Source organism: Jatropha curcas, chromosome 11 (assembly GCF_041381405.1).
Source record: "Jatropha curcas cultivar XTBG-Jc1 chromosome 11, XTBG_Jcur_1.0, whole genome shotgun sequence".
Taxonomy (NCBI): domain Eukaryota; kingdom Viridiplantae; phylum Streptophyta; class Magnoliopsida; order Malpighiales; family Euphorbiaceae; genus Jatropha; species Jatropha curcas.
The window spans coordinates 679,036-943,572 of NC_143161.1; the positions used below are offsets into that span (position 1 = coordinate 679,036).

Below are 264,537 nucleotides of genomic sequence, written 5' to 3' on the forward strand. Positions count from 1 at the left end.
TAATTTTTATTAATAATAAAGTTTTATTAATGTTAACAATTATCCTTGTATAACGTAAACAATTTTAAAAATCAAGGAAAATGTGCTTTAATTTGAAAAAAATAGTCCAATTTTTTTCCTTTAATTTTTTTTTTTTTTTTGGGGTCTTTTAAACCAAATTTTAGGGATCTTGTTTTTACTTGATGGACGCTGATTAATTAAAAAGATGCTCATTAGAAGGTGGCAAAGAAATTGCAGTTACGACTGAAGTCTCCTCACTCTTGTATGTTGTCATCTTTTTTTCCTTTTTTTCTGATTTCAGGGAAATAAAATAACCATTAGTAGAGACTAATTATATTATTAAGTAATTGATAATATATTGCAGGCATGGAAGATTTGGCCGAAAGACTGAAGGTAAAGGAATGCGAACACATGAGAAGTCAAATGTGGCGGCGCCTGAGGTGCTGAAGCGCAGACATATTGCATTGTTGCGTGTGAAGAAACGTCACAGCTCAGAGACCCACTACGTCATCCATTGTCGTGAATCTTTGTGATGTTGGGAAGCAGTAGAACTACGCTTCCTCAACCTACACAAACTCTATTTTATTTCTGTTGCAGGATCAGCTCAATCTTTCAATCCTAAAGTCTGTTCTTACAAAATCGGGTAATTCTCTTTCAAATGTATCCCCTATTTGATTCTTTTTAACACTTCTAAAATAAAATTAATTAAAGTTTCTCCATGACACACTAAAATATGTTTAGAAAAGCAGAATCAAATCCAAAAAAATAAGCTCAGTCTTATGATTCTTATGCGGATGATGCCAATTTATGGACGAGAAAATTTATATTGCAAGCAACTTTAGCAGAAACTTACTCTTTATTGTCATCACAGATTACATGCCAAATGTGTTAAAACACTTTATCCTATAACCAACCCTATGGAGACGCCTTCTTTGAAATCCGGCAATGGTTAACAACTTGTCTCCGCCATTCATAAATTGGAACCTGCCAAGCAAACAAGGATTAAATTTTATAGATCAATTGGGCATCTGTTATACCAAGTATGAATTAAGACCAAGAAATTTGGCTGACACTTTTTTTCTCTGATCTCTGCACATTAGTATCGAATTAAGAAAGATCACAAGAATGAATCTTACAGCAGGAAAGCCACCATAATCGCCTGGCTCTTTTATATCCTTGGTGACACAACTATTAGCTGCCAGCCGGACCTACAATTTACCAAATCAAATAGCTAAGGACCTATACAGCTATACCATACTTTATGTTGCTCTTGCTAGTTCAGAGAAGGTGCGTGATTCAACTTCATCATAATGCTGCCTACTCTTAGTTAAGTAAAGAAACACATTTGCAGACAAAGAAATTGTGTATACCAAAATATTGCCACTTCATATGAAAAGCAGAAAAGCATCGAGACAATTGCCTTAGTTGGACACAGTGAGTTGAAAAATATTCTGATGCATGATTCAACTTTGAAATATTGGAAGGAGGACACAAGATATAAATGAAATAAAAATAAATAAATAAGGTTTCTTAGCAACTTGACGAAAAACTGTTTGGTATGGTTTTTGTCTTTCAATGGTCAAAGAAAAATGTATTATCAAAATATACTTATATTTTTGTTATTTAACAGCTTAAACCAGAAAAACAAGTCGTTACATGGGAAAACCACAAAAATTAGTTTTTGCTTGTTTTTTCCATTTTTCTTAATTACAACCTTTTTCCTATAGAAAAAAAGAAAACAAAAATTGATAGTAAACACGTAATTGGTTGATTGTTGCTTGTTCAATTCCAAGCAGATAACCAATTAAATACCTTTGAAGCGATAGATACATGATCACGAACTGCTACTCTTCCCCCGAAAGTAACATAATCTCCTATCCTAAACAAGAAAAAACAAGAAAAAAGAATAATATAAATTAGCATTACCTGTAAAAGCTTCACCAATCTACAAACATAACTTTAAGCACATAATTGTTATATCTAAAAGGATCCCAAAAGAAATAGCAAGAAAAAAATATGATTTAGCAGTGACATACGTCACTGAACCTGCTATTCCAACTTGTCCACAGAGTAGGCAACTCTTTCCAATGACACAATTATGACCAATCTGCATGGCCAAGCAGAGGCAATCATACATCATAAAATAAGTTTACCACTCAACAAACAATGCAAAGGAAAGAAAACTCACTTGGACTAAATTGTCTATCTTTGTATAATCACCAATAACTGTATCTCTCCAACTGCATAACCAAAAAGATCACATACTTAGTGCCTGAAATTTGACTGCCTCAAAGTGCCACTGCCAACTAATTCACTCTTTAGCATGTACATATGACCAAAAACTAGCAGCAACACAAACCAAACACACCTCACCTGCCTCTATCAATGCATGTATTTGCCCCAATCTCTACATGATTTCCTATTTTAGCATTCAGCAGCTGCATAAAGGACATAAGAAGGTATCTTAGCCCAGATTTGAAACAACTATATAACTGAAGCATTATTGGTGGCTCTAAATGAGACAAGGAACGAGAAAAACATTGCCGTTCAAATTTTGATCGGAAGGAACTGATGCAGTAGAAACAATTTCAAGTTTCAACTTAGCAATTTCTTAAAAGTTAAAATCATAATTCTGCGCCTGGGAGTTCAACACAGAAACCCCCCAAAATGTGTATCTTTTACATGTGTGCATCACAAAGTATCATCCATCCTTCACTGTAAATGGTTCTTCAGATGTGCATGTGTGCACGCAAAAGAAGGAACTAAATGAATTCAATATGGCTCAAAAAGTAAAATATCACCAACTTGAGGCTTCTTCACCATGCTTCCCTGCTCATCGACAAAAAATCCAAATCCTGTATGGGAAAAGCACAGGAACTATTTAAGGAAAAAAAGGGTGCAACTATACATATTTTTTGAGAGGAGAAAAATAAGGCAATAATATTTCACAGATCCATAAAATTAAAGAGCATTATCAACTGAACACAACATGTCAGAATTTTGAACATTTGGTTGCTTAATTTGATTAGTTGATAGAAAAGAAAATTGAAGTTAAAGATAGTCCAGCCTTACCATCTTGACCAATGCAAACTCCATTGTGGATTACACATAAATCACCTATAATGCAATTGCTAAGTGAAACATTATACCTGCAAAAAACACTACCTATTTTCGTAAAACGAAAAATGGTAATGCAAATAAGTATTGCAATGATTTCAGAGACCTCTTTACACGTAAAGAAGATGGTATACCCTATACTTGTGGACTGACCGACAGTAACAGCATGTCCTATAACAGTCCCTGATCCAACATGAACATTCGCAGCTAGTACAGCTTTGGAATGAACTATTGCACCGACTTCGATCAGCGCTGTTTCGTCGATACAAGCTGATTTATGGAAAATTCCACCTCCATTACGCCATTCTGAAAATTCTCGATGATTTATTCCACCACCATCCGCTAATCTTAGAATCATGCACAGCAAGAGAGCTTAGAAATTTGATTGCAGCAAGCGAGCAAGCGTTAATGTATAATAATCTCAGACGCGTTTTGACAAACATGTAATCTGCAAGAAGTTACGACATAAGCAGATAAATAAGACTACAGTTACCGACTTACCAATTTGACTGACCGAAGGGGTTGAATAACGGTAACGGGTAGCGCCAGAAAGTACGCGAAAATCGCGAAGATGGGTAATGAAAGTGGAGTTGCTGATACAGTGTAATCTGTTGACAGACATAGCCATTCGACAACAGATCAGCAATTTAGCGGTAGCTGAACCTGTTTGCAGTTTCCACCATTTTGGATTCCAAAATTAAAGTACAATGATATTCTGGGCGCCGAGACAGGTAGACAAGGCTTGGCCCTGGAATGTACAACTAGAACTAGAAGGCCTAGGCCCGACGTAGGTTTGGATCTCTTTGCCCTTTACTTTAACACGTCTTCCAGTTTTTAGCAAAATTTTAAGATTTATTTATTTTTTTTTTTTTTTTTGTTTTTTTGAGAAAACTGAGGAGTTATTTTTATATATGGTACTAATATGTGAAAGAGTATTCTTTCTATATGAGTAACTTAAGGTGTGCATGTTTGAAATATTTACTTTCTGTTTTTCAATTTCATGCAATGGATATCTTTATTGAAATAAAAATAGAATAAAAAAAAAAAAAGCGAATATAAGTATTTAGATTTAAAAAAAAAAAAAATGAAACACGAGTTATACATTTCTGGGATAACGCATGTTAATAAATTATTAAAAAAAAAAAGTAAGGGAAACTTAAGAAAAATTTCTATGTACTTTAGTATGTCTCTTATAATTTAAAATTATATGTGTTATGCTAATAATTGACTTAGGTTCTGTTCGACATTAGTATCTGGAATAGCGTTTAATATTTTAATTAATTTAAAATATTATTTTAATTAATTATGGCTTTCATTAATATAACATTATAATTTTTTTATAAACAGCTAAGATTACGGAACATGGCTAATCATAGATGGAAGAAGGAATAAAATATTCTTATTTTTGGAGGTTTTTGGAGCAATAATTATATAGTTATGTAACTGAATAAAACAACAAAGGTTATTCATTATTAAAAAAGAAATATAAAAATCAACAAGGTGACTTCAATGCATACGCTGCATAGTAAGTCTTCGAGGCAATGTAGAATAAAGAAATCTAATAGGCATGCAGCTGTGGAAATTGGAATTTTCAATAACAATAGTTTTGACTTATAAGTTTATGGTACTGGTCTAGGCTGCGTGGAAGTAGACACTGCTTTTCAGTTACGTCCCCATCCAGTATCCATTGATTAATTATTCGTTTTTGGTTCTACGTCCAGTTGAATTTTTCAACTTTCCAATGGCTCCTTCGTCACGTCAGGTGAACCTTTTTTTCTTTCGACTTCTGCAGATGGAAAATTCGCTTGACTTACTTCGTTGACCTGAGGACTCTCCTGTGCTTAAGGCCTGAATTTGCATTTGTGCTCTCTGAACCTGACTCAATATCAAACAGAAAGCGCTCATGCTTACCACAAATTAATAATGGTATACAGATCTTGATTAAAATTTCCAGAATAAAGGGAAAAATTAGCAAATAGGTTTGGTCGAGCAAAAGAATTTGATCCGCTAAATGAACCCTCATAAATATTTCATAATCCTGCACTTCTTTATTGTCCTACCCATTACCATAGAAGCACTGACACAACCCAATTATCTCAATCATGTTTGCTCAAATACAACCACTTTCACCAGAAACAGCGCCTACAATGCCAGCCTTAATTCCCTCCTCTCTCTTCTTTCGTTGAATGCAAACCGCCAAAGTGGGTTCTACGACACCGCTTCTGGGGAGGAGCCGGATGCTGTCTTTGGCCTCTTTCTATGCGCCGGTGACATTAGCTCCAACATCTGCCAAAATTGTGTCAGATTTGCTACCAAGGACATCATCCAGCGTTGTCCGACTGAAAAGACGGCCATAGTATGGTACGATGAGTGCTTCCTGCGTTATTCGAGCCAGCCCATAATAAATATCAGGACACAGGAGCCTTCTATAATTATGCGGAATATACAAAACGTCACAGATGAAGAACTTTTTAACGAACTTCTTGTCACCACAATGAAAGAGACAGCAGATCAGGCAGCGAATGTTCCGTCAGGTGCTAAAAAGTTTGCTGTGAAAGAAGCAAATGTTACCGGATTTCAAAGCCTGTACACTCTAGCGCAGTGCACATCGGACCTGTCTGCTTCTGATTGTAATATTTGTTTTACGAATGCTGTCTCATCTCTTCCTCTTGGAAGGCGAGGAAGAGTTTTGACTCCAAGCTGTTATATTCGGTATGAGCTCTACCCGTTTTATAATGAAACCGGATTTCAACCTGAAGTTTCTCCATCTAAGACTGTGGTCATGGGATCGTCATTTTCCCTTGTCGTTTCATATCCTTCTCCTCCTCCTTCTCCATCTAAAGCTACGAATATGGCCGTGGGATCCATTGTCGTTTCACAACCTCGTCCTTCTCCTTCTCCGTCTCCATCTACGACTGTGGCCGTGGGATCGTCATCTTCCATTGTCGTTCCATCTCTTTCTGTTCCTCCTTCTCCATCTAAAGCTACGAATATGGGCGTGGTACCCATTGTCGTTTCACAAAGTCCTCCTCCTCCTTCTCCATCTCCATCTACGATTGTGGCCGTGGGATCGTCATCTTCCATTGTCGTTCCATCTCTTTCTCTTCCTCCTTCTCCATCTAAAGCTACGAATATGGACGTGGTACCCATTGTCGTTTCACAAAGTCCTCCTCCTCCTTCTCCATCTCCATCTACGATTGTGGCCGTGGGATCGTCATCTTCCATTGTCGCTCCATCTCCTTCTCCTCCTCCTTCTCCATCTCCATCTACGACTGTGGCCGTGGGATCGGCATCTTCCATTGTCGCTCCATCTCCTTCTCCTCCTCCTCCTCCATCTCCATCTCCAGCTCCAGCGAAGAGAGCTGAAGGTAAAGTTGAGAAATGAAGGGGAAGTGGAGCAATCAAGAATTCAATATTAATCATCATCCTTATCTTAATTTAGTTTCTGTATCTTAAATTAATTATTTCCATTACAAGCAAAATGTTTTCACTTCAGGAGGAAGAAAAGAAACCAAATCAACGCAGACTAAAGTCATTGCAAGTGTTTCTGCAGCTATTGTAGGGTTACTGATGATCGGTTCCTCCATTTACGTTATATGGAGAAAGAAGATTCTTAAAAGGAGTAATGTGAATTCTTGCTATATATTATGATTTTATATTTTCTTATATCACCTTCGTTTTAATACTAATAAAACTATATCCACTACAAAAAAAACGCTAAATTGCGACCGATTTTTGCGACCGACAAATATCGGTCGCAAATTTGCGACAGATTTACTACAGAAGAAAAAACCGTCGCAAATTTTAGCGCTAAAAATTCCCGCGATCTTGTTTCTCAGTTTGTGACCGAGTTGCGACGGATTTGCGACCGATTTTGCGACCTATTTTGCGGCTAAGGTTTATCGGTCGCAAAATTTAGCGGTTCAAAATTTGGAATGATTTTTGCGACCGATGTGCGACTTATTTGAGACCGATTTTTTGCGACCGATTTATTTGGTCGCAAATCGGTCGCAAATTGGACTGCATGTAAAACGACGTCGCAGGTTTAAAAATTGCGACCGATTTGCGACCGACTTGTCGGTCGCAATTATTAGGGCTTTAAACGCCAGACGCCCTCCTCCTTCTTTCTTCTTCTTTCTTTCTTCTCCTCTCCTCCTCTCCTCTCCTCTGTTCGCAGGCCGCTCCAGCCCCTCCTGACGCCACTCCAGCCCGCCTGACGCCGCTGCCGCCCCTCCTGACGCCGTTCCAGCCCCTCCGGTTGCTCCACCCGTCTTCTTGGACATTTTTCCAGGTATTTTGCGATTTTTTGATTTTTTTTTTCATTTTTTTTATTTTTTTTATTTGCGATTTATGTGTATTTGGGCATAATTATTTGTCTATAAATACTTTGTTTGAACCTAAATTTAGGGTGAGTAAACTTGCAAAAAAAAAAAATGATAAAACTGCACTGAACCGATGTAGTTTGATTTTTCAGTCTTTGGTTTCGATACATTTTCTTTTTAATTTGAAGAAAATTTTAGTTTTTCAATTTGGTTTGATTTAGAAAAAAAAAATGATTAATTAACTGAAGGCATACAACAACTATCCTTTTGTCCTTGAATTTGGTCCTTTCTTGATTTATTCCACCAGCAGGTCGATCGTTTCAGCTTGTTGAAATTAAGTGATTATTGAGGAGCCAAACTGAACTAAAATGATTATTGAAATTAAGTGAAAAATCTGGCACCTATAGATGCAATTTTCCTGGATTAGTGTACTCAAGCAATTAACTATCCTTTTAATTTGAACTTAGATTGTCAGATTTTGGTAAATATTAAGATGAAAAAAAGAGACTGGATATTCTGATAATTGAACCAAATTGAACCAAAAAATGCAATCGGTTTGGCCCAGTTTTTATTCCAAAACGGTTTAAATCAATTATAGAAAATATATACTTCAATTAATCTGCTAACAAATGGTTAAATGCTAATAATAATTGTCCAGCGAATCTAAAAATTGTAATTAGTGGGAACAATATATACATAAAAATAATAATTCATTAATAGTGTAAAAAATAAAATTTATTAGAGTAAATATAAATTAAAATAATTATATGCAAAATTAAACGTAAGAAATCATAAATTAAATTGTAAAAACAAGTAAGGGCAAGTCACTTTACTTTGTAAAAATATGTAAAAATCATTATCCCATTGTAAATTTACTCATACTCAATTATTATAATCATAACCCCGATTAAAATAATTAATATATTAGCAACTTTCAATAGAAAAAAAAAAACATATCAAAATACACCATACCTAATAGTAATAAGCTTAAAAATCTCACTTTTACCATGTGTCATAAGAAATCGAATATAATCTAATGTTATGAAATTCATTTAAATCTAACGAACTTAAAAAAATTTTGAATCGAAATAAAAATCGCATAAATAAATGTAATATATTAATTAATTAAAACTTTAAAATAAATCTAATACCCAAATACATATCTAATAAATGAATGTAATACTAAATGATACCATTGAAGAACACATATCCAAACACCTAATAATAATAGGGCTTAAAATCTAAAAATCTCATTTTTGACCTTTTTGGAACAAAATGAATTTTTACTTTTGATATTGCTAAAATTCAATTTGGATTATTGTTCCTATAATGCATTTCTATTCTTGTATAAACTAACATATATATATATATATATAGGATAACTAAATATTATAACTACATAGTAATAAATAAAAAAATGATAATATTAATTTATATGTAATTTTGATTTTCAAATAAGACATAAACATGATAGTTTGAATTTTTTTTAATAATAATTATGTTATGATACATGTAATTGAAATTACTCTTTTTTTATAATTATGAAATAATGTATTTTTTTTTATTATTGTTGTTATTATTCATAAAAATTTAATTTTTTTTTGATGAATGATGCGTTTGGTTTGGTTGGAGGCCTAGTAGTGGTCATTTTGCTTTTGAAGAATGTTGGTATGATATAGGAGTGTTTATTGAAGTGTTTTTATATTTGAGATTTTATTGAGTTGTGCCGAAATGCTGCCGAATTTTTTTCAAAAAAATTCAATATGTGGAATCGTACACTTACCTTTATTAGGGTAAAGGTAATAAATGAACTTAGTGAATAAATGAACTTAGTGATTTTACATTTATATATAGGTACCCTTATTATAGAAATAACCTTAGTTAGTTATAAGCTAAGCGTAAATTGAACATTACATTAGTGGCATGTTTTACTGTTGGTTTAGACTAATGCAATTACATATAATTTACCCTTCATAAACAAATTGTTAATTAGGTAAAAAAAAATGCGAAATAATCGAGATTGGATGTACTGGAGGTTCGAGGTCAATGGGATATTAAGACAAGAGTTCCTGCAAGGATTGGAGGCGTTTATACAGTTTGCAGTTGGTAATCCCAGTTTTATGGATGGTAATAAGTTGAGGTGTCCATGTAATCACAAGAAGTGTCGAAATCGAGCCTTCTTAGACATCGATACAGTGAAACTTCATTTGTGCAAAAATGGGTTTGTGGAAAATTATTACGAATGGATACATCATGGTGAAGCCCGAGTTGCCAGTGGGTCAGGCCACTTCATTCCGGTAAGTTTAGAAGTTCAGCCTTATCAGTTTCTGTACGGTAATCAATGCAATGATATGGTGTTCGATGCGAGTAGAGTAGAATATGATTGGGATAATATGGAGGAATCGCCAAATGTAGCAGCACAACAATTGTTTGACATGTTAAGTGCAGCTAACAGTGAACTGTGGCCTGGATGCAAGAATCATTCAGTTCTGTCTGTTGTTGCACGATTACTTCACATGAAAGCGGAGCACCATTTTTCAGAAAGGTGTTACGATGATTTTGTACAGTTAGCAAAGGAAATGTTGCCTGAAGGCCATTCAATGGTTGATAATTTTTATCGGACAAAAAAATTAGTTCGGGGATTGGGACTACCGGTAGAAAAGATTGATTGCTGTCGTAATAATTGTATGATATTCTGGGGTGTTGACTCGGAATATATATGTGTGTAATAATTTTTACATTGTTCTTGAATTGCGTGTGTGATATATATGTGTATATATGTCAATTTTCACAGGTGCGGAAAAATTTTGGTTTTATAATAATATTTAATTTTTTTTTTATTTTTTTTTAAATTTGCGACCGATTTGCGACCGATTTGATACCGAAACTTACAATTTTAAATTAACATTTTGCGACCGATTTGCGACCGATTAAAAATATTTGCGACCGTTTTTCCTGCGACCAAATTAGCGACTGAATTTCAAATTAAACCACGACCAAAAATTGCGACCGATTATTCCAGTTTTGCGACCGATATAATCGGTCGCAAAATAGTGACCGATGGTATAATCGGTCGCTATTATTTTTTGCGACCAGGTATTTTGCGACCGACATATTTCGGTCGCAGATCGGTCGCAAAGTACAATTTGCGACCGATGTTAGCCATTTTGCGACCGATTTATCGGTCGCAAAATGACGTTTTTTTTGTAGTGATCTAGTAGTGAAAGAAACAAGCCAAAAGGTTCAATTATTTGACTTGGGAAGAGGAACAATAGGAGATGGCCAGTCAATCACAGATATTCAAGGAGAGATGCAATTGAACTCCCAGGATTGTCCTTTAATCCCATTTGATACAGTTAGTCAAGCCACGATGCACTTTTCTGATGAAACTAAACTTGGAGAAGGCGGGTTTGGCCCAGTATACAAGGTAATGCTTTCGATAAATAGCTGACAGAAGAGAAATGATAATTTCCATGTTAATTGTACTTTGAAAGATGCTTATATATGCAGGGTACATTAGTAAATGGCAAAGAAGTTGCAGTTAAGAGGCTCTCAAGAACTTCTGCTCAAGGACTACAAGAATTCATGAATGAAGTAACTTTAATTGCCAAACTTCAACATAGAAACCTTGTCAGACTTCTATGTTGTTGCCTAGAAAATAATGAGAAGTTACTTGTCTACGAGTACATGCCAAACAAAAGTCTCGATGTCTTTCTTTTTGGTCATATTCTTAAACTCCAAAAATAGCACCTGTTATCACACTAGAAATGAAAGGCACAAAATGTAAAAACTGATTTGAAACTTTTACGGGTGCTTCACAGATTCAAAGATGGGTAAGCATCTTGATTGGAGAAAACGCCTTAGCATCATCAATGGGGTTGCTCGGGGTCTCTTGTATCTGCATGAAGATTCTCGACTTAGAATTATTCACAGGGATTTAAAAGCTAGTAATGTTCTGCTCGATTATGAAATGAACCCCAAGATATCAGACTTTGGAATGGCAAGGATTTGTGGAGGAAATGAAAAGAATTCCACAAATCGAATTGTTGGAACATAGTAAGTACGAAGATCAATTCCCATAAACACACTTTCAGTATATAAATATTCTAAATGATGCATAAAATCGTATCAAATTTTAGCATCTAGCTAACCTTATTTGGTCTTCCCATGAATTCAATTAGTGGATACATGTCTCCAGAGTATGCTATGGAAGGACTATTTTCTGTAAAATCAGATGTTTTCAGTTTTGGAGTTCTGCTCTTGGAAATGATTAGCGGCAAAAGGAACGGGGGGTTTTATCTTTCAGAACAGGGAGAAAGCCTCCTCACTTTTGTAAGTTTCGTTGTCCAATATTTGTCATGAAGTGAAGAATACTAGCAATTGGCTAATATTAATTTTTTTTTCCCACAACATTTCAGGCATGGAAGCTGTGGTCTAAAGGCCAAGGGTTGGAATTGATGGATACATCACTTCTGGAGTCTAGTGTGGCTGCTGAGGTCCTGAAGTGTATCCACATTGGATTATTGTGTGTGCAAGACGACCCAACGCAGAGACCGACTATGTCATCTGTGGTCGTTATGTTGGCAAGTGATACCATAACGCTTCCTCAACCAAGAGAACCTGCATTTTCTGTTCAACAATTTTTAGCAAGATCAGCTCCATTCTCAAGTCCCAAAACTTGTTCTGTTAATGAGGTAACTATTTCAAATGTATCACCACGTTGATTGCCATGTTACTCTTTTCATAAAACTCATACACATTCAAGGCTTGATTCATTCCGGTAAATCTTTTACATAGAAACTCGCCGCAAATGTTCAAAATTGAACCTTTGCATTATATTTTCACGGAAACTGTCCATAATGTACATCTTTTACAAATGTACTTCACGGAGACTGAATCAATCTTTCACTCCAAGTGGCTCTGCGTGAAAGACAGAAACGACGTAATGAACTTGATATGGTTAAAGAACAAAATAACCTCTGACGCATTTTAACGAACATATATTCTGCGATATTCTACGTGAGAGCGAGTACATACTGAAAATAAATGTTACAGGCTCATCGATTTGAAGAAATTGGGCAACGGTAATGGATAGTGCCCAAAAAGTAATAGTAAATCGCAAACATGATTGACAAATGGTTTATCTGAACTGAAATATGCGATGAACCGGGGTTGCTAATCTGTGGTAATCTCGAATGGGCCTTTGATGGGCCGACGTGTCTTTCCCGGGATTTGAATTGACAAAATCTGTTAAAATATCCGCTGGATAAAGAAAGCAAGCAGTGGCTATTACCACCGTTTCAATTCTCCATTTCTGAAGTAAAATAATATTTTAGGCGCCCAGACACTAGACAGGCTGCAAAGGCTTAGCCCTTTTGGCTTTGTTTGGAAAGGGGTTCAAAAAAAAAAAAAAAATCATTTCATATTAAAAAATGGAATTTTTTACATTTATTCATCATTTTTTAATTTGAAAATATTCTAATTTTATAAAATTCCAAAGAAAAACAGTGTATATATTTTTTATTTGATATTTTCTACAATTTTTTCAAACAATAAAATCGTTTTCCTTAATATTTTCTTTCCTTAAAAAAAAGTCCTGAAAGAGTTAGCAACTTAGCATGCGAGGCCTAGGCTCGACATAGTTTTGGATATGTTCTCATTTAACAAGTCTTCTAGTTTTGCCCATCCAATTGTTCACAAATCACAACAGCATGAATTCCATGAAACTTTTTCCTTCGAGTGGCGTAACCCTGTCGTATAAAGCAGAAGGGAAACTTTTCCCTTGACAAGTGGACAACAAAGAAATATTCTCCTATTGGGGACATTTTTGCTTTTATTAAATATCTTGTCCAGTCATGTCTGTGGAGAGGGATATAGGCGTGGCCTAAAATGAAATGACAACATCAAAGAAACGATATGTCGTCTAGGGCTGAACTAAATGGTATGCCTTTTCCAATTCTAGGGCAGTCTCGCAACCTACATGTCAGCTCTGGCTGCTGAAAATAAAAACCCAAGCATGAAAAGTCTCATTATTATTGAATTGGTCCAGTGTTTAAACTTAGGAGTTGGAGTATTAATATTTTTTTTTTCAAGAATTGGTGATGGGGATTTGAATCTCTTACTAGGTGTGCCATTGATTAATAATTATAATTATTAATCCTAGTCAATAAGTAATATTAGGTGAATATCAGTGGCATTTTTGTCATAAAACTTACTAACCGCAGGACCTTCCCGGAAATGACTGCAAACGGGTAGGTTGTGCTATTAATCTATTTCGCAAACAGTAGAACTTCTTAGAAAATACACCCAATTAAAAATTCCTATCAAAATTCAGTTAAGTACTACTTGAGTTGCCCAATGTTGTTGACCATCACAAGTTTTTCTTCTTTGTCATTTTTGAATGGCCAATTGGCTAAATGCAGATCTTTATTACCGAAATGCAAAAGCAAAATTGTAGAATGAAGATGTGTTAGACAGACTTACAGATTGGAAGTTTTTTTAAAGCAGAGTTATCACATATTGATGGCAATAATTTCAAATTCTTCCAAGATATTGCTTATTAACTTAACAAATAGAGACCTGTGACTGGATTGATGCTTTGCATATTCACTCGAGTCTCAAGTCAAGATCATGAACAGAGAAATGAAAATCTCCTAGTGTAATTATAAATTGGAGAAAGCTCAAGACTGAGAAATTAAGGCAAGAAATGGGTCAGAGCCACAAGGTTGCAGAAACCTTTCAATTGGTTTTGCTGTATTTTGGGTTTGCTAATTTTCTTGTTTTTACTAATGCTGATCCACCTTACCCTCTTTGCTCAAACATCACTAACCGGGCATCTAACGCTCTATTTCAGAATAATCTCAATGAACTCATGCTTTCTCTTCCTTCAAATGCTTCCGTTTCAAAACTGTATAGCTCCTCCATTGGAAATGAGTCAGATCAAGTCTATAGTCAATACATGTGCCTTAACTATGTATCAGATGAGACTTGCAGCAAATGCATAAGCGCAGCAACAGAAGATATCGCTCAGCTCTGTACAAACGATACAGAAGCAATTGTATGGGAGGAAGAATGCCAATTACGCTATTCGAATCAAAGCTTCTTAGGCCATTTAGATGTATCAGGAAATCTTGCATTAGATAACAAGAAGAACGTTTCAAATCCAGAGCAGTTCAGATCAGTTGTAAATGAAACACTGAGAAATCTGATAAAGAAGGCAGCTTTTAATAGTTCGGTTAACATGTATGCTACTGGAAAAGCCTCCTTCATGGATATAGAGACACTCTATGCTTTAGTGCAGTGCACTACAGACTTATCTTCAAATGACTGCAATACTTGTCTTCTTGTTGCTTTAGAAAATGTTTCTAGTTGCTTCTATTTTTCTCGTGGGGCACGGGTTCTTAGCCGCAGTTGCTACTTAAGATATGAGTTATATGCCTTCTATGAAGGCAAACCTGAACCTCTTGCTTCTGCAGAAAGTCAGGGGACTGGAAAGAGTAAGTATTTCTATACGTATAATTTTTTTGCTTATGCTTTGATAAATTAGTTTTAATGTGCTAAATAAAGATTTCATTTTTCTCTCTATGCAGGCAACCATGAGAAAATCCTGATGATTGTGATCTTTGCTTCTGTATCAGCAATTGTGGTTATAGCAGTATTCAGTTTCTTTATTTACATGGTTTCTATGAAAAATGGAATTCAAAAATGTAATGATGCGTCTCCAAAACCTGTTAACACTTTCTTTCTGGTTTCCTTTCTTATTTCGATTAATTAGGAATGTTTTCTTACATGGAAAATTGACATGTTAGGTAGAGAAGTTGGATTGCATAATATTGGTGATTCAAACGGAACAGTTTTCCAGCTTCAGGACAAAAATTTTCCAGGCAGTAATAGCCTCAGTGCTAGTGAATCTGGGTTTATGAATTTGGCATACATACATGCAGCTACTAATAATTTCTCTGAATCGAATAAGCTTGGAGAAGGTGGTTTTGGTCCTGTTTACAAGGTAAAGGAATGTCTGTTAATTTTTTCGGTACTGTACACCAATAAAAAGAAGGATCTTGTTTTTATAACTTTTGAAGGGCATATTAAGTGATGGAAGTGAAGTAGCAGTGAAGAGGCTTTCAAGTTTCTCTGAGCAGGGAATAGATGAGTTCACAAATGAAGTTCTGCTAATAATGAAACTTCAACATAAAAATCTTGTTAAGCTTCTTGGTTTTTGTGTTGATGGGGAAGAAAAGCTACTAGTCTATGAATTCATGCCTAACAGTAGCCTAGATCTTATTCTTTTTGGTTAGTCCTCTTCATTCGAAACGTTCTATTGATTTTTGAGATGTGATATTCAGTATGAAGCTATAATTAATTACTTTCCTGCTTCTGAATTTTTGGTAGATCCAAAGAAACATGCTCAACTTGATTGGGGAAAAAGAGTTTCTATTATAAATGGGATTGCAAGGGGAATTCTTTATCTTCATGAGGATTCTCGGCTTCGAATTATTCATCGAGACCTAAAAGCTAGCAATATTTTATTGGATCATGATATGAACCCAAAAATTTCAGATTTTGGAATGGCAAGGATCTTTGCAAGCAGTGAAGGGGAAGCCAATACTGCTAGAATTGTTGGAACATAGTAAGTACTCTTTCAACTTTTCAGGTTATAAAATTTGCAGTGTTTTGCAGTGCAAACGTGCTTCAAGATCTAAAATTTTTAATGATAATGGTCCCACCAGGCTAGTTGTTGGAAGCACATGGGACTGTTTTTCATTTCTGCTTGAAACTTTTAATTTTAAAATGCTCCTAAAACATTTCTTTTGTTCTTTTAATGGAATAGTGGATACATGGCACCGGAGTATGCTATGGAGGGACTATACTCCACCAAGTCTGATGTTTTCAGTTTTGGAGTTCTATTGCTTGAGATTATAACTGGCAGAAAGAACACTGGATTCCCCAAATCCAAAACTGCTCCTAGCCTCACAGCATATGTAAGCTTATTAAAAGTTATTAAAATAACTAGCTTTAAAAGATTGACATGGTTATTTATAATATTGCTTAAAACCAAAAATGGTGAAACAGGCATGGCATTTATGGAATAGAGGGAATGAGCTGGAATTGATGGATCCATCGCTGGCTGATGCATGTTCTGTTGAAGATTTTTCGCGATACATGAATATTGGATTACTGTGTGTTCAAGAAGATGCTTGTGCCAGGCCTACAATGTCAAATGTCGTTTTGATGCTGAAAAGTGAAACTGTAACTCTTCAGCAACCTGAAAGGCCGGCCTTTTCTGTTGGGAGATTCACAGATTACCATCCTAACGATTGTTCTTCTGGTTTAACTGTTTCTCTTACGCCTCGGTAATGAAGCTGATGTACAACGCACTTGTTTTCGATTGTAGTTTCTTCATGGTTTTGTAAACCTGGAAGCTTCCTCATAATTTGCCATCAGTATTTGTAAAGAACAAGCATATTTGATTATTTTAAAAATTTGTCCAATTAAAGTTCCTGATAGCATTTTTTTTTTAGTGGGAAGGCCATCCCAATTATATCGCGCACAAAAGTATTCTGATCCATTGAGCTTCCATATATCCTAAAAGCATATTTTTTAAAAATTGTGAACAATATTTCTGATATTCTGAAGGGAAAATGAAAAATCCTAAACGGCTGCCCAATCTTGGTTGAAGGGGATGCATCCTTTAGGTTTTGGATTCACTTGTGGAAAAAAGGAACAACAACTAATAAGTAATATGAATCTTAAGATTAACAATATCCATGTGCCTTCTAAAATATAATAGTAGTGACGACCATGTGATAAATAGCTAAATGGTTAGGTACAAAACTATGTACTAAAATATTATTTTTCTGAAGGAGCTATTCCATTGGATGGGATTTTCCACTTTGACTGGATTCCGGTAATTTTGAGATTTCATAGAAGAAAGTCTTCAAATTAAGCCTCGCTGTTACCGCTTTCAGCAGTTGGAAAAAAAAAAAAAAAAAAAAAAGAAAGAAAGAAATTTACCTTATGAGACATGGACATCGTAACTACTGTAATAATAATATTTGGTACTGCAACTTTTCAGAAAGCATTCAGATAATCATCTCGATAAGACTTCTAATATATATTTTTAAATATTTCTTACATGTGCACATGAAACAGTTTATGTCCAAATCTAGTCAGCATGCTAAAGTAGCCAAAACATACAGTCTTTATTATATTTATAATCAACATGAGTCGCACGAAATAACATATATTTCAATTAATTTTACGTCAAACCATAATCAAACTCTATGGTTTGGTTAATTAATTAATTACTTTCCCACGTCAAGTACGTTATCTACTTTTCCTTCATGTCCCATCTAGGGAATAATATAAATCTGGTGCCACTACATGAAATTTCTTAAGTGATTTACTCGATAATAAATAATTAAATTTAAAATATTTTAATTGAAAATTGAAAAACAGAAATTACAGAGTTTATCATATTTGCCCTAAACCCGATTATGGTTTTACCTGTTGACCAAAACAATAAATAAAAATTTTTTAAAATTATTTTTATTTTATTTATTTTTTCTTTAACACATGCTCAGAAATACCTCATCGTTGACAGAAGAATACCAAGGGAAAAACAAATACCTAAGCCAATTTTTTTCTGTCAGCATAGATGTTGAATGTCAATAACTAAAGTTGATTGACAAGGAGAGAATACTTTTCAAAGCATTCTTGATCCTGACTGCATTAAATGTAAATGGTCCTGTGCTTGCAGCCTCTGAATGGAAGTTTCCTCATAACAAATGTAGTAATTTTAATTGGGAAATCCAGTGGCGAGATCTTGACATAGACAAATGAGATATTCTACTGAAAAATTTGACTTTACATTGATACAAATTTCTTTCACATCCTAAGTTGCTCAAACTAGTGATTCGATTACCTCTGGATTTAAGAAAATGGACAAATATGAACTTCCAGTAGAGCTGTTCTTGATTATACCACTTATAGTGCTTCCTAAACCTATTGGTGCAGATCCCCTCTACACAGATTGCTCAGCTGCCAATAATTATACCCTCAACAGTACATTTGAAAACAACCTTAAACTTCTCTTTCAGACCTTAACTTCAAAAACTCCATTAACAGGTTTCTATAATAATTCTATTGGAGGTGGTCCTGACAGAGTCCACGGGCAAGCACTGTGTAGAGGAGATCTCAATGCAAAAGCTTGTCAAGATTGTGTCAAAAGCGCAAGGCAAGTACTAGAGATATGCAAGAGTAAAGATGCAATGATATGGTATGAATCATGTCAAGTCCGTTACTCTTACAGAATGTTTTTCTCGACGCAAGTTTATACGGGAAAGTATGTGGATTGGGAAGCACAGAGGCAAAATGTATCAAAACCAGTTCATTTCAATGAGGTTTTGATGTATTTGTTGAATAATATCTCAAATGAAGCTGCATTTAATCCTGTAAAGAAGATGTTTTCAACTGGGGAAGTGAAATTTTCGAAGAAGGTAACTATATATGGGCTTGTTCAGTGCACTAGGGACATCAATGGGGGTGACTGTCTTAATTGTTTAAATGAAGCTTTTGGAGATCTTCGCGGATGCTGTTATTCAACTGAAGGTGGAATTATTGTTAGCAGGAATTGTAATGTGAGATATGAGATTTACAGCTTTTATAATGCTTCAAGAAACTTGCTAACATACCCCACTTCAAAAGGTAAGCAAGCAGAAAGATTTATTGATGGTTTTCTGGAAAACTGAATCTTCTACTGTTGAAATACAGATTGTTTTTAGATGTCTTTGAGTAATTAAGAAAGTAGTACTATTTTCTGCATCAAACCTTTCGATAACACGTTAGTACCAAAATTACCCATAAATTCAGTCCCCCGTTTCCCCTGTTTTTTTTTTTTTTTTTTTTTTTTTTTTTTTTTCATTGGAAAATATAAAACGGCAGTCTACTTTTCTCTTTCCACAGTTAGATACTCTGCAGTTCACTGTTTCACATGGTGATCTAGTTACAGGAAACTTACTTTTCAATAACCTGTACTTTTAAGGGTAAACCAGAACTAAACGTTGTTTTCTGTTTTGTAAAACAGGGGATAGATGGGAGGTTTGGATGATTGCACTAAATGTCTGTATACCGATAGTGATACTTGCTGTTCTCATTGGGTCTTGCATTCTCTATAAATGTCGAGAAAGAGGACAAACTGAAGGTAAAACCAATTCTTGGCCTGTCTGAGCACGCTAAATTCACATTAGAACTACGAAGAACTAGAACTCAGTTTTTCTTTTTCTCCTTTTCTTCTTAAGATGGGGAAAAAGGCCAGATTGCATTACTACAGGAATTGGTAACCCCTAAGGGGATATCCATGACAGAAGCATGTGATTTGATGAGTTCCGAGGAACTACCTATCTTCGATCTGGCTATTATAGAAGCAGCTACAGATAACTTTTCTGGTTCAAATAAGCTTGGGCAAGGTGGGTTCGGTACTGTATACAAGGTAAAACCGATCTTGTCTGTTTTTCATGGCTTCTATATTATTTTCAACTTTCATGCATAGAAAGTGTATCTTGGCCGCAAATTTTTCAGGGTGTGTTACCAGATGGGAAGGAAATAGCTGTTAAAAGACTTTCAAAGAAGTCATGGCAGGGCCTAGAAGAGTTCAAGAATGAAATCATACTAATTGCAAAACTTCAACACAGAAACCTTGTGAGGCTTTTAGGATGTGGCTTGGGGGGAGAGGAAAAACTACTCGTTTATGAATTCATGCCTAACAAAAGTCTTGATGTGTTTATCTTTGGTCTGTTCCTTAATTATCCCATTTTCCAACAAAGTTATAAGCTTTATGTACATTTATATCAAATCAAACTGTATGCTTAAAATTTTTCTTCTGATACCAATTTCAGATTCTGAAAGACGGGCACAACTTGATTGGAAGACATGCTACAACATAATTGGTGGAATTGCCAAAGGACTTCTTTATCTCCATGAAGATTCCAGGCTTAAAATTATTCACAGAGACTTAAAGCCTAACAATGTATTACTAGACCAGGAAATGGTTGCCAAGATTTCAGATTTTGGAATGGCAAGGATTTTTGGTGAAAACCAGAACACAGCCAACACGAGAAGAGTTGCGGGAACATTGTGAGTGCACATTATTTCTTATTTACTTTCTTTTTTCTTGATTATTAAAAAATTTCTTGATTATATGCAAAACAGTGGATATATGGCTCCGGAATATGCAATGGAAGGACTATTCTCTGTAAAATCTGATGTTTTCAGCTTTGGTGTTATAATGCTAGAGTTTTTAAGTGGGAAGAAAAATAGTGGCTTTTACATTACAGAACTTGCCCCAACACTTCTAGCATATGTAAGTGCAACTTTCCCTCCATAAAAAATTTCCATTCAAATAACTTGGCTACTGCATATGTTAATTCATTTAAAACTTGCAGGCATGGAGATTGTGGAATGAAGGAAAAGAAGCAGAGTTTATAGATCCTTTACTGATAGAAAGAAGTCCAAGAGAAGAACTTATAAGGTGCATGCATATTGGACTTTTATGTGTACAACAAGATCCAGAAGACAGACCTACCATGTCATCTGTAGTTGTACTATTGGAAAGTGAACCAGTTGTTCTTCCTGAACCAAAAAAACCTGCATTTTCTGTTGGTAGAATGGTTCCACTTCCAATTTCTGTGCATTTAGCAACTGATCCTTCTGTGAATCAGATTACAGATTGTATCATCTCACCGCGGTGACTGTCAAGAGGAGATCAAACTGTTTGCTAGCGTAGCAGGATACCGACTTAATTATACGTTCTTGAATTTTTTTTTTTTTTTCTGTTTTTTGTTCAAAGTTAATTCAAATCAACGCTGTAGATCATCTACAGCAACTTAGATGTAAATATAAGACAGTGGAATGGACTGTAAGAATCAAACATTGTTCGTGTAGCCCACGCCTTTTATTATGTGGTTCTGTTCTGCCTTATTTGGTCCATGTGGACCAAGTTACTTGAGAGTAGGCCCATATGCTAGAATAGGTAGTCTTAATTTTCACTCATTTCCCCACCAATCAAGACTAAAATATTAGCTTCTCTGCGTGATGGAGTAAACTGTTGAAGAAGTGGAGGTGGCAGTGGACTGGAGAGGTACCAGTGGAGCATGCAGATGGAGGCGGAGAATGGAGTGGAGCGACAGCTGCATGCGACTGAGAATGAATATAAAAAGGTTTTAGGTTTCAGAAAATATACACGAAAGAGGGTGTTTGGTTTGGCATTAACCCAGTCAAACCTACTTACTATTTAGAAAATAGACAGAAAGGTGTCTAGCTTAATTTATGAGTTAAAAATCCCTTATTTATTATTATTGATTGCTAGCATCTCTGTACTCATAAAAATAATTATTTGATAAAATTATTTTTGTTCAAATTAATAATTTGTGATAATTTTATTTATAGTTATTTAAAAATAATAATTTTCTATTAAAATATTATTTTAAAATTTTCATAAATGTTTATTAGAAAGAAACATTTCCTTTAGTTTTTCAATTTAATTAAAATCAACAAATCAAATAAATAATATTTTCCAAGAAAATTTGTTGATGGAAATAGTTTTCTCCAAATTCTCCCAACTCTTCGTGTTTCTTTTCTTGCTTAGCGTTGGAACCATAATAATTACCTCTGAAGCAGCAGATCCTACTTATCTTTTCCATTCTTGCCCGAACACAACTACTTTCACAGCAAACACCACTAACCAATCCAATCTCAATCTCCTCCTCTCATCTCTTTCCTCCAATGCCACTCGCAAGAATGGATTCTACAACAGCACCGCAGGCCACAATCCAAATACCGTCTACGGCCTTTTTCTCTGCCGTGGCGACGTGAGCTCCCAAGTCTGCCAAGACTGTGTCACCTTTGCCGCTCAAGATATCGTCCAACGATGCCCTGTAGAAAAAGTAGCCGTCATTTGGTACGACGAATGCCTTTTACGTTATTCTAATCGCTCTATCTTCTCCGTTAACGATCAAGATCCAAGGATAGCCTTGTATAACACTCAGAACGCAACCCAGCATGACCTCTTAAATGAGCTTGTGGCGGAAACCATGAACGATGCAACTGCTAAAGCAGCGAGCGCTTTAACCGGAGCTAAAAAGCTTGCAATGGAGGTTGCTAATTTTTCAAGATTTCAGGCGCTTTATGGCCTCGTGCAATGCACGCCCGACCTATTTGAGGCTGATTGTAGTTTGTGTTTTGAGGTAGCTATCGCTTATCTTCCTAATTGTTGCGGTGGAAAGCAAGGAGCAAGGGTTCTAACTCCCAGCTGCAACGTTAGATATGAATTATACCCGTTTTATAGTTTAACCGCAGCGGCGGCCCCACCGTCTTCACCTCTGTTTGTTTCTCAGCCTCCAGTACCACAACCATCTGTAACAAGAAGTAAAGGTTAAGTTATCTAACAGTACGTAAACGAGTCACTAGAATTAATTATTAGCAATCTGAATTCTAAAGCTACTTTTAATTATAGAATAGGGTTTAGTGGACTAAGCTGTTTCTTAATGTTTTGTTAAAAAGATAAGCGGCCTTTTGAAGTAAATGTTTCTCAATGCGGTTTGTGGCCACTAGATCCCACTTTTGAGGTACACTTTGGAATTTAAAAATCAAATATCTTGAACAATTCTACAGGGACCTAATAGAATATAAGGTGTGCAATTTGGGTCTGTTTTGTAAATATGTTGAACGTGATTGAGGAAAATTGTAAGTGTGCATTGCATGCTTGTGTCTCTGCTCGCTCTTCTTGTAATCCGCTATCGATCCTTATTTCTCTTCTCTTTCTTGCATTTTCTTTCAATTTCTCCCCAAACAAACACATTACAGTTGCTATTAGACCTTCATTAGGCTCTGCATGTCCATAGAGCTAGCCTGACAGACAAATCATATCTGGTTAATTCATGCAGGTAAAAGACGTAGCTCATCATCAGTAATCATTGCCATTGTTGCTCCAGTTGGCGTGTCCATTTTGCTCTTTGTCCTGGGTTGCTGTTTCCTTAGTACAAGGGTAAGAAGGAAGCCCAAGTCTGCCACAAGAGAAGAAAATGGTAGGAAATAGTAGTTTTCAATTATTATTTTATCGCCACTTTGCAATAAGCAACAAATTAATAAATTTCATTTGCTACTTGCTCTGTGTAGATGAAAATGAAATCACAACAGTGGAGTCCTTGCAATTTGATTTGGCTACCATAAAAGTTGCCACAAAAATGTTCACCGAAGACAACAAATTAGGTGCTGGTGGATTTGGCGAAGTTTATAAGGTGAGAAATTAGGTCATTTTTAGAATGGAAAATCTTTGCTGTAAAGATTACTGATGAAGTTGAGTAAATTTTAAGGGTTCTCTTCCTGATGGGATAGAAATAGCAGTGAAGCGGCTGTCAAGAAGCTCTAGCCAAGGTGCAGGGGAGTTCAAGAATGAGGTTGTATTGTTAGCGATGCTTCAACACAGAAATCTAGTAAGGCTATTGGGATTTTGCTTCGAAGGAGAAGAAAAGATACTTATCTATGAGTTTGTGCCCAACAAGAGCCTTGACTCTTTTCTATACGGTATAGATCTAATTGGGCATTTGAAACTAATTAATTAATCCACGGTATTTTAACTTGAATATTTGATTTCATGAACTTATAGACCCAGAAAAACAAGGACAACTAGGTTGGTCTCAACGCTACAAAATAATAGAAGGAATTGCTCGAGGAATTGTTTATCTTCATGAGGACTCTCGATTTAGAATCATACATCGCGATCTCAAGGCCAGCAATATTTTGTTAGACAGAGTTATGAACCCAAAAGTTTCAGACTTTGGTATGGCAAGGATTTTTGGAGTTGACCAAACTCAAGCAAACACAAATAGAATTGTTGGGACATAGTAAGTTTGAATTTTTAAAATTTTCTGCAGACTTAATTACATATATTCTCACTAAATCATGGAGAATAGCAGCATTTTAATATTTTCTTTTAACTCTTTGGTATTCTAAATTGGTTTTGCAGTGGTTACATGTCTCTAGAATATGCTATGCACGGACAATTCTCTATGAAATCTGATGGGTACAGTTTCGGAGTGTTAATTCTTGAGATAGTTACTGGAAAGAAGAACAGTTCATTCAATCAAACAGATGAAGCAGGCGAGCTCTTGAGCTATGTGAGATCAAAAATATCCCATTTGTATTATTTTACTACTGAAATTAAAAAAAAAAAAAAAAAAAAAAAAAAAAAGAAAAAAAGAAAAGAGGCTTTGCAAAGAAAATTTGGCTTGCTGAAACAATATTCCTGATAAAACAATTGATTATTTTAGGTTTGGAGACAATGGAGAGATGGGAAGCCATTGGAAGTGTTGGATGCAAGTTTGAAAGGTTACTATTCAAGAAATGAAGTGATTAGATGCCCTCATATTGGGTTATTATGTGTTCAGCAAGATCCAGTTGAGAGACCTACAATGGCAACAATTATGCTAATGCTTAATAGTCACTCTGTTACTCATCCATTACCTCAACAGCCAGTATTTTATTAACCTGTAATTGTAAAGAGTGATTGGCAGTAATCTGCTAAAGAGCAATAGAATTCAGCCCATTAGTATAAATAGTTGTGTCGTGCAAATCTCACACATTTTCTCTCACTTCGTTCTCTTTCTCATTCTTATTCTGCAATTTCTTTCCTTTCTTGCCCTATCTTTCTCTGTTTTCCTTTCTGTTTCTCAGTAACCAAACATTTTTCTAAGGTATTACGGTCCACTGATTTCTTCCTCTTGCAAAAAAAATAGAGAGAGCATTTTTTTTTTTTTTTTAAGTACTGCAGGTGGAGGGAAGCCAATCTGATCTTTTTGAGCAAGGCGCGGGTAACCTTTTTTTTTTTCTCTCTCTAAACAGGTGTTTGTTAATCAATGGTATGTTGCAAGAATCACGACTGATTTTTAATTGATTTATTTATAACTGTTATCCAACATAAAATATCCCAGAGATTCAATAAGGACGACACAGAAAATGCAATATTAATTAATTAATATAAAAAAGTTTATCTGTTACTCTGTTAGTGCTTTTAGGAAAACTATATAAAATATTTCAGTCTCTCACTTCCGTCCCTATCCATTGGCTGCATTTTTTTTTTTTTTTTTAATATTTGATATTGACTTAATTTTTTTAAATATATATATATATATATAAAAAAAAAAAGAAAATTGTACTATGATATCCAGTGAGGACAAAAATAATAATTTTCGTCCATTTTCGGGTCTTGACTGAGTATAGTCTTCTCTTTTGCGTGTCCACATGGGATAGGATACCACCTCATCAATTTCATCATCAAACCAAATTAATGTAGAGAAGAGAAAGGAAGAGAAACAAAATAATGATCTTTTTCCTCTTTTCTTCTAAAGGGTAACAGAGTTTGATCGAAAAATGAACTCTCCTCATAAACTATCCATAATCACAGCTTTCTTGCTCGGTCTTGCCATTACCAGCGAAGCACAGTCACAGCCCACTTATCTCTATCATGATTGCTCAAACAAAACCACTTTCACTGCAAATAGCACCTACCAGGCCAATTTAAATGTCCTTTTCTCTTCTCTTTCCTCCAACGCAACCCGCAGTATTGGATTCTACAACGTCTCCGTCGGTCAGGATCCCGATGATATCTATGGTTTATTTCTCTGCCGCGGTGATGTTTCCACAGCTAGCTGCCGAAACTGTGTGACTTTCGCTACCCAAGACATAGTCCAACGTTGCCCTGTCGAAAAAGTGGCCGTAGTTTGGTACGATGAGTGCCTTCTACGTTACTCAAACCGGTCAATGTTCTCTACAATGGACTCACAACCTATGGTATTAATGTGGAATGTCCAAAATTTCACAGATCAAAACAGTTTTAACGAGCTATTAGGGACCACTATTAGGGAGGCGGCTACAGAGGCAAAGAATGCTCCATCAGGAGCTAAAAAGTTTGCTGTCAAAGAAGCCAATTTTACAGCGTTTCGGACGCTGTACAGCCTTGTACAGTGCACTCCGGACCTATCCAGCTTTGACTGTGACAGTTGTCTTCAGACAGCGATCCCCAATTTACCCCTTAGACAAGGAGGAAGAGTTCTGTCTCCCAGTTGCAATATGCGATATGAAGTGTACCGGTTTTATAACGCTACTGCAGTTAAGGCGCCGTCGCCGCCGCCATCACCGCCACCCGTTGGTCTTCCTCCCCCGCCTACAAGTTCAGGAACAATACCGCAAGGTAAAGTTGATCGGTACTGTATAAATTTGATAAATGCTTATGCCATTTTTATTATTATTATTTTGGTGATGCTTTTATATGTATTTATGCAGAAAAAAGCGGCATGTCAACTGTTACAATCGTAGCCATTGTTGTTCCAATTAGTGTTAGTATTGTTCTCTTCTGCATGGGCTTCTGTTTCTTAAGGAGGCGGGCAAGGAAGAAGTATGATGCTGTACAGGAAGATGATGGTATAATATTCTTCACTAATGACCAAATATCACAATTACCTTAAAAAACTGAAACATTCATTTTCTTGCATTTTATATATGTAGCTGGAAATGACATTACAACTGTGGAATCCTTGCAATTCGATCTGAGCACAATAGAAGCTGCTACAAGCAAGTTCTCCGATGATAAAAAGTTGGGTGGAGGTGGATTTGGTGATGTTTACAAGGTCAGTAGTCTGTATATACATAAACAAAATATTATATATACATAAAAGATAAAAAAAGTAGAGTTATATGTAAAACTTGGTCACTACTAAATGAAAAACATTTATGAAAAAAAATTTTATTTTAATATCAACAATCAGAATAAAAATTTTTTTTGATAGTATAATTTTCCTAAATTTCCAAAACTTATAAAATATGAATTACGATAATGTCCTTTTTAGTCTATTCATATATATCCATATGTATATATTGATGATCGGAATTTTACTGTAAATTCAAAGACTGAATAACTCACAAAATACTATTTGAAGATTTTAATTAATGATCATATAGCATTAGTTTATTTAACAATTGGTGCTAGTAAATTCCCAGGGTAGACTTCCTAATGGGCAAGAAATAGCTGTGAAGAGACTATCGGAAGGCTCTGGGCAAGGCTCAGTAGAATTTAAGAACGAGGTCCTATTGTTAGCCAAGCTTCAACACAGAAATCTGGTCAGGCTGCTAGGATTTTGCTTGGAAAGAGAAGAAAAGATACTTGTTTATGAATTTGTTCCCAACAAAAGTCTCGACTACTTCTTATTTGGTACTGTTCTTCTAAACACATTCGATTCCCTTTTTTTTTCTTTTCATCATGCAATCGGTTTGCTTGAATATTTGATTTTATAAATTTGTAGATCCTGAAAAGCGAGGAGTACTGGATTGGTCAAGACGCTACAAGATAATAGGAGGAATTGCTCGAGGGATTCTTTATCTTCACCAGGATTCTCGACTTACGATTATACATCGCGACCTTAAAGTTAGCAATATTTTGCTGGATGCAGATATGAATGCAAAAATTTCAGATTTTGGAATGGCCAGAATTTTTGGAGTTGATCAAACTCAAGGGAATACGAATAGAGTTGTTGGGACATAGTGAGTTAATCTGCTGTTTTACTGTTTGCTCTGCTTATTCATCTAGATTAATGAATATTCGACTGTGAAAATATTCAAAATGAGGGAAAATAAAGGATCCTATTAGAATTATTTCAAATGTTAACTAACGAAATAATTTTGGTTTCTTAGACTAACATCATTCTATGTTAATGGTTTCCAGTGGATATATGTCACCGGAATATGCAATGCACGGACAGTTCTCCATCAAGTCTGACATGTATAGCTTTGGTGTCTTAGTTCTTGAGATTATAAGTGGAAAGAAGAATAGTTCTTTCTATGAAACAGATGGTGCTAATGACCTCGTGAGCTATGTAAGTTACTTTCAATAGATAATCTCATCCCAGTCAAATATCAGAAAAAAAAAAAAAAATCTTTATTACTTGAATTTCTACAGGTCTGGAAACATTGGAGAAATGGGACACCCATGGAAGTGTTAGATCCCACTCTAGTAGATTCACATTCAAGAAGTGAAGTCTTAAGATGCATCCAAATAGGTTTATTATGTGTTCAGGAAGATCCAGCAGATAGACCAACAATGCCCACGATAGTTCTCATGCTCAGCAGCTACTCTGTTACTCTACCAGTGCCTCAACAGCCTGCTTTTTTTCTCAACAGCGGATCAGAACAGAGCATGCAACTGAAGGGGTTTGAATCTGATAAATCAACCACCATTAGCAAGAGTACAGTGATATGCTCTGTTGATGAAGAACCCATTACTCAAGTATATCCTCGATAGTGACAAAAATGAGTTTTAAGCAAGATTATTACTTCAGTTAAAAAAATCAAACTTTTTTCTTTATTTATGTGATCTATGGAAGCAAAATAAATTTGGCAAATAGTACGTTCGGAAATGAAAGCTGTAGAATTTTCATGAACAATTTTTTATGTAACAGTGTGTACTTGGATTTCAGTGGCAGAACTTTTCAGCATTTTTGACAAAACAACAGAAGGAAGAAAGAAAAATCCTTTCGTTAAGACGACAGATCGATTACTTTTCAACTTTACTGGGTAATGGGTAATGATATTACTGTCAACTATTTAGGCAGAAATTTCTTGTTTCTTTCAGTTCAGTCGCTATCTTTTGGTTGCCTTCGCCATCTCGCTTCTGCTATCTGTCTATCATTTTCTGAAAACAAAAATTTCAACTTTGCGATTGTAGTTTGACTAGGATTCTTTATAATGACCTACCTAACTTAAAAAGATATCAATTATTTTATTTAATTAAGGGTTAATTATATTTATACTATCTGAGTTTTTTAATTTTTTTAAATTAGGTATCTGAACATAAAAATTTATAATTGAAGTAATTAAATTATTAAAAAAAAGTTGCAATCAAGTTCATTTTTGTCAAATTATTATTATTTTTTTTAAAAATAGATTGCTTTAAGCCATGGCCAAAGCAGAAAAATCAAAACATTGGTTTAAGACTTGACTGAATCGCGAAGTGACAGTCTTTACAATCTTGTGGTCGGTGGTTCTAATTTAGGGTTAGGCCCGATTAAATCAAACGACGAATTGGTCAAACAAAAAAGTCAGCAAGTTCACATTGAGAGATTGATTTTTTTTTTTTTCCTCTAATTACCTGTATAAAGTGTTTTTTTTAGAACTTTTCTGCACAAGGAAGCAAACGAATGAGGTTGCTGTTGTGACCTAGACTGACATGTATTTTAATTGCCCGGTTATGTCATGTTCCCGTTATACACGGATTAGAACTTCCCTTACCCTAGGCAAACGTCTTCTTTCATGACATTGACAGGACATTATATGTAGCTTGACCTTGACTTACTTCATCCATCAAAACCAATACTTTTCTTTTCTCATTTAGTGCTGGCAAAATAATAATAATAATAATAACAATAATAACAATAATAAATAAATAAATAAATAAGATAAAAGATGGAGCACTTGAGCTGTTGACATAGGACGACCGACGACCTACGCGCAAAGAACCGAAGTATTGCTTTGATGAGTGTTGACATAAATGTGAAACTCACAACTTACAGGTAGTCCTCAATTGCTATTGTATTGGAATTAATTTCAACTGCTCATAAGAGGAATTAAAAAGACTCGGCAAATAAAAATTGCGAGGCAATTGGAAATGGGTTCTTCAAGATTACTGCTTCTCTTCTATCCCACTTTGATTCAACTACTTGTTGTGACCATTGCACAGCCAATTCCACCATTGTTTTATTTCTGCAATAACAATGGTAATTTCACTGCTAACAGTACTTACAGTTCCAACCTTGATCGCATCCTCACCTCCCTCTCCTCCAATACTAAAATCAGTAGCGGCTTTTACAATGATTCAATCGGCCAAAACACCGACAAAGTTAATGCAATTGCACTTTGTAGAGGAGACACAAAGCCTGAAATATGCCGGAGTTGCATTGGAAACTCCAGCCTAGCACTAAAGCAGCTTTGCCCTAACCAGAAGGAAGCTATTACCTGGTATGACAATTGTATGTTAAGATATTCAAATCGCTCCCTGTTTGGCAGTATGGAAATAAATCCGAGTTTTGTAATGTGGAACGTCAACAATGTCTCCCAAGTAACTCAATTCAATCGGGTGCTAAAGACCTTGTTAGATAGCTTGGTTACTCAAGTTGCATCAGGCGATTCTCTACGCAAGTTCGCGACAGGAAATGCAAGAACTACAAGTAATCAAACTATATATGCACTGGCTCAGTGTACTCCTGATTTGTCGAAGCAGAACTGCAGCGATTGCTTAGCTAAAGCAACTGGAATCATTCCACAATGTTGTGATGGGAAGCAAGGGGCCAGAGTGGGTACACCTAGTTGCAATTTCAGGTACGAGATAGAGCTTTTCTATGACTCTGCCGCCGAGACACTGCCACCATCACCATCACCAGCTCCAGCACCTCTACCATCATCATCTTCACCACCACTGGCGCCTCCACCTCTACCATCGTCATCTTCACCACCACTGGCGCCTCCACCTCTACCATCGTCATCTTCACCACCACTGGCGCCTCAACCACCAACTGGTAGAGCTAGCTTAATAGGTAATTACTATTTCTTTGTATAATGTATGCATAAAAAATCCTTAAAGAAAAAAAAAAAGTGCACTTGCCGATCTATACCGCCAAATTCAGCTATAATCAAATTTCGTTCTGGTTTTACAGGAAAAGCAAGTAATATAGCTGCAGGAGGTTTCATCGCCACTTTGCTCCTAGTGTTACTTTAGTGGTACCTTTCGTCTTCATCTCTCTATTCACGACATTTCCGATCGGAGAAGGTTGAATCAATGTATTCTGTGTAAACGGTTTTGCTCCATAATATAATGAAAAAGGCTAAATAAGTGGTTTTGGCTAGTATTGTTTTCTGCATAGATAATTTGCAGGAATATGTAATAGCTGTATCTTAATTTCACATGTCCTGGTTGAACATTGTGTATCTTTTACAATAATAAGTCGACTGAAAATAAAGCAACACCATAGCTATGTAGATAGATGGAGTTCTACAAAATAATTAAGATAATCTAATTTCTTTAGAATTATCCAATTGACAAGAAGGAAATTCTAAAAGAAAAAATTCATCAATTAGCCAGGAATAAACAATTGCATAAAGAAGCCGTAGACAAAACTATGACAAAAGAGTTGAACTTTAACATATAGGCACAGTATTAAAACTAAATATACTTGAAGAAGTAATTCATCTTATCAAGAACTTTAAACAAGCTTGTTTTAAGGGAAAAAAAGAAAAAGACAAAAGTTGCTGACTTTTAACGAGGTTCTAGCTCTGTAATCGAAGCATCGTTAATTGAGCATTGGATAGGCCTGCCTTGGGACAGTCTTGCCGGAGTCGATTCTGGTGACAGTGATGTTTTTCGCTCCATGGAACTGCGCATAAGATATGCAGGTTTTGACGGTTTTGTGAGAACAAGAGAGTGGCTAGTGAGCATGAGAACCACTGAAGCCCTGGTTGGTCTTTTGGCTGCGTCTTCTTGTAAGCATAGTAATGCTATATGGATGCATCTCAATATTTCACTTCTTGAAGAATCTTCCAATAGGACAGGATCTATTACATTTGAAGCAGTCCCTTTATTCTAGTTCTCCCATGCCTACAAATATTAAAGATTTTCAGATTGATGAGTCGAATAGCTAATTGAAAGGAGAAATATAACAAGAAGCATATATTTACATAGGTTAGAAACTGTTCCCCTTCTTCTACATTTCGGAAATTACGGTTCTCTTGACCATTGATAATTTCCAAAACTAGCACACCAAAAGCTAAAGACATCTGCTTTCACTAACACAAGTCCATGCTTCACGTACTCTGGAGCCATATAGCCACTGAACGTGACAACAATTAATTGTTTGATTTTGGATACAAATAACTTTTGTTTTGTGCTAACGATGAATGCACTGCTGTAAATAATTTTTATACTTGCAAGGTTCCTATGACTTTGCTTGTAGCAGCCTGAGATTGATCGATTGCAAACAATTTTGCAATTCCAAAGTCTGCAATTTTAGGCTTCGTATTTTCATCTAGGGAACATTGCTAAGTTTGAGATCGCGATGAATAATCCGGAGCTGAGAATCTTCATGAAGATAAAGAATTCCAAAGGCTATGCCCACTATAATTTTGTGGGCTTCTCCCAATCCAGTAGTAAACGCTTCCCTTGATCTGCAAATTTAAGATCTGTTAGGATTTATTAGATAGATATTTATACTTGTAATTAGTTGTAAATAAATACTTCTATTCTCAATAAATAGATTGAGAGAGAGTCATTTTTTACCCAAACATTAAATCTCATCAAGATCTCATATATATAGTTCAAATGAAAACCAAAATAGAGTAGAGAAGAAATTCAGGAACTAATACCAAATATGAAACGGTCGACACTTGAATTTGGCACGAACTCATAGAGAAGAAGTTTTTCATTTCCTTCAAAGCAGAAACCCAAGAGCCTAACCAAATTCGTACGTTGAATCCTGGCCACTATCGTGACTTCATTCTTAAATTGAACTTCTCCTTGCCTTGAGTTTCTTAGCAGCTTTTTCACAGCTACTCGCTGTCCATCTGGAAGGATTCCCCAATTCAAAAAAATATTAATTAAAAATTAAAATATACAAATGAAGAAAGGAAATTTGAAAGGAGATTGACATGTTGTGAGATCAGAACCAAATCCGCCTTGTCCAAGTTTATTATTATCAGAGAAGTTATCAGTTGCAAGTCTGATTGTTTCATGGGTGAATTGCTGGCATCCTGTGCTACTATTTTCGTTCAAATCTTCAGCATGTAACTTACTTTTGGTCGGTTGCTTTGACTTCCTATAACGGAATAGGGCGCAAGTGAGGGCCATAACTGACACCAAGATTATTGTAGGAGCAACGCCAATTACAACAGCGCGAGCAGCTAAACTTCATTTTCTGCCCAGATCAGAAATTGTGAAAAAAGGACTGAAAAATCAGATAGATATATTTAACACAAACTGAGAGTGAACTAATTAATAATTCAAATTCCAGAGCTTAGCCACCTTGCCTTCTTGTATAATTGACTGCAGAGGGAGAAATATTAAGCAAAGGTGGAGGAGGTGGTGTTGGAGGTTCAGCAATAGAAGTATAGAATGGGTACAAATCCCATCGGAATGTACAACTAGGCTTCGTAACATAAAATCCTCGCTTCCCACGGCTACAGTTATTATAATCACCCGCTGCCTGTTGTAGACAATAGCTGCAATCGCTCGAGGATAAATCAGGAGTACATTGCATTAGTGCATATATTCTTTGAAGGGGTCTAACATCTGCTTCTTCTTTTTTTTCTTTTTTCATCAAATTCTCACTGATTTTTAGATAAAGTATCATATGCTAAATGGTCTCCAAACATAAAAATTTACAAGCTAAAAGGACAATTATCAATTAAACTCAATTTTCTAAATTAATTTCTTCACTTGTTTTGATGTAAAATTGTGATTTCTCTTTAAGTTGGTAGTCATTGTTTTAGTTATTTTTTATTTTTTTTTAACTTCCAATTGGTTATTATTGTGGGATTTGGCAACATAGAAAAATATAATTAATTATTATAGAAAAACATAAACAATTTGGCAATGCATTGTTAACAGCATTTTAGGCCCGTTAATTAGTAATTGCAGTTTATTGGAGTCCATAAGTAAAGGTATTGGGCCACTCTTGATGGGCCTTTACGAAAAGGTAACCCGATCTGACGTTTTCTACAAGGCCGTTTAATCCGAGTCCCTGAAAATTCTTTGACAGGTTCTGAGAATCTAGATGCTAGGGATGATACCGCGTTACAATAAACTAATTTACCATCCATTACAGACATATTCAACAATGACATGTTCTACTCTTGAAACAAAAAAAAAAAAACAAGAGGAAAATTTTCAAATATTCTGACCGGTGAACTTGTAGAATCCCATAAATATTTGATAAAGACTGATTTTCAGAGGGTGAGCTTGTACATTGCACGACGTGAATGGCTTCTTTAACAATTCTATTGTCCTGTTCTTATCTTCTCCTACGACTAGTTTCTCTAGCCAATGCTCAGCCAGACTTCTTGTTCCCGTTCTGTAACAATGGAAGAGGTAATTATACAACTAACAGCCTCTACAAAAGAAACCTCGACAATCTCCTGTCATCCCTCGCTTCCAACACCGAAATTGACAATGGATTTTACAATCTCTCTGTCGGCGAAGCCCCGGACCAAGTAAGTGCTATTGGGCTCTGTAGAGGAGATGTGGGGCTTGAAGACTGTCGAGGTTGTATAAGCAACGCTACTAGTAAGATCTTACAGATTTGTCCAAACCAGAAGGAAGCTTTTGGAGTATATGATTTCTGTACTCTGCGATACTCCAACAGATCCATATTTGGTGTGATGGAAGGATCACCCGTTTTCCGTATCTGGAATACAAACAATGCTTCGGATGTGAACCGTTTCACTCAGGCACTGCAAACGTTGTTGAGTAGACTTCGGAGCGAGACAGCGTCAGGGAACTCAACTCGAAAGTTTGCAATAGGAAATGAAAACGCAGGATTTGAAAATGTATTTGGACTAACGGAATGCAGTCCTGACTTATCTAGCCAGGAGTGCGATGATTGCCTGGCTCAGGCTATTCGGGACATTCCTGGATGCTGTGCTGGAAGTTTAGGAGCACAAATAATTAAACCCAGTTGCAACGTCAGGTTTGACAATAGGTTCTTTTACCAACTTCCATCACCATCATCACCGGCTGTACCTCTTCCTCCACCATCAGAAGGTTGGCAGACTTATAAACTCCCTGTTGTATAGCATATATAATTGCATTTTAACAAATAATTAATGGAGCTGAATTGATTTCTGCAGGAAAGAAGAGCAACAAAGCACGAACAGTCATTATCATCGTAGTTCCAACTGTCAGTGTTGTGGTATTATTAGCCATCATCATCTTCTGCATCTTTTTCAGGACGCGGAGGAAGCCAAATGAAAAAGCTGAAAGTAAGTAAAAATAGATTGGACTTATAGTTTCTTGATGTACATTTTAAGAATGTATTATTACATATTAATTTCATTTTGCAATTGGGCTAATTAATTTGTTCCCTTTTGTTGTGATGTAAAGCTGTAGATGACATTGAAACTGCAGAATCTTTGCAGTTGGACTTTGAAACTGTTAAAGCTGCAACAAATAACTTCTCTGATGAAAATAAGCTCGGGCAAGGTGGATTTGGTGCTGTTTACAAGGTAATAATGGAATTCTATAGAATGGACAAATAATAATCTAATTAAATTTTTCCATATCTGAAAATGTAATTAACTAATTTTCAGGGTACATTATATAACGGTCAAACAATAGCAGTGAAGAGACTGTCTAAAGATTCAGGACAAGGAGATCTAGAATTTAAAAATGAAGTCCTTTTGGTGGCTAAGCTTCAGCACAGAAATTTAGTTAGGCTTCTCGGTTTCTGCTTGGAAGGCAATGAAAGGCTTCTTATCTATGAGTTTGTCCCAAACACTAGCCTTGACCATTTCTTATTTGGTAAGAAATGGCATATATATTTAATTATAATTAATCATCTCGCTATAGCAAAATTAATGTCTATATTAACTTATACATTATAACTACTTAGATCGAACAAAGCGTGAAGAATTAGATTGGGAAACACGTTACAAGATTATTTGTGGCATAGCTCGAGGACTTGTTTACCTTCACGAGGACTCTCGGCTTCGAATCATTCATCGTGACATGAAAGCCAGCAATATTCTATTAGACGCTGACATGAATCCAAAAATCTCAGATTTTGGCATGGCAAGGTTGTTTGTAATGGATCAAACTCAAGGCAACACAAGCAGAATTGTCGGAACCTAGTAAGTATTATATATATTTTTAATAATAGCCAATTGAAAATAATCTAGGCATGTCAATATATATGTTTTTGGTATACAGTGGCTATATGGCTCCAGAGTATGCAATGCACGGGCAATTTTCAGTCAAATCAGACGTATTTAGCTTCGGTGTTCTAATTTTGGAGATTTTGAGTGGTCAAAGAAATAATGGTTTCCGCAATGGAGAGAACATAGAGGATCTTTTGAGCTATGTAAGTAAATTTAAGTTTTACTTATCTATTCAACAAAATATTGAAAGGACTGCCCCTTTCCTTAACTAAGAACCTGTATAAATTCTGCAGGCATGGAGAAATTTTAGGGAAGGCACATCTATGAATCTTATAGACCCAACTTTGAGGAGTGGTTCAAGAACTGAAATGATGAGATGTGTCCATATTGGATTACTATGTGTTCAGGAAAATGTAGTTGATAGGCCAAACATGGCTTTAGTTGTTCTTATGCTAAATAGCTATTCAACTACTTTACCTTTACCTTTAGAGCCTGCATTTTTTATGCACAGCAGCGCTCATTCAGATGTGTCTTCTTCAGCAAGCTACTATTCAAAAATGACAGAATCCTCGCATTCGAAAATTGAAACTCTTCCATTGTCTAAAAATGACTCATCAGCTATTACGAATTTATATCCTCTGTAGGAAATTATTTTTGAAAACAAATTTTGGTTGTTGTATTTATATTGATTATTTCAAATATTTTGTAGCTATATTACGTTTGTGTGTAATTTTGACGATTTATTCAAAGATTCAAAAAATAGACATGTTGTGTACTGATAGAGATATATGGTCAATTCTCCGTTGGCTACACTCATAGACCAAACTAATGAATAATAGAATTTTTGTTAAAACGAAAATATTTTTGACTAAACACAGGAGAAAAAACAATGAAGTAAGAACAATTTTTTTAACCAAAATTTTTAATTTAATCTGAAGTGGGTCTAATTCCTTTGTAATGATAATGAATATTAATAATTTCTCTCTCTTTCTTTTACTTTCAAAAATATTAATATTTTTTTATGATTAGTTGAATAATTAATTTTGGCCGATAGGCAGTTTGGCTTTTTTCTGTTGGAAACGATAACCAAGTCAACGGTGAAATTATGACTTTTTTGTTCTGTTGGACCAAGTCGTAGTTTTATTAAATTGGGCCTGGGCCCTATAGAAGGATTAAGGAAGAGTGCAGACATGGGCTATAAGGAAAGAGAATCTGAAGTCAACAAAATGATGTGTTCATGGGAATTTAACAATCGATTCAGTTAAATTTTGGGTCTTCCTTTTCCACATTCTGCAATATCTCATCTCAACTGCTCAAGAATCAAAATGGCGAATAGCATAATCATGGGCTGTATAGAATTTGTTTGTCTTATTTTCCATCTTCTCATTGGCATAAACTTTGCCGATGCTCTTTTGAAATGTTACGACACAGGAAACTTCACAGCCAACAGTACATACGCCAATAATCGAGCTCTCATCCTTTCTTCTTTAGCTTCAAACGTCACAGCAAATGGAGGTTTCTACACCACAACAGTAGGCCAAGGAACAAACAAAATTTATGGTCTGGTGCTTTGCAGATATGACTATTCATCAGAAGCTTGCTCCAAATGTGTCAACGAGTCAATTGAAAAGCTGACCACAACATGTCCTAACCAGAAAGAAGCAGTGATATGGACTGGGAATCCTTGTAAAATACACTACGCGAATCGCTCATTTTTCGGACAGCTGGAGGTAGATCCTTCCGAGACTGGCTATAATACAGCTGACCTCCCATCTAGTATTAATATGTCTGCGTTTGATCAGACTTGGACTAGTTTGATGGAAAGCTTAGCAACGAAAGCTTCTATGTCCAATTCTACGCTTAAGACTGCGACAGGAGAATCAGACGTCGGATCCTTTCGAAGAATATATGCAGTAATGCAATGTAGCCCTGATTTATCCCAGAGCAATTGCAGCTATTGTCTACAACAAGCACCAAGTGCTTATAATAACTGTTGCCATGGGAAGCAAGGAGGTTATGTTAGGAAGCCTAGTTGTACATTCCGATGGGATTTGTACCCATTCTATACTCCTGTTGCTGAACCTCCAACACCATCTTCTCCACCTAATATTTCTCCCCCTTCAATAAATAAATCAAGAAAAGGTAACCATGCTTTGGAATCTGAATTATTAATTACTTTACTCTTTCAGTTTGTTTTAAGAATAGGTATCTGAATTTCTAAAAAAAAAAAATTAGCCATAAGCTAACGGGATCAGACCGGCTATTCGCAGGAGAGAACAGCAATAAAGCACGGACGATTGCTATCATAGTTGTTCCAATAATTGTTGGTACTCTTTTCATCTGTTTCTGCATTTTTTTAAGAGTTGGGAAGCAAAAGGAAAAACTTGAAAGTAAGTAAAAATTGGCTTACCTAAATTCTATTGTTATTTTAAATATCAAATGCGATAGTAAAGCCAGTTACTTTACTTTTAAAAAAATTAATAAAAATAAAAATTGAGATGTCGGGCATTAACCATTGGCTTTGCACCTCTCATGAAGCTGTTGAAGTGGATGAAATCAAAACGATGGAGTCGTTGCAATTCGATTTCGGGACTATTAGAGTTGCAACAAATAACTTTTCTGAGGAAAATAAGCTTGGACAAGGTGGATTTGGTGCTGTTTACAAGGGTACGCTTTCTGATGGACAAGATATAGCAGTGAAAAGGCTTTCTAGAGATTCAGGACAAGGAGATTTGGAATTTAAAAATGAAGTCCTACTGATGGCCAAGCTTCAACACCGGAATTTGGTTAGGCTTTTGGGATTTTGCCTGGAAGGAAGAGAAAGGCTCCTTATATATGAGTTTGTGCCTAACACCAGCTTTGATAATTTCATATTTGGTAAGGATGCAAATCTACTTTGTTCTTTGTTTTAACTTAATATTTCATATAACATTGTTGGAGAAATTTGAGATAATTGTATGAATGTATAGATCAAAACAAGCGGCGAACACATTTGGATTGGCATAGGCGGTATAAGATCATTGGTGGTATTGCTAAAGGACTTCTTTACCTTCATCAGGATTCTCGGCTACGGATTATTCACCGTGATTTGAAAGCAAGTAATATTTTGTTAGATGCAGAAATGAATCCGAAAATTTCAGACTTTGGAATGGCAAGAATGTTTGTGATGGATCAAACTCAAGGCAACACAAGTAGAATTGTGGGAACCTAGTAAGAATCCAAACAGAGTGAAAAAAAAAAAGAAAATTAAAAAAAAAAACTTATAAATCAATCATTCAATGCATGTTTAAAATTTAAAATCGTGTAAATTTGTATACAGTGGCTATATGGCTCCAGAGTATGCAATGCATGGTCGATTCTCAGTCAAATCAGACGTATTTAGCTTCGGTGTACTGCTTTTAGAGATTGTATGTGGTCAAAAGACTAGTTGCTTCAGCAATCTTTTGAGTTATGTAAGTATATCAGTCTTCAGTTATCCTAAATGAAATCTTAATTGATAAATCTTACATGCAGGCATGTAAAAATTGGAGGGAAGGGACATACATGAACCTTATAGACCCTATACTCTAGCTCAACAAATGAAATGATGAGGTGCATCCACATTGGATTGTTGTGTGTTCAAGAAAATGTGGCTGATAGACCAAACATGGCATCAGTAGTTCTGATGCTAAGCAGTTACTCTCTTACTCTACCTGTACCCTCACGACCGGCTTTTTTAATGCTCAGTAGCATTGAATCAGATATATCATCTTCACTGTGGTATAATTCCAAGGCATCAATGAACGACGTTTCAATTACAGAACTGGTTCCCCGTTAAATGTTTGACAAGGTTCATGTTTTAGTTTGTTATGTGTTCTTGTATATTATTGATTTTCAATTTGAATTTTGATATATTTACTGTAAAAAAATTGCAGAATTTGTGTACTTGATTTGTGATATAAAATAGATATGAAATATATAAAGTAGAATTCGTAATCTTTTTAGAACTGCAATCACACATTTATGATATAAAGTCGATATAACAGTAGAATTCGTAATCTTTTTTCTTGATTAACTGCAATTACACATTCAAATACGAAATTTGAATGTGTAAAAGAGGGACTAGATTTTTCTCTCCGTCTCCTTATCCACAAAGCAATTATTCAATGAAATTAGTCAATATTAGGATTAAGAAAAGAGATGGGACCTACTTATTTATATAGAATTTTGTAGATCTTCCCATGGCAAGTCCATTAGAGATGTACATACTCGTTGCACATGTGATCACATGAACTCAAATTAGACTCCATACACATATTTTTAAACTATATTTATTCGGTCTACTTTTTCAAATTAAAACAGTCAACAATTCATAGTAGCTTATATTAAAATTTTTAACATTTAACTTGTGTTTGCATCATCAGTAATCCACTGCTTTGCTCTGATAATACCAACAATGCTTATTAAATCTCGTGAATTTGACTAAATTGTAATTTATTTAGAATGGTCCGTCTTATTCGATTTAATAATTGTAGTTTTGTTTCTTTTTTTCTTATCCCTTCGTATTAGAATATTGTTTGGACAATGCCTCTTTGAAGATAAAATTCAAAGTTGTCGTGTTGTATCATTGTATGAAACTCCAGTCAAATAAACGGACAAAAAAAAGATGATAGCGTGTTCCTGTCACATCAATATTTTAATACACTGTTATTATATTTGTACGTGTTTAAAAAAAATGTTAATTAATCTATAAATCTCTACTGTTTGCAATTTAGTTGATAATGTAATTGGAATGTGTACAAAGAGCTTTTGAATTTACTTCGTACTAAATATATTTTTAATGGGAAGCGAAAATTTTAATTGTGACTAAATTTTCAGTCCAATAATTTGGAGAGTAAAAGATATATTATTAAATTTATAGTTTGTTAAAAGAAAACGTAGTCTTAATTTCATTAAAGAAAAACAGTGATAATATTAATTATTTATTTGGTTTCGTGTCTGAAAATAAATAACTTTTCTAATAAGATATTATTGCCTTTAAACATACGGATTGGATAGGCTTTGACATAGCTGGGCCGAGCTACATGGCAGTTAATTGCCCAGTGGTCCAAATAATTTAATTGGGAGAAATTAACGACGCAGCGGACTGAAATTGTAAAACGTAAGCCCATGTATTCTGGACCGGCTTTTGTATCCCAAATACCCATGACCTAGAAATAGGATGTGTCCCTAGCCACTGAACCGATGGCACCGGCACCACCTGCAATCACCACCATCACTATGGAAATTGTCGCCGTAGGTGGCGATGTATCTCGCCATAGCCATTCTTTCCGTTTCTTCTACCGTCACCAACCGCTTTCTCCATTTCCATAATCACCAATTCTCCTGGGATTTTAGCCAGCTCCAAATTAGTTAAATTTAGTTAAAGTTTTAGCTAAAATTAAAGAAGTTTTGGCTATAATCCCTTTTGTGAGTAGATGAAATTAATTTCAAATTTTCAATATTATTACCCATTCTTTGAAGTCTATTATATGGATTATTCGAGTCCCTTTCACATTTATAATTAAGACCACTCATAAAAGGCAATACTTTCAATACCTTCTCATTCTTCTTCTTCTTATTATTATTATTATTGTAGAGCATTGATTCTGATGGGAGTGGAAATACTTACTTTTACTCTATTTACTTTTTTTTTTTTTTCTTTTTTTTTTGGAAACCATAACCAAGACAGCGGTGAAATTATGACTTTTTGTTCTGTTGGACCAAGTCGTCGCTTGATCAAATGGGCCTGAGCCGCATAGAAGGATTAAGGAAGAGTGCAGAGATTGGCTGTAAGGAAAGACAATATAAAGTAGGTAGTGCAGTGAATACAATTCACAAGCGTAATAAAGTCAATAAAGTGATAGGTTGGTGACTGGAAACTGCGTTATTGTTAATGAGAATTTAACAATCCATTCAGTTCAATTTTGGGTTTGGGGCTTCCTTTTCCACATCCTGCAATATCCCATCTCAACTGCTCATGAATCAAACTTGCGAATGGTATAACCATGCGCTGCAAAGATTTTGTTTGTCTTATTTTCCATCTTCTGATTGGCATCAACCTTGCCAATGCTCTGTTGAAATGTTACGACACAGGAAACTTCACAGCCAACAGTACATACGCCAATAACCGAGCTCTCATCCTCTCTTCTTTAGCTTCAAACGTCACAGCGAATGGAGGTTTCTACACCACTACTGTAGGCCAAGGGGCGGATAAAATTTATGGTCTGGTGCTTTGCAGATTTGGCTCTTCATCAGAAGATTGTTCCAAATGGGTCAATGATGCAATTGAAGAGATAACCACAAACTGTCCTAACCAGAAAGAAGCAGTGATATGGGCTGGGAATCCTTGCACAATACACTACGCGAATCGCTCTTTTTTCGGACAGCTGGAGATAGACCCTACCGATGCTGGCTATAATACCGGTAACCTTTCGTCTAATATTAATATGTCTGAGTTTGATCAAACTTGGACTAGTTTGATGGAAAGCTTAGCAACGAAAGCTTCTATGTCCAATTCTACGCTTAAGACTGCGACAGAAGAAGCAGACGTCAAGCCCCTTGAAAGAATATTTGCACAAATGCAGTGTACTCCTGATTTATCCTCGAGCGATTGCAGCTATTGTCTACGACAGGCAGCAAGTGCTTATAATAACTGTTGCCATGGGAAGCAAGGAGGTTATGTTACGAAGCCTAGTTGTACATTCCGATGGGATTTGTACCCATTCTATACTCCTATAGCTGAACCTCCAACACCATCTCCTCCACCTCTACTTAGTATTTCTCCCCCTTCAATCAATAATACAATGAAAGGTAGCTATTGTTAATTAGTTCACTTTCAGTTTGTGTTAAGCATATCTATCTTATTTTTTCTTTTATTTGGACTTTTGTCCATTAATTTGTTGTTAATTTTTCTAAATTAGCCATAATTTAATGGGATCAGACTGGCTTTTGCAGGGGAGAAGAGCAATGAAGCACGTACGATTGCTATCATAGTTGTTCCAATAATTGTCGGCACTGTAATTCTTGTCATCTGTTTCTGCATCTTTTTAAGAGTTCGGAAGCCAAGGGAAAGTTTTGAAAGTAAGTAAATATTGGCTTACTTAAATTCCATTATTATTTTCAAAACCTGTGATAGAAAAGCCATTGAGATGTTGTGCACTAACCATTGGCTTTGCACCTCTCATAAAGCTGATGAAATAAAAAATGTGGAGTCATTGCAATTCGATTTTGGGACTATTAGAGTTGCAACAAATAACTTTTCTGAAGAAAATAAGCTTGGACAAGGTGGATTTGGTGCTGTTTACAAGGGCACGCTTTCTGATGGACGAGACATAGCAGTGAAAAGGCTTTCTAAAGATTCAGGACAAGGAGATTTGGAATTTAAAAATGAAGTTCTACTGGTGGCCAAGCTTCAACACCGGAATTTGGTTAGGCTTTTGGGATTTTGCTTGGAAGGAAAAGAAAGGCTCCTTATATATGAGTTTGTGCCTAACACCAGCCTCGATCATTTCCTTTTTAGTAAGGATGCAAATCTACTTTGTTTTTGTTTTAACTTAATATTTCAGATAACATAGTTTGAAAAAATTGAGATAATTGTATGAATGTATAGATCAAAACAGGCGGCAAATGCATTTGGATTGGCATAGGCGTTATAAGATCATTGGTGGTATTGCTAAAGGACTTCTTTACCTTCACGAGGATTCTCGGTTACGGATAATTCACCGTGACATGAAAGCTAGCAATATTTTGCTAGATGCAGAGATGAACCCGAAAATTGCAGATTTTGGCATGGCAAGATTGTTTGCGGTGGATCAAACTCAAGGCAATACAAGTAGAATTGTGGGTACCTAGTAAGTATCTAAACAACACAAAAAATAATGATAATAATAAATAAATAAAACATCGTTCAATACATATTTAAAATCTAAACTTATGTAAATTTGTATACAGTGGCTATATGGCTCCAGAGTATGCAATGCATGGTCAATTCTCAGTTAAATCAGACGTATTTAGCTTTGGTGTGCTGCTTTTAGAGATTGTATGCGGTCAAAAGAATAGTAACTTCCGTAATGGGGAGAATGTAGAAGATATTTTGAGCTATGTAAGTATATAATTCTGTGATCCAACGGACGGTCTCTTCAATCGTCCTAAATGAAACCTTAATTGATAAACCTTACATGCAGGCATGGAAAAACTGGAGGGAAGGGACATACATGAATCTTATAGATCCTATACTGAGAACATCTGGCTCGACAAATGAAATGATGAGGTGCATCCACATTGGATTACTGTGCGTTCAAGAAAATGTGGCTGATAGGCCAAACATGGCATCAGTAGTTCTGATGCTAAGCAGCTATTCTCTTACTCTACCTGTACCCTCAAAACCAGCATTTTTTATGCACAGCAGCACTCAATCAGATGTGTCTTCTTCACTGGGGTGTAGCTCCAGGGCGTCAGAAACAGAGTCCTCACAATTTAAAATTGGAACTCTTCCATTATCAGTGAATGAAGTTTCAATTACTGAATTGTTTCCTCGTTAAAGATTTGATAAAGTTCATATTTTTAGTTTGTCATTTGTTGCGTGTGTATTATTGATTTCCAGTTTGAATTCTGATAATATTAACTTCTGTTTGCGTCAACAGTAATCCACTGCTTTCCTCTAATAATACGTATTTGACTAGTCCATTATAATTTATTTAGTAATTGTAATTTGGTTTCTTTTGGAAAATAAAATTCAAAGCTGTCGTGTTGTATGAAACTCCAGTCAAATAAATGGACAAAAAAAAATGAAAGTTAGCGGGTTTCCGCCGCAGAGACGTGGGAGGCTTGTCCTGACCACTTCTGTCACCATCAATATTTTAATACACTATTATCTTATGTGTATTGAAAAAAATGTTATTTTTTTTTTATTGGACATATTAGTTAAGTATTATACACTTTGACTCTCCGAGTCGATTAACGGGACAATATTCTTAAAGGAACATAAGAAAAATAGTGATAATGTTAATTATTTATTTGGTTTTTTTGTATGAAGATAAGTAATTTTTCTAATAAAATATCATTTCTTATTGCCTTTATATATACGGATTGGATAGTCTTTGACATAGCTGGGGCGAGCTACATGCCGGTTAATTCCCCAGTGGTCCAAATAATTTTGTTGGGAAACGGACTGAAATTGTAAAACGTAAACCCATGTGATTCTAAACGGGCTTTTGTATCCCAAATACCCATGACCCAGAAAATTTTAATCATTTAAGCAGACACGATATAATGTTTGACTGCAGAGAAATTTCGAATGAAACGGCATCGTAGCTGGATTGACATCAGAAAAACAAAAAGAACTATTAAATTCAAAAGTAAACGACCCGGTCAAGAGTTGCTAAACCTACAATATATTCATAACTAGCGCCAGTTCTAGCCCTCCATTGATGCTAATTAAAAATGATAAGAAACTTCCATTTGTCCAAGCATAGGATAGTTTTTATTTTCTTGCAAGCCTACAAGCATATTCTCAGCTCTTACAAGCTCAATCAATTGTCAAGCACCTTACAATACCCATATCTGTCAAGGTGCAGGTAATGACACTGCAAGTGCCAATTTCAAATCAGAACTAATTGCCCTTTTCAATTCTCTATCTTCTAAGTAATAAAGGATAAATATTAGAATCATATTCTTTTGTATCTGTATCAGATTTTGCTACTTTGATTTCTGCAAATATTTGCATTCCTGTAAATCCTCTAAATCTGTTGAGATATTCTTGGAAAGTGGTTGAGTATTTATCTATATAAACTCACTACTTATGTGAATAACATACACAAAAACTTTTCTCATCTATTATTCTTCTTATGGTATCAGAGCATTAAGCTCATACGAGCCCATTTTTTTTTCACTTCCTGCTTCTCTTCTACTGCCATGGCTGACAACACTCCCGTTGTTAATGCTGATCACACAGCTACTTTAGCTATAATTGTCCAATTCAACCCAGCCACTCAACTACCCATAAAACTTCTTGGCAGTCATAATTTTGCCACATGGAAAGCTCAAATCTCCATGCTTTTACATGGCCATAACCTTTTTGGTCATCTTGATGGTTCATTGCCAGCTCCTCCTACCACAGTTACCATAACAAATCAACCCGCCCCAAATCCTGCATACGGACCATGGTTTCGTCAAGATCAGCTCATCCAAAATGCTCTGTTAGCGTCAGTAGATCCAACTCTTGCCTCTACTGTTGCTGCAGCACCCTCATCACACGAAGCTTGGCAATCTCTCCATACTGCGTTTGCCAACAAATCTCAGACTAGAATTTTTAGTCTTCGAGATCAACTAGCTCGCATCAACAAAGATTCACGACCTGTCACTGATTATTTACGTGATGTACGCTCTCTTTCTGATGAAGTTGCCATTGCTGGAGCCCCAGTTAGCAACGAAGAACTCATTGTTAAGATCCTTCATGGTCTTGGTCCTGAATTTCGAGAAATTTCTGCTGCTATTAGATCCAGAGACACAGTTGTCACTTATGAAGAGCTATATGAAAAATTACTTGATCATGAGTTGTTCATCCAGCATGAGGAATCTAAGAAGTTGCCATCGATTACTGCTGCAATAGCTCACAGAAACAATCAACCTTCTCGCAACAACCATAACAATCGACGACCGGGAAATACTTACCCCTCGCATACCCAGCAATGGCCATCTCCATCCAGCCACGAAACACAAAACAATCCCAGATGGCGCTCTAGAAGAAACCAACAGCAACAATTTTCAAATAATGGGATTCAATGCCAATTATGTGAGCGTTTCGGTCACTCTGCAAAAGTTTGTCGTTCTCAGTCTCACAATCACCTCCAAGCTCGAGCTAACTTTGCGAGCCGTCAGTCTCACCATTCTGAACCATGGGTTGTTGATTCTAGAGCTAATCACCTCATCACTTCCGATGCTTAAAACTTAGAACCTGTTCATGGCTACCATGGACCAACAAAAATCTCAATGGGCAATGGTAATACCATTCCAATTTCTCATACCGGTAACACACATTTATGTGCATCAACTTATAATTTCAAACTATTAAATACATTATGTGCTCCTGACATTAAAAGTAACCTTATATCTGTATCTCAATTTTGTCAAGACAATAAAACCTCTATTGAATTTTTTTCCTTCTCATTTCTTTGTGAAGGATCTGAATACGAGGGTGCCTCTACTACGCGGGCGGAATAGAGATGGACTTTATGAATGGCCGGTGAGCCTTACACGCAAATTTCCTCAATCCAATTTGGCTTGTCGACGTCTTCCTCTTAACCCGTGGCATCGACCTTTAGGACATCCTAATCGTCCCGTTCTAAATAAATTGCTGCATAAATTTTCTATTCCCTTTTGTGATTCAAAGACTTTTTCACTTTGTAATTCGTGTTGCTCTTCAAAGATGCATAGGTTGCCTTTTTTTGAAAATTCCTTACAAAGTCATAAGCCTATGCAAATAATCTACAGTGATTCATGGGGCCCTTCTCCAGTGCTTTCTATTGATAAAAAACGTTATTATGTTTTGTTTGTTGATCACTTCTCAAAATACATGTGGTTGTACACTATCAAAGCAAAACATGAAGTTCAAGGGGTTTTTAAAATTCTACACCCCTTACTTGAACGACATTTTCAAACTAAAATTCTTTCTGTTTATACAGATGGTGGTGGTGAATTTGAAGGACTATCTATTTATTTTAAGACACATGGTATTGAACATTTAATTTCTCCACCTTACACACCTCAACGCGTATCCGTAGTTGAGCGTCGACACAGACATGTTATTGAAACTGCTAAAACTTTATTGCATCAAGCATCTTTACCCTCTACTTTTTGGAGCTTTGCGTGTCATCAAGCTGTTTACCTTATTAATAGGTTACCCTCACCAACTCTATAGGACAATTGTCCATATGGACTTTTGTTCAATGATGCACCAAAGTTTGAGTCTGTAAAAATATTTGGTTGCTTATGCTATCCACGGCTTAGGCCATATACCAAAAATAAACTTGAGCCACGTTCAACACCATGTGTTTATTTAGGATTCTCTAACAAATATTATTGCCATCAATGTTTTGATCCTGTTTCTTCAAAAATATTTCTATCCAGGGATGTATTATTTTTTGAAGATAATTATCCTTTTCAAAATATCTTTGGTCATCTTAAAAATCATTCTCAGCATATTTCTTGGGAACTCACCGTCGATAACCACAGTCATAAGGATTCCTCCTCCACATCCAATCCTTGTTTAGAACTTCCACCTCCTGCTAGGTGTTTGCCGCTCGCTTCACAAAGTTCCGTCTCTACCGAACCAGAGAGAGACCTCTCGTTTCAGGTAATTCTACTTCTTTATCATCTCCTGCTTCTTCTACTACTTCTTCTACATTGGTCCTTACCATGACTTCTACAACTCCCACCACCACTGACCGATACAACCTCCTACGACTTCCAGCCACCCCATGGTTACCCACTCCAAAAATAACATACATAAACCTAAACAAATAATCAACCTTCTTGCTACGACCTCTCTTCCACGTTCCTACAAACAAGCTAAACTCCAACCCCATTGGAACCAAGCCATGAAATTAGAGTTTGATGCACTTGTGAGGAACCAGACTTGGGATTTAGTGCCTCCTGATGCTTCTAAAAATGTGGTTGATTGTAAGTGGCTATTTCGTGTTAAGCATCACCCTGATGGTTCAATTGATAGGTATTTATGTTCTTGTTTATGTGGATGACATAATTGTTACTGGTAGTCACATGAGTGGTATTCGGCATGTTATCCATGGTCTCTCCACTCGGTTCTCTCTCAAAGACCTTGGTGCTCTTCATTATTTCTTGGGTGTTGAGGTTATTCCACATTCTGATGGATTGTTCTTATCTCAACAAAAATATATTATCGATCTGTTACAGGATGTTAATATACAAGACAGTAAAGGAGTTCCTACACCAATGTCTTCTTCCACTGTGTTTGGTATTTCACCCGATGACCCTCTTGTTGATGGTTCTTATTATCGCAGAGTTGTAGGAAAATTACAATATTTATCCTTTACTCGGCCGGACATCGCCTTCGCGGTCGATAAACTTTCTCAATTCATGCACTGCCCCAAAGAAACTCACTGGAAGGCTGTCAAACGCCTCATTCGGTATCTCAAACACACCTCCTCAATTGGTCTTCAGATTTTTCATCACCATGATAATCGATTACTTGTGTACTCTGACTCTGATTGGGCCGGTGATCCGATTGATCGAACCTCTACTACTAGTTATGTTGTTTATTTTGGTGGCACTCCAATCTCTTGGTCCTCAAAGAAACAACGATCTGTCTCTCGCTCTTCTACTGAGGCTGAATACCGAGCTGTTGCGGGTGCACTTGCTGAAACTAATTGGCTTACCAATCTTTTACATGAACTTCGTGTTTCTCTATCTGCCATTCCACGGATTTTTTGTGATAATGTGGGTGCCACCTATCTTTGTGCGAACCCTATCTTTCATAGTCGTATGAAGCATGTTGCCATCGATTTTCATTTCGTGCGTGATCAGGTACAAAACAAAGAGATAGAGGTCAAGCACTTACATTCTGCTGATCAGGTAGCTGATATCCTCACTAAACCTCTCCCACGTTCCACCTTCAATCGCATGTTTACCAAGTTGGCACTTCTTGATATCACCACCAACTTGCGGGGGCATAATAAAGGATAAACATTAGAATCATATTCTTTTGTATCTGTATCAGATTTTGCTATTTTGATTTCTGCAAATATTTGTATTCCTGTAAATCCTCTAAATCTGTTGAGATATTCATGGAAAGTGGTTGAGTATTTATCTATATAAACTCACTACTTATGTGAATAACATACACAAAAACTTTTCTCATCTATTATTCTTCTTACTAAGGCCACGCTCAACACCTTCTACAATGATTCATCAAATGGAGTTTACAGCCTCTACTTATGCAGCGGCGATGTTTCAAATACCGCCTGTAAACTCTGTATTGATGCTGCTATTCAAGGAATCCAACAGCGCTGCGCCTCCAATAAATCTGCAATCATATGGTATGATCAGTGTATGTTACGTTACTCTAATACCAACTTCTTTGGGGTGGCAGAGACTTTCCCAAGGTTGCTCATGTGGAATGTCCAAAACACTACCTCACCTGAGGAACCAAACTATGGGGCACTGGCACTAATTTACACGTTAATAGATTACGTTCCATCGTCAAAGATAATGTTTGGGACAAATGAATCAGCAACTGCTAATGGGTCACAGAAAAGATATGCTTTGGTGCAGTGCACTAGAGATATTAATAGCAGTGCTTGTAGTTCGTGTCTGGGGCAATTGAGTGATGCTGACAAAGATTGTTGCCAAGCAAAGATTGGTTGGCGTATTTTAGCCCCAAGCTGCAATTTAAGGTATGAGGAGAGACCATTCTATCAACCACCAACACCAAGACCAGTGCCCGCAGCTCCAGAGCCGGTGCCTGATAATGGTGAGTCAAATATGAATATTTGGTTGAAGAAATTAGACGCTGACATGAATCCAAAAATCTCAGATTTTGGCATCGTAAGATTGTTTGTAATGGATCAAACTCAAGGCAACACAAGTAGAATTGTTGGAACCTAGTAAGTATTATATATATTTTTAATTATAGCCAATTGAAAATAATCTAGGCATGTCAATATAAATGTTTTTGGTGTACAGTGGCTATATGGCTCCAGAGTATGCAATGCACGAGCAATTTTCAGTCAAATCAGACTTATTTAGCTTCGGTGTTCTAATTTTGGAGATTTTGAGTGGTCAAAGAAATAATGGTTTCCGCAATGGAGAGAACATAGAGGATCTTTTGAGCTATGTAAGTAAATTTAAGTTTTACGTATCTATTCAACAAAATATTGAAAGTACTGCCCCTTTCCTTAACTAAGAACCTGTATAAATTCTGCAGGCATGGAGAAATTTTAGGGAAGGCACATCTATGAATCTTATAGACCCAACTTTGAGGAGTGGTTCAAGAACTGAAATGATGAGATGTGTCCATATTGGATTACTATGTGTTCAGGAAAATGTAGTTGATAGGCCAAACATGGCTTCAGTTGTTCTTATGCTAAATAGCTATTCTACTACTTTACCTTTACCTTCAGAGCTTGCATTTTTTATGCACGGCAGCACTCAATCAGATGTGTCTTCTTCAGCAAGCTACTATTCAAAAATGACAGAATCCTCGCATTCGAAAATTGAAACTCTTCCATTGTCTAGAAATGACTCATCAGCTATTACGAATTTATATCCTCTGTAGGAAATTATTTTTGAAAACAAATTTTGGTTGTTGTATTTATATTGATTATTTCAAATATTTTGTAGCTATTTTACGTTTGTGTGTAATTTTGACGATTTATTCAAAGATTCAAAAAATAGACATATTGTGTACCGATAGAGATATATAGATCAAACTAAATAAATAATAGAATTTTTATTGAAACGAAAATATTTCTGACTAAACACCGGAAAAAAATAATGAAGTAGAAACAATTTTTTTAACCAAAATTTTTAATTTAATCAATTAGGCAGTTATATATGTCTAATTCCTTTGTAATGATAATGAATATTAATAATTTCTCTCTCTTTCTTTTACTTTCAAAAATATTAATATTTTTTTATGATTAGTTGAATAATTAATTTTGGCCAATAGGCAGTTCGGCTTTTTTCTTTTGGAAATGATAACCAAGTCAACGGTGAAATTATGACTTTTTTGTTCTGTTGGACCAAGTCGTAGTTTTATTAAATTGGGCCTGGGCCCTATAGAAGGATTAGGGAAGAGTGCATACATGGGCTATAAGGAAAGACAATCTAAAGTGGGCAGTGTAGTGATTACAATTCACAAGCGTAATAAAGTCAACAAAATAATGTGTTAATGGGAATTTAACAATCGATTCAGTTAAATTTTGGGTCTTCCTTTTCCACATTCTGCAATATCTCATCTCAACTGCTCAAGAATCAAAATCGCGAATAGCATAATCATGCGCTGTATAGAATTTGTTTGTCTTATTTTCTATCTCCTCATTGGCATAAACCTTGCCGATGCTCTTTTGAAATGTTACGACACAGGAAACTTCACAGCCAACAGTACATACGCCAATAATCGAGCTCTCATCCTTTCTTCTTTAGCTTCAAACGTCACAGCAAATGGAGGTTTCTACACCACAACAGTAGGCCAAGGAACAAACAAAATTTATGGTCTGGTGCTTTGCAGATATGACTATTCACAAGAAGCTTGCTTCAAATGTGTCGACGATTCAATTGAAAAGCTGACCACAACATGTCCTCACCAGAAAGAAGCAGTGATATGGACTGGGAATGCTTGTAAAATACACTACGCGAATCGCTCATTTTTGGGACAGCTGGAGGTAGATCCTTCCGAGACTGGCTATAATATCGCTGACCTCCCATCTAGTATTAATATGTCTGAGTTTGATCAGACTTGGACTAGTTTGATGGAAAGCTTAGCAACGAAAGCTTCTATGTCCAATTCTACGCTTAAGACTGCGACAGGAGAATCAGACGTCCGATCCTTTCCAAGAATATATGCAGCAATGCAGTGTAGCCCTGATTTATCCCAGAGCAATTGCAGCTATTGTCTACGACAGGCACCAAGTGCTTATAATAAGTGTTGCCATGGGAAGCAAGGAGGTTATGTTAGGAAGCCTAGTTGTACATTCAGATGGGATTTGTACTCATTCTATGCTCCTGTTGCTGGACCTCCAACACCATCTTCTCCATCTAATATTTCTCCCCCTTTCAATAATACAAGAAAAGGTAACCGTGCTTTAGAATCTGAATTATTAATTACTTTACTCTTTCAGTTTGTTTTAAGAATAGGTATCTGATTTTCTTTTTTTTCTTCTTTTTTTTTTTTTTTTTTTTTTATAAATTAGCCATAACCTAATGGGATCAGACCGGCTATTCGCAGGAGAGAAGAGCAATAAACCACGGAGGATTGCTATCATAGTTGTTCCAATAATTGTTGGTACTGTTTTCATCTGTTTCTGCATTTTTCTAAGAGTTGGTAAGCAAAAGGAAAAACTTGAAAGTAAGTAAAAATTGGCTTACCTAAATTCTATTGTTATTTTACAAGTCAAATGCGATAGTAAAGCCAGTTACTTTACTTTTAAAAAAATTAATAAAAATAAAAATTGAGATGTCGGGCATTAACCATTGGCTTTGCACCTCTCATGAAGCTCTTGAAGTGGATGAAATCAAAACGATGGAGTCGTTGCAATTCGATTTCGGGACTATTAGAGTTGCAACAAATAACTTTTCTGAGGATCATAAGCTTGGACAAGGTGGATTTGGTGCTGTTTACAAGGGTACGCTTTCTGATGGACAAGATATAGCAGTGAAAAGGCTTTCTAAAGATTCAGGACAAGGAGATTTGGAATTTAAAAATGAAGTCCTACTGATGGCCAAGCTTCAACACCGGAATTTGGTTAGGCTTTTGGGATTTTGCCTGGAAGGAAGAGAAAGGCTCCTTATATATGAGTTTGTGCCTAACACCAGCTTTGATAATTTCATATTTGGTAAGGATGCAAATCTACTTTGTTCTTTGTTTTAACTTACACCAGCTTTGATAATTTCATATTTGGTAAGGATGCAAATCTACTTTGTTCTTTGTTTTAACTTAATATTTCATATAACATTGTTGGAGAAATTTGAGATAATTGTATGAATGTATAGATCAAAACAAGCGGCGAACACATTTGGATTGGCATAGGCGGTATAAGATCATTGGTGGTATTGCTAAAGGACTTCTTTACCTTCATCAGGATTCTCGGCTACGGATTATTCACCGTGATTTGAAAGCAAGTAATATTTTGTTAGATGCAGAAATGAATCCGAAAATTTCAGACTTTGGAATGGCAAGAATGTTTATGATGGATCAAACTCAAGGCAACACAAGTAGAATTGTGGGAACCTAGTAAGTATCCAAACAGAGTGAGAAAAAAGAAAATTTTAAAAAAAAAAAAACTAAACTTATAAATCAATCATTCAATACATGTTTAAAATTTAAAATTGTATAAATTTGTATAGAGTGGCTATATGGCTCCAGAGTATGCAATGCATGGTCGATTCTCAGTCAAATCAGACGTATTTAGCTTCGGTGTACTGCTTTTAGAAATTGTATGTGGTCAAAAGACTAGTTGCTTCCGCAGTGGAGAAAATACGAAAGATCTTTTGAGTTATGTAAGTATATCAGTCTTCAGTTATCCTAAATGAAATTTTAATTGATAAATCTTACATGCATGCATGGAAAAATTGGAGGGAAGGGACATGCATGAACCTTATAGACCCTATACTTAGGACATCTAGGTCAACAAATGAAATGATGAGGTGCATCCACATTGGATTGTTGTGTGTTCAAGAAAATGTGGCTGATAGACCAAACATGGCATCAGTAGTTCTGATGCTAAGCAGTTACTCTCTTACTCTACCTATACCTTCACGACCGGCTTTTTTAATGCTCAACAGCATTGAATCAGATATATCATCTTCACTGTGGTATAATTCCAAGGCATCAATGAATGATGTTTCAATTACAGAATTGGTTCCCCGTTAAATGTTTGACAAGGTTCATGTTTTAGTTTGTTATGTGTTGTCTGTGTATTATTGATTTTCAATTTGAATTTTGATATATTTACTGTAAAAAAATTACAGAATTTGTGTGTCTGATTTATGATATAAAGTAGAATTCGTAATCCTTTTTAGTGATTAACTGCAATCACACACTCAAATACGAAATTTGAATGTATAAAAGAGGGATTACATTTTTCTCTCGGTCTCCTTATCCACAAGGCAATTATTCAATGAGATTAGTCAATATTAAGATTAAGAAAATAGATGGGATCTACTTATTTTTATAGAATTTTATGGATCTCCCCATCACAAGTCCATTAGGATGTACAAACTCGTTTCACATGTGATCACATAAACCCAAATTAGACCCTATAAACATATTTTTAAACTATATTTATTCAGTCTATTTTCGCAAATTAAAATAGTTTGACAATTAATAGTAGCTTACATTAAAATTTTTAACATTTAACTTGTGTTTGCATCATCAGTAATCCACGGCTTTGCTCTGATAATACCAATAATGCTTATTAAATCTCGTGAATTTGACTAAATTGTAATTTATTTAGAATGGTCCGTCTTATTCGATTTAATAATTGTAGTTTTGTTTCTTTTTTTCTTATCCCTTCGTATTAGAATATTGTTTGGACAATGCCTCTTTGAAGATAAAATTCAAAGTTGTCGTTTTGTATCATTGTATGAAACTCCAGTCAAATAAACGGACAAAAAAAAGATGATAGCGTGTTCCTGTCGCATCAATATTTTAATACACTGTTATTATATTTGTACGTGTAAAAAAAAATGTTAATTAATCTATAAATCTCTAAATTTTGCAACTTCCTTGACAACGAAATCTGAATATGTAAAAAAAAACTTTTAAATTTAATACCTAATAAATATATTTTTAATGGGAAGCAAAAATTTTAATGGTGACTAAATTTTCAGTCCAATAATTTGGAGAGTAAAAGATATGTTATTAAATTTTTAGTTTGTTAAAAGAAAAAGTAGTCTTAATTTCATTAAAATAAAACAGTGATAATATTAATTATTTATTTGTTTTCTTGTCTGAAAATAAATAACTTTTCTAATAAGATATTATTGCCTTTACACATACGGATTGGATAGGCTTTGACATAACTGGGCCAAGCTTCATGCCAGTTAATTGCCCAGTGGTCCAAATAATTTAATTGGGAGAAATTAACGACGCAGCGGACTGAAATTGTAAAACGTAAGCCCATGTATTCTGGACCGGCTTTTGTATCCCAAATACCCATGACCTAGAAATAGGATGTGTCCCTAGCCACTGAACCGATGGCACCGGCACCACCTGCAATCACCACCATCACTATGGAAATTGTCGCCGTAGGTGGCGATGTATCTCGCCATAGCCATTCTTTCCGTTTCTTCTACCGTCACCAACCGCTTTCTCCATTTCCATAATCACCAATTCTCCTGGGATTTTAGCCAGCTCCAAATTAGTTAAATTTAGTTAAAGTTTTAGCTAAAATTAAAGAAGTTTTGGCTATAATCCCTTTTGTGAGTAGATGAAATTAATTTCAAATTTTCAATATTATTACCCATTCTTTGAAGTCTATTATATGGATTATTCGAGTCCCTTTCACATTTATAATTAAGACCACTCATAAAAGGCAATACTTTCAATACCTTCTCATTCTTATTATTATTATTATTATTATTATTATTGTAGAGCCAGAGGAGAAAAGTATTGATTCTGATGGGAGTGGAAATACTTGCTTTTACTCTATTTACTTTTTTCTTTTTTTTATTTTTTTTTTAGGAAACCATAACCAAGTCAAGTCGTCGCTTGATCAAAGTGAGCCTGAGCCGTATAGAAGGATTAAGGAAGAGTGCAGAGATTGGCTGTAAGGAAAGACAATATAAAGTAGTTAGTGCAGTGAATACAATTCACAAGCGTGATAAAGTCAATACAGTGATAGGTTGGTGATTGTTAATGAGAATTTAACAATCCATTCAGTTCAATTTTGGGTTTGGGGCTTCTTTTCCACATCCTGCAATATAATTTTGGGTTTGGGGCTTCCTTTTCCACATCCTGCAATATAATTTTGGGTTTGGGGCTTCCTTTTCCACATCCTGCAATATCCCATCTCAACTCCTCATGAATCAAACTTGCGAATAGTATAACCATGCGCTGTATAGATTTTGTTTGTCTTATTTTCCATCTTCTGATTGGCATCAACCTTGCCAATGCTCTGTTGAAATGTTATAACACAGGAAACTTCACAGCCAAAGGTACATACGCCAATAACCGAGCTCTCATCCTCTCTTCTTTAGCTTCAAACGTCACAGCGAATGGAGGTTTCTACACCACTACTGTAGGCCAAGGGGCGGATAAAATTTATGGTCTGGTGCTTTGCAGATTTGACTCTTCATCAGAAGATTGTTCCAAATGCGTCAATGTTGCAATTGAAGATATAACCACAAAATGTCCTAACCAGAAAGAAGCACTGAGATGGGATGGGGATCCTCCTTGCAGAATACACTACGCGAATCGCTCATTTTTCGGACAGCCGGAGATAGAACCCACCGATGCTGGTTATAATACCGGTAACCTTCCGTCTAATATTAATATGTCTGAGTTTGATCAGACTTGGACTAGTTTGATGGCAAGCTTAGCAACGAAAGCTTCTAAGTCCAATTCTACGCTTAAGACTGCGACAGAAGAAGCAGACGTCAAGCCCCTTGAAAGAATATTTGCACTAATGCAGTGTACTCCTGATTTATCCTCGAGCGATTGCAGCTATTGTCTACAACAGGCAGCAGCTGCTTATAGTAACTGTTGCCATGGGAAGCAAGGAGGTTATGTTACGAAGCCTAGTTGTACATTCCGATGGGATTTGTACCCATTCTATACTCCTATAGCTGAACCTCCAACGCCATCTCCTCAACCTCTACTTAGTATTTCTCCCTCTTCAATCAATAATACAATGAAAGGTAGCTATTGTTAATTAGTTCACTTTCAGTTTGTGTTAAGCATATCTATCTTATTTTTTTCTTTTATTTGGACTTTTGTCCATTAATTTGTTGTTAATTTTTTGAAATTAGCCATAATTTAATGGGATCAGACTGGCTTTTACAGGGGAGAAGAGCAATAAAGCACGGACGATTGCTATCATAGTTGTTCCAGTAATTGTTGGCACTGTAATACTTGTCATCTGTTTCTGCATCTTTTTAAGAGTTCGGAAGCCAAGGGAGAATTTTGAAAGTAAGTAAATATTGGCTTACTTAAATTCCATTATTATTTTCAAAGTCTGTGATAGAAAAGCCATTTAGATATTGTGCACTAACCATTGGATTTGCACCTCTCATAAAGCTGATGAAATAAAAAATGTGAAGTCATTGCAATTCGATTTTGGGACTATTAGAGTTGCAACAAATAACTTTTCTGAAGAAAATAAGCTTGGACAAGGTGGATTTGGTGCTGTTTACAAGGGTACGCTTTCTGATGGACAAGACATAGCAGTGAAAAGGCTTTCTAAAGATTCAGGACAAGGAGATTTGGAATTTAAAAATGAAGTTCTACTGGTGGCCAAGCTTCAACACCGGAATTTGGTTAGGCTTTTGGGATTTTGCTTGGAAGGAAAAGAAAGGCTCCTTATATATGAGTTTGTGCCTAACACCAGCCTCGATCATTTCCTTTTTAGTAAGGATGCAAATCTACTTTGTTTTTGTTTTAACTTAATATTTCAGATAACATAGTTTGAAAAATTTGAGATAATTGTATCAATGTATAGATCAAAACAGGCGGCGAACGCATTTGGATTGGCACAGGCGTTATAAGATCATTGGTGGAATTGCTAAAGGACTTCTTTACCTTCATGAGGATTCTCGGTTACGGATAATTCACCGTGACATGAAAGCTAGCAATATTTTGCTAGATGCAGAGATGAACCCGAAAATTTCAGATTTTGGCATGGCAAGATTGTTTATGGTGGATCAAACTCAAGGCAATACAAGTAGAATTGTGGGTACCTAGTAAGTATCTAAACAACACAAAAAATAATGATAATAAACAAAAAATGATCGTTCAATACTTAATTAAAATCTAAACTTATGTAAATTTATATACAGTGGCTATATGGCTCCAGAGTATGCAATGCATGGCCGATTCTCAGTTAAATCAGACGTATTTAGCTTTGGTGTGCTGCTTTTAGAGATTGTATGCGGTCAAAAGAATAGTAACTTCCGTGATGGGGAGAATGTAGAAGATCTTTTGAGCTATGTAAGTATATAATTCTATGATCCAACAACGGTCTCTTCAATCGTCCTAAATGAAACCTTAATTGATAAACCTTACATGCAGGCATGGAAAAACTGGAGGGAAGGGACATACATGAATCTTATAGATCCTATACTGAGAACATCTGGCTCGACAAATGAAATGATGAGGTGCATCCACATTGGATTACTGTGCGTTCAAGAAAATGTGGCTGATAGGCCAAACATGGCATCAGTAGTTCTGATGCTAAGCAGCTATTCTCTTACTCTACCTGTACCCTCAAAACCAGCATTTTTTATGCACAGCAGCACTCAATCAGATGTGTCTTCTTCACTGGGGTATAGCTCCAGGGCGTCAGAAACAGAGTCCTCACAATCTAAAATTGGAACTCTTCCATTATCAGTGAATGAAGTTTCAATTACTGAATTGTTTCCTCGTTAAAGATTTGATGAAGTTCATATTTTTAGTTTGTCATTTGTTGCGTGTGTATTATTGATTTCCAGTTTGAATTCTGATAATATTAACTTCTGTTTGCGTCAACAGTAATCCACTGCTTTCCTTTAATAATACTTATTTGACTAGTCCATTATAATTTATTTAGTAACTGTAATTTGGTTTCTTTTTTTCTTGACCCTTCATATTAGAATGGCCTTTTGGAAAATAAAATTCAAAGCTGTCGTGTTGTATGAAACTCCAGTCAAATAAATGGACAAAAAAAATGAAAGTTAGCGTGTTTCCGCCGCAGAAACGTGGGAGGCTTGTCCTGACCACTTCTGTCACCATCAATATTTTAATACACTATTATCTTATGTGTATTAAAAAAAATGTTAGTTTTTTTTTATTGGACATATTAGTTAAGTATTATACACTTTGACTCTCCGAGTCGATTAACGGGGCATTATTCTTAAAAGGAACATAAGAAAAATAGTGATAATGTTAATTATTTATTTGGTTTTGTGTCTGAAGATAAGTAATTTTTCTAATAAAATATCATTTCTTATTGCCTTTATACATACGGATTGGATAGGCTTTGACATAGCTGGGCCGAGCTACATGCCGGTTAATTCCCCAGTGGTCCAAATAATTTGGTTCGGAAACGGACTGAAATTGTGAAACGTAAACCCATGTAATTCTAAACGGGCTTTTGTATCCCAAAAACTCATGACCCAGAAAATTTTAATCATTTAATCAGACACGATATAATGTTTGACTGCAGAGAAATTTCAAATGAAACAGCATCGTAGCTGGATTGACATCAGAAAAAAAAAAAAGAGCTATTAAATTCAAATGTAAACGACCCAGTCAAGAGTTGCTAAACCTTCAATATATTCATAACTAGCGCCAGTTCTAGCCCTCCATTGATGCTAATTAAAAATGATAAGAAACTTCCATTTGTCCAAGCATAGAATAGTTTTTATTTTCTTGAAGCCGACAAGCATATATAAATCTTTATTTGACCAATTTTCCATCAACACCTCCGATCAAGACAAGGACAACCATGTTTTTTCTTCAGGAATCTAGAGTCTCCATTTTCATCTTAATCATATTCTCAGCTCTTACAAGCTCAATCAATTGTCAAGCAACTTACAATACCCATATCTGTCAAGGTGCAGCTAATGACACTGCAAGTGCCAATTTCAAATCAGAACTTATTGCCCTTTTCAATTCTCTATCTTCTAAGGCCACCCTCAACACCTTCTACAATGATTCATCAAATGGAGTTTACAGCCTTTACTTATGCCGCGGCGATGTTTCAAATACCGCCTGTAAACTCTGTGTTGACGCTGCTATTCAAGGAATCCAACAGCGATGCGCCTCCAATAAATCTGCAATCATATGGTATGATCAGTGTATGTTACGTTACTCTAATACCAACTTCTTTGGGGTGGCAGAGACTTTCCCAAGGTTGCTCATGTGGAATGTCCAAAACACTACCTCACCTGAGGAACCAAACTATGGGGCACTAGCACTAATTTACACGCTAATAGATTACGTTCCATCGACAAAGATAATGTTTGGGACAAATGAATCAGCAACTGCTAATGGGTCACAGAAAAGATATGCTTTGGTGCAGTGCACTAGAGATATTAATAGCAGTGCTTGTAGTTCGTGTCTGGGGCAATTGAGTGATGCTGTCAAAGATTGTTGCCAAGCAAAGATTGGTTGGCGTATTTTAGCCCCAAGCTGCAATTTAAGGTATGAGGAGAGACCGTTCTATCAACCACCAACACCAAGACCAGTGCCCACAGCTCCAGAGCCGGTGCCTGATAATGGTGAGTCAAATATGAATATTTGGTTGAAGAAATTAGACAAATATGAATATTTGGTTGAAGAAATTAGACAATCATTCGTCTTATCTAAATTTTCAATTAAAATACATTACCTTGAGTTGAAGAATAGGGATTAGGCGAGGTAAGTGGTTAGAAAAGTTTCTTTCCCCTTGATTTTATGCTACTTTGACAAGGTATCTATTACCTAATCCTCCTGTTTTTATAGTGTTTATTCTGTTTTAATAGAAAAACATTTTTTTAATATAATATTACGTGATAAAAAAGGAAAAGGAGATAGCAATACCACAACAATTGCAATCGTGGCTGTCGTAGCATCAATCTTGGCAGTCGGAGCTCTCTTAGGTTTCTGGTACTATTTATGCTACCGCAGGAAGAGAAGAAGACATACAGGTTGATATGCTGAAACCTGCACAAGGTAGAATTTGCATTGTTAAATTATCGCTTACATGCAACTTGTTCATCAGGTAGGGAAACAAGCGAAGTAATTCTACTAGGAAATTCAGGAGGCTCAAATCGGAAGCAATGGATGGATGAAGATATGCATGTAAGCAATGAAGAAAACAATGGTGAAACGCATTACTTTAGTTTGACTACCATTAGAACGGCTACAAGTAATTTCTCAGATGCAAACAAGCTTGGAGAAGGAGGTTTTGGCCCTGTTTACAAGGTTAGAGGGATATTGGCTACGACAAACAAGTACTATGTACTAGGATTAAATTATGGTTGCTTTGATTTGACAAAGTTTGATATGCATTTAGGGAATGTTGCCTAGTGGAGAAGCAATAGCAGTTAAAAGGCTATCCATGACATCAAAGCAAGGTCTTGATGAGTTCAGGAACGAAGTGATGGTAATTGTCAAACTTCAACACAAGAATCTCGTGAGACTATTAGGATACTGCATGGAAGGAGAAGAAAAGCTTCTTATCTATGAGTACTTGGCCAACACTAGCCTTGATGCCTTCCTGTTTGGTTAGCTCCCTCACCTATGTCTTCCCTTGATATCCACGGATATGTAATTGTTAATACCCAGATGTTCTGTTTCTTGCATAGTAACAATGTATTTCCAGTGACAGAGTTACTTTTATGAAGGCAGATCCAAAAAGGACTAAGGAGCTCAACTGGGCAAAACGTGCAAACATCATAACTGGAACTGCAAGAGGCCTTCTATATCTACATGAAGATTCTCGACTCAAAATCATCCATCGGGATCTGAAAGCAAGCAATGTTTTGTTGGATGATGAGATGAACCCAAAAATATCAGACTTTGGCACTGCAAGAATTTTTGGTGGCAATCAAATTGAAGCCAACACTGACAGAGTTGTTGGGACATAGTAAGTCCTTTACATTTAGCACCATTCTATCTTCTTTCTTTCAAACTTTTACTCATTGGTGGTGAAAAGGAAATAATCTATTTTCCTGGACAGTGGATATATGGCTCCAGAATATGCACTGGAGGGAATAATTTCAATTAAGTCAGATGTATACAGCTTTGGGATATTAATGCTAGAGATCATCAGTGGTAAAAAGAACAGGGGCTTCTACAACCCAGAACGTGCTCCCAGTCTTCTGTTATATGTAGGAATATCTCCTTGTCTCCCCTTTTCTTTTCTTTTTTTTCCCAAATTTGCTTTTTTCTCCATGATAGTTATAAAATCATTAAATATGACTCTGAACAGACCTGGCAACTCTGGAATGAAGGCAGAGGGAAGGATTTGATAGACGAAAATATAGTTGACTCTTGTCCTGTAAGTGAGACCTTGAGATGGATTCACATTGCCTTGTTGTGTGTTCAAGATGATCCTGCAGAAAGACCTACCATGTCATCAGTTGTTCTCATGCTTGGGAGCAACTCAGTAAACCTTCCCCAACCATCCACAGCTCCATACTCTATGGGTAGATTTATGACATTGTCTGATCAATCTTCAACATCTGGAACTGGAACTGGCTTTCTCACATCAGATCAATCCACAGCTACTGTTTCTAGATAGTTGAGAGATTCCTTAGATCTTTTCCTTCCTTACTAGCCTGCAAATTTTTTTTACATACACATATGTTCTGTGGAATGCACTAATGAAGATTGTCTTATATTTGAAAAACATGATTCCTGGCAAATTAATCGGCCACCAACAATGGTTGATGGGCCGGACCTATATTAACCTTAGCCCATTTGTTTCCATCTATATGTATCTGGGGAAGCTACAAAAAAATAATATTTCTAATTTCACTATCAACAATTCTCAATTAACAAAGTTTACCTCAGCTACAAACTTATCTTCAGTTCTTTACAATAAATATATTTGACAAATTCCCTTTAACAGACAAAAAATGGAAAATGAAATCAATATAATAGAAAATGGAGAATTTACATTTGCAAATAGCTGACGAAACAAAACCAACCCATTCAACTTCAACGGCTAGAGAACTGACAGGCACACTACCACTGTAATAATCATGCCAATTGCAACTCCTGGAGGTGAAAATTTAACAGCACCTGTATTGACATAGCAGAAATGAGGATCAGGAATTCAAATTATCTTCTTATATTAGAAAATTCGGCTAGGATTTGAAAAAGAAAATACCTTCATTTAAAGGAATTGAGTAGTTGAAATAGAACTGGAAATCATGATACCACAAGCTACAACTAGTCCCATAAATCTCCCATCCTCTTTTATTTCCAATTGTGGTTCTAAATGTCATCAATAGATAATCAAAACATCTTCCACAATCACTTCTGCTAATATCTCTACTGCACTGAGCCATTCCATATCTCTTCCCACTTTGACCAACATCCAAAATCGCTGTTTGAAACATAAATGGTTGCAGTGGAGCAATAGAAGCAAGCTGATTCATAAAGTTAAGCCCTTTAGAAAATACATTCGGATCGTCGATATCAGTATCATTAGCTAAAGCCATTGCAGATTGATCCCATACACCAAAAAAGCTAACATTTGAATACCGGAGAAAACACCATCGAAGCCATATAGTAACGTTCTTGCTTGTCAAGCAGCCACGATTGGCAGTAGAATTGTTGATGCAAGTTGAGCAGTCTGCAACAGAAATATCACCTCTGCATCCAGCAAGGCCATAAATCCTGTCATCACCTTTACCAGCTGTGGCTGTGTAGAAACCATTTTGAATAGGCCCATTTCTGGCAAGCGAATTGAACAGGCTGTTGAGGTTGATTTGGTATTGTTGGTTTTCCAGAGTAACATTATCAGAACCTGAACATAGCAATCCAATAATCTGATCAGTATCAGCAGTAGAAAGGCTTGAACTTGAAAATAACCAGAACATTAAAGTTGACAAGAAAATGAAACTCTCCATATCCCTTTTCTGAGTCTGCAAGGAAAAACAAAAGAGGGAGAGAAGTCATAAAAGGGAGTCTCTAGCTAGTTTGTACAGCTTTACATTATTACTTTCAGATCATACAAGAAAAAACTATCAAATCTTGGCATTTTTGGTTTAAGCACATTAAAGTCAACTGTTACTTGGATTGCAATTATTACAGGATGAATAAAGGCTCAGCACTATAAAATTGAAGTCAACAAAATTAATCTAGTTTGGAGTTAGCCAATATTAAAATTTTAAATCAATTGAAACTAGCTAGTTCCTTTTAATTAAATAATTGTTAATGATTATTAATAATTACAAAGTAATTAATAATTGAAGTAATTATTATTTATAATGGATAAGCACCAAGTCAAAATGCAAGGAAACAATAGTTAATAATTACATTTTTTTTTTTTTTTTTTTTGAGAAGGACAAAGTATCAGAATTTAGTATAATACAAGTGAAATATAAGTAATTTGATTAAATTATAATTATATACAGTATTAAAGTTCAAGTGGATGCACTCAACTTTATCATAATCATACAGTTACATGTTAAATTACTACAAGTTAAGATTCAGTAGCTTGTGGTTTTCAATTTAATTATAAAATTTTAGTATTCTGACCGTTGATTTCAATTAATTTACATGAACAATGGATCAAGTTGCTTTAGTACAACTCTCTAGGAATCAAGCAACTTTCCCACTTGGACGAGACCAATTAGAGGAACTTGACCCTTAAGTATAGGGATTGGACCGTAGAGACCAAGAGATAGCCCACGTTAGTAGTAAAGGGCCTTGACCCAAAGCCCAAGTGTTTTAATTTCTTCAATTTTGCCTTTATTTTTTCATTGGAGGTTGAATAAGCTAAAGTAATATGATTTTTTCTATTGTCATAATCTAATTGACCATTATCCACTTTGTAAATTACGATCCACTTTGTAAATTACGAGGGTGAAAAGTTTCAAGTTCGAGTTCTTTCTTATCACCAATTTATGAATTTTATTGTACATTATAATCTTTTCTTAAAAAAAAATATTAGTGTTTTCTTTAATTTTATCATACATTATAATCTTTTAAAAAAATTACTTTTTCCTTTTAATTTTTCTGCGTGGAAGAAAATGATTTCGATCCTCCAAAAGTTGAAAAACATAGTGTCTCCTTTATTGGAATGTGATATAAAACTAGTCGAAAACCGCGCTTCGGGGGCAGATATTTAATTATTATAGTTGATTATATTATTACTTTTTTATAAACTATCATGCATTGTCAAATTGTTAGATATAACAATTAAAATTTTGTACTTGAAATAATTAATAATAGTCAAAATGATTTATAATAAAATGATGACATTTTTTTAATAACATAATATTGTAAATCTATAATATTGTAATCAAGTTTCTTTATCAAAATAACCTCATAGTGGAAGAAGTACCATATGTTAAAATTTGCCAAAGATGATTGAAAAAAACTTGGTAAATTTCCTTATTAAAGATATTTAGATACTTTGAATTGATTTTAAATAATAGCAGGGAAGAATCTAAGAAATAAAATTATGTTCAGAAAATTTTTAAATATTTTGATGATTAAAAAAAATAGAGATTAAAATTTTTTATTGAAAATTATAAATTCATGTTTTACATTGATTTTACAGAAAACAAACAATGAAATAATGCAAAGGTTTTGCTAGGGATGATTTGTTCAGGAATTGTTTTAGTTATTTTTTATTAATTATTTAGTTATTTTCTATTAACATTAAATAAATTTAAAAAAATAAATTAATCAATTAAAATATATAGATAAATGAAGAAATAATTTTTATTTTTATAGATGTAGGATGCAGATAGATTTATAATTAGATAAAAAAGAATTAATAATTATTTAATTATTTAATAATATGTTATTATAGATTGTAAATAGATATGTAGTTAGATTTATAGTTAAATAAGAATACCTACCTGATTATTTTCTATTAATATTAAATAAATTTAAAAAATAAAATGAATAGATTAATCAACGGATAATATTTAATTTTAATAGATATAAAAGGCAGTAATAAATTTTAATCAACATACAAATATATTTTTGATATCGAAAATAATTATATAATGCAGGAATATGTATTAAAAAAACTGAGTAAAGATGCAACTACTAAATTTCTTGTCTTCTTTATCTTTGTCATCCTCATTGCCTTGATGTCTGTTGGCTGTTTACTGTAAGTTCTTATACTGTATATGATCTCATCTTGAGCAGCTTTAATTGCTTCCTCTCTTCTTGTCTTGATGTCTCAAGATAACTAAATTCTGAGGACCAAGATTTATAATCAGTGAATGAAATCAAAATTTACAAGAGCATCAAATAATAAAACAAAAATATTAAATTGTAAAAGCAAAAGATAATAAAATAAAGAACTCATGAAATTAAAATAAAAAAAAAACAAAAATATTAAACCGCAAGAGCATAAGATAATAAAATACTGAATTGTAAAAGTAGAAGATAAAACAGAGTACATATGTCGTAGCCAAACCAAAATACGAAAAACTCATAAAAATCTAGTTGTACGCTTGAATATATATATAGGTTTACAGATATGGACAAGAAAAAAAATTGAATATTTGTAAATTTATAATTATTTATATATAAATTTAAAGTTTTAGTTGGATTAGATTAGGTGGGTAGATTACGTTAGATTCAAAACATATGGCTAATTAAAAATAAGTTAAATTGGCCAATCAAAATATAAAAAAATAAGAAAAAAACTTTAAATTTTTTAAAAAAAGAAAAATAGAATAATGAACAAAGAAAACGCCATTGAAGTTGCTCTTTATTTCAGCTTTCATGTATGTAGATTAAATAGAAGCGAAGATATATGGATTGTGACAAGGATAATTCTTTTGCTCTTTATCCAAAACCATAACTCATTTTAATGCAATGCCGATTTTAAAATTTACAGCATTCTGATGGATAACATGTTGAATATTAAATATTAAATTATTTCAAAGTGTTTTATTTAAGTTTGAAATTAATTTTTTTTAGAATCTATTTTTTATATCAATATTTATCTGTATATCTATGTTTATATATATATATATATATATAAAACTAAAATTAAATACAATGACTCCATTTGAATATTTTGTAATTTGATATTAAATTTAATATAAATTTTAATTAAATGTTCAAATATTTGAAAAGATTAATTATCTAAGTGGACCAAATAATGACATAATGTAATCTTATAGATGGAAATAAAGAAACCATATAAAGATTTAGCTCAACAAGATAACTATAATTAGGTTTTGTTTGTTTTAAATTTTTTATTTGCAGCAAGTTACAATTGCCAACCCTTTTTTAAACAAAGGCACGAATTAGGTTAGCCCACCTAAATATGAAAGTAAAAGTTAAAACAAGTAGAGCACTACGTGAACGAGTCCTTTTGGAGCAACTGGCATTTGTCTATTTGCTCTTGTTTAGTGGAGCATTACATGAGATTAAAAAATTATACATCTCCAATCGTCGTTTTCTTTCTTTCCTTCTCCCTTTCTTTATCATCCAAGCCTATAACCTGTTGAGAAATGAAACTTCTTGTGGGCTTCATGTTTCTTTTCCTTCACAAGTACTATTTCTTTTTCTAGTTGGAAAAACACGAAATTGACATACTCACCTTCATGCCAAGTACAATTATGTTAGCTTTCCTTGTTTATATGTATAATTTTTCCTTTTCATTTCACACTCACCGATAGTAAGAAAATCGAAAAACTTATTTTCTGTTTGGGTTTGAACAAAAATGGATTATTATTATAATCTCTGTATTAGATGGTGGACAAATTGATTAATAACAGAAGAACGATTGGATAAAGATTACCTATATTGATTTGATCATATCATATATGCCATATCCAGGACATAAAGAACAGTTTATGGATCCATTTTCTGTAATTAAATGTATTCTTGCATTCTTGCATTTGTCTCTTCTCAAGAAGCAGATCTACTTCCTTTTTTTTTTCCTGAACAAAGATCTACTTGCTTTTAGTTCTTATATATAAAATATTATCCTGTTTAATTTTATCTTAATCCAACCAAAGCGTGTATTTTAATCAGAAGAAATAGATATTTATACTTTTTGTTAAAAGTATTTATAATTAAAGAAACTCCTTTCTCTTAGAGTTATTAAAAAATAAAATAAAATGTAAACATCCTGAATGGAGCTATCATCCAGATAAGCTACTCCTTTAGTAAAGTATGGCAGTCTCCTTTACTACCAGTAAGTGCACAGTGCAAGTTCATTTAGAATTTACAAAGCTTTAATTTCTTTATTGTCCTTTTGCTCACTAATGCCATGCAATAGAAGAACCTTCACCCTCGGATATAAAGACACCTAAGGAACTCATTCTTGACGCACCACACAACACCACCAAAATACTTTAACCAAATGAAGAATCTCAATATCCTAACATGTCTTGCTTTCTTCTTCGCCATTTTCATCACTTCTTCACAATCCAAAGCAGAACAAACACAACCCATGTCGGGTTTCGTTAAATCTGATCTAAATTGGTTTCTTAACATTACTGCTAAGTATTGGAGTCATCAACGTAAATCCCAAGTACCAGAACTTAAATTAGCACCTCCTACCATGCTCGCAGGGCTTTTATGCTTCATATCTGCTTCTATATCTAGTGCAGGTGGCATTGGTGGTGGAGGTTTGTTTATTCCTATATTGACTATAGTAGCAGGTCTAGACCTTAAGATAGCTACATGTTTCTCAGCTTTTATGGTCACTGGAGGGTCTATTGCTAATGTCATGTGTAACTTGTTAAGTCCTAAATTTGGTGGTAAAGCTTTGATTAATTATGATATTGCACTTCTATCGGAGCCCTGCATGTTGTTAGGAGTTAGTGTTGGAGTTATTTGTAACTTAGTTTTTCCAGAGTGGCTCATCACAATTTTGTTTGTTGTTTTTCTTGTCTGGTCTACCATCAAGACTTGTAAAAATGGGGTTTTGTATTGGAGGTTGGAGTCAGAAGAGGTTAAAAGAAATGGTTATCACATTTTAGAAAATGGGTTGGTTAAGGATGATGAAAGCCAAGCGATGAAAAGTAGCAAAGAGCCACTTTTGGATATGGAAATGCCAGATAAAAAGTGTTTTCCATGGCAGAAATTTGGGGTCTTACTTTTGATCTGGTTCTCTTTCTCTCTTCTCTATCTTCTTCGTGGTAACCGGAATGGAAAGGTATGATTTCTTGTAATGCATCTTCTTTAAGTTAAACAAGCTGAGATTAGCTATTCAAATTGTTGTCTCTTTTGCTTAATTTGTACTTGCAAGTTGCCGATATCTACTAACTACGGTCCCTCTCTTATCAATTATAGGACCATTAGTAGCACCTAGAAGGAGTCCTGGATAAGAAAAGTGATGTCAAGTGAATGTTCTGCAATCCACTTGCTACTCCCTTTAGTTTTTATGCCAGGCTCTTGATATTATTCATATAAAGTTTCAATCTTTTTGAGTAGGAATTGGAATCTAGCAAGGCTCTAGATAACTCCAGGCTGCATCAACTAACAAATGTCTGAGAGACAAAATCTTTTGTATATACAGGGTCTGTATGAACAGTAAAGTGGGTCCCAACATTAAAAAGGTTTAAGGATTAAATTACACTTGGAGAAAATTTTGCATGAAAAGTGGGTCCCGACATTCTCCTGACTGATTATTCAAATAAAGAAATAGAAACTGAGAAACCCAACATAGCCAAAGCCATTTTCTTTTTGAACAACTCAAAAACAGTAGCATTTATTTATATGTTATAAATATGAGCAGGGCATTACACCAGTGAAGCCATGTGGATTGGGATATTGGGTACTCTCATCACTTCAAGTTCCACTCGCAATAATTTTCACAGCATGGATTCTATTCAGAAAACAGAAATGCCAAATTCAAACAACAAACCAACAGGTGCTGAACTGAACCACCCCTAGTTTACTTCTTTTTTTTTTTTTTTTTTTTTTTTTTTTAATGGACACTAATAAGTCAGAATTTTCTCGAACTTGTAAAGAACTCTGTAAAGGACATAGAAGACTCAGCAGGAGGCAGAATGCCAAACAAGTTCCTTTTCCCAATAATGGCACTATTAGCAGGTGTACTGGGTGGAGGTTTTGGAATTGGAGGCGGAATGCTCATCAGCCCACTTCTTCTTCATGTGGGAATACCACCTGAGGTAAATTCTCGTCATTTCAATGCTTCTCTGCAGGGAACATTGGTTAGAGGACATAATATGATCTAACAACTCTGAATTTTACTTCAGGTAACAGCAGCAACTTGTTCCTTCATGGTTTTCTTTTCATCAACCATGTCGTCTTTTCAATATTTATTATCCGGCATGGAGCACACAGACACTGCCCTTATCTTTGCCGTCATTTGTTTTGTTGCTTCACTTCTCGGTCTGCTGGTAGTCCAGAGAACAATACAAGAATATGGCAGGGCTTCTATAATTGTTTTCTCTGTTGGTATTGTCATGGCTTTGAGTACAGTTCTCATAACAAGCTTTGGAGCTATGGATGTGTTGAGAGATTATACATCTGGCCGACACATGGGCTTCAAATTCCCCTGTTAAACAGAAAGAACTTGAGAACTTGAGAACTTGAAAATTTTAACGGCTAGTTTTAAATTATGGACAGTTGAATTCCCTCTCATATCTGAAGCTGCAGTTCAACGCTTGCAGATTCTGTAGTAGGCTGTTATATCCAGATCCACTAGATGGTCAAGGATAGGTCGTACTTCTATGTAGAGAAGCTTAGAGATATAATAGTTAGTACTGGTTAAAGCAGATATATTCTAATTTTTGCATTTCAATGATTGCAAACATCTTTACAGGAATTTAAAACAGCAGGTAAAATCAGCAAATGAAATTTAACAATTATGATTAATGGAAATTACAAGCTGTCCATACAATTTGATAGGCATTCCAAATTTCCTATCATAGAATCAAGCTGATTCTACTCTTGTACATTTTGGCCAACACCACCCGGGGGATAGAAAAAAGAAAGGAGAGACAAAAATAAACCTATGACGCAGGAAAGGGAAAAAATAAAAATTAAAACCACCATAATACATAACTAATGCGAATTAATATAAACAAAGGCCAAAAAAAATTCTGCTTGTTGAGAGCGCGAACCCAAAAGCATGCAATCTGCATGCCAACTTAAGCAGCTGGAGAGCGTAGAACAGGATCCTGCGAGGTATCTAGAGTAGCAGGAGACATAACCTGCCACATAGGAACTCCAGGATAGCCAACATAAGGGACCAGCTTGCTGCCAAACACTTGGCTTGGGGTAAACGGGGCTGGGATGGCAGGAGGATGAGGCATGAATCCTGTTGGAGCACTAAGGATTTTGACTTGCCGCTCAATGGTCTCTTTCTCTGTCTTTAGCCTCTGCTTCTCATCACGGAGCTCATTCTTCTCAACCTACGTATAGAAAACTAACTCAAAACAACTAACAAGCAATTATGCTGATTTCCTCAGGAATATCCAAGAATACATGAAGGATAAAAATGATATACAGCTTGTAAAGCAACCATCTTCAGAAAATTTTTATATAATGAAGGTCCAAGTACAAAATCCAAGGGATACCTTTAATTCATTGATTTTCTCCTGCAGACTCTCATTCGACTCCTTCAGCTTTTGAGCTTCATCACGTAGCTGATTCACCATTTTCACAGCATCAGCCAATATAACAGATTTGTCCATCTTAGGAGGCATCCCCGGATCTAACAGAGCACCCAATTCCATAAACCTGGAAATAGCATCAAATACTACATATGAGAGAGAGAGAGAGAGAGAGAGAGAGAGAGAATTAAAGCACTACTACAGTAGAGCATGCCTGTCATTCAGTCTATCTCTCCGCATTTTCTCTCTACATGCTTTGGAACCTACTGAATTGCAAGACCCAGGCCTCACCCTGTGATGTAATATTAGTGCAACAAAAGAAAAATTAGGAAAAAAGGAAGAAAAAACTAGTAAATTACTAATATGTATACAATGACCATTCTATTTATGTTTATTAGAGCAATATAATGCCAGAAGCCCCCTGTGGACCATGAATACAAAGAAACAGAATAAAGATACTGCTTCTCATTTGCTAACAATATTAGGAAAAAAAATAAATAATTAGTACCGTTTTCGCGATCCATTGTCCTCAATAACATCAGACTTCCCAAAAGAGCCATCAAGTCCCACGCTAAAAATATAAATGAAAAGGCAAACAGGAATAAATATGTTAAACAATGCAGTTGATTCATATGCATAAAACAAGTATGCCGGAATAATAATTAGATGGTCTGAGAGAGTAGTATGACCAGAATAAAAACAAAAATAAAAAGTTGAACTTTGCACGTAAATTTCATGTGAAGACCGGAGAGCATGATAGACATCCCCAGGATATACTGTTAGAGCATAAAAAGAACCATGCATGAGAAATCGAAACATCAAAATTAAAAGCTCCCAGCCTCCCAGTACATTAGAGATGGCTTGAACTACAATATCATCATAACCAGCACAGCTAAAAAGAGAGCTAAAAATGCGTGTACGGTTGTTCAATTCAGGTGATGCCATCCCAAAACCACAAGAAAAAGATGAAAGACACAGCTGAAATACAATCGTATTGTTAATAACATCTAAGTAGCCAATCTTTAATTGGGGTTGGTTTTGTATCAAACCATAATTCAACCAATAATGCATCAAACCTTGAACTGCCTACCAAATAATATGAGTGAAATTTCATCAAAACCATTGCTTTACACCAAATAAAAGCAGTTAGCAGTTAATAAAAGGAAGTAGAAGAAAAGAAATGAGGAAGCACCTTACAGAGGAATTATCAATGAAGGGAGTTGAAGACCAAAGAGCTCCTGCGGGCTCAAGAGACGGCAATTCACCTCCAGGAACAGGAACATCAGCTATCATGTTATAATCGAAAACCCAATTAGCATTATCATTTGGTGACCCCATCTCCTCCGTTTGTTTGCCGGAATGTCAAGATTCCCGGCTTCTTCTTCAAAGGAGGAGTCACGCCGTGGCTATTTAGAAAGACGATAATAAAGGGAGTGAATTAGGTTTGGTTGGTAAAGGTATGAAAGGGAGAAGGGTAGAGGAACAGAAGGGATTTTGAAAAGAGAAACGAGTTCCAACGCATTCGACCACCACCACAAACAAGAAAAGGCGCAGAACGTAACAGAAAGCAACACGAGCAGTTCATAATTGGGCTTTTTGGCCCTTTTCTTTTTCGGGTTTGAACTTTCCGACCATCTTCAACTTTCTTGGGCTAATTGAGATCAGCCCAATATGCATTAAGAGATTGGCATGATTTCTTGCCGCTAGGCCACCACAAACGACACCCCAGCTATTAATTGAGAGGAAAATTTTCCTCCAGGATGGAGACATTCCAACCCCTCCAGAGAATTCATATTCCTTGTCCCTCCTCATTCAACAATGAAACAGGAAATTGGAAACTTGGGATTCCTTCCAATACTAGTAAACATAGCCTAAGTGATATCTTAGGGAAAATTAATTAGATAATTCTTAAAATTACAAAAAGGATATAATAGTGACGAATTGCTTTTTTTTGGTACATTGGAAACTTTTTATTTGATTTAGAGTTTGTTAAGAAATTGAGAAATTCCTATTCATAAGTAACAGCAAACTTAGGACCCAAAATCCAATGGAAGTCAATTTAGACAAATCTGAAGAGAACTCTGATAGAAAATGGTAAAACAGAAATCAAACTCACAAAAAACACAACACCGACACAGAATCTATTGAAACTGTTGTGGACACTATAACCACAATTTTTACATGTTCAGAATTACACAAAATATCTTTCTTCCAGACAATATACACACACACACTATTAGGCTACATATACACGGACGGAGTGCACAAAACCATCAATCCTTTTCCTTATCTCCTCTGGATTGGCACCTACCAGCCTGTCAACTTGAGCACCTTCCTTCATCAGCACAAATGTAGGCATTGCCTTCACCTCCAGTTTTGAAGCCACCTCCTACCCCAACCGCATATAAAAATTGCATTCAAAACCCACATCACAAGATGATCAAAATTTAGAGGAAGAAATATGAGTCTATGAACAGAAACAATTACCTTGACATCGTCAACGTCAACTGTAAGAAACAGAACATCTGGATAAGTGGAGGCTAATTCCTCAAAAAAAGGATTCATAGCCACCGATGGAATACACCATGAAGCAGTAAAGTGCACAACAATCTACAATATGTGATCCAAAAATTAACATCAGCAAATCGAAAATTTTCAGATTCTTGTAATAACTCCTCGCAATCATCATCAAAATCACAACAAACCCATATGTTAGATCGCTAATCTTATACGAAATCCGATTCATCAGATTAGAATCAATCATGTCTATCCAAACCCATTTGTTATATAATTAGAATTTTTCTATTTCATGAAATATAAGATGGAAAATTAAGGGCAAAGCGAAATTTCCAAAATTGAGAACTTTACAATATGGAGGAATTAAAAACTTACAGGGCAGCCTTGGTTGTTGGCTTGGGTAACATAGAACTCCCATGACTGTACTGAATCCACCTTTACAACTCTTGACTTGGTTTGCTGCTCTTGATTCTCCATCTCTTCTTTCTTCCTCTTCTTCTTCTTCTTCTTCTTCTAGACGCTACTATTTTCTTTAGTTTCTTTGAGCTACCAGACAAGCAGATTAACCAATGTATATGAACGGGTGCCCGTTGGACCCACTTATATTCCTATTTATCCTTTTTATATTTTTCTACAAACCTATCAGGATATCACCTGATTTACATTAATAGCAACATATCACAAAATGTAAAAGGGCGGGTACCCTCTGCTAGTCTGTTTCTTTATAGATAGAATTATAACCAGCTGTGCGGTCCTCTTCATTTGAAGCTGGCTGTCAAGCAATCAATCTTCTGTTTTTGTCTCGAAGAAGATAATTCATTTTCTTTTAAAAAAATCGTCTAATTATTTAATAACAAATTAATTGTGGAAATGGATTTTTTTTTTTTTTTTTTTTTGGCAAAGAAAATAGGCTACCTGATTGAACAAACAGCACATTCTAGAGTTCACGTGATCTACTAAAGACTTTCTCAGTAATGATTTTGCATATGAAATATTTTTTAATGTTACAAACAACAAATCTCATATTATATAATTATAACACTGTAAAAATACACCAGTTTGTGAAGTCAAATTAATAGAACAACAAAGCTCTATGTTGTTACCTCTGTTCACTAATTAATGAACATTTTAACATTCAAAGGGTCATGTTGCTAAGCCAACAAGTTGAGCTTTCCTCTGTTAAGGAACTAAAAACAAGATCCTAAATCTAAACTTGATTCCAGGAATACAAATTAGTAGCTCAGATAGCAACTCTACAAACAACCAGCAACTCGCTGAACTTCATTACACAAACCTGAGGCATAACCATGACCCTCTTTATAGATAACAATTACTGTGAAAACAGATTATTTGTGTCAAGATGCACAACAAAGTAAATCAGAATCAGCTCAATCGTAATGCTGTCTGACGTCTAGGAATTCCAATTTCACAGGCATTAACTCTAGCAGCAAATCGAAGAGAGCACAGCGATTCACCTACTGAAGAAGGTTCCGGTGAAAGATTAACAAACATCAACGTTTTTGAATCCCCACCTAGGCATGGCTGTTCGTAAAATTAATTAAAATTAGAACATCTAATAATCCAAGATAAACTGGCTAAGTAAGAAACAACAATTGCTTGTTAAAGAAATGGGTTTTACCTGGAGAAGATATGTTAATTTTGAGTTCCTGAAAGGAACATGATCTTCCTTCTTTGCCAGGGCAAATATTACGTCACTTAAAGATGACAAGCTTTTATTGATGGCCTGTTTTGCATTGGAAGTTAGGACAGTTGAGTCAAGTTAAAATGCATATAAATCAAATTTGCAACTAATCTTCTAATGCAAATACCTGAGTTTCTTTCAGCCTCTCCCCAGTTGCTCCACTCCTTGAGAGTCGCTCACTCCCAGCGAGGTCAATGAGGTTTAGCACACCTTGGACTTGTTGTTCAGTGTTCTAGCATTATGAGAAAGAAAACATGTAAATAAATAGAGAAATTACAGAAACGAGTACTTGTATACTTGCATAAATAGAAAAAATACAAGACCGATATAGGTATTTACAAACCTCATTCTCCCCAGATATCCGTAATGTGAACACAAAATGACTTCTGGATGACTGGTCATTCATTTGTGTCCTACCAACAGACCTGCTTTGTGCAGCTTGCCTTAGAAGAGAGGAAATCTCTTGGATGCTACAAACATCAATAATGGTGAGGCCATCCACGATTGTATTGCCATTTGCATCATGTTTTATAGTATACTGCTTGCCAGTATTTTCTGTAGTGCTTGATCTATTTGTTGACAATAAATCACGAATGTTTTCATTGTATATCTCCAACATTGAAGCCTACCATTTAAAAAGAATATCTATTATAATAGCAGGTCAATGTGATGTGAAAACCTAAAGATTAGTTGGATTACCTTCATTGTATACTTCCACCCCTGAGCTGAAAGGGACTGGCTAGTTTGAAATATTTGTTCCAAAGACCGAGGTATTAGCCCTTTTTGCTCTTGCACCTCTGTCTTACCCATCATTGTATATGTTTTTCCAGAACCAGTTTGGCCATATGCGAAAATGCACACCTACAAAAGGCAAAATAGTAGCACCCGTTTATGTACAGTTCTACTAGGAATGGAATACATAATAATAAGCTCCATTCGCATGCTTTTTTGGGAAAATAACTAAGTTATCACTTCACTTACATCAAAAGCAATTGAAATCGACCAAATTTTGACATGCATATTTAATAATGAAAATATCGGCAGATTTACATTATAATTCCATATCAGTGCATTTCTGATAGAATTAATTGCTATAAACCAGTCAATGTCCTCCAAACAAAGATAACTTATTCTTAACTGCAAGTCATATTATATATGTTGAAATAAGTTAAGTGGAAAGAAAAAGCTGCAGGCACCATAGACTCACTTTATAACCATCAAGAGCACTTTGTATCAATTGAGATATTTCCACAAAAACATCTTGTTGGGAGGCATCATGACTAAACACCTTGTCAAATGTGAAAGGATATTTCTGCCCTGTTACATTGATACAGCACTGGCTTAGCAACGATAAGATTTTGCTCATCCAAACAATAAAGCCTCCTATGCAATTAAAAACAGAAGAAAGAAAAACATTCAATTTTACCACTTTGCATCAAGTCAATTCCCCGACCAAGGGTTTCTGCTGATGTAGGATAAGCAATAACTGGCGCTTCAGTTCCAACACTATCGTCTGGTAACAAGGGTCTCACTCTACAGAATACACGAATATTGCCCTTCAATTCCTGTCATACAGCACAATTTATTACCAGTTAGGACTGTTAGAACTGCCTAGAGCATTATGCAAGGATTAAAAATAATAGAGGAAAAAAGCAGTACCAGGATAGTGTTGTGTAACTTTTTCCTTAATGTTTCCCCTTCAATTAATTGATGTTCAGCTTCCGCAAGGCGCTCTTGTAGCTCTCGTGCTGTTCTTCGTTGTTCTTCGAATTCTGTCTTTGTTTCTGATACAGATAAATCAGCCATCTAAAGAAACACATAAAATAATACTTAATTAGAAAAACTCAGGAGACTTGCTTGCAGAACTTAAGTAACTTTAGATTATGCACTGCGGGTCCATATTAAAATAAAACATTACCTTTAACTTCTCGTTAGCAGCAGTTAACTGATGCTCTAATAAATGTATACGTTCCCTTTGAGCAGAACAAGTATCCTGTGATAGAAAACCTCCAGTCTCAGATAATTTGTTAACCCCCCCCCCCCTCCCCTCTCTCTCTTTCTCTCTCTCTCTATATATATATATAACTTAGTAAGATGGTCTGAGCAAACCTCTAGTGATTTTGATTTTGCCATCAGATTGTCTATCTCGGAAAAAGACTTTCCTGCACTTTCTTTGTACTTCAATGCCTCAGCAGTTAAAGCTTGAACCTGTCCTGTTTGGCGATCACGATCATCTCTCACTTGCTGCAATTCAACCCTAAGGCATTTAACTTCATTAACTAGTGATTCTTTCTGACTTATAGCCTCATCTTGAGAAGCCTGGAAGTAGCAATGAGAAAAACAGCAGTTCAGATGCCACAATAAAATACGTCAATTATGAAACAACCACATCTGCAGTCTACTGATTTAAATAGCAAATTGAAGAAATTTACTCTGGATAAACTTAATTGTTCTTGCAGTGAATTATAGTGACCCCTTAAAGTGCTAAGGTTCTCCACTATAGTAAGCTTCTCTTTTTCCACTCGTTTGAGAGATTCACGGGCTGTTTCAAGTTCAGCATGCAATTTGCTATTATACTGTTGTAGACTTAGGTTGTATTCTTGCAATCGCTTGTACATATCATCAAGTGAATTAGCCTGAAGAATATAACAAATTTATGGGTCATGTAGCAAATGAAACTTGTAGAGTGCAGTAAGGTACATGTACGGTAAAAGTGCACGCAGTCCACCAATGTCAGGAAACGCATTTTCCCAATTAGATAATAATGGAAACTAAATTTAATAGACAAAAAGCCTAAAACAAATGAGGCATTACCCTCTGATTGGCTGCCAATATGTCTTGTTGAGCCTTTTCAAACTCTTTTGAAAGTGAAGCGTGCAAAGTTTCCACAGCAATTCGAGCTTCTTTTTCTCGTTTATGACAGTCAATTGCATCCTAGTTGCCAAACCTCAAAAACAGAATTAACAAGGAACAAAAATAGAGGCAGAATTGTAATGGCAAACACAACAATTCAATAAATACATCCTTACCAATTTTTCCGATTCTTCCTTTGTGAGTTTCTCTTGTAAAGAAATGTTCTCTTTTCTCAATTCTGATATATCTTCATTATACTTCTCCTCTCTGCTTTTCATCTCCATATCTAAAATCACACAAATTAATCTCCATTAACACTGTTTTTCTGTTTGTACAACATGTCTTAGGGAAAACAACAAACAACATTGTAATCCAAAATGGAGGTAAATCACAACAATGTACTTGGCGATAGGGAAAAATCATTTCTTTAAACAGAACCTAAGCATGAAAAGAGGGAAAATCTACAGTGAATTATTGTATTCATAACTTCTCCATGAACATAACATTATATGAATTTCTCAATCTTGAAACTATGTAGTAGGAAAGCTAATTCAACATCGAAGATACATAGCTAGAACAAAAATTAATAAAAGTTACCCATATCTGCACATTTTTTCTCGGAAGATTCCAAAGCATTTCTTAGCTTTCCCTGCTCATCAACATGACTTTCATCTCTTTTCTGGAACCATTTAATGCAAAGCTTGAGTCTGTTATTAAGTTCACTCACTAATTCCATATTACCCTGCAATATTAACAGCACAAAAACAAGTACCAAAATTTTAAAAAAGTTACCTAGCTACCAATTGCTAATATAATATAGCGAATTATAATGATTGAAAGAATAACCTTGTGATCAAACTTCTTCATTTTGGGTCTCTCAATTACCAACGCCTCGATTTCTTCTTTTGTGAAATCGATATTCTCACACTCCGACCCCTCAGTACTGCCTATATCACCAGGTGCTGTAACATCCTGTCTTTTGTTAACTGACCCAAATGGCCGGCGGTCAGTGCTGTTAGGTCCCCCAATTCTTCCTGCCCCAATCCTCCTACGCTTGTCCAATGGGATACCGCCACCGCCATCTTTCTACAAATCGAGAAGTTCCAGATAAATAAAATAACAAATAGAAATTAAATTTTCAGATCCAAATTCATATTCACAGTTTACTTACTTTTCTCAGCAGCTAAACAACTCTAAAAATGAAAGAACTAATAAAAAAAGAATAAGATCAAGTCTTACAGTGGAAGGACTTCGAGGAGGTCTGTTCTGGTTCCGGGAAGCCATAATCTGAAGTCGAGAAAAAACAAAGCCTAAACTCAAACCAGGAGGTTTCTACAGATTCCTCGCGTGGCGCATGTAGAGAGGCTCAGATTCAATTAGAGCCGTTGATTTCTCTGATGAACGGTGGGAGATGTGGAAGGATTTGAAAGCAGTAGAACAAGTCGAAATCTGGACGAAATGAGAGCGAAGAAGAGACTGTGTTTTTGAGCGGAGAATGAAATTTGAATAGATTTGAAATGGGAGATCCGGCGCTACATTTTTTACTAATTGGGCCCCTCAAGAAAATGTGAACGTTGCACCATGCTGGGCCCAACTGGCTCGGTTGCTAATTCTAACTCATGACCGAGTTGGCCCAGTTCCAGATCCATTTGTGAAATCGATAGTCTTACATTCCAAACTCAAAACGGCAGAAGCTTCGATGTCGTTTTCCCTTCTTTTTTTTTTTTTTTTGTAAACCACCAGTATTCGGATTCTATTAGCAGAGATTGCCTAATTCGCATCGAAAGTTAGTAACAATTAAGACTTCTCGCCCCTCTCTGAGGTGCATTTAGTGAAAATTTAACTTAAAAGCTATTTCCATATGCGTTGCCAATTGAGTACAACTTGTAGGTGTTTTGTAGCTGCCAGAGAAAATGCAAGACGATAGAAGAGTTTGCTCATCCGCGTAAGATCCTCGAACCTACCACGACCACCATACGCGGCCTTTATTTTGACATAAAGCAACGAATGTAAATTTATGACTTGGTTGATATACTATAATATCATAAGGGTCAGATCAAGATTTCAGCAAGTAATTGGATCTCTAATTTAATACTTTGCTTCCACCATCAAAACGGTTAAGGCGTACACATGATTAAAGTTTTAAAGTTGTTTTGATTTCATTTTTAAGATAGATAATAGTGTAGGTAGTCGGATTGGCAAGTGACATGCTTGCAAAGAAAGCTGCGATCCAATTAAAGAATATCACTACTGGCATAAAACCTTGATTTCAAATCCCTAATCTGATAAGGATAATAATGCGCTAATTTACAATTACCCATAATTTTTATATAATTATATAAAAATTCTTTTTAAGGGAACAAAAATCTAATTCATTTAGATATATATGTTTTCTTTTATCCAACAATTAAATTGTCTTTTTAGTGTCATTTAGATAAATAAAACAATTAATTACTGAGTCTAAAAATTTGTATTTACCGGTATGTGTTGTTTGTTTAGATTACGCAAGAGATTTACCCACCTTTGTTTCGACAGGGAAACGCAACGCTTGATAAATGTGGGTTAACTCTAATATCGTGGGCCTAAATTTGATCCAGGATAACGGATCAATGATCATGGACAGTTTCGTCATTTTATCTGCAGTAAAAAAAAAAAAAATGAAGTTCCCGCCTTTCGAAAACAGTCAAAGGACAAGAAATATAATCCAACCATCCACGGTGAGATAATCCAACGGCCAAAGATCACGATCCGCGTGACTCCTACTGATTGGCTCTCGATTAATGTTAAAGAAAGAAAAAAATTTTATTTCCTTATATAAGGTCCTCTCCTCGCCGTCTCGCATCAAACAAATTAACTGTTCAGCGCAGCCGAAACTCGAATTCTCTAGGAAATCCAATCAATTCTCTGATTCTCTCTTTTGGTAGAAAAAAGATGGCAGGAAGAGGTAAATCTTTGGGTTCTGCGACGGCCAAAAAAAGTGCGTCGAGGAGCAGTAAGGCCGGTCTGCAATTTCCTGTCGGTCGCATTGCTCGGTTCCTGAAACATGGCAAATACGCTGAGCGTGTTGGTGCTGGAGCACCTGTGTATCTTGCCGCTGTGCTCGAGTATCTCGCAGCTGAGGTATATCCCAAACCTTGCGTTTGGAATTAAATTACTTGATTTTTGGTTTCGGAATTTTCAGGGATGTGTTCATTTGGGAGATGATTTTTTGTATTTATTCGTGGACGTAGGTATTGGAGTTGGCTGGGAATGCAGCAAGGGATAACAAGAAGAATAGAATTGTGCCAAGGCACATTCAATTAGCGATTAGGAATGATGAGGAGCTGAGCAAGCTGCTTGGTTCTGTAACTATTGCTAATGGCGGTGTGTTGCCTAATATTCACAACATGTTGCTACCTAAGAGAACTGGTAGTGGACCTAAAGGTCCTGGTGATGATGACAACTAAAGATCTTTATTATATGCCTTTTCTATTCTGATGAAAACAGAGTCTTATAGTGTAGCAATTGTAGGTTCTGAATTAGCTTTTACATTTCCATATTCAGATTAGCTTTTAGGATTCTTTTTTCTTTTTTCTTTTTTCTTTTTTTTTTTTTTTTTTTTTTTTTGGTGCTGAAAATGGATTGATATGTTGTACTTTATCAAATTTAGAAATGAAACAGAGTAATTCTATTCGAGTCACATTTGCATTTCTTTTGCTCGTCTATATAAATTGGTTGGTATACTTTCTTAATCAAAATAGCAAAGTACAATCTTCATAAATTAGTTTGTATACTACAATATTTTATGAATTAAAATAGTTAACATGAGTTAACTTTTTAAACACCTCTAAAGTACAAATTACTTTAATGTGGCAACCCAAATTACAGATGAATGACACAGGTAAAAAGGGAAAATGAATTGAAGCTTGGTTAAGCATGGGCAGCTCCTTGGCGGGGCGTTTCTTCTCTGGCTGCAGCAGTGGCTGACACATAATAGGCTACTACGAAAAGTCCATGAATGAAACAAAGGATGCCTCCTATAGATAGCACTCGATGGTGAGATATCCCGCATGATTTCCTTGATCTTGAATTTGCCATCGTCCCTATTATCAGCATTGAGAATCCAATTGCCAATATAATCCTGCGTTGTCACACCAAATTAAATTCTCAGAAAAAAAAAAAAAGAAAAGAGTTACTGATTTCAATTTTGGGTCAAATTATATTATTTAGCCGTGCATTAATTAAATTCTGATAGTTATTCTCTTATCTTTATCAAAAGGCAAAAATACCAGGAAAAGATGAGGGAGGTGACAGCTAATTGCTTGTTAGCAGAGGCCTTTGAGAAATCTTCCTTGGACCACATGCATATGCACCCGCCAAAGAGGTTAGCAATAACATGAGCAAGGACCATAAGCACCGCTGCAGCCAACCCAAGCTTGAATGCTTGATAGCTTGGGTCTCTACACTCGAATATCCACATCCTTAAATGCTTTACCTATCCATCAAATACATTTCAATGCCATCAATTCAAATTAAGATGTAGCAGCAGTCAGACATTACTATTTCAGTTTAATTTAATTGTTAACTTACTTTGTTCTGGGCTATTTCAGCTTCAATTCCAAGTATCCCAGCTGCAATATCCATGGCCATAATCAGAAGGCAAACTAAAACACCTACGTTCTTTGCCATTCTTTTTGGTTTTTTCAATATTGAGCACAGTTACAGTTCTACAGAAAATTGTGGAGAAGAAAGAGGAGGCAGAGGAGATCTTATAAGGAACTTCACTTTTCAATCATCAAGCTTTATGAATGCATTAAGAGGGGAATACGAATAAAGCGGAACGAGGCACGCAGATTATTACTGGATATTGAGGGCGATTAGCTGTGAATTAAGAGTTAAAATTTTCTTTCATGTCTGCAATTTCCTTTATTCGTTCTTTTACCTTCTCCTTTCCTTCTCAAAATTCTGATTCCTTTCATGGGATGCAAGGAAAGTAGAGTATCACTAGCATGATAAACACTGTGATGTGCATGGACAACTAAGCATACGTATTTTTTGAATTATTCCTGTATAAGCTACATAGAAAAAAAATATATTCAATTTCATGTTTGATTTTTTTTTTTTTTTTTTTAATATGAATTATGGAATCCAACTCTTAAGTGTGGAAAAGAAAGATTTTCCTATGACTAGTAATATTTTCGAAATTAATTTTGCAAGAATTAAATTTTCCAGCAAGGAAAAAGTAAATCATAGATAAGAAAGAATGACATGTACCAACGGCACGTCCACGTGTCGTGCGATGGGGGCATATAATTATATATAATAATTAAAAAAATTAAACGCGATGATCGGGCATTTCTAGAAGCAGCTCAATTCTTCCTAAAATCTTCATCAAGGAACAAAAAGATCAAACTGATCCACTACGTCTTTGACAGCACGGGACAAGAAACCGAAGGAATCAGAGAAAAAGGAAGGGAAAGGGAAAAAGGATGTCAGTGTATTATCCATGGAAGACCTTCGAGGACGACGAAGATCGACCGGAGAAGCCTCGCCGATATGGAGTCACAGAGATACGAGGTCCTCAATATACTCTTTTAAGCCAAAACATGCTTCAAGTATGTAATCTTTTTCAGTGATTCCTAAAATTTCATATTCATTTAATTTATCTAGGTATTATTACTGATTTGCAAATTCCTGTTGATTGAACCGTCATATGTTTTAATAATGTTCAGTTGCTCAAAATGGAGAACCTTAATGGAGTTCTCCGATTTGCATGCACAAATTTATATTTATCTGACTTTTTTTTATTAGAACGATCATGTTGTCTAGCTAAATTTACAGCAAATTAGTACATGAGACATTAGTTTCTTTCTCTGGCTGAGGTAATTGAATCAGAATCTATTTATGGCTAGCGGAAGACTATTCTTCCTGATCTTATGTGCTGTTTGTTCTTGCTATTGTAATGTTTGGCAGGATATTTTCGAGTCTATGGGGCAATTTGTGGATGGGCTCAAGTTCTCCGAAGGTTCCCACAGTCTCATGCCAAAGTCTTTTATAAAAGAGGTGATTGACGTGGCCCACCAACATGATGTATATGTCAGTACTGGTGACTGGGCTGAACACTTGCTTCGTAAAGGTCCATCAGCTTTCAAAGAATATGTTGAGGTGCGGTGTTTGAGAGATATTGTATACTGCATGTTTAGAAGGTTTTATAGGTGTGGTAATTTAGTCTTGATATTATGATACCTGATACTTGTTAGGAATGTAAGAGTATGGGGTTTGATACAATCGAGCTTAATGTGGGGTCACTTGGAGTGCCAGAAGAGACACTTTTGAGATATGTGCGCTTGATTAAGAGTGGTGGTTTGAAAGCAAAGCCTCAATTTGCAACAAGGGTTAACAAGTCTGACATTCCCATTGGTGGTGATATAGCATTTGGGTCTTATGTGCCTCCAACACCTCGAAGCTCTGGTAAGGCATCGGAATCTTCTAAGATACAGTTATTTGCAGAATTATTGCTGCTGTGATATTTGCTGTGGTAAATTTCTATTCTTTGTCATAATCTAATGTTTGAAATATGGAAATATGAGCTAGGTAGAGTGGTTGATGAATTCGGTATAATGATGCATTCTTAACTAAGGAGTGTGTATGAGCATAATTTCCCTGTGGATAATTCACAATCCTTTTTGTTTACAGGTGTTTATCTTTAAATATATTCTGAAAAATTGGTTCTCTACCAGCTTAATTAAAAATCAAATGGGCTTCCTTGAAACTTGGGATATGCATTATATGTTTCTTTGTAATTTAATTATTGGCCCCTTACTGATTTTGGAAAGACATTTCCTTTTATTTTGTCAATGCTATCAGTTTTTGTATAGTAAGCACTGCAGATTATCAACTGTCATGAAGTTATTCTTAGCCAATATTTTCCACATCCAAAAATGTGCTAAAGGTTTCAAGTTCAGCATTTTCAATTTTTGATCTGTGTTCCTGACCTTTGTTTCTTGGATGTGGTGGTTTTACATTTGCTGTCCTGCATTGGGTCCCTGTCAGTTAGGGATAGTCCTTAGTTTGCAATGTCCTGATGAAGTCTAAAATGTCTAAAGTTGAACTATAGTTTGTGTGTGTGTGTATTAATTTAATTTAATATAATTTTTATTTAGTACTGTTAATTCTCACATTTACTCAGTGATGCTCATTACAAGCTTTGTGTTCTTCAATGATGGTAAAAGTATTAAAAGCAACTGCGTGAAAGATGCAGATGTTTTGCCAGCTGTGGAATAATAAACCCGACGTTTTGTTGTTTATTAAAAACTCTAGTATTCTGTTGTGTATGGAAAAAGTTATAGCACATATCCTACCAAATAGATGGGTGGTTTACTGGCTTAATGGTAAAAACCCTTTCAAATAGCTACATATGTCAGCAGGAGAAATGAACTTATGCTTATCATAAGGAGCTTCATCTCTTTTACAGAATTTATTGAAGATGTAGATCTCTTAATTAGAAGGGCTGAGAGGTGCCTGGAGGCTGGAGCAGACATGATAATGATTGACGCTGATGATGTCTGCAAAGATTTTGATTCTCTGAGGACAGATATAATTGCAAAGGTCATCGGACGACTAGGTATTGAGAAAACTATGTTTGAAGCATCCAGTGCTAGAACAGCTGAGTGGTTTATTAAACGCTATGGTCCTAAGGTACATAGGAGTACATAGGACTCTTACATTAACATAATACTGTTATCTAGTGCATTTATGCATAGTAGTGAAGTAACATCCTTTTTTCTCAGGTGAACCTCTTTGTTGATCATTCTCAAGTAATTGGTCTAGAATGCCTTCGGGGACGCAATTTGGGTAAAAACAACCCTTCTTTCCTCACTTCATCATATTTTCTGTCCTGAACTGTTGCTTTGTACAACTTATATCTCGTCGGAAGTCAATGGTTATTACTGCTGTTGTCATTTTGTATTGTCTGTTTTGGAAGTGCTAAATAAAGCTCATATTGTCTGTTCCTGGAATTTTGATTTGTTGTGATATATATTCATAGCTGGAAGTCAACAGGCTGTGCCCATGTTGTAATTTTGTTTGTTTATACTAAGAATGCTAGTTGCTAGACGTGACTTGTGCGAGTGAAGATGTTACCTAGCAATTATCAGAAGAAATATTAATAGAAAAGTCTAGTTTGTCAATGTTGCAATGTCTCAGTAGCGAGGGTATGTACACAATTTCAAATATATATATATATATATATATATATATATATATAACACATTCTGAAAGAATCATGAGCATGTGCATAAATCCATGGTTCAACGTGATGAGAAGGGTGTTTCTGGAACTCGTGACAATAATGGAGATGTGGTCTTTGAATGTGACTTGTAATAAACTTAAAGGAACGAGCTTTGTCTTAATTTGGTCCGTTTGTCACGCTTTGGCAAATAGCTAATTTCTTCAAACAAGACAATAATAATGCATCTCATTCTCAGATAAAAAGGGAAAAGCAAATTACCTTTGGTTAATTATACAAGTAATGGGTGTGAATCATTTGACTGAGACATCCGACTTTTTATTTTCTTTAAGCATGAGGAAAGGTTCCAACCTACATCAGCTCATGTATGCGCTAGGTTATGCTACTTTGATATTCTGTAAGGACATTAATGGAGTATTAAATTTATATTCTAACTTAGATTGATTTTTATAGAAGATATCAACTTCATTTCCTATGGGAAGAGTATATATTGCATTCTTGCCCGCACACAAAAAAAAAAGGTTTAATTTAGGAAACACAATTAGCTCGAAATTAATTTATTGTTGAAAACGAAAATGGACATTCATTTTAAGATTATTCTTGTTACAGAGTTGCAGACATGATTAAAATGATTCTTCGTACTTCAAACCCGGAAGCTTAACATAACTACGAATATTAAAAGAAATATATATATATATATATATATATTATGGACTCGAAAAAAGTCAAAGACATATATAGGCTCTTTTGTCCTTAACTTGCATCTATTACCATGGCTGGTTCAATAAAGAAAAGTTGTGGAAATTGGTGAATAGACTACTAAAACAGAAATGTCATGTCCAGGAGAAATGTCTTTCCTTGACAATCTTCTTTGCTTGGCAATATCTGTGCTTCATACAAAAATTCTGTACGCATTCTCGAAACTTTTGTAGTTAAGAAAATAATCGAAAGCAGCCACGAGAGGATCAAGAATATATATACATATAATGCCTGCATTCTGGTTTTCTCTGAAAAGATCATTACAGTGCAAATCACAGCAATCTGACGTGCATGTTCCGAGGGTCAGGAGCAATTCATCCAGCATTCAAACAAAAAAGCCATGCGGGTCTGGTTGCTCGAGATCCGTATCTAATCTAAGAGATGTTATTCATGGAAGCAAGAGATACACAGAGAAGGCACCGAGTTGCAGCCCGAGATCTTTGGGTAGCAGTGACTTTCTTAACCCTATAACCCATGAAGTAGTTCTTAACGACTCCACCTGCGAACTAAAGATTTCTGGTTTTGGCGGCAATGCCAGCGGTGGTGGTGCTAAAGGCGTTTCTTCTACTTTTGTGGGTACTCTTAAGCCAGGAACACCTGGCCCTGGTGGCTATGAACTGGGTACCCTTCATCACCCAAGAAAGTCAAGTAGTAATCTTTCAAGGAGGATTCAAGGCGACTCTCCAGTTTTTGGTACTGGCATGAGTATCTCTTCCAATTCCAGAATTTCTTTTGATGCAAAGTTTTATGATTCTTCTTCAAATCTGATTTGCAAAAAATGTTTCGCCGAGTTCAAGACTTTGGATGCTGTTGAAGAACATCATCTCTCCAAACATGCCGGTAACAAAAATGCCAAAATCCAATTCTGTTTTCATATTTTCACATTCAATTATTTGTTTTAATATTCTTGTTCATGAGAATAAAATCTACGATCTTTGAGAAAATAATTAATTAGACAGTCATTATGTTTTGTTGTCTTTTCAATACTTTTTTAAATTCTTGGAATTAGACAAATTTGTCTTTAGTCTTCTTCATGGCTATTTGAATCCAAATTTCAACCATAAATTGTACCTGAGATTTCTGTTCTGTGAATTGTCACTGCCATTTTTATGATAGTTGCAGGTGGTTGTCGTTTCCCTTAGTTTAATATACCCATATAATAATGATTTCTTGTATTTTCTTTCTTTAAATTGTAGTTTAAGTAGCATTTTCGTTTATTGGAATTTTTTTACAGTCTCTATTGGTCAGAGAGAAACTCACATGTCACTCTCCTTCTGCAGTTACTGAACTGGTAGAAGGTGACTCATCTAGGAAGATAGTTGAAATTATCTGCAGAGCTAGCTGGCTAAAATCTGAGGCTAATTGTATCCGCATAGAAAAAATCCTAAAAGTCCATAACATGCAGAGTAGAATTGCTCAATTTGAAGAACATAGAGAAATTGTCAAAATCAAAGCTAGTAAACTTCCTACAAGACACCCACGTTGTTTAGCAGATGGAAATGAGCTCCTCAGATTCCATGGCACAACTATTGCTTGTTCTCTTGGCTTAAATGGTTCTTCTTGTCTTTGTACAATGGAGAACTGCGATGTTTGCCAAATTCTGAGAAATGGGTTCTTAAAGAAAGACCTTAAAGATGGAATTGGTGTTTATACAGCTTCTACAAGTGGAAAAGCTTTGGAATGTATTGAATTTAGTGAAGAAAAAAGTTCCTCAAGAAAGGCTTTGTTGGTATGCAGAGTTATTGCTGGAAGAGTTCATAAACCTCTTGAAAATTTTCAAGAAATTGCAGGTCAATCGGGTTTTGATTCATTGGCCGGAAACTATGGTCATCAAAATTGTAGTATTGAGGAGCTTTATTTACTAAATCCCAAAGCTCTCCTTCCTTGTTTTGTAGTAATTTGCTAACCATGAAAATTAATATTAAGTACTCAATTTTTTTATTTTTAAAATTTTCCAATTTCCTCTGTTCTGCAACATTTATACTTGTTTCTTTACTTTTTGTCTTGTATATTTATAACTGGGCCTGTCTCTCTACTTGTACACTTGCTCACCCACATGGTCATAAATAAATGACATTGATGCACAAATTAAGATGGCCATAGCCCTCCATTTTTGAAGCAGAGAATATTTCAGGAGGTAAGAAGAATTTTAGTTCTGGTGCAAGCAAGATGTCCTCTGGTGACGTGTCTCGTCTCTTCCATTTTGTTGCACATAAATCTGGCTTTTTCAAATGATAAACTTAAGCCTGTTTATTCGGCTTTTTCAATGCAAGAAAATGTTTGCATGGACATGTGTGGGCTTAGGCACCAAATGATCAGTTGGCCCGAAATGTTCAGTTCGGTCCATTGGCCCGGTCGACAAATTAATAAAACACTATTTAATTTTGCTTTTTTATATTTTACCCTAATTTAGAAATATTTTAAAGAAAAATAATATTTTATTATTAATTAGAAAGTGATTGCCAAAAACTCAGTATTAGATATATTTGTGAATTGTATTTATAAGATTTACAACATTAAAAAATTCAATTGGTTTTAATTGAAATTTAGAGATCAAATTGATAGTCTAATATAAATTTGACGGTCAACTCAATGTTTTAATTATCTTTGCCTTTCTTTCAATTCTAAATAAATTTTGACCGATGTAAAATTGAAAATAAGTTTACAAATTAGAATAAAATTGAAAATATTAAAAATTAGATTAAAATAAAAAAGGAGGCCCAGTTAGGCTAAATTGGGCCGCACGAGAGGACAAAAGTTTGACCCATTTGAAAGCCCGACCTAAAACTAGAGAGAATCAGAGAACAAATAGTAATTTTAATTAGGAGAGACCTACACTAGTATTCTGAAATTGTGAGAGTTAAAAAGACATAAAGGACCAGTGGCGAAGGACACCACTGCTCGTTTTTGGGCACAGAACAGTAATTATCTACAGTTTCTAGTTGCTATATATCAGAAAGAAACATAACTAAAGGAAAAAATGGGAAAAATAATGCTCACTTTGGCCATTTTCTATATACGTCCATCTACCTCCCTGGACCGCGTGACAATCTACCACTACCTTTTTTATTTTTTTATTATTTTTTTTCAAAGAAAAATGAGAATTCATTCAACAACGTCGTTACACAATGCATCAACAATAATATTTGTAGGGACAAGACTCCACTCCATTAGACTAGATTTAGAATAGGATTTTTCCAACCAATGTCATTAGGCCATATAGTCACCTGAGTTCAAAGTAACAGTTATCGGAGTAATTTGTAATTTTTTAAAAATAAAGAGACGGAAGTATGAATTAGGATATAATATAGGTATTGAAGTGTATTTTTCAAATAGTTTGAATTCTCGGTAGAGCACAAGTTCACGTGCTCACCTTATATTCTATTAGTGTGAATTAGTTGAATTAGTGCCGAAACTGAAACGTCCCGTATAAAAAGCACAACATTGAAGTCAAAATTCAAGAACCACACCAACGCCTACTATTTTCACGGCGACTCTCTTTTGATTACTCAGAAAAAAAACTAAACGATCATACAGGATTGAATTTGAAGCAGCTATGACGACCCAATTAAACCCTAAAAAGACTGCTTGTGTGATCGGTGGTACTGGGTTTGTGGCTTCTTTGCTAGTGAAGCTGTTGCTCGAGAAGGGCTACGCAGTCAATACAACAGTTAGGGACCCAGGTTCGGTCTTTGGTCATCATCTTTAATTTCTCTGTCTTTACTTCCTTTAGTTCTTCAGTTCTTGTTCCCTTCGTTGTTGGAACTTGGAACATTTTCCAGATTTACATTTATGGCATCATCATTCGACTTTTATTTTCATAATATACATAGGAAATGAGAAGAAGATAGCTCACCTCATGGCACTAAAAGAATTAGGAGAATTAAGAATATTTGGAGCTGATTTGACAAATGAAGAAAGCTTCAACGCTCCCATAACAGGTTGTGACCTTGTCTTCCATGTTGCGACCCCTGTTAATTTTGCTTCTCAAGATCCTGAGGTACAAATATCTTAGATACTGAACTACACATAATCAGAATAATAGATAATGCTGATTTTCTTCCTATTTTTTCCTTTTATTTTCTATATTTGGATTGGGGACATAAACAAACAAATAGAATGACATGATAAAGCCAGCAATCCAAGGAGTACATAATGTTCTGAAAGCCTGTGTAAAAGCTAAAACAGTCAAAAGGGTCATTTTGACGTCCTCAGCTGCAGCTGTGTCAATCAATAAGCTGAATGGGACAGGTCTGGTCATGGATGAGAAAGACTGGACAGATGTTGATTTCTTGACTTCTGAGAAACCACCCACATGGGTAATTTCTTCACTTATCACATTTCTTGATCTTGAATAAATAGCTTATTTGATCCGAATGATTAACAATCGGTGAATGATTAAGAAATACTGCCTCCATTTCACTTCAAGTTTTAGTAAAAGAATTTCCCGCTCCATACATTATTATATGCAGGGTTACCCTCTTTCCAAAACCTTAGCTGAGAAGGCAGCTTGGAAATTTGCTGAAGAAAATAAGATCGATCTCATTACAGTCATCCCTAGTCTTATGGCTGGTCCTTCTCTCACATCAGACATTCCAAGCAGCATAAATCTAGCGACGTCGTTGATAACAGGTTTTGATTCAACCAGAGAACTAAAATATATACAACCAATTCTGGAATTGATGGACTTATATATATAAAATTAACAATAAATTTGCAGGAAATGAGTTCCTGATAAATGGATTGAAAGGCATGCAAATGTTATCAGGCTCTATCTCAATAACGCATGTGGAGGATGTTTGTCGTGCTCATGTTTTTTTAGCTGAGAAACAATCAGCTTCTGGTCGATACATATGTTGCTGTGTTAATACCAGTGTTCCTGAACTTGCCAAGTTTCTGATTGAAAGATATCCTCAGTATAAGGTCCCTACTGAGTAAGTTTCAGGTTCATTTTCTAATTACAGGAATAACTGATATATATAAATCCTAATTCTTTTTGAATAAACAATTTCAGTTTTGGAGATTTCCCTTTGAAGCCCAAGTTGATTCTGTCATCGCAGAAGCTCATCGGTGAAGGGTTCAGTTTCAAGTATGGAATTGAAGAGATTTATGATCAAACTTTGGAGTACCTGAAGGCCCAAGGGATGCTGAAGTGAAGAGTTGTGATGGCATTTTTCATATGTGGTGTTATGTAATAAAATCTTCAAGAATAATGCCTAATGGAGGCCTATATGTAGTCATTTTTCCCAGTATGAGGCCTATATATATATAGCATGTCCTCGACGACTTTAATTAGTAACTTTAAGTATTAAATTAAAATTTTCATTAAAGAGGAAAATATATACATTTACCAATATTTATTTAAAAAAAAAAATTCAAATGAATTACCGATATTTATTTTAATAGATCATTATATTATGAAATTAATATTTCAATTATACATATTTTTTTCACTTGACAAATAGTGATAAAAATAGAATTATCGATAGCTAAAAGAATTTTTTAGATGTCGAAGTCAAAACTTAATTATATCATGTAGTGGAGTATACACTAAGGTAGCTGAGGTAGAAATTGAAGTCATGATCCATGGCACGTACCTAGTGGCTGAGGCCACTAACTTAGTAGATAGAGCATTAATTAGACTCTTAATAGGTGATAGAGAGATAGGAAATGCCTGACTCATACTTCCATTATTATTACTTCTTAAGAACATTGCAATTGTTTTCAATTCTGTTTCCCAATTACCATTTTTTTTCTATTCGATATTATATACAATGAATTTTTTTATACACTCCGCACTATTTGCAGTAATTACAATTTGAAAGTCTATCAAAGAATAATACAATCCACTGAAAATAAGGTTATAAATTGAAATTAAATATTACATTACCAATTATCGAGGTCATAGGGCATCAGAGGATCATTTACTTTTTTTGTTTGTTTTTGCTTGCTTATTGTGCTTTCATCATTTTATAACCTTATCCAATACTTATGTATTGTTAGTTTTCTTCTCGTTATTATTAGTTTTTTTTTTAACTTATACTCTTGTGTTATTTTCTCGTTTTTAATACATACTTAAGTACTTTATTTTATTTTATTTTTAATTTTTTTTCTGAGTTGAAATACAAAATTTAAAATTTTCATGATCATACTTATTTAATATTATCTAAAATCTAGATTTTAAATGCATGGTTTCATATGATTTTTTTTTTTTTAGTTTCCTACTATGTAATTTGCCATATCATTATATTTTATCTGTTCATATTTAAATTTAGTGATCAAATCAAAAAATTATTATATATTTTCATTTATTAATTTTCACAGCACACCACTCTAAATTAATGCAATTTTAAAATTCCATTTTTATATTTGTATGCATATAAATGTATAAGAGACATAAAATAAAATATGAGAAATTGAATTGCAATTTGTTTATATATTTAAATTCAATAAGCAATATTTCACTGTCAATATTTTAGTAATAAATTTAATATTATAAATTTTGGTGTGCAATGTTGATTAATTTGAGTCTGTATTTTCTTAATGATTTATTTCATTCATAGGCTGTCCGGACCCAGACATGGGAAATACGCGTACGTAGTTATTTAGCTAGTTGCCTATAAATTCCCTTGCAAAAATTGCAGAAGTCCATTAGAAGCTAAACCTGTAGTACTTAGCCATTTTGTTTCCCTTATCATACTCTTCTCAATCATTATGGAAGTTGGGCAACAATTATTACAATCTCATGACTAAATCTGAAGCCTTTAACATTGTGCAAGAAAGGCGGTCTGCTAATTACAAGCCTAACATTTGGAAATATGATTTTCTGCAATCTCTTTTTAGTGCATATGATGTGAGATTCTACTCCTCCTCCACCCGACTTCCTAGTTGAAGGATTCGTATGCATATATATATATATACATATATATTCTATTCCAGTACTTCATTAAGGCTTGAGAATGTAATATTTTTGCAGGAAGACCAATACAAAACAAAAATGGAGAGGCTGAAAGAGGATGTTAAGCATCTGTTTTTTGAAGCAGTAAACTTGGAAGCTAAATTAGAGCTTGTTGACTGGATCAGAAAGCTTGGTCTGGCAAGCCATTTCGAAGTTGAGATCAAGGAAGCTCTAGATACAATAGCATCATCCACAAAGAACAGCAGTCTCAATATCGACAAGAACCTTTACGTCACTGCCTTATCTTTTACGCTTCTCAGACAGCATGGTTACGAAGTTTCACAAGGTGAAAATCCAAAGTATATATAATCTCTTTTTGTTAAATATACAAGATATTATTGATTAGCACCTAAAAGTTCCAACTGAATTTTACCCAAAACAATTATTTTTATGATTTATACGTACTAACGGTAAATTAACGAACTTCTAAACGCAGAAATGTTCAGTGAATTTTTGGACGAGATGGGCAGTTTCATGGAAAGTAAATGCTTGGACGTTAAAGGAGTCCTGGAGCTTTTCGAAGCCTCCCATGTAGCTTTACAAGGTGAAAATATCTTAGATGAAGCAAAGGCTTTCTCTATCAGAATTCTTAAAGACATCAAGTCCAGAGATGATAGCAACTTGTCAAAGCATGCGGCTCACTCTTTGGATCTCCCATACCATTGGAGAGTGCAATGGTTTGATGTGGAATGGCAAATAAACACATATGAGAAAGACAAAGACACAAAAAACACGTTACTTGATTTAGCAAAACTTAATTTTAATATTGTCCAAGCCACACTACAGAAAGATCTAAAGGAGATATCCAGGTATAAATATATCTCTCTCTCAACGTCAAAAGATAATTTGTATATATATATATATAGAGGGAGAGAAATTAATGGAACCATCAAGAGTTAACATGCATCTGTCTTCTGCAACTTCTTTACAGGTGGTGGTCGAGTTTGGGTCTAATAGAGAATCTCAACTTTACAAGAGATCGTTTAGTTGAGAGCTTCTTGTGCTCAGTGGGGGTTGCTTTTGAACCTCAGTTCAGTTGTCTCAGAAAATGGCTTACTAAAGCTATCATTATGGTATTAATTATAGATGATGTTTATGACGTTTATGGTTCATTGGAAGAATTGCAACATTTCACCGATGCTATTAGTAGGTCAGTACTTAGCAATGAAAATTGAATTATTATCAGTAAAAATTAAGCTTCTTAATTAACTAATTAATTACATTAATATTAGGAGGGATACAAAGGAAATTGAACAGCTGCCAGAATGTATGCAAATATGCTTTCAAGCACTTAACAGTATAACTGGTGAAACTGCAAGCAAGAAAGTGGTACTAACTACTAACGAATCTCTTCTCCTCCTCTCTATCATTTCATTTTTCACTTTTTCTCTATCACAAGTGGTAAAAAAATCAAAATCAAAATGAAAATGCTGCGCTGAAAAGCTATGATTAGATATTAATGGTGGGGCTAATTAGTTATTACCAGTTGAATATATGTTAGTGGGCAGATTTTTGTGAAGCATTGTTAGTGGAAGCAAAATGGTATCACAAAGGATACACACCAACTTTGCAAGAATATCTGGATAATGCTTGGATTTCATCATCAGGCACTGTCCTTTGTGTTACTTCATATTTCTCTCTAGTCAATGATGAGGACATGCAAGATTTTATGGGGATAAATCAAGATCTGGTGTATAACATTTCCCTGATAATCAGGCTCTGCAACGATTTGGGGACCTCAGTGGTAATAATCAATTACTTCTCCTTCTTAAACTCTATAATTAATAGTTTTATTTCACCGGATATAACTATATGTATACATGTAATTATAACTTAAACAGGCAGAACAAGAGAGAGGAGATGCTGCTTCATCAATAGTATGTTACATGCGAGAAAAGAATGTCTCAGAGGAGGCAGCCAAGAATTATGTTAAGAGCTTGATAAACAATTCATGGAAGAAAATAAATGGACAATGCTTTGGTTTATTACCTAATTGTAATCACTTGAACATCATTACAAATATGGCTCGTGTGGCTCATAATCTTTACCAGTACGGAGACGGATTTGGTATTCAAGACCGGGAAATTAAGAAGCAGATCTTATCCCTTCTTGTCGATCCTCTCGAACTGGATTGAGATTATATTTTAAAGTACTTTTTTTTTTCTTTTTGAAGAGAGAGTATACTTTAAAGTTAATCAATTTAAAATGTATAAATTAATTGCATTGCAGTAGGAATATTGAACGTGCAATAACTAAAAAATGTGGATTGTTTTAGTGGACTTTGAACCAAGGCCCATGCCTTTGGCCCAAATGAAAGTTATTTGTATGTTTTGGACATTATATAAGGCCGACATTGACCTTTATTTGTATTTTTAAGCCTAGTGTAACGGAATTTGGGCATGTCCAGTCCCACGATTCCGAAGATAACTCTCAAACACTCTGTTTGAATTAAATGAACACAAAAAATTATTTGACTTATAAAAAAATTTGGAATAAAATTTACTTACAAATGGATTATTAAAAATAAATAAATTTGAAATAAAATTTACTTATAAATGGATTATTAAAAATTGAGAGAGCATTTCATTCTCAAAAAAAAAAAAAAAAAATTTGAGAGGGCATTAAGTGATTTGTATTTAACAATTATACTATATGTATTTAGTTAAAATTTTAATTAATAGTAATTGATAATAATAATAATAAGAAGAGAAAAAAAGTTGGAATCACTTGAATTTTGAAGTATTTTCCTACTCAATTGTATATTTATTTTATTTTATGGATTAGATACTATTAAAAATAATGAAAAAAATAATTAGTTTCCGTATAATTTTGAAGAATAAAAAGAGAGACCGAATGCTCTCGAAATAACGTGGGACCAACTCATTGGAACCAATCGAACCGTACACACAGAGATACAGGAACGGGAACAGAAACGGAACCCAAATCAAAAAAGCCCAATAAGAGAATCGGTGGTAGGGAAAGCAGACGCCAGATGGTCCGCGAATAAGAGGGCAACCCTCAAAGCCTGAGTTTCGTTCCTCCAGTGAGTCCTCCGCTCTCTCAAAATATCGCAATTACTCGTCAGGATTCGGGGGGTTCCTTTCCCTTTCTTACCACTCTCTCTCACACACCAACAAAAGGTATACAGATATAACGTAAGCGAATTTGAATCTCTGCATAGACGGATATACTTATTTCCATAGAGGGAGAGAGGGGGAGGGATCTTGATTGAAGGAGAGAAAATGTCGAAGAAGAAAGCTTTCAGTGGCAACACTATGACTCTCAAGGACTTTCATGGTGGTTCTATCCCATCTGATCTTCCTCTTCCTTCTGCTCCTGGTGTGTAAGTCCCAATTCTTATCTTTATCAATCCCAATTCTTATCTTTATCAAATCTATTGCCTTTTTCACTTCAAATCGTGTTAATTTTATTCGATTTTTCAATTTTTTGATGTTGGAAGCAATCACAGATCTGGTATCTAGTTATTTTTTAAACAAGTTTTCATGGTCAGTTTGCTTCGTTAAGTTATCATCAACTTTGAACATTAGATCTGTAAGTTGCCAACCCTAAGTTAATTTTCATTGATTTTGTGTAGGGTTGTTAGATCGTCGGAGTGGTCTGGTTACGACCGATCAAATTCATGGGGAGGGCCTATTTCTCGACCTGATCACCGGGCCCGGCCTAATTCGTCCCCTGCTATTAGGCATTTAGATGATAAAACTCCATTTCTCAGTCATACAACTCATATTGGCCGTCACTTTGATGAGGATGAACGCAAGCCTTTAGATGGTGTTTCAGGCCCACGCCGGACAGTCAGTGATGAGAGCTTTCGAGTCCCACCTAGCAGAGTGGAGCTGAAGCCTGAGCCTGTGTTGAGTGGGAGGGTGTCTGGTTCAGTCTCAGTAACACAGGTTGCAAGTTCATACTCAGGGACGGTTAGTGATGGGGCTCATATGGGGCCGAGTATGCAAAATGTTGGGGGTAATATTGGGCATAGCGTTGGGGCGTCACACCCAAATGTATGGGCAGCCCGGAAGGAGATGGCAGTGGGTGTTAATGAGCCAGTACAATCGGCATGGTCAGGCGTCAGTGCTGTTTCAAAGTTAGCTCATGCAAGTGCCCTTGAAAAGGTGTCTTCAGGTAGATGGCAGACAAAGCATTCTAGTCACTATCAAACAGATGTTGAGGTTATTGAAGATTTCGAAGCAGAAAAGATAACAAGTTCTGGAGGTCATGATGGTTATGCTTACAATAGGATGGATGCAGTGGGTGGGAGAGAATATTCTGATGCAACATTGGCAAGGCATGTGGAAAGGGGCTTGAAAATTGAGGATGGGATCCAAAATGGTAGAAAGGAATACATTGATCATGAATCAACGAGGGCTGCTTCATATGCAGAGTTAAAAGAGAGGAACCTACCAGTGCATGATGACAGGGTTCAACCACCACGTACTGATGTCAGAATTTGTGGGCCCGAATTGCTACCGTCTGTGCCATCTGAAGCATTAGAACGACCTAAGGTGAAGTTGCTGCCAAGAACAAAGCCAATGGAAACTCCAGAACCTTCTATTATTGATCATAAGCAGGTTAACCTTATGAATGTCCTATATTGTTTATTTTTTTAGGCCCACTTTAGCATAATTGCACTTAATTGTATCAGTTGATTGAATGTAGGGATACAAAGAGCTGAATAACTCTGCTAATGTTCACATTGAAACTAGAGAATTGCGGGGAAATAATACCAATGCAGCAAAGTCTGGTACAGCTGGTTTGGAGAGTGATAATCAGGTGATAGAGCGGCCAAAATTGAATTTGAAGCCGCGGTCACAACCTCTTGAACAATCAGAAGGGAATAGAGAAATGGGAAGGTTAGAATTTCATTTTGAAAATTTGAATTTTTTATCTTAGTAAGAAGTGAATGCAGTCAAATGATAAGTGACATAGAATTTATTAAATATGATCTTTTGTAAAATGCTTGACGTTATAGTTTATGCATGATTGTATCTGGTTAAAATGCTAATTAATTTGTGTAGTTTCTATTTGAAAGCTCAATATGAACTGTGGATATGAAACACTTTACTGATGATGCAAGTTGAGATGCCAGTATTAAGTCGAACTGAGATAGCTTCTATTTAGGTTGACTCAAACCTGATCCAAGCTTAGAAAATGCCTTAAAATGATCAAGCTGGATAAAATTCATTTTGGCTAAGGTTATCCTCTATGCTATTTATTCTCGTGGGCTTCTCATTAATGGCATATGATTTTTTTTTTTTGGTCTTACTCTGTTGTATAATATACCTGTACCTGTTATGAATGTGCAATTGCTCATCATCTTGCATTGATGCAGGGATGCATTGTTTGGTGGTGCACGACCACGAGAAGTTGTAAGTGGATTTTTTTAATATCTATTTTGGGAATAAAGGAGGAAAAAGTCTGGGATTGATTTTTCTGACTTATAATAAAGATGTGGTCCCTTAGTTAATCTTTCACATAGAATTTGTTATCAGAACAGACCTCAATCCCTTTCCCTGCATGGAAAATGGAAATGGGGTTTTCTTTTTTTAATGTTTTGATAGAGAGAAAAGAGAGAGAGAGAGGGGGGGGGGGGTGCAAGAATCTATTGTTGCTAATGCTATCTGTTGTTGATAACGCTATTTTTCATGTTATCTTTACTTGTTTATTAATGTCGGTTATACACTTTCAGGTTCTGAAGGAGCGAGGAATTGATGATGCTGCTTTAAGCAACCATGACTTGGGTCATCATCCGGATAGGTATTTATTTTGTCTTTGTCATTTTATTACATTATTGTTGATGATGCTAACGCTAAAAGAATAAATTTCATCTATTTGTATGTCATTGCTGTGATACATGAAGGATCAAGCAAAATGTTTCCAAGACCGAGAGAGTTCCTGAGCATGCAGTTGCTGGTGAAAAGACTGACAATTTGCCACTGGATCAAAAGGCTGGAAAGAAATTTGAGAAGAAGGAGCAGTGGGTGGATGTTGAGAGAGTTGATAAGCAGAGGAGGAATTGGCGAAATGAGAACTGGAGAAACAGTAGGGAGACTGAGAGGCAGCAGCAGCAGCAGCAGCAGCTGCCACAAATGCCTCAGGAGAGGCCTCCTTCGCCAGAAAGCTGGCGCAAACCCGTCGAGCAACCAAAACCAGCCTCCCCTGATTCTGCTAGTTTGCGGTATGGAAAAACAGCTTCAGCCTTGGAGCTGGCACAAGCATTCTCTAAATCCTTCTCAGATCCAAAAACAGCTGATCAGTATTCTGGTCAAAGGAGCTTCCCTGGCAAGACCCAGATGCCTTTTTCGCGGCTGATGGGTCCAACACCGAGGCCTCAGATAAATGGCTACTAAATTTTGAGGCGTTATGGCCTGTTGGGTGTCTGGTGAGAAGAAGTCTTTCGTATTTCAGCATCATTAGATAGGTGCAAGTTGTAGCTTACGCACATCTCACTGATCAAACCAAATGAGTGTGCGCTATATACTTACATCTCTGAGCAAAATTGATGGCCTTTTGAATTGTTGTGATCCTTCAGCTTCTGATGGCGCTGCCCTTTGCGCGTCATGACCCAATGTCATTTTCTGTTCTTTTCTTCTATTTCTTATTTGTCTCTTGATTACTGTACCCTTCATTTTTTTAGAAAGAGAAAGTGGTATGTGTTGCTTATTTATAATTGAAAATTTAGGCTTTTCGTGATTTTACTGAATTTATGTTAATGATTTGTGTTTTCTTTTTATTGAAAGAAAGAAAAAAGAAACTCTCAAGCTTGAATGGTTAGCTTGGATTAATTGCATAGAGATAGTTGGAGTGAACTGTTATAGATTCCAACGACTCTTCAGGCTTTAGCTAAAGAATAGGGTTTGGCTGTTCTTACTGTCAAAGCAAAATAATAAGACAATATATTGATGTGAACTTGATTCTTTAGAACTCGACTATTCATATTTCATGTAGTGCAGTGATGAGCTTCTCTGGTCCTCCAGAGTGAGATCCAGTAGTACTCTATTTCATCAAAGAGGTGCTTGTTCGAGTCAAGCCTCCGCAACAATAATTGGCGGCATAAGTGACGGAAAAGGCGAAGCAAAGCTTCATTAGGTCAAGCAAAACTATCACATGCGTAAAAAAAAAAAATGACAATCAGAAAAGTTCAGAAAAGTCAGAAGAATCAAAGAAATTATGGGGTTTAGAGCTTCTAGTACTTGGGGTATCCCACCTATTCACATTCACAATGGCACTTGCAAATATTTTTGTGCATCAGAAGAAATTTGTCCTGTCCTTCGCAGCTAGCCTAGTAGTAGTATCATTTCTTTTCATTTTTGAACAGCAAGGGTCTAACTTACGTTTTTCGTTTTTCTGTATACCAATCTAATCAACTCTACTACTCTCGTTCTTTTTTTTTTTTTTTTCCAAGGATTTCGAATTATTGGCATCTGGGTCTGCCCATGATGAATGGATTGGCCTACTTCAATAAGTTTATTTTCATAAAATAGAAAATATAGTACAATTTAATTAGAAGTAACTGCTAGCATTCTTCCACATTTAGAGAAAAAAAAAAGTCCCTGAGGAGAAGTGCTTCTCTATCAATTTGAAGTATACTCTACATTGGGAAGGATTAGGCTTTAAACTGTTTTTTGATTGTGATTGCATTGAATTCATTTATTTTCAAAGGAAAATAAGTCATCGAAATCCTGATAAAAATTATTATGTCAATTGCATTAAAAATATTTAAAAATTCTTACTACGATAAATAAAATAAAATTCTAATGTCTTACGTATTAAATTAATTTTTTTTTTACTATTTTTTAAGAGGTATTTTTTTTTTTTTTTTTTTTTTTTTTTTTTTTTTTTTTTTTTTTTTGCTTCTTATGCCCTCCTTTCTCTCGTTACTTAAAGAGAACTGCCTCTCCTCAATGAGCACATTGACCAAGCAACAGCAGATTGATAAATGCTACCACTTTCTGCCTTTTCACTCTCTCTTCATATCTTAGTAATTACCCTTTTTGGTTCAAACTGAAAAAGTTCGTCTCTTTCTGGCAAAAAGATATTTCCAGTTACATGAACTTCTGATTTTGAGGTGGGTTTTGATACTTCTTGCTTGAAAATGGAAATTGGATGTCAGCTTGAAGTAGATGTCAATGGCGATGAGATTTTCGTGATGGATAAGGTACTAACACTCTGCTTACCCTACTCATTTCATTTCTATGTTCCCTGCTTCTCATGTTTGTGTTCATGCACATTTTTCTTCTTTCAATACACTTGCCATAAATTCTTGCCCTACACTATTTATAGAAAGTTCTTATCATGTCATGCGCAATAAATACCGACTCCGCCTCTCTTTGAATCTGCACCTTATGTCGCTTTGTACTTATTTTTAAGCTCAATCAATGCTCTTCTGTGCCCCATTTATGATCTATTGGTTCTTCTCCCTCTAAAACAGGTAACAGCACCTCTCAAAGAATTTATTGTTGATAGCAACTTCTTACAATAAAAATTCTCGTTTTGAATTCTATAATTTTGTATGATGCATTTAGAGCATTTATTGTATATATGAACAACCGAGTATTTTGTTTATTGAAGTTTGTCCTGTGCTTTTTTGCAGAAAGTTCTTGCACATTTCTCAGGAAAATTGAGAAAATTATTTGGGAAATTGGCTGATAATGACAACACAGCACACATGAAAGTGATATTCCAAGACTTTCCAGGAGGTGCAGATGGTTTTGAGCTAGTTGCAAGGTTTTGCTACAACAATGGCAAAATTGAGATAACTCCCTCTAATATAGTTCTACTAAATTCTACTGCTTATTTCATGGAAATGGGAAATAATAGTAGTAGCTCAGCAACACTCAACTTAATAGACCAAACGGAAAAATCTCTTGAAGAGATTAATTACTGGACTTGGTCTGACCTCCTTGTAGCTTTCAAACAATGCCAAGAAATATTTCCTGCAACAAATTCGTCAATTCTACTTGAGAAATTATTGAACTCCATTGTCGGAAAGCTTGCTATGTCTACTGCAAGTCCATTTAGATTTTGCTCAGAGAATTTTAGTTCCCAGCTTTCCTCTGATGCAAGCAGCATTTCTAGTACAAGAAACAACTGCTATCTACCCACTTGTTGGTTTCAAGATCTTTTGTTCTTGAATTTCAACTTTCTCGACAAAGTGATCAGGATGATGATATCCCATAAATTAAACCATGTTATCATTTTTAAGTTTCTCATCTTTTACATGAAATCAAGACTTCTTAGTATTGGACTTGATGAGAAGCGCCAAATGGTAGAAGCTGTAATAAGTATGCTTTCATTACTCGATAAGAATTGTCTTTCTTGCAAGGGCTTATTTGATATTCTTCGAGTCATCTCAAGCTTGAAAACAATAAGAAAATGCTACAAAGTCAAGTTAGAGAGATTAATAGGTTCACAGCTTGATCAAGTAACTTTGGACCATCTGCTAATTCGACCTCCCAATAGGAAAATTTATACCATGTACGATGTGAATTTGGTTTTAAGGCTTGCAGAAGCCTATTTGCTTCAAGGTTGGATAAGTCCAAGTCGGTTGAATAAGGTTGCTTGCTTGATTGATTCCTATCTAATAGAAATAGCTTTAGATTTTCGTCTGAAACCTTCCACATTCGCGGCATTACTGTCAGTGCTTCCAGATTCTGCAAGAAAAACTAGTGACAGACAATACCAAGCCATTGACTTATACATTGAGGTATAAGTTCATGTTTTTTCTTTTATTTTTAATTTGAGAAATATTATTACTGACTCTGGTGCTTTTCAGGTCCATACTCAATTAAAGGAAGAAGACAAGGTTAAGTTATATTCTGCACTGAATCAAACAAAACTATCGGCCGAAGCTTCGCAAGCTCAAACTTACAAGGTTTACATTACGCAGCAATCCAAGCATAGTAGCTCAATCATCAAATTGTTTAATGGTAAGTTAAAGAAAAATGGTAGAGAAGAAGCTGAGCAAGTCCTTTCTTTCACAATAAAGCAAGAACATTCAAGGGAAACTGGGAATCTTGAAACACACTTGCAACAAATGCAGTTGAGAGTTGCAGAACTTGAAAAAGTTTGTCCAATGATGGAATCCCACATGCCAAATGTAGCGGAACAAAGATTGTGTAAATCAGGTAAAGTTAGATCGTTGCCAAAACTATGTTCATGATAGAAAATTAATATATTAATTATGTATATACGTAGATTTTGCTGTTTTTCCAAGTACAACCTCTTCTAACATAAGAGACGGGAATTCCAACCTTAATTGTCCATCTTCTAATACAAATTAGAGTGGTTAATTAAGCACAATATTGTCGTTTTACCTATTGGAAAAAATCAACACAAAGTGCGCATCTATGTCTTCCTTTCCCAAAACCAAGAATAATTAAGAGATAAATGGATGTTTCTGAAGAATATCTATACAGACTGCTGAGCCTACTCAGAGCCGATTGAGCCAGCGAGCTATGCGGGAAAAGGCACGCTCATTTGAGAAATCCGAAGCCCAAACTGTAATTAATGAGGTTTCAGAAACCAAAGCATTTTCTTACCATACATTAGTGTTCTTGTAAACGACAAACAGATATACAAAAACAAAACTCTCCCATACTACTCTGGTACAGCCACCATACCTTCAGTATCCTTCGTTTACGAACAAGTTACCTCATTTTCAATTAAACTAGGAAGTAAAGTAATGGTATAATGGTATAGAAACCTTCCCAAGGAAACATAATTTTGAAATAAAATTAATTTTATATTCACAAATTCCTGAAACGAAATTAATTTCGTACTCACAAAAACGTATCAGAAAGTCATTTTTGAATATACAAAGTTGCTTATTTAAATTTTTTAAGAGAAATCCTTAATTAAAAAATAAAAAAAAGTAGGTTTTCACATTTTATAATTTTGATTTATGGAGAAAGAAAAGAAATAATCATATGATGATTGATCAGTAGTCAAACATAGAAGAGAGGCACCCAAGAAATAAATATGCATGTGTCTTTGTCCTTTTGGAAAGAGTGATAATTAATTACCATGGAGTTTATTGAGCTTTAAATTATCTTCTCTTCTTTTTTTTTTTTTTTTTGAAAAAAAAAAAAAAAATTGGCCATTTAAAACTCAAGTAGACCAACATTCTTGAAATCACCATTGCAATTTTCTAACAAAAACATGTTTGATGACAGTGATTTTTTTTTTTTTTCAAGTCTCAAATTTGTTGGAAGAAGGGAGCATTTATGAGTGGTAGAGTCGAGAAACGTTTTCTTTCGGTTTATGTGCCCCAGATCAAAATTTCTAAACAGGCCTTCACCATGTATTGGGTGACAGTAATAAAAGTTGTTGGCCCATATGACATGGGCCAAATCTCACGGGCTTTGCTATAAATGTATTTTTGAGGGCCTACTTGGGCCATGGAACTATAGATGTACAATACAGCCCACTTGATCACCCCAAAACGATGTCGTTGAAAAAATTTTAGCTACTTACAACTGGAAAGAAGTTCGTTTCATACCGTCCCTGTCGTCTTGTCGTCGCAAACCATATTTTTTCACTTGGAAAAATTAAAATATAAAAAATAAAACATAAATATGGTTTTCAATTAAAATGTGACTTTTCAACAAATGACTTCAATTAATTCCTCATAAGATAAGAAATTTAAAACGAAAATTCTTTTATACCCTTAAATATAATCAGGCAAATGTATAAATAAACATAAACTCGAATGAATTCCTCCATCAGCACTTTAATATTTTCATCAACATAAATTAAAAGATATTTAGTTGTATTCTTAGTGAGATGGAGAGGAATTCCCTCAGTCACTGCTCACGAGACAGGCGGCTTAGATACATAAAAAATTTTAGAAGTCGTGATTGAGATTGTTGCAAAAATATTACTCACACAAGATGTTTCTGTCTGGAGCAAGAAAAGACTTTTAAACGATATAAAAGTCAACATTAATTCTGCAATGAGTAACACGTGCTTCTCAAATTTAAGAAAAAAAAAAAAAGAAAAAAACACGTGAATTAAGTAAGATAACAAGAGCATTTCTAACCATACACGTATAAATTTAAAAAAAAAAAAAAAAAAACAAAACCACCTGCCCCAGGATTTAGGCAAGAAATTTTGTTATAAATTAAGCTCATCAGCGTTAGTTCTGTTTGCAGAAACATTTGATAGAATTAATCTCTCACAAGTCACGATGGCATTGACTCCAAAAATTGTTAAGTTAAACCAAGTAGATTTCAACTCTGCCCTTGCTCCTGAAAAATGGAGCATTATCCAGGAAAACACTTTGGCTTCTACTTCCTTAAATCACTTAACCAATCTACCTGATCAACACTTCTCCAACTCTAAAGTACTTTCGCAGGATGATATTTGCGTTAAGCATCATGGGGAAAGGTTGAGGGCATTTAAGCAAACTCTAGCCAAAACGAGTTGTGAAGATGCCGTTGAGGGTTTAGTCATGATTGATGCTATCCAACGCCTTGGCATTGAATATAATTTCCAGGAGGAAATTGATGCAATTTTGAAAAGACAATATTTGATACCTACCACTAATGACTATGATCTTCATGAGACTGCCCTTCGCTTTCGACTCTTGAGACAAGAGGGTTACCATGTCCTCCCAGGTAATTAATTGATTTCCTTTCTCTAAATTTCTGTTTCTTGGCTATAAAAATTACACCAAAATTCACAACATGCATGATTTCTTTACAGGAGTATTTAACAACTTTAAAGACGAGGGAAAATTCAAGAAGGAGCTGACAGATGACATCAAAGGACTAATGGGTTTATATGAGGCTTCGCAGCTGAGCATAGTAGGAGAAGATATACTCGATGAAGCTGCAGACTATAGTCACAGGCTTCTAAATTCATCCACGACACATCTTGACGATACTCAAGCCAGAATAGTAAAGAATACACTCCAATACCCACATCACAAAAGCTTGAGCAGGTTCATGGCCAAAAGCTTCATTAGAGATTTTCAGAGGCCAAATGGGTGGATGAATGAACTACAGGAACTAGCGAAGATTGATATGAAGATGGTCCAGTCTCAACACCAGCAAGAAATTCTTAAAATATCAAGGTTCCATTATTATCATAAATGCTTGTGGGTATTTTGTCCTTGTAAAAGCCTTAACCACGTAATAATTAATGTTGATATTTTTCCTTTGGTGGGACTATTTAGGTGGTGGAAAGAAGTGGGTTTGTCTAAAGAACTAAAGTTCGCAAGAAACCAGCCACTAAAATGGTATATGTGCTCCATGGAGACCCTTGCAGATCCAAGCTTATCAGAGCAGAGAGTAGACCTCACAAAACCCATCTCTTTTATTTTTTTAATAGATGACATCTTCGACGTTTATGGGACTCTAGATGAACTTATATTATTTACAGATGTTATTAACAGGTATATAAATTGTAAAGTCCCTGGAATATCAAATATGAAACAGATTTTATCAAGCAATTTAAGTAATAACAGTTAATTAAACTAATTAACTAATTATCTACATGCATAGATGGGACATTGCAGCCGCTGAACAACTGCCAGACTACATGAGGATCTGCTTCATGGCTCTTGACAATATCACTGATGAAATTAGTCACAAGGTCTATAAACAGCTCGGCTGGAATCCTGTAGACTCTCTGCGAAAAACGGTACAGGAAAACAAGAAACTCTTATGTATACAGAAACTAAATTTTAAATTTCCACAAGATTGATTATAATCAGAGGTCCTTTACGATTCTCGCAGTGGGCCAGTTTGTGCAATGCATTTCTAGTAGAAGCAAAATGGTTTGGTTCTGGACAGTTGCCAAACGCCGAAGAATACTTGAAGAATGGAATTATTAGTTCAGGCGTTCACGTGGTTCTGGTGCACATTTTCTTTCTACTGGGTCATGGTGTTACCAAGGAAAATGTGGAACTCATTGACAATCATCCACCCATAATATCTTCTACCGCTGCAATTCTTCGTCTCTGGGATGACTTGGGAAGTGCCAAGGTACTATATTTTCGTGCCAAAATCAAACTGAAATATTATTTTAAGATGTACAAAGTAATAGTAATGGGAAAGTATATATGCAGGATGAGGATCAGGATGGGCATGATGGATCGTACGTGGAATGTTACATGAAGGAATATAAAGGATGTTCGGTAGAAAGTGTAAGAAAGAAGGTAAACGACATGATTTCAAATGCATGGAAACAGCTCAACCAAGAATGCCTCTCGCCAACTCCATTTTCATCGACTTTCAACAAAGCTTGTCTTAATCTTGCAAGAATGGTTCCATTAATGTACGGTTATGACGATTGCCAAAACCTTCCACTTCTTGAAAGCCATGTCAAGTCTATCCTGCCGGACAATTTCTCTTAATTGTACTGTAAAACAGTAATTCTGAAAATAATCATGTATTTGATAATTCCTCGTTATAATAGCAATGTAAAGAGGATAGGAAAATAAAGAAGTTTCAGTAAGGGTGAATTACAGTTTAATATCTTTAATTTGTAAAATATTTTAAATTAAGATCTCTATTTTGAAAAATTAATTCAATATCTCTCTGTTTTGTTGACATTCAACATCCATATTTTATATTTTATAATTTTATATTATAGTTTCTAGAATACGCTGACATAATCATGTTTTACTCTAGCTTTAGATTCGAGTTTAATTTTAAATTTTGTCTTTAAGGTTCCAAATAATTGTTGTCCCATCGATATAGTACAAATTTTTAACAAGTAATAAAACACAAGCATTCCTCTCTTCATGTTCGTCTTCATCTTCTCCATAGCTAGAAAACACGACACAATTACGCAACATTCTAAAAAATATTGAAATACATATAGCATTATAAAATGAGTGATCAGTGCTCAAAAATATTTCAGACCGTAGACTGAAAGGAAACAAACACTTTAACATTTCTTGAAACGACAAAAGAGTTAAATTGATTGCACAAGATTATGTTTGTTTTGGTTAGACATATGCACGTTATTATATGTATCTCAAGCAACTGCTGATAGTCATGGCAATTGTTTTTGAAACCGACAAGTACTTGTTTTGGTCTTGACCACGTTTGTTATTCTCATTTCCACTCCCATGCTCGACACACCTTCTCTCCACCAATCATGCGTAAAAACTTATATTTGTAATTTATAATTTATTTTTTATAGATAAATTTACTATGATATATTAAAATAAAAAATTAAAAACATGCGAAAAAAACTCATCCTATCTTCCTAAAGATAGTAATTTTACCCAAGTCATCGGTATCTAATCCCACCCAATTTTAACATATTCGAGTAATAAAAAATGGATATTGAAGTAATATTTTATTTATGATTTTTCTTGTTTTTATTTTCAAAAAATAAAAAAATAATACTTTTAATGTTAAAAATGTTAAAATGAGTAATTGTAATAGAATTTGAGACGGATTTAAATAATAGAAGTAAAATTTTGATGTATTTTAAATTGAGGTTGACCTTGTCAGAAATTCAAATCGACTAAATAGCAAATCCACAAAATAGATATAAAAGTGAAAAATTAACTAGCTAATTATTTAATACTAATATTTGAATATTGATGGACCCGAATCCAAATAAGTACATACCATATATTTTCCCCGCCGCGTGGGTTCTAACTGTGGGATCCCTCCAACATGTGTGACCCACACAAGTTTGAAGAAAGAAAAAAAAGGAAATATACCACGTTTTTTTATAAAGGTCAAACAAGGCTGCAGATAAAGAAAAAAAAAAAAAAGAAGAGAAAAACGTGTTATTTGAAAAAGAAAGAAAAGTTGGCAATCTTCTTTGATAAAGTATAAAGATGTGAATGAGTTATACACGACTCATTGCAATCTTCTTTGATAAAGTATAAAGATGTGAATGAGTTATACACGACTCATTCAATGAGCTGCCTATAAAAGGAGGATTATAATTTTGGAAATTGGCTGATAATGACAACACAGGTCACATGAAAGTGATATTCCAAGACTTTCCAGGAGGTGCAGATGGTTTTGAGCTAGTTGCAAGGTTTTGCTACAACAATGGCAAAATTGAGATAACTCCCTCTAATATAGTTCTACTAAATTCTGCTGCTTATTTCATGGAAATGGGAAATAATAGTAGTAGCTCAGCAACACTCAACTTAATAGACCAAATAGAAAATTCTCTTGAAGAGATTAATTACTGGACTTGGTGACCTCCTTGTAGCTTTCAAACAATGCCAAGAAATATTTCCTGCAACAAATTCGTCAATTCTACTTGAGAAATTATTGAACTCCATTGTCGAAAAGCTTGCTATGTCTACTGCAAGTCCATTTAGATTTTGCTCAGAGAATTTTAGTTCCCAGCTTTCCTCTGATACAAGCAGCATTTCTAGTACAAGAAACGACTGCTATCTACCCACTTGTTGGTTTCAAGATCTTTTGTTCTTGAATTTCAACTTTCTCGACAAAGTGATCAGGATGATGATATCCCTTAAATTAAACCATGTTATCATTTTTAAGTTTCTCATCTTTTACATGAAATCAAGACTTCTTAGTATTGGACTTGATCAGAAGCGCCAAATGGTAGAAGCTGTAATAAGTATGCTTCCATTACTCGATAAGAATTGTCTTTCTTGCAAGGGCTTATTTGATATTCTTCGAGTCATCTCAAGCTTGAAAACAATTAGAAAATGCTACAAAATCAAGTTAGAGAGATTAATAGGTTCACAGCTTGATCAAGTAACTTTGGATCATCTGCTAATTCGACCTCCCAATAGGAAAATTTATACCATGTACGATGTGAATTTGGTTTTAAGGCTTGCAGAAGCCTATTTGCTTCAAGGTTGGATAAGTCCAAGTCGGTTGAATAAGGTTGCTTGCTTGATTGATTCCTATCTAATAGAAATAGCTTTAGATTTTCGTCTGAAACCTTCCACATTCGCGGCATTACTGTCAGTGCTTCCAGATTCTGCAAGAAAAACTAGTGACAGACAATACCAAGCCATTGACTTATACATTGAGGTATATGTTCATGTTTTTTTCTTTTATTTTTAATTTGAGAAATATTATTACTGACTCTGGTGCTTTTCAGGTCCATACTCAATTAAAGGAAGAAGAAAAGGTTAAGTTATATTCTGCACTGAATCAAACAAAACTATCGGCCGAAGCTTCGCAAGCTCAAACTTACAAGGTTTACATTACGCAGCAATCCAAGCATAGTAGCTCAATCATCAAATTGTTTAATGGTAAGTTAAAGAAAAATGGTAGAGAAGAAGCTGAGCAAGTCCTTTCTTTCACAAGAAAGCAAGAACATTCAAGGGAAACTGGGAATCTTGAAACACACTTGCAACAAATGCAGTTGAGAGTTGCAGAACTTGAAAAAATTGTACAATGATGGAATCCCACATGCCAAATGTAGCGGAACAAAGATTGTGTAGATCAGGCAAAGTTATATCGTTGCCAAAACTTTGTTCATGATAGAAAATTAATGTATTAATTATGTATATACGTAGATTTTGATGTTTTTCCAAGTACAACCTCTTCTAACATAGGAGACGGGAATTCCAACCTTAATTGTCCATCTTCTAATACAAATTAGAGTGGTTAATTAAGCACAATATTGTCGTTTTACCTATTGGAAAAATCAATACAAAGTGCGCATCTATGTCTTCCTTTCCCAAAACCAAGAATAATTAAGAGATGAATGGATGTTTCTGAAGAATATCTATATAGACTGCTGAGCCTACTCAGAGTCGATTGAGCCAGCGAGCTATGCGGGAAAAGGCACGCTCATTTGAGAAATCCGAAGCCCAAACTGTAATTAATGACGTTTCAGAAACCAAAGCATTTTCTTACCATACATTAGTGTTCTTGTAAACGACAAACAGATGTACAAAAACAAAACTCTCCAATACTACTCTGGTAGAGCCACCATACCTTCAGTATCCTTCGTTTACCAACAAGTTACCTCATCTTCAATTAAACTAGGAAGTAAAGTAATGGTATAATGGTATAAAAACCTTCCAAGGGAACATAATCTTGAAATGAAATTAATTTCATACTCACAAATTCCTAAAACGAAATTAATCTCATACTCACAAAAATATCAGAAAGTCATTTTCGAATATATAAAATTGCTTATTTAAATTTTTAAAGAGAAATCCTTAATTAACAAATAAAAAAAGTTCTATGGGTTTTCACATTTTATAATTTTGATTTATGGAGAAAGAAAAGAAATAATCATATGATGATTGATCAGTAGTCAAACATAGAAGAGAGGCACTCAAGAAATAAATATGCATGTGTCTTTCTCCTTTTGGAAAGAGTGATAATTAATTACCATGGAGTTTTGTGAGCTTTAAATTATCTTCTCTTCTTCTTCTTTTTTTTTTTTTTTGAAAAAAAAAAAATTGGCCATTTAAAACTCAACTAGACCAACATTCTTGAAATCACCATTGCAATTTTCTAACAAAAACATGTTTGATGACAGTTATTTTTTTTTTCAAGTCTCAAATTTGTTGGAAGAAGGGAGCATTTATGAGTGGTAGAGTCGAGAAACGTTTTCTTTCGGTTTATGTGCCCCAGATCAAAATTTCTAAACAGGCCTTCACCATGTATTGGGTGACAGTAATAAAAGTTGTTGGCCCATATGACATGGGCCAAATCTCACGGGCTTTGCTATAAATGTATTTTTGAGGGCCTACTTGGGCCATGGAACTATAGATGTACAATACAGCCCACTTGATCACCCGAAAACGATGTCGTTGAAAAAATTTTAGCTACTTACAAATCGAAAGAAGTTCGTTTCATACCGTCCCTGTCGTCTTGTCGTCGCAAACCATATTTTTTTCACTTGGAATAATTAAAATATAAAAAATAAAACATAAATATGGTTTTCAATTAAAATGTGACTTTTCAACAAATGACTTCAATTAATTCCTCATAAGATAAGAAATTTAAAACGAAAATTCTTTTATACCCTTAAATATAATCAGGCAAATATATAAATAAACATAAACTTGAATGAAGTCCTCCATCAGCACTTTAATATTTTCATTAACATAAATTAAAAGATATTTAGTTATATTCTTAGCTAGATGGAGAGGAATTCCCTCAGTCACTGCTCACGAGTCAGGCGGCTTAGATACATAAAAAAATTTTAAAAATCGTGATTGAGATTGTTGCAAAAATCTTACTCACACAAGATGTTTCTGTCTGGGGCAAGAAAAGACTTTGAAACGATGTAAAGGTCACATTAATTCTGCAATGAGTAACACGTGCTTCTCAAATTTAAGACCAAAAAAAAAAAAAGAAAAAGAAAAAAAACACGTGATGAGTTCGGTCCTATCTATTATAAATTAAGTAAGATAATCAGAGTATTTCTAACCATACACGTATAAATTTAAAAAAAGAAAAAAAACAAAACCACTTGCCCCAGGATTTAGGCAAGAAATTTTGTTATAAATTAAGCTCATCAGCATTAATTCTGTGTGCAGAAACATTTGATAGAATTAATCTCTCACAAGTCACGATGGCATTGACTATTAAAGCATCCTTTACTTCTTCTCACACTCCATTTCCTAAAAAGCAATCTCCAAAAATTGTTAAGTTAAACCAAGTAGATTTCAACTCTGCCCTTGCTCCTGAAAAATGGAGCATTATCCAGGAAAACACTTTGGCTTCTACTTCCTTAAATCACTTAACCAATCTACCTGATCAACACTACTCCAACTCTAAAGTACTTTTGCAGGATGATATTTGCGTTAAGCATCATGGGGAAAGGTTGAGGGCATTTAAGCAAACTCTAGCCAAAACGAGTTGTGAAGATGCCTTTGAAGGTTTAGTCATGATTGATGCTATCCAACGCCTTGGCATTGAATGTAATTTCCAGGAGGAAATTGATGCAATTTTGAAAAGACAATATTTGATTCCTACCACTAATGACTATGATCTTCATGAGACTGCCCTTCGCTTTCGACTCTTGAGACAAGAGGGTTACCATGTCCTCCCAGGTAATTAATTGATTTTCTTTCTCTAAATTTCTGTTTCTTGGCTATAAAAATTACACCAAAATTCACAACAAGGATGATTTCTTTACAGGAGTGTTTAACAACTTTAAAGACGAGGGAAAATTCAAGAAGGAGCTGACAGATGACATCAAAGGACTAATGGGTTTATTTGAGGCTTCGCAGCTGAGCATAGTAGGAGAAGATATACTCGATGAAGCTTCAGACTATAGTCACAGGCTTCTAAATTCATCCACGACACATCTTGACGATACTCAAGCCAGAATAGTAAAGAATACACTCCAATACCCACATCACAAAAGCTTGAGCAGGTTCATGGCCAAAAACTTCATTAGAGATTTTCAGAGGTCAAATGGGTGGATGAATGAACTACAGGAACTAGCAAAGATTGATATTAAGATGGTCCAGTCTCAACACAAGCAAGAAATTCTTAAAATATCAAGGTTCCATTATTATCATAAATGCTTGTGGGTATTTTGTCCTTTTGAAAGCCTTAACCACATAATAATTAATGTTGATATTTTTCCTTTGGTGGGACTATTTAGGTGGTGGAAAGATGTGGGTTTGTCTAAAGAGCTCAAGTTCGCAAGAAACCAGCCACTAAAATGGCATATGTGGTCCATGGCGACCCTTGCAGATCCAAGCTTATCAGAGCAGAGAGTAGACCTCACAAAACCCATCTCTTTTATTTATTTAATAGACGACATCTTCGACGTTTATGGGACTCTAGATGAACTCATATTATTTACAGAAGTTATTAACAGGTATATAAATTGTAAAGTCCCTGGAATATGAAACAGATTTTATCAAGTAATTTAAGTAATAACAGTTAATTAAACTAATTAACTAATTATCTACATGCATAGATGGGACATTGCAGCCGCTGAACAACTGCCAGACCACATGAGGATCTGCTTCATGGCTCTTGACAATATCACTGATGAAATTAGTCACAAGGTCTATAAACAGCTCGGCTGGAATCCTGTGGACTCTCTGCGAAAAACGGTACAGGAAAACAAGAAACTCTTATGTATACAAAAACTAAATTTTAAATTTCCACAAGATTGATTATAATCAGAGGTCCTTTACGATTCTCACAGTGGGCCAGTTTGTGCAATGCATTTCTAGTAGAAGCAAAATGGTTTGGTTCTGGACAGTTGCCAAACGCCGAAGAATACTTGAATAATGGAATTATTAGTTCAGGCGTTCACGTGGTTCTGGTCCACATTTTCTTTCTACTGGGTCATGGTGTTACCAAGGAAAATGTGGAACTCATTGACAATCATCCACCCATAATGTCTTCTACCGCTGCAATTCTTCGTCTCTGGGATGACTTGGGAAGTGCCAAGGTACTATATTTTCGTGCCAAAATCAAACTGAAATATTATTTTAAGATGTACAAAGTAATAGTAAATAGTAATGGGAAAATATAAATGCAGGATGAGGATCAGGATGGGCATGATGGATCGTACGTAGAATGTTACATGAAGGAATATAAAGGATGTTCCGTAGAAAGTGTAAGAAAGAAGGTCAAGGACATGATTTCAAATGCATGGAAACAGCTCAACCAAGAATGCCTCTCGCCAAATCGATTTTCATCGACTTTCAACAAAGCTTGTCTTAATCTTGCAAGAATGGTTCCATTAATGTATGATTATGACGATTGCCAACAACTTCCACTTCTTGAAAGCCATGTCAAGTCTATCCTGCAGGACACTTTGTCTTAATTGTACTGTAAAACAGTAATTCTGAAAACAATCATGTATTTGATAATTCCTCGTTATAATAGCAATGTAAAGAGGATAGGAAAATAAAGAAGTTTCAGTAAGGGTGAATTACAGTTTAATATCTTTATTTTGTAAAATATTTTAAATTAAGATCTCTATTTTGAAAAATTAATTCAATATAACTCTGCTTTGTTGACGTTCAATATCCATATTTTATATTTTATAAATTTATATTATAATTTTTAAAATATGCTGATATAATCATATTTTGCTTTAGCTTTGGATCCAAGTTTAATTTTAAATCTTGTCCTTAAGGTTCCAAGTAATTGTAGTCCCATCGATATAGTACAAATTTTTAACAAGTAATAAAACCCAAGCATTCCTCTCTTCATCTTCATCTTCATCTTCTCCATAGCTAGAAACCGACACAATTACGCAACATTCTAAAAAATATTGAAATACATCAAACTGATCCAAGGGCATATAGCATTATAAAATGAGTGATCAGTGCTCAAAAATATTTCAGACCGTAGACTGAAAGGAAACAAACACGTTAACATTTCTTGAAACGACAAAAAAGTTAAATTGATTGCACAAAATTATGTTTATTTTGGTTACTACATATGCACGTTATTATATCCATATCAAGCAATTGTTGATAGTCATGGCAATTGTTTTTGAAACCGACAAGTACTTGTTATGGTCTTGACCACGTTTGTTATTGTCATTTCCACTCCCATGCTCGACAGACCTTCTCTCCACCAATCATGCGTAAAAACTTATATTTGTAATTTATAATTTATTTTTTATGGATAAATTTACTATGATATATTAAAATAAAAAATTAAAAACATGCGAAAAAACTCATCCTATCTTCCTAGAGATCGTAATTTTACCCCAGTCATCGGTACCCAATCCCACCCAATTTTAACAGATTTGAGTAATAAAAAATGGATATTGAAGTAATATTTTATTTATGATTTTTCTTGTTTTTATTTTCAAAAAATAAAAAAATAATATTTTTAATGTTAAAATGAGTAATTGTAATAGAATTTGAGACGGATTTAAATAATAAAAGTAAAATTTTAAATAAATTGGAGATGGATTGAATTTAAATAATGTATTTTAAGTTGAGATTGACCTTGTTAGAAATCCAAATCGACTACATAGTAAATCCATAAAATACATATAAAAGTGACAAATTAATTAGCTAATTAGTTAATATTAATCTTTTAATATTGATCGATCCAAATCTAAATAAGTCCGTATCATATATTTTCACCTGCATGGATTCTAACATCTCGTTAGTTCACCTCCACCCTTTACAACATCCTAACTCTGTTGTTTTGTAATTTACTGTAAGAGCAGGTGACCACAAAAAAGATTCTCGAATTGACATTTCTTTGAACTTAGACATTTCGTTGACAAAAGTCAAAACTTTATATATTCTACACCTGAAAAAAGAGCGGGGATTTCAATCAAGTTAAATCTGAATTATTGTGGATGAATTATACGTTTTAAACACCACGTAATAGCCTAGTGGAAACAAAATTGAACAAGCAATTTATGATTTGTTTGTGTGATGGGACAGGAGGAAATAAACTTTAAACGTTAATGAATTAAAAATGCATTTGAAAAAGTTATCGAAGACTGTAAAATCTTATTAGCCAATAGGTCAGATGTTTCTTTTTAAACCAGTCCGTAGATTAACATGAATGGCCACTCTCTTGCTGTAGCATCATATGCTCATATTAATTTACATGTTTGGAATTCCATTTCAAATGTATTTTTGGAATTTCATTAATACAAGTTCTATTCTTGATTTAAAAAAAAAAAAGGAATTAAAAATGTTAATGGATGTTTAATATATCTATAGAACCACGACAAAAAAAGTAATGACAGATCCCTTGTACGAAACCTAAAAATGGCATCTTAGCATGTCTAAGCAAAAACACTATCCACCGCAAATTCTAAACACATGTAAATTATTGAAGAATCTAGGATGATTAATTTAACAAACTCGTTCTATGAGCACCATCAACAACTCTCTCGTTGAGAATCAACAGTATGATTCCTGCTTTTTTGGTAAGTGTATTTTCAAGTTTCTCCGTTGGTTTGATTTACCTAAGGGTGGCCATATTACGGTTTCGGAAACCAGAATCGTCGGTTCGAACCGATCTCGAACTGTAACCAGAACCGGTCCGAACCGGAATCGATACAGGAGATTTTCGGTTCGGTTCTGGTTCCAGATTTCTGGAACCGAAACCGGCGGTTCCAGAAAATCAGTCAGAACTGGATTGGAACCGCCGGTTCTCCGGCCGGTTTGAACCGGCGGTTCTAGCCATTAGAAACTGTCATTTTTGTTTTTTCTTTTTTTTAATTTTTCAAGAATTCAGTTGAAGAATTTTTTTAAAAAAAATAATTATGTTCAAGTCTTTAAAAAAATAAATTTAATTGAAGTATTTTTTAGGTGTATTTTTTTTACAAATAACTTTCACAAATTTATTAAATTTTGAAAACCGGTTTTCAAAATTTAAAATTTAAAATTATGCGATTCGCCAAAAAATCAATCGGAACCGTTATTTTTGTCACCGTACTGGAACCGAAACCGTTCGGTTCTATAGACAGAGATTTGAAGGATCGCATGGAGGCTTTCTCATATAGAAGCAGAGCTGGGTTTGCTGAAGATGATTTTTGGTGTCTCTATAGTAGGCATAATGATGCTATTTCTGATTTTAATGATTGTTGTTTGCAAGGTGAAGTAGGGTCAAGTTGTGTTAGTGGGTTTATTAAGGTGTTGTTTTTATAATGGTTAGCCTTTTTGTTGAATGCACTGTCAATGGTAGTTGAAGTTAGTTTTATTGTACCTATTGGCCTCACTAATGGAATGGAATTTAAAATCTTTTCTTCTCTAAACTTGTGATCTCTTATTTGACATTATTGAATATGGAAGCAACACATGCATAAAAAAAATAACAATTCGTGCAATATTGATAAATAATTAAAATTCCATTTCATTAATAAATAGCTGAGTTGATGTATTACAAAAAGAACTCAACATCTACATGTTCAGCATTGAGTGTTCCTTGTAACACAACATCCAAGTGTCACTTGTAAGACAAAAAGGCTTATTCTATAAATATCCTAGCACCTGTATGTGTCCAAAATGCAAAATAAACAGCTGATCAGCAAGTTTATACCATATTTACAACTGTCAAAATAATTATGTAAGCCGCCCTACTTGGCATTCTCATCCTAACAATATCTATGACCACAGAGACAAGAACCAAAAAGTATTAGCAGTTCCTGTTAGCCTATTGCATAACTATTTTGCAGCAGCTTCACAAAAAAACTCATTTCAAATGCTAATTTGTTGCAGAAACTAATCCAGTAGAAGCTTCTACACTGCATGATCCACTTCCACTGCCATCTCTCACTTGAGTAGTCCGCTTCTTACCCTTACAAATTACAGAAAAAAAATCAATTGATAGATTATAAAAAACCTCAAAGAAAAATGAAAAAATAAACCAGTTTTATAGAATTTTATCCCTTTGCAGCAGCTTGAGGGGCTTTCTCACATGTCCTCTTGTCGTGGCATATCTGCTCGCAAAAAGCACATTTCCAGTTTGAACTTTGTGTAGCTTGCACACCAGTTGCAGCAGAACAATATAAGAAATTTTGTCGGGATCCACGTTATGTATGGTACGCCATTCTCCTTGGTACAAAACTTCGATCGAATACCGTAGAGGAAGCATTATAATGTTCTCCTGCGATGCAATTTATGATATCATCAGTTCAATCACTCAATTACTAACCCAACTAACCCTAAAATCCCAAATACGCTATTGGTATCAAAACAGAGGACCAAAAACGTGTAATCGACTCTTCTTAAATCGCAAAACGACCATGAGAAAAGAAAATTTCAAATAAAGTAACTAACTTTGCGAAATATGGAAGAAATGTTAAAAAATTAACTTTAATCCTTCCAACGACCCCTAATCTCAGGAGAATGGAGAACGAAAGTAACACGTCCACTGCTTCGAAACAACAATTGCAGAGAATCAAGTGAAATCCTCCATGAAAACTCAAAGAAAATCAATTCCTTTGAAAGAAGATAGGAGGTTATATGAGACTTTTCATTTTCCCTCCACTTCAAGCGAAAGGGTTTTGTCCCATCGTCGTACAGGGTAAATTTGTCTTTGTACACGCTTTTAACGGAAAAATCTCTAGATTTTATACGGAAATACCTCTTAATAAGACATAACATCACCTCTGAGATTAAATACTTAATATACAAAACTAGAGGACTCAAAAATTAATTTTGTGAAACCTGGAGAACTAAATAATTTTTTCCCTTAGTATTTTAATTCAAGTTGTCTACTCTCCTTTAGTATAGTATTTTTAAGGAGCCTAATTTATAGGTTTCTTCATGTAGTAAGTCTAGTCCTATTCAAAGGACAATTAGAATAATAAAAGCCAAGTCGAATTTCACAAAATACAGAGATCTGGAGCTCTCTCTATCGAGGTCCAAGGTTTCAAGTTCCCTTTGAGGAGCTTGAGTTAATTATCACAGTAGGTCGCAGGAAGAATCAGAACAAGGGGAAGTTAATTGAATTAGACTTTCCTGTTAATTGCTCTGTGACACGATCCTATTCTGGTATCCTTAACAGACATTTTCAAAATGGTAGACATTTTTCGACAGTGCAAATTCCGGATCCACATTAAATGAAATCATTATACATGAGGATCTTAACCATCTTAAAATTGAAAAAACAAAACATCAAAAACAATTTTGGTACTGTTGCTGCCTAACTTTTCGTCTTTTCATGATTTATAGGTCAGTTTTATCACATTTTATGATTCAATGCCTTCCCCAATTTCCTCATACACGAACGCAAAAAACAGAACCAAGACGCTCTGGCACTACTCATCTGAAGGCAGCTTCAACTGATAACGACTGTAACCATTATTCTTCCCAAGCTGCACAAGTTCTTTTGCCTCCTGAATTTGTGACGACTTGACCAACCCATCTACCACTTGCTGCAACAATGCTTTGTTAACAGCACACTTCCTACTGATGATTTTTTTTGAAAGCTCAAAAGCAAACTTCAAATCGTCCTTCTCGCATGCAAAAGAAATCAGTGTTCGAAAAGTGAGTATGTCTGGCTCACAATCACTATTCCCAATTTCATAATACCAATGCTTAGCTTGTTCCAAGTTCTCCTCTTTAACAAACCCTTTAATTAAAGCATTGAAACTACTAACATCAGGTTTAATCCCCTTAATTTTCATTTCTTCAACCAACTTGACTGCATCATTTGTTCCCTTCTCCAATGCCAGCCCAAGCAACTTTGCGTTGTAACTCCTTATATCAGGAATATTCTCGAATGCCATTAGACTCCATATCCAGTCTCCATCCTCAAAACGCCCATTTTTATAAAGCCCATATAGAAGTGTATTAAACGTAACCAAATTAGGGTGCACTCCTTTGTCCTCCATCTCATCAAGCAATGACATTGCTGAATCCAACGAACCCATCTGACAAAATGCCTTAATAACTATATTATAAGAGGCCAAACCTGGTTCAATCTTCAATTTCTGTGACAATTCCCTGAACAGCCCATCGACCTTATCAAATTTCTTTGAGTTAACACACGCCGCCAGAAGTGCATTGAACGACAATACCGTCCTGGTGCACTTTTTCTCCGTCATTTCATCGAACACTTTTTGGGCATCATCGAACATGCCTGATTTCCCATAAAGCGAGATCAAACGAGCATTAAAAGCTTCTTCGGAGATTTCTTCGTACTTCTTTTGGTCCTCGAGTATTTCTTGTATCAAATTAAAGCGTTTAGCAGCGCCCAGTCGGCGAACGGTTAGTTTATAAGTATCGGCATTGGCCCGGAAGCGTTTATTTTCGGAGAATTTTTTGAACTTCTCCACGAGTCGCTTCAAGTTGCGCTCCTTGAGGATGGCGTCACAGAGTGATTTTGTCGTGGCGGCGGTGGCGGCTTTACTGGTGGTTAGTTGGGCAGATGCTGAGAAGGCGCGGCGGAGAAGGCGCGATACGGACAACATCTTTCTGGGTTTGGGGGCTTTAGGTCGTTAGTTACTCATTAGTGAGAACTATTGCCGGTGGAATCTCCAATGATAATAATATTATTAATTATATATATATATATAATATTTACAACCACTTCAATATAATAATTTACTTTCATATTTTATTATAATAAATACATAAATCACATGATAATAAATTCTAATTAATGGATATAATTTGAGAAAAATTGGGTTGGCTTATCTCTAATTATTTTATTGCAATCTTCATCACAAGCCATTAATCATTTTTTTATTCAAGTTATTAATCAATTTTCTTAAACATGCGTTGGTTTCAAATACTGAATACATAAATATATTTAGCTATTCTTTTCTTTCCTTTTTCTTTTTAAATTAGAGGTGTTCCTCTATCTTTTTAATGTGGACAAATAGCTTTCAATGTCATTTTATAATTATGAAATATGTAATTTTTTCATATAAATTTAAATTATTTGTCCGTTAGCTGTTAGATATTTTATTAATAATTAATTATTAATTTTTAGCTAATATATAACTGTTCAAGTTAGGAAGTGTTAGCTAAAAAACAATTGTTTAATTATCATTTTAACTTAAAATGATAAAAAAAAGGTGTCGATTACCCTAAACAAAATTAATCTCACATAAAAGCTTGGACCACATGACACATTTATAGAATAAAACTATATTTGACTGTAACTGAATATTATCTTCCTGTTGTTAACTCATGCATTTTGTACTTTCCAGGCAACAATACTAACAGTTTGGCCATTAAAGCAACAATAGCACAATGACCAAACAACAGAATGATAGAAATACAAATTGAAGCTATTACATTTTGAGCAAATAAATGAAAAATGCTTGTTATGTGGGAATTGTACGAACACATACAACCAACAAGATTCTCTTTCTTGTGTGATTAACTGCTTTATATACCCATTATAGCATTGCAAGAGCTCTCTCACTACCTCTCATTTGGTTAGACCAGTATTGACTGGTCATTACATATCAAGAATGGAATTTGTTAGCTCTGCCATGAAAGAATTGTGTATTCCTCGAGAAAGCAGCGGAAGAGGAAGATTAGGCCGGAGAAGAGGTGATTATGACGATACCGGAGAATTCAAATCGAAGAACCTTCATGCTGAGAGAAGAAGAAGACAAAAGCTTAGTGATAGGCTTTTGGCCTTACGAGCAATTGTCCCTATAATCACCAATGTATGATTATCTTCTAAATCTTTTGCTTTATTCGTTTTTCATTTTCTTTAAATCCTTATTCTAACTTTTCTTTCTTCAAATCTTGGCTGGTGTAGATGAATAAGGCGACCATAATTGAGGATGCTATTACTTACATCCAAGAATTGCAGAACAATGTTGAGTTTCTTAGTGACCAGCTTCTAGAAATGGATGCATCATCGGAAGAGGAAATAAAGGCAAAGATTGATGAGATTGATTCTGCAGGGGAAATGAAGCAATATGGAATAATGGTTTGATTAAAATAACCTTTTACCACTTGTTTCACTTATTGGAATTTATATCAGTTACGATGTTGTTTTATGGCAAAATTTGTAGGAAGAAGTTCAGGTGACTAACATTGATGGGAATAAGCTATGGATTAAGATTATTTTGGAGAAGAAAAGAGGCAGATTCTGTAGATTATTAGAGAACATGACTTATCTTGGCCTTGAACTCACTGACACCAATGTTACTACCACTAAAGGAGCAATTCTTGTTTCGTCCTGTGTTGAGGCAAGGCATTTTCTGCAATTTTTATATCAACTTTTGTAGTTGTTAATCCTTATTTTAGTAAGCTAGAATGTACTGCCATGTTTCTTACGTCTGTAAGTAGTCTAATATAATATGGGAAAATATAACTTTTGCTTGTTTTGATCAGAAAGAGTGTTTTTGTTTTTTCAGGGTACTTATGGTGATACACTCACAGTTCAGCAGACCAAGGACCTTCTGCTAGAAATCATCAGAAGGATATAGAAGGCCACTAATTTCATTATTCATGGATTTTGGGAGGAAGATCAGATTCATTTATACAAATATGTTTTGGATTGTTGCATTAATATTAATTGAGTGAAAGAATTTACAGTTCAGTTCTATGAACAAGATGAAGAACTTTTGTTAAGCTTCAAGCTAAAGGGAGTTAATAACTAGGCTGAAATATAAATATATTTTATATACAAGGACCAGAATTAAATTCACTATATATGATTGTTTATATCTGTCTCCCAAAAAGATCAAATTTCCCCCAAATTTACATCACCCATATTCATAAATTAGATATTTGGACTTAAAACTTCTGCTTCGAAAGACTCAACTGTATAGTCAAACCCATGATTAAGAATGAGATTGTTTTAAGCTACCCAAGATCATGGAAGACAGTAGTAAATCATTGTCATTTTATGTCCTGTATTCCTCTTTCTCCCTCACATAGACCTACCCTAGCATCACATTTCCCATGTTATGCTGAAAATACATAATCCAACCATGGAACCGCGTTCGCATATTTCACACCTAACCCTCTTTATTATATTGCCAAATCTTCAAGTCATCTTATATTTGGGTATATAACTAGTTAGCAACATCAAGAATTTAAAGCTTGCTTTCATATTCATATATCACCACTGCAAGTCTAGAATCAAGCTCTATGGTTCGTATTCTTCTCTTCTGCATTCTCTTGGCTGATCTGTGTATGTTAGGCTTAATGCAACCAACTGTTCCAAGTCCAGCTCCATCTCAAAATGGTATTATAGCTGTTACTCCAGGTATCAGACAAATAGCGAGGCATCATCCTAATAGGTCTGTTGCAGGTGGAGATGTAATTCTCTGTGGATTCTTGATGGCTATAGTTGCAGTAGTTTTCTGCTACATTCGCATAACAAGACGGAATCACAATCAAGAGTCCCACGCCTGAGTTCCTACTAATTTCCTGTTTCCAATCTTCTGAGGTCGTGATAGAACTCTTTTCCTGGGATGGCAACAGATTTTTCGACAGAAATTTTTAGCATTTGAGAGAATGTATGATACACAAATTACACTTTTTTGTTCATTAATTAGAAAGCTTGATAGATTACAATAATTTCAATTTTCAACTAGCAAAATTAATGGCTATTAGTTTTGGTGTGAAGTTTAGGGCCACTAAGTTAAGATTCTTGTTTGTCTTCCCGGATATCTTTAATTATTAGAAATCAAAGAGTCTAAATGCAACACCCAAATAGATTGCAGGTATCATTATTTATGTGAAACTTGACTTAATTATTAAGAAGAGTCACATTCATAAAACAATTATTTAGCATTTCCAGTTCCACAAGAAATGCTCTGGCAGATGCCCTTCTTCATCCGTTTCTTTATTTTAATCAATATTTCACCGTTTGAAATTCAAGAATGAAGACCCCTTGCTTTTGCCACGCTAGGTATCTGCAGAACACCCTAAATTCTTGTAATGTATACAAATCAAGGCCCCAAAACGTCCAATTAGCTTCCTCTTTTCAGTTGAAAACAGAGTTACCTTTGGAAATTTTAGCAAAATATTCGAAGATAATTAAACAAGCGCAGTAATTAAGATCTTCTCAATAAATACTTAAGAATCTAAGGAATCCAAAAAGTTTATCATTTGATTCCACATTTACCCCCCTCAGTTTCCATTGCTTTACAAAACTATATAGAATCTACGCAATTTACTCCATATTTTTCCTTTCCAGTTCAAATTAAAGAAAGAAAAAGAAAAAGAAAAAGAAGAAACAAAAACAAGGCAAAAATTCTATTTGAAATGAATTCTTTGTCTTTCATCTCACAACAGCAAAACCCATCTTCCTTCCAAAATTCTCCAACAGCGTTCCTGCATTAACATTATTTCTTAACAAAGGATACAAATCCAGAAAAATATAATCAAAAACTGATAAACAAAATTGAATTAAACAAAAACTTTTTTTCCTTCAGTTACAACTATTACTTAAGGAACCAAAAAAATAAAATAAAATCTTAAATCCAATCAGAAACTAGATCGACCCATTAGAAAAAGAAATTACCTTGAGGCTTACAAACAGGGGGATCTTCAAAAAGAGAACGAGAGAGCTGTTTATGAGCAAGACCAATATCAAACAAGATCAAACCAGAAGATGGATCACTAACCATAATCCCTTTAACTGGCAACCAAAGAAAAAGCTCTTCTTGGGAAAGACCTTCCAATCCTATAAGCCCACCATAACTGAGATTAGCTCTAACCACACTATCAAAATACACTCTCGTCTCATATTTAGCCAAACAAGGGCCAGCCAATTGCACTTCCAGGCGGCCATTTTGATCAAGATTGTAGGATTTGACATTATCAGGAAAGAGACCACCAGGAAGGCCTTGGCTTTGAAGAAGATCTTGTATAGAGGAGAAGGAGACGGTGGAGAGAGAGAAGAGAAGGAGAAGAGAGAGAAAGAAAGGAAAGAAAGATTTATGTGTCAGATACATCGTTAACGTTAAGAGGTATCTGAGGGACAGAAGCATAGAATAGGGGTTTTATGTTTGGGGTTTTAAGGTATTATATCTAATTTTCATTTTTCTTGGAGACTGAGTTACGATGATGATGATGAAATAGGTGGGCCTTGTTGAACAGTCCAAAATATGTTCTGGCAATATATTTATTGACCAAAATGTCCTCGTTGATAAGCTAAAATTTAGTTGGTTATTCGAATTTTGTTAATGAAATGACGTTAACAACCTTTAAATTAGGGCTTATATCATGGGATGAATGGAGGAAATTACACGCATTTTATGAAAATTAATTTAATTAATTAATTTGTATGTATAATTTATAATTGTATAAAACTCAAACTCATTTTTCAAATTTTATTGTTATCATTTGAAAATAGTCAATATTGATTTTATTTTATCTTTTCTTCTAAATAAAATTCTCTTGATCTCATTAGAAGATTGATCGATAACTTTTATATATATATATATATATATATATATATATATATATATATATATTCATCGATATCGAATTTGTTTCTTTCTTAGATAAAAGCGGATAAATAGTTGATATTAGTTGGTTTAAAATAATAAAAAAAAATCTAAACTGATTTTTTATTTGATTTTCGTAAACCTAAACAAAATTTTTTGTTATTTGAATTTTATTTTATTTTTCTTACTTAACCGATTGATAAACCAGCTAATTTACGCATATGAAGTAGTCAACAATAATTGTAAAACGGTTATAATAACAAAATAATAGTTTAATTAATTAATTACCATAGATGTATTTAATATTAGTAATATACAATCCATCAAATGAGATTTCTATGGTAAATTATAAACAGTTGTAATGAATCCATGTTGATAAATTTTATCAGTCCATAATCCTATATGGTGGCCTGAGTCACATTTATGTAAAACAAAGAAAAAGTGGCAAGCAATTTGTAGATTTGAGACAGAGCAGGGGGTAAAAGTGGTAATTAAATTGTGTTTTAGTAATAACTGAAAGGTCATTTTTGGTTTTCGGAACCCAAAAGGGCGTTTGTTGTTAGCTCAAACGAAAACAGAACAGAGGACAGTATAAAAAGAATCCAATACTATTGTATCACACTTCACCTTGGATAGATAATTACCATTAACATTTTATAAAAAAAAAGTAAAAATGTGAGAATATTAGTGAAAAATACAGTTTCTTTATTTCATATTTTACCTACTCTTACTACGTGTGTCATCTACTAAGAAATTTACTGTACGGATGAAGACAAATGAATGAATGTTTTTAAGCTAATGAAAAGGAAATCAGACAAAACGGCTAAAATGTTTTGATGAAGTTAATCGATTGTAATAATTCATGGGTTGGCATAAATGGTGTACACAATCATACCATAAGCAACCACTTTCCTTTTCTTTATGACTTTTCGACCTCTCTAATGATATTTTGCTACATGCATTGATTGGGATGTCTGCTGCTCTTTTTGACCTTACCCCACTTTCCTATTTTTCTACTAAGTATTGCTTCAAGCCCATAATTTAGCTCAAAAATTTGTAATTTAGCATCAATAAATCAAATTTCATACTGTCTTTCAATAATATTATTGTTGTTAATAATTAATAATAAATGCTTTCATTATAAAAAATAAAAGGGTAATGCCCATTTGATGATGTGCCCATACCCAGCAATCAACATTCATAATTTGACAAACCTGCAAAGAAAATGCAGGAATTTTGAAGTGAAATTATCAGGTGTCCACTTTAGTGGAATTATTCAAGTAGATTTACATTTTTTTATTCTCTTTTTTCCACTTTAGATAATCCAGAAAGTTCTGCAACTATGGAGTAGACCAGGAACCCTCTACATACTCAACTTGCTGATATTGTCTTTGGTAGCTGTACATGCCATTCCAAGAACAGCTTCCATCATCATTTCTTTGGCTGTATGGATTTGGACTTCCAAACAAATAATCAGCAGCCATATTCCACTGAGTGCTGCGATTTCCACAGTCTTGTTCACACTCGTCCCATTTCCTTCTATAGCGAGAAAGACAAGGCCAGTAACCAAATAAACCTTCACAAATATCCATAGCTTCCAAGCCATATCCGTATGGAACTTGAGACACAGATGGAACTCCTGTTGATCCAGACCAAGGATAGTAATCATCGACACTCTTTTCTTTACTTTCTTCCTCTTGGAAACTGCTCTGCTGCTGCTGTTCTTGCTCTGTCTCCGCGCCTTCTGTTGGTTTGGTTTGGGTTTCGGGTTTTGGGGTGTCCTCTTTAAGTTCCTCCTTTTCATTTAAAGGTAAGATGACTGGATCAGGTGTAGAGCGAGGATAACAAGTTTGATCAGAAGGAGGCAGGGGCTTGCCGTAAGTCACAGTCTGATCATAACCACCGCCATAAGGTGTTGGGTCATATTCTTCAAAATCAGGCTCGTTGAATTGTGAGACAGAGTAAGAGGTGATGAATCGAGTCTGTGCAGAATAGTATGGAACTGGATCATACTCCATATGTTTCGGCTCAGACGTAGCCGATACAGCATATGCAATTCTTGAGTAGCTTGAAACAGAATCATAAGTACCGAAAAAAGGAATCGGATCATTGGAATTGTAGGTGTAATAAGCCGTAGCCATTGAATCTTGAATTGGAGGAGAATCATAGTAACTATTATTATAATAAGGGGTTAAAGGGTAAGAGCTGTTGTACTCACCACCACCGTCCTCCATGTAATAGCTGGAGCCGTAGTAAGCCATCGTGGATCAATCTGCCTTCAAATTTCATAAGAGAAATCAAAGAAGACCGAAATCAGATTCATGTACCATCTGGTTTCCTAATGATAAAATCTATGTGCAAGAAGTTAAAATGCACACCACACAATTACTAGCCTTATCAAGTAGAACGTATACTGGCGCGATGCGACTCTCACGTAAGAATCCATCACTACCTAACAAAAATTGACGTTTTGTGACTGCAAGATATAGACCCAATTAAGATATTTGCAAGGAACCAACAATTCATGTGCCTTTGCCTTAGGTCCATGAAAAGGACAAAGCTTTCAAGCCCAAAATGATTGAAGACAGGAACTTATTTTGAAAGTTATCAGTAAAGAATCCATAATAATTCAGCTTAAAAAATGTTTAAAGGCGCTGCGTTAGCATGATAGTTGCAGAAAAGGGGAAAGGTGGATAGTTAATGAGATAATAATCTCTGGTTAAATCATGCACCAATTTCATCCTTATGGTTAATTAATAGAGTGTTCAAAACTATTCTGCAACAGCATTGATACTTACACAACAACAATACATGTTCCTCAACATGAAACCACTCATCTGACCTTACATGGAAACATTAAATATTAAGTATTCACTGACCAGACTCACGCTACAGAAAATGTATTCACATTATCCACCAAGATATATATAGCTAAGAATGATTGATAAAAGCTCCAAAATAAGGCTATCCGCTTTTGAGACCAAAATTAGAGACCTGCAAAGACAGCACTGTACAAAATCAATATTAATACTTCAAACAATTGCATTAAATAGCGATCGACAAACTAGAACAGTCAAAATTTGATATTCATTTTGAGTAAAGATGAGAAATTGCATTAAGGAAAGTCTCCATAAAAGGAAAACCCATTGGTAAATGAATTATGGTGCCTAAAACAATATGCTGAAAGTTGAAATCAAACACATTGAAATGAAGAAAAATCAGAGAGCATAAACTTACATTCAACAAACTCATCCAGATGCCGACTCTTATGTACTACTGGCACCTTGTCGAGGGCTTCTCCAATCTGGAGATGGGCCATCTCTACGTCTGTCATGTCTTCTAGTCTCATACTTCAAACTATTCCTCTGCTTTGATCGGTGAGTAGGATATGTACATGGAATAATCTTTCCATTGATGTACTTGTCTCCTGACAAAAAGAACCAATCCATTGTGAACTCACTGATACATGTGAGGTATGTAAAGAAAGGAAAAGTAACCAGAATTTGAGAAAATAAAGGAACCTCCATAATCCTTGTTTTTCACATCCAGATGTGAGTCTGGCAGTACCCAGAGGACCCCAGGCAGACCTGCATAAAATAAATACATAAATAAATTACCAATGAAGCAAAGAAAAAGTACGGACAGCGAGCAGTGATTATTGATTAATGAACCTATGCTGAGATGTTTACTTACCCTTAAATTTCTCAGCGGTTGCTTCATCAACAGTGCATTGGAATCCAGTGTATGTGGTGGTACTAAATGCATACATATTCTTTTTCGCTTCTTCCATGCTGGTTCAGAAGCGAAGTACAAATTCAAAACCAATACTAAACAAGGAAGGCTTATCAATTTCAAAGGCAACACGGCAGCCACATAGCTAACGAATCAATGAAGTGTGGAACCAGAGATGCAATCTGTGAGTGCTTCTAAAGCCAGTCCCTTTTCTCTTTTATTGTGCAAGACAGAAACAAGTGAATTGGCACAGTATTGAGGAAACATATAATACTACTTTTCTTTGAGTAAAATGTCCAAGAAAATAATTTCATACTGTAAATCCAATTACTCAATTCTCATGCATTCTCAAGCCAAAAAAAACTACAAGAAAGAAAAATCACAACATGCTAACAAAAGAAAATTCCTGATTGAAATTTTATTAATTGATGCAAAAATCATTCTAGCAAAAAAATAACAAGAATTTCCGTGTTAAAAGGACAACCAACAAACAAAACCTTAAAAAAAAAAAAAGAAGCAAACAACTGACCTGCCCAACACACTGGCAAGAGTATCTAGATAAATATCAATCATTTGCTGTCTAGTAGGTTCAGGGTCCTTAGGAAATTCCATCACGATTAACCAATGATTATAATCACAACCAGGTAACGTTATTATCTCTTCAGTCCCACCACTGCTGCTGCTGCTGCTGCTGTTACTCTTCGCCCAATATTTCGAATAATCCGAATCCACCGCCGCGCGTATCATCAGCGACCGTGGTTGAACACGGGTGTTGACAGCAATCCGCTGCAGTCGACCCCATGATTGCGATGTAGAAGCGAGAAATGGAGAAATGGAAGGCTTAAGGTAGGAGCTGAGAGTGAAACAAGAAAACGTAAATGTTGCCATTTGGACGGAACGCCAGTTGAGAGGCTGGCGATGCTGAGTGAAATTTTTTGGACGAGGGAGTTCCGACTTACGAGATAGGACAACAATAGGCCCATATGAGGAAACCCTTTACATGAGCCCAATCTGATCCTCAATGGGCTAAAATTTTGAAAGCATGAACTGAGCTGGGCCGGGCTTATATTATGAGTTGATTGGGCTATCCAAGCATGCATTTGAGTTTACTCGGGGAATCTTGATAAAGGAAATGCACCCTCCCAACAAGTCTAATGTAGAAAGACTAAATCGGATTCGTGAATTGGAAATTAGTTATTTGATTCTCTCATTGAGTACTTACAAGATTAGGTGCATATAACATCACAAATACTATAAATTCCAATTCACCAATATCAAGAAAATGCCTAACTAGATACGTCCATCATGATTCTTTGTTTAAACAATATATTTTATGATTAATTATTTGACTAAATCTTCTATTACATCAATGTTTCAACATTTTTATAAGATATGCATAGAATTAGGAAGACCAAACACTAGCAAACAGGAACTAAAGCTAACCAAACCTTGTACTTACATGTGTATTTTCAAATATATATATATAAAGAATAAGAAAAGATGCACGGTATTTAAAAATTTATATTTAAATTATTGACTAACTTTTTGTTTAATAAATTATTAACAATCCTAATCACGCATGCAAGGTTCAAGAACAATTAATTAAAAAAAAATGTTTATATGAAACGCCATCTGATTGACTTGATTTGGTTTGGACAGATTGAAGTTGGGCCTAATTAATATTACTATATAAAAAACTGATTTAAATTAAATTTATATGTTTAGCCTTTAATTGTGCATTTAATTTGTAAATATTTGACTTTTGTACTTGAGATAGTTAACCCTATATGATGTTTCTTTAACCGGAAAATCATGTAGAACTCGTTGACTTAAAAATTATTTATTATTCTAAAATTTTTCTTCATGTTTGACTTATATGTATTTGTTTCTTTTTGGTATCCAGAGGTGTAATCCCATTGTATCATAAATACTCTAGGGATAAAAGGTTGATCTTCTCCAAGAGCTCGGGTTGTAGTAAGTTCCAAGGGTTGGATTGTGCAATACGTGATCTGGGTTCAGAACATAAAGGTTTTTCAATAAAGTGCGTTTTACAGGGATTGAACTTGTGTTCTCAAACTTACAGGGTTAAGGTCGCTAACCATTCGAACCAACACCTTATTATTTATATGTATTTATTTATTTTACCAAAAAAAGATTTATTTTTTTTTTCCAATTTGAAGTAATATTATTTGTGATATACAGTAGAGTAACAGGAGCAGCTTAAACTTCCCAACTTCCTCCAGAGTTTAGTGCCTGGACGAAAGCTACATTGACTAATGGAAGGATAAGAGATTACATATATACGTCTGGTTCTGTTTGACCTAAACTGGTTAATTTAATATTTGGGACAAACATATGTTATCTAATCTTGTTTCTATGCTTAATTATGTTATTAACTAATAAATTTTGTATTGTCATTTCGAGTAAGTTACTTAACCATCCCAACTACCTTACCAAATTCTACAAAATAATCCATTTGTAGAGAGAGAAGTCAAAAAGCATGCTTATCACCAAAACAACAAGTTATGCTTTAATGGCTTCATTCGTGTCCCCTCTTTAGTTATACATTTTCATAACTCTAGAGACTTGAGTTTTAAGTGATCTCATACAGGAAAAATGTAAGATTTGTTTGAACAAATAAATAAATGACTAAGGAAATAATTTCATTTGTAATTATTACAAAACAGAAAAGGGCATGAGAAGAGTAGGTCCAACCCACCCATTTGATCACAACATTCTTTGGCATCATCAAACCCTAAAACCTTAACTTTTAACTCCTTCCAGTTCCAATCCATGAATGGCTGTTGAAAGTCCTTTGATCAATAAAAACAAACTTGACCCATTTCAGTTTTTTGTTTCTCTTTTGTGTAATGATGAGTGTTGCTGTGGGACTGCCCAAGTCCCCAACTGAGAGGAAACATTCATAACCATGGTGAATTTTGAGTTAGACAACAATTATTTAAGTTAAAAATTAATGTCAGTTGGTTAGGATTCTCATGAACTGAGGCCTGATCGATATAAATCCATTGCATCAATAGGTATCTTTATTGTTAATTATTAAATAAATATAATTTCTTTTTCATATCATAAACTCAACTATAAAAATGCACGCTTTATTCAAGAATTAGTTAATTTACAAACATGAAAAAAAAAGCTAATTACCCTGAAATTATATCCTTTTCTGGATTTTATAAATTCTTAATATTGAAAATAAAATAAATAATTAAGACAATAAAATGAAGATGTCAATTAAATTTTAATAACCAAAGAACACAAACAAAAATAATCAAGATTCAAGAAGACTTGTCTATCATAAAATGACAAGGAATGACCCATATTTCAATCAATGTACTAAATTTATAAAATCCATCTTCTCCAAGAGTTTTAAACATGGGGTAGGGTTTAATGAAATGTGGGACCCAAATGAAGGCTAAAGCAAAGGTTTTTCAACATGGGTCAATTATCCATTTTCAACCCCACAAACACAAAGAAAAACTTAATTTGGTGACATATCATAAGTCTACAAAGCACATGATTAACAACTTGTCATTGTTCGGAATTTAGGAACTCTCTTTTTGTGTGGAAATTGAATTTTTTTAAAAAAAATACATATTCAAACCCTTCTCGCAGCTCACAAGTCAATCTAGATAGGGATGTCCAATTTGCCATGGATGGTTCTATTCGATTCAGCATTAATCAAAGAGAAGAATTGCAAGTTTGCTACTGGCTTCACTCGAGAAGGAGAGGGTAGGCGAGGCTAAAATGAGATAATTTTCCATTTGAACAGTTTAGTACTAACCTGTATAGACATTAATTATAAAACCTAAATGATAGAATAAACGATAGGACGGCAATAGAAAGCATGTTTAGAGCTCTTTAATCATTAGTGCATTGAGCATGCCCTATCCACACATTATCTTAAAATGCCTGTCACCAACCAATTGGATTATCCTCTCATTAAAATAATTAACTCACTTTTTCTTCATTATTTTCGTTAAAATATTAAAACTAAAACGAGATTAATCTCATAAAAATGTAAATAAAATAAAAGAATTATATCTGTATCTTCGCACTCAAACAAATAGGAAATAATATTAAAATAGAACCCTTTTAATAACCGCGATTTCAGATTTCAAATTCTTAATATTTCAGGTAAAATTTTCTGAAAAAAATTTTCTAAACACGTTTATTCTCAAATCCTAATATTATAGGATCATAGGATGATTTTTGGACGTTGAGAGAATGGAAGTTATCTCACCTATTAATATTCTAATAATTTTCCTAAACTTCTATCTAGTATGCAAATTCCACGGGTCTATTTTGGTCATTATAATATATATTTAGTTGACCATGTATTGTATTAATATAAAGTCTTCGACAGAAACCTAAAAACTCGTATCCACTAGAAGTTTGAACTTTCCTCTAATCCCCTCTTTTTAATTAAATAATGTAAAAAGGTAATTTTGAGTCAGTGAGAGATTATACAATGTATTCCACTCCACCTGTAACTAATTAACCCACCTACATCACTAGCTAATTAAAAAACTATAATTTGATTAATTAATAAAACTCAATTTCACTATTATCTAGAGCTTTTATTAAAATAACAAAAGAAAAATTTTGAAATACCTATATTGTGAGTCACGTGATGATTATAATAGGGATCCCAATAATAAATGAAAATTTTTAATATTCGTATAAAATTTAGACTTATTTAGAAAAAAAAATATATTGCGTGAAATTATATATTCATCTCATCTTAAAAAGAATCATTTCATCAAATTAAAAATATATATACATTTCATGATATGTTTTATATATATTAGAACAAAGCAAACAAACTATAAGCTTATTTAAAAAAAATATATAAATCAAATTGAATTTTATTTTTAAAATTCATATTCCCTGCGTCCACCTATATTATATATACAACTATTGCTACATTATACTGAAAAATTTTTATTAGAATTTTAAAACATGCAAATGTAAGAGCATTTTTTTTTTTTTTTTAATAACAACGACGTCGTGTTTAGTCACACCAAAAAAACGTGTACGCAGTAATCAAGCAACGGAAACACATGAGGGCACTCACTACCATGTGTGAACGCATGTACAAAATCATAGTAATAAATCTATTAATAGGAAAAGGGAAATAATGGGCGGCTCAAAATAGCGCGTCCTTCGCTCACCTGTGGGTTGACTATAGCAACAATTGCACGTTCCCTTTGCATAACACAATTTCAACTCCTCTCCATTTTTTTTTTTTTTTTTTTGATTTATTGAGTATTTTATTTTCCAATTTATTATTTATATTTTCATTTTACTTTTCTTTCACAAAAAAATAATATCTTGTTATTTTCCTTTTTTTTTTTTTTTTGGTCATTTGCCTCCTTGGGCATGTGTCCTCTGCTCCAATTACCTCCACGTGTCCTTTACTTTCATTACCGCCACGTGAAACCGTGCCACCCTCTACAGTCTACATGGACCACAGTCCTCTGTGTCAACAGTAACTGTCCAAGTACATGTCTGTGTTTCTCTTTGTTTTGTCATCTTTTACACCTCCATATGACCTCACATTGACATCACTTTGTGTGTATATACACGTACACATGCGTACATACAGCTACAATACGTATTCGCATTTCTCACCTTAATGCTTTATTAATCTCTTATGGTCATTACTCATTAGTTTGTTAATGGTCATAAGCATTAATTTGATTGAACTTACATTATATGTTACGTATATCCTGCGTGTCATTCACAATTTCAAATATTTGTATAAAAAAATTTATATATACGTGAAAAAAAATCATGAATTGAGCTCTTAATGGTAGTGGGGTTACTATAAAAACAAGAGACAAAATTTATATATAGGAAATAGTAAATTGTTTTTAGGGAAAATGGTGTTGGATTAGCGAGTTTTCAATGTGATTAATAATATAATTATTTGAAAAGTTTTGGTGGGCATAGTTGGGGTAGTCATGAGGAATAAATAGAATAAAAAGGTACAAAATGGTAATTTTAAAAGAGGAAGAACATTCCTTAAGAGGAAGAAGACAAGTAGAAAATCCAAGGGGTGGATGGGGAGTGACCTAATGGCTAATATAGTTTATTAATCAACAAAAACTAGAAAGTGACTAATACTGTCTTGACCTCAGATAGTATTATGTAACGGGTCAAGTCTGTCTTCGCCACACTGCCCCACTTCTCCATATCCGCCTTCTTGTTTCCACGCGCTGCCCCTGCCTAATTTCTGAACCACCTAAATTTTTTTTATTAATTTAATAAAATTTTAAAAAAATTAAAAATTAAATTCAAAATAAAAATAAAAATAAGAGTTATTAATTAATTTTTTGCTATCATAAATATTATGTATAAGGAATCACCGAAAAAAATGCAGAAGATTAAAACAACGTACAATCATACCATGAGATAATTTGGGTAAAAAGTGGTGAGAAGAGAGGAATACAGTATGAATGCAAGAACTTAGAAAAGGAAAGCAAGTAAATAAACACGGACGATTAAAGAATTTTTCACGGCTTTCTAACCAATTTTGTTTCCAATTTTAGAAAACGTAAGTTTAGAGTTAATTTCTAATTACACCCGACTAGTTAAAAAATAACCGGGAATTAGTGGATGCATCTCCAGCGGAGTCGCCAATCTATTTTCGCACCGCCCCCAAGCGACCCGAAAAACGCTCAACTTTTTAGCATTTGAATAGAAAAAGGTGATCTTTATTAAGAAAAGTGGTGACAAAATCTTTTGGATACGATGTCGATAAATCGGTCTTATAAAATATTTTTGAGTCACCATCCATTATTTCTATAATTTTACCGTTTAGATAAAATGTTATTTATTTTTTCGGCTGATTTAATTTTCTTACAAACACAAATACCGATAAATCCATATTTTGATTCGACAGTTGCAGCTAAAATATAAAAATAAGGCAAAAGGATTTGGAATTGGAGGCTTAGATGCAGAGGTCAATAAAGAAGATGATGAGAAAGAATGAAAATTTAAGGTAAAGGTCAAATGAAATTTTAATAAGAAGAAGAAATTATTGCATTCGGGGGGTTTGACTCTTGCTTGCCGGTGCTTAAGAGGCCCCAGGTGTAATCGCACGCGCGCGTGCCGCGTGGGACCTACGTTGACCCCAATGACACCAACCAATTACGGGTTCACACAGATACCCCTCTTCCCCCGCTTGGGTCATCTCTCGCACGGAGGGATTGCTTCTCATCACTATAATTGCTATTTAACTATTTTTACTAATTCCGCATGTTTCCCAAAATAAAATTTTAAGAATATCAAGAGTATAATATTAATTATTTAAATTGATAATCATAATCAACAATTGAATAACTGTTAATTGCTATATAAACTTTTAATTCTTGCGGTCGAAAATACTCGAATTTGATGCATTCCATTACTTATATAAGTAAAAAAAGTCAATTAACAGCACAGCTGACTTTGAATATTTGTACACTTTGGTACGTGAAAATGGAGTAACTGTTACGTTACGATTCACACGTGGGTATCTAACTGAAGTTGAATGTAACGGCAGGCAGATAATGACTTACTTGGTAAGAAGGTCCAATTACTGGGGTCAAGTGAGTGTTTGAAGTGTTGAAAATTACAGTATCTTTCTTTAATTTTGTGTTTGCTGATATCAAGAAAACTAAAATGTCATGGATCTGACCAAACTCACCTGTTTCATTCTTCAGTCAACTGGTATGAGCTATTATTTCCTTGCAAAATTCTAAGTACATATAAATTAATGACGTTAGAGATTCAAATCCTTTTAGATGAGAGGAAAAGAATATTCTTGTCAATTAAAGAACCAAAAACAGAGATTTGGGTTAGTGAAAAGCAGGTGTCGTTTTAACTTATAACTTGTAATTTACTCGCATGGGACTCTGCGTCTGCATTAGTTGTTGAACCTTTTTTTTTTTTCTCCTTCTGTCACACAGTTGAATTAATTGGACTCGCAATTATATGATCGTATCAAGGTCAGATTTTCATTTGATGTGATCTTATGATCAATAAATCTGATGCGTTAATTTTATTTTGGGTTGACTTCTTATGATTTTGTCAAAAGATTCAGCTTGCTGATTTCCTTGCTTAATATCTAGAATTAGGTATGTTAATTTGTTTGGTCAACTGAGCCACTGAATTAGCTATGGCTATTGCCTACCAGTTCGTCATCATATTTCACTTCATTTGCATTATGACTATATCTTATACAAGTTGTGCCAAATATATTTTACGAATTTTTTTTTTTTTTAGGTTTTTTTTTTTTTTCGAAGTAGACTTTGAAGGATTTGGATTAATACCGCATAATTTAAAAAGAAAAATAGGGGAAAAAAAAGACTAAATGGTTTTCATTTTGAGGATTAGCTCAATAATTATACATTAATTAGCATTTGGTATTCATAGAAATTGCTCATTCTTGCATACACCATACGTGTGGGTAATTATAATAAAAATTGGAAAAATGATATACTGTGATTGCTTCGAAAGTGGCTATAAATTACAAGTAACATATATATAAATACATGTCATGATATGATTAATGGACATTATTATTGTTGAAAATTTAATAATTTTTTTGTTTTGAAAGGAAAACATATAATAATTGTTGAGACACTATCTAAAAATTATTTCAAAATCAGTACTATTTAAATCCGCTATATATTATTTTATAATAAATATTAAATCATAGGTCATCTTTATCAACAATGTGTTTATAAAATACTAATAAAATAGATGAGAGCTAATAAAATGATTAATAAATATTAAAACAGTTAATTTTATTGAGGCGCCCTGAAGCTTTTCGAAAATCAGAAATCTAACGAATTAACAACCCACAGAGAGAGATGGTGTTAGAGCAATTTTGGTTAGCGTCCCAATTTCACCAGTGATTCTCACGCGCTGTGAATTAGACTATTCAAAAATTCGTTCTTTTTCACAACCCCTTCTATCTTATATTTGGCATGGGACCATCCAGTCCCATACGCTTCTAAATCATAATGCTTTGGATTATTTGCAAATATAATATTACTATTTCTTTCTCATTTTAATATTTTTATTTTCTTTCAAAAAAAAAAAAAAAAAATCAACGATGAATATCAACCATTAGATTTTAACATATATATAAATATTATAATTTATTAAATTCAAAACTTTGACATATATAGCATCTTTGATCAAAACACATGTATATCATCATCATCATCATAATCATCATCATCATCATCATCATCATCATCATCATCATCACATACCATATCCCTTTGTTTATAAGGAATTGAACAAGAATTTCCTAGAAAAGTATATAAATGATAAAAAATAAAAATATAATTTAAAAAGAAAAGAGAACAAAAATAATTTAAAATAAAAAAAATAAAAAAGAAAGGAAAAATTCGATTCAAAATGCTTCCTCTCATTTGTCCAATCATCCCTTTGATTTGTCAACTAAGTTTCTGGTAATTTCCACTGTCCGTACCCTTCAACCGTTTCATATATAAATTACACGCTCACAAGCATACTAATATAGTTTTATATGCTTTCAATCTCGATCATATTCAGGGAGAAAGAGAAGAAGAGCTAGAGAAACAAAGAGATCTCTCAAGGTCACAACAAGAAAGCAAGCAGATAAATAGGAACAAAGAACAAACCAAAATTAATTCTTGGCCATGGCAGAAGAGTTCCAGACCGGAATTTGCGGCGGGGACTGGTGGAACTTGTCCAAAAGTGTGTTTATGGGTGGCTCATCACCTTGTTCTACTACTGGGATTAACGCTAGTGACATGGAAAAATATGGGTCATGGGTTGTGACTGATGTGGTAGACTGGAAGCCAAGATCATGCAAAGTCTCCAATAATAATGATATTAATTCAGTCTCTGACAGCTCTGTTATTTTTCAAGATTCACAAAAGCCTCAACAACAACAGACGGATTCTGATAGCGGCGGAAGCGGTATTTTGCTGGATTCCACTTTGCAAATGATGGGTTTTGGGATTTCTTCATCGCCATCGTCTTCTTCTGAGTGGAGCCAAACCTTACTGTAAGTTTGGTGTATATATGTTTTTTTTTTTCTTTTAATTATGAATCAAGATTCAAGGTTTATTAAGCTTCATGATATAGCTATAAAAATTGGTTCTGTTGTTCTTTCAAAAAAGAAAATTCTTTTTTCTTGTTCCAATTATAGTTTGAAGACCTTAAAGTTCAAATCTTCAACTACAAGATATAACTTCATTTATAGTTTTTATATGGAAACGGAAATATTAGTATTGTTGTTCCTTTTTATCAAAGTGGCAAAAATTTTATACCAATCAGATTCGTTTTTCCTTTTCACAGTCGCGGAAATGGAAGAAGTGAGAGTTACAATTCCATTCTGCAAGAAGACATGAGTTCTTCACAAATCCAAAAAGATTGGTGTCCCAAGAGCTTCACTACCAGTACAGGCGAAGATTCATCCATTAATGCTTTTAAAACAATAAATAACCAAGATTTCTCTTTAAACAGCTCCGGAAATTCTACAACAACAACTTGCCAAGACTTATCCGGTGGCTTTCCAATGGGGTCCGCATCTTATGGTTACCCTTCAACGTTGATTCAAAGTTTATTTGACTCTGATCCTCAACCACAACAATCTCTTTTCAATAACCGAACAATCAACTACTCCTGCCCGCCAAATCATGGGTCTATATTGAATGAACTATCACCTTCTTGGCCTAAACTTGCTCCTTTCCTGAAAGCCTCATTGCCAAAGCAGCAACTTGCAAGTGGCTTGCACTTCTCTAATAATGCTCCCTTTTGGAATGCAACAGCAACCGCGCTAACTGACATTAAAGCTAGTTTTGTAACCTCTTCTCAACCTCAGTATCTTCTTCCAGCTTTCGAAGAGAAACCCAATTGCCCAAACCTTACCACAAAGGTAAAGTAAAGATGATAGTTAAATAGTGATAAATTCTTGAATGGATTAATAATTAGGGTTTTCAAATTAATCTTTTTCTGGGTTCTTAAATTTCAGCATAACAATGAAGAAGTTCGAGACTCAGGATCATCGGTGGTTAAGAAAGGAACTGAACCAGCATTTAAAAGGCCTAGAATTGAAACTCCATCGCCATTACCAACTTTTAAGGTACAAAATATTCAATAAGGCTTTTGACTAGTGGAAATTTTGAGCTTTTTCTATCAATATTGTTTGCATTACTTTTTCTTAAACAAGTGAATGATACCCTTCGTTATGATCAGGTCCGGAAAGAGAAGCTAGGGGACCGAATAACTGCCCTTCAACAATTGGTTTCGCCTTTTGGAAAGGTAAGTCTTTGGATTTTTTTGCTTCACCAATTGTTGCAAAGAATACTAAATAACTTTGTGGTTTTAATTCAAAGTTTACCTTTGGTTAAAAAAAAAAAAAAAAAAAAAAAAAAGAATGGATCTAATACATATATGGTGTCCGTTTCTTTCAGACTGATACTGCATCTGTTCTCCATGAAGCCATAGAGTACATCAAGTTCCTCCACGATCAAGTCAATGTATGTTATCTTATCATCTTCTTGTTACAAGATATTTACAGAATAAGAAACAAGGAAAACCCTAATTAATTTAAACAAGATTTTTAGAAACTCTCAAATAATTTACACTTGCTAATTCTGTTATACGTATGTACATATATTGATTTTGCTGATACATGCAGGTTTTAAGTACTCCATATATGAAAAATGGCAATCCCATTCAACATCAACAGGTACTACATATACTATAGTTCTGGTCAATTACTTAAAAATATATAAAATTTTTTGTTATATTAATGAATTTGGGATGTTTCATGCATTGGGTTACCCATTTTTTGACACATTTTTACTAATATTGTAGGCTGCTGATAAGTTGAAGGATCAAACTGAAGGGTCAAAAGAAGATCTAAGAAGCCGAGGACTATGTCTTGTACCTATCTCAAGCACATTTCCTGTAGCTAATGAGACGACAGCAGATTTTTGGACACCAACATTTGGAGGTACTTTCAGGTAGAGATCAGAATCAATCAAATCCAAGAAAAAAATAGAAGAACAAACAAAAAAAAAAAGAAGTCTTGATACCCTCTGGAAACTGATTTCTATATATCTATAGTAATGTAGTATCAAGCCAACCAAAGATGGGGTGGCCATGGGATCGATAACTTCGATACAAAAAGAAGATTAGGAGCAAAATTGTTGTGCTAGCTGTACCAGTCTTAAGCGAAAAGCTAAAGAAAACAAAGGAGAACAAAAAAAGTAAGTGACCCTTCAAAGATGGACAGGCAATGCTGGGCCAGCTACAGCAGAATGATGTAGGGCTAGCAAATGATTAGGGACTCTCTTGAACGTTATATTTTTATATAGTGTAGGTTTATTAATTGTATCCGTAATTAACTACCAACTAGTATAATTTATATAGGTAATTACTCAAAAGGTGGGTTAAGCACAGGAACAAGTGCTAAATTTAGCCAAAATTTAACATTTGTTTAGAGATAATCTGTAGTTAATTGAGAGCTGAATTTAGCAGATGGGGTAATAAAGCCTTTTGTTCCTGTTATAGAGCTGGCATACCGCCTTCTTTTTATTGTTACTGAAGAAAAAGAAACACGATAGAAAAAGAAATAAAGAGATTACTATTATTATTATTATTATTATTATTATTATTACCATTGGATTTTTATTTAAAAATAGAAGTGAGTGGAGCTCATTTCATTGGGGTTGTAGCTTTTTCATTTGTTTATATGTTTGGAATGTGCAAGTGGAAGTCAGAGGGCGGCCCACTGTTCCTGCTTTTAGGGTTTCTGTTTATTTATTTCTCTGTAATATACTACGCGACAGATAAAGATTGCATCCTGGCGCGTGCATTCCATCTGAATTAATTAGCTTTTTCTATGGGCTAATTTATAATCAAGGTTCAAACTTATCTGTGATCTAACAAACCAACAAAGAGTTAGATTAGCGGGAATAAATTGTATCTTCAAGTAAACTTAAGCTTTGGTTAAGTGTGTAAAGAAAAAAAAAAAAAGACTTCAATACTTCAGTTAAATCTTATTTCTGCTCTGTGCTTCTCACTCTAATCATCATCTTTTCAGTGCTAGAAATTGGGATTTGCTTTAGAAATGAATCATCTCTCATGCCAAATTAATTAACTTACAAAAGGTTGTAATAGTTTGATCCTTAATCGCTGCTAAATACCCACTAAATGATAATCTCACCTTAATCATGTGTATTTTGTGTTAATTTATGCAAGAATTTTACTTAACAAAGGATGATAGCTCTGCACAACTTTATCCTGCATGAATCTGCAGCCTGTTTTGCCATAATTACTGTTGTCTTTAACTCCTTCTTGCTTTGTTGTATTTATTCTGTAAAGGAAATGATAACTGTTATAGATAATGAAAGCCTGTGCACATGGTTTCCTTTTGCACCTACCTTATTAGTTGCCAAATGGGCAAATTAATTTAACTTGACTATCCTGCTATAGTGCAAAATAAAGCATTTGTCTCTTTAACCCTGATAGCTTACAAGAAATGTATTTCCCTTTCTTGATTTTATTCGGTTCTTCTGGTTTTGGAGGATACAACCATAGAAGAGTCATGTAAATTCATGCAAACTGGAAAAAGTGGAATCAGAAAGGAAGAGAAAAGAAATGAATCTGGAAATTTATATCAAAGCCATCCTTTTGGTTACTGTTGGCTCAGCGAAATTCATATATATATATATATATATATATATATGCTTTCTGTCATTTGTACGTATGTACCTGTAAGTTCAGTTAAAAGCAAGATTTTTATATATGATTAACTTTACATAAATGTGTGTGTGTGTATATATATATATAGGAATCCTTAAACCAGTAATTCATTACGAATCATTAATTAAGTTGCATTAAATCTTAGGCCTCTCAAACGAATGAAAAAATGACAAAAAGGAAAAAAAAAAGAGAGAGAGAGAGAGAGAAGAAGGAGAAAAAAGATACCAAAGCCTGTAAAGCAAAAATAATTGATAGAAATAATGAATGTAGAGTTCAATCAAGTAAGCAAAAATTTCAAAGAAAGCTTAGAATTGAAGAATCCTTGTGACAAGTGACCAATCGTGAAAAAGTACTTTAATAGCTAATATTTATCTCCTCCATTTCTTGATTGGTATCATTTGGCACTTTCTTTATTATCTTTTGGTGACTTTCAAATTGATCGGTTGATGGGTATTATACCATAGCTTCAAGCATCAGGATCTGTACCGGTTGCTCTCTCCAGTACTCAAATGGAGAGAATTCAATTCTTAAAATAATTATTTTCCCAAGTAATTACTTATAATGAAAAAGAAGAAAGATGTAAACATTATATTATAAAATTAAAAAAGGAATACTAAAAAGGAAAAGCATCTTGAGCATCATTGTGATGTTAGAAAAGTTTGTGACTCCCAGCAGTTACAAGCTTTACTTTAATGGCATACTTTCTTTTTCTTGTTTTGGCTAATCAAGGACAAACTCAACAGTTATCTTATGCTTCAAGTTTCTCATGCTTGAAAAGGGTTATTTCTTTTTTTGCTCCTTTGAATCTGATCTCGTAAGCCATTAATAAATCAATACACACACACACACACACATGTATATATATATATATATATATATATAGCTTAAGCTAACCTTTAAAGAGGTGATTGAAAGTACCTAATAAGTAGGTTCTTTCATATCGCCAAGAATATATATCAAAAGAACTTTTGTTTCGGTAATCTCTTTGACCTCACTGTTATTACCATTCAAGAAAGAATTCCAATTAATCCAAACTAACAGTGATGTAAATGGGAAAGAAGGATTTTTAATTGTTTGCTGCTACACACTTTTATAAAATGGTAGCACCAATAAAAGAATATATATATATATATGAAAATTTCACAATTCACTTTCCTTTCAAGTTGATTCTAAAATACGTTGTTTGAGGTTCTTTAGGTCTAATGCTTGAAGAGATTATCATTTCCCAAATCAATTAATGGTTCAATATTATCATTTCCCAAGTCATAATTTTTTTTTTTTTTTTTTTTTTTTTTTTGAAATTGATCCATGCATCATTTAGACAAAGAACTGAAAAACAAACCATCATCACGCGTGTTTATATCTTCTATTGCTTTTCATCCAAAGTGGCTTTCAAGTAGTTAGAGATCTTCTTGACTTAATCTGTTGAGGTTGTTCACCAGTACAAATCAAGCCATACAGACTTAAAAGTACTCCTAAAAGGCCAATCAACCATTGTACTATGATGGGTCCAAGTGATCCTCGCTCAGCTGTTTGATCTACGAGTAAGCTTCATGCATGTCCTTTGGGATAGCAAGTGCAAGTGAATATTAGGTTGAAAAAGTGTCAACTAAGCAAGGAATATCTAAGTGGAAAGAATCCATAAACTCAAGCCCAATTGTTATTCATATTTTGTTTGGGGCATCTCCCATCAGGCCCACCTTATAAAGCCAACAGAAAGGGCCAGAAAAAAGCCCATCTCACAATAGAAAGGGTTGAAAGCCCACAGCCAACCGATTGGTGGATTGGGTAATTCAGATTTACAAAAGAACAAGCTTTTGGCATTTTCTCATTTGCAAGAGAAAGTTATTGGAAAGAAAACTGCCAGAGTGAACCCATGTTTTGCATTAATAGATGTTAAGCTCTCAACAATAGTATAATCCAAAAGACATATCAAATGTATATATAGCAATACATGTTGAATGAGAAAGAAAAATCAAGCAGTTCCCTTGAATTTCTTTGTAATGCCAGCGAAATATTTCCCCTGGTGGAAAGCTTGCTCAAGCTCTAGCTGAGAAGGCTGTCTGGAGCCATCCCCTGCATAGGTTCCTGAACCGTAAGGGCTGCCTCCCTTCACCGTCTCCATCTCAAACATGCCAGCTCCAAATGTGTATCCAATGGGGACAAAGACCATTCCATGGTGAACAAGCTGGGTGATGGCAGTCAAACTGCATAGTTTTTGCATTTGACAAAAAAAAAAAAAAAAAAAAAAAGGAAAAAAGGATTTCAGAACATGCAAAGTAAAATATCAAGAGAACGTTACAGAAGCAACCTTATTTTTTTGAAGGCCTTGTTTGGTATAATCAACAAAATTTTATGGAACGATTTGAAATTTTTTGTTTTCATTTTTTGTGTGAAAGAAAATATTCATTTACTTTCATAACTAAACTAAATTCTATCTTTAGTAATTCCATCAGATCAAACAAAAAGTGAACATTTCTTTCCCTATCTTCTCATTCCATTAGACAGACAAATGCAACATAAGATGTGAGAGACTTGGAGAAATGAAACTTACGGAGTGGTCTCCTGCCCACCTCCCTGAGAACCAGTACTGTAGAAAATTCCAGCAGGCTTTCCTGCAAGTGCTTGTGTTCGCCATAGTCCTCCAGTTGCATCCATAAATGCTTTAAATTGTGCAGCCATCATCCCAAATCGAGTAGGGAAACCAAAAAGAACTCCATCAGCCTCTGCAAGCTCACTGGGTGAAATGATAGGTACATCACTCTTTGGTGGTGCACCCATTTTTCCAAGGACATCTTCTGGCAGTGTTTCAGGTACCTGTTGATGTGACAAATATGTTCAACCAAGTGAATCCTAGTCTTAATTTGGAAGAGAGAAAACCATACACATTGGAAAAGGAGATGGAACTTATTGTATGATTCTGTTAATAATTTGAAGATATCTGACAAGCAAGCAAGAGGCATTCTAAGGAGAATGAGAGTTAAATGCAGGCAACCAAAAGTGGGAACATTTCTTGCAAGCCATATAGCAAAACCCAACCAGCTTGAAGAACAAGAACCGTGTACATTCCACAGGAAATAACAAAACAAAAAAATGACCTTGCTTTGAAGTTCCAGATAGCAAAATTATTATAAAATATAGTCATTCAACTAAAATTATAAAATGAAATTGACATGCAAATGAGTTTCTCAAATCAAGATTTCTAGAAGTTGTTATCATTCACAAACCTGCCACAGTTTCACTTCCACTCCTTCTACAGATGCAGCTCCTTTTCTAATCTCTTCAGCTAGTTTTGCAACATGTCCATACATGGAATAGTAACTGCAGAAGGCACCAATCAGTTTCTAGTGGTCAATTAGATGCTAGTGTCATAAGCATTAAAACAAAATCACAGTTCAAAGGATGACGTAAAGTTTATTTAATTTCTTATTAACTTTTCAAGCAATTGTCATTCAGATAATATCTCAATGCATGACAGTGAAAAGGAAAGGGAGATTTAGCACATCTATAAGTTACCTCAACGCATGATAATGAAAGAAGAATGGAAGTAGGAAAACAATATGGAACAGTGGATTGGCTAGGTAAGCATATATCAAGGAAATAGCTTTTGAAAACTTGATGATATAAAAGGACAGTAATCACCATAAATGCCTAAATGTAGGTGCATGATAGGACTACAATGACACCATGAAAAAGAGGATTTGAATATACAAAGTCAGGACATCATGGCATCATTCACAAAAAAATATATACCTAGCTGGGAGCAGTTTGTTTTCTAGAATAAAATAGCACATTCAGATGGCGATCCCTGTGTATTCCAGGCCATGACAATGAAAGCCATTTGTGATGTTTTATCCATATTAAATTACAAGCCAGGAAATAGTTTCAATTATGATGATTACTGGGGCCACAAAATTAAAAGCAGGTGCTACCATTATCTCTTCTCCTAATTATATTTTCAAAGAGTAGGTCCAGTTTCACAATCACTTTTTCTTGGTTAATACCTAATATGAGCATAATGCCCAAAAGCTGTGTCAATCTTATTGTTTAAGTCACTTGCTCCACTTATTATACCTAAAACCTTCTGTCTTATACATACTTGTATTATTGTGAAGTATCAAAATGAATGGCAAACATTGAAAAACATGATTTTCACACTAAAAATCCATCTATGAAAAAATAGAAAAAAACAGGAAAATAAAAACAAATTTATTTAGGCCACAAGTTGTTTAGATATTGTCATATTGATTATAACATAACAATCAACCCTTCTAAATTGGTAAAAGAACATATCTTGTTTGTTATCCAATCTCCATGTATTTTCTTTTCCTTTTCAGATTCCTATCTATTGATATTCCTCGATTGAACATGAAACAAAAGAACAATACAATAAACTTAGACCCCCTATACCCCTATTTCAAGCGCATGTTGTGATCAATTTATTTATTCCTACCCAAAATAAATTAAAAGCCATCAATAAACGAACTAACTGAGAGTAAAAAAAAAAACAGCAATTCCAGAATGAAAATTGATTCCTTGAATTATCTTGAGGATACATGAGTAAACTCTCGTCAAATTCAGTGTCAAAATCCAATTATCAAGATCGAATTGAGCCTTATCACAGAATTTCATCCAACAGAGTTTTCTGAAGGAGCTATTTCCCATCCAATAAAACAATAAAGAAACTATCCACAACAAAAACAAACAAACAAACAAACAACATTAGAAATGGAGGATCCAAAACAACAAAAAAAGAATAGCCATCAACAGTCCGAGTAAAATACATCAAAAGAAATCAAGAAATGAGCAGGTAAGTTTCAATGCATTGAAAGATACAAATCAAGAAGAGGACAAGAAAAGAGGGGATGAGGGGCAAGTAAAAACACGGATACAAAAGAGAAGACAAAGAGATAGTAATGCTTACATAACATAGATTTTTGAAGCCATTGATAGAGTTCTGTTCGTCTGTGTATCTGCGTCAATTGGCAAAAACGTATTATGAAAGAAGAGAACGTAATTGAGAAAAAGAGAGAGAAGGAAGAGTAATTTGTGAGAGGGAAGAAGACAAATGGCCCCTTGTATTTATGTTGGTCTCGCTCGAGTGGGCTATAATTAGTTTGTTAAACGCTTTGTTTATAAACCACTAATTGCATCATTAGTTTAATCTTTGGTCTTTGTTTATTTTTTTTAATGTTGATGTCATGCCCATCATCATTTTCGTAATAATAAAAATTAAAAAATTAAATTTATAATTAAAAAAAATTCTCTTAATTAATTTAAATTTGCAAGTAAATATTTTTTTTTTTTATTATCACTCAATCAAAACCCATAGTTATTATTTAACTACTATAATTAATTGAGATTCTTTAGATTATATGTATATAACTGTTATTAAATAATTTAAAATCAAAAAAATTTAAATTGAAATACTTAAAAAGATAGTATTCTATTATAGTTTTTGTGATTGTTGAAGGAGAATAATTGAAAATTAAATTAAGAAAATAATTTAAGAAAAGATTTGCCACCAATAAGTTGACATCCACCCATTTGTAAGGATGAAAATTAATTTTAAAATATTTACAAGTTACATAAAATATTAAAAAAAATAAAAATAAATGATAGACGCCAATTAAGATTCAAAGGTGAGTTGTCAACTATTAATATGGAGGCAGAGGCAGAGCCATCATACAATTCCTATTTTAGAAATGCTTGATATGAGATTGGAGAATCATGTTCTAGAAGCTAATTGTTAAATTGAAAAATGGAAACCCTAATTTTATGCTATTAGTTCATTTTTTGATTTTGTTTTTCCAGGTTTTCCAAAATTGAACCTAATCAAGATAAAGAGTTTCAAAATGTTTTTCTGAATAATGCAAAAAAAAAAATGCAAAAAAAAAAAAAAAAATTAAGAAAAATGTTTTTTTGAAATATAATAATTTTTAAGCTTTTTATTTATTTATAAGAAATTGGCAAGGGTTCAAGAGGTGCATCAAATGGGTCCCAAACAATAACTTAGTTATGAAACTAACAATGGGGACGATGGTGCGATTAATTAGAGGAGCCATGATATTGTGTGTGTGTGTGTGTGTGTAGAGGAATCGAAAGTAGGTAGCAATGGCCCTTGTCTTCAAGCGTGCTCGTCAAAGTATCCCATTTACTTCCTACTACTCATTTGCAGTAATTATAAGATTGCCATTACAATAAGTACAAATTATCATGTGATCTTCCTACTTTAACTTACTTACATCTCTCTCTCTCTCTCTCTCTCTCCCCTTTATGCTCTGCATCATTATTTAGTTATTCTACCTGCAATCAGTGTTCAACAAGTTTAATTAATCATCTTCCTACGTTTTTTTTGAATATTAGACTAATTGTCTTTTGAGATTAGTACTTGTTTCGTTTCTGTAAATTACTTCGTTTTGAAATCGGTGGCTGCGTCTTCGATGAGTGCTTTTTATGAATTTAATGTTTAATTTCACAACAATGTGCGTGATTTATCACGTAATCACTCGCTTAACGAATAAGTCTATCGTGCTTATTTGTGGGGGCGATTGGACCCACAGTTCAGGGGCTTAAGAAGGAGAAATATTGGCTTGTGATCCACGAATGCCAATGGCCCCTACCGACAGACCATTGCTTGCTTAGAAGGGAGACCAAAGGTTTTTCTGAATCTTTCTTTCTCGTATATAAACGTGAACCCTTCTACTCTCTAATCATGGCTTCAAATTTGGCTTTTTCTTTTCTCGGTGGGTGATTGGTTGGTGAAGCTTTCTTGTTCCTTTATGGCTTCGCCACTAAACACGTTAGCAGTATGTTTCATTGCGTTCCATGTTTTGCCACAATCCTTCTTTTCTTTCAACAAAATCAATAATTCCGACACTGTTTGGTCAACCTTGCAACAGTAGCCAAGTCAAAAGGATGATAATATATTAAAATGGTGTAAAGAACCCATGCGAGAGAGTGAAACTTTAAGGCCATTAGGAGAGGAAATTTAGTAAACTGATTCGAACATATCTTTACTTCTAAAAAAATGGTTGTAAAGAAACACTACCCAAACGCAAAAACAAGTTTAGACAGATTGGAAAATACTTGCTTATAGATTGGGCTCCTAACTTGAAATGTACAGTTAACCAGGCCTTTCGAAGCCCAAATAAGGCTTCAGTAACCAGACTATGAATTGCCAATCTCGATCAATTGCAAAGCAACCAAACCAGGCCCAGAAGATAAACCAAAAAGCTTTCGATTTTCATTTTCTTGATTCTGCAATGTAAAAAAGTTACCAAAAAGATTCAAGAGAATCTTGGCATTAAACTTGTTAATAATCGCAGTAAGCTTCTCAAATCAATATTAGGAACAAAAAATAAGATTAGTTTGCTGCCCACATTTTTATCAAACCTTAAACGTGTCAACCTTTAATGAGATTAATTAAATTTTTTTGACAGCAATACCCATAGTTTTTTTTTTTTCTCCAATCCAGCTAATTAAACAGTTAATATATATATATTTTTTACCATTTTAAGTTAAACAGCTAATTAAACAGTTATATTTACGAAATATTTAAAAGCTAACAGTTACTGAAACAGTTAATATTACTGAATAGACCCATTAAATAGAGAATTTAGTATAGTTTTCACTTCATTATTCCAGAAAGAAGAGAGAAGCAAACTTTTAAATCACTTCTAAATTTGGTAATCAATTAAAACAGTATTCAGCAAAAGTTTTTATTGATAGACCTATACCACTACAGAGGAGACAATGACTTGCATTGATCTATTGCTCTTTCTTTCTTATATATCATTGATTATTCACTTGAGGAACGTCTTTGTCAAATAAAAGAAAACAGAAGAAAGAACATTATTAAAATAGAAAGGGTAGAAATAAGAATACAAACACTAGGCTTTTGGAAATTCTACCAATAGTAGCATGTCAAATAAAAGATAAGGTAAAGTAAAAGTACGAAACTTTACTTCTTTGAGGAGACATTCACTTCAGTTTGAAGCTTCTTTCTTGTCCCCAGTTATTTTATTCCACGCATGCCTCCGTCGATACTGCTGACTAACCACAAAAAGAACAAATGGTTTGTCTTTTATCTCACTAGGCAAAACACAAATTCTGCATCCCACCTACTCTTGCCCGATAAATAATTTCTAAGAAATATTTTAACCATATAATATTCAGATAATTCTTTTTCTCATTTCTGACCTTTTCTTTATATATATATATATAATTTAAACAATACTGGAGGCAACACATTTAAGTTAATTGAATGTGCGTACCTTTGCTGCTTCTGGTGGCTTGACTAGCAGAATCAACCTACCAACACCAGTTACCAACCTAAGCAAGATTTTCAGGTCAGATGAACAGACATCAACTTCACCTGAGATTAACTAACTAATATGACTCCACCGACCTAAAAATTTGAATAGACTCTTAGCTTCCAATCATTCATAGTATAGAATAGGCGTAGCATCTATCTGGGTTCACATTTTTATGCTTAAAGACAGATGCACAGAGTCACAGATCAGGTTATGTTTAATAAGCTGTAAAGAAATACAACATATCATATTTTAGTATATATACACTGAAATTTACATCTGATGACATTCCATTATGACTTTCCAGATGCAGCCATTTACTGAGGCTCTAGACGTTTAACTAAGACTGAAACTTCATAGAAAGCTGCAGTAAAATATGATCCAGCCACAGAGAAGGAATGATTACTAATCATATTAAACCAATTAGACATTAATAATTAGAACCAAGTAAGCTCAAGCAACCTACACCACCAATTAATGCAAATTGTCGACAGTAGTTGGCCATGATAATAGAGCAAAATCCATCACAATTTCAAAGGTAGCATAACTTATTTAAGAGTGAAACGAGCAAGCAAAATAGAATATATAAAAAGATGGCCAAAAATTAGCCTTTTTTCACTTGTGCAAAATATTGAACTAAGGGGAAAATCCATTACAAACATAAAAAGGAAAAAGGTCGTGGTTTTAGAACAGATAATACTAATAATGCAGACAGTTGCTTAATTTAGGGTCGACTGGGAGTGCATCAACTAGAAAGTAACATCACATAAGCCAGTATTAGATTTATAAGTAGCATAAAGCTAATCTGCACAAAAATATTCTTCATCTACCTGCAAAAGGACAGCTTGGATATTTCCTTGTCGATAACAACCTTGGCTTAATTACTAAATGATGATGATCAGTGCAAACTTCAGAAAATAGCTTTTAAAACAAATATGAACTCCCTCCAAAATTTCTCCACCCCACTAAACAAGTATTCAAAGCCCTCACAGAATCATTGTAAATCAAATCTTCATTCGTTTGAGCCATAAAACCTGTTTTAGGAAGGATTCTATAATCTAGATAGCATGAGAATTAAATCTGATAGAAATCATTTTCCATTTCATGTTTTAAACAAAAGCACACTATCCTTTAAGTACTTTCAAATGCCATTGCCACTTCTCATTAATACCATCCATTCATATCAAGAGCTCATATTATAAAATAAAATAAAATAAAAACTATCACGACCTATTCAGCTCTAAGAATAATTACATATCTACAATATAAATTGAAGTAAGTCGCTGAGAAATTTTGAGTATCAAGGAAATTCTGACCGAATGCGTTCCATCTCCAAGCTCTTGAGGGAGAACCCATTATTCCCCATGTTACCCAGAAACAGAAAGCCAGAAATAATATAACTCTACACCAGAATGGATTAGGGGCAGCAACGAGTTGAACACAATCGAAACGATGCTTATTCAATGGCTGTAGAGCAGTCTCAAACAAACTTAAAAGGATTAAAATTTAATTTAAAATAAACAGGTTTTGCTTCCTGCTTTTTTCTAATTTCAGGATTTTAAACCAAAGTAACTGTGATATCCTATAAAATTTATGATTCAGATGCTATTCATCGTACCTCCAAATTGAAAAACAATAAGGTACTGTAATATGAAGAAGCAGGGAAAATAAATCTAACGCGGTTGAGAGAAAATTTTCTAAATTGTGATATATTACAATTTTAAGTAACAATTTGAAACCTTTTCTATTGCAACATTTTGGATTCAGAGAGTAATTTATTAAATGTACAAAATTTTTTTTAAAGGAGCATATCCTCATCAAACTAATCTTTTTCTTTCATTTGTACACAGAACAGAACCATCCAACAAAGGAGAGAATCCATACCAAAAAAATACAAACCCAAAAGTCCCCAACTCACCTCCATCCATAACCGACAGCTACCTCAATCACTCCATCAACCGACAACCAGTTAGCGTTTGCACCAAACTTGAAGCATTTCTCCTTATCTTCTCATTTTCACCCTCCACCAGCCCTAGACATACCTCCAGAATTCCTTCCCTCATGGCTTTCCCACAAAATTCCTCACTGTAACAACACAAAATATTCAAAGTGAAAAGCCCACACTGAACTCCTCTCTGGCTTCCATTTTTAATCACCTTCACCAAAACCCTCAGACATCCACCAATCCGACCCATTTCCTCTCTCCCTTCCTTACACTTCACCAAAACACTCAAGACTTCTACTGCTCTCTCCAGCCCCATACTGCCTACCCTTACCAAAATGGGCACTGCCCCGCATTCCACAGCCCGCCTTCTATTATCAGGAAAAGAACAGATAGCATACAACGCCGTTGCTGCTTCTTTCACCTCTCTACCTTTGCCATAATTTAGTAGTGCAACCAACGCCTGAATCGCATTCGGGTATGATCCGATTGTCGCTTTGTTCACTTCTACGACTGCCAGACTAGTCAAGATAGTGCAGCCTATGGCACGGCTATCAGACGAGCCAGCCCGGAGAACCGCGACGACACGACCAATTGCCCCTTCCGCTACTAAACCCACCTTGTTATCGTCGTCGAGTGAGATATTTAGTAATAGAGATAGGGCTTTCTCCTGGAGAACCGACTCTGGTGAATTGACACAGTTGAGAACAGCAGACACGGCTCCAGACTCGGTCAGCTGGCGGCGAAGGGCATGGTCGAGTTTGGTGAGTCTGGTGAGCTGGGAAAGCGAGTCGAGCTTGGAGTTCATAGGCGAAGATGGAGAAGTGAGATTGGCGATTAGGGTTTGAGCTTGTGGTTTTTCAGATGGCGACTGCGTTTGGTTAGGCTGTGATTTTCGTGGAGAGAGGAGGGTATAATTGGAAATCAGACTTCTAAGAGCATGGTTGGGAATGAGAGGAGGGTGTTCAGGAAGGGGTAATTTAGTGATTGGGCAAGTACGATGGCCGGAGTCTAGCCACCGCTGGATAGAAGCACGGTCAAAGGTGTGACCCGATGACAGGATTACCGGGTCGGACATTATTTCAAGAGAAATCGGACACTTGAAATCATCCGGAAGCTGAGTCGTCATTTCCCCCAACTCGTGACTCAAATTTTGAGTCTCTCTCTCTCTCTCTCTCTAGATGAAGTTCAGTTTCTCTCTCTACAACTTGGGGAGGAGGTTTTATGAGGTTTTTGGAACTGCTTTCGGGGGAGAAAGAGGGAGGAAGGGAGGGAAGGAAGGAGAGGGACAGAGGAGACAATTTCTGCTTCGTAGCTTATGTGAGGCTAACTAAGCAAGTGAGCGAATGGCGGTTTTGCCCTCACTCTATTTTTATTTATAAAATAGTGGTTTTGAAAATTGAAATAGGGGACCAACGACTGTTTATCTCTTCTTTTTCTTTTTTTTTCCTTTTCTCGGAAAGCATTTCTATTTTTCTAAGCCAAGAGATTAAAAACCTTAAATTTCCACATTGGAAGGAAAAAGGTTTTAATAATTCAATAACTAGGTTAAAGTGTTTCAATATTTCTGATAGACATATGAAATAATTCAGTATTTTTTAATAATTAATATTTTAATTTGTTTGGTAAAATTAAAAATATAATAAATAAAATAAAAATTTTGGAGAGGAAATCAATTTTCCTTCATTTGGAAGATTGAGAAAAGCTAAAAAGTGAAGGACTAAAGCAAATTTACCTCTGAATTTCTTTTAAAATATTTAAAATAACGTATTTTATTTTTTTTTAATTAAACCTCTAGACCTTTTTAGAAATGTTGAAAGATTATATTTGATCTTTGAATCAATTTAATGCATAACTTATTTTAATAAATCAATTAGTTACTTCAACTCAATTTAATTGTCTTTTATTTTTTTACTCTGCACAAAAAATATTTACTCGAACCTTTTCAATATTTCTAAACAATTCATTAATTTTTAAGTATCAAAAAGATTACATATGATATTTTTAATCCCTCTTAATAAATTTAGGCGGCCAAATTGGTCTTTCTTCTATAAATGAATTATATATATATATATATATATATATATATTTATTTATTTATTTATTTCTTTGTTTGGCTTACTAAATTTGATGTTTTCAAATTTTAATAAGAAATTAGCAAGAAAAAATAAAATAATTATTAAAATTTGAGAAATTATTTACATATACTTTTTCATTTTGTTTATCTCAAAAAAAGAATTTTTTATCTTAACTGATATATATAGATAGAGTGTAAAAGAATATTAATGGATAAAAAAATATGTACTAATGTTTGGTTTTTTTTTTATTTCGAAACATAACAAGGGGTATTTTGGACATTAGAGTCGAGTAACATTGTTTCGCAATCTCGTGTAGTTGTTGTCGGTTACTTTTTTTTGCCTGAAATAGAGGGAATGGGAAAACATGCTTTTCAAAGGGTAAAAACCCATCATTCTTCGCTTGCTCCTCTTTTCATTAATCATAACCAAAAGCCAGTGTTCCAATTCCTTTTTGTGGGGCATTTTTGGAAATTCACTTTTGCCCTTTTAGCTTCTTGTCTCAAACGGTCCATATGCCTTTTCAATGCCTCAACGGAAATATAAAAAAGCAACGACAAACACAAACGTATGGCGGCAAGACACTATTATTATCAAATTAATAACGCTGTAACGGGAGAAAATGGAGCTATTTTACGGTTATGCCCTGAAACTACAATAATACTCATGCTGGGGGTGTGGCTGTGAGTAACGATGGCCCTCAGTCAACCGTCCAAAAATGTCAAAACGTCATTGTCGATTTGATAACTAATTGACACGTCCTCTTTGTTTTCCTATTTAAGAAACCTAGTAGACAAAATATTTAGCATACAAGTGTGTGTTTGTTTTTTTTTTTTTCTTTTTATATATAAAATAGAGGTTTTTTTAGGGGAAATATATAAAATAGAGGTTTAGTATATTCATTTTGAAATAAATATTTTTAATTTAATTTAACAAAACTTTTAATGTATGATTCAATTGAATTATACACAATACATATTTGGTATAATTTTAAAATTAAATTTGACTTGTCCTAACTTCTTAAATTACCCTTAAGAGTAACATTTTAAAACAATAATTTTGAACTCTATCAAAAAAAAATATATATATCTTTGTCAAAAAATTATATATAATAATTAATATTAAATAAATTTTAAAGCCTCAAAATATGTGAATTTTATATAATAATGTGAATAATGTCAATTATAAGCACATAATAAACTTAGATACTAAAATGTTAATATTTAAAATATAAAATATCTAATATAATTGTATTGAAATAATAGTAGTAAATAAAAAAAAATTATCAATCAAGTGTAGTCTAATCGGTCTTTTTACCTTTCATAGAAAATGTAGGAAATGAGAAGTTTCAAGTTCGAGTCCTCTCTACCATATAGATTGTCACTAATTTACTGAATGTTATTCAAATAGAAGAGTGCATGTGCCTCTTAATTTACGTTTTCCGCTCTATTTAATGTTTTTTTTAAATAGTCTATTTAATTGCTTTACAATTCAATTTTTAAGAATATAGAGGATCATAGTTTTTTTTTCTTTTTGGGTTGTTGAACTGAAGTTAGAAACTGAAAGTTTTGACTTTTGTCGAATCAATTCATTTCAAACTCCATTAATCTAAATAGAATTTGATTTTAGTTATAACTTATAACTACTTCCATTATATTGAAGTTCATTTTAATACTATTCGTTTGGAATAATCGATAGAAATTTTAATATTATATTTTTGTAATTTTAAATAATTCTACATTTAATTAAATTGTAATAATTTTAATGTAGATTGAATCAATAATTAAGTAATTATTATAATATTGTTTGAAATATAAAGTGAGAACACCACTTTCAGTTTTGGCAACCATAATAATGATCCAGTAATTAAATGATTTGCCGAGTATTAATATTAAATGATTCGCTTCATTTTTTGTAAGTTTTTTCTTTATTATTATTATTATTATTATTATTATTATTATTATTATTATCATCTAATAAAATTGATTTGACTGCTGACAGAAAATAAAATTATACAAGAAAAAAATCCCAATTTTCCATGCCAAAAGGAAAAAAATTCCCAATTTACATACCGTCAAGGTTACGAAGTTATAAGAGAAAATGTGGAGAAGCATGTGTTTTTGAGAATTTGATAATGACATTTGCTAAGACAGAATGGCATTATTATGCTGGCTATGATATGTGATCGGCCTATGTCTACCTGTCCATGAAACGGGGAAGCCTCCTAAATATTTTCTATTTTCAAATTAATATTAATTTTAAAATATCATTTTTATTTTAAAATTATCTTATCTTTTTTATCTTTAATTCTACTAATTATCATTGAAAATTAATAATAACAATATAAATCATATTTATTTAGTGAAGAAAAATGATTTAGTAAACTTCTATACAATGACTATTAACTTGTAATTATTAGCAATATAAATTGACGTGTGTGATATGCTCCAACAGTCCAACCGATTGAAATAGCATGCTTCAGACAAAGAGGGGATTTAGACAGGCTAAAGAATCTCAGCCTCGAGTTTAAGGTTCAGAGCAAAGAAACAAAGATAATGTGCTGAAACTTGGAAAAAAAAAAAAATTTGTGAGAAATACTTACCCAGGGTCCCAGGGTGGCCAAAATCCGGTTTTCACAGTCAGAATCGTCGATTTTGGAACCATTGAGGAACCGAAACTAGAATCAGAATCGTTCGATTCCAAATTATAACCGAAATCATTAATTTTTGATTCGATTCTGAAACAAAAACCGGCGGTTTTGGAACCGTGGTCACCCCTATACTTACCTATACCCAATATGATCCATCCAAGTTTAATCTAATAAATAAAATTGGATAGACATTATTGACTTAGGGCATTAGCCTATTCATAGTTTAAGCATATACGAATGAGTCATATTCCAGAAATTAATTATATAATTGAATTATCCACCGGATATTAATAAGTCTTATTTAAAAAATAATTTAGTGAAAGCGTGTGTTTTGATATTAACGCGGTTGCTTGCATTCGGCATTTCTTATTTAACTAATTAGGAAAAAAAATAAAAGGTGGGGGCTTTCTTTTGGCTTCAAGAATCAAAATATTATAACAAAAAAAAAGAGACAAATGGACCAAAAGGAAAATAAAAAGAGCCAACGTGATCCATGAGGTTCTTATTTTCAACGGCAGTTGGGACTTGAGCCATTTATGCCGGTAATTTTTTTATGCTTTCCTTTTCCTTTTCTATTCCTTTACTTAAATTTGTTTTATTTTTGTAGAAATTAAAGTATCTTACCCAACAATTTATGAGTCATATTATAGGAGTGTAATTCTAAAAATAATTGTTTATTTATTTAAAAATTTTAATATAATGTGTTATGAGTACATCATGTCTTAATTTTTCAAAGATTATTAAATTTAATACGTAATATTGTATTTTGTATAGAGTATTATAATATTAATATCTTTATTTTTAAGACAGTCAGAATATACTTATCGAAAAAATATATGAAAATTTTTGAGTTCCAAAAAACTGGGAATCATTAATTTTACATCTAAATTAATTTGGGTTTGAAACTTTGCATTATTAAAAAATTTGAAAAAAAAAAAAAAAAAAAAAAGCTTAAAAGTGATGATAGCTCTTTGGCACTTCTACACGCAACTCAAAAGTCAGATTTTGTATACAGACTATATAGAAAGGGATGTTGTTTTACCATTTCAAACATTTTAATTCAAAAATTAATTTGATATAAAAAAAAAAAAGTGTGAGATAGCTGTGGAAAATTAAAATAAAAAAGAAAAAGAAACAATGAGTAACGACTAACGATATTCTTTTTCTTCCTTTTATCGTTCATTATTCTTACTCTTTGGTTTTTTTTTTTGGTATATAAGAGCAGCAAAGCTCAAAAAGAGAAACTTGCTGCCCTTAGTAGAACAAATTATATATACATATATGGAAATTCTTACTGTGATTTACCCTTAACAGTCGAATTCTTCATCAATAAAGTGGAGATCAAACCTACTATGAGTGATGGGAAAAAATGTGTGTATGAACATCTTAGAGGTAGGAGTTTAGCGAGCTTCAAGCATAGTGATGGTGAGTTCGTTTACAGAATTAGCTCCTCCACTGGTTGATGGGTCTCCACTGTTGTAACTTCTCTTCATAATGAATGCTGGTTGTTTTGGAGATGGAAGAATTGAATCATTGCTCAACATGAAAACGACAGTGGACATGGTTGGCCGATCTACTGCAGATTCTTGGACACATAACAGTCCAATTTGGATGCATTTCAGTACTTCATGTTCACGATACGATTCACCCAGTTGTACATCAACTATCTCCAAGGACCTGCCATCTTTCCATAGCTCCCAAACCTAGAATTAAATTAAACCGCCATTTATAGAATGATCAAAAAGATAATTAAAAGATTAATTAATTTCTAATTAACTTACATATCCAACCAAATTTGAAGAAGTAGCCTCTTCATAATAGCTGCTGTTTTTTCTGCCAGTGACTATCTCAATTAGTAGCACCCCGAAACTATAAACATCGGATTTTACAGAAAATAGGCCTTGCATTGCGTATTCCGGTGACATATAACCACTGCAGTAACACAAAAATAGATATATGCTTCAGCAATCTGAAAATGGGAAGAAACTCCAAGGACTATACAAAAGATGCATTTGAATCCATTATGTAGTGTAGAATTTATGTTTTACAGATGGTACTACTTACTATGTTCCAACGACTCGATTTGTATTCGCTTCAATTTGATCAACTCCGAATATTCTAGCCATGCCAAAATCTGAAATTTTTGGATGCATCGATTCGTCTAGCAGAACATTACTAGCCTTGAGATCTCTATGAATGATTCTTAATCTTGAATCTTGATGAAGATATAAAATCCCTCTGGCAATCCCACAAATAATATTGTGGCGAGTCGACCAATCTAACAATGATCTTTTCTCTTCATCTGGACGAGAGTAAATAGAATTCAAAGATCAATATTTTAAAATTCCTAATTTAATTAATTGGAGAAAGTATACAGAATGTGATGACATACCAAAAATGTAAAAGTCCAAGCTTTTATTTGGTAGATATTCGTAGATTAACATCTTTTCTCGGTCTTTTATACAGTAACCTAGCATTCTCACAAGATTCCTGTGTTGGAGTTTTGCTATTAATGAAACTTCATTCTTGAATTCATTCGACCCTTGTCCAGAATGCTTTGACAATCTTTTAACTGCTATTTCCTTTCCACCATGTAATGTACCCTGAGAAATTAATCAAATCCAAGTAATGCACTTCAGGCTCAGATTTCATGTTCACCGGGAAAAAAAGAACTTGTAATTGAATAAATATTTTGACAGTCTGTTGATTATTTAGCTACCTTATAGACTGAGCCAAAACCACCTTCTCCAAGCTTGTTAGAATCTGAGAAATTATTTGTAGCAGCAGCTATGGCACTCAAATCAAAGTGTGGTAAATCTAAAATTGCACCTTCATCACTCCCCTTTCCACTTTCAGAATCTCCCAAGAATGTTGGACTTGCGGTGAAGCTAAACAAAGATTTGCTACGTATGTCGCTAGCTGTATCAATGATAATCATCATAATTAAGTGAAGATTAATTTGCTTTATGAGTTCAACTTGAAGAGAAAAGTCAAAGAGTATTTAATTTTTGCTTACCTCTTCTTTTCCTTTTCACCAAACAGTAAGCCAGGTAGAGTACAAGAAATAATGTTAAAGCAACAGAAGCTATAATTATTGCTTCCAGTCCCTCCTTCGAAACTGGGCCTTTAGACTTGCTATGTTTAGCTGTAAAAGTACGAGGAAAGTTACATAAACATTAATGATGTCATGAACATTTGAAAATAAAACAAAAACACGTAGTATCTGTTTGTACATTTTGAAGGTGAAGGTGTAATTTCTTTCTAATAATAGAGCACAAAGGTCTTTTATCCTCTCAAAATGTCCAACTTGTGTTCTTGCTCTTGCCAAAATCGACATGGATTACCATTCCATACAAGATATAGTTTCTAATTAATATCATTATAAATAGAGTATTTAATGCATATAACAAAGAAGTTGGTTTGAAAGTAGACGTATACCTAATTCAGCTGCATCCACTCGCACGTATATGTCCTGTCCCACACTTGAGTAAGTTCTTGTATCAACCAAATCTCCAGACCATGTCAAGCATCCAATCCCCGTCTCATCTGCACTTGCATAAGCCGTGCAAGAACAATTCTTCAAGCATTCTTGCTCACACGCTTTCAAGTTCATGCTCATGTTCGCATGTACCATTCTTGTATCAGGAACCCTCACCCGTTCCAACTTTACGAATCCTTCTCCGCTTTTACACGTGGACACCCCATCTTTCCTTACACAACCGCCCGACCCGTCTCTCAAATACCAGTCGCGTGGTGATTTGGGTTCGAATCCGGGTAAGCACTTGCATATGAAGCTATCAGAATCATATGGATCGCAATTACTATTTGCCCCGCATTCTCTAAAGTTATCGCATTCTTCTTTGGGATCGGACCAAAACGTAACCCATCGACGGTCGCGACCATTCCACGTGGCCCGTTGCACGATTCCTGATTCATTGATCATCATTCTTGAGAAGATTGATGCATTAGAAATGGTAATACCATACATGATTGACACCTCATCATTATTGTTCACAAAACTAACATTGAAGATGTAATTACGTGTCATCTCGGGTACTCCGCTCCATCTATGCCCGGTCCATGGGCCGCCCCGCCACAACGGGTCCAAACCCTTATAGAGAAATAACTGAGGATATCCAGTGGGATCAATTCTGTAGAAAATATTACCAGTTGCAGGATCATCTTTCGATTTCCAAGATGAAAGAAACCATTCCTTTCCAGTTCTTCGGTTCAGTCCAAGCTTCATATAAGGAAGTAAAGTGTCGGTGGGATAGTCAAAGCTTTCCCATAACACGGCACCGTTGCTATCTCGTTCAACCAAAGCGAGATTTCCTGAATCCAGAAGCTGAGCCACGGAATTGTTCGTTGATGATGAAGAAACATTGGTGGACCAGAGAGGAAGAGTTTGGTTTTTCTCATAGAGGACGAGAGAACCTCGTTTATCGATTGCAAGTACGCCGGAGGAATCATTGATAGGATTATCTCTGTTTGCCACCCAGATGACGCTTCTTTCTAGAACTTTGTAATACCAAATTCCGACGTAGCGAAGTTTGGAATTTCCAGGGCTGAAGAACCCTAGTTGGAAGACTTCGCCACTAGAGACTAAAAATTCACCGTCTTTGATAGGGTGGGCTGGAGTTATAGTGTCAATAGATGTGCAGAGTTGGGAAATGAGGAAAAGAAGTGATATGGTGAGAGAAACTATGGGTTGATTCATGATAGATTCGAGAATGATAACACTTGGTAGCTGGTGAAGCTAATTGGAGAGGGAGGGAGACGTGAGTATATCTGTCTAGTGTGTGAAGCGCAGTTGAGGTTTTAAATGAGTGGAACCACCTAGTTACTAATTATTGGTTAATTAGAAAAATCTTTCGATTGGAACATGGGAAGGGAAGCCATAATAATAAATTAAAGAGGAAGGACCAGCTCAAACCACTGAAGTTGAGTGGACAATCGTGGAAGACATTTGTTTGATTTGATCGGGTAAAGCAGTGCACTGAACGAGTCTTGTGATTTACTGCCTTTGTGGCTGTAGAAGCCAAAACATGCCTGTTTCTTTCTCATACAGTCCAGAAAAAAGACTTCTTGTTTAAGTATTCGTCCAGTAAAGGAAATTAAAAAATCTACTACTACGTATGACTTTGGATGGACTTTTGTTCCAATTTCCAATATATAATTATTGTTTTGCCCATATTTTCTTTTCAGTGTATTTTTAAATAAATATTTGTCTTATCCTTCCCGACCCGTCCATGGAGTTACTATCAATTTTTTATGCAAATTGTTGTCTGGTCATTCAAGTTAAAATTGAAAAATCACTTCAGCGGTCCAATGATTGACCAAGAAGCCCTTTTGCAACAAAACCCAAATCTGATTTTCAATTTTGACTGACTGATGACTAGCCTAATATGAGACCACTCATCCACTAAAAGATTCAACAATTCATACTAAAAAATTAACTGTCACAATTCCTAGATTATTATATTTTTAATTTAAATAATTGAAATGATCAAATTAAAAAGGTTGACCACAAATTATGCCATAAAAATTTATGTTACCGTTTAAAAGCCCGTGTAACAGAAATCGTAAAAACCATTTACCTAGCTCCGGCAGCCCATATTAAGCGACTAGGCCCATAATCGACTAAGTCCAACTACATACCGAATAGCTAATCACAGAAAAGCTCATACATCGGTCATGAACTCGTGATCTTCCCGACGCGAAATATCAAATATCACTCTCCCACCAATTTTCAGACCGGGAAGGAAGAGCAAATTCACCATCCAGCATAAGAATAGCGGGTATCATGTTTGGTTTCGATCGCAGATTGGATAGAAAGAGAGAGGAAAGAACTGGAATTTACATCCAAAAATCAATTTTTCTTTCTTTTTCCCAATTTTCCATAACTGGAACAACTGAGATAGCTTAGTAGATATCAGAGGAAAGAACGAAATTTACTGTCAAAATGACAACAGTTATGGAGGAATTATGAAATTCCCAAAAAGGCTGCGTCTGGTAAGTTCTCATTGCTCTTAATTATTTGTTCTAAAGTTCTGATCTTGAATCCAGAATTTTAATAGACTGTCTATCATATAATGTAGGTTAATAATTACTTTGATTACAATTTACACCAAATCGGTGAGAGAGCCTACAATCTTTATCGGGTCACGGAGCTAATAAATTGTAACTTGATAATGGAAGATGATCCTATCTCTTCTCCTACTCCGAATGACATAGTGTCGCCAGGATTAGGTGTTTTGAAAGTAAAAGCTGGTTCTTTTGGAGAGGGGAAATTTATTTCACTGCTTAACATCAAAACAACTTCTGACATTGTTGGTCTGTACACTGCATGTTCTTGAACGCATAAGAGCCCTATTTTGAGTGCATCTCCTGGCTTCATGGAGAGGATATGACTTTTCCAGTGATGAATCAACTATCTCCAATATTCTTTCTTCTATCCACTGCTCCCACACCTGTTGGGTTCAAAGCATTAGCATGCAGATGATGAACTATCAAGTGTAACTTCAATAGCTTGTAAACAACAATATCTAAAACTACAAGTTTCCTTCACTTACATGTCCTAGCAAGCTCAAGTAAGAATCCTCTTGGTGAAAGTCATTGCTCTTCTTGCCACTCAAAATCTCCAATAATATGACCCCAAAATATCTCTAATTCTTTCACAATTGACTTTTTTTCACCTAAGCTAATAGTTAAATAGTTCAAAACTATGTACTTAACTTTTATACTGTGCATGATGAGAAGGTTCCAAATTGTCAGTTACGTATATGCCATGTAAATGTAATGTAATTTATTTGACTCCCCTTTTGTTTGTGATAATTCGTCGAAAGATTATTCAATATTGGCTGAATAAACATCAGATCAGATTGGACTCGACCAAACACAAATTTGCATTTTAGTCATGTCATAATTAAGCATTTTCTTTTGACTTTCATGGAGATTTTTTTACACAATAGTCTTGAATCTCGAATCTTTAGTCCTTGATAAAAAAAGGAATAAATGGAATAGATTAGGGAAATAAAGCAGAATTTCAGACCGCACTTGTCATGGTATTTTTACAAATACATCATGATTTAATCAGAACAAAGTCATAATATACAAAAGAAAAATGCTGGAAGATAAGTGAAAATCTATAAACTCGTATATCATTTTAGGGCTAGAGCAGTGATTTTGAGATTCATAAGCTTGTACAAAGCTGATCTGAAGTTTTGGACTTGAATCCTTTACGAAATGGTAAACGGATTTCCTATATATTTGTGTCAGAGTCTATTAGGAAGAATTCCTGTAGCAAGAATTTACTTGCAAATAGTGAGAATCAATTATCCTTAGCGAGCTATAAAATCAGTAACTGTAACCTCATTCGTAGAACTTGACTCTTCCTCAACTACTCCAAATGAGTTACTGTTGCTGCTAAATTCTCTAAAAACAAAAGCTGGTTGTTTTGGAGTTGGAAGAGGTGTTTCACTGCTCAACATTAGGACTACTTCCAACATCGTTGGTCTGTCCATAGCATTTTCCTGAACACATAACAGTCCAATTTGAATGCATCTCGAGACATCATTAGGATTATATGATCCCTTTAGTGATGGATCAACGATCTCTGATACACTACCTTCGCACCATAAATCCCATACCTGCAACAGAGAATGAAGCATTAATGTAAATTATATTACCTTAGAGCTATACTGTCCAAAAATATTCTCACTTACATGTCCTATCAAGCAAAAGCAAGAATCTTGTAGTTTAAATTCGTTGCTTTTCTTGCCACTTATAACTTCCAGCAATATGACCCCAAAACTAAAAACATCGGATTTTACTGAAAACTTTCCAAACACTGCATACTCTGGCGACATATAGCCACTGCATAAAACAATTGCTGAAAATAGAGTTAGGATCTGTCTCAATTTATTATTAGGTATTCACAGTGATAAAGTATTGTTACATCTTATACTTACTATGTTCCAACCACTCTATTTGTCTTCTCTTGAATTTGATCAGCTTTGAATATTCTAGCCATGCCAAAATCTGAAATTTTTGGGTTCATATCTGCATCTAATAGAATGTTGCTGCTCTTTAAATCTCTATGAATAATTCTCAACCTTGAATCCTCGTGAAGATACAAGATTCCTCGAGCCATCCCAGTTATAATATCAAAACGTTTCCTCCAATCTAACTCCAACCTTCTTGTTTGATCTACAACAAGATTTTGGATTATTTATTTATTGAAATTTTGGCACATGAATCATATATACAATGGAACATTTACAATCTGGGAACCAGTTCAATATTGGATGATGGATGCATAGAAACACTAACCAAAAAGAAGTACATCCAAGCTTTTATTTGGCAGATATTCATAAACTAACATTTGCTCTCCTCCCTCAATGCAGCATCCGAGAAGTTTCACAAGATTTCTATGTTGAAGCTTTGCAATTAGCATGACTTCATTTTTAAATTCTTCTATTCCTTGCACTGAATTTCTAGATAGTCGTTTTACAGCAATCTCTTGCCCATTAAATAGCTGACCCTGAAATTATGTCTGCAACTGTCAATTTTCTTTGGAACACCAAACCAATCCTAATTTGTTCATGAAGAATCTCAAACTGATAGATTGAAGTAAGAACATAAAAAACAAAAGCACTTGAGAAACTAATTTAGCATTCAGAAATTGCATAAGAGAGAGTCTACCTTGTACACTGAGCCAAAACCACCTTGGCCTAGTTTGTTGGCTGGAGAGAAGTTTTTAGTGGCAATAACTATGGTGCTAAGATCAAAGAATGTTACGTCTGGAGGACGGCTACTTCCCCCGATTTCACGTGCCACCAAAGTGTTTTTGTAATAGATTGAACCACTGATAGGATCAAAGATTCTGTTTTCCAGTTTGTTCTTCATCGCTGTCCTTGAACAAATTGAAAACAAAAGCTTAATCTAAGGTCTCTGCAGTAGGTTTTGGTCATGTACAGAACTCGTGAAAAAGTGAATTTAGTAAAAGATCAGTTTGGTTCTTACCTTTTCTCCTCTTCTTAAGCCACAAATAAGCAAGGAAGAAAATAGTAAACCATGCTGAAGCAATAGATAAAATCAGAATCTTCAGCTCCTTCTTTCCAAAAGCATTTGATTTTCTTGCATTCTCAGCTGCAACAGAGGGAAAAGAATACTAATTCACTATGGCTTTGAATCAAGAGAAAAGAAACAGTTGGTTTTGTCTATGATACTGATTTTTATAAATTTGGGTTTCACATTTCAGAACTAGTGTCAAGCAGGAATATATTTACCTAATTCAACTGCATCAACACGAACATACAGATCATATGTTTCATCGATATGCTCTACTGTGTCCCATAATTGCCCATACCAAGCTAAACAACCACTTCCTTTACCAGCAAAATCTATGCTTGCATATGCAGTGCACGAGCATTTCTTCTTGCATTCCCATTCACAAGCCATTCGAGTCGTATTCATGTCCACCCAAACAGCAACTGAAGTATCAGGAAGCTTAACATTTTCCACTTTAACAAATCCTTCTCCATGTCCACACAATAAAGAAGGATCTTCACGCTTCCTAATACACCCTCCTGATGCATCTCTTAGTTGCCATTCCCTTGGGAACTTGGGTTCAAACCCAGGTAAACAAGAACACTCGAATTTATCTGGAGTGCTAGGAGCACACTTACTAGAAGCTCCACAATTCCCATACAAATCACATCTGTATTCTGGTACAGACCAGAACTCCTTCCACTTTCCATCGTTATTATGCATTCTTAGCCACTTAATAAATCCTGAATTGTCCACTACTGCTCTCAAGGTGGAAGAAGCATCGAGCATATGATAAGTAAATGATATTTGGTCTTGATTATTAACAAAACTCAAATTGTATATATCCGAGAATATTCTCCATGGCCATGGGATGCTTCGCCAATGGGGTCTTGAGTCTTTGTAAAGTATGAACTGTGGTGAACCTCTTGTGTCTAACACAATTGAGTAATCTCCGGTACTTGGGTCATTTTCTGATCTCCATGATGTCGGAATCCAATATTGTCCGGATTTCCGATTCTGCCCCACATGCATTCCTGGTAGTACGGTATTGGTGGGATAATCAAAGCTCTGCCACACAATTTTTTTACTTTTCCCCCGGAGCAACACCAAATTTCCTGAATCCAAGAGCTGAAGCACAGAAGCATCTGATTCAGAACTTTCCAATGTTACATTTATAGACCATACAAGAACCCTTTGAGCAGGATCACTATAAAGAACAAGGTTCCCATATTGATCGATTGAGAGAACACCAGAGGAGCCACTGATTGGGTTGTTTCTGTTTGCCACCCATACCACAGATTTTTCTGAAACTTTATGATACCAAATTCCCAGATATCTATACCTTGAATTGCCCGGACTAAAGAACCCAAATGCGAAAACATGGCCCTTGGAAACTAGAAGGTCCCCTTCTTTGAAGGTCTGGTTCCTTGTAATGTTATCTAGGGTAAAGCATGATGAGAGTTGAAAGAGAAGAAGCAAATAACAAAGAAAAGTTTCTATAGAAGCCATTGCCATGATGTTTTCCAATGTTAGAACTTGATCTTAATGTTTACTTGGTGGAACTGGAAGCTGTCCTTGTCGAAAGAACGATTTCGCTCTTTCTCTGGAAGTTCACTTGTTTGATTAAATATTATTCTATGCCAAAATTTCCACAAATCTCTTTTCCCTTTCATACATCATTTGCTTACCTACCTCATTTCTTAATTAATATTGGTCAATTTCGATAGTCTACCCATCTTTTCTTTGTATTATTTATAGGAATTGGAAAGACGTGTGATTATTAAAGACTGGGAAATAAAAGGAAAAGCTGTAGAGTCCATAAGAATTAAAAACACACCAAGCTGAAGTTACCACAGAAAGAACCTTGAACATTACAAAACTACAGTCAGAAATTTCGACGAAATCATCAGTAGTTGTTGGACTCTTGGCTTAAAAGTATTGCTAGAATTGGAAACAGTTCCAATAATGATAAAGTTGAGTCCTCAAGAATCTCTGTTTATAGAAGGAAAAGAAACAAAAATTCAACCTCAAACGTATGAAAAGTAAACAACCCCATTTTTTAAAGCGTTGGACTTCAATTCAATGCATTAAAATAAAAAGATAGTTATTATACCCCTTCATGAAAAATTCGACGTCTGGTCAAACTTCTCTGTGTTGTTGCAGATTGACGTTCGGGCCTATTCACGCCGGGAGATTGTTGGGCTTTCGAGGGAGATAATTGGGCTTTAAAGCTTGATTTGGGTCAGATTGGGTTTCATGGGTTGTTGGGCTCTTTTACATAAACCTTTGATTCGTTCTTTTTCTTTTTTCAATTTTAAGCCTACACAAACAATGTTTTCTAGTTGTGGTAATGAAAAATTTCCGTTTATCACATTTTAAATTTCAAGTTCGCAAAACGGTCTGCACCATATAAAAGCTGCTTGGGTACTGTGTGTGCGTAGGAGAGTGGAAGAACTTCTGCTGGTGCTAGGCTGCTAGCATCGTTGTCTGTCATTTGGTAGCAACCCAGATGTTTGATGTTTTGTCTGTTTGAGGTCATGGAGATTCGAGAGGCTCTTTTGGAGGTTCCAACATTTAACTATGGAAACACCTTTCATAGAAACTTTCAAGAAAATATCATAGGTGGAGCCGCGGGAAAGTGCAAACCTTGCAATTGACGGCACAGAAAAATACTAACAGAAACTCAGTAGGTATTGAAGAAGCTGCGGGCAAATATCACACATTTCATGGAGGATCTCTCAAATTCCCAAACAGCTCCATCGGGTAAGTTTTCATTTCTATCAGTTATTCGCTCTAAATTACCGACCGTGAATGTCCAAAAATTTATTTGCTTTGCTAGTTGTAACCCAAAAATAATTAAAGCTATGCCGCGCATTTTTACTCTTCTTCCTTAAACCAAAACCAAAGTTTCCTCAATCCTAGACTCGAGCCCTAGAGCTGTAACAATAGCTCCTTTTTTGTCCCCTTTTTTTTTTTTTTTTTTTTTTTTTTTTTTTTTTTGGGGGGGGGGGGGGGGTGTTTAATAGAGAGTATTAACATTAATAACTCAGTAAATATATTATTGAATTATATAATTTCCTGCGCAGCCACTCTGAGGGAACAATAGAGCAAAATGAAAAATCCATAAACTCATATACCTATTTTGTGCTGAAGTAATGGTTGTAAGATCCATAAGCTTATATATATTACAAAGCTAGTGCAGAGTTTTGAATCCTCCACTGTGAAATATGTTGTTGTCTGGGAAATTTCTTATATATTTGTATCAGAGTCTACTAGGAAGAATTCCTGCAGTTAAAATTTAAATTCAAACAATGAGAGTCAATGTCCTTAGCGAGCTAAGAAAGTAGTGATTGTAACCTCATTTACAGAACTTGATCTTTCCTCCCCTGCTCCAAATGAGTTAGTGTTGCTGCTAGATGCTACAAAAATGAAAGCTGGTTTTTTTGGACTAGGAAGAGCTGTTTCACTGCTCAACATTAGAATAACTTCAAACATAGCGGGTCTGTCTATAGCATTTTCCTGAACACATAACAGCCCAATTTGTATGCATCTCAACACTTCATGAGGAGGATATGATCCCTCCAGTGATGAATCAACTATCTTCAATACATCATCTTTGCTCCATAACTCCCATACCTATAACATAGAATGAACAGTTAATATATAAATTATATTACATTGGGGCTATTGTTTTTAAAAATATTCTTTAACTTACATGTCCTATCAAGCAAAAGGAAGAATCTTCTTGTTTAAAGCCATTGCTTTTCTTGCCACTTATAATTTCCAACAGTATGACGCCAAAACTAAACACATCAGATTTTACCGAAAACTTTCCAAGCACTGCATACTCTGGTGACATGTAGCCACTGCATAAGAAAAAAATATTGAAAGTGGACTTTTTTTTTCTTTTGATCAGCAAAATAAAGTAATTTTATTAGAAATCCAGGAAAAATTTATCAAACTAACTGGACTTAATACCTATTGCAATTCCTTAATGGTAATCAAGCATTGTAGTATCTTGTACTTACTAGGTTCCAACTACTCTATTCGTCTTCTCTTGAATTTGATCAGCTCTGAGTACCCTAGCCATGCCAAAATCTGAAATTTTTGGGTTCATCTGAGCATCTAATAGAATGTTGCTGCTTTTTAAATCTCTATGGATAATTCTCAACCTGGAGTCTTGGTGAAGATATAAGATTCCTCTACCAATCCCAGTTATAATATTGAACCGTTTCTTCCAATCTAGGACTGACCTTCTTGTTTGATCTACAACAAGATTTTCAATTTTATCATTGTAACTTGTAATATATACACCTGAATCATATTTCTATGAAATATTTACAATAAGAGAACCAATTCAATGCTGACCAATTGATGTACTAAAAGACTTACCAAAAAGAAATGAATCCAAGCTTTTGTTTGGCATATATTCATAAATTAACATTTGTCGTTCTCCCTCAATACAGCACCCAAGAAGTTTCACAAGATTCCTATGTTGAAGCTTTGCAATCAACATGACTTCATTTTTAAATTCTTCTATGCCTTGACCTGAACTTTTGGATAGCCTTTTTACAGCAAGTTCTTGTCCATTAGTTAGCTGACCCTGAATCATGTTTTCAACTTTCAGTTTTCTGTGAAAAATCAAGCCGAAGCTATTGCGCTCACTCAGAATCTCAAAATAACATGGCAAAGCAAGCACACAGAAATATACGAACTTAAGAAAACAATTAGGATTCTGATATTATATAGAGACTTCACCTTGTAGACTGAACCAAAACCACCCTTGCCTAGTTTGTTTCCTGGAGAGAAGTTGTTAGTGGCAACAACTATCGTGCCAAGGTCAAAAAATGTAATGTCTGGAGGATGGCTATTTCCCCTGAGTTCATGTGCCGCCAAAATATTTTTATAGTATATAGAACCTCTAATAGGGTCAAATACTTTGTTTTCTGATTTGTTCTTGATTCCTGTCCTCAGAAAAGATTGAAAACAAAAGATTAATCTGAGGGTCTTTATGATAGGTTTCAATGGTGCAGTAAGAGCAGTTCAGTCTCTTACAAAACCTTGAAGTAACATTCTTATAATGATTGTATAGAGAGCTTGTAACGTGAATCTTGTGAAAGGTTAGAGCTACTCTTTAGAACAAATACACGTGGAAGTCAATCATAATGCAAATGAGGTCTTTTTTCTCCTTACCTTTTCTTTTCCTCCTAAGCCACAAATAAGCAAAGAAGAAAACAGTAATCCATGCCGAAGCAATAGACAGTTTTAGAATGTTCAGCTCCTTTCCAAGAAAAGCATTTGATCTTCTTGCATTCTTAGCTGCATCAGTGTGAAAAGAAAGGGGGGAAATGGTAACTTGAATTCGGCTTTGAATCAAGAGGATAAAAGATAAGACGAGAATAGTAACACAACCACAGCAAAAATGGCATTTCTGTTGGAGTGGGTTTATTTTTCATGGCATAATACTGTTCAGGTTTTACTATATGATCACTATTGTTGACAAAGTGTTTCACATTTCAAAGGCTAAGCAGGAAGTCATATACCTAATGTAGCCGCATCAACACGAACATACAGATTGAATCTTTCATCTATATGATCTACTGTGTCCCATAATTTTCCATACCATAGCATACATCCACTTGCTCTCCCAACTATATCTATTCTTGCATATGCAGTGCATGAGCAATTCTTGCTGCATTCTTGTTCACAACCTGTCCGACTTATATTCATGTCCACCCAAATTGCAGTTGATGTATCGGGAAGCTTAACATTTTCCACTTTCACAAATCCTTCGCCATGCCCACACAGTAAAGAAGGATCCTCCCGCTTCCTAATACACCATCCTGATGCATCTCTTAGATGCCAATCTCTGGGAGATTTGGGTTGATAACCAGGTAAACAAGAACACTCAAATTTATCAGGATTGCTAGGGGTGCACTTACTTGAAGCACCACAATATGCATACACATCGCACCGGTGTTTAGGCACGGACCAAAACTCTTTCCACTGGCCATCATTATTATGCCACCTTAGCCACTTGACAAATCCTGAATATTCCGCTACTCCTCTGAAGATAAAAGAAGTATCCAACAAATGGTAGGAAAAATATATCTCGTTTTGATTGTTAACATATGTATAATTGTATATATCCAAGAATGTTGCCCATGGCCATGAGGTGCCTCGGCAATAGGGTCTTGAGGCCTTGTAAAGAAAGAACTGTGGCAAGCCTGTTGTGTCTAACATGAGTGAGTAATCTCCAGTACCTGGATCATTTGCTGATCTCCATGAAGTTAGCATCCAGTGCAGTCCTGTCTTCCGATTCAACCCTAATCTCATCCCTGGTAGCTGCGTATCAGTGGGATAATCAAAGCTCTGCCACACAATTCTTTCACTTGTACCTTGGAGCAATACCAAATTTCCTGAATCCAAGAGTTGAAGCACAAAAGCATCTGAACCTTCCACTGTTATGTTTGCAGACCATACTATAACTTTTTTATGAGGATCACTATAAAGAACAAGGTTCCCATATTGATTGATTGAAAGAACACCTGAGGAGCCAGCGATAGGATAGTTCCGGTTTGCGACCCATATCACAGATTTTTCTGAAATTTTATGAAACCAAATTCCAAGATATCTATTGGTAGAACTACCAGGGCTGAAAAACCCAAATGCAAATTCATTACCCATGGAGACAAGTAAGTTTCCTTCTTTGAAAATTTGTTTTGATGTAATTTTATCAAGGCAAGTGCATGATGTGAATTGGAAGAGTATAATCAAATGATACAGGAACTTTACCGTATCAGCCATGCTGTTTTTTCAGCGATTCCGTTTTCCCCCTCGGGCTATATTCTTGAATGTTTGCTTTTCGAAGTTGTTCTTTTTTTTTCCTCATCTCGCGCTTACTTGTTTGATATTTAATATTAATTTTTCTTCAAAATTTTCTTTGAACGAAATTTCCTCACATTATCCTTGAAGTCGTCAATTACTTAATCTATCATAATGGTTAGAATTCTACCAGATATTATTATTCTGTGATGTGAACTACGGTTTGTTCCCTTAATAATGTGACTTTGTTAATAGTATTGAGAAAACGAAGATATGAAAAAAAAAAAAAAAAAAAAAAAAGAAAAGTAATGGGACTGTCAATTTCAAACTGACGTGATGATATGAAAAGCAAAAAAAAAGACATTTGATAAAGTTCAGGTCAAACTTTTCCAATGTTGCAGAAGGGTTGAGGTTAGCACATAAACTGCAAATTGTGACGGGAGTACAATTCTGTTAAACCAAATTATGTTTTCTTGACCAGCGACGCAACAATTTCTTTTTCTTTCTAAGAAAATAAATTTTTGAATGGAAAGGAAATCACAACATCATGCTGAATGTGAATTCGGATTTTGAATTTTTTTTCTTTCAAATTAGAAACGCCTGTCTTATTATTATTGTTTTTGGCCAACCGCACCGCGTGTTTCCAAATTTAATTGCTAATCCCAAATTCATTATCTCTTCTGCCTAATTTAATTGCTGTTTGGAAAATGATACGTCGTTTGCTATAGTGAAATGAAAATTTTAGGTCTCCAGTAAAAAGATTAGACGATGTTGGTGAATGGCAGGTTATTGAAATTCCGGTTTCAGTCGGCTGCTAACTACAACAGAAAACGTCTGTAAATCATTGTAGAACACCTAAACTCTTCATTAAAATTTACATGGAAAGTCTTGAAATCATTAGCGAGCTACAAAAGCAGTGATTGTAACCTCATTTACAGAACTTGATCTTTCCTCCCCTGCTCCAAATGAGTTATTGTTGCTGCTAGATGCTATAAAAATGAAAGCTGGTTTTTTTGGACTAGGAAGAGCTGTTTCACTGCTCAACATTAGAATAACTTCAAACATAGCGGGTCTGTCTATAGCATTTTCCTGAACACATAACAGCCCAATTTGTATGCATCTCAACACTTCATGAGGAGGATATGATCCCTCCAGTGATGAATCAACTATCTTCAATACATCATCTTTGCTCCATAACTCCCATACCTATAACAGAGAATGAACAGTTAATGATATTACCTTGGAGCTATTGTTTCTAAAAATATTCTTTAACTTACATGTCCTATCAAGCAGAAGGAAGAATCTTCTTGTTTAAAGCCATTGCTTTTCTTGCCACTTACAATTTCCAACAGTACGACCCCAAAACTAAACACATCAGATTTTACGGAAAAATTTCCAAGCACTGCATACTCTGGTGACATGTAGCCACTGCATAAGAAAAAGTATTGAAAGTGAACTTAATACCTATTCCAATTCGTTCATGGTAATCAAGCACTGTAGTATCTTGTACTTACTAGGTTCCAACTACTCTATTCGTCTTCTCTTGAATTTGGTCAGCTCTGAGTATTCTAGCCATGCCAAAATCTGAAATTTTTGGGTTCATCTCAGCATCTAGTAGAATGTTGCTGCTTTTCAAATCTCTGTGGATAATTCTCAACCTCGAGTCCTGATGAAGATATAAGATTCCTCGACCAATTCCAGTTATAATATTGAAACGTTTCTTCCAATCTAGGACTGACCTTCTTGTTTGATCTACAACAAGATTTTCAATTTTATCATTGTAATATCTGCACCTGAATCATATTGCTATGGAACATATGCAATACGAGAACCAATTCAACGCTGACCAATGGTATAAAAAGACTTGCCAAAAAGAAATGCATCCAAGCTTTTGTTTGGCATATATTCATAAATTAACATTTGTTGTCCTCCCTCGATGCAGCACCCAAGAAGTTTCACAAGATTCCTATGTTGAAGCTTTGCAATCAACATGACTTCATTTTTAAATTCTTCTATGCCTTGACCTGAACTCTTGGATAGCCGTTTTACAGCAACCTCTTGTCCATTAATTAGCTGACCCTGAAATCATGTTTTCAACTTTCAATTTTACTCGTTCAGAATCTCAAATTAACATGCCAAAGCAAGCAGACAGAAATACATGAACTTAAGAAAACAATTTAGATTCTGACATTATATAGAGACTCTACCTTGTACACTGAACCAAAACCACCCTTCCCTAGTTTGTTTCCTGAAGAGAAGTGGTTAGTGGCAGCCACTATTGTGCCAAGGTCAAAAAATGTTATGTCTCGAGGATGGCTATTTCCACCGAGTTCATGTGCCGCCAAAGTATTTTTGTAGTATATGGAACCATTAACAGGGTCAAATACTTTGTTTTCTGATTTGTTCTTCATTCCTGTCCTCAAAACAAATTGAAAACATAAGCTTAATCTAATGTATTTACAATAGGTTTTAATGGTGCAACAGGAGCAGTTCATCGCTCAAAAAACCTTAACTAACGCTCTTATACTGATTGTATAGAGAGCTTGTAAAGTGAATTTTGTGAAAAAAGTTAGATATCTAATTCTACTCTTTAGAAAAAAAAAACATAAGGTCTTTTTTTCTTCCTTACCTTTTCTCCGCCTCCTAAGCCACAAATAAGCAAAGAAGAAAACAGTAATCCATGCTGAAGCAATAGACAGCGTTAGAATATTCAGCTCCTTTCCAAGAAAACCATTTGAACTTCTCTCATTCTGAGCTGCATCAGTATGAAAAGAAAGGGGGAAGAGGTAACTTGAATTTGGGTTTGAATTAAGAGGCTAACAGATAAGACAATACTTGTAACAGAATCAAGGCAAAACCTAGCATTTGTATTGAAGTGGGTTTTACTCTATGATCACTATTTTGATATAAGTAGTGGTGTTTCACATTTCAGAGCTAAGCAAGAATTCATATACCTAATTCAACCGCATCCACACGAACATACAGATTGAATCTTTCGTCAACATGATCGAGTGTGTCCCATAACTGTCCATACCATAGCAAACATCCCCTTGCTCTTCCAACTATATCTATTCCTGCATATGCAGAGCATGAGCAATTCCTGCTGCATTCTTGTTCACAACCTTTACGACTCACATTCATGTTCACCCAAATTGCAGTTGAAGTATCAGGAAGCTTAGCATTTTCCACTTTCACAAATCCTTCACCATGCCCACACAGTAAAGAAGGATCCTCCCGCTTCCTAACACACCCTCCCGATGCATCTCTTAGATGCCAATCTCTTGGGGATTTGGGTTGATAACCAGGTAAACAAGAACACTCAAATTTATCAGGATTGCTTGGGGTACACTTACTAGAAGCACCACAATTTGCATACACATCACATCGGTTTTCAGGGATGGTCCAAAGCGTTTTCCACTGGCCATGATTATTATGCCACCTTAGCCACTTGACGAATCCTGAATGGTCCACTACTGCTCTCGTGATAAAAGAGGTACCAACCAAATGGTAGGAATAATATATTTCGTTTTGATTGTTAACGTACGTATAATCAAATATATCCAAGAATGTTGCCCATGGCCATGGGGTGCTTCGGCAATACGGTCTTGAGGCCTTGTAAATAAAGAATTGTGGTGAGCCTCTTGTGTCTAACACCAATGAGTAATCTCCACTACCTGGATCGTTTGTTGATCTCCATGAAGTCAGCATCCAGTGCAGTCCTGCCTTCTGATTCAACCCTAATCTCATCCCTGGTAGCAGCGTATCGGTGGGATAATCGAAGCTCTGCCACACAATTCTTTTGCTTGTACCTTGGAGCAATACCAGATTTCCTGAATCCAAGAGCTGAAGCACACAAGCATCCGAACCTTCCACTGTTAAATTTGCAGACCATACTAGAACTTTTTGGTGAGGATCACTGTAAAGAACAAGGTCTCCATTTTGATTGATTGACAGAACACCTGAGGAGCCAACAATAGGATAGTTCCTGTTTGCTACCCATATCACAGATTTTTCAGAAACTTTATGAAACCAAATTCCAAGATATCTATTAGTAGAACTACCAGGACTGAAAAACCCAAATGCAAATTCATTGCCCTTGGCGACGAGAAGGTTTCCTTCTTTGAAGGTTTGGTTTGATGTAATTGTATCAAGACAAGTGCTTGATGTGAATTGGAAGAGCATAATCAAATAACAAAGGAACTTTTCTGTAGCAGCCATGGTGTTTTTCGGTGGTTACGTTACCCCCTTGGCCATTTTCTTAATGTTTGCTTCCAAAAGAATTTTTTTCCTTGACTCCCTCATTTTCTCGTTTGATATTGATATTTAATATGATTTTTTATTCATATTTTCCATCAAAAGAAATTTCCACACGTTAACCATGAAGTTTGTAACCTGTCATAAAGGTCAGAAGTCTACGCGTTTTATTAATAGATATTCTGTGCGCTTCTGTGATGTCAACTGCGGTTTGTTCCCTTAATGCGACTTTGTTAATAATATTGAAAAAAAAAAAATGGAAAATTCAAACTGCAATGTTCATAATGATATGAAAAGAGTCTGAGATTTTGATGGACTTCAGGTCAAACTTTTCCAATATTGCAGAAGGGTTGATTTTAGGACAAACTGCAATTTTCTATTTTTGTTAAACCGAATTGTCTTGTCTTAATTATACAATTGAAAATTTTCTTTTTCTTTCTAAGAAAATAAATTTTTGCAGGGAAAAGAAAGCGCAACATAATGATGGAGAATTCAGATTTTAAAGTTTTCTTCCAAAATTTACAAAAAGAGAAAAAACAACTATCTTTTCTGATTTTTTCTTTTTTTTTTTTTTTTTATAATTTTATTCTTGGCCAACTAAACCCCACGTTTTGAAGTCCAGAAACCGGCACCACACGTGTTCCCAAATTTAACTGCTATTCGCAAAGCTTCATAAGCTCGTCTGAATAATCTAATTGCGGCTTGGAAAATTAAGAGTAAAATGAAAATTTCAGGTCTTCTGTAAAAAGATTAGATGTCGGTGAACGACAAGTTATTGAGATTCCTATTTAGTCGTTGAAAGAAAACGTCTATAAATCATTGTAGTACAACCTAAATTGCATATCTTCAAGTAAAATTTACATGCGAATGATGATTCTAAAGTATCCTTAACGAGCTACAAAAGTAGTGACTGTAACCTCATTTACAGAACCTGATCTTTCCTCCCCTACTCCAAATGAGTTAGTGTTGCTGCTTGATGCTCTAAAACTGTAAGCTGGATGTTTTGGACTAGGAAGAGCTGTTTCACTGTTCAACATTAGAATTACTTCTGACATAGTTGGTCTTTCTGCAGCATCTTCTTGAACACATAGCAGCCCAATTTGAATGCATCTCAAGACTTCATGAGGAGGATATGACCCCTTCAGTGATGAATCAACTACCTGCAGCGCATTGTCTTCTATCCATAACTCCCACACCTGTACCAGAGGTGAACAGTTAATATAAATTATGTACCTTCTTGTTGGAGGTATAGTTTCTGAATAGTTTCTTTCACTTACATGTCCTATCAAGCAAAGGGAAGATTTCACTGTTATAAAGTCGTTGCTTTTCTTGCCAGTTATAATTTCCAACATTATGACTCCAAAACTGAATACATCAGATTTTACTGAAAACTTACCGAACACTGCATACTCTGGTGACATATAGCCACTGCATAAGAAAATTGTTCGAAGTAGCTTAATGCATATTTCAATCATTATTGGGTAATATTCATAGTGATCAACTATTTTAATATCCTTACTTACTAGGTTCCAACCACTCTGTTTGTCTTCTCTTGAATTTGATCAGCTTTGAATATTCTAGCCAAGCCAAAATCTGAAATCTTTGGGTTCATTTCCGCATCTAATAGTATGTTGCTGCTTTTTAAATCTCTATGGATAATTCTCAATCTTGAATCTTGGTGAAGATATAATATTCCTCGAGCCATTCCAATTATGAGATTGAAGCGTTTCCTCCAGTCTAGTGCTGACTTTCCTCTTTGATCTAAAACAAGATTTTAGATTTTTTATTTATTTAATTTTTTGCACCTGAATCATATATGCTATGAAACATTATAGAACCTTTCAACACTGACCAACGTATGTATAAAGAGACTTACCAAAAAGAAACGAGTCCAAGCTTTTATTTGGGAGATACTCATAAATTAACATTTGCTCCCCTCCCTCACTGCAGCATCCAACAAGTTTCACAAGATTCCGATGTTGAAGCTTCGCAATCAACATGACTTCATTTTTAAATTCTTCTATGCCTTGCACTGAATTTCTGGACAGTCGTTTTACAGCAACCTCTTGTCCATTAAATAGCTGACCCTGAAATTACATTATCAACTGTTAACTTTATCTGAAAAATCAAGCCTAAGCTGGTTTTTTCATGCAGAAATCGGAATCTTAAAATAATAGACAAAAGAAAGCACATAGAAAAACATGCGCTTAAGGAACTAATCATGATTCATTTGTATAGAGAGTCTACCTTGTACACTGACCCAAAACCACCCTGGCCTAGTTTGTGAGCTGGAGAGAAGTTGTTAGTTGCAGTAACCATGGTGTTAAGATCGAAAAAGGTTATGTCTGGAGGATGACTACTCCCTCCAACTTCACATGCCAAAAGAGTATTTCTGTGGTAGATTGAACCATGGATAGGATCAAATACTCCGTTTTCTGATTTCTTCTTCTTCCCTGTTCTCCAGCAAAATGAAAACAAATATAAGTGTTTTTTTTTCTTTTTAAGATTTTGGAGTTTAATTAAGAACAGTTCAGTTCCACGCAAATTGCTAAGGTATTATTATTATTGTAAATATATGTCCATTGTCTTGTAACGAAACATTTAAAGTAAATTTTATAACAAGTTATATATCTGAATCTAGTCAATAGAACAAATACACAAGGCACAACAATGGACTAAGTTTTCTTTTTATTCTTACTTGTTCTCCTTCTCTTGAGCCACAGATAGGTTAAGAAGAAAATGATAATCCATGCTGAAGAAAGTGATAGTACTAGAATGTTCCGCTCCTTTCCATGAGAAGCAGTTAATTTTCTTTCATTCTCAGCTGCAGCAATAGGAGAAGACTATAATTTCACTCCAAAAAAAAGTAGGGGGAATGGTAACTATGATCTGTGTTTTTAATCAAGAGGCAAAAGATAACGAAACAAAAACAGAAAATTTGTGCAGAACTGGCTCTATCTAATAAAAAAGCATTTCACATCTCAAAATAAGGACTATTAAGGAATTCATATACCTAATTCAACTGCATCGACACGAACATAGAGATCAAATCCTTCACCTGCATAATCTACTGTGTCCCACAATTGCCCATACCAAGCCAAACATCCACTTCCTTTGCCCGTGATACCTATGCTTGTATAAGCTGAGCAGGCGCAGTTCTTCTTACACTCCTGTTCACAACGCATATGACTCGTATTCATGTCAACCCAAATCGCAGCTGAAGTATCAGGAAGCTTAACATTTTCCACTTTCACAAATCCTTCTCCTTGCCCACACAATGAAGAAGGATCTTCGCGCTTCATGATACATCCTCCTGATGCATCTCTAAGGAGCCAGTCCCTTGGGAATTTTGGTTCATACCCAGGCAAACAAGAACACTCAAATTTATCAGGATAGCTAGGAGAGCACTTGCTAAAAGCACCACATTTTGCATACAAATCACACCGGGATTCAGGTACAGACCAGAACTCTTTCCACTGGCCATTATGCTGCCTTAGCCACTTGGCAAATCCTGAATAGTGCACTACTCCTCTCAAGATAAAAGATGCATCAAATGTATTGTAGGTATAATATATCTCGTTTTGATTGTTAACATAAGTATAATTGTATATATCCATAACTCTTCCCCATGGCCATGGAGTGCTTCGCCAATAGGGTTTTGAAAACTTGTAAAGAAAGAACTGCGGTGAGCCTCTTGTGTCCAACTTAAGTGAGTAATCTCCAATACTTGGGTCATTTGCTGATCTCCATGAAGTTAACATCCAAGGGAAACCAGCCTTGCAATTCAACCCAATTCTCATACCCGATAGCCAGGTATCGGTGGGGTAATCAAAGCTCTGCCATACAATTCTTTCACTTCTACCTTGGAGCAATACCAAATTCCCCGAATCCAAGAGCTGAAGCACAGGAGTATCTGATTCCGAACTTTCCACTGTTAAATTTGTAGACCATAATGGAACCTTTTGATCAGGATCACTATAAAGAACGAGGTTCCCATTTTGATTGATTAAGAGAACACCGGAGGAGCCACTAATAGGATTGTTCCTGTTTGCTACCCATACCACAGATTTTTCTGAAACTTTATAAAACCAAATTCCGAGATATCTATTGCTAGAACTGCCAGGGCTAAAAAACCCAAATGCAAATTCATTACCCTTTGAGACTAGAAGGTTTCCTTCTCTGAAGGTCTGGTTTGCTGTAATTTTATCAAGACAACTGCATGATGTGAATTGGAGGAGAATCATAATATACAGAAGCTTTTCGGTAGCATCCATGGTGCTTTTCAGTGGCTACACTACCCCCTTAGGCGACGTCCTTAATATATATATATTTTTTTTGAGGACGCTGTTATCGTTCAAAGAGAGTTCCTTAAATGCTCAGAATGCCTCTGTTCTATACTGAAAGACTACTTCGGATGAATGGGGAATTACGTCGCTCTTTGATCTGCAGAATAAGGCATACGAGCTCTCTGTTTTAGATTTATGGCAGAGATCTCTCCGCACCACGGAACCAAATCACATGGATTCGAAGATCTCCTTTTTCTTCCAATAGCATTTCCCAACTTTTCTTTCAAAAAATAAAAAAGCATTTCCCAACTTTGACTATCATCATATCCTGGTCAAGGCTCAACAACTCTTTTCTTGCCTTCACACGTTTGATTGAAAATTATTATTTTCTCTCAACGAAATTCCCAATATCTTAATTTTCGTTACTTGATTGTCACTGCCAGAAGTGGAGGTTACTATTCTACCAGGTAGACTATATTTGCTCATGTGATGTCAACTCGGTCTATACAGCAGCAGATTTGTACTTTGAAAAGGTCCGTTAAACGACATCAACGACTGTCGTGCGGCTTCCGGTGTCCAAACAAATACAAAGCCTGATTTTAAGAAGTTAATAGTTTGATTTCAATTGTGAAACTTAAGAAAACAAATCACTGGTTCAATTTACAATTTTGAAATTAAAACTGTCAAAATCAAATCCAACCTAATTGAGAATACAAACATTTTTTTTATATAATTAGGTTAGCCCAAAAAAAGTGTTACCAGTTACCAGTGAACGGCAGGTCGTCTCATTTCAATTTTGGTAGGGGCTTGTCGGGCCTCCCATTCGTTACATTATTGGGCCTTTCTGCCGCGCGAAAAAAGAAAGAGTGCCCTGTCGGACAGAAAAGTTTCTCTTTGAAGTTTCCACTTTTTTCAACACACTATTTCTTACTTCTAAGTTCCAAATAAGGGGGATTCTACCAAATGGATGCTTCTAATTATAATCCAAACAATTAATTCCAGTAACTGATGATGAACAATCAACAAGGATTGAAAAATATCACACTTTACTCAAGTTCGGGATCACTAACAGAAAGAACTGGTAGTGTGAGTATGATAATATTGACACGGTAGAAATCATTTCTCCTAATTGATTTGTTTCTGCTGATTCTTATATTGATTTTCCTGTTTAGGTTTTCGATTGGTTCTCGGCCAATTCAATGAACTCTTCTTTCAAAACCATTCTTGCACTCTTTGCATGTAAGCTTTCATCTCTCATACTTCCCTCTCCTATTTTTGTTCATCTTTTCGTTTACGGCCTCTATGAGAACAACAAGTAGGAAGGAAAGATCCATAAAACAATGTCCATTTTGTGCTGAAGCGTTGGTTATAAGATTACATGTACAGAACAAATGTAGTCTAAAGTTCTGAACTTCAATGGTCTACGAATTAGTCTCTCTCCTAGTGTGTTGGCCTTACGGGGAAATTCTCTAAAAATGAAAGCAGGTTGTTTTGGACTAGGAAGAGTTGTTTCACTGCCCAACATTAGAGCAACTTCCAACATCTTTGGCTTTCATGAGGAAGATATGATCCCTCAAGTGTTGGATCAACTATCTCCAATACATTATCTTCTGCTATACGACAGGGTATTGAAATTCATGTTCAGTCGTTTGCTAGCTACGACTGGAAATGTCTGTAAATTATTGTAGAACAACTGAACTCTTCATTAAAATTTACATGGAAAGTCTCAAAATCCTCAGCGAGCTACAAAAGTAGTGATTGTAACCTCATTTACAGAACTTGATCTTTCCTCCCCTACTTCAAATGAGTTAGCGTTGCTGCTAGATGCTCTAAAAACGTAAGCTGGTTGTTTTGGCATAGGAAGAGTTGTTTCACTGCCCAACATTAGAGCAACTTCCAACATTGTTGGCCTGTCCATAGCATTTTCTTGAACACATAACAATCCAATTTGAATGCATCTCAAGACTTCATGAGGAGGATATGATCCCTCAAGTGTTGGATCAACTATCTCCAATACTTTATCTTCTCTCCATAACTTCCACACCTGTACCAGAAGTGAACAGTTAATATAAATTATGTAGCTTTGAATTGGAGCTATAGTATTTGAAGGGTTTCTTTCACTTACATGTCCTATCAAGCAAAAGAAAAATTCCTTTTGTTCGAAGTCATTGCTTTTCTTGCCACTTATAATTTCCAACAGTATGACCCCAAAACTAAACACATCAGATTTTACTGAAAACTTTCCAAACACTGCATACTCTGGCGACATATAGCCACTGCATATAACAATTATTGAAAGTAGATTTAATTATCTGTCTCAATTTATTATTAGGTATTTCATAGTGATCGAGTATTGTAACACCTTATACTTACTAGGTCCCGACCACTCTATTTGTCTTCTCTTGAATTTGATCAGTTTTGAATATTCTAGCCATGCCAAAATCTGAAATTTTTGCATTCATCTCTGCATCTAATAGTATATTGCTGCTCTTTAAATCTCTATGGATAACTCTCAATCTTGAATCTTGATGGAGATATAAGATTCCTCGAGCTACCCCAGTTATAATATTGAAGCGTTTCCTCCAATCTAGCTCTGGCCTCCTTGTTTGATCTACAACAAGATTTTAGATTTTTTTTTTTATCAATTGAATTTTTGCACATTACTTATAGATGTTATGAAACATTAGAATTATAGTTTCAGTTCAACATTGAGAAATGGATGCATAAAACTTACCAAAAAGAAATGAGTCCAAACTTTTATTTGGCAAATATTCATAAATTAACATTTGTTCTCCTCCCTCAATGCAGCATCCCAGAAGTTTCACAAGATTCCTATGTTGAAGCTTTGCAATCAACATGACTTCATTTTTAAATTCCTCTATTCCTTGCACTGAATTTCTAGATAATCGTTTTACTGCAACCTCTTGTCCATTAAATAGCTGACCCTGAAAATTATGTTTGCAACTGTCAGTTTTATCTGAAATATCAACCTTAAGCTAGATTGTTCATTTAAAATCACTAAATGATAGACCAAATCAAGCACGTAGAAACACATGCAGCGACAATCATGCCAAGATTGTTGGCATATATGGAGCTCCACCTTGTACACTGCCCCAAAACCACCCTGGCCAAGTTTGTTGGATGGAGAGAAGTTGTTAGTGGCAGCGACAATCATGCCAAGACCAAAAGATGTTATGTCTGGGGGATGATTATTCCCCCATGCCATTAAAGTATTGTTGTAGTTGATTGAACCACTGACAGGATCTAATACTCTGTTTTCTGATTTGTTCTTCATTCCTGTCCTTAAACAAATTGAACACAAAAGCTCAGTTTCAGGTCTCTATTGCAGTTTGATGTTGCAATAAGAGCATAAGGAATTATTCTAATAATGATCATGTAGAGAGCTTGTAAGGTGAATTCTATGAAAAGCTAGATATTTGAATCCACGACGAGCACAAATACACATGGAAAGGCAAAATGCCATGTATTGAGTTTGTTTTTACCTTTTCTACTTCTCCTCAGCCACAAATAAGCAAATAAGAAAAGAGTAAACCATGCTGAAGCAATGGACAATATAAGAATTTTTAGCTCCTTTCTATGAAAAGCAGTTGATGTTCTTGCATTCTCAGCTGCATCAGTAGGAAAAAACTACAATGTTACTCCGAAGGAAAATCGGGAATTTGTGCAGGATTGGCCAGTGGCTATACCATCCATGTTATAATACTAGTCAATTTATAGCTACAACAAATGTTTGATAGGATATTGTTTCTCATTGCAAAATGAGGGGGAAGTAAGAATTAATATATACCTAATTCAACTGCATCAACACGAACATATAGATCGTATGGTTCATATACGTGATCTACTGTGTCCCATAATTGTCCATACCAAGCCAAACAACCACTTCCTTTCCCAGCAACATCTATACTTGCATATGCAGAGCATGAGCAATTCTTCTTGCATTCCTGTTCACAGCCCATGTGACTCGTTTTCAAGTCTACCCAAACTGCAATTGATGTATCAGGAAGCTTGACATTTTCCACTTTAACAAATCCTTCTCCATGTCCACAGAGTAAAGAAGGATCTTCTCGCTTCCTGACGCACCCTCCTGATGCATCTCTCAGTTGCCAGTCCCTTGGATACTTGGGTGCATACCCAGGTAAACAAGAACACTCAAATTTATCAGGATTACTAGGAGCACACTTACTCGAAGCACCGCATTTTCCATACAAATCGCACCGATATTCAGGTGCAGACCACATCTCCTTCCACTGGTCTTCGCTCTTATGCAACCTTAGCACCTTTATAAGTCCTGAATCCCAAATCATTGATCTCAAGAAAAAAGAATCATCAAACATAGAGTAGAAATAGTACGTTTCATCTTCATTAGTAACAAGAGTATAATTGTATATATCTGAGAATTTTCTCCATGGCCATGGGGTGCCTCGCCAATAGAGTCTTGAGCCCTTGTACACAACAAACTGTGGTGAGCCTCTTGTGTCTAACTCTATCGTATAATCTCCGGTACCTGGGTCATTTTCTGACCTCCATGAAGTTAGATTCCACTGCAGTCCTGCTTTCCGACTAAACCCAATTCTCATCCCTGCTAGCAGGGTATTGGTGGGATAATCAAAGCTCTGCCACACAATTCTCTTACTTGTACCTTGGAGCAATACCAAATTTCCCGTATCCAGAAGTTGAAGCACAGAAACATCTGAACCTGCCCCGGTCACATTTGTAGACCATATTAGAACCATTTGGTGAGGATCGCTATGAAGAACAAGGTTCCCATGTTGGCTGATTGAGAGAGCACCTGAGGAGCCAATGATAGGATAGTTCCTGTTTGCTACCCATACCACAGATTTTCCTGGATCTTTATGAAACCAAATCCCAAGATATCTATTGGTAGATTTACCAGGGCTGAAAAACCCAAATGCAAAGTAATTACCCTCTGAGACGAGAAGGTTTCCTTCTTTGAAGGTCTGGTTTGTTGTAATTTTATCAAGACAAGTGCATGATCTGAATTGGAGGATTAGAAGCAAACACCACATAAACTTTTCTGCAGCAGCCATGTTCTTCAATGGGTACAATATACATCACTCCATCCTAATTTCCAAGAAAGGAAAATTTTTTTTCTTAAAACATTCCTTCGCATCACAATTGTTTGTATATCGTGGTCTTCGGCCGACTTTTTTTCCAGTAAAGTCAAGCTTCTGTAGAGGCAACTATGAATTATGATTTGATTCGCACTAAGAAAATAAAAATAAAAATAATAATTATTTCAGTATTTTCCATTAACATGAATATCGCTAGGTAAGTGATTCACCAATAAATAATTATAAAAGAACCGGTCTGCACAGGTTAAAATTGTCCACTAATAAGATGTTTTCTTGCGAAATTTGAAAAGACTAGAGAAGACAGATGACATTTGACGCTACTAGTTAAAAGTGCAGAAGCCTCCAAGAATCGCGTTCCTAACTCATACGAAACGGCAAACGGCTTGAGGGGCCCAACTCGCTTCACGTAAGTACGTAGCGCCTCATTTGTCTCCCTCTTTGTCAAAAAATCTCACCGGCACTGCTATCCCTCTTTAGAGGGCCCAGGCCCAGTTCCATCAAGTTAACTGGTTTTGAATTGCAGTGATAGGCTTTCATTTGTTTATTTAACTAATTAATTTAATTACTTTATTTAATACTAATTAATTAGTTCCTCTTCAACCATCTTGCGGTTGGTTTAGTTGGAACAAAGGATATCAAAAAAAAAATATATTATATGGTTTATCAGAAGTGTCTTCAGAAAGACATAATGTAGACAGAAAAGAAATAGAAGCAAATAATGAGTGAACTGTTAACAGGTATGGGCAGTCATGATTTTCATCAAAACGGCTTTTTTGACTAACCTTTTTAATGTCTGGGATCTTAGACCAAATAATTGATAGTACTAGTTAACGTTCATCACAAAAAACCAAAATTTGCAGATCTATGGGTAGGTAGAAATATTGGCTCCGGAGTAAGAGTTTTGTTGGTAGATCTAATGAATGCTATAGGCAGGTGCATAATTATTGAGCAAGGCTCTATAGATGTGGTGTCACCGTAGGGAAAAAAACAGAGCATTAACAGAGGAAAATAATATAGTATTGCACTACAAACAACTGAGCCCAACCGTTCCTGCCAAAATTGAATCACCTCGTGTATCAATCAACTAGATTTCTAGAATTGTCTCATGATATTTATGAATAAAATATTTTATAAATATTATGCTGTTAATGTATAATGGATTGACATTTGAATATTGGAAATGGAGAAGTTCAATGCTCAATATTATAATCCAAGATTGAATACGACCAAAAAATAAAAAATTAAAAAGAATTCTTCATTTACTTGGTCAAAACTATTATTAGAAATACTGTACAAAGAAAAAAAATCAACTAAAATATCATAAACTGATTAATCCTACATAAATAAAAGCTATCTAGTGCCAACAGCAGTAATTGACAATTCATTTACAGAACACGATCCGTCTCCTGCTCTTGAGTTGGTATCATTATAGGAAGGTGTCCTGAAAATGAAAGCAGGTTGTTTAGGAGGAGGAGGATCTTTTTCACTATTCAACATTAGAACAACTGCTAACATAGAAGGTCTGTCCACTGCATTTTCTTGCACGCATAAGAGACCAATTTGAATGCATTTCCGAGCTTCTTGAGGATCATAAGAACCCTTTAGTGATGAATCAACTATCTCCAATGCTCTGTCTTCTCTCCATAACTCCCACACCTGTGTGGTTCATAGCATTGGCATTTAGAACATTAGCAATGAAGTTTCTCTATGCATATATATATATATATATGTGTGTGTGTGTGTGTGTGTGTGTGTAAATTGTATGCCATTCAAACAAGCTATAGGAACAAAAGTGTGTAACCTACATGCCCTATCAAGCTCAAGTTATGATCCTCTACGTTAAAGCCATTGCTCTTCTTGCCACTTATGATCTCCAATAATATGACCCCGAAACTGAATACATCAGATTTGATTGAAAATTTTCCAAATACTGCATACTCTGGTGACATGTAGCCACTGCAATATAAAATTTTGAAAGAGCTGGTCTTAATCTCCATGTGAAGCAAAAAAAAGTATAGTCTTTTTGGTCAAGTAAGTGTACTTACTATGTTCCGACAACTCTGTTCGTCTTGTCTTGAATTTGGTCACATTGGAATAATCTTGCCATGCCAAAATCTGATATTTTTGGATTCATCTCAGCATCTAATAAAATGTTGCTGCTTTTTAAATCCCTATGGATGATTCTTAATCTTGAGTCTTGATGGAGGTATAAGATCCCTCGAGCAATTCCAACTATAATATTCAACCGCTTTTCCCAATCCAAAAACGATCTTCTTGTTTGATCTGTAGAGAAGTAATAATAAAAAATCAGTTGACTTAGTGTCAAATGATATAGTTTCTGCATATCAGTCATCTCTTTTTATGCATAAAATAAGAAAGGAAAAGATTGTAAAAAAATGACAGTGAATACACAAGAATAAAACTAATTACCAAAAAGAAATGAATCCAAACTTTTGTTTGGCAAGTATTCATATACGAGCATTTGTTCTTTTTTATGAATGCAGCAACCTATAAGTGTCACAAGATTCCTGTGCTGAAGCTTTGCAATCAATATAACTTCATTTTTAAATTCTTCAGTTCCTTGTCTTGAATTTTTGGACATTCTTTTTACTGCAATCTCCTGTCCATTAGATAGCTGACCCTGAAATCAAGTGAGAAGAATAAGGCCACTCTTGAAAAACCAATTTAAAGCCAATTTGCTTGTGCAGAACCTCACAATTAAAAAGGTAAACAATTTCAAGACATAGATTTTACCTTGTAAACAGAGCCAAAACCACCTTGTCCAAGTATGTTATCCGCAGAGAAATTATTAGTGGCAGCACGTATTGTGTTGAGATCAAAGACCACCAAGTCTGGTTCACTCCTACTTCCCCTAAAAGAGTCTTCATAATAATTTGAATCAAATATCTTCTTATTCAATCTGCTCTTCCTTGTCCTTTACAAAACAAATGAAAGCAGAAGTCCACGACAAATTATTTAAGATGCATTTGTTCCGTTCAGCTTAAAGAGTATTCTAAATTATTCACATAAATTCCAGTATTACTATATCAGGAGAAATAGTTAATTCTATTCAATTTCATTCAAAGCAATAACAGAATCTTGTTTCTTACCCAATTCTTCTCCTTTTCCAGAACCAGAAATAGATAAACACAAAGATAACGAGCCATGCTGATATGAAAGACAGTATCACAACAGCCAGCACTCCTTTTGTTTGAAGAAATCTGTTGGATTTCCTTAGGTCCTCCTCAGCTGCAAGAGTGAAAAAAGGGATACAAAAACATCATCTCCAAAAAATGGGAAAAACTAATTCCTTACGGAAAGCTAAACGGAAAAGAATTATCACATAAATTACCTAATTCAAGTGCATCAACACGAACATACAGGTCATAGCCGCTATTGTCTGAAAGATTTATTATGTCCATTAATTCTCCATGCCATGTCAAACAACCAGTACTTCCCTTGGAAGCAATGGGTATGCTTGCATAAGCAGAACATGAACAATTCCTCTTGCATTCTTGTTCACAGTCTAAATGACTCATACTCATATGAACCCAAACCGCTGCAGAAGTATCAGGAACTTTAACATGTTCCACCTTCAAAAATCCTTCTCCATGCCCACACACAGATGAAGATTCTAATCGCTTCCTAACGCACCCACCTGATGCATCCCTTAAACGCCAATCCCTTTGAAACTTAGGTTCATACCCAGGTAAACAAGCACATTCAAATGTATTAACATTGTTTGGGTCACACTCACTGTTAGCACCACACAATCCATACCATTCACACCTATACTTAGGTGCTGACCAGAACTCTTTCCATCGATCATCAGTTCCATGCCATGTTGACCATCTCATAAATCCAGCTTCATCAATCATCGTTCTTATTATAAGAGAAGGATCACTGTAATTAAAAGTAAAGTAAATTTGATCTTTTGTGTTGAGAAAAGTGTAATTGTAAATATTTGCAATTGTTCTCCATGGCCATGGGACGCTTCGCCAGTAATGCTTTCCCTTTCTATAAAGAAAGAACTGTGGTGACCCATTTGGGTTTAACCTAACCGAATATTCTCCACTTCCAGGATCATCAGCTGATTTCCACGATGTTAGATACCAGTCCATATCTTTTTTCTTATCCAACCCCAATCTCATTCCTTGTAGCAGAGTATTTGTCGGATAATCAAAGCTTTGCCATACAATTATTTTACCAGTACCTTGTACCAAAACAAAATTTCCTGTATCCAACAGCTGGGCCTCAAAATTTCCAGTTCCTTCCATAGAAACATTGCTAGACCAAACTGGAAAGTTTTGATCTTGATCTCTGTAAAGAACAAGATTTCCATGTGGATTAATTGACAGAACTCCAGAAGAACCATTAATGGGGTTGTTCCTATTTGCTATCCACACCACTGTTTGTTGTGACACTTTGTGGAACCAAATTCCAAGATACCTATATTTTGAATGGCCAGGGCTGAAAAATCCCAAGGCAAAATTGTTGTTTTCAGAGATTAAAAGGTTGCCATCTATGATGGTTTGGTTTATGGTAACGGTGCTTTTAGAGTTGGCAAATGTGAATACTAGAAAGAAAGAACAAAGAGAAAGAAGCAGTTTTTGAGTAGCCATGATTTGCCTCCAAACGGTGTACACCAAGTTTTATGTGGATTTGGAAGCTTTGAATTTTTTTTGTTTTTTTTTTTTGGACTTATTTTGCAGATGGATTTGGTCGGAAAAAAAAAATTATCCATCCAAATAGTTATATTATTAAAGCCCCTTTGTTGTTTGTATTCTCTTAATTGACTGATCCTTCATGTCCTTATTCAACGATTTATTTCTCACATGATTTAATATGATATTTTGCTTAATGATGGAGCAACAAGATAATTTAATATCGCCAACCAACACTGGAAAAAATTTATTTTTAAAGAAAAGGGGTACCCGTCAAATCTATTTCTCCCCGATCCCCATCCCATGATCAAGGCTGTGGGATCAATTATTGAAAGTCAGATATTATCACAGGGCGAGAATACTTTGTTTTATATATTTTTTTTATAATTAAATAAAATTAAAGACTATTTTGTATTCGTGCCGATAAAAAATCCAAATCTTAATAATCGTTACTTTGGTTTGACTATTCTGTTAGCATACAATTGGCTACTTAATTTTGACTCCAAAAATGAGCATATATATAAATATATATAATTTTAGGTGGACTAATTTCTCTACCCAGTCCATAATAAACCCTATGAGATGAACTGCATTGAACATACAGAAGCCTCCGCGAATTATCTTACAAATCACATAAATTAGAGTTTGTATAGAGCTGCGTATTTCTTCAGAGACCTAGAGTTGCAGTGATTGTCACCTCATTAACTGAAAATGGTCCTTGTTCCCGTATTAGTGAACAGCTGCAAGAATTTCTGAAAATAAAAGCAGGATGGTTTGGTGAAGGAAGTGGCATTTTACTATCCAACATAAGAACAATTTCTGATATAGTTGGTACTATCATAGGAAGGTGTTCTGAAGATGGAAGCAGGTTGATTGGGAGAAGGAATAGCTTTTTCACTATTCAACATTAGAACAACTAATTACAAAAAAGGAAAAAGACCATCCAGCTTAGTAAGCAATCCAACATTTCCAAAATTTCCTCTCTGATGATAATTCATTCATGAAGAGTTAGGTTCAAATATATTTCTGCAAATGAGAATCAATTACCCTTGTTGATTTTGAAGTCCCCTGTAAGTTTCACACACGATCTTGAGTTAGAATATTAATGTTGTCTTCTACTACAACTACGTATGATATCAACTCCTACATATGTACCTCTAGCGGGCTTCAACCTCTGTGATTGTCACCTCATTTAAAGAACAATTTACTGCTCTTGAATTTGATGGATTCTGACAATTACATTTTCTTCCTGAACTGAATGCTGGTTGTTTTGGATAAGGAAGGGCAGCTTCACCATTTAACATGAGAACAATAGTTGACACAGTGGGTCGATCTGTTGCATCTTCTTGCACACACAATAATCCTATCTGAATGCATCTGAATACTTGAGGTCGAAGAAGACATGACTCTGTTAATAACGTTGAATCGATTATGTCCGAAGCTCTATCTTCTCTCCATAAATCCCAGACCTGTGTCATCAATAGTGTTTCATTAGCTTAAATGGCGAATCTGAATGCTTCAATTATTTGATCCATATCTATCACTTACATATGCTATCAAATTCAGTGAAGGATCCTCCGGAAAGTAAGAATTCACCTTCTTGCCACTTATAATCTCTAACAGTATGGCCCCAAAACTAAAGACATCTGATTTTATTGAAAATTTTCCAAAAGTGGCATACTCTGGTGCCATGTAACCGCTATATAACAACAATAAAAAAAAAAATGTTAGTAAATACTAAATAGCAGATTCATCTCTTAATCTTGAGTGTCTAAGCATGCAGCGCTTACTATGTTCCAACCACTCGAGTAGTTCTGTCCTGAATATCATCGCCATTCAATATTCTAGCCATGCCAAAGTCCGAAATTTTGGGATTCATATCAGCATCCAATAATACATTACTGGTTTTCAAATCCCTATGTACAATTTTCAATCTGGAGTCATGGTGAAGATATGAGATTCCTCGAGCAATTCCAACTATAATATCAAAGCGTTTTCTCCAATCCAAGACTGATCTTCTCTCATCTATAGCAAAATTTTGTGATTGATGATATTATGTTTTCAGCACAGTGAAAGAAACACATAAAGACTGTATGGTAGGTATTACGACATACCAAAGATAAAGTAGTCCATGCTTTTGTTAGGCAAGTACTCGTATATTAACATTTGTTCGTCTCCTTCAATGCAACATCCTAGAAGTTTCACAAGGTTCCTGTGTTGAAGCCTTGTAAGCAACATGACTTCATTTTTGAATTCTTCTAACCCTTGTCCTGAACTTTGGGATAATCTTTTTACAGCAATCTCCCGCCCATCAGATAGCATGCCCTGAAATCATTATATCAGCTTTTATCTGAACCCAAAAGTGAACATTCTAAAACCATAAAACTTAACTACTTGATCAGTAGTATACTCTGAGTAAAATAATTTTATGGGAACTTCACCTTGTACACTGAGCCAAAACCACCTTGTCCAAGTTCGTTGGCTGGATTAAAATTGTTTGTGGCAGCCAATATGATGTATGGATCAAAAAATGGCATATCTGGAGGCTGTCTGCTTTCTAAAGGTTCATCTCCCACCACTGTGGACAGTAACCTTTTGGTCCATTTCTTCTTCACTATCATTGAACATGCAGAGAAAGAGTAATAACAAGTTAAATACAAGTTTCATATCATCCATCACTGTTGCGCAGGCGCTCATTAATTAAAAAAAAGGCCAATCAGTTAAGTAAAAAAGCTTATGAGTTTTAATTTACATTCGCTGCACTGTTGGATGATGGAAAACTTGTAGTTCTAACTTCTAAACTATATGCCCCCTAATGTTCTCATGTACATGTGGGGTTTGACTATAAATACTTGGGGCCTGTTTACTTATAGAAAATTATTGCTCCAGACAAGTTTTTTGGAAAATGGGAATTGAAAAGAAAAAAAACCTTTTTGTATGTATACAGGCACTAGACTAGCCACAATTTTATTTTCTTACCTTTTCTTTTCTTCCTCTTCCTTCCCCAAAAATAGGCAAATAGGATAACGAGGAAAAGATTGAGAGCAGCTGATAATATTGGAATGACCACCATGCCCTTCCTTTTCAGAAAACCTCCTTTTCTCCTAGTAATCTCAGCTGCATTATCAGGTTTAGGAGTCAGAATGAAACATATAGAGGTAAAAAACTGCAGAAATTTGTTGTTATATTCATTGGTAAACCCAGCATTGACATAATATGTTCATATTGGCAGAGCAAGAAGAAGAATACCTAATTCTACTGAATCAACACGAACATATATATCACGTCCCTCTGTGTACTCCACCGTGTCCATTAACTCCCCATACCATGTCAAGCAGCCCAAGCCTTTCCTTTCAATATCCAAACTTGTATATGCTTTGCAGGAGCAATTCCTCAAGCACAGTTGTTCACACTCTGTGCTACTCAAACTTGTGTTCATCACAGCTGCTAATGAAGTATCAGGAATCTTCACACGCTCTACTTTAACAAAACCTTCTTCATTTCTGCACATTGAGGCAGTTTGCTCTCCCTTCCTTACACACCCAGCAGAACCATCTCTCAGATACCAATTCTTTAAGGACTTAGGCTCATACCCTGGCAGGCACATGCACTCAAGACTATCAAGGTTGTTAGAGTTCAATATACTATATGCACCGCAGTGTCCATACATGTACTTAGGTTCTGACCTGGAGACTCTCCATTGACTGGCAATATTGTCCCAAGTAAGCCTTTGGATCACTCCAGAGTTCTTAACCACAATTCTTGAAAGAAGGAAGTCATCATCCAAGAGAAAAGTGTAGTATATCTCATCTTGATTGTTAGCAGAAGTAGGCAAATAACCAGGCATTGGTGCAGGATCCCAAGGCCATGGGCTGCTTCTCCAAATTCGCTTTAAACCCCTGTACAAAAAGAACTGAGGATAGCCATTAAGATTGAGTTTGTAAGACCAATCTCCGGTTCCAGGGTCATCCTCTGATCTCCACGACGTTAGCAATCGGTCTAGGCCGATCTTCCGATTCAAACCAATTTTCAGACCTGGAAGCATTGTATCAGTGGGATGATCAAAGCTTTGCCAAACAATTTTTTTACTTTCATTTCGGACCAAAACCAGATTTCCTGAATCTAATAGCTGAGCTACATATTCCTCTGTTCTTTCCATCGAAACAGAGGTAGACCACAAAGGAAATCTTCTGTCATTTTTATCATAGAGAACAAGATTTCCGTCTGAGCTTATAGAGAGGACTCCTGACGAATCATTAATAGGATTGTTCCTATTTGCCACCCATACCACGGTTTGTCCTGGTAGTTTATGATACCAAATGCCAACATATTTATACTTAGAGTTGCCGGGGCTGAAAAATCCTAATGCAAAGGTTCCATTTTGGGAGACTAAAATATTGCCGTCCCTGAGGGACTGACTGGTGGTTATGGCGCCAATGGAATAACAAGAAGGGAAGAGGATGACCACAAGTAAGAAGTTCAGAAGCATTTCAGTACCAAATTATTGCTTCGAAACTTACGGACACTATTGCAGGGTTAGATGAAAGATACGTTTTGGGTAGTTTATAGATTAATTTTATTGACTCTTGCAAAAGTAATAACTTTTGGAAGCATAAAAGCATATACATTTTTACCACATCTGAACTTTCGAATCATAAACCTTACTTTGAGAGAGTATGACATCAGTTGTGATTGGTAGGAAAATGAGGTTTCAGAAATAGAAATTTCTTGGATCTGGTAGACCGGTAGAGGATGGCAGGCAGAGTTCAAAGGAAGGACATTAAGATATCAGAAACTTCTTGTGATAAGACTTCCTTCATTGGGAGCCTGACTATACAAGGGATGGACTACGGGCATTGAGTTGAAGAGAGTTAAAGCTTCTCTAGGAGGAGAATTTAATGGAGATGCTAGAAAAGATCTGGTATCAGCTTTTATTTAGCATGTACTCTAAAGTTGAAATGGTTTTTGCAAAGAAACTAAGAAAGACAAAAAGTTTGGAGCCGACAATGACCATGGAATCCAACGCGTGGGAACATGATATTTTATTCTGGATGGGTCACGGGTTGGGCGGGTTTAGGTTTGGGATATAAGAATATTTGTCGATAATATATAATCAAATAAACACGAGATCATTGATTATATTAAATTAAGCATTTTTTTATATGTACTCGTTTATAGCTTATTGAAATCTCGCCATGCTTCTTTTTTTTCTATGTATATTTTTTATATATAAGATCGGTCATTCCTCAACAGCGTATTTGTTTGCCTTTCCTTGATATTGATCTCAAGGTGTTTGTCGTATTGCCTCAACAAGACTTTCTGGGTTTTATTTTGGTTTTTGTCCTATTTTCCTGAACTTGGGACTGATTCAAATCACTATACGTTAGAATTGTAGAAGTAACATGAAATTGACAGTCAATTAATTAAATGGAGGCAAGGTAAGAAGAAAAGGTACCTCTATTGCACCAACACGAACACACATGCAATAGCCATCCACTGCATGCCCCCATCGAGTCCATCAACTCTTTATACCATCGCAGTCAGCCAAGTCCTTTCCCATCGATATTTGAGCTCGTAAACGCTGTGTATGAAGCCATGAACAATTCCTTGGGCATATCCGCATATGAACAATTCCTTGCCTCAAGAGAGCATTGAAATGGTAGGGGCATATTCACAACCACTTGGATGGCATATTAATGGTTAGTTTATTTTCTCACTAGAAATGAGCATATTAGACAGCAGAAAACGCTATCCTCAAAGACAGGTTGATTCAACCTGTTCAACAGAAACTACAGAAACAAAATTAAAATTTGGAACTCCATAAAAATGTGGACATAATAACCAAATTGGTACAGTTGTAGCGTAACGATGGTATTGAGAGAAAGAGAATTAGGTTCTAGGTTTGCCAGGAAGGGCAGTGAGTTGACGACAAGCCGTGCCGTTCTTCTCAAGATGACAAGAAAAGTTCTTTCGTTTTATAAATGGGGGGGAATCCTTGTTTTTTTATTTATCGGAGATGAACACATGAAATGACGAAAACGTTTCCGTCGAATGGAAAATTTCCCTTCGTACGTGTTGGGCCTCCAATGGTCTCTCATTTTACAGTCCAATGGGCCTTCCATCATTTTTTTTTCTGAAACGTATGGGCCTTACATCATTACCTATCACGCTAATTAACCATATATAATAACATTATCTAGAAATGATCCTTAACCCAACAGTATATTTGATTTCAAAATCTGCTCAAATTACAGCATTGTAAAAGAGGAAATACAAGAGTTGTGCCTGCAGATTGAAATTTGACACATTGTAGCATTGCATATTGCCAGTACCAGTAGCACAAATTAGTTCTCCATTTCTACAACAAAACAAAAGGATGAATGCCAGTAGCAGAAATGAAATACTAGCGACCCTCTGACAACGTGACAGTCATTTCATTAGAAATCAAATTTCCGATTGAAGATGAATCTGTCTCTGAAAGGCACCTTTCAGCGTAGAAACCAGGTCGTCCAGGTTGAGGTAAACGTGTGTTCTCAGTGTCCAACATTAGGAGGGCAGATGCCATAGTTGGCCTCTCCTCTGGCCGCAGTTGGACACATAAAAGACCCACTTGTATGCATTTCAGCACTTCAGAGGCAGGAAATTCATTCTCGAGCAATTCATCCACTAAGTCTAAGGCCTTCTCTTCATTCCATAATTTCCAGGCCTGAAACATTTTTCAATTTATTCGTGAAACACCATATAATTATGTATAAATTGTTGCACAAATAGCACTTCAGTGTGGTTGTATACTCACATGCCCCAGAAGATTAAGTTTGTGATCTGAGTGAAAAAACCCTCGGTTTTTCTTACCACTCACTATCTCCAACACTATAACACCAAAGCTGAAGACATCAGATTTTAAAGAGAAGTTTCCATCTATTGCATACTCTGGAGGCATATAACCACTGCATTACTCACAAGAAAAACCAACTTCAGCAAAAAGAAGTTTTTGGAATAGTAAAAAAATGAAAAAAAATCTTGAAGGTTGTATCTTTCTCCTTACTAAGTTCCAACAATCCTCTTGGTGTTTCCTTCAGTCTGATCCCCACCAAATATTCTTGCCATTCCAAAATCCGAAATTTTGGGATTCAACTCACCATCTAACAGAATATTGCTGGCTTTGAGATCCCTATGGATTATTCTCAATCTTGAATCTCTATGTAGATAAAGAAGCCCACGAGCTATCCCTATGATGATGTCTAACCTCTTTCGCCAGTTGAGAAAAGCACGCATTCCTTCATCTGCTTAAATGTATCACAAGCAATTTGATTGCTCTAATTATTTTAACTTCATAAAAATTCTAATTGGCCAAATGGATGGTTTGGAATGAAGCTCCAAAAAACAAACAGATATCATGTTTGTCAGAAAAAAATGCAAAAAGTTTTATAGAAAGCTGAGGTACAAACCAAATATTAAGGAGTCCAAGCTTTTGTTTGGCATGTACTCGTAGATTAACATTCTTTCTTCTCCTTGGATGCAACAACCGAGAAGCTTGACCAAATTCCGATGTTGTAGTTTGGAGATCAAGATAACCTCATTCTTGAACTCTCGGAGACCTTGTCCAGAATTCTCCCCAAGTCTTTTCACAGCTACTTCTTGTCCATATTCTAACTCGCCCTAAAAATTCTTCCCAGATAAGAAATTAACTTTCAAGAACACAGGAGAGATGAGAGATGGGGAAAACTAAAAACAGAACATAACAAATACCATTTGCGAAAACCAACAATATGAGATACCATAAATGTCTCAAGACAAATAATATTCTGTCACTTAAGTCAGTCGTCTCCCTCAACACGTAGAAATACAACGGATAACATTGATTTGAGGCTTGATGATTGAAGCCGAAAAAATCATTGAGGACAATCATTATCAGAAATCACTTTGCAAAGTGAATTTTACCTTGTAAACAGGACCAAATCCACCTTCTCCAATCTTATTTGCAACAGAGAAGTTGTTGGTGGCAGTTTGGATGCAGGAAAATTCATATAATGGGAGTTCAAGGTCATCCCTCTGATCTTCAGATCTGCTAACAGTGACTCCATTATCTGGTTGATTGGCTGCTGAAATGAAAAAAAAAATTAATAAAATGGAAAAAAAAGATTAAGCTTACAGCATTAATTGAAATCAGAGCCATACTACACTAGAGTTATATTACCTGCATTAGTTCTCTTTTTCCAAATCACAAAGCAGCTGATCAATGCCATGATGATCACAGCCGAAAACACTGATATGACCAGAGTAATGGCTATATTTCTTCCCTTGGACATGCTAGCATCATCTGAATCTAACAACCAAAATGGGATAATGTACGTGATTAATTCTTTCAAACACCATAAAAACAACTATAGCATGTTTCTGACTAACCAAGTTACCAAAATAGAGATTCCAGTAAGACCAAGGCTCAATCCCAGCTCCAAGTGAGGCTAGAGCAGGACTGTTCGAACCTGATATTGAACCAAGCCAATGCTTGATCCATTTTTTTGATATATCAGCACAAGCAAAGAGTAGTATAATTATTTTCTATATAACACCCATTTTGTAATTTTATCAACTGGTATCAACTTTCATTCAAAAATAAACAGAGGGAGGCAAATATCTTTGCGGTCTTACCTAGTTCTGAAGCTGAAACTCTTACATATAGATCTTGCCCATAATCACCTACTTGTCTTGTATCAATCAACTCTTTAGTCCAAGTCACACAACCATTGCCAGTACCATTGATGTCCAATTTTGCATAAGCCACACAAGAGCAGTTCTTCAAGCAACTCTCCTTGCAGTCTTCGACACTCGTGCTTACATTGACCAAAAACTCTGATGCATCTGGCAGTTTCATTCCACTTAACTTTATAAACCCTTTATTTATACAGATATGTGGATTCTTAGGAACACATCCGTCAGACCAATCTAACATCTCCCAGTCTTTGGGTGATTTAGGTTCAAAGCCCTTCATACATTCACAGATAATGGTGGAATTGCTAATGTAACAAATACCATAAGCACCACACAGGCCATAATTGTCACAGCGATCTCCTTGAACTGCGAACATGAGATTCCAACTAGAGCGTCTGTCGTTCCACGAGAAGTGCTGGACCAAACCTGATTGATTCAAAACAAACCTTGAAATAATGTTTTTCTGCATTATGAAGAAATAGTACACTTCATCATCATTGTATACAAATTTCGGTTGGAAAACTGGGTTCGCCACGAGAGCAGGTATAGCACTAAACCGAGTACCATACCATGGCCCAGTCCGAAACTGCTTGCTAGACCCTTTCCGAAGAACAAGCTGAGGAAGTCCGTGAGGATCCAAAGTATACGTGTAGTTTCCTGAAGAAGGATCACTCGAGCTTTTCCATGATGTCAGATGTCGATTCAGGCCAGTTTTCCTGTTCCAACCAAGTTTCATCCCTGGTAACAATGTGTCTGATGGATAATCAAAACTTTGCCATATGTGGTTCTCAGTGTTTCCATCCTCTGCATCTTTCAAAACAAAGTTTCCATTGTCTAGCAGCTGTGCAACTGGTCTTCTTGCAGCGTGTGAGGAGTTCGATGACCATACGAGGCTTCCTGTTTTGTTAAGAATGACCAGCTTTCCATCATCATCGAATGTCAAGAATCCAGAAGAATTTGTAACAGGATTGTCTCTATTTGCTACCCAGACAATAGTTCGGAGTGGGATATTTTTGTACCATATTCCTAAATATTGAACATTTAAATTGCCCGGAGTGAAAAAGCCCAGTTCAAATTTTCGACCGGGTGAAACTATTGTATGGCTGTCATTAATGGACTGCCCTGGAGTTATGGTGTCAGCTGCAAAAGAATTCTTTAAGAACAAAAGCATAGAGGCGCAGCAAACAGCCAAATAAAATGGGTTGCCCTTCAGTTTCTCCATAAGTTTCATGATCTCCCATTTTCGTCAATAACTTAAAAAGTTGAAGTCTTTAGCCCTCTCCCCTGTGGCAAACAGTGAATTTTAAGGGGTCCAGCATGCAATTGACCGGTTAAAGCAAGACTCTTAGTCCAGGGTAGGTGGACGCTTAGAGCCTAGCTTTGAAAGCTTTTTATCTACCTGAATATAATAATATGTAATTTCAGTGTCCCTTTCAATTACCCACTAAGAAGCTGAAAAGAAAGATCATTCAAATTTTATGTGATCTTTAATCACAGAAGCTCCAGTGGCCTACATCCTTTCCACAAACAATTAATTATAAAAAGCATCTGAAACATGAAATGTATAACATCATTTGTTTGGAGGAGATAAAAATTTGATAACCGTATTAGAAAAACAAAAGCTCACATACTGTTTTTGACTCGTTAAGAGTGCAAGAACGCCTGGAAAACACTAATAAGGGTCATAATGCCTAAAAACAACAACAATGAATAACATATTGCAATATTAAGAGCAAACTTTATCGCCGCGGAAAAGATCAGATTGTCAAGCCAACCAGCAGAGTGAAACACATTTAATATTCAAAAATCGCAAGCTTGAACACAAACTTGAAAGGGATTAAGTATTATGGAAATTTCTAATGACTCCATTGTATTCAATTAATTGGATTCAAGCTATTCAAGTTGTAAATTAAAAATGAAAAAGAATGCATGCAGGGCCTGCTTTGTATAATGAAAATTGGAAGGTGCAGAAATGGGCAATTCATTTTCTGTCCCTTGTTCCATGAACACGAAAGTTAGCATTTTGACTAGCTCAGAATCAAACAAAACATATACATAATTTCTACAATAGCTGGACCATGCCTAACAGCAACTGATAGCCAAAAGAGCGATAGAAAAATTTCTTAAGGTCCAAATCACGTGATCTAGACTACTATTAGGATCTGTGAATTTTTTTTCTGCTTTTTATGTTTCTTTGACTTTCAAATTTAGATGTCTAAACTTTTTATACCTCAAAATTAGTAGGACGTTCAGAAATTTTTTAGCACTATACCTCCAAACATAACTCTGCCACAGTTCCATGGCATGAATTCAGACTATTCAACTTTTAAGGGTACATTATCATGCAAGAACTAAAATGAAACCACAATTCCGCAAATTCTCTAAATTTAGTAAATCTTTAGTTGTTACATTGCCAACAATCAAGAGTTACAACTCTCATAAATCATGCTCCAATCTGCCAGGACTTTAACCCTATAAAAAAGATGGGAAAAATAGATATACAAATGCTTTGTGAAGAAAGCATACACTGAGAGTAGCCATACACTTCTATCTTCCTTCTAACACAGTAACTGTGACTTGATTTTGAGTATAAAACCTTTTCCCAGTAGATGATGAATCTGTCTCAGTCAAAGACCTTTCTGTGTAGAAACCAGGTTGTTTAGGTTGGGGCAATATTGGATTATCACTGTCCAACATCAGTACAACTGAAGACATTGTGGGCCTGTCTTCGGGCCGTAGTTGTACACACAGCAATCCTACATGGATAGATTTCAATAATTCTGATGTTGGAACTGGTTTCTCTATAAGCGAATCTATTAATTTCATAGGCCTTTCTTCAATCCACAATCTCCATGCCTGAAATCAATTTTTGTATTAAATGTTGTTAGATAGAAACTGAGAATTGGTTTTTAAGCCAAAAGAAATAAGCCTTATATCCATAAACTTACATGTCCTAAAAGATTAAAATCATGGTCAGGATGATAAAATCCTCTGTTTTTCTTCCCACTCACTGTCTCTAAAACCAGTACACCAAAGCTGAAGACATCGGATTTCACTGAGAAGAGCCCATCTATTGCATATTCAGGAGACATGTAGCCACTACGTGCAATCATTTAGCATAAACATTATGTTGGGAGATAGAAGGTTTGATTTAGAGAGGGAGAGAAAGTAGCTTATGTTATAAATACTAAGTTCCAACAATCCTGCTTGTATTTACTTGATTTTGATCACCACCAAACGTTCTTGCTAAACCAAAGTCTGATATTTTGGGATTCATCTCATCATCCAAGAGAATGTTGGTTGCTTTAAGATCCCTATGAATGATTCTCAACCTTGAATCACGATGAAGATAAAGAAGTCCTCGAGCAATCCCCACTATAATGTTGAAGCGCTTTTGCCAATCAAGTGAAGTACCCCTTGTTTGATCTGGGCCAGTTTTTATCAAGTTAGTACAATGTATAGAATTTCAGGAAACAGTTTTGAGGGTTCAAAGTTTGAGCGTCACAAACTGAATAGATACAAGTCCAAACTTCTCTTGCGCATATATTCATATACCAACATCTTCTCTTCTCCATGAATACAACATCCTAAGAGCCGAACAAGATTCCGGTGCTGTAGCTTTGAAATGAAGATAACTTCATTCTTGAACTCTTGAAGCCCTTGCCCAGAATCTTTAGATAGCCTCTTCACTGCTATTTCTTGTCCAGTTGGGAGTACACCCTGTAGTCCATTATGGCTTAGTTGCAACAGACTAAAAAAAATGTGCAACTTATGTATTATGATCTTAGCTGCAACACAAAGAATAGGACTTAGACTTGGTTCCAACATTGAAAGTGTGGAACTATAATGTGTAGTTTATATGAACATGAGATTTCTAAACTCTACAACTAGCTTTTAAGATATCGTTCACATTGAAACCCCATATTTTCAATGTAGGATCCGAGTCAAGTGGCGGTGATTAGCCCATACCTTGTCTTGCAATTAGGATCATAATATTATGGTGACTACAGTAGAACAATAAAAAAGAGAAAAACTTTCTCCTTTCAAACTTCAATGTTTGCAGAATAATACCTTGTAAACTGCACCAAAGCCGCCTTCACCAATCTTGTTTGCATAAGAGAAGTTGTTAGTGGAAGCTAAAATAATAACAAAGTTAAATAACAGAAGTTGATCCAAGTCTTCCTCCCCAGTGTTGGCACTGTCATCTTGACAGGAGATACTTGTTCTCCGGCCTGTCAAACAGGAAAGGTTAGAGGACGACAAGCAAAATAGACATGCACTAAAACAAACATAACTTCAAGGGAGATTTTTCAACTTGCATCTCTAATATACTAGTCTCTCATTCTCCACTTGCCCATTTATCATGCAAGTCTCCAATATAAAAATTTGTTAATTTCAGTTAAACAGGGATGTTTTTATCATTCAATAATGAGTAACCATGTACTCTCTTGATGAATTTATCGCCTTTAATGAACTAATAATTCCATTAAAGTAAAATTCTAAGAAAATTGTTACTTAATTTATGCATTGCTAATTCAAATGACACAATAAAAAATCACTGCTGTATTTGGTACTATTAAAGATCTTTGATGAGAGATACACAATTGAAGAAGAAAACAAGAATATATATGAAAGTGTCATGATACAGGCATACAAGCATTAAACTTTACCTTCTATTCTTTTAGATGACCTCTTCCAAACAACCAACCAAATGACCGCAATAAGCAGAAAACCTGAAACTAATGATAATGAGAGTGCCACTGGTCGTATATCTTTGTTGGATTCTGCCAGCAAACACACCACATTGAAGGAAAGGCAATTAGAATCAATCAATTTCAGTCAGATATTTTATATTTGACGACAAGTCTTAATCAAAAAACAATATATGACATTTTTTTTTTAAACATGTAGAGTATAGCCTTCAAAGCTGCCAACCCAAATGGAAAAAAAAAAAAAAAAAAGCTGAGTTGAACCAATGACACCTCTCCTGTCTTAAAAAGAATCTGGGGTTTTACATTCAGATTCCGCTGGTTTCTTCTTATATTTATAGAATCTCCAGGTTATTGCAGCATCATGCATATCACAGAGCAGAATTGGTAAAGGAATGTGTGTGTTAATATTATTAGATCAAATGAAAAGGACATAATAATGGACAAAATTAATTGGGGACCAATTGGATAGATCAAGAAAACAGCAGTAGCAGCTGCAAGTTAGATTAGATCTGTAACAATGCTTACCAAGTTCAGAAGCATCCATCCTTATATACAATACTTGCCCACCTTCATTGTACATTTTTATATCTAGCAAGTCCCCATACCAAGCCACACAACCACTAACCTCAGTCTTAGCATAAGCCATGCAAGAACAGTTCCTAAGGCAAGCTTCCTCACACTCAACTGGAGACATAGCTGTCCTGTTCACCAAAAACTGTGAACTATCTGGCAACTTCAGCCCTGAAAACTTCCTAAATCCTGTCCTGGCACTACAATTCATTGGTGTTCTACGAATACAACCACCAGATGAGTCTAATGCATTCCAGTCTTGTGGTATTTTTGGGACGAACCCAGTTGGACAATGACAAAGAGACAGCTCATTCGCATTGCAAAAACCATTTGGACCACACTGACCATATACATCACATTTATCACTTTGAAGAGTTAATATATCAACCCACTCACCACGCCTTTGATTCCAAGTGAGTTGTTCAACAAAGCTTGATTGGTTCACCACAAGTCTTGAAATTGTGGTATTCTCATTATTCACAAATGAGTAATAGAGAAAGGTGGAGTTGAAGACAAATATAGGCTTAAAGACTGCATTCTCTTGGAGTGGAGGACCTCCACCAAACCTGATACCATCCCAGGGACCACTTCGGTACTCTATCTCTGATCCTTTTTTAAGAACTGTCTGTGGAAGTCCACATGGGTCTAGGTTGAAAGTGAAATCTCCAGTGGAAGGATCTTGCAGACTCTTCCAAGAAGTCAATTTCCAGCTTTGATTATTTTTCAGGTTCCAACCCAGCTTCATTCCGGGTATCAGCGTATCACATGGACGATCAAAGCTCTGCCAGAGATAGTTCCCCCCTCGACCATCTTTTACAACAAGGTTTCCACTGTCCAGAAGCTATAATACTGGATTATACGCGGTCATTGGCAAATCTAACGACCAGATGGGAATGCCAGATTGGTTGCTGAGTATGACTATTGTTCCTGTAGCTGTGATCACGACGAAGCCAGAGGAATCTGAAAGTGGGTTGTTTCTGTTTGCAACCCAAACGACTGTTTGTTGAGGAATATTCTTGAACCATATTCCCACGTAACGCTTATTGGAATTCCAGGGACTAAAGAAGCCTAATTCAAAGTTTTCACTTTTGGAAACAAGAGTTTGGCCTCCGTCAGCAAGAATCTGGTTTGGTGACAAGGTGTCAACAGCAGTAGAGAATTTGGAGAAAGAGAGAATTGTGAACAAGTACAAAATGGAATAGTAGACCTTCATGGATGATCTTAGTTACAATAATTTATCATTCTCTTTAATTGAACTAGTGCACTAAAATTTACATAAAGAAAATAGAATAATAGAAAATGCTTCTTCAAAAATGTTAGACTAGGACAGCAATATTACTTTAAATTATAGCCACTACCAATGAACAACTCATGGTCAACTCTACAACTGGCCCTTGATTTGAGTATTAGAACTAAATGCTTGAACTGTAAGCTATCTTACAATTCAGGTGTATAACAGATAGGAAATAGATGGACTTTTATCAATTGTCAATTATTATTTTCTAATATATTTATTAGAATATACCCCACAAAATGCATCCTTAGATTCACATTGAATTCACCAATATTTTATTTTAGAGATCCTACATGAATATCTTTTCTGACACCAATGATATCCCAAGAAAATTTCTTCATTTACTTGGTTGCTTGCAAACTCTCATCCCATTACTCGACGAAAGCTTATTATCATATTATCGAAGTGTTATTGATATATGTAGAATTTCTTATTCTTTGTTACTTCCTTCAAAATAATCTTTTCTGGCTTCAATAATAAGTAGATGAGAACTGTATACGCCGTCTTCCTTCTTAGACTGGTCAATAATCATCCCTAAATCTACAAAGAAAATTTAACTTACATAATTATATATCAGATGGAACCAAGCATAATTCCTACCTCTCTGATATTCTGGTTTCTTGGATAGCAGCAAAGGACGACATTGTTGCACCCAAAAGAGAGCAGCTTGAATACTTCTCAGCACTTTTAAAGTGTCAACTGGGCTTTCCATTAAAGGATCCATTAGCAGCTCTTAAAAATGAAATAGAAGATGTGCAGATATAAGGAAACGTTGGTGGATATGCGATCTCTGTTGTATATAATATTGAATTTATTGAGCCCTTTGGCAAATCAGAGCGCATAACGACAGCGTTTTGAGCCGCACGAATGACAGAATAGTCAACTGACCTAAACGACAGCGTTTTCTTTTGGACAGCCATAAAATTTTTTGCACTATAATTATTATTTGTTACAAAAAGCAGACTAATAATAAATTAGTCAAAGAACTGAAATGAAATCGAAAAGGAAAAAAGAAAATATACAACAGAATTTTCAAAGTTGAAGAGGTATACAAATAATAAAATATGCTAGATGAGGACTAACATTTTCCTTTACCTTGCATCTAGCATTGTAACCGTAACTTGGTTTATAGTGAATGATTCATCTTGTTTTCCTGAAGATGAATCAGTTTCAAAAGGATTTCTTCCTAAGCAATACCCTGGTGTTTTAGGCTGAGGCATTGTTGCAGTTTCACTGCTCAACATCAATACTACAGATGACATTGTTGGTCTGTCTTCTGCGCGTTCTTGGACGCATAAAAGGCCTACCTGTACGCATCTCAAAACTTCACTTGAAGAAAATGAATTGCCAACTGATGGGTCTAGCAACTCCAATGCCTTTCCTGCTTTCCATAGTCTCCATGCCTGCATTATTTCATAAATGTCATTTCCAAGATTCTTGGTTAAAGTTAGAATTTTTTTGGAAGATCAGTTCTGTACTAACATGTCCAAGAAGGTTGAGTTCACTGTTTGAATGATAAAATCCCCTGTTTTTATTTCCAGTTACAATCTCCAACACAAGAACACCAAAGCTAAAAACATCTGATTTTACTGAGAAGAGACCGTCCATTGCATATTCAGGAGACATATAACCGCTGCAGTATTAATTACGCAAAATAATAATTAAGTAGGAGAAAGAAAAGTTTAGCATTGAAACAAGTTAGGAAATCAAGTTATCAATTAGTACTCACTATGTTCCTACTACTCTCTTTGTATTTGCTTCTGTCTGATCTCCACCAAATATTCTAGCCATGCCAAAGTCCGATATTTTTGGATTCCATTCTGCGTCAAGCAGAACGTTACTTGCTTTGAGATCTCTATGGATAATTCTAAATCTGGAGTCCTGATGCAAATATAGAAGTCCTCTAGCAATCCCACAAATGATGTTGAAACGCCTTTGCCAATTTAGTAAAGGGCATTTTGCCTTATCTGCAACAAAATAGTATGCAATGAGAGGCTTGAACTGAAAATTCTAAATGCATTGTCAAAAAAAAAAAGACACTTTAATGAAAGGGACTAACTGAATAAAACAGAATCCAGGCTTCTGTTTTCCATGCACTCGTAAATAAGCATCTTTTCATCCATTTCAATGCAGCAACCGAGTAATCGAACTAGATTTCTGTGTTGAAGCCTTGCAATTAATTTAACCTCATTCTTGAATTCTTCAATTCCCTGGCCAGAGTTCCTTGATAGCCTCTTTACAGCTACTTCTTGGCCTTCTACTAGCGTACCCTGGTAGCATATTTTTCTGCATTAGGCGACTATCCCTATCTATAACTGTTAGTATTATTTTATCATTTGAATTTACCTTGTAAACCAACCCAAAACCTCCTTGTCCTAGTTTATTTTCATCAGAGAAGTTGTCTGTAGCTATTGCAATAGTACCAAAATCAAACAATGGCAGTTCAAGCTCATCTTTGTCTTTTTCACCTGAGTGGTCTCTCTTGCTTGAGATAACCACCTCATTTAACAATAAATCTTGGCTTCTTTCTTGAATACCTGATTGTAAAAAATGCATATTATTTATCTCTCAATTTGTCTAATTAAAGTTGTTGAAAACTGGTTTCTGTTATTAGATTACCTTTCTGTACTCTACGTGCACTTTGCAACCTTCTTCTCTTCCAAATAAAACAGCCACCAAGTACTAGTAACAAAATGGCAACGCCAACTGCAATGCCAATAATAATAGTAGCTGTATTCTTACCATTACCTGATAAAATCAGATTTATAATTAGTCTTACGTATTCTCTGATAATCATGGATAAGCAAGCCTGGGTACTAGGCTCCATCACAACAGGAACAATAACAATGTTAAGTTTTCAAACAATAAATATTACTTTCAAATCATGGACAAAAAGAGGTGGGTTAATATATTTAACTCTGAAACACCCATTAAACACAAAATGATTATGTCTTCTTAATTACAGCTCTGGAACTAGAGTGTTTAAATCAGACCAGAAATGTGAACATTTGACCTAATATTACAAAAGAAATCAAATGATGGTAGAAACAAACAAAATGATAAATGTTGTGAAAGTCAGCGTCTTTTCTCCAAGATAAAGCAGGCTTCACACTAGCCATGAACTACTGTCATTATTGAATGTGCTAATCTGGACATTGAAAACTGCATATTCAGTCATTTCACCAGCAACTCTTAAATGCAAAACCAGTATACTGAATCATTTACTTAAAAAGTACAGATACCTAACTCCACCAAATTACTTCAATTATATATTAGTCTTTAGTTTGGTGCATTTCATAAGGGAGGTTACAGCTTTAAAAATGAAGCAAATGGTTTTCTGACCAAACTCTTGAATATAATTAATGTGACAATTAGGTTACCTATGGTCACTATCATCTACTTTCCAGGAGGCTGTACCCCTTTGGAAAATTATTTATTAGGCTAGCAACTTCTGTTGTACACTTAAATTATGCACCAATATTTATACAAAAAGAAGACTATATAATCTTTTTTTTTTTTTTTTTTCTCCGTTAGATACAGGGAAAAGAGAGAAATGAGAAGTATTATCGAATCCGGATCAAATCATGCAAATGCATGAGGACCCTACCATTAGACTATGCCTAAATTCTAATATAATGGATTAAACCTTATGAGACTATGACATAAAGTTGGTTGAGATAGACCCCATGAGACCAATTACAATGATAAATTTCTTCTTAAAATATTTGTTCAAAAATGGAAAATGTAAAGACAAGGATTTCAATGTTTTAGATAGAAGAATCAAAGGAAGAGACAAAAGAAATTGAAGAAGAAGAAAATGAAGGCGGTGGTCCCACTCCTCCTTAATCGATGGTTACGTGGATACAAAACTATCCTGTTTTACTCCGTTCAAATTTTAATATTTAATTTTCTCTGTTTTAATAATTCTCTACAAAAGCAAAAAAAAAAAAAAAAAAAAAAAAAAAAAAAAAAAAGTCGTCTATTTTAATAGGGCCCACAGAATTGTAATCCCGCCCTTGGCAACTCCAACCCAAACTACGTATAAATACTCTTTTAAAGTCAACAATGTCGGCCCACGGGCGATGCAATTTTGGACCCGCGCATACCAAATGGGCCCACGTTACCGTCCTTAAAGAAAACTCCGTTTGATAAACCTTTTTTTCTTAGGTGGAAATTTAAATTTCTTTGAATTTTAAAAATTAGTTTGCTAAAGAAAATCACAAGTAAAATTTTAATGTTTTGGCAATAATCTAGGGTTAATTTTTTGGGCCTAATGGGTGAAAATCTAGCTCCAGTTAAGCTCTACTCAGGTAGAAAGGTTGTGCAGGTTGAGGTTAGTGGGGCCGATGCTAGGACCGACTATGAATCTTGATTGACTTGTGGAAAGTGTGGAGCCCACTTAACAGCGTGGATTGCAAATATCACTATTTCAACCAAAATTTCTATTTATATTATAGTCATGTTAATTTTTTACTTAATAAATGAATATTTTTCATAAAAATCACGTTTTTTTTTCATAAAATAAAAATTTAACTTATTCAAAGAAAATAAAGTTTTTCTATCAAAACCAAAATCCAATCGAACATTTCAAAAATTACACTGAATCCATTAACTCAATTTAATTTAATTTTTTCAATTTTAATCCTAAATAAAAGAACTGTAATTAAAAACAAAGTAAAACAACAGTACAAATATTAGTTGTTTGCTACCGAATAAGATGATATTTGAAAAAAAAGAAAAAGAAAAAGAAAAAGAAAATGGTAAGATTAGAAAAAGATGCAGTGCTGTGATTAGTAGAACAAAAGCTCCAATAAATCATTTGATACATGAGCAACGTGCTGCCTGCTTTTCAAGGGGTAGTTGCCTGTATCTATCTCAAGAAAGCATATAAGCTCATTTTGGTTGGAGGTAAAATTCTATTCCTTATTTACTCATTACTGATCACGTCATGAAAGTAAAATTTTCTTAAAACGATACTAGCTGTAATGTTATATCATTGAATTACTTTCAGACATCATTCTAGTTTGAAAGCGTTTCCATATGATAAGTTTTACCCTAAGTCAAAATATGCATGTCATGAATTTTTACTTGGACGAACTTAAAGAAATGCAAGAAGAGAAAGAATTTAGGAGAATTTTTTGGACATACCTACATCAGAAGCTGCCAATCTGACGTACAGATCTTGACCACCACCTTCTGTATATTGTCTTATATCCAAAAGCTCACCAACCCAAATCACACAGCCTGTGCCTCCATTAGTAATATCTGAATTGGCATAAGCTGTACAAGAACAATTCCTCAAGCACAACAATTCACAGCCTTTGGTGCTTATGTTCCTGTCTACAAATGAGGTTGAGGATTCTGGTATTTTTATGTTCTTCAAGTGCAAGAATTTATCATTCACGCACTGTAGATTTGTTTTTCTAACACACCCATCTGACCCATCTCTTAAACTCCATGCTTGTGGGTTACTGGGTTCAAACCCTCTCATGCATTTGCAAACTGGGGATGCATTTGAGTCGCATATACCAAACGGTCCACACTCCATGTACTTGTCACACTGATCTTTAGGTGCATACCAAAATGAATTCCAAACTTGCCTATCTGGAATCCATGTGTATCTTTGAAGTTGCCCAGATGAAGTAACAGTCAATCTTGAAAATATAGATTTTGCTGATATATGAAATGAGTAAGATACCTCTTCTGGATTTGTCACAAAATTAAAACTTAGATAATCAAGAGGCTCCATTTCAGGTACTCCACTGAATCTTAGCCCATTCCATGGACCACTGCGGTAAGCTTTTTCTTGATCATTCCACAGGAAAACTTCTGGGAATCCATGATAATCTAATTTAAAAGAAAAATCACCTGTAGAAGGATCATCTGCACTTTTCCAAGAACTTATGTACCTGTCTAGACCTTTGTTTAGATCCCAACCTAATTTCATGTCTGCTAACAAAGTATCAGTAGGACAATCAAAGCTCTGCCATAAGTACTCATCGTTCACATTTGCTTCTCTTAGAACAAGATTTCCCGTGTCTAACAACTGCATAACTGGACTGTTAGCCTTGGTTTCATTCGAGGACCATATAAGATTCTCAGCGTGATCGAGAAGAACAATGCTTTGATTTGAGATCTTGAAAATACCTGAGGAATTGGTAAGTGGGTTATCTCTGTTGGCCACCCACACATATGTTCTATCAGGAATGTTCTTGTACCAAATACCCACATACCAATTCTTGGAATTTCCCGGAGAAAAGAATCCAAGCTTAAAATTTTGGTTTGGGGAGAGTAGAGTTTGGTCACTAGTGAGAGACTGGGTTGCAGTTAAGGTGTCTGAAGAAAAGGCAACTCTTGAAGTACAAAAAGAAAGAAAAGTAAAGAAGAGCAAATTAGGATAAAAATGGTTACTTGCTGTTATACCCTTCATTATTGTTCAGTATAGGGTTTTTGCTCTGTTTCTCTGCCTCTGAAATATATTTCTGCTTCAGATTCAGGGTACTTGGGTTTGGGGTGTTTTTAGTTTCTTCAATGTGACGACATCTGGTTTTGTTTGATAGGAAGAGAGGAAAGCAGTGCTTCTTATTGACCCTTTTTTTGGCTTTCCCTTTCTTTGCTTCTTTTATTTGTCTCGGTCACCTCTGTTTCTTCTTTGAAAATGCCATTCCTTTCCAAAATTAATTTGAAAGCATAAAAGCCAAAACGTGAATTGTTAGGTTACTTTGGGCCAAATTTGGGCTTTACTGTTGGTCGTTTTAATAGGTCAAAGGAGGAAGATCACCTAACTTTCATTTTAATTTGGTAGATAAGAACCCTCGGATTTGATTACTTTATAAGTAATTATAAGACTCAACAATTCATTTCAGCCTCCTCTCTCAAAATGCCAAAGTGCACAAGATCGATTTCATTGTCTTTTAGTTATTCTTGAAAAATACATCATTCGTCATTTTTCTTTTTTCACTTATCTCAAATTATAATTCAGGTAATTTTTATAATTCTATTTACATTAACAAATTGCATGATTTTTTTTTTTTTAATACGAACGAGGGAGTTTAACTCCGGCTAGCATGCACTACTGGAGGCCAGCGAACACCGACTCGATCAGCCTGCAGAGAAAAAGAAGAAAAAGAAGAAGCCAAAAAAACCTCTAAAACATGCAAACCCTAAACTTGAAACCCAAAAGCATTCGCAATAAAATCAGCCATGTTTTTAAAATGCAGATCATTAACATTGAATATAAAGATATATTAGAAAAAATGAGTAAAATTACAATTTAACCATATTAGAAAATCAAATTAAATCTACTGTTATAAGATGTGGGGGATTAATAAATTAAGGTTCTTCATGGCTGGTGACAGAGGTGGGGTTTAATCTAAACGGGTCGGCTTCTTGTAGTCTGATCTGTGGCTGTACTCCAGTGTGGAGTTGGTAAATACCAGCTGCAGTCAAATTTGGCATTTCTTGTCTGTTTTAGAATTTTGTTTCCTTTCTTTTCTGTTTTTTCTTGGATCTGAACGTGACCTAACAAATTATCCTATTAGTAAAGTCTTATTTTTAAATACCTTCTTTAATTTTCTTTAGCCTCAAATCAACCATGAACGTCTTGTCGTTGTTCTCTTTTGTTTGTGTTTATACAGATAATTATGGTCCCATCAATAATTTTCCTGATAAACCATTTATTTAATAGGAAAGAGATTTGAACCAATCCAAAAAAAAAAAAAAAAAAATAATAATAATAATAATAATAATGTGGATTTTGATTTGGAAATTGGGCTGCATGCATACGTAGAAGCAAGGTGTTATTATTACAAGGTAACGGAAATTAAATAGGGTTTAGGCCGAAATCTTTAATTTGATTAATAAGAGTAGAAATTGGGTTAGATTCTATTCACAGAAATATATATATAAAGAATTTCCAAACAAAAGAAAAATTTATAAGTTGGCTGTTTCTTTCCTTACCAAGCTTTTAGTTAGAAAATTCAACTAATTAATTTTCAATTTGAAATCTATTTTGTATTTTATTCCAACTTAACTTTATAAAATGTTGAAGCACGAGATACTCATGAAAATCAAAGTCAACGATAATAAAATTATTTCTTCAGTAAAGAAGTATATAGAAACATGGACATATGAAAATACTACAAAATTAGGCGAGTGGATAATATGTTGATCTATTCTTTTTTTTCTTAATTCATAATACCTGTGATCCAATTATTGGATTTTCCCAAAAAAAAAAAAAAAAAGAATTAATTAAATATCATTTCCTTTTTTCTCTTTTCAAGGTCTGAGGTGTTTGTCTGCAAAACATCTATTATGTATGTGGAATTAGTGGAATGTGACACATGCCCATTGCCAAAATCCAATCTCATCGCCATTTTACTTAATCGGAAAAAATTTATCTACGCCCGGATGCATGAGCTCTTGTATACTAAACCAATCAAATAGTAATATTTTTTAAAAAATATTTTTTTATTGGATTGGTATGTAAATGCACTCATACACAAGATATAGGTAAATTTTACATTTGTCCAAAAAGGATTCCCTTTGATATAAACTTTACAAGGAACACCAAATACAAAAATATTTGGTAGACAAGCTGTAAATGGGCTTCTAATGGATATTGTTCTTATAAATGGGCTTCTAATGGATATTGTTCTTGTAAATGGGCTTGTCCACCGCACTGCAAGGCCTTCAATTCAAAGAATCTGTAACCTCACTAAATCTGAACAAAGAATGGACGGAATATTTAAAGGCCGAACCACTTGATTTAAGCCCAAATTTAATTGTGAATTCACCCAACTGTAACACAAATGAATCAAATTCTTATGATATTAAATTTCAAATATTCATCACTCGTCTAATTTTTCTAACAATTTAGCACCTCAAATTTTACGAAGGACCTATTATATTTGAGAATATGAATTATAGTAATATACTGATTGATAAGAAAATAATTTGAACCGAGTAAGTTAAAGTTTGAACAACACAAGAGACTAAGTAGCAAGTTAAAGCTTGAATAATTTCTGAATCTCATTTAATTACGTAACGCTCAATGTAACAATTAGTCAATAAAATTATTAAATGACTGAGATTTTTATTCAACATTCGTGACTAAAATTCTTACCATAAAGATTATTTAGTCAGTTACAGTGTAAATTGTACTATAAATAAGTGTATGAGAACATGAAAAGGATCACTTTATTCCTAGATTAATAGCAACAAACACATTTCTTGAGCACATTCACAGTTTACACTCATTACTAATATTAAACACCTCTTCACACTAGTAATAATAATAATTTTGGTATCTTTAATTTTTATATATAAAATATTGGTTTAATATGTGGTTCCTGGCTACAAGTTTTGTAACAATTATTATCACATTTTCAACTATCAAATAAGTACTTAAACAATTTAATTTTATAATTTGATATGTTCAATATAAATTTTTGTATGTTAAAAGTATTTAATAAATGCAATTTTATAAAATTTTGATAATATATTATATGCAGGGAGATAAGATTAATATATTATTTCTTTTCTACTATTGTAGATTGTGAAGCAGGAGCTTTCAAAAGAGAAATTGAAATACTAAGCACTGGAAAAACAACTCATTTTACTTAAAAGCTACAAAACCCTAATCCCAATTTTTTTTGAGCAAAAGAAACAAGTTGCTACAAAATTTATATGAAGATAACAACAAATACTAACGATCTATTCTGCAAATTGGCTGAATTTAATTTCCTGTTATTTACTTTATCGTGGTTCAATGATTGATTCAGTAACATTATTCACAGACCATGTAGAGTTGCTTTGTGATTGAATATGGCTGCTGCTTGACACATTCTGAAAAGTGAATGTAGGTTGTTTAGGTTGAGGAAGCTTTGATTTTTCACCACTTAACATAGAATCTATGGCTGCCATGGTTGGTCTATCTGCAGAATGATCCTGTACACAAAGTAGTCCAATATTTACACATCTACTTACTTCTGATGCCGAAAACGAGTTGTCCAATGCTTGGTCGATCATGCCTACACCACTGCTTTCACACCAAGATTGCCAGGCCTGCAACAATTTGTATTACTTTATAATGGAATTCCAAAATTCAATGGAGGAAAATAATGAAATGATCTTATATTGCTGACTTACATATGCCAGAAGGCTCATGTGTTGGTCGTGATTCTGGAAGCTGTTAGCTTTCCTGCCACTAACAATTTCCAAAATCAACACTCCAAACCCAAAGACATCAGATTTCTCCGAATATATGCCGCCCAACAGATATTCAGGTGCCATATAACCTCTGCATTTGATGGAAAATAGGAAAATAAGAAAATCACTGGGTTTAGTACTCAATAGTTTGTACTTGTAATTTTCTATTTTTCTGATGTTACTAGCTTAAAACTATAAGCATTTCCAAATGTCGCAAATGTTATTCCTTTTTCATTTCAACATTTATATGCTTTAAAATATTAGTAAAACCAATTTTAAGCTGAAAAAGAAAAATGAAAAACCAACACAGTGCAGATTGCTTACAGTGTTCCCACAACCCTGTGAGTGCTTCCAAGATCTTGTGTGCCTTCAAAAATTCTTGCCAATCCAAAATCAGATATTTTGGGATTCATCTTTTCATCCAAAAGAATATTGCTGACCTTCAAATCTCTGTGTATAACCCTTAAACAAGAATCCCGATGGAGATAAAGAAGCCCTCGAGCAACTCCAGTTATAATGTTGATGCGCTTATTCCAGTCGAGTTCTGCCTTTCTTGTTGGATCTGAGCAATAACCCAAATGTAAAATGTGTATTGTCAGTTATACTTCCAAGCATCACAGAGTAAAATGAAGGGGAAGAAAGAACAAAAGTCCATCTTTACTCTAAAAGATAAATTATGGCATCTCCTACCAAAAAGGTAAGTGTCCAAGCTTTTGTTGGGCATGTATTCATAAATTAATATCTTCTCTCCTCCTTCAATGCAGCAACCTATAAGTCTGACAAGGTTTCTGTGTTGAAGTTTGGAGATCAACATCACTTCATTCTTGAACTCTTCTGGGCCTTGTCTAGAGCTACTAGAAAGTCTTTTAATTGCTACATCCTTTCCATCCAGTAGCTTTCCCTACATGAAGACATCAAATTAATACTCCCTGCTTTTTTTGGCTTCTTCAATTATTTAATTTAGATCATTTTCATTTCCCTTAAATAAATGTCGGTCATCACCTTATAAACTGGACCGTATCCTCCTTGCCCGAGTTTGTTTTCTATGTCAAAGTTGTTGGTAGCAACTATTATGCTATTGAAGTCAAACAAAGGCAACTCTACTGAATCTTTATCTTCTGAAGGACTTCTCCACACAAATGGTTGCGATGTGTCTGTTGAAGCGTCAGTTGGATCTGTCAAAGAAATGAGTTTGGTGTTCTTTAACATCCAAAGCAAAGATCAAAATTCAAAACAAGAGCTCGGCCATTCAGAGCAACAATAGCTATCAATGAAACTATAAATCAATAAGCTAATGGTAAAGTAGCAGCCTTTCAGTTTTTTACCTTTTATCATAACCCTTTTTTTGGCTCTCCACTTCCAGAAACTATAAATCAAGGCAGCTATGATAGCAACAGTTAAAACCGTAATGATACCGACAATGATCTTTACTTTTGTATTCTGATTACCTAAAATATAAACAAACATTAGCGATGAAACAATAAAAATTTTAATTTTCGATCGAAAAAGAAACAAAAATTAGAAAGCAAAGAAGTCGTTCAAACGTGACACTACCATCATCCAATTCTGAATGTGCAAGGCGAAGAAAAAGATCCTGGCCACCTAAGGGTAGCTCATGCATATCAACAAGGTTTCCTGCCCAAACCAAACAACCTATTCCACTTACATACGCATAACCTGAGCACGAACAGTTATTGAGGCACTGCTGATGACATTCATTTTCATCCCAAACTTTCAAGAAATCAGAAGAATCTGGAAGCCTTAATCCACCTATCTTCAAGAACACATCTGGACTTCCACCTCGTGTGTTTGTGGCACTTGTGTTTCCCCCACAACTCAATTCACTTCGCCTTACACACCCTCCACTCCAGTTCCCTTTGGTCCACTCCTCATTTGACTTTGGCACAAATCCTTTCAAGCATCTACAAGTTAGATTTGGTTCATATCTTTGGCAAACCCCAAAAGATCCACATGCACCATAAACTTCACAGGGAGTAATAGGTGCCTCCCATCTAGGATACCAGCCCCTCTGTCTTGCCCAACACAAGAACCTTAAAACTCCCATTGATGAAACCTTAAACATAGAATAACTGCAGTTCCTGAGTATACTAACATTAAGATAAGCAGTTTCTGGCTGAAGACCATCTACAAGTTGAAGTCCACTTTGATAATCAGCATCCATTTCCGGTATCCCAATAAACTTTGTCTTGTCCCAAGGCCCACTTCTCCATTGAGGTTTTGACCCTTTCCAAACAATAGCTTGTGGTGGAGTCTGAGGTGGTACATTAGCAGTGAAATCCCCAGGAGATGGATCATTCTCACTTTTCCAGGAATTGAGAGTAAGTCTGTACCCATTTGTTTCGTTGAAGGCCAACCATGTTCCAGGCAAGAGAGTATCTGTAGGATCCTGAGAGCTATCCCATAAATTATTTCCGGTTTGGCTATTCTTCAAGACAAACAGTCCATCGTCTGAAAGCAAACCAATCGAATCATTTGACGGGTTAGAAACATTGGTCGACCAGATAATGGTTTTCTGCCCATCAAGAAGCCAGAAATTGCCATCACTCCCAATTGTTAGACTTGCTGAGGAATTTGTAATTGGCTTCTCTCTATTGGCCACCCAAATAACAGTTCGAGGAGAAACCTCCTTAAACCAAATTCCCACATATTGAAAATGGGAATCATTAGGAGTAAAGAATCCCAACTCAAAAATTTGGCGAGGGGAATTAAGATTTTGGTCTGGCAAGACTGGTGTGGATGAAGTTATGTTATAAATTACAGAGCAATAAGCTAACGGCAACAAATTGAATAAGAAAACCCACAAAAATGCAACTTTAAAACACGGGTCTCTTCTAGACATCTTATTCCTAAAATGATATAACTAAAATGACATGGTGAGAATACAGAGAGAAAGAAATGATCTTAATTGATGGGAAAACTGTAGTTGCTAGTGGAGGTCAACTTTTATAGAAACAGAGGGTCTAACCAGTACAGGGAGTATAAAAGGGATACAAAGATTTCCAATGAGAATAATTGAAGAAGTGGAATAAGCCAATTGCTTCCAGGGAATGTAAGATGATCCTACCAATCAAGTGAAATAGACAAAAGCTATCAAGATTGGAGATTGGGTGGCCCAAGCTGGTACTAGTAACTTTAGGACTTCCAAAGTCCAAACAGGAGTTGGGTGCTCTGTCTCTCTCTACCACCCCAACCCCAAATGTGCACTTCTGTTGATGGTGATGCTACTCTTTGAACCCTGCTGATGAAATGTTTTTCTTCTTGTTCAAAAAACAATTACGGAACACTGATGGTTTTATTAACAAACTCTTAATATTTAAACTTACAATTACATGCCGTACAAATTTTTTTTTTTTCCTTCATCGCAACCTGCAAAGTGGTCCAAATTTTCAATTTTTAACTTATTTAAATAAATTTATAAAACAAAATAACATAAAGAAGAAAAGGCATACATTTTTCCCTTCTTTATATATATATATATATATATATATATATATATATATATATATATATATATATATATATAATGAAACTATTACGAACTTATTTCGTCGTGAAAGAGCACGGATGATCCAGTTGACGATGAGCATATGGTTAAAGGAAGTCAACAGGGGGGATTTATTTAATTGCAAAATTTGACAAAACATTGTCTTTTACTTCCAGTAGCTATTTTATCATATAAAATAGCAAATAAACATGTATTCCGTTGACTTTGAAAGCAAACCAACTCCTCCAAGTTTTGAATTTGTGAGTGGAGCTCGGCTGGATTCCAGACTTCTCACATTTTGGTTTTTTCTTGCTATCACAGCACAACCCGTCAATCCTCTTAGATATTAGTAACATATGCATATTCTTAGGGTTTAATGATAAAAAAATCCCCAACTTTCACATTTTTATTAATTCTAGTCAATTTTTTTTTTTAATTTTATCAATTAATACCGCATATTTGTTTTCTGTATCAATTCTAACATCTATTTGTCTTCCGTCAATTTCATGTTAGTGTGGTAGTTATCTCTCACAGGTGGAATCTACAACATTCAATGTCAGCGCAAGTCATATATCCACGCATATTAAAAAAAAATTAAACTTTAAAGTTTTTATCAAATCTGACCGGTTCTTTTAATTTATCAATTAATTTCACACATTAATTAATCTCTATCAAATGATTTTGTTATACGTTATCAATTAGTATATATCTTTAAAAATAATATTTTTAAAAGACTCTCTAGTAAAATTGAATTTTAATTGATTAATCCCATTATACAATTAAGTTATATAATTAATTAATAAATTATTTAATTGAATAAATATCAATATAACAAAATGATTTGATAGAGATTAATTAGTACACTGTATTGATTGATAAAATTAAAAGAATTGACTATATTTGATAAAAACCTTAAAGTTCACGTTTTTTTTTAATATACTTGGATATATATGACTTGGTGCTGACATTGGATGTTATAAGACCCACTCGTGAGAGATAACTGCCACATTAGTATGAAATTGACAGAAAGATAAATAGAGACTGGAATTGATATAGAAAATTAAATAAGCCGTATTGATTGATAAAATTAAAAGAACTAACTATAATTGATAAAAATGTCAAAATTTTGGCTTTTTTTTTTTTTTTTTTTTGTCATTAGCCCTATTTTAAGTGTCATAACATGGATTTTTTTTATCGAAAGCTTGATTCAAATGAGTAATAAAGATCACAACAAGAAGCAACTTGGCTTTAGCTTGTGCGCACTGATTCAAAAAGGTAGGGAGTCGGGACATTTATTTCTCATGTTCTTGTTTAAAACGAAACATCTAGAAGAAGACAAGTATAAGTCCATCTTTTAGGCGGTCAGAAAAATATGCATGTTGATTCGAGGAAAAGGCAAATGCGGGACCCAAAAATTGATAGATGATGTAAAATCGTTTGTATTAACATAGAAAGGAAGGAAGATTTCAAGAAAACTGTTGGCATTGCTGCGTTGAACGAAATCGTTGAACAGGTCAACCTTTCACATCTGCTGCTGTCAATGGGCTTTGCTTTTAATTGGTGGGCTATGCAATGCCATGAATATGAAGAAGATAAATGAAACCTCAACTTGTGTCTGATTATTTTGCAATTTGTATGACAAAGACAAAGATCATACTTCAAGAATTCCAAAATATTCTGAATAATAAAAATTTCTTTAATCCATTTTATGAAATCTTAATAATTAGATTACATTTGCAGACAAGAGAATCAAATATTAATTTCCACATAGAAAATGCAATAATAGCAGTTGTGGATAATTCGTTTTCATCATCAACAATGATCAAAATCCCAAGTTTGAAAATGCAGTTTTATATATGGAGAAAGAAAATATATAGATTTCTTTATCTCCCTTCAATTGGTGATAGAGTCCCTCATTTGTAGAACATTTATATATTTCTTCCTTCTGATACCTGTTCTTCAATGCGGTTTGGAACATAAATGGAGGTTCCTTGGGTTGTGGAAAAGTTTCTTTGCTGCTTAACATGGAAACCACTTCTGCCATACTCGGCCTTTCTGCAGCTTGGTCTTGAACACAAAGAAGACAAGTCTTTTGCTCCTGTTTCATATTTGTACTTCAAATTTGTCTTCTCTTTCCTAATTAATGAAATTTCCATTTATCTTTAAAAAAAGAAAGAGTGACACAGTGACAGGGGCGTGAATTGACAATCGTTTAAAATTGGGGCTACTTCTGCTAAATGCAATAATAATGGCTGTCAAAGTGTGAAATAATAAGAAGTTAGAGAATAATCTACAATTGGCAGGAAACATCTGGGCTTTAAATGGACTTTCTTATGCACTGTTGTGGGCACAACTTGGGCTGGTCCATTAAGCGGCATGTTAGGTGTACTTCGTTTATTTGGGCTTTATTTATTTATTTTTATTGCGGTGACATTGTTGTATTCGGCGGTCCGAAAATGCAAACGACAAATCCATCTAGTTCAACGACAGGTTAGTTCTGCAAATTCCGAATCCTATTTTAATAGATGTTTTTCCTAAGTTTCTTTCTTCTAAAGCAGTTGAGCTGAGAACTAACTTCTAATTGTTAGTTAGTTGCAACTAACCATTAAACATAAACTATCACAAGCCAAGCTTTAAATTTCTCACATGTTTATGCATAAACATATTAAAATGACCTGTGGTTGACCACATTTCTTTTGAATCTAATATTCCAACCACTCAGTATTCATTTTTCAATACACAAAAAACCAAACAGACTTTAGACAAAGATCTGTGCAATTAATGTAGATAGATAACTACATTATGTCCTGAGCAGATCAACAAACGTTGACTTGTTATTTTAAATTTTTTTCTTGGTTCCATTGATTCTGCTTCCAGAAATTAATCCAACACTGCTTGAACTCAACTCTCTGACGTTGTCTGTCCCTGATGAAATTTCTTGCTAATCCACATAAATCAATGAAAACAAATTCTTGTATAGACATAGAAGTAATTAATAATCAGTTATGCAATAAGAATATCCGTTTTTCATTCAAAATTGATTTTCAAAACCACTATACAGATGTTGCTATGTTTTTTGAATTCAATTACACAAAAAAAAAAAAAAAAAAAAAATGCATGTGGGAAAAAGAAAAGATGCTAGTCATCTCCCTACTATCATTGTAACTGTCACATCGTTTGAGGATACAATTTCTTGACCTTCAGGAAAGATTTCGGATGTGTCTATGGAGGTTCTTGTTGAAGTGTAAGTGGGTTGCCTCGGCAATGGCAGGGTTGGACTATTGGTTTCAAGCATTAACAGCACAGCTGACATAGTTGGTCTGTGAACTGCAGAATCTTGCACACATAACATGCCTACATGTATGCATTTCAATACTTCACTTTCGTTACACGAATCTCGAATAGATAGATCAACTAGCTCCATTGTTCTATTTTCACGCCAAAGTTCCCATGCCTGAAATCAACCAAAATTAAAATTTTACTAATTGATAAAAGGAATATTAATGATATCAATTTTATTATTACAGCATAAAGTAGGCTTAACCAGAAAATGTTAAAAATTAGTGTGCTTACATAGGCAATGAGGCTGACATGAATAGTGGAACGAAAACTGGTGTTTCTCCGGCCACTCACGATTTCTAGTAGTAATACTCCAAAGCTGTAAACATCTGACTTTACTGAAAATAGGCCTTCCATTGCATACTCAGGTGACATGTAACCGCTGCAATTCATGAAATGAATATGTCATATTAAGATTCATCAAATTGTTTGCTGTGATCTAATTGTACATCATTTGATATGCAATTTGTACTTACTACGTGCCAACAACTCGGTTCGTGTTCAATTCATTTTGGTTTCCTCCAAATATTCTGGCCATGCCAAAGTCTGAAATCTTTGGATTCATTTCCTCATCCAACAAAATGTTGCTAGCCTTTAGGTCTCGATGAATGATTCTTAGCCTTGAATCTCGATGGAGATAAAGAAGACCTCTAGCGATCCCCTCAATGATATCGAATCTTGTCTTCCAGTCTAATAGAGCCTGCTTTGCAGAGTCTGCCATTGTGTTCACAATCAAATGGTAACCATTAGCTAGCTGCAAGAATACTTCTTTTGGTGTCTTCAAATGGATTTTCAATTACGCATCAAAAGGGAAAAACTTACCAAAAAGAAAGCCATCTAGACTTTTGTTTGGCATGTATTCATAAAGCAGCATCTTCTCTTCCCCCTCTATACAGCAGCCTAATAATCTAACAAGATTTCTGTGTTGTAATTTCGCAATCAATATAATTTCATTCTTGAACTCCTGTAAGCCTTGGCCGGAGATTTTTGAAAGCCTTTTTACTGCTATTTCCTCTCCTCCAGGAAGTTTACCCTGCAATGAAAGTGAAAATAGTTATTTTCAGTACTCAAACTGTGCTACTCTTAGATTCTGCCACATAATATAAATACAGTACCTTGTAGACGTGACCAAAGCCCCCCTGCCCAAGCTTGTTTTCTTCAGAAAAATTGTTCGTAGCAGCTACTACAGAATTGAAATTGTATAATGGTAGATCAGGACCGTTTACTGGGCTCCCATCAATGAAAAGGTCAGCTGGTCCAGACATCTCTGTTGAATACTCTTTGCTCTTGCTCTTATCGAAAAATGGTTTCTCGCTTTTTCTCATTAATGAAGCTGAAATAGCCGCTGGCGAAACTAAAAGAAAAAATATAGAAGTTAGTAACAAGAGATGCCTTATGAAATCTTATATCTCTGAACCAAATTTGAAAATATCACCTTTAAGTCTTCTCTGTAGCCCCCAGATTAGCAATACAAATAGTGCAACAAAGATCACTCCAGCCACAACAATTAGTGCAATCACTGCTGCAGAGAGTTTCTTGCCATCTAAAAAAATAAGCAGACAAATTAGGCCATCAATCTTGTTGCAAGAGCAAGATTACATATTGTTCTTTCTTTTTACTCATCTAAAATAAAATGAAATAAAGAAGATTAACTAGGCTACAAATTCTTTTATCATTATCAATATTATCATTATTATGAACCTAAATTTCATTTGTTCTCTTAGTTGTACACATTTAGAATAAGCAAGAATCAGATACAGTTCTAATAAATCAAAAAACAAGGAAAGAAAAAAATCATACCAAATTCAGAATCAGCCAGACGTAGGTGCATAACAATTCTAGGTATGCCAAAATCCTGAATATCAATCAAGTCCCCATTCCATATCATACATCCGATATTTTGGACTACTGCAAAGGCATTACAAGAACAGTTACTTAAACACATTTCCTGACAAGATTCCAGGGAAACGCCAGTCCTTACAACAGCAAAATCTGGCAATTTATTGCAACTTAACTCCTTAAACCCATCATTTCCACCATTAGTAGTATTCCTCTGGCACTGCAATTCAGCCGTTCTCACACACCCACCTGACCAATTGCCCTTCATCCATTCATCTGGATGCCTTGGAGAAAACCCATCCAGACATTTGCATTTGGGATTAGAAGATTCTTTACAAACCCCAAAACTTCCACAAAAGTTATAAAGCTCACAATCATTAGCAGGCTGTGTTTGCATCACATCCCACTCGTTTTTTTCTACATTCCATTTCAATTGCTCTTCATAGCCATCCCATCGTATGTGAAACCTCATCAAATCAGAACTATTAGATGGAGTATAAGTCATAAAATCCATTACAAACTTAAATCCATATCTGATATTAGCTAGGATTGTCATATTTGGCACACCCGTAAATATTTGACCATCCCAATACCCACTCCTCCATCTTCTTGTTGAATTCTTCCATATCAGTATCTGTGGTGCTCCACTAGGATCAATTCCCATGGTGAAGTTTCCCGGTGAAGGATCAGTTGCAGATTTCCATGAAGTGAAAACCCTCTGCTCTCCTGCCGAAAGACTTGCTCGAACCTTCATGTTTGGCAAGAACGTATCGGTTGGATGTTCAAAACTTTCCCAAAGTTCCTCATTGTCACTGCTAAGTTTGAGAGTACCTGAGTTTTCAAGAATTGCTACTGTGTTGTTGTTAGATATATTTTGATTACTCGACCAAATTGAATTCCCATTTCCATCTGTAATAATTAAATTTCCATCTTCACCGATTTTAAAACTCCCATTTCTATTAGAAATCGGTCTATCTCTGTTAGCAACCCAGATAACAGGCTGACCAGGAATCTTATGATACCGAATACCAACATATCGCAAAGTAGAATTTTCAGGGTTAAAGAATCCCAATTCAAAAATTTCTTCACTTGATACTAAGGTTTCACCATCTTGTATTGATTCACCGTTTTTGATTCGATCAATTGCATGGCAGAGGATAATTAAAGAGGATAAGGAATAAAAGAATGCGAAAAGAAAGCTGAGAAAGGCCATTTTCATACTAAAAATCAATAAGTAACATAAAGATGAACAAGACGACAGATATCAGCAAGAAGAAGAAGAAGAAACAGATAGTAGCAATCAAAAAAGGGAGAAGGAAGCTTCAATGGATGGCCATTGGTGGCGGTAGTGGTTTTGGTGGAAGCTGACAATAATCTTTGTGTTAGGATGACAAGTTGGACTTAAACACCTTCTCTTTTATATTATTTAACGTAAGATGCTTTAATCTAAAAGAGCATCACCAAGAACGTACCTTGATGAGGAAAAATCGTATTTCCAAGTTTGACGAATAAAAAGAAAATGGAAGGACATTATTTAATCGGTAGGTAAAGATCAAGAGATTCAACATCACATGCCATTGACTATCTTTGAGAGTTTGTGATTCAAGATTTTACAACATAATTAAATAAATATGAAATAAAAATGGAATCCGACTTCTCTGTAAATTTTGGGCCAAATAATTGATGAAAGAAAGGAAAAGCTTTGACTTTTAATTTGTAAGTTTGCAAGTTATTTTGGATGCTTTCAGTGAAGTAGTTTACTTCAGATGTGAAGGTAATTGGAAAAATGGATGCTTTCTGTTTTTATCAGGAACCTGTCCGTTGCAGTGTGCTCTGAAAATTGACATCTCCAAGTTCAACAATGACCTTGTAACTTGAGACTCGCGATTGTTTGTTCACATTTGATGAATGCGGGAGGTAGAAGTAGAAGAATGTCGTTTCGTACCAAATAGTATCTCTTTCATAATTAATGTTATTTCCCAGCAAACTTCTTTCTAAGATCTTGATATTTAGAATGATCAGAAAAATTAGTTAATAGAAATAGTTTATAGTTAAAAGGAAAATGATTTCCTTTATTTAGGAATAAATCGAACTTACAAGAAAGAGAAGATTCATACGCGGTTTTCGTTTTTCTTTTTTCTTCTTTTCATACTGAAATTATCAAGATAACAAATAATTAAGAAGTTAAATTTTTTTTAACTCTTTTTTTTTACTCTTAGAATAAATTTTTTTTAACTCTTTATTATACTACTTAAAAATAACTATAAAATACAGGTGGTATATTAAAATATCGATTCAATAATAGGCCTATTTATAAAAAGATGTGCCAATTAGAAGAAGTTTCTTCCTCAATTTTGATTGGTGTTTAAGTTAGTGGATGCGTAAATTTCTTTGTGAGCAAATAGGGAACGGCTGCGATGGCCATAGGACATCCAATTGGACGGTTTGGACTTTCTAATCAGTAATTACCCCACCCATGTGGAACCTTCAACAGTATACGCGGACGAATCGGTGAAACACAAACAAAGTTACACGTGATAAAAATTCCATTAATTGGATTAATTAATTTTAAAATTAACAATTAATTATTGCTACTTCGTACTGTCATTACTTATTAGAACCTAACGTTGGACCACTGATTAATATTGAATATTGAATATGTCGTCTGCCTTTCCATTTAGACTGTAATGGAATGTATAATGCACGCAACCAAATTAGAATTAATTAAGCTTAATTAATTAATTATGAAGGACAACATAATCTTATTTGTTCATAGCATTTCTGGTACCTTCTTCTCTTTTGTCCAAAATAAACTAAAATTATCATTTTGGATGAACAGTATTAGAGACAAGAAGCAATCAGTAAATTGACAAAAATGAATTGAAATTTGAATAAATAAAATGACAAAAGACACGGTTTCTAGCTTTTTTCAAGTCTATGGATAAAAAAGAAAGATGGCGACCACTGAATGTCAGGACTGAGGAAGAAAACAATGAAGAAGGAAGCTATTCGTGGTAGGGAGGATTCTTCTGGCAAACCAACAAAATAAGCTACAGTATTAGAAACCAAATTGTAGAATAAAAAGATAAATGGGGAAGCGGAAACAAATTGAAGAAAATGGTAGTGCATTCTACTTGTCACTCGGTGGTTGACTCTGATATCAATTATTGAGTGGCTTGTTTCTGTTAGCTACCCATATTGGAATTAGCACAAAAATTTTTCATTTTCGTATAATTAACAGGGAGGAAAAATCCTATTTTGAAGGTGTTGGAATTACAGACCATCGACTCATGGGCTTCATCATAGAATTAACAGGGATGAAAAACCCTAATTTCCATATCATGTTTCAATAAAATCTGATAGTATCTTCTATTTCACAATGTCACAATTAGCTTTACATATAAGAGGAAGAAATACATTCTAGTTATCTACCGGGCGTCAACAACAGTTAGAGTAACGAGGTTAACAGAACAATTTTTCAGGCTCTGTTGAGAGGAACCTGCAGAATCTAAGGCAACTTGCCTTTCAGTAAATGCTGGTTGCTTTGGTATAGGAAGATCCACGATTTCACTGTTCAGCATTGATATAACAGTTGATACAGTTGGCCTGTCTTTTGCAAATTCTTGCACACACAATAGACCTACATGTATGCATCTCGAAATTTCAGCTTGATAGCACGGATCGGACACTACTGGATCAACTAGAGCCGCATTGTTGCCTTCATTCCACAATTTCCATGCCTGCAGGAAACACAAAATTAGATGAACAAAAAGACAGCTATGAGCTGAAAGGACATACAAATCCTAGAAGGCTCAAAGCTTGCTCATTTTCATAAAAACTAGTATTTCTTCTCCCGCTTACAATCTCTAACAACAGTACTCCGAAGCTAAACATGTCCGATTTCTCTGAAAATCGTCCTCCCATTGCATATTCAGGCGACATATAGCCACTGCAAGTTATCCAGTAAAGATTTCTAAGCTCATATAAAATGATAAGATAATGGAATCGATGAAAAAAGTACTTACTATGTTCCAACAACCCTTCTAGTATTGGCTTGATCTTCATTTCCTCCAAAAATCCGGGCCATTCCAAAGTCTGAAATTTTAAGATTGAGTTCTTGATCCAACAAGATGTTACTTGCTTTCAGATCTCTATGAATGATTCTTAGTCTAGAATCCCTGTGAAGGTAAAGGAGACCCCTGCAAATTCCTTCTATGATGTGAAACCGTTTTCTCCAGTCTAGTATCTGTTTCTTACTCGGGTCTGGCATACATTGCACACAAAAAATGAGTAGAATAATTTAGCAGCGGTTTTTTCAGTAAGCTATATTAATCAAATAAAGATGATATGCTATAAAAATTGAATTCAACAATAGATCGGATCACAGCTTTCTAACCAAAAAGAAATGCATCCAAGCTTTTATTTGGCATGTACTCATAGACCAGCATTTTCTCTTTTCCTTCGACACAGCAACCAAAGAGTCTCACCAGATTTCGATGTTGGAGTTTTGATATCACCACCACCTCATTCATAAATTCTTCTAGTCCTTGTCCTGACGCTCTTGACAATCTTTTAACAGCTATCTCTCGTCTATCACTCAATTTTCCCTGAAAACTCACAATGGCCCATTATAAATAGATATTCAATAACTAGTGAAGTCCATTAGAGAAGTGCCATTACCTTGTATACTGGACCAAAACCACCCTGTCCAAGCTTATTAGCTACATCAAAGTTTCCAGTGGCAAGGGCAAGCTTCTGTAAATTGAACACTGGTAATTCCTGGAGCTTAACTTTGTCAATGCTGTCCACTAGCATGTTTACATCCGAAAATGTTGGATGATTTTCATTGCTATTGACTAATAACATCTCCCTGTTTTTCCTCCTCCTTTCTGAGTAAGTGAGGTTGAACAAGAAAGTCAATTGCAAATCAACGGTTTCTTTTCTACAAAATTGTGAATGTAAATAGAATTCGAGTAGATTACCTTCATACTTAGCCATCGACCTCCACATAAAAAATGCAAAAATGGAAATTGTAATTACTCCTATAACCACTGCTATGCCGATAATTACGTTCAAGTTTCTGTTGTTATCTGAAAATGAAAAGAGGTAACTTGCTTAAACTTACCGACCAAATAAGGCATCAGCACAAACAGCAGATAGTATCAAGCATAACTTTATATGTATGAAAATCTAGTAGCAAGTACCAAGTTCGGAATATGCGAGGCGAATGTAAAGATCTGCCCCTCCACTAGAAAACTTCTGTATGTCTATTAAGTTTCCAGTCCAAGACATACAACCAACATCAGAAACGTAGGAATAAGCAATACAAGAACAATCATTCAAGCAATTGTCTTTACACTCTTGTTCAAGGGAAGGTGACCAGTAGGCCAAATCAGGCACTTTAACTGTCTCCAGCTTCGAAAACTCATCATGTTTTCCTGCTTCGTCGCCAGTTTTAATTCTCTCACATTGCAATAGTCTTCTCCTAACACAACCACCAGTCCAGTTTCCCCTACTCCATTCATCAGCACTTTTTGGCTCAAACCCTTTCAAGCAACTACAGACTGGTGAATTCTTTGGATTACAGACTCCAAACTCCCCACACACGCCATAAATATCACATTCATTCTCTGGACTTTGCCAATCAATTTGCCAGCTCTTCGAACTGTTAGTCCACGTTTTTTGTATCAATTTTCCTTCAGGACTCAGAACAAAGATATAAGGATGAGATTTATCTATATAAGTGAAACGTATGGAAAAATTTCCACTACTTCTATCCCCTTCAAGAAGAAAACCATCAAGAAAACCAGAAGCCATATCAGGAACCCCAATAAAGATCCGACTATTCCATTGACCACTTCTCCAATATGGACGATTGCCTTTCCAAATGAAAAATTGAGGAATTTCAAAGACATCCATACCAGCAGAAAAGCTTCCAATGGATGGATCTGAAGGGTCTTTCCAGGATGTTAGCAAAATTTTCTCGTGTTCTTTGATTGGCAGTAAGCTTCATGCTACTCAAAAATGAATCTCCTGGATGCTGGAAACTCTCCCATATGATATTTCCGTTGTTATTATCTCGCAATACTAAGTTTCCCACATCAGTAAGCTCTGCACTTGAATTATCAACTCTGGTTAAAACACTAGATGACCAAAGAACATCTCTGTTTCCATTCAAAACGACTAGATTTCCATCTTCATATATTTTCATAATCCCAGAAGAATCTTTGAGTGGCTTGTTTCTGTTAGCTATCCATATTGGAGTAGACATAGGATTTTCATAATACCATATACCCACATAGCGATTTGTGGAATTAACTGGGCTGAAAAATCCTAATTTAAAGGTTTTTCCTGGAGAGACTACAAATTCAGGATCTTTGATAAATTGAGATGATGTGACTGTATCTATTGAATAAGCACGAAAATCTATACAAAAACAGGCTAGTAAGAAAATAGCTGCTATAACTTTGCTGCTGCCAAACCCCATAACTGTTTAATTCCTTGTTTCTTGACGATAATGGAAAAAGGAGCTAACGGATCATTAAGTATGGAAATTTACTACTGTTTTCTATTAGTTCTCTGAATTGCAGTTTTTTTTTTTCTCTTTTGAAATACGATGACTCTCTTCCCGCCGGTTTACCGGTTACTTTTCTTTGGTCAGCTATAGATTTTTCTATGGGCGCAGTGATGGTTGACAATGCTGTTAGCCATTAACAATCTTTGTTCTTTTTGTTTCTTGTTTTAATTTGATTATTGTAGTGGTCAAGGATTATGTAGAGAAAACACGATTTAAAAAAAAAAGTAAAGAAAATACCAAAGTCCTTGATTTTAGGGGGTTTGACGTCGTTATTATATATATTGCAGAAAGCTAATGAAGGAAATGAATAATTTCTCTGCAAAACCTGTTTCTTTGAGATTTCTTCTTAAATTCACAGCAAATTCCCCATGGGTCCTCTCTCATTCAGTTTTAACTTGGCTCTAATAAGACTAGATATCAAATAATTTCAACTTCTTTATAATTTTAACTATACATACAATTATTGAGACAGTTCTGTCTGCATTTAACTATGCAACTGCAAGATTTGAAAATGACTAAAGAATTCGTACCGAGAAAGAAGAAGATTAACTCCGCAACTCTGACCTCCTGCCATATCAGAGTGAATCCTCATCCTTCAATTCCTTAATTACATACAGGAATAATTACAGGAATTCAGTTCTACCTACGCCGTGAGGCGAGGGCCATCAACCGGAATTGTTAACGCTTAGTACCCATTGATTCTTTGGTAAATAGATCTCTATCAACTATTCCGTAGCCCAGCGCTTGAACTTTACCTTCTCCATCTCGTCTCCGATCTCTTGAATTTCTTTTGTTCATCTCACTCTTCCGTCTTCGAGGACAAAGAAGCAAAGAACCAGATCGTTTGTTGCTAATGAAATAACGACGTCATTCAGTAATCAGATAAGATAATATTATCATTTACTTTTCGTTTCTCCGCGATGAACGAACGACCTGTCGTTTCTTAAAATACACAATCATTATTCACTTCATTTATTTATCTTTTCAATTTTATTTATTTATTTATTTTTATAAACATCTACCAACATTCTTAACCATTTTCATACTAAGAAATAAACTCCATCCAACAAAATGCATATTACAAGTAGGGAATTTTCTAGGAAAGCTATTTTGTTAAATAACTCCAAAGTGGGAAAGAGGAGAGGACATTACATATATTTTTTCCCAGTAAATAACTGTAATTTTTTTAGATGAACATTAAAAATATTTTTGTGATTGTAGAATAAATAATTTTATTTTTTTTAAAATCCAATTGAGATTCGAATTGGAATCTCAAACTCCTAGAAAAATTATTCAGGTACTTGTCCTTCCTTTTCGATGCAAACAGGTTGTTTTGTTTCTATTTTCTATTATTATAAGATTCTGGAGGGTGATGTACTTATCCTCTTGTAAGAAAACCCATCTTCATCGAAGCAACGGGCTTTTTGGACTTCTTGTCACGCTCACACTGAAAATATCGTTTTAACAAGAAGCAGCTGCTCAGCTTTATAACACCCATCTTCACAGAAATTAACAAGTCCTTTTTTGGATTTCTCTTTTTCAGACAACTTATCTCTTTCCCAATTTTTGTTTCATATACATGTAACAATTTAAATATCATCGGAATTGGAATCACTTACAATATTATATACGAACGTGGCTTTGCCCGGAAGAGTAGGAAACTTACCTATCACTATTCTGATATTTTCTGATCAGGAAAATTGTTGTAACTTGAGACTCGCAATTGTTTGTTCACATTTGACGAATGCGGAAGGTAGAAGTAGAAGAATGTCGTTTCGTACCAAATAGTATCTCTTTCATAATTAATGTTATTTCCCAGCAAACTTCTTTCTAAGATCTTGATATTTAGAATGATCAGAAAAATTAGTTAATAGAAATAGTTTATAGTTAAAAGGAAAATGATTTCCTTTATTTAGGAATAAATCGAACTTACAAGAAAGAGAAGATTCTATTACTCGGTTTTCGTTTTTCTTTTTTCTTTTTTCTTCTTTTCATACTGAAATTATCAAGATAACAAATAATTAAGAAGTTAAATTTTTTTTAACTCTTTTTTTTTACTCTTAGAATAAAATTTTTTAACTCTTTATTATACTACTAAAAATAACTATAAAATACAGGTGGTATATTAAAATATCGATTCAATAATAGGCCTATTTATAAAAAGATGTGTCAATTAGAAGAAGTTTCTTCCTCAATTTTGATTGGTGTTTAAGTTGGTTGATGCGTAAATTTCTTTGTGAGCAAATAGGGAACGGCTGCGATGGCCATAGGACTTCAAATTGGACGGTTTGGACTCTCTAATTAGTAATTACCCCAGCCATGTGGAACCTTCAACAGTATACGCGGACGAATCGGTGAAACACAAACAAAGTCACACGTGATAAAAATTCCATTAATTGGATTAATTAATTTTAAATTAACAATTAATTATTACTGCTTCGTACTGTTATTACTTATTAGAACCTAACGTTGGACCACTGATTAATATTGAATATTAAATATGTCGTCAGCCTTTCCCTTTAGACTGTAATGGAATGTACAATGCACGCAACCAAATTAGAACTAATTAAGCTTAATTAATTAATTATGAAGGACAACATAATCTTATTTGTTCATAGCATTTCTAGTACCTTCTTCTCTTTTGTCCAAAATAAACTAAAATTATCATTTTGGATGAACAGTATTAGAGACAAGAAGCAATCAGTAAATTGACAAAAATGAATTGAAATTTGAATGAATAAAATGACAAAAGACACGGTTTCTAGCTGTTTTCAAGTCTATGGATAAAAAAGAAAGATGGCGACCACTGAATGTGAGGACTGAGGAAGAAAACAATGAAGAAGGAAGCTATTCGTGGTAGGGAGGATTCTTCTGGCAAACCAACAAAATAAGCTACAGTATGAGAAACCAAATTGTAGAATAAAAAGATAAATGGGGAAGCGGAAACAAATTGAAGAAAATGGTAGTGCATTCTACTTGTCACTCGGTGGTTGACTCTGATATCAATTATTGAGTGGCTTGTTTCTGTTAGCTACCCATATTGGAATTAGCACAAAAATTTTTCATTTTCGTGTAATTAACAGGGAGGAAAAATCCTATTTTGAAGGTGTTGGAATTTCAGACCATAGACTCATGGGCTTCATCATAGAATTAACAGGGATGAAAAACCCTAATTTCCTATATCATGTTTCACTGAAATCTGATAGTATCTTCTATTTCACAATGTCACAATTAGCTGTACATATAAGAGGAAGAAATACATTCCAGTTATCTACCGGGCGTCAATAACAGTTAGAGTCACGAGGTTAACAGAACAATTTTTCAGGCTCTGTTGAGAGGAACCTGCAGAATCTAAGGCAACTTGCCTTTCAGTAAATGCTGGTTGCTTTGGTATAGGAAGATCCACGATTTCACTGTTCAGCATTGATATAACAGTTGATACAGTTGGCCTGTCTTTTGCAAATTCTTGCACACACAATAGACCTACATGTATGCATCTCGAAATTTCAGCTTGATAGCACGGATCGGACACTACCGGATCGACTAGAGCCGCATTGTTGCCTTCATTCCACAATTTCCATGCCTGCAGGAAACACAAAATTAGATGAACAAAAAGACAGCTGCAAGTAACTTATAATATGGCCATCTATGAGCTGAAAGGACATACAAATCCTAGAAGGCTCAAAGCTTGCTCATTTTCATAAAAACTAGTATTTCTTCTCCCGCTTACAATCTCTAACAACAGTACTCCGAAGCTAAACATGTCCGATTTCTCTGAAAATCGTCCTTCCATTGCATATTCAGGCGACATATAGCCACTGCAAGTTATCCAGTAAAGATTTCTAAGCTCATATAAAATGATAAGATAATGGAATCGATGAAAAAAGTACTTACTATGTTCCAACAACCCTTCTAGTGTTGGCTTGATCTTCATTTCCTCCAAAAATCCGGGCCATTCCAAAGTCTGAAATTTTAGGATTGAGTTCTTGATCCAACAAGATGTTACTTGCTTTCAGATCTCTATGAATGATTCTTAGTCTAGAATCCCTATGAAGGTAAAGGAGACCCCTGCAAATTCCTTCTATGATGTGAAACCGTTTTCTCCAGTCTAGTATCTGTTTCTTACTCGGGTCTGGCATACATTGCACACAAAAAATGAGTAGAATAATTTAGCAGCGGTTTTTTCAGTAAGCTATATTAATCAAATAAAGATGATATGCTATAAAAATTGAATTCAACAATAGATCGGATCACAGCTTTCTAACCAAAAAGAAATGCATCCAAGCTTTTATTTGGCATGTACTCATAGACCAGCATTTTCTCTTTTCCTTCGACACAGCAACCAAAGAGTCTCACCAGATTTCGATGTTGGAGTTTTGATATCACCACCACCTCATTCATAAATTCTTCTAGTCCTTGTCCTGACGCTCTTGACAATCTTTTAACAGCTATCTCTCGTCTATCACTCAATTTTCCCTGAAAACTCACAATGGCCAATTATAAATAGATATTCAATAACTAGTGAAGTCCATTAGAGAAGTGCCATTACCTTGTATACTGGACCAAAACCACCCTGTCCAAGCTTATTAGCTACATCAAAGTTTCCAGTGGCAAGGGCAAGCTTCTGTAAATTGAACACTGGTAATTCCTGGAGCTTAACTTTGTCAATGCTGTCCACTAGCATGTTTACATCCGAAAATGTTGGATGATTTTCATTGCTATTGACTAATAACATCTCCCTGTTTTTCCTCCTCCTTTCTGAGTAAGTGAGGTTGAACAAGAAAGTCAATTGCAAATCAACGGTTTCTTTTCTACAAAATTGTGAATGTAAATAGAATTCGAGTAGATTACCTTTATACTTAGCCATCGACCTCCACATAAAAAATGCAAAAATGGAAATTGTAATTACTCCTATAACCACTGCTATGCCGATAATTACTTTCAGGTTTCTGTCGTTATCTGAAAATGAAAAGGGGTAACTTGATTAAACTTACCGACCAATTAAGGCATCAGCACAAACAGCAGATAGTATCAAGCATAACTTTATATGTATGAAAATCTAATAGTAAGTACCAAGTTCTGAATATGCGAGGCGAATGTAAAGATCTGCCCCTCCACTTGAAAACTTCTGTATGTCTATTAAGTTTCCAGTCCAAGACATACAACCAACATCAGAAAAGTAGGAATAAGCAATACAAGAACAATTATTCAAGCAATTGTCTTTACACTCTTGTTCAAGGGAAGGTGACCAGTAGGCCAAGTCAGGCACTTTAACTGTCTCCAGCTTCGAAAACTCATCATATTTTCCTGCTTCGTCGCCAGTTATAATTCTCTCACATTGCAATAGTCTGCTCCTAACACAACCACCAGTCCAGTTTCCCCTACTCCATTCGTCAGCATTTTTTGGCTCAAACCCTTTCAAGCAACTACAGACTGGTGAATTCTCCGGATTACAGACACCAAACTCCCCACAAAAGCCATAAATATCACATTCATTCTCTGGAGTTTGCCAATCAATTTGCCAGCTCTTCGGACTGTTAGTCCACGTTTTTTGTATCAATTTTCCTTCTGGACTCAGCACAAAGATATTAGGATGAGACTTATCTATATAAGTGAAACGAAAGGAAAAATTTCCACTACTTCTATCCCCTTCAAGAAGAAAACCATCAAGATAACCAGAAGACATACCAGGAACCCCAATAAAGATCCGACGATTCCATTGCCCACTTCTCCAATATGGACGATTGCCTTTCCATATGAAAAATTGAGGAATTTCAAAGACATCGATACCAGCAGAAAAGCTTCCAATGGATGGATCTGAAGGTTCTTTCCAGGATGTTAGCAAAATTTTCTCTTGTGTTCTTTGGTTGGCAGTAAGCTTCATGCTACTCACAAATGAATCTCCTGGATGCTGGAAACTCTCCCATATGATATTTCCGTTGTTATTATCTCGCAATACCAAGTCTCCCACATCAGTAAGCTCTGCACTTGAATTATCAACTCTGGTTGAAACACTTGATGACCAAAGAACCTCTCCGTTTCCATTCAAAACTACTAGATTTCCATCTTCATATACTTTCATAATCCCAGAAGAATCATTGAGTGGCTTGTTTCTGTTAGCTATCCATATTGGAGTAAACATAGGATTTTCATAGTACCATATACCCACATAGCGATTTGTGGAATTAACTGGGCTGAAAAATCCTAATTTGAAGGTATTTCCTGGAGAGACTACAAATTCAGGATCTTTGATAAATTGAGATGATGTGATTGTATCTATTGAAGAAGCACGAAAATCTATACAAAAACAGGCTAGTAAGAAAATAGCTACTATAACTTTGCTGCTGCCAAACCCCATAACTGTTTAATTCCTTGTTTCTTGACGATAATGGAAAAAGGAACTAACGGATCATTAAGTTTGGAAATTTACTACTGTTTGCTATTAGTGCTCTGAATTGCAGTTTTTTTTTTTTTCTTCTTTTTTGAAATATGATGACTCTCTTCCCGCCGGTTCACCGGTTACTTTTCTCTGCACGGTGATGGTTGACAATGCTGTTAGACATTAACAATCTTTGTTCTTTTTGTTTTTTGTTTTAATTTGATTATTGTAGTGGTCAAGGATTAGGCAGAGAAAATACGATTTAAAAAAAAAAGTAAAGAAAATACCAAAGTCCTTGATTTTAGGTGTTTGACGTCGTTATTTTATATATTTCAGAAAGCTAACGAAGGAAATGAATAATTTCTCTGCAAAACCTGTTTCTTTTTGAGATTTCTTCTTAAATTCACAGCAAATTCCCTATGGGTCCTCTCTCATTCAGTTTTAACTTGGCTCTATCTGGATGGTAAAAATAAGACTAGATATGAAATAATTTCAACTTCTTTATAATTTTATCTATACATACAATTATTGAGACAGTTCTGTCTGCATTTGGCTTTCCTTGAAAGATTAGGCTTCCACTATCAGAAATATATGACCCGGCCTGAAGAATCAATTGCAACTGCAAGATTTGAAAATGACTAAAGAATTCGTACCGAAAAAGAAGAAGATTAACTCCGCAATTCTGACCTCCTGCTATATCAGAGTGAATCCTCATCCTTCAATTCCTTAATTACATACAGGAATAATTACAGGAATTCAGTTCTACCTACGCCGTGAGGCGAGGGCCATCAACCGGAATTGTTAACGCTTAGTACCCATTGATTCTTTGGTAAATAGATCTCTATCAACTATTCCGTAGCCCAGCGCTTGAACTTTACCTTCTCCATCTCGTCTCCGATCTCTTGAATTTCTTTTGTTCATCTCACTCTTCCGTCTTCGAGGACAAAGAAGCAAAGAACCAGATCGTTTGTTGCTAATGAAATAACGACGTCATTCAGTAATCAGATAAGATAATATTATCATTTACTTTTCGTTTCTCCGCGATGAACGAACGACCTGTCGTTTCTTAAAATACACAATCATTATTCACTTCATTTATTTATCTTTTCAATTTTATTTATTTATTTATTTTTATAAACATCTACCAACATTCTTAACCATTTTCATACTAAGAAATAAACTCCATCCAACAAAATGCATATTACAAGTAGGGAATTTTCTAGGAAAGCTATTTTGTTAAATAACTCCAAAGTGGGAAAGAGGAGAGGACATTACATATATTTTTTCCCAGTAAATAACTGTAATTTTTTTAGATGAACATTAAAAATATTTTTGTGATTGTAGAATAAATAATTTTATTTTTTTTAAAATCCAATTGAGATTCGAATTGGAATCTCAAACTCCTAGAAAAATTATTCAGGTACTTGTCCTTCCTTTTCGATGCAAACAGGTTGTTTTGTTTCTATTTTCTATTATTATAAGATTCTGGAGGGTGATGTACTTATCCTCTTGTAAGAAAACCCATCTTCATCGAAGCAACGGGCTTTTTGGACTTCTTGTCACGCTCACACTGAAAATATCGTTTTAACAAGAAGCAGCTGCTCAGCTTTATAACACCCATCTTCACAGAAATTAACAAGTCCTTTTTTGGATTTCTCTTTTTCAGACAACTTATCTCTTTCCCAATTTTTGTTTCATATACATGTAACAATTTAAATATCATCGGAATTGGAATCACTTACAATATTATATACGAACGTGGCTTTGCCCGGAAGAGTAGGAAACTTACCTATCACTATTCTGATATTTTCTGATCAGGAAAATTTTTTATTACGTTCAAGCAAGGGATGTATCACCGTTCATCACTATCATCATCATCCATGTCATGTGTCGTTTTCAATACGAAGGTGTAAAGAAACTTGGAAAACTAAGATTTCTCTGTTGGGGGAATTTTAAATTTAAAATGGCAATTTTTTAAATATTAACTTTGTTGCTAAATTACGAAACTGATTGCCAATTTTATTGTTATGATTGAGTTGTGGTATTCAACTATATATGACAAGAAATTAATAAAATGCCAACAAGATAAGCCTTCTTTTCCTCAAGAAACCCCTTAGCAATTTCCTACCCATAAAATAATGTCATTCACAATTATCCAGTCTATATGTTAATAATTACAAATTAGAAAATTTATGAATTCTCAATGCTAATAAATAACACTTTGAATTTTAATTGACATTGAATTTTCTTTTTAAGATTTTAAAAAGAAACAAAAAAACACATCTTGGTCATCTTATTTGCTTAGTCATATCACATTAATCATCTTTAATGTTTCACAAAGATTTGAGATATGAATGATATTATTAGGATTTAATATATAATATTATTTTGAAAATTTTAATAAACAAAATTGTTTGTTGTAATGAAATTAATAGTATTTATTTTAAAATTAAAAGCTAAATGTAGCACGAAACACATTGCTTGTATAGAATATAATTGTTATATCATACATGTATGAAATGGAATTAATTAATTAATTAATTTCATAGTATACATGTCCACCACTATTTCATTGCATTTGCATAGCAAAATCTTTTCCAGTAGGTCAAAACATCAAACCGTTTATTTATTATTCTTGCTTGCACAATCACAACTTAGGATCCTTTTTTAAAAAAAAATTAATTTAAATTTATAACTTTTTACCTAAATATGGCGTTTTCGTAATAAAGATTCCTAAATAAAAAAAGAATTGGAAGTCTTATAGGAAAGGAAAGGAAAATGGTTATTGGTTGCCCACTCTATTCGTAGCTAGGTCCTTCCCATGCAACTTCGAGGAAGGACCGAATGAGAACAGTCTCGTAACGCAAATAGACACCAATTATACGCAGAGCAAAAAGCCGCTCATAACAGCCTTCCTCCTATTCTCTTACCTGTACCTTCGTTGTCATTGTGACTATCTTATACTTTTCCTTCTTTAATTTCCTTCTCACCCTTTAAATTGTTCTTATTCTCTGTCAGACCTATATATAAACCACCCTTCCTCTATTCCAATCTCAACGCATCCAATACTTCTTCTTCTTCTTCTTGATTATTACATTCAACTTTATATATTAATATACGTTAATTAGTTTTTCTTGTAAAGTAATGGCGTCCGTAAATGGTGTCGTCTTTGAAGATTTCTTTCCAGCCATGGTGGAAAAGCTAGGGGCTGATGGGTTTATGAAAGAACTGTGTAATGGGTTTCGGCTGTTGATGGATGAACAGAAAGGTGCGATCACATTTGAAAGCTTGAAGAGGAATTCTAGGTTGCTGGGATTGCAAGATATGAGCGATGATGAAGTAATGTGTATGTTAAGAGAAGGAGATTTGGATGGCGATGGTGCTTTGAATGAAATGGAATTTTGTACTCTTATGTTTAGGTTGAGTCCTGGGTTGATGATGACTTCAAGAAAATGGCTTTTAGAAGCTCTTGTCAGTGAAATGTAGGTTTTTTTTTTTAATCTTACATTATTGTTAATTAATGTTTCTTGTTCTTGGTTAGAGCCATCTTTTTGTTTTTCTTTCTTTTTCCCAGCCTATCGATTTGTAATTTCCAGCTCCATTAGTAGAAATTTGATGTCAATTCTATCTTTATATTCCAATGTTGCTTCTTTCTCTTTTATTTTTTAAATAATTTCTACAACTATATAGCTAGGTAAATATATAAATATAAATAGAATATATATAGAGAGTGAATTCATATTAATGTGGACGAGAGTCTTCAATAATTTACACTGATCAGTGATTTTGTCATTGTATAGTAAGGCTATAGCTGCAATGCATATACCATTATAAAATTGAGATGGTTTGGCTTGTTTCGAACTGTTTGATTGAATAGAAATCAAATCAAACAGTTTCAAAAATGATTTATTAATTTTCTGAGTTCGGTTCTATTATTAAGGATGGTAAGGATTTGTTAGATCATAGATCTAATGTGACTATTAAATGGATTAAGAGACAAGCTAACATAGGAACTCATTCTTTAACAAGAGTCTCCTATAGATATAGTCGTTTCTAAGAATGGGGAGGAGTTGTCCCACAAGAGTCGTTTTCTTTTTATTCTTTTTAGTGGAATGGTATTTTTCTTTAAAAAAAAAAAGTTAAACCATTTTTAAAAAATCATATAAAATTGACAATTTGGTAGCATTCCATTCAATTTAACAGTTCAAACTGTTTAATATACGTACCAAATTACCATGCAAGCCAGGTCAGATAATCTGGATCTCAGAAACTATATGGGCTGGGTTCTGTAAATAAGTTAAGTATAAGCCCATTAAACTATATGTAGCAACTCTTATTTAAAATTAGAGATTTTCAAATTTCAAAATTAATTAAACAAATTAATATGAATTGAACCGATTCTTTGATAGTATATGTATATATATTGCGCGTTAAGAATTTTCAAACACGCTATAGAAAAAAATGGCAGCAGAGATCTGCCATTTGGCTACGTATAAATCGGAACATGTCCAAAACTAATTTTATATATGCAAGTCCTTGTCCACATTTTAAAGGCTGGATATGAAAAGATAAAGAAAGCACATCCCTATCCTATAACTTATGAAGCATTAACCAGTTGACTTTTGGAGTTCAACCATGCCACAAAATTGTCATTTTAAGTAATCGGGAACCTGATTTTGCTGTTTTAGGTAGAAATGGATACACTATGTCCAATATTGTTTATTCAATTTAAATCACATGTTTAAGAAAATTAGGTCATTGATGAACAATTGAAATAATAATGATAGGTGACGACTTGATACCATTAAAAGCAAACAGTAAACTATAAGTACTGTAAAAAGGAAACGAATGAAATGAACCACACAATTGCAACTTCAGAAAGGACATTCATTTCAAGTTTTCAACCACATTGATTACATTTCTAACTACTAACAGACCGGCCACTGCCGGTAAATAAAACTGAACGAGCTTCATCTTTATTTAAAGTCAGTTAATAGTTATAGTTCTGGCTAATTTTGCCATATTCATCCAATCTTGATTTCAACTATTCAGATTAAAAATAGCTTGCTCCATTTCGAGACAATCCAATTTTTTTTCTTGCCAAGAATGTTTCAATGTCTAGCTAAGACTATAGTAGAAAAGAAAGCACTTGACTTGAGATGAAGTTAGGTCCAGTGCGTGTCTACAATCTTTACGTTTGCATTAGAAATTAAGATTTGGTGAGATGTTGTTGGGACACTCATTGCCAATAGCTAAACCTAATTTCCACCAAATAAAACATACTTGCAAGAGAAACAGCCTCTCTTGGTGTCCTGGCTTGTTCCCTGTCCACAGAATGCTAGGACCATATATAGCTTTCTCTATCCTTTAATTTTTCAACTGCTTTGACTTGAGATTATGAAGAGTTCGTCTCTGGAAATCAAACGTAAATGAAAATTCCAAGAAAATATTATTTATGACAGAATAGTTATTATAAGAGAAAAGGAGAAAATAGATATATTCTTTTTCATTTAAATATAAACAGTTACAAGTCTCTCTGCACCATGTGATAAGTTTTTATTTTTTATTTTTATTTTTTAAGCAAACGAGGTGGGCTAAAACAACGGAGACATAAAAAGAAAGAGCACACAGAAAACACAACATGGTCTTGTTCTACAAATCAAACGTTCAATCTGTCTTTCTCCTGTAGTACTCTTTCTCCTGATAACAAAAACCCAAAACCCAAAACCCAAAAAGAGAACAAAAAATGAGGAAGTGTGAACTCTGCGATTCTTTAGCAAAAATGTTCTGTGAATCAGATCAAGCAAGCCTCTGCTGGGACTGCGATGCTAAGGTTCATGGCGCTAATTTTCTTGTTGCTAAGCATTCAAGAACGCTTCTCTGCCATCTTTGTCAATCTTTCACTCCTTGGACCGCCGCTGGTCCCAAGCTAAGCCCTATTGTTTCGCTCTGCGACAACTGCGTTAAAGATTCGAGTTGCAGGGAAGAGAGAGTCAATGGAGATGATAAGGGTGGCGATGATGATGATGATGATGATGAGACTGATGAAGATGATGAGAGTGGAGATGACGAGAATGATGAAAATGGCGATGGAGGCGACGATGAAGAAGAAGAAAATCAAGTGGTTCCATTGTCTTCTACAGCAATTTCGAGTTCTAACAGTGATCAAGAAAACTTTACCAGGATTTACAATGGCCAAACGCAAGATACTTCTCAATCAGGAATTGCATTTTCTTTGAAGCGCGTTAGAGAAACTGCAGAATCTGATCTTCAGGTAATTAATTAATAAACCCATATATGTAATGATTAATTCCTGCGATGTAACATATTGTATGCTCTTTTTCTTTTTTTACTGTAATTCAACAACTTGTACTTTGCAGCAGCGCTGTGTTAGCCTTTTATCCGAGGAAAATAAAAATACAAATATGTCAACTTCAAGGCCATTGAAGGGGTATAAAACAACTCAGAACGAATTGCAGAAACCTAAAGTTGTTGAAGACAGCAAGTCGACCACTGCAGTATTTGACGTCTGCAAACTGAACAAAGAAACTGGAGTTGTGAATGGTATTTCTAGTAATAATTATATACAGAGAGCTAATTAGTTACTTTCCTCTAATTGAAAATTATTGATCTGTAATGGTAGCCAGTCTGTCTTTTTCAACCATTAATTAACCCACGAAGAAGAACACACAGTAATGTATTAATAATTTGATTTCCTTGGTGCAATTAATAGTTCTTTAATTTCTACTAGTTCTACGTATGCAATGTGTCTGTTAAGTTAAAGTTCGCATCTTTTCAGCAGCGACATTTTCCTAATATTTCAAAAATAGATAACTATGATATACAAAAATTGTGGTCAGTGTCAGAATAGAGAGAAATTCCAGGTGTTAGTCAGTGTCAAAATTGTATGGCAAGCATTTTGTCCCCAGGTGAAAGTGGGACCCCAATGTGGATACCATTCTGTGTTTGTGAGGTTGTTTTGATACAGATTGACTTAAGAAGAAAATTCTAACAGATAAGGTGTCCAAACCTTGAGATGGTGAATGGTAATGGAAATGGAATTTTCTTTAGTTTCTTTAGCAACAACCATAAGTTTTCTTGTTTTTGATTTCTGCCAAGTTTGTAGTCCAAACCAGACTCCTTTCCTTTCCTTAATATGGGTAAACTTCTCAATATAAAATCACAATTATAAATTGTTGGAAGTTGATATTCCGACACCTCCACGTGCCATGAATTAGTAATTTAATTATTATAATTTTGCAAGTTGATTATATATCATTATTAGGTGAACATTTAATTTCTGATTAATATTTTTTAAAAAAAAAAATAATTTGATAGTGTTTTTATTTTAACTTTCTCTTTGAGGTGGAAAATTGAAGGTTTGGTATGGAGAATTTTTTGTGTGGCTATAATGCATGTGTATGTACAAAGATATTATAAAGTAGCATGAAAATGGGAGATATTTTTTATTTTTTTTATATTAATCTTATGGATTCTGATATTGATAGCTGTGTGTAAGAAAGAAGCGAACCAGCCAGAAAAGGGATTATTCTTCACTATGCAAATGGGCTTTGCAACCTGAAACCATGGCCGCTTCTTGCAAATTCTTTCCGTAGGAGATAAAAGAAGATGCCAAACCCCTTTAATTTGAATATCCTTCTTTATTTCTACACATCACAAAAAGAAAAACACAAAGGCTTTAAAATATATTTTCTGTGGAAGCCTGCAGTTTAAGAATTCCCCTAGAAAATTCTACACTTGGCATTTTTAGCGTGGAAACATATTTAGCTGTCAAAAAAACAAACAAACAATAAAAAGTGTTCCTACCCTTTAGCCACATTTTTTTTTTTTTTTTTTAAATGATATCAAAACAACTCGTAGTTTCTTCAGTTGACAGTGGACCAATGGCAGGCTGTTTCTCTCTTCTCTTAACTGCACTAATAAGATAAGGGATGATGTCTCAAAATTTTGCTGCTGACGTCCTTTCTTGTTCATCACATTCTGCTTGAATTTGAATATATTTAACTTTTAAAAATTTTATTTGATTACAATACAAATTAAAGAAAATAATTTTTTATTTTTTTCTTTAATTTTAGAACATGTAATTATTTTTTTCTAACAAATGATCTTCTTTTTAGAAATATTTAATTTTTATAATTATAATATTATACACGAGTAAAAGTATATGATTCAAAATTTTTGTAATTTCCAATATTATAATTTCTAGAACATCTGGATATAGTTTTTCGTTCTATATTTTTCTTTAACAATGTTTATTATATTTGTTTTCTTTATACATAATAAAAATTATTTCTCTAGTTTTCTTTTATAGAGAGTATTTTGGTAATTGTTTTTCAAAATCACCCCATTTTGGTAAATATATTTTCATTTATCCTATGGATCGGAAGATTCCCCAAATGTTATGATCTCCAGTCTCCAACGTCCAACCCATCAAAGCCAAAAACAAAGAAACAAGGAAATTTGAGGGATTTCAAGAACATATATTTTCATGGCGCGAAGAAAGCCCAAGAAAGGTGAGATGGCTACTCAAGGTGAATAGTTTCCCTGTATCAATACCTCAGACAAGACAAATCCTCAGCAACTATCGTAATGGCTGGCTCTAGCTCTTCAAGTTGTCCTATTCTGAAAACAGATAACACACATCGAAAACTAGCAGCAACAACAATTGAAGGGATGAATACATGTCGATATTTTTACATGACAGGCAACCCAGTAAAACAGGTTCTTATCGGACATTTTATCACAAGATACAGAAAGAAAAGCGGCTGCCTATTATATTAATGTAATATCAAGAGACCTGCAAGTGCAAGCAACACAGCAGGTGATCACCAAAACAGATGCAAGGTAGTACAGAGGTAGACATAACAAACAGTAGCTGTCTAAAATTTTCTCGTGAGGCATGACCGTTTTAAGTTACAACCATCCCGATCATTTTTCGCTTTTGACATCTCAGCATCTCCACTGTCTACTCACGAAGCTCTTTCCATATCTGCAAAACATATTTTTTGAATATTATTCACACGAGAATGTGGATAGTGGATACTGAATCAACCGTCTTATGCATATGATCAAACACGTATATGCAAGGGCATATTTGTTACTGTTGTTCACTGAGAGAGAGAAGAAATTAAATAACTTCAGAACTAGTTCATTCACGGTTTAAAAGACTTGGAAGATCACTCCTCATGGTATATACATATATTACTCTGGATGTAAGTTGATTAGCCAAAATTTGCATTTCTGTTGGAAACATGAAATTGAGCCCTGAATACAGACTTCTTAAGCTACTTTAACAATAAAAGACATCCTGTGGAGTTTTGCATGGATTCCTATGGATTTCTGCAACAACAATCCTTACAATTTGCTCTCTCTCTCTTTCTCTCCCCCATTAATGGAAGTGCCCCAGTTGGACAATGCATCCAAAAGATTTAAGATTAAAAAAAGGAAAAATGGCTGAGGAAGAAATTTATCTCATTCCAGCATATTCAGGCAGTTAAGCATGGACTTCACCATCCTTCACTAGAAATACTTTTCATCCTTCCCCAGTCCTTAGCAGAGTTTCAGTAGAAACAAGGTTAATTATCTTTGCAAATAAGTAAACATAAAAAAAGCTCTCTCCTAATATGCCAAGATATCTTAAGAAGCTTTATCCATGCACCTGGGGAACAACTCCAAACAACAGAAACATTAAATCAATTAACTGAGTACCAGAAGATAGTAACTGTTCACACTGGAGGAGAGTGGCAGTGGGACTTTATTCAGTATAAAATAGTACTTCAAGTATTCATAGGTTTTTTCACCATACAGTACCAAATATTATATTATTACTAGATTCAAAATAACACTGTTGGATTTGAATTCTACTGAGTTTAACAGGAAGGATAACTATTGAATAGCGGCATCAGTGGATGGACTACATCTCAAAAGTTGCACCCTTGAATTAAACCTTGAACATTAAAAAAAGTTTGCAAACTCAAACTCAACATCATAAAAGTTGGAATCGTAGCAAGAGCTGAAGCCATAGGGAGGTGCAAGTAGTCTAAGGCTTGAAGTTAGAACTGAAAGTTTGACAATGAACAATAGCGAGTAAAAAAGGGGAAACCATTGGCAGGGCTTGGCTCACCTCCAGCTTGAGAACTCTCAACAGTCCTCAAGCTCTCTCCTAGACTTTTGAAACATTATTAAAATAAATGCGATGGTCACCACTCCCTACAAAGGCACATAGTGGTTCAAGCTTTATTTTCTCATTTCCTCTTTCCTATTTTAATCCTGCTATCTCTATAGAGTAACCACAACAATAATTAGGAGGGGAAAAAAAAAACTTAAAAACATTCAGATCCATTGATCTTTTTTTATGCTTTTCTCACCAAAGCATCAAGACATAAATCTGTGTGTTTTATCCTCTCTTCAAAACAGGGACAAACTACAGTTTACATCAGTACCACTAATGATGGAACCACATCAACCTAAAACCTGATAAAGACCATCTTTCTCCAAACCGCTACTTCCCATTTAATGCTCATTGGGAGAATATATTGCAATAGTTAACCATGGTGTGGTATCATGGCCACGATTCGATTGGTTTTAATAAGGTGCCAACAATCTAGGCAATAACTTGATGAAATTTGAGGGCATCTAAAATAAAGATAAACAGAAAACAAAAAGCACCAAAATTGTGAATGTATAAAGCTGAATGCGTTACTTCAACAGAAATGACAGAACACTGAAATGGTTGGATCTATTTGAAACTAGCTAATGGACTTAAAACATGAAGTTGTCATCTTGTTTCTTATTACATATCAAGATATTTAGGCCAAACTAGCTGAAATAGAAGAGTCTAACAACTGTGGCAAGAAGACAAATCTCAAGAATTCAATTAGCACAAAACTTGTGAGAGAAAGTAACATCCAAATGAACCAATAAAGAGTTACTAAATTATGACAGAGCACATAATTTATCAAGAGTAGTGAATCTGGTTTATTTGTTCAAACGGGTCACATGTTAACACTGAAATGAATATTCACTTGTAAATGTATTACATAAATTCCAAAGAGTAAATTACTATATGTTCATTGTCAAAACAATTGCCAGAAGAAAGAAAGGAGCTTTGGCAAAATGAGAATCCATCGCTAAAGAACTCATGCATGTTCATTTTTAATGGCCATTAATATTGTCCTAAATATGATTTTACACCTAAAACGAAACACTATAAAGAAACAATATCAATTTAGGCATCAAGGGTAAAATAAAAGGGGATTATCATACTGGCAACACAATGCCATTGCTTGCTCATAAACACCATTCGGCTTAAAACATGGAAAATTTTAATTAGGTTATGCATTTAAAGTGACATTAAACTCAAACCTGCTTGTTTATCAGAAGCACCGTGGTGCTCCTGCTCTGCCTCCTCCACCACTGGTGGCAGCTCCCCATCCTTCTCTCCTCTCTTATATCTGCCACCTGAGCCCTCAGCACGACAACCATCATTCTCGTCAGGGAACCTCACAACAATCACAGGACAAACACAGTGATGAACACAGTAATCACTGACACTACCAAGCCTTCCTTTTGTGCTTTTCCTCAAAGCCCCAAATCCTCTGCTACCCATAATCACTGCACTCAGTCCCAGCCTTTCCACCTCCAAGCAGAGTCTTTCCTTCATGTCATGATCCTTGACTATATGAATCTTGAAGGGAATCTGCGCCTCCACCAACGGTTGAGCCAACTCATTGACTTTAGTATTGGTGAAGAGGTCAAACTCGTCCTCAATCTTTTTATTGGACTGTTCACTTTGGTTCTCGGAATCAGTTATAGATGGGTCAATAGAGCCCCAGTCGGCACCGTAAAGTATGTTCGTGGTTCGCACGTGGACAAGGATGACAGCATCTCCGTGACGGAGGTAGTTCTGGACTGCCCATTTGACGGCGTAAGCGCTCTCGTTACTAAGATCCACCGCGATGCCTATCCTCCGTTGCGCCCCAGAAGTCGGGAATCGTGGAGACGATGGTTGGACCACCACCGCTTCAGCTGCTGGGTTTTTCTTCCTTGGTGAAGGCGAAGTCATAACTGCAACTATGTTCTTTAAAAACACAAAAGACTTGAACTTCTGCTTTCGAAGATTTTACTAAAGCGTTTAGAGATTTTGGGCTCTATTCCTCCTGGGAAAGTAAACAGAAGTGTGAAAAGAATTAGAGGGGGTTTTGGTTTGGGAGTTGCAGAGATTTATGCGGAAGAGGTGAAGTAAAGAAGAGGGAAAGTGGGGCCGCGTTAAGCGTCGAGATGTCACGTATAAAAGTGTCAGTACCTATCAGCTAAATAAACGATTTTATCCTCAGTGGATATATTATTTCATATTTTTAATTTTTCCCTTTTGTTTTTTTTTTTCTTATTTTCAGTAAATTTTGTTTTTAAATGAATCAGAATAATAAAAAATTATATAATAAAAGAATCAAATACCCAATAAACCACATTATATTAACATGAAATTTTGAATTTAAAAACATAAAATTTGAAAAAAAAAACAAAAAATAATTATAATATATATAAATAATAATTTCAAAATTGGCTAATTTTGAGAAATAAAATTTCTTTGTTCCAAATGAAAATTTTGAATGCTTAAGGAGAAAAGAAATACCATCAAGTATCGATCTCCGGAAATAAAATATATTGTAATCCTTAAAATAGTAGGATATAAGGTATCTTTAATTTACTTAAAAAAAAAGTCTAATTTTGTGGATAATTCACTTATTTATAGTTGTTTCACATTCGACAGTTACATTGTAGATGTTTGCTAAATATTCTTAGTCAGCGGCTGATAATTGATGGAAGTCTTAATCAGCTACTATTAACCGATAACAATTAGTATTTATATTATTTTGAACTTCATTAACCTCGTAAAAGTAATTGCTAATAAAGTTTTTTCAAATTGATATTTTTTTATAATATTTTATTTGTAGTTATCTAAAAATAATTTTTTAAAATTTTTAATTATTATTTTATTAATATAGTACATTAAAATAAAAAATAATGTATTCATCATAAATATATATATTATACCATAATATTTAAAAACAACTGTGCCATTAACAGTTATTTTTTATATTTTAATGGAAATCACTACTAATATTTTACTAAATATAAATAATAATTAATTAACATTTATCAGCTACTGTTATAAACCACTGAATCAAGAGGAGACCTAAATAATTTATGAAATAATTGCTATTTTGGTTGAGATTATTTTGAAACCGTTGGATTTCAATCAAGTCCGCATACTATTGTGTCGGTCACACGACGGCTTGTTAAAACTTGAAACAAACGGACACACTTTGTCGTCTTTGTGATTTGTGAATACGTTTTACGTTGGCCCTTGATTTCCTAAATCAAATCTAATTTCAATCGTTCTCGCGATTTCGATTTCTAGGGTTTCAGTCTTCCCTCTCGGCCTCTGCAAACCTCCAATTCAATTCAATCCTTTCATACGAATAACTCTTTAGGGTTTCTTTTCGTCGAAGAGACAATAACATGCCCCAGAGACACTCGAAGAACAACAACGATTTAGCTTTCTTCACATACGATGAGAAGCGAAAGCTCGGATACGGGACCCAGAGGGAGAGGCTTGGTAAAGACTCTATTAAGCCCTTCGATGCCTGCTGTCTCTGCTTGAAACCATTTATCGACCCCATGTCTTGCCAGAAAGGCCACGTCTTTTGCAAAGAATGCATTCTCGAATGTCTCTTAGCTCAAAAGAAAGATATCCAAAGGTAAGTTTTTTGTGGTTCAAGTTGGACTGATTGGTTTTTCGTTTTATTTTCAACAGTGGTGTTTCAATTTCAGGTTTGATGGTTTTATTAGAGCTTGTAAAGTGAATGGCTATGTTTATGCTAATTGCGATGAGCTTAATGGATGGATGATTTATGGTTATTCAAACTCTTTGATATTTTGAATGAAATTTACTCCATAACTGTTCTGAAAAATTGGTAAACAGTTAGGTATGCAAGCTTGCAATCAGGAAGTCTACACCTGTTTGTAACATTTTGGATGTTTATTTATGATAAATTAACTCATTTAATCATGTGAACTTTCTTAGTGGAGTTGGACGTAGAGTTGCAGAATTTACCTGCAAGCATGAGTTGATTAATTTGTATATATACTATAGCACATTCTTAGAAAACAATGGTACTTGAGGAATGGCCATCATCTACCCCATACTCAACCCCCCCATCCCCCGGCTATAGTCTAGTTCAATTTTGAGACCTGGAAGTTGGAACCCAAGTTAAAACCAGTGAATTCTTTTTGGAACAAGATTTTTGTCTCTTTTTCCCCTCTCCGTCCCTTCTTAATGTCTAGTCAAACATGCGCCATTTTGTGCACTTGTGTTGAGAGGGTAGTGATGTGAAAAAAATTGGCTTGGCTTTGTATTCCATAGGGTAGATTTGGAGGGATTAGTTCCCTCTTACCTTTTTTTTTTCCTCTTTTTCATCTGAGCATATCTTGTTATCTGCATTGACAATGAGTCACACACCATTTATAGCTTAAAATTCCTTTACTTCTTTTAAGGAGCAAGTGCTTATCTTACCTGGCAGGAAGTTAGCTGCTCATGAATTACAGAAGAAGCAAGAGAAGGAAGAGGAGGAAGAGAAGCTAATGTTGCAGAAAACCAAAGAACTTGATGCATTTGACCAGCAAAACCATGGTGCAGTTCCACAATACAATGATAGAAATCAAAGCCGAGACAAGAATGGGTTCCATGGTGCAAATAGTGTGAAGGTCACATCCTACGAAGAGGAAGCACTTCGAACAATGAAAGCATTCTGGCTTCCCTCTGCTACGCCGGAAGCTTCTGTTAAAATAGAAGCCCCCTCCACAAGTACAGTCTGTCCAGAAGGCAAGGAAAAGCTTAAGATGAAAAGCCTTTTCCCCATCTACTTCACGGAAGACAAGAGTGAAAAGAAGAAATCCAGTTCTCTCGATAAGACCTATATCTGTCCTAGTTGCAAGGTTACTCTCACTAATACAATGTCTCTGGTGGCACTCAGTTCATGCGGCCATGTCTTCTGCAAGAAATGTGCTGACACATTTGTGGTGGTAGATAAAGTTTGTCTGGTCTGCAACAAGGCATGTAAGGGAAGGAATTTGGTGAACTTGGAAAAGGGTGGAACTGGCTTTGCTGGCCATGATGATAATCTTTTAGCAACAGATTTCAAGCATTTAGGTAGTGGTTCAGGATTGGGACTGGTGAGACCGGCGGCAATGAAGATTTAAAAAAATCAAAGAGAAGGGTGCTCCAGTTTCTTATTATGTTCTGATTTACAACCGCTAGCTTTCTTTCTTTTTCTTTTTTTTTTTTTTTTTTTTTTTTTTTTTTTTTTTTTTTTTGCAGTTTTATCTGTTTTATGATGAGTTTCTTTCTTGTAAGATAGCTACATGAATCCAAGTTGTGAATTGATCTTTAATAGTAGAACTGATTATTATGTTGCTGATGATAACTTGGAGAATGCAATTGGATTATAGATGGGCTGGGCATGTAATCTTTTTTTTTTTTTTTTTCCCAACCGGACCTCTCCTGATTGTGTTTTGGGCCTTGCTGAAACAATTTTTTTTTTTTTTAAAATGGAACGAAATCCATGGTCAAATTGAAAATGCAGAATAGCTTTATGCACGTGGGGTGGTTGATAATTCAGATAAGGACTACAATTCATACAAAGTGGATTTTTATTCGGAATAAGAAGCTGATCTGATCATATCATAATCCACTAGCCAGAGAAGAGCCTCTCCACTCTCCAGCCTCCTCAAGGGCCCCACCCACCATCGATGTTTCGTATACTCTCTGCTGGTGAATGGATGTGATTGAACCCTTTAATTATTATTTTATGCGCCAACTAAAAACTTGGCTGTGCTCTGCCTCATCGCTCAACTTGATTCCTAATTTTCCTTTAATTACAAGGTAAAGTTTGATTCCAATGTCAAATACACATTAATGTTCAAATAGCAGCCGCACAATTAGAAATAATTTTCAATTCCATCTATCGTTTTCATTATTATTTGTTATTTATGGGACAAATATCAATTATGAAATTTACTTATACACTTCGTACGGTTGGGATTAAATTTCTAAAATAAAATTGAGGTAAAATTTTTAAAAAGCACTTATTTATTATAATGATGCGTAATTTAAATTTCCATCAAAAAGAATCTATTACTCTATTTTATAGTATTTGGAAATGTAACTGTTAAGAAAATTAGTCAATGAAGCAACAAATTGGTGTTGCAAACGGATAGAAGTTGGTTAGCGTCATGTGATGACATTAATATTCTTTGCCAGGTACCAAATGCTAAGGAAGCCCAATTATTGTGTTACCTATAATTGGGGGAAATGATTTAATGAAATCAATCTAACTTAATTTTGGGCAAGGAATCTGGGAATTCCAATTATACTAATTTCTGTTTAGAGATTAATTAATTTGGTAGTTAAGGATTCAAACAGTAGACCGTTAATTTAAAGAAAGCAAAGCAGCCAGTGGTAAAAATATTTGGAGCCACCGTGTCAACAGCTGTGAAATAATAATAATAATCCAAAAAGCGTTTCAAATGGGTCCCACGTCTCCATTAACTGCCCGCCAACCCCACCAAATTAACAGACACAAAATGTCACTCTCTCCTGTCTGAACGTGAAACGCGAAACTCAAAAACGCAAACACCCCTCCCAAAATATAAAAAGGCAATAATCCCATTGTTATTTGCTGCCTATCCTCTGTTTCTCTGCTAAAAAGGAAAGTGCTTTTTTTGTTTTTTTTTTTTGTTTCCAAGTGCTCAAGAAGAACAAGCGGGGACAAGTTAGGAAACCCTAGTTGGTTTTTGAGATGGCAGACTTGGAGAAACAAGTGGTGGAGGCGGAAGAAGAGGAAAGGCTGATTGAAGGAATGGCAGTGTTGGATTTTGATATGTTGTGTTCCACGGTGGCTTTGCAGACGCAAGGGAAATGGAGGAAACTGGAAACTGAAGATTTTGATGCTATGGATGCTAGTGGTGGGGAATTTGGAGGTGTTTTTAGGATGTGGGAAGGTGAAGTCCTTGGTTGCTTCGACGACCGCCGCATCGCTATTGAGTCCTTTTGGTATTTTTTTTTCTCTTTTTTTCTTCGAAATTTTCTTTTAGTGGTTAAAATTATTTCCGTTTTAATATTTTTTTTGCAAAGTTTTCTTGGCTGATTGCCTGCTAAATAATTTTCAGAACAAAAAGGGAGAAGCTGTTTAATTACTAGAGCAAGTACTTGTTTTTCCTCTAAATTCTTGTCACATATGGTCTAAATTTGCTTAATTGGAAAAGCAAGTTAAACGGAAGATTGAAATTTCATCATGGCAACTTTAAATCTCTGTTTCTGTCAAATTTTTTTCTTATCTTTGCAATTTTTCAAATTCCTGGAATTAACTGTGGTTTTGCTTTTGCAGTTGTCCATGCTACAGATTTGGGAAAAACATGACACGAGCTGGTTTTGGTTCTTGTTTTCTTCAGGTAAATTTTGCAATTCGATATTCAATAATTGTTTTTGGAAATTTGACTAAAATTTTGTGTTATAAGAATTAAGGATGGTGAAGTTTGACTTTTGTTCTCACCAGCTATTAACCTTACCTGGCAACTCTGTCTCTTTCAACTTCAAAATGATGCTGTTTGAAGGGAAATACTAAGAACTGTTATATGATTTTGCAGGGAACTGTATATTACGTTCTTGCTCTTACTGCCCTTCTTAACTTCATTGCATTCATAGTCACCAAGCGGCAATGCTTTCTTTATTTGGCAGCAGCATTTACTATTTCAATAGGAATGTATTTGGGTTTCTTCCGCACGCAGATGAGAAAGAAATTTAATATTAGGGTGAGAAATTTTGTCTCGTTTTCTTTAATTGTTTGCTGATCTGATTGTCTAGTTTAGATGTATGGTTATATTTGTGATTTGCCAAGATTCATCTTTTGAAATTCTTTCCTTGTTTGTGTCCTTAAAAGAAATGGATTTATCTTTTTGCATTATCTCTTCTTGTATTTACCTCCAGATTCAGTTTTGTGTTTTGACGTGTAACTGCTAGTGTCTTTTGTAGCTCACGTCAAATTCTTTCCGCATTTATATCAGAACCTTATGATTAGCGGTTCAATGTTTGTCAATGGCTATGTTTGTTTCAAAATTCAAAAAACTTTCAGGGTGCTGCTCTTTATTGAGATTTCGTTTTGATTATATTATTTGAACCATTTCTTTTTTAGTTCTGCTCCTCCTAACAGCTTTTGAAGTATGTCTAATTGTGGTAGCATTTTGACTTTTTCAATGCTTTTCCTTTCTGTGTGATGAAGCGCTCGCAGTGCTTGGATTTCTTTTTATCAGTTGCAATCTCTTCTGCAGTTAGATTAATAATGACACCTAATGTTTTGTTGGGAATATTTGATTTTCAGGATGGTGATAGTTCCTTGGATGATTTCATCTGTCACCTTTCCTGCCCCTGCTGTGCATTATCCCAGGTCTTTTTCCCCTTTCCTTAGTCTTATATATAATGCACAATCACTCCACATACCTGAAACCTGATTATTAGCATTCTTCTAATATGGAACAGGAGTCCAGAACATTGGAGATGAACAATGTCCAAGACGGCAACTGGCACGGTCGGGGTGACACATTATGCATAAGTGGCTTTAGTGAAGGAAACAAAACAAATTTAGAATTGCACCCGCCTTCTATCGTCTCAACCAAGTCTCCTGCTATCTGTAACATGCAAAACAGTTGAGATGTCGGTTACCACTCTTGAGCTTGGAAAGTTTGGACTTTTAGAAACATTAGTCCTCAATCCCAATTAATGCCAAGCCACATTTATTTGATGTTGGCTTTCAACTGAGTTCCTGAAGACACGGATGAATTGCAGGCCGGTCTACAAACTTAACGATTAAATGGAAGCATCGAGTTTTTGCTGCTTATACACAAGGTCAGTGCTTTCTGAATCAAGAAACTGACCTGGTCTGAAGTATATGATAAGGAAGATATTGCAGTCTATATCCCACTTGGGAATTGTATTTACACAAGTGTAACCTTGTTGAGGCTTGTACTCTTAAATTTAGATGTCAATGGTGAAAATTTATTGTCATTATTGTTACACACATACACATTTCTGTGGGATCTGCAAATGGCACTTTTAGCTCAGTTAGTTGATTTATGGAGTGTCAATTAGCTTTTACTGGGTTTGTTTTAATCAAATTGTGTACCATTTATGGTTTAATGAAATCTCTCAAATGCAAGAATCCTTGAAATGGTTTATCTGATTACATTAAACCTTTGGGGTTAACTGGGATGCAACTTCAGGGAAGACGTACCTTCCGTCAGTTACCCAGCTTGTGGGTTAAATCATGAAGGGAAGCCAGTTGGCCAGATGCTAACTCTGCCAACTTGCCCAGAGAGAATGAAGAGATGGGCTCAGGTTTTTAGTTTTGTTTGAAACATTTAACATATCAAAAAGAAGTCTTGGACTGGGCCTTGTAGACAGACGAGTTTATGTTCCATTTTTTTTTTTCTTTTTCTTTAAAAACATTTTATAGAAGGTTCAAATGAAAAACAAAAAGAAAAAAAGAGACAGAGCAGAGCAGTTAGAGATTCCTTACTACAAAATAGAATTTGTTGTTTAATTATGGAAATGATTTACAAGTCCACTATCTACTGATAATTAATTACTCCTACATGAGTTTCCTGTCCAGTGTCCAGTGTCCTGGGTCCCCTCTTTCTTCGAGAATCCATATACGCGTTTTGACATTCTTGTGGTTTAACCCTAGCATGTGGCTTGACAACTACGTTCTTCCTCGTTTTCTTTCTTGTCAACTGTCAACCAAAGTACAAGAGATCTTAAAACATTCAACCAAAGATTCGTTGAAAGTGATCCGAAAATGGCTCCATTCGTAAACATTTGAGCCAGTAATCAAATTCCAGTTGATTCTCGATTACATGGTAACAGAAAAAATTTGAGAAATTTATCTTTCTTATTTATGTGTTTTTCAGTCTTAATATGAATAATTTATTCTAAATAAATTCATAAGTGGCGGTTTAAATCAACTTTTTTTTTTTTCCCATTTAGTTTTTCCTTTTCATTGTGCACTTAATTTATAAATGTTCAGTTCATTAAATTTTACTGTCATGTTTCATAATACATGTCACATTTAGAATTTCACGTTTTTTAAGAAAATTATTAAATTTATCTAAGTTACAATAAATTATTGAGTAAATTCACTATATTATCTTTAATTTAATACTAAATTTTTAAGAAAATCATTAAATTGAAATAATAATTATTGGTCATATACAAATAAAAAATATGTAAAAAAACATTTCTTACTCCCTAAAACTACAAATGTGACAAGTATTATGAAACGAAGGTAGTAGATGAAACTCGTTTCATTTTCCATCAATTTTTCTACCAATACAATATATTACCTCTATTCCTAAATACTTATCTTATTTGAGAATATTATATTTCAAAATACTTGTAACATTTGTAATTTTTAAGAAGTAATAATTTTGTTTACATGTTTACTCTTTGTATATGACCAATAATTATTGTTTCAATTCCTAGCGTTGGATATATTAAATTAAAGCTGTATAATTAATTTATTTAATAATTTATTGTAATTTATACAAATTTAATTTTTTTTAAGATATGTGAAATTTGAAATATAAGAGGTAGTAACCTTAGTCAACCAAATTAAATTATGATTATGAGCATGTGAGTAATCGCTTTAATTAATTGTCGTTTGTAAATCATTCTGAAAACGGTTCAATGTTTTATTATAAACTCCGAGTCGCCAAATCTGAATGGGTGGAAAGATTGCAAAACGCACTATTGTGATTGAATATTTTTAGAAAAAGTTAATTCATTTTTTATAATACTTGTCGTTTTATCACAATACTAAAAAAATAATATATTTTTATTTATTAGAAAACTAAAAAAAAAAAAAAAAAAGAAAATGTTAGATATTGCCTCTAGGCTTCTAATTAACTTCCAATACCTTTCCATTATTCAAAGAATTTGACCTAGATAGGGTAGCAGGTTTACGAGCCATTTTCGTCAAAAATCCTGACAAGAAAATCAAAACTTGAAACTAAAACTTTCAATCCTAGTGTAAATGTAAACATGAAACAACTAACTGAACATTTTCTTTAGACAAAATGTCAACCGTACGTAACTTTGTTTTGATATTGAATATTTTTTTTAATTAAATTACAACTAAACACTATTTATTTATTACTCTTTTTCTTTCTTGATTTCAATAGAATCGATCACTCGATCTTTTACTTGAGAGATCTGAATCATTTTCACTTAAATCAAATGCGATATTAACAGAAAGTGAGAGCCACAAATCGTCCTATTGTACAAGTGCAGTGGATGTCTTATAAATCAATTAATTAAACAGTAATTAATTAATAATTATGCTAGATTGAATGCAAGTATATGTATATCCTGATGACATCATGATCCTGTGATCGAACACGAGGCAAGACCATGACTTGGAAGATCATTATGGGATTTTATACAAGTCAATATCTAATTAATTGTTAGTGTAATGCAAGTTGAGTTGAAATTTTGGTTTTTTTTTTTTTTTTTTTTTTCCTTATCATTATTTATTTAATTATTTTGTGTCATATCAATATGTTGTCATTGTTAAAGCATCATTTGAATGTTAATCACGATTCATATTAACTTGTTGGTGTCTTTCACCAGTGTTCTTCCACACGGTCGGCTGAATTTCAACTTTGTTGCTACTGTCTAACAATTAATAATTACATAATGCAAGCACCAAGTGAGCTTTTGCTAATAATTATTTTATTTTATTACAGAAACAGAATGCATGGATCTGAGGTGGAAACTTCCTGTTCCTTCCTTCTAATTTGCAAGAATGCAGTCTACCTTTGCTGTTTTTCTCCCTGCACTAGATTGAATTTTCGGAGATTTTTGAAATCCAAAGAGTTGAAGTTGTGTCTTTTAAATTATTTTTAATTGTTTTCTTAAACTAATTTGAGTATGAAGTTTAATGTAATTTGTCTTTATAAATTATTATTTTCTATTTTCTTTGAAATTTTTATAAACAACTTTGTTAATTAGAAACTTCGTTTGAGTTATTACATATATTCTTTTTCTCCTAATCTATTCCTAAGTAGTCCTAAAATACTTGGTCAAATACTTAAATTAGGTTTCTTGTTCACCACTTCATAACATTACATTCCAATTTCATTGCATGTTCTTCAATTGCATGTATGTCTCTCCTAATTTTATAATCAGCCCAAAAAG

The 264,537-nt window shown here is 34.8% G+C and overlaps 56 protein-coding genes, 2 long non-coding RNA genes and 4 pseudogenes across 95 annotated transcripts; 32 read left to right on the top strand and 30 right to left on the bottom strand.

The window, feature by feature from the left end:
* Window positions 1-751: 751 nt before the first annotated feature.
* Window positions 752-3,897, bottom strand: LOC105649396 (putative UDP-3-O-acylglucosamine N-acyltransferase 2, mitochondrial). The gene is made up of 10 exons (XM_012236029.4): window positions 3,619-3,897; window positions 3,252-3,459; window positions 3,073-3,149; window positions 2,806-2,855; window positions 2,374-2,438; window positions 2,189-2,240; window positions 2,037-2,107; window positions 1,813-1,879; window positions 1,137-1,208; window positions 752-984 (listed from the first exon to the last, which is right to left on the bottom strand). The coding sequence occupies exons 1-10, from the start codon at window positions 3,743-3,745 to the stop codon at window positions 916-918; spliced, it is 858 nt and encodes a 285-aa protein (XP_012091419.1). The 5' UTR covers window positions 3,746-3,897; the 3' UTR covers window positions 752-915.
* A 901-nt stretch (window positions 3,898-4,798) lies between these two features.
* Window positions 4,799-12,289, top strand: LOC110011069 (cysteine-rich receptor-like protein kinase 15). Of its 2 annotated transcripts, none has more exons than XM_089716134.1 (7): window positions 4,799-6,048; window positions 6,621-6,739; window positions 10,661-10,866; window positions 10,950-11,160; window positions 11,261-11,495; window positions 11,621-11,771; window positions 11,858-12,289. In XM_089716134.1, exons 1-7 carry the CDS (start codon window positions 5,129-5,131, stop codon window positions 12,161-12,163), a joined length of 2,148 nt encoding a protein of 715 aa, XP_089572260.1. In that variant the 5' UTR covers window positions 4,799-5,128; the 3' UTR covers window positions 12,164-12,289. The 2 variants fall into 2 exon arrangements, with proteins under 2 accessions (XP_089572260.1, XP_089572259.1); XM_089716133.1 differs by having other exon boundaries at window positions 5,108-5,979; window positions 6,609-6,739.
* Window positions 12,290-13,789: 1,500 nt separating this feature from the next.
* On the top strand, window positions 13,790-16,926 carry LOC119371095 (cysteine-rich receptor-like protein kinase 10). Its single transcript, XM_037640613.2, has 7 exons — window positions 13,790-14,935; window positions 15,029-15,145; window positions 15,248-15,444; window positions 15,521-15,731; window positions 15,831-16,068; window positions 16,270-16,420; window positions 16,512-16,926. Exons 1-7 carry the CDS (start codon window positions 14,146-14,148, stop codon window positions 16,794-16,796), a joined length of 1,989 nt encoding a protein of 662 aa, XP_037496541.1. The 5' UTR covers window positions 13,790-14,145; the 3' UTR covers window positions 16,797-16,926.
* A 1,422-nt stretch (window positions 16,927-18,348) lies between these two features.
* LOC105650107 (cysteine-rich receptor-like protein kinase 15) lies at window positions 18,349-21,796 on the top strand. The gene is made up of 7 exons (XM_020685360.3): window positions 18,349-19,145; window positions 19,525-19,641; window positions 19,739-19,929; window positions 20,019-20,229; window positions 20,336-20,573; window positions 20,649-20,799; window positions 20,882-21,796. The coding sequence occupies exons 1-7, from the start codon at window positions 18,380-18,382 to the stop codon at window positions 21,185-21,187; spliced, it is 1,980 nt and encodes a 659-aa protein (XP_020541019.2). The 5' UTR covers window positions 18,349-18,379; the 3' UTR covers window positions 21,188-21,796.
* Window positions 21,797-22,027: 231 nt separating this feature from the next.
* Window positions 22,028-25,087, top strand: LOC149492285 (cysteine-rich receptor-like protein kinase 25). Its single transcript, XM_089716242.1, has 7 exons — window positions 22,028-22,868; window positions 23,381-23,521; window positions 23,613-23,734; window positions 23,810-24,020; window positions 24,103-24,340; window positions 24,463-24,613; window positions 24,767-25,087. Exons 1-7 carry the CDS (start codon window positions 22,028-22,030, stop codon window positions 24,980-24,982), a joined length of 1,920 nt encoding a protein of 639 aa, XP_089572368.1. The 3' UTR covers window positions 24,983-25,087.
* A 664-nt stretch (window positions 25,088-25,751) lies between these two features.
* On the top strand, window positions 25,752-28,962 carry LOC105649397 (cysteine-rich receptor-like protein kinase 10). Its single transcript, XM_012236030.4, has 7 exons — window positions 25,752-26,685; window positions 26,778-26,915; window positions 27,000-27,121; window positions 27,492-27,702; window positions 27,794-28,031; window positions 28,213-28,363; window positions 28,447-28,962. The coding sequence occupies exons 1-7, from the start codon at window positions 25,866-25,868 to the stop codon at window positions 28,786-28,788; spliced, it is 2,022 nt and encodes a 673-aa protein (XP_012091420.3). The 5' UTR covers window positions 25,752-25,865; the 3' UTR covers window positions 28,789-28,962.
* A 1,005-nt stretch (window positions 28,963-29,967) lies between these two features.
* LOC110011067 (antimicrobial ginkbilobin-2-like protein) lies at window positions 29,968-31,521 on the top strand. The gene is made up of 2 exons (XM_020685506.3): window positions 29,968-31,075; window positions 31,196-31,521. Exons 1-2 carry the CDS (start codon window positions 30,151-30,153, stop codon window positions 31,255-31,257), a joined length of 987 nt encoding a protein of 328 aa, XP_020541165.3. The 5' UTR covers window positions 29,968-30,150; the 3' UTR covers window positions 31,258-31,521.
* A 91-nt stretch (window positions 31,522-31,612) lies between these two features.
* On the bottom strand, window positions 31,613-33,686 carry LOC110011070 (cysteine-rich receptor-like protein kinase 8; annotated as a pseudogene). The gene is made up of 3 exons (XR_002286145.2): window positions 32,898-33,686; window positions 32,214-32,699; window positions 31,613-32,133 (listed from the first exon to the last, which is right to left on the bottom strand). The product of XR_002286145.2 is annotated as a cysteine-rich receptor-like protein kinase 8 (transcript).
* A 780-nt stretch (window positions 33,687-34,466) lies between these two features.
* On the top strand, window positions 34,467-37,055 carry LOC105650109 (cysteine-rich receptor-like protein kinase 26). The gene is made up of 7 exons (XM_089716240.1): window positions 34,467-35,289; window positions 35,376-35,507; window positions 35,629-35,750; window positions 35,835-36,045; window positions 36,137-36,374; window positions 36,454-36,604; window positions 36,695-37,055. Exons 1-7 carry the CDS (start codon window positions 34,509-34,511, stop codon window positions 37,043-37,045), a joined length of 1,986 nt encoding a protein of 661 aa, XP_089572366.1. The 5' UTR covers window positions 34,467-34,508; the 3' UTR covers window positions 37,046-37,055.
* Window positions 37,056-37,619: 564 nt separating this feature from the next.
* LOC105650111 (cysteine-rich receptor-like protein kinase 34) lies at window positions 37,620-40,362 on the top strand (annotated as a pseudogene). The gene is made up of 6 exons (XR_016318801.1): window positions 37,620-38,543; window positions 38,672-38,791; window positions 38,940-39,278; window positions 39,371-39,611; window positions 39,721-39,853; window positions 39,915-40,362. The product of XR_016318801.1 is annotated as a cysteine-rich receptor-like protein kinase 34 (transcript).
* A 1,823-nt stretch (window positions 40,363-42,185) lies between these two features.
* On the top strand, window positions 42,186-45,125 carry LOC105650113 (cysteine-rich receptor-like protein kinase 11). The gene is made up of 6 exons (XM_089716239.1): window positions 42,186-43,232; window positions 43,377-43,502; window positions 43,611-43,940; window positions 44,032-44,272; window positions 44,373-44,523; window positions 44,606-45,125. The coding sequence occupies exons 1-6, from the start codon at window positions 42,428-42,430 to the stop codon at window positions 44,960-44,962; spliced, it is 2,010 nt and encodes a 669-aa protein (XP_089572365.1). The 5' UTR covers window positions 42,186-42,427; the 3' UTR covers window positions 44,963-45,125.
* Window positions 45,126-49,018: 3,893 nt separating this feature from the next.
* On the top strand, window positions 49,019-51,732 carry LOC149492286 (cysteine-rich receptor-like protein kinase 25). The gene is made up of 5 exons (XM_089716405.1): window positions 49,019-49,100; window positions 49,150-50,030; window positions 50,337-51,061; window positions 51,141-51,291; window positions 51,382-51,732. The coding sequence occupies exons 1-5, from the start codon at window positions 49,019-49,021 to the stop codon at window positions 51,730-51,732; spliced, it is 2,190 nt and encodes a 729-aa protein (XP_089572531.1).
* A 513-nt stretch (window positions 51,733-52,245) lies between these two features.
* On the top strand, window positions 52,246-54,723 carry LOC105650116 (cysteine-rich receptor-like protein kinase 11). Its single transcript, XM_089716241.1, has 5 exons — window positions 52,246-53,249; window positions 53,404-53,523; window positions 53,672-54,010; window positions 54,168-54,408; window positions 54,524-54,723. Exons 1-5 carry the CDS (start codon window positions 52,454-52,456, stop codon window positions 54,705-54,707), a joined length of 1,680 nt encoding a protein of 559 aa, XP_089572367.1. The 5' UTR covers window positions 52,246-52,453; the 3' UTR covers window positions 54,708-54,723.
* A 1,630-nt stretch (window positions 54,724-56,353) lies between these two features.
* On the top strand, window positions 56,354-59,859 carry LOC119369120 (cysteine-rich receptor-like protein kinase 11). Of its 2 annotated transcripts, XM_089716238.1 has the most exons (7): window positions 56,354-56,710; window positions 56,860-58,034; window positions 58,180-58,305; window positions 58,414-58,743; window positions 58,835-59,075; window positions 59,172-59,322; window positions 59,404-59,859. In XM_089716238.1, the coding sequence occupies exons 2-7, from the start codon at window positions 57,227-57,229 to the stop codon at window positions 59,758-59,760; spliced, it is 2,013 nt and encodes a 670-aa protein (XP_089572364.1). In that variant the 5' UTR covers window positions 56,354-56,710; window positions 56,860-57,226; the 3' UTR covers window positions 59,761-59,859. The 2 variants fall into 2 exon arrangements, with proteins under 2 accessions (XP_089572364.1, XP_089572363.1); XM_089716237.1 differs by having other exon boundaries at window positions 56,354-58,034.
* A 634-nt stretch (window positions 59,860-60,493) lies between these two features.
* On the bottom strand, window positions 60,494-65,077 carry LOC105650119 (antimicrobial ginkbilobin-2-like protein). The gene is made up of 4 exons (XM_012236999.4): window positions 64,190-65,077; window positions 62,546-64,101; window positions 61,894-62,016; window positions 60,494-61,583 (listed from the first exon to the last, which is right to left on the bottom strand). Exons 1-2 carry the CDS (start codon window positions 64,932-64,934, stop codon window positions 64,025-64,027), a joined length of 822 nt encoding a protein of 273 aa, XP_012092389.1. The 5' UTR covers window positions 64,935-65,077; the 3' UTR covers window positions 60,494-61,583; window positions 61,894-62,016; window positions 62,546-64,024.
* On the top strand, window positions 60,818-63,609 carry LOC105649399 (cysteine-rich receptor-like protein kinase 25). The gene is made up of 7 exons (XM_037640616.2): window positions 60,818-61,592; window positions 61,875-62,000; window positions 62,075-62,277; window positions 62,369-62,579; window positions 62,704-62,941; window positions 63,035-63,185; window positions 63,287-63,609. The coding sequence occupies exons 1-7, from the start codon at window positions 60,818-60,820 to the stop codon at window positions 63,596-63,598; spliced, it is 2,016 nt and encodes a 671-aa protein (XP_037496544.2). The 3' UTR covers window positions 63,599-63,609.
* Window positions 65,078-69,296: 4,219 nt separating the features above from the next.
* LOC105649398 (sulfite exporter TauE/SafE family protein 2) lies at window positions 69,297-71,756 on the top strand. Its single transcript, XM_012236031.4, has 4 exons — window positions 69,297-70,168; window positions 70,751-70,885; window positions 70,986-71,147; window positions 71,235-71,756. Exons 1-4 carry the CDS (start codon window positions 69,371-69,373, stop codon window positions 71,541-71,543), a joined length of 1,404 nt encoding a protein of 467 aa, XP_012091421.1. The 5' UTR covers window positions 69,297-69,370; the 3' UTR covers window positions 71,544-71,756.
* Window positions 71,757-71,820: 64 nt separating this feature from the next.
* On the bottom strand, window positions 71,821-74,135 carry LOC105649400 (transcription factor ILR3). Of its 2 annotated transcripts, XM_012236033.4 has the most exons (5): window positions 73,789-74,133; window positions 73,105-73,167; window positions 72,811-72,888; window positions 72,561-72,723; window positions 71,821-72,395 (listed from the first exon to the last, which is right to left on the bottom strand). In XM_012236033.4, the coding sequence occupies exons 1-5, from the start codon at window positions 73,932-73,934 to the stop codon at window positions 72,132-72,134; spliced, it is 714 nt and encodes a 237-aa protein (XP_012091423.1). In that variant the 5' UTR covers window positions 73,935-74,133; the 3' UTR covers window positions 71,821-72,131. The 2 variants fall into 2 exon arrangements, with proteins under 2 accessions (XP_012091423.1, XP_012091424.1); XM_012236034.4 differs by lacking the exon at window positions 72,811-72,888 and having other exon boundaries at window positions 73,789-74,135.
* Window positions 74,136-74,654: 519 nt separating this feature from the next.
* Window positions 74,655-75,804, bottom strand: CXXS1 (thioredoxin family protein CXXS1). Its single transcript, XM_012236035.4, has 3 exons — window positions 75,489-75,804; window positions 75,084-75,206; window positions 74,655-74,985 (listed from the first exon to the last, which is right to left on the bottom strand). The coding sequence occupies exons 1-3, from the start codon at window positions 75,588-75,590 to the stop codon at window positions 74,833-74,835; spliced, it is 378 nt and encodes a 125-aa protein (XP_012091425.1). The 5' UTR covers window positions 75,591-75,804; the 3' UTR covers window positions 74,655-74,832.
* A 367-nt stretch (window positions 75,805-76,171) lies between these two features.
* On the bottom strand, window positions 76,172-81,181 carry ATK1 (kinesin 1). The gene is made up of 16 exons (XM_012236036.4): window positions 80,908-81,181; window positions 80,515-80,754; window positions 80,266-80,410; window positions 79,845-79,954; window positions 79,630-79,749; window positions 79,248-79,451; window positions 78,925-79,134; window positions 78,734-78,808; window positions 78,475-78,621; window positions 78,242-78,380; window positions 78,023-78,132; window positions 77,515-77,676; window positions 77,159-77,440; window positions 76,943-77,047; window positions 76,753-76,857; window positions 76,172-76,655 (listed from the first exon to the last, which is right to left on the bottom strand). The coding sequence occupies exons 1-16, from the start codon at window positions 80,950-80,952 to the stop codon at window positions 76,497-76,499; spliced, it is 2,358 nt and encodes a 785-aa protein (XP_012091426.1). The 5' UTR covers window positions 80,953-81,181; the 3' UTR covers window positions 76,172-76,496.
* A 1,321-nt stretch (window positions 81,182-82,502) lies between these two features.
* LOC105649404 (putative histone H2A.3) lies at window positions 82,503-83,347 on the top strand. The gene is made up of 2 exons (XM_012236037.4): window positions 82,503-82,788; window positions 82,899-83,347. Exons 1-2 carry the CDS (start codon window positions 82,600-82,602, stop codon window positions 83,112-83,114), a joined length of 405 nt encoding a protein of 134 aa, XP_012091427.1. The 5' UTR covers window positions 82,503-82,599; the 3' UTR covers window positions 83,115-83,347.
* A 23-nt stretch (window positions 83,348-83,370) lies between these two features.
* On the bottom strand, window positions 83,371-84,546 carry LOC105649405 (protein DESIGUAL 2). The gene is made up of 3 exons (XM_012236038.4): window positions 84,238-84,546; window positions 83,937-84,142; window positions 83,371-83,788 (listed from the first exon to the last, which is right to left on the bottom strand). Exons 1-3 carry the CDS (start codon window positions 84,334-84,336, stop codon window positions 83,578-83,580), a joined length of 516 nt encoding a protein of 171 aa, XP_012091428.1. The 5' UTR covers window positions 84,337-84,546; the 3' UTR covers window positions 83,371-83,577.
* A 443-nt stretch (window positions 84,547-84,989) lies between these two features.
* On the top strand, window positions 84,990-87,836 carry HSA32 (Aldolase-type TIM barrel family protein). 2 transcript variants are annotated; one of them, XM_012236041.4, is made up of 5 exons: window positions 84,990-85,262; window positions 85,621-85,812; window positions 85,908-86,118; window positions 87,122-87,271; window positions 87,438-87,836. In XM_012236041.4, the coding sequence occupies exons 1-5, from the start codon at window positions 85,137-85,139 to the stop codon at window positions 87,452-87,454; spliced, it is 696 nt and encodes a 231-aa protein (XP_012091431.1). In that variant the 5' UTR covers window positions 84,990-85,136; the 3' UTR covers window positions 87,455-87,836. The 2 variants fall into 2 exon arrangements, with proteins under 2 accessions (XP_012091431.1, XP_012091430.1); XM_012236040.4 differs by having other exon boundaries at window positions 84,991-85,262; window positions 87,122-87,345.
* A 755-nt stretch (window positions 87,837-88,591) lies between these two features.
* Window positions 88,592-90,595, top strand: LOC105649407 (zinc finger (C2H2 type) family protein). Its single transcript, XM_012236042.4, has 2 exons — window positions 88,592-89,494; window positions 89,935-90,595. The coding sequence occupies exons 1-2, from the start codon at window positions 88,882-88,884 to the stop codon at window positions 90,558-90,560; spliced, it is 1,239 nt and encodes a 412-aa protein (XP_012091432.1). The 5' UTR covers window positions 88,592-88,881; the 3' UTR covers window positions 90,561-90,595.
* A 1,506-nt stretch (window positions 90,596-92,101) lies between these two features.
* On the top strand, window positions 92,102-93,953 carry BAN (NAD(P)-binding Rossmann-fold superfamily protein). The gene is made up of 6 exons (XM_012236043.3): window positions 92,102-92,337; window positions 92,488-92,654; window positions 92,773-92,973; window positions 93,127-93,286; window positions 93,375-93,588; window positions 93,669-93,953. Exons 1-6 carry the CDS (start codon window positions 92,211-92,213, stop codon window positions 93,808-93,810), a joined length of 1,011 nt encoding a protein of 336 aa, XP_012091433.1. The 5' UTR covers window positions 92,102-92,210; the 3' UTR covers window positions 93,811-93,953.
* Window positions 93,954-95,124: 1,171 nt separating this feature from the next.
* On the top strand, window positions 95,125-97,981 carry LOC105650120 (alpha-farnesene synthase). The gene is made up of 7 exons (XM_012237000.4): window positions 95,125-95,507; window positions 95,631-95,898; window positions 96,049-96,421; window positions 96,544-96,762; window positions 96,845-96,941; window positions 97,114-97,356; window positions 97,454-97,981. The coding sequence occupies exons 1-7, from the start codon at window positions 95,400-95,402 to the stop codon at window positions 97,745-97,747; spliced, it is 1,602 nt and encodes a 533-aa protein (XP_012092390.1). The 5' UTR covers window positions 95,125-95,399; the 3' UTR covers window positions 97,748-97,981.
* Window positions 97,982-98,590: 609 nt separating this feature from the next.
* LOC105649409 (eukaryotic translation initiation factor-like protein) lies at window positions 98,591-102,330 on the top strand. The gene is made up of 6 exons (XM_012236044.4): window positions 98,591-98,955; window positions 99,208-100,198; window positions 100,287-100,480; window positions 100,960-100,996; window positions 101,317-101,384; window positions 101,488-102,330. The coding sequence occupies exons 1-6, from the start codon at window positions 98,855-98,857 to the stop codon at window positions 101,975-101,977; spliced, it is 1,881 nt and encodes a 626-aa protein (XP_012091434.1). The 5' UTR covers window positions 98,591-98,854; the 3' UTR covers window positions 101,978-102,330.
* A 1,106-nt stretch (window positions 102,331-103,436) lies between these two features.
* Window positions 103,437-106,197, top strand: LOC105650121 (BTB/POZ domain-containing protein At3g22104). Its single transcript, XM_012237002.4, has 3 exons — window positions 103,437-103,785; window positions 104,221-105,333; window positions 105,403-106,197. Exons 1-3 carry the CDS (start codon window positions 103,723-103,725, stop codon window positions 105,787-105,789), a joined length of 1,563 nt encoding a protein of 520 aa, XP_012092392.3. The 5' UTR covers window positions 103,437-103,722; the 3' UTR covers window positions 105,790-106,197.
* Window positions 106,198-107,762: 1,565 nt separating this feature from the next.
* Window positions 107,763-110,182, top strand: LOC105649410 (putative terpene synthase 13). The gene is made up of 6 exons (XM_089716690.1): window positions 107,763-108,244; window positions 108,333-108,702; window positions 108,805-109,023; window positions 109,133-109,271; window positions 109,367-109,615; window positions 109,699-110,182. The coding sequence occupies exons 1-6, from the start codon at window positions 107,815-107,817 to the stop codon at window positions 109,984-109,986; spliced, it is 1,695 nt and encodes a 564-aa protein (XP_089572816.1). The 5' UTR covers window positions 107,763-107,814; the 3' UTR covers window positions 109,987-110,182.
* Window positions 110,183-111,651: 1,469 nt separating this feature from the next.
* On the top strand, window positions 111,652-113,071 carry LOC149492287 (BTB/POZ domain-containing protein At3g22104-like; annotated as a pseudogene). The gene is made up of 2 exons (XR_016318930.1): window positions 111,652-112,615; window positions 112,686-113,071. The product of XR_016318930.1 is annotated as a BTB/POZ domain-containing protein At3g22104-like (transcript).
* A 1,961-nt stretch (window positions 113,072-115,032) lies between these two features.
* LOC149492288 (putative terpene synthase 13) lies at window positions 115,033-117,550 on the top strand. Its single transcript, XM_089716553.1, has 6 exons — window positions 115,033-115,605; window positions 115,694-116,063; window positions 116,166-116,384; window positions 116,487-116,625; window positions 116,721-116,969; window positions 117,060-117,550. The coding sequence occupies exons 1-6, from the start codon at window positions 115,125-115,127 to the stop codon at window positions 117,345-117,347; spliced, it is 1,746 nt and encodes a 581-aa protein (XP_089572679.1). The 5' UTR covers window positions 115,033-115,124; the 3' UTR covers window positions 117,348-117,550.
* Window positions 117,551-121,936: 4,386 nt separating this feature from the next.
* LOC149492289 (small ribosomal subunit protein mS78 (rPPR3a)-like) lies at window positions 121,937-123,497 on the bottom strand. Its single transcript, XM_089715876.1, has one exon. The coding sequence runs from the start codon at window positions 123,423-123,425 to the stop codon at window positions 122,271-122,273; it is 1,155 nt and encodes a 384-aa protein (XP_089572002.1). The 5' UTR covers window positions 123,426-123,497; the 3' UTR covers window positions 121,937-122,270.
* An 817-nt stretch (window positions 123,498-124,314) lies between these two features.
* Window positions 124,315-126,643, top strand: LOC149492290 (transcription factor DYT1-like). Its single transcript, XM_089716338.1, has 4 exons — window positions 124,315-124,637; window positions 124,733-124,906; window positions 124,992-125,168; window positions 125,337-126,643. The coding sequence occupies exons 1-4, from the start codon at window positions 124,437-124,439 to the stop codon at window positions 125,406-125,408; spliced, it is 624 nt and encodes a 207-aa protein (XP_089572464.1). The 5' UTR covers window positions 124,315-124,436; the 3' UTR covers window positions 125,409-126,643.
* Window positions 126,644-127,017: 374 nt separating this feature from the next.
* On the bottom strand, window positions 127,018-127,978 carry LOC149492291 (uncharacterized). 2 transcript variants are annotated; one of them, XM_089716340.1, is made up of 2 exons: window positions 127,457-127,978; window positions 127,018-127,283 (listed from the first exon to the last, which is right to left on the bottom strand). In XM_089716340.1, the coding sequence occupies exons 1-2, from the start codon at window positions 127,923-127,925 to the stop codon at window positions 127,219-127,221; spliced, it is 534 nt and encodes a 177-aa protein (XP_089572466.1). In that variant the 5' UTR covers window positions 127,926-127,978; the 3' UTR covers window positions 127,018-127,218. The 2 variants fall into 2 exon arrangements, with proteins under 2 accessions (XP_089572466.1, XP_089572467.1); XM_089716341.1 differs by having other exon boundaries at window positions 127,018-127,266; window positions 127,457-127,973.
* A 1,509-nt stretch (window positions 127,979-129,487) lies between these two features.
* On the bottom strand, window positions 129,488-130,954 carry LOC149492292 (uncharacterized). Its single transcript, XM_089716335.1, has one exon. The coding sequence runs from the start codon at window positions 130,643-130,645 to the stop codon at window positions 129,725-129,727; it is 921 nt and encodes a 306-aa protein (XP_089572461.1). The 5' UTR covers window positions 130,646-130,954; the 3' UTR covers window positions 129,488-129,724.
* A 144-nt stretch (window positions 130,955-131,098) lies between these two features.
* MORF9 (plastid developmental protein DAG) lies at window positions 131,099-133,060 on the bottom strand. 2 transcript variants are annotated; one of them, XM_089716337.1, is made up of 5 exons: window positions 132,646-133,060; window positions 132,078-132,175; window positions 131,906-131,971; window positions 131,622-131,811; window positions 131,099-131,392 (listed from the first exon to the last, which is right to left on the bottom strand). In XM_089716337.1, exons 1-4 carry the CDS (start codon window positions 133,002-133,004, stop codon window positions 131,651-131,653), a joined length of 684 nt encoding a protein of 227 aa, XP_089572463.1. In that variant the 5' UTR covers window positions 133,005-133,060; the 3' UTR covers window positions 131,099-131,392; window positions 131,622-131,650. The 2 variants fall into 2 exon arrangements, with proteins under 2 accessions (XP_089572463.1, XP_089572462.1); XM_089716336.1 differs by having other exon boundaries at window positions 131,099-131,378; window positions 132,646-133,059.
* Window positions 133,061-141,591: 8,531 nt separating this feature from the next.
* On the top strand, window positions 141,592-144,786 carry LOC149492294 (transcription factor bHLH112-like). Of its 2 annotated transcripts, XM_089716081.1 has the most exons (8): window positions 141,592-142,182; window positions 142,476-143,055; window positions 143,152-143,262; window positions 143,376-143,441; window positions 143,594-143,659; window positions 143,821-143,871; window positions 144,000-144,148; window positions 144,252-144,786. In XM_089716081.1, the coding sequence occupies exons 1-8, from the start codon at window positions 141,812-141,814 to the stop codon at window positions 144,298-144,300; spliced, it is 1,443 nt and encodes a 480-aa protein (XP_089572207.1). In that variant the 5' UTR covers window positions 141,592-141,811; the 3' UTR covers window positions 144,301-144,786. The 2 variants fall into 2 exon arrangements, with proteins under 2 accessions (XP_089572207.1, XP_089572208.1); XM_089716082.1 differs by having other exon boundaries at window positions 141,594-142,182; window positions 144,000-144,786.
* Window positions 144,787-147,753: 2,967 nt separating this feature from the next.
* Window positions 147,754-150,976, bottom strand: LOC105649418 (NAD(P)H dehydrogenase (quinone) FQR1). The gene is made up of 4 exons (XM_012236054.4): window positions 150,817-150,976; window positions 149,120-149,213; window positions 148,447-148,709; window positions 147,754-148,099 (listed from the first exon to the last, which is right to left on the bottom strand). The coding sequence occupies exons 1-4, from the start codon at window positions 150,837-150,839 to the stop codon at window positions 147,868-147,870; spliced, it is 612 nt and encodes a 203-aa protein (XP_012091444.1). The 5' UTR covers window positions 150,840-150,976; the 3' UTR covers window positions 147,754-147,867.
* Window positions 150,977-155,889: 4,913 nt separating this feature from the next.
* PUB8 (plant U-box 8) lies at window positions 155,890-157,474 on the bottom strand. Its single transcript, XM_012236055.4, has one exon. It carries the CDS (start codon window positions 157,276-157,278, stop codon window positions 156,154-156,156), a length of 1,125 nt encoding a protein of 374 aa, XP_012091445.1. The 5' UTR covers window positions 157,279-157,474; the 3' UTR covers window positions 155,890-156,153.
* Window positions 157,475-162,016: 4,542 nt separating this feature from the next.
* On the bottom strand, window positions 162,017-165,963 carry LOC105649421 (G-type lectin S-receptor-like serine/threonine-protein kinase At1g11410). Its single transcript, XM_012236057.4, has 7 exons — window positions 164,313-165,963; window positions 163,891-164,019; window positions 163,594-163,793; window positions 163,267-163,477; window positions 162,939-163,176; window positions 162,656-162,806; window positions 162,017-162,577 (listed from the first exon to the last, which is right to left on the bottom strand). Exons 1-7 carry the CDS (start codon window positions 165,589-165,591, stop codon window positions 162,275-162,277), a joined length of 2,511 nt encoding a protein of 836 aa, XP_012091447.1. The 5' UTR covers window positions 165,592-165,963; the 3' UTR covers window positions 162,017-162,274.
* A 574-nt stretch (window positions 165,964-166,537) lies between these two features.
* LOC110011044 (uncharacterized) lies at window positions 166,538-167,728 on the top strand. The gene is made up of 2 exons (XR_002286124.2): window positions 166,538-166,886; window positions 166,973-167,728. It is a non-coding gene; the product is annotated as an uncharacterized LOC110011044 (long non-coding RNA).
* Window positions 167,729-167,869: 141 nt separating this feature from the next.
* On the bottom strand, window positions 167,870-171,589 carry LOC105649420 (G-type lectin S-receptor-like serine/threonine-protein kinase At1g11410). Of its 2 annotated transcripts, none has more exons than XM_089716708.1 (7): window positions 170,165-171,589; window positions 169,899-170,024; window positions 169,578-169,783; window positions 169,206-169,416; window positions 168,845-169,082; window positions 168,599-168,749; window positions 167,870-168,523 (listed from the first exon to the last, which is right to left on the bottom strand). In XM_089716708.1, exons 1-7 carry the CDS (start codon window positions 171,438-171,440, stop codon window positions 168,215-168,217), a joined length of 2,517 nt encoding a protein of 838 aa, XP_089572834.1. In that variant the 5' UTR covers window positions 171,441-171,589; the 3' UTR covers window positions 167,870-168,214. The 2 variants fall into 2 exon arrangements, 1 of the variants encoding a protein (XP_089572834.1); XR_016318973.1 differs by having other exon boundaries at window positions 168,383-168,523; window positions 168,599-168,765.
* Window positions 171,590-171,770: 181 nt separating this feature from the next.
* LOC149492295 (uncharacterized) lies at window positions 171,771-176,744 on the top strand. The gene is made up of 2 exons (XR_016318975.1): window positions 171,771-172,688; window positions 175,673-176,744. It is a non-coding gene; the product is annotated as an uncharacterized LOC149492295 (long non-coding RNA).
* LOC149492296 (G-type lectin S-receptor-like serine/threonine-protein kinase RKS1) lies at window positions 173,125-176,732 on the bottom strand. 2 transcript variants are annotated; one of them, XM_089716709.1, is made up of 7 exons: window positions 175,469-176,732; window positions 175,119-175,244; window positions 174,684-174,889; window positions 174,318-174,528; window positions 173,954-174,191; window positions 173,641-173,791; window positions 173,125-173,561 (listed from the first exon to the last, which is right to left on the bottom strand). In XM_089716709.1, the coding sequence occupies exons 1-7, from the start codon at window positions 176,730-176,732 to the stop codon at window positions 173,253-173,255; spliced, it is 2,505 nt and encodes an 834-aa protein (XP_089572835.1). In that variant the 3' UTR covers window positions 173,125-173,252. The 2 variants fall into 2 exon arrangements, with proteins under 2 accessions (XP_089572835.1, XP_089572836.1); XM_089716710.1 differs by having other exon boundaries at window positions 174,684-174,862; window positions 175,095-175,244.
* An 841-nt stretch (window positions 176,745-177,585) lies between the features above and the next one.
* Window positions 177,586-181,030, bottom strand: LOC105650126 (G-type lectin S-receptor-like serine/threonine-protein kinase At1g11410). 3 transcript variants are annotated; one of them, XM_037641651.2, is made up of 7 exons: window positions 179,705-181,030; window positions 179,380-179,505; window positions 178,958-179,163; window positions 178,619-178,829; window positions 178,265-178,502; window positions 178,028-178,178; window positions 177,586-177,956 (listed from the first exon to the last, which is right to left on the bottom strand). In XM_037641651.2, the coding sequence occupies exons 1-7, from the start codon at window positions 180,966-180,968 to the stop codon at window positions 177,648-177,650; spliced, it is 2,505 nt and encodes an 834-aa protein (XP_037497579.1). In that variant the 5' UTR covers window positions 180,969-181,030; the 3' UTR covers window positions 177,586-177,647. The 3 variants fall into 3 exon arrangements, with proteins under 3 accessions (XP_037497579.1, XP_089572833.1, XP_037497578.1); XM_089716707.1 differs by having other exon boundaries at window positions 178,265-178,537; window positions 178,615-178,829; XM_037641650.2 differs by having other exon boundaries at window positions 178,598-178,829.
* A 731-nt stretch (window positions 181,031-181,761) lies between these two features.
* LOC105650127 (G-type lectin S-receptor-like serine/threonine-protein kinase RKS1) lies at window positions 181,762-185,755 on the bottom strand. Of its 5 annotated transcripts, none has more exons than XM_020685375.3 (7): window positions 184,018-185,753; window positions 183,703-183,828; window positions 183,252-183,457; window positions 182,881-183,091; window positions 182,528-182,765; window positions 182,282-182,432; window positions 181,762-182,200 (listed from the first exon to the last, which is right to left on the bottom strand). In XM_020685375.3, exons 1-7 carry the CDS (start codon window positions 185,276-185,278, stop codon window positions 181,892-181,894), a joined length of 2,502 nt encoding a protein of 833 aa, XP_020541034.1. In that variant the 5' UTR covers window positions 185,279-185,753; the 3' UTR covers window positions 181,762-181,891. The 5 variants fall into 5 exon arrangements, with proteins under 5 accessions (XP_020541034.1, XP_020541033.1, XP_020541035.1 ...); XM_020685376.3 differs by having other exon boundaries at window positions 182,019-182,200; window positions 182,401-182,432; window positions 184,018-185,755; XM_020685374.3 differs by having other exon boundaries at window positions 181,762-182,432; window positions 184,018-185,754.
* Window positions 185,756-186,796: 1,041 nt separating this feature from the next.
* On the bottom strand, window positions 186,797-190,677 carry LOC110011043 (receptor-like serine/threonine-protein kinase SD1-6). Of its 6 annotated transcripts, none has more exons than XM_020685380.3 (7): window positions 189,099-190,661; window positions 188,794-188,919; window positions 188,322-188,587; window positions 188,025-188,235; window positions 187,664-187,901; window positions 187,416-187,566; window positions 186,797-187,334 (listed from the first exon to the last, which is right to left on the bottom strand). In XM_020685380.3, exons 1-7 carry the CDS (start codon window positions 190,360-190,362, stop codon window positions 187,026-187,028), a joined length of 2,565 nt encoding a protein of 854 aa, XP_020541039.1. In that variant the 5' UTR covers window positions 190,363-190,661; the 3' UTR covers window positions 186,797-187,025. The 6 variants fall into 6 exon arrangements, with proteins under 6 accessions (XP_020541039.1, XP_020541040.1, XP_089572831.1 ...); XM_020685381.3 differs by having other exon boundaries at window positions 188,391-188,587; window positions 189,099-190,657; XM_089716705.1 differs by lacking the exon at window positions 189,099-190,661 and having other exon boundaries at window positions 188,322-188,592; window positions 188,794-188,921.
* A 964-nt stretch (window positions 190,678-191,641) lies between these two features.
* LOC105650128 (G-type lectin S-receptor-like serine/threonine-protein kinase RKS1) lies at window positions 191,642-195,127 on the bottom strand. Of its 2 annotated transcripts, XM_020685362.3 has the most exons (7): window positions 193,760-195,117; window positions 193,518-193,656; window positions 193,162-193,342; window positions 192,838-193,048; window positions 192,453-192,690; window positions 192,213-192,363; window positions 191,642-192,063 (listed from the first exon to the last, which is right to left on the bottom strand). In XM_020685362.3, exons 1-7 carry the CDS (start codon window positions 195,027-195,029, stop codon window positions 191,758-191,760), a joined length of 2,496 nt encoding a protein of 831 aa, XP_020541021.2. In that variant the 5' UTR covers window positions 195,030-195,117; the 3' UTR covers window positions 191,642-191,757. The 2 variants fall into 2 exon arrangements, with proteins under 2 accessions (XP_020541021.2, XP_089572837.1); XM_089716711.1 differs by lacking the exon at window positions 192,213-192,363 and having other exon boundaries at window positions 191,924-192,063; window positions 193,760-195,127.
* Window positions 195,128-195,944: 817 nt separating this feature from the next.
* On the bottom strand, window positions 195,945-201,058 carry LOC149492297 (G-type lectin S-receptor-like serine/threonine-protein kinase At1g11410). 3 transcript variants are annotated; one of them, XM_089716714.1, is made up of 8 exons: window positions 200,527-201,058; window positions 198,321-199,106; window positions 198,051-198,188; window positions 197,513-197,685; window positions 197,186-197,396; window positions 196,862-197,096; window positions 196,620-196,770; window positions 195,945-196,540 (listed from the first exon to the last, which is right to left on the bottom strand). In XM_089716714.1, exons 1-8 carry the CDS (start codon window positions 200,588-200,590, stop codon window positions 196,229-196,231), a joined length of 2,070 nt encoding a protein of 689 aa, XP_089572840.1. In that variant the 5' UTR covers window positions 200,591-201,058; the 3' UTR covers window positions 195,945-196,228. The 3 variants fall into 3 exon arrangements, with proteins under 3 accessions (XP_089572840.1, XP_089572839.1, XP_089572838.1); XM_089716713.1 differs by lacking the exon at window positions 200,527-201,058 and having other exon boundaries at window positions 195,945-196,139; window positions 196,227-196,540; window positions 198,321-200,508; XM_089716712.1 differs by lacking the exon at window positions 200,527-201,058 and having other exon boundaries at window positions 198,321-200,508.
* A 205-nt stretch (window positions 201,059-201,263) lies between these two features.
* Window positions 201,264-205,630, bottom strand: LOC105649424 (G-type lectin S-receptor-like serine/threonine-protein kinase At4g27290). 4 transcript variants are annotated; one of them, XM_020685385.3, is made up of 7 exons: window positions 203,724-205,630; window positions 203,269-203,391; window positions 203,013-203,173; window positions 202,520-202,730; window positions 202,117-202,354; window positions 201,868-202,018; window positions 201,264-201,777 (listed from the first exon to the last, which is right to left on the bottom strand). In XM_020685385.3, the coding sequence occupies exons 1-7, from the start codon at window positions 205,012-205,014 to the stop codon at window positions 201,475-201,477; spliced, it is 2,478 nt and encodes an 825-aa protein (XP_020541044.1). In that variant the 5' UTR covers window positions 205,015-205,630; the 3' UTR covers window positions 201,264-201,474. The 4 variants fall into 4 exon arrangements, with proteins under 4 accessions (XP_020541044.1, XP_037497577.1, XP_020541043.1 ...); XM_037641649.2 differs by having other exon boundaries at window positions 203,013-203,170; window positions 203,724-205,628; XM_020685384.3 differs by having other exon boundaries at window positions 203,269-203,397; window positions 203,724-205,627.
* Window positions 205,631-206,151: 521 nt separating this feature from the next.
* On the bottom strand, window positions 206,152-206,896 carry LOC149492298 (G-type lectin S-receptor-like serine/threonine-protein kinase SD1-1). Its single transcript, XM_089716715.1, has 2 exons — window positions 206,732-206,896; window positions 206,152-206,639 (listed from the first exon to the last, which is right to left on the bottom strand). The coding sequence occupies exons 1-2, from the start codon at window positions 206,894-206,896 to the stop codon at window positions 206,331-206,333; spliced, it is 474 nt and encodes a 157-aa protein (XP_089572841.1). The 3' UTR covers window positions 206,152-206,330.
* A 74-nt stretch (window positions 206,897-206,970) lies between these two features.
* LOC105649423 (G-type lectin S-receptor-like serine/threonine-protein kinase At4g27290) lies at window positions 206,971-210,933 on the bottom strand (annotated as a pseudogene). The gene is made up of 5 exons (XR_016318974.1): window positions 209,021-210,933; window positions 208,454-208,567; window positions 207,855-208,015; window positions 207,293-207,503; window positions 206,971-207,209 (listed from the first exon to the last, which is right to left on the bottom strand). The product of XR_016318974.1 is annotated as a G-type lectin S-receptor-like serine/threonine-protein kinase At4g27290 (transcript).
* A 327-nt stretch (window positions 210,934-211,260) lies between these two features.
* RK3 (receptor kinase 3) lies at window positions 211,261-217,018 on the bottom strand. The gene is made up of 7 exons (XM_012236061.4): window positions 215,508-217,018; window positions 212,979-213,107; window positions 212,706-212,896; window positions 212,419-212,629; window positions 212,089-212,326; window positions 211,842-211,992; window positions 211,261-211,762 (listed from the first exon to the last, which is right to left on the bottom strand). Exons 1-7 carry the CDS (start codon window positions 216,787-216,789, stop codon window positions 211,451-211,453), a joined length of 2,514 nt encoding a protein of 837 aa, XP_012091451.3. The 5' UTR covers window positions 216,790-217,018; the 3' UTR covers window positions 211,261-211,450.
* Window positions 217,019-219,958: 2,940 nt separating this feature from the next.
* LOC119369126 (G-type lectin S-receptor-like serine/threonine-protein kinase At1g61370) lies at window positions 219,959-223,850 on the bottom strand. The gene is made up of 7 exons (XM_037641655.2): window positions 222,123-223,850; window positions 221,894-222,016; window positions 221,571-221,743; window positions 221,259-221,469; window positions 220,893-221,130; window positions 220,509-220,659; window positions 219,959-220,424 (listed from the first exon to the last, which is right to left on the bottom strand). The coding sequence occupies exons 1-7, from the start codon at window positions 223,426-223,428 to the stop codon at window positions 220,116-220,118; spliced, it is 2,511 nt and encodes an 836-aa protein (XP_037497583.1). The 5' UTR covers window positions 223,429-223,850; the 3' UTR covers window positions 219,959-220,115.
* Window positions 223,851-226,678: 2,828 nt separating this feature from the next.
* LOC105649430 (G-type lectin S-receptor-like serine/threonine-protein kinase B120) lies at window positions 226,679-231,143 on the bottom strand. Of its 3 annotated transcripts, none has more exons than XM_037641668.2 (8): window positions 229,213-231,143; window positions 228,848-228,955; window positions 228,528-228,766; window positions 228,235-228,445; window positions 227,889-228,126; window positions 227,647-227,794; window positions 227,261-227,527; window positions 226,679-227,010 (listed from the first exon to the last, which is right to left on the bottom strand). In XM_037641668.2, exons 1-8 carry the CDS (start codon window positions 230,468-230,470, stop codon window positions 226,975-226,977), a joined length of 2,505 nt encoding a protein of 834 aa, XP_037497596.1. In that variant the 5' UTR covers window positions 230,471-231,143; the 3' UTR covers window positions 226,679-226,974. The 3 variants fall into 3 exon arrangements, with proteins under 3 accessions (XP_037497596.1, XP_037497595.1, XP_089572842.1); XM_037641667.2 differs by having other exon boundaries at window positions 226,679-227,014; XM_089716716.1 differs by lacking the exon at window positions 226,679-227,010 and having other exon boundaries at window positions 227,077-227,527.
* Window positions 231,144-232,554: 1,411 nt separating this feature from the next.
* LOC105650568 (G-type lectin S-receptor-like serine/threonine-protein kinase At1g11330) lies at window positions 232,555-236,783 on the bottom strand. 3 transcript variants are annotated; one of them, XM_089716721.1, is made up of 8 exons: window positions 236,359-236,783; window positions 234,456-235,362; window positions 234,234-234,341; window positions 233,932-234,140; window positions 233,648-233,858; window positions 233,277-233,514; window positions 233,050-233,200; window positions 232,555-232,991 (listed from the first exon to the last, which is right to left on the bottom strand). In XM_089716721.1, the coding sequence occupies exons 2-8, from the start codon at window positions 235,168-235,170 to the stop codon at window positions 232,680-232,682; spliced, it is 1,944 nt and encodes a 647-aa protein (XP_089572847.1). In that variant the 5' UTR covers window positions 235,171-235,362; window positions 236,359-236,783; the 3' UTR covers window positions 232,555-232,679. The 3 variants fall into 3 exon arrangements, with proteins under 3 accessions (XP_089572847.1, XP_089572848.1, XP_089572846.1); XM_089716722.1 differs by having other exon boundaries at window positions 233,113-233,200; window positions 236,359-236,780; XM_089716720.1 differs by having other exon boundaries at window positions 234,456-235,602; window positions 236,359-236,774.
* Window positions 236,784-238,973: 2,190 nt separating this feature from the next.
* Window positions 238,974-243,293, bottom strand: LOC105649427 (G-type lectin S-receptor-like serine/threonine-protein kinase At1g11330). Of its 3 annotated transcripts, none has more exons than XM_089716719.1 (8): window positions 242,861-243,293; window positions 240,902-242,050; window positions 240,680-240,787; window positions 240,378-240,586; window positions 240,094-240,304; window positions 239,723-239,960; window positions 239,496-239,646; window positions 238,974-239,411 (listed from the first exon to the last, which is right to left on the bottom strand). In XM_089716719.1, the coding sequence occupies exons 2-8, from the start codon at window positions 241,968-241,970 to the stop codon at window positions 239,100-239,102; spliced, it is 2,298 nt and encodes a 765-aa protein (XP_089572845.1). In that variant the 5' UTR covers window positions 241,971-242,050; window positions 242,861-243,293; the 3' UTR covers window positions 238,974-239,099. The 3 variants fall into 3 exon arrangements, with proteins under 3 accessions (XP_089572845.1, XP_089572844.1, XP_089572843.1); XM_089716718.1 differs by having other exon boundaries at window positions 240,902-242,357; XM_089716717.1 differs by having other exon boundaries at window positions 240,902-242,357; window positions 242,731-243,293.
* Window positions 243,294-245,095: 1,802 nt separating this feature from the next.
* LOC105649431 (calcium-binding protein PBP1) lies at window positions 245,096-245,840 on the top strand. Its single transcript, XM_012236067.4, has one exon. It carries the CDS (start codon window positions 245,352-245,354, stop codon window positions 245,691-245,693), a length of 342 nt encoding a protein of 113 aa, XP_012091457.1. The 5' UTR covers window positions 245,096-245,351; the 3' UTR covers window positions 245,694-245,840.
* A 1,838-nt stretch (window positions 245,841-247,678) lies between these two features.
* Window positions 247,679-248,954, top strand: LOC105649433 (uncharacterized). Of its 2 annotated transcripts, none has more exons than XM_012236069.4 (2): window positions 247,679-248,481; window positions 248,591-248,954. In XM_012236069.4, the coding sequence occupies exons 1-2, from the start codon at window positions 247,954-247,956 to the stop codon at window positions 248,807-248,809; spliced, it is 747 nt and encodes a 248-aa protein (XP_012091459.1). In that variant the 5' UTR covers window positions 247,679-247,953; the 3' UTR covers window positions 248,810-248,954. The 2 variants fall into 2 exon arrangements, with proteins under 2 accessions (XP_012091459.1, XP_012091458.1); XM_012236068.4 differs by having other exon boundaries at window positions 247,685-248,481; window positions 248,588-248,954.
* Window positions 248,955-250,878: 1,924 nt separating this feature from the next.
* On the bottom strand, window positions 250,879-254,508 carry LOC105649434 (Adenine nucleotide alpha hydrolases-like superfamily protein). Its single transcript, XM_012236070.4, has 2 exons — window positions 253,593-254,508; window positions 250,879-251,217 (listed from the first exon to the last, which is right to left on the bottom strand). Exons 1-2 carry the CDS (start codon window positions 254,290-254,292, stop codon window positions 251,198-251,200), a joined length of 720 nt encoding a protein of 239 aa, XP_012091460.1. The 5' UTR covers window positions 254,293-254,508; the 3' UTR covers window positions 250,879-251,197.
* Window positions 254,509-255,613: 1,105 nt separating this feature from the next.
* On the top strand, window positions 255,614-257,716 carry LOC105649435 (phosphoinositide binding protein). The gene is made up of 2 exons (XM_012236072.3): window positions 255,614-255,991; window positions 256,814-257,716. Exons 1-2 carry the CDS (start codon window positions 255,753-255,755, stop codon window positions 257,490-257,492), a joined length of 918 nt encoding a protein of 305 aa, XP_012091462.1. The 5' UTR covers window positions 255,614-255,752; the 3' UTR covers window positions 257,493-257,716.
* Window positions 257,717-258,876: 1,160 nt separating this feature from the next.
* Window positions 258,877-261,519, top strand: LOC105649436 (PLAC8 family protein). Its single transcript, XM_012236073.4, has 5 exons — window positions 258,877-259,344; window positions 259,679-259,742; window positions 259,938-260,102; window positions 260,669-260,734; window positions 260,827-261,519. The coding sequence occupies exons 1-5, from the start codon at window positions 259,091-259,093 to the stop codon at window positions 260,995-260,997; spliced, it is 720 nt and encodes a 239-aa protein (XP_012091463.1). The 5' UTR covers window positions 258,877-259,090; the 3' UTR covers window positions 260,998-261,519.
* Window positions 261,520-264,537: the final 3,018 nt, after the last annotated feature.

Bases quoted from the DNA above. Each gene is read 5' to 3' on its own strand.
- LOC105649396 (XM_012236029.4), bottom strand. From the start codon at position 3,745: ATGGCTATGTCTGTCAACAGATTACACTGTATCAGCAACTCCACTTTC. The intron at 1,209-1,812 runs GTATTTAATTGG...GGTAAATTGTAG, and splicing joins ATGTATCTATCGCTTCAAAG to GTCCGGCTGGCAGCTAATAG. The intron at 985-1,136 runs GTAAGATTCATT...TTTGCTTGGCAG, and splicing joins ATTATGGTGGCTTTCCTGCT to GTTCCAATTTATGAATGGCG.
- LOC110011069 (XM_089716134.1), top strand. From the start codon at position 5,129: ATGAACCCTCATAAATATTTCATAATCCTGCACTTCTTTATTGTCCTA. The intron at 11,496-11,620 runs GTAAGTACGAAG...GAATTCAATTAG, and splicing joins AATCGAATTGTTGGAACATA to TGGATACATGTCTCCAGAGT. The intron at 11,772-11,857 runs GTAAGTTTCGTT...ACAACATTTCAG, and splicing joins GAGAAAGCCTCCTCACTTTT to GCATGGAAGCTGTGGTCTAA.
- LOC119371095 (XM_037640613.2), top strand. From the start codon at position 14,146: ATGGGTCAGAGCCACAAGGTTGCAGAAACCTTTCAATTGGTTTTGCTG. The intron at 15,445-15,520 runs GTAAAGGAATGT...TAACTTTTGAAG, and splicing joins GTTTTGGTCCTGTTTACAAG to GGCATATTAAGTGATGGAAG. The intron at 16,069-16,269 runs GTAAGTACTCTT...TTAATGGAATAG, and splicing joins GCTAGAATTGTTGGAACATA to TGGATACATGGCACCGGAGT.
- LOC105650107 (XM_020685360.3), top strand. From the start codon at position 18,380: ATGGACAAATATGAACTTCCAGTAGAGCTGTTCTTGATTATACCACTT. The intron at 19,642-19,738 runs GTAAAACCAATT...TTTCTTCTTAAG, and splicing joins AGAAAGAGGACAAACTGAAG to ATGGGGAAAAAGGCCAGATT. The intron at 20,574-20,648 runs GTGAGTGCACAT...TATGCAAAACAG, and splicing joins AGAAGAGTTGCGGGAACATT to TGGATATATGGCTCCGGAAT.
- LOC149492285 (XM_089716242.1), top strand. From the start codon at position 22,028: ATGGAAATAGTTTTCTCCAAATTCTCCCAACTCTTCGTGTTTCTTTTC. The intron at 22,869-23,380 runs GTTAAGTTATCT...TAATTCATGCAG, and splicing joins ATCTGTAACAAGAAGTAAAG to GTAAAAGACGTAGCTCATCA. The intron at 24,341-24,462 runs GTAAGTTTGAAT...TTGGTTTTGCAG, and splicing joins AATAGAATTGTTGGGACATA to TGGTTACATGTCTCTAGAAT.
- LOC105649397 (XM_012236030.4), top strand. From the start codon at position 25,866: ATGAACTCTCCTCATAAACTATCCATAATCACAGCTTTCTTGCTCGGT. The intron at 26,916-26,999 runs GTATAATATTCT...TTATATATGTAG, and splicing joins TGCTGTACAGGAAGATGATG to CTGGAAATGACATTACAACT. The intron at 27,122-27,491 runs GTCAGTAGTCTG...GTAAATTCCCAG, and splicing joins GATTTGGTGATGTTTACAAG to GGTAGACTTCCTAATGGGCA.
- LOC110011067 (XM_020685506.3), top strand. From the start codon at position 30,151: ATGGGTTCTTCAAGATTACTGCTTCTCTTCTATCCCACTTTGATTCAA. The intron at 31,076-31,195 runs GTAATTACTATT...CTGGTTTTACAG, and splicing joins TGGTAGAGCTAGCTTAATAG to GAAAAGCAAGTAATATAGCT.
- LOC105650109 (XM_089716240.1), top strand. From the start codon at position 34,509: ATGGCTTCTTTAACAATTCTATTGTCCTGTTCTTATCTTCTCCTACGA. The intron at 35,508-35,628 runs GTAAGTAAAAAT...TGTGATGTAAAG, and splicing joins GCCAAATGAAAAAGCTGAAA to CTGTAGATGACATTGAAACT. The intron at 36,046-36,136 runs GTAAGAAATGGC...ATAACTACTTAG, and splicing joins CCTTGACCATTTCTTATTTG to ATCGAACAAAGCGTGAAGAA.
- LOC105650113 (XM_089716239.1), top strand. From the start codon at position 42,428: ATGCGCTGCAAAGATTTTGTTTGTCTTATTTTCCATCTTCTGATTGGC. The intron at 43,233-43,376 runs GTAGCTATTGTT...TGGCTTTTGCAG, and splicing joins AATCAATAATACAATGAAAG to GGGAGAAGAGCAATGAAGCA. The intron at 44,524-44,605 runs GTAAGTATATAA...CCTTACATGCAG, and splicing joins TAGAAGATATTTTGAGCTAT to GCATGGAAAAACTGGAGGGA.
- LOC149492286 (XM_089716405.1), top strand. From the start codon at position 49,019: ATGAAATTAGAGTTTGATGCACTTGTGAGGAACCAGACTTGGGATTTA. The intron at 49,101-49,149 runs GTAAGTGGCTAT...TTCAATTGATAG, and splicing joins TTCTAAAAATGTGGTTGATT to GTATTTATGTTCTTGTTTAT. The intron at 50,031-50,336 runs GTAGCTGATATC...CTTCTTACTAAG, and splicing joins ACTTACATTCTGCTGATCAG to GCCACGCTCAACACCTTCTA.
- LOC105650116 (XM_089716241.1), top strand. From the start codon at position 52,454: ATGCGCTGTATAGAATTTGTTTGTCTTATTTTCTATCTCCTCATTGGC. The intron at 53,524-53,671 runs GTAAGTAAAAAT...CCTCTCATGAAG, and splicing joins GCAAAAGGAAAAACTTGAAA to CTCTTGAAGTGGATGAAATC. The intron at 54,409-54,523 runs GTAAGTATCCAA...ATTTGTATAGAG, and splicing joins AGTAGAATTGTGGGAACCTA to TGGCTATATGGCTCCAGAGT.
- LOC119369120 (XM_089716237.1), top strand. From the start codon at position 57,227: ATGCGCTGTATAGATTTTGTTTGTCTTATTTTCCATCTTCTGATTGGC. The intron at 58,035-58,179 runs GTAGCTATTGTT...TGGCTTTTACAG, and splicing joins AATCAATAATACAATGAAAG to GGGAGAAGAGCAATAAAGCA. The intron at 59,323-59,403 runs GTAAGTATATAA...CCTTACATGCAG, and splicing joins TAGAAGATCTTTTGAGCTAT to GCATGGAAAAACTGGAGGGA.
- LOC105649399 (XM_037640616.2), top strand. From the start codon at position 60,818: ATGTTTTTTCTTCAGGAATCTAGAGTCTCCATTTTCATCTTAATCATA. The intron at 62,580-62,703 runs GTTAGCTCCCTC...TTATGAAGGCAG, and splicing joins CCTTGATGCCTTCCTGTTTG to ATCCAAAAAGGACTAAGGAG. The intron at 62,942-63,034 runs GTAAGTCCTTTA...TTTCCTGGACAG, and splicing joins GACAGAGTTGTTGGGACATA to TGGATATATGGCTCCAGAAT.
- LOC105650119 (XM_012236999.4), bottom strand. From the start codon at position 64,934: ATGGAGAGTTTCATTTTCTTGTCAACTTTAATGTTCTGGTTATTTTCA. The intron at 64,102-64,189 runs GTATTTTCTTTT...ATGTCAATACAG, and splicing joins CTCAATTCCTTTAAATGAAG to GTGCTGTTAAATTTTCACCT.
- LOC105649398 (XM_012236031.4), top strand. From the start codon at position 69,371: ATGAAGAATCTCAATATCCTAACATGTCTTGCTTTCTTCTTCGCCATT. The intron at 70,169-70,750 runs GTATGATTTCTT...AAATATGAGCAG, and splicing joins GTGGTAACCGGAATGGAAAG to GGCATTACACCAGTGAAGCC. The intron at 71,148-71,234 runs GTAAATTCTCGT...ATTTTACTTCAG, and splicing joins ATGTGGGAATACCACCTGAG to GTAACAGCAGCAACTTGTTC.
- LOC105649400 (XM_012236033.4), bottom strand. From the start codon at position 73,934: ATGGGGTCACCAAATGATAATGCTAATTGGGTTTTCGATTATAACATG. The intron at 72,889-73,104 runs GTACTAATTATT...ATTACATCACAG, and splicing joins GACAATGGATCGCGAAAACG to GGTGAGGCCTGGGTCTTGCA. The intron at 72,724-72,810 runs GCATGCTCTACT...TGCTATTTCCAG, and splicing joins AGAGATAGACTGAATGACAG to GTTTATGGAATTGGGTGCTC.
- CXXS1 (XM_012236035.4), bottom strand. From the start codon at position 75,590: ATGGAGAATCAAGAGCAGCAAACCAAGTCAAGAGTTGTAAAGGTGGAT. The intron at 75,207-75,488 runs GTAAGTTTTTAA...CACATATTGTAG, and splicing joins CCAACAACCAAGGCTGCCCT to ATTGTTGTGCACTTTACTGC. The intron at 74,986-75,083 runs GTAATTGTTTCT...CGGTTGGGGTAG, and splicing joins TTGACGTTGACGATGTCAAG to GAGGTGGCTTCAAAACTGGA.
- ATK1 (XM_012236036.4), bottom strand. From the start codon at position 80,952: ATGGCTTCCCGGAACCAGAACAGACCTCCTCGAAGTCCTTCCACT. The intron at 79,955-80,265 runs GTAACTTTTATT...GTGTGATTTTAG, and splicing joins GAAAAAATGTGCAGATATGG to ATATGGAGATGAAAAGCAGA. The intron at 77,048-77,158 runs GTTTGTAAATAC...TCATAATGCTAG, and splicing joins GGATATCTGGGGAGAATGAG to AACACTGAACAACAAGTCCA.
- LOC105649404 (XM_012236037.4), top strand. From the start codon at position 82,600: ATGGCAGGAAGAGGTAAATCTTTGGGTTCTGCGACGGCCAAAAAAAGT. The intron at 82,789-82,898 runs GTATATCCCAAA...TCGTGGACGTAG, and splicing joins TCGAGTATCTCGCAGCTGAG to GTATTGGAGTTGGCTGGGAA.
- LOC105649405 (XM_012236038.4), bottom strand. From the start codon at position 84,336: ATGGCAAAGAACGTAGGTGTTTTAGTTTGCCTTCTGATTATGGCCATG. The intron at 84,143-84,237 runs GTAAGTTAACAA...TTTGATGGATAG, and splicing joins CTGAAATAGCCCAGAACAAA to GTAAAGCATTTAAGGATGTG. The intron at 83,789-83,936 runs GTATTTTTGCCT...GTGACAACGCAG, and splicing joins ACCTCCCTCATCTTTTCCTG to GATTATATTGGCAATTGGAT.
- HSA32 (XM_012236040.4), top strand. From the start codon at position 85,137: ATGTCAGTGTATTATCCATGGAAGACCTTCGAGGACGACGAAGATCGA. The intron at 85,263-85,620 runs GTATGTAATCTT...AATGTTTGGCAG, and splicing joins TAAGCCAAAACATGCTTCAA to GATATTTTCGAGTCTATGGG. The intron at 85,813-85,907 runs GTGCGGTGTTTG...GATACTTGTTAG, and splicing joins CTTTCAAAGAATATGTTGAG to GAATGTAAGAGTATGGGGTT.
- LOC105649407 (XM_012236042.4), top strand. From the start codon at position 88,882: ATGCCTGCATTCTGGTTTTCTCTGAAAAGATCATTACAGTGCAAATCA. The intron at 89,495-89,934 runs GTAACAAAAATG...CTCCTTCTGCAG, and splicing joins TCATCTCTCCAAACATGCCG to TTACTGAACTGGTAGAAGGT.
- BAN (XM_012236043.3), top strand. From the start codon at position 92,211: ATGACGACCCAATTAAACCCTAAAAAGACTGCTTGTGTGATCGGTGGT. The intron at 92,974-93,126 runs GTAATTTCTTCA...TATTATATGCAG, and splicing joins CTGAGAAACCACCCACATGG to GGTTACCCTCTTTCCAAAAC. The intron at 93,287-93,374 runs GTTTTGATTCAA...ATAAATTTGCAG, and splicing joins AGCGACGTCGTTGATAACAG to GAAATGAGTTCCTGATAAAT.
- LOC105650120 (XM_012237000.4), top strand. From the start codon at position 95,400: ATGACTAAATCTGAAGCCTTTAACATTGTGCAAGAAAGGCGGTCTGCT. The intron at 95,899-96,048 runs GTGAAAATCCAA...TTCTAAACGCAG, and splicing joins TGGTTACGAAGTTTCACAAG to AAATGTTCAGTGAATTTTTG. The intron at 96,942-97,113 runs GTACTAACTACT...AATATATGTTAG, and splicing joins AAACTGCAAGCAAGAAAGTG to TGGGCAGATTTTTGTGAAGC.
- LOC105649409 (XM_012236044.4), top strand. From the start codon at position 98,855: ATGTCGAAGAAGAAAGCTTTCAGTGGCAACACTATGACTCTCAAGGAC. The intron at 100,481-100,959 runs GTTAGAATTTCA...GCATTGATGCAG, and splicing joins GGGAATAGAGAAATGGGAAG to GGATGCATTGTTTGGTGGTG. The intron at 101,385-101,487 runs GTATTTATTTTG...TGATACATGAAG, and splicing joins TTGGGTCATCATCCGGATAG to GATCAAGCAAAATGTTTCCA.
- LOC105650121 (XM_012237002.4), top strand. From the start codon at position 103,723: ATGGAAATTGGATGTCAGCTTGAAGTAGATGTCAATGGCGATGAGATT. The intron at 103,786-104,220 runs GTACTAACACTC...GCTTTTTTGCAG, and splicing joins AGATTTTCGTGATGGATAAG to AAAGTTCTTGCACATTTCTC. The intron at 105,334-105,402 runs GTATAAGTTCAT...GGTGCTTTTCAG, and splicing joins CCATTGACTTATACATTGAG to GTCCATACTCAATTAAAGGA.
- LOC105649410 (XM_089716690.1), top strand. From the start codon at position 107,815: ATGGCATTGACTCCAAAAATTGTTAAGTTAAACCAAGTAGATTTCAAC. The intron at 108,703-108,804 runs GTTCCATTATTA...GGGACTATTTAG, and splicing joins GAAATTCTTAAAATATCAAG to GTGGTGGAAAGAAGTGGGTT. The intron at 109,272-109,366 runs GTACAGGAAAAC...CGATTCTCGCAG, and splicing joins TAGACTCTCTGCGAAAAACG to TGGGCCAGTTTGTGCAATGC.
- LOC149492288 (XM_089716553.1), top strand. From the start codon at position 115,125: ATGGCATTGACTATTAAAGCATCCTTTACTTCTTCTCACACTCCATTT. The intron at 116,385-116,486 runs GTATATAAATTG...CTACATGCATAG, and splicing joins TTTACAGAAGTTATTAACAG to ATGGGACATTGCAGCCGCTG. The intron at 116,626-116,720 runs GTACAGGAAAAC...CGATTCTCACAG, and splicing joins TGGACTCTCTGCGAAAAACG to TGGGCCAGTTTGTGCAATGC.
- LOC149492289 (XM_089715876.1), bottom strand. From the start codon at position 123,425: ATGTTGTCCGTATCGCGCCTTCTCCGCCGCGCCTTCTCAGCATCTGCC.
- LOC149492290 (XM_089716338.1), top strand. From the start codon at position 124,437: ATGGAATTTGTTAGCTCTGCCATGAAAGAATTGTGTATTCCTCGAGAA. The intron at 124,638-124,732 runs GTATGATTATCT...TGGCTGGTGTAG, and splicing joins TTGTCCCTATAATCACCAAT to ATGAATAAGGCGACCATAAT. The intron at 125,169-125,336 runs GCAAGGCATTTT...TTGTTTTTTCAG, and splicing joins TTGTTTCGTCCTGTGTTGAG to GGTACTTATGGTGATACACT.
- LOC149492291 (XM_089716340.1), bottom strand. From the start codon at position 127,925: ATGCTTCTGTCCCTCAGATACCTCTTAACGTTAACGATGTATCTGACA. The intron at 127,284-127,456 runs GTAATTTCTTTT...TCCTTTGTTAAG, and splicing joins CCCTGTTTGTAAGCCTCAAG to AAATAATGTTAATGCAGGAA.
- LOC149492292 (XM_089716335.1), bottom strand. From the start codon at position 130,645: ATGGCTTACTACGGCTCCAGCTATTACATGGAGGACGGTGGTGGTGAG.
- MORF9 (XM_089716337.1), bottom strand. From the start codon at position 133,004: ATGGCAACATTTACGTTTTCTTGTTTCACTCTCAGCTCCTACCTTAAG. The intron at 132,176-132,645 runs GTCAGTTGTTTG...CTTCTGAACCAG, and splicing joins CTTGCCAGTGTGTTGGGCAG to CATGGAAGAAGCGAAAAAGA. The intron at 131,812-131,905 runs GTTCCTTTATTT...TCTTTTTGTCAG, and splicing joins GAAAAACAAGGATTATGGAG to GAGACAAGTACATCAATGGA.
- LOC149492294 (XM_089716081.1), top strand. From the start codon at position 141,812: ATGGCAGAAGAGTTCCAGACCGGAATTTGCGGCGGGGACTGGTGGAAC. The intron at 143,872-143,999 runs GTACTACATATA...CTAATATTGTAG, and splicing joins ATCCCATTCAACATCAACAG to GCTGCTGATAAGTTGAAGGA. The intron at 144,149-144,251 runs GTAGAGATCAGA...ATATATCTATAG, and splicing joins ACATTTGGAGGTACTTTCAG to TAATGTAGTATCAAGCCAAC.
- LOC105649418 (XM_012236054.4), bottom strand. From the start codon at position 150,839: ATGGCTTCAAAAATCTATGTTAT. The intron at 148,710-149,119 runs GTTTGTGAATGA...TCACATCAACAG, and splicing joins TGGAAGTGAAACTGTGGCAG to GTACCTGAAACACTGCCAGA. The intron at 148,100-148,446 runs GTAAGTTTCATT...AAAACTATGCAG, and splicing joins GGTGGGCAGGAGACCACTCC to TTTGACTGCCATCACCCAGC.
- PUB8 (XM_012236055.4), bottom strand. From the start codon at position 157,278: ATGACGACTCAGCTTCCGGATGATTTCAAGTGTCCGATTTCTCTTGAA.
- LOC105649421 (XM_012236057.4), bottom strand. From the start codon at position 165,591: ATGAATCAACCCATAGTTTCTCTCACCATATCACTTCTTTTCCTCATT. The intron at 163,794-163,890 runs GTAAGCAAAAAT...TCATTGATACAG, and splicing joins GGTGAAAAGGAAAAGAAGAG to CTAGCGACATACGTAGCAAA. The intron at 162,807-162,938 runs GTAAGTAGTACC...GTGTTACTGCAG, and splicing joins AATCGAGTCGTTGGAACATA to TGGTTATATGTCACCGGAAT.
- LOC105649420 (XM_089716708.1), bottom strand. From the start codon at position 171,440: ATGGCAATGGCTTCTATAGAAACTTTTCTTTGTTATTTGCTTCTTCTC. The intron at 169,083-169,205 runs GTTAGTGTTTCT...ATCTTGTTGTAG, and splicing joins CTTGGATGTACTTCTTTTTG to ATCAAACAAGAAGGTTGGAG. The intron at 168,524-168,598 runs GTAAGTGAGAAT...TCTCTGTTGCAG, and splicing joins GCTTTTGCTTGATAGGACAT to GTATGGGATTTATGGTGCGA.
- LOC149492296 (XM_089716709.1), bottom strand. From the start codon at position 176,732: ATGGCTGATACGGTAAAGTTCCTGTATCATTTGATTATACTCTTCCAA. The intron at 174,890-175,118 runs GTAAGGAGAAAA...TTCTGAGGACAG, and splicing joins GCTTAGGAGGAAAAGAAAAG to GAATCAAGAACAAATCAGAA. The intron at 173,562-173,640 runs GTAAGTTAAAGA...TCTATGTTATAG, and splicing joins CCTTTTGCTTGATAGGACAT to GTATGGGAGTTATGGAGCAA.
- LOC105650126 (XM_089716707.1), bottom strand. From the start codon at position 180,968: ATGGCTGCTACAGAAAAGTTCCTTTGTTATTTGATTATGCTCTTCCAA. The intron at 179,506-179,704 runs GTATATGAATTC...ATACTGATGCAG, and splicing joins TGTGGATGCGGTTGAATTAG to CTCAGAATGAGAGAAGTTCA. The intron at 179,164-179,379 runs GTAAGGAAGAAA...TTTTGAGGACAG, and splicing joins GCTTAGGAGGCGGAGAAAAG to GAATGAAGAACAAATCAGAA.
- LOC105650127 (XM_020685374.3), bottom strand. From the start codon at position 185,278: ATGGATGCTACCGAAAAGCTTCTGTATATTATGATTCTCCTCCAATTC. The intron at 183,458-183,702 runs GTAAGAATAAAA...GCTGGAGAACAG, and splicing joins GCTCAAGAGAAGGAGAACAA to GGAAGAAGAAGAAATCAGAA. The intron at 182,766-182,880 runs GTAAGTCTCTTT...ATCTTGTTTTAG, and splicing joins CTTGGACTCGTTTCTTTTTG to ATCAAAGAGGAAAGTCAGCA.
- LOC110011043 (XM_020685380.3), bottom strand. From the start codon at position 190,362: ATGGCTGCTGCAGAAAAGTTTATGTGGTGTTTGCTTCTAATCCTCCAA. The intron at 188,920-189,098 runs GTATATATTAAT...CTACTGATGCAG, and splicing joins TGTTGATGCAGTTGAATTAG to CTGAGAATGCAAGAACATCA. The intron at 187,567-187,663 runs GTAAGTATAAGG...TGTTATATGCAG, and splicing joins AATAGAGTGGTCGGGACCTA to TGGCTATATGTCGCCAGAGT.
- LOC105650128 (XM_020685362.3), bottom strand. From the start codon at position 195,029: ATGGCTACTCAAAAACTGCTTCTTTCTCTTTGTTCTTTCTTTCTAGTA. The intron at 192,364-192,452 runs GTAAGTACACTT...TTTATATTGCAG, and splicing joins AACAGAGTTGTCGGAACATA to TGGCTACATGTCACCAGAGT. The intron at 192,064-192,212 runs GTAGGTTACACA...TGAACCACACAG, and splicing joins ACTTGAGCTTGATAGGGCAT to GTGTGGGAGTTATGGAGAGA.
- LOC149492297 (XM_089716713.1), bottom strand. From the start codon at position 199,560: ATGCTTCTGAACTTCTTACTTGTGGTCATCCTCTTCCCTTCTTGTTAT. The intron at 196,771-196,861 runs GTAAGCGCTGCA...GTTGTTATATAG, and splicing joins ACTCGAGTGGTTGGAACATA to CGGTTACATGGCACCAGAGT. The intron at 196,541-196,619 runs GTAAGTGATAGA...TTGATGACACAG, and splicing joins CACTGAATTTGATAGCATAT to GTCTGGGATTTATGGAGAGA.
- LOC105649424 (XM_020685384.3), bottom strand. From the start codon at position 205,014: ATGAAACTTATGGAGAAACTGAAGGGCAACCCATTTTATTTGGCTGTT. The intron at 203,398-203,723 runs GTAAGACCGCAA...TTTGGTTGTTAG, and splicing joins AGTTTCAGCTTCAGAACTAG to ATTCAGATGATGCTAGCATG. The intron at 201,778-201,867 runs GTGAGTATACAA...AAAATGTTTCAG, and splicing joins AACTTAATCTTCTGGGGCAT to GCCTGGAAATTATGGAATGA.
- LOC149492298 (XM_089716715.1), bottom strand. From the start codon at position 206,896: ATGATTGCACGTAGTGGCTACATGTCTCCTGAATATGCAATAGATGGG. The intron at 206,640-206,731 runs GTAAGTTTATGG...AATTGATTTCAG, and splicing joins ATTTTAATCTTTTAGGACAT to GCATGGAGATTGTGGATTGA.
- RK3 (XM_012236061.4), bottom strand. From the start codon at position 216,789: ATGAAGGGTATAACAGCAAGTAACCATTTTTATCCTAATTTGCTCTTC. The intron at 213,108-215,507 runs GTATGTCCAAAA...TGATTTTATCAG, and splicing joins ATTGGCAGCTTCTGATGTAG to GTAATGGTAAGAATACAGCT. The intron at 212,897-212,978 runs GTAATCTAATAA...TTTTACAATCAG, and splicing joins TGCACGTAGAGTACAGAAAG to GTATTCAAGAAAGAAGCCAA.
- LOC119369126 (XM_037641655.2), bottom strand. From the start codon at position 223,428: ATGTCTAGAAGAGACCCGTGTTTTAAAGTTGCATTTTTGTGGGTTTTC. The intron at 221,470-221,570 runs GTGATGACCGAC...GTCTTCATGTAG, and splicing joins GATACGGTCCAGTTTATAAG to GGAAAGCTACTGGATGGAAA. The intron at 220,425-220,508 runs GTAAGTCAGCAA...AAATTGTTGCAG, and splicing joins ACATGAGCCTTCTGGCATAT to GCCTGGCAATCTTGGTGTGA.
- LOC105649430 (XM_037641667.2), bottom strand. From the start codon at position 230,470: ATGAAAATGGCCTTTCTCAGCTTTCTTTTCGCATTCTTTTATTCCTTA. The intron at 228,446-228,527 runs GTACTGTATTTA...CTTTCATTGCAG, and splicing joins GCTTTGGTCACGTCTACAAG to GGTAAACTTCCTGGAGGAGA. The intron at 228,127-228,234 runs GTAAGTTTTTCC...ACACAATGGCAG, and splicing joins TCTAGATGGCTTTCTTTTTG to ACTCTGCAAAGCAGGCTCTA.
- LOC105650568 (XM_089716721.1), bottom strand. From the start codon at position 235,170: ATGGATGTCTTTGAAATTCCTCAATTTTTCATTTGGAAAGGCAATCGT. The intron at 233,859-233,931 runs GTAATGGCACTT...GTGAGTTTTCAG, and splicing joins GTTTTGGTCCAGTATACAAG to GGAAAATTGAGTGATAGACG. The intron at 232,992-233,049 runs GTATGTCCTTTC...TGTTTCCTGCAG, and splicing joins CTTTGAGCCTTCTAGGATTT to GCATGGAAATTGTGGAATGA.
- LOC105649427 (XM_089716718.1), bottom strand. From the start codon at position 242,186: ATGGGGTTTGGCAGCAGCAAAGTTATAGTAGCTATTTTCTTACTAGCC. The intron at 240,587-240,679 runs GTAATCTACTCG...TCACTTACTCAG, and splicing joins GTCGATGGCTAAGTATAAAG to AAAGGAGGAGGAAAAACAGG. The intron at 239,647-239,722 runs GTAAGTACTTTT...GATAACTTGCAG, and splicing joins AGAAGGGTTGTTGGAACATA to TGGCTATATGTCGCCTGAAT.
- LOC105649431 (XM_012236067.4), top strand. From the start codon at position 245,352: ATGGCGTCCGTAAATGGTGTCGTCTTTGAAGATTTCTTTCCAGCCATG.
- LOC105649433 (XM_012236068.4), top strand. From the start codon at position 247,954: ATGAGGAAGTGTGAACTCTGCGATTCTTTAGCAAAAATGTTCTGTGAA. The intron at 248,482-248,587 runs GTAATTAATTAA...TGTACTTTGCAG, and splicing joins CTGCAGAATCTGATCTTCAG to CAGCGCTGTGTTAGCCTTTT.
- LOC105649434 (XM_012236070.4), bottom strand. From the start codon at position 254,292: ATGACTTCGCCTTCACCAAGGAAGAAAAACCCAGCAGCTGAAGCGGTG. The intron at 251,218-253,592 runs GTTTGAGTTTAA...TATGTTTTGCAG, and splicing joins TGCTTCTGATAAACAAGCAG to ATATGGAAAGAGCTTCGTGA.
- LOC105649435 (XM_012236072.3), top strand. From the start codon at position 255,753: ATGCCCCAGAGACACTCGAAGAACAACAACGATTTAGCTTTCTTCACA. The intron at 255,992-256,813 runs GTAAGTTTTTTG...CTTACCTGGCAG, and splicing joins CAAAAGAAAGATATCCAAAG to GAAGTTAGCTGCTCATGAAT.
- LOC105649436 (XM_012236073.4), top strand. From the start codon at position 259,091: ATGGCAGACTTGGAGAAACAAGTGGTGGAGGCGGAAGAAGAGGAAAGG. The intron at 259,743-259,937 runs GTAAATTTTGCA...ATGATTTTGCAG, and splicing joins TTGGTTCTTGTTTTCTTCAG to GGAACTGTATATTACGTTCT. The intron at 260,735-260,826 runs GTCTTTTTCCCC...AATATGGAACAG, and splicing joins CCTGCTGTGCATTATCCCAG to GAGTCCAGAACATTGGAGAT.